The sequence below is a fragment of the Eschscholzia californica genome, unplaced genomic scaffold (genome assembly GCF_041429995.1).
Source record: "Eschscholzia californica isolate CP2 unplaced genomic scaffold, dmEscCali1.0.p SCAF_6, whole genome shotgun sequence".
Taxonomy (NCBI): Eukaryota; Viridiplantae; Streptophyta; class Magnoliopsida; order Ranunculales; family Papaveraceae; genus Eschscholzia; species Eschscholzia californica.
This window is the reverse complement of record NW_028238483.1, coordinates 37,451,511-37,670,241: the sequence shown is the minus strand read 5'-3', so window position 1 is coordinate 37,670,241 and position 218,731 is coordinate 37,451,511. Positions and strand designations below refer to the sequence as shown.

General features: G+C 36.1%; 26 protein-coding genes, 2 non-coding genes and 5 pseudogenes across 63 annotated transcripts; 15 read left to right on the top strand and 18 right to left on the bottom strand.

Annotated features, from left to right (window-relative positions):
• Window positions 1–3,459: 3,459 nt before the first annotated feature.
• LOC147534446 (SMAD/FHA domain-containing protein) lies at window positions 3,460–11,850 on the bottom strand. 2 transcript variants are annotated; one of them, XM_086646635.1, is made up of 13 exons: window positions 11,246–11,850; window positions 10,648–10,832; window positions 10,437–10,540; window positions 9,847–9,936; window positions 9,341–9,444; window positions 9,122–9,208; window positions 8,414–8,616; window positions 7,904–8,105; window positions 7,768–7,818; window positions 7,576–7,674; window positions 7,414–7,473; window positions 6,897–7,018; window positions 3,460–5,007 (listed from the first exon to the last, which is right to left on the bottom strand). In XM_086646635.1, the coding sequence occupies exons 1-13, from the start codon at window positions 11,516–11,518 to the stop codon at window positions 3,810–3,812; spliced, it is 2,778 nt and encodes a 925-aa protein (XP_086502761.1). In that variant the 5' UTR covers window positions 11,519–11,850; the 3' UTR covers window positions 3,460–3,809. The 2 variants fall into 2 exon arrangements, with proteins under 2 accessions (XP_086502761.1, XP_086502759.1); XM_086646633.1 differs by having other exon boundaries at window positions 6,897–7,021; window positions 11,246–11,811.
• A 3,756-nt stretch (window positions 11,851–15,606) lies between these two features.
• LOC147534445 (uncharacterized) lies at window positions 15,607–18,909 on the top strand. Its single transcript, XM_086649527.1, has 4 exons — window positions 15,607–16,314; window positions 17,169–17,405; window positions 17,506–17,723; window positions 18,324–18,909. Exons 1-4 carry the CDS (start codon window positions 16,072–16,074, stop codon window positions 18,502–18,504), a joined length of 879 nt encoding a protein of 292 aa, XP_086505653.1. The 5' UTR covers window positions 15,607–16,071; the 3' UTR covers window positions 18,505–18,909.
• Window positions 18,910–21,149: 2,240 nt separating this feature from the next.
• LOC147534444 (fasciclin-like arabinogalactan protein 8 pseudogene) lies at window positions 21,150–22,810 on the top strand (annotated as a pseudogene). Its single transcript, XR_015227840.1, has one exon. The product of XR_015227840.1 is annotated as a fasciclin-like arabinogalactan protein 8 pseudogene (transcript).
• Window positions 22,811–23,480: 670 nt separating this feature from the next.
• On the bottom strand, window positions 23,481–27,673 carry LOC147534443 (protein kinase family protein / C-type lectin domain-containing protein). Of its 2 annotated transcripts, none has more exons than XM_086651233.1 (4): window positions 26,231–27,673; window positions 25,608–26,039; window positions 24,547–25,117; window positions 23,481–24,226 (listed from the first exon to the last, which is right to left on the bottom strand). In XM_086651233.1, exons 1-4 carry the CDS (start codon window positions 26,346–26,348, stop codon window positions 23,614–23,616), a joined length of 1,734 nt encoding a protein of 577 aa, XP_086507359.1. In that variant the 5' UTR covers window positions 26,349–27,673; the 3' UTR covers window positions 23,481–23,613. The 2 variants fall into 2 exon arrangements, with proteins under 2 accessions (XP_086507359.1, XP_086507358.1); XM_086651232.1 differs by having other exon boundaries at window positions 25,608–26,042; window positions 26,231–27,239.
• Window positions 27,674–28,996: 1,323 nt separating this feature from the next.
• On the bottom strand, window positions 28,997–34,951 carry LOC147534442 (ankyrin repeat domain-containing protein 2B-like). Of its 7 annotated transcripts, none has more exons than XM_086651227.1 (11): window positions 34,758–34,824; window positions 33,566–33,630; window positions 32,605–32,712; window positions 31,716–31,771; window positions 31,481–31,581; window positions 31,148–31,357; window positions 30,911–31,059; window positions 30,557–30,749; window positions 30,367–30,459; window positions 29,650–29,789; window positions 28,997–29,346 (listed from the first exon to the last, which is right to left on the bottom strand). In XM_086651227.1, exons 4-11 carry the CDS (start codon window positions 31,759–31,761, stop codon window positions 29,247–29,249), a joined length of 1,032 nt encoding a protein of 343 aa, XP_086507353.1. In that variant the 5' UTR covers window positions 31,762–31,771; window positions 32,605–32,712; window positions 33,566–33,630; window positions 34,758–34,824; the 3' UTR covers window positions 28,997–29,246. The 7 variants fall into 7 exon arrangements, with proteins under 7 accessions (XP_086507353.1, XP_086507352.1, XP_086507351.1 ...); XM_086651226.1 differs by lacking the exon at window positions 34,758–34,824 and adding an exon at window positions 33,722–33,851 and having other exon boundaries at window positions 33,566–33,677; XM_086651225.1 differs by lacking the exon at window positions 34,758–34,824 and adding an exon at window positions 33,722–33,810 and having other exon boundaries at window positions 32,605–32,798; window positions 33,581–33,677.
• Window positions 34,952–38,378: 3,427 nt separating this feature from the next.
• Window positions 38,379–42,412, bottom strand: LOC147534441 (ankyrin repeat domain-containing protein 2B-like). 2 transcript variants are annotated; one of them, XM_086651229.1, is made up of 10 exons: window positions 42,222–42,412; window positions 42,090–42,142; window positions 41,070–41,122; window positions 40,830–40,930; window positions 40,500–40,709; window positions 40,273–40,421; window positions 39,940–40,111; window positions 39,750–39,842; window positions 39,025–39,164; window positions 38,379–38,748 (listed from the first exon to the last, which is right to left on the bottom strand). In XM_086651229.1, exons 3-10 carry the CDS (start codon window positions 41,113–41,115, stop codon window positions 38,649–38,651), a joined length of 1,011 nt encoding a protein of 336 aa, XP_086507355.1. In that variant the 5' UTR covers window positions 41,116–41,122; window positions 42,090–42,142; window positions 42,222–42,412; the 3' UTR covers window positions 38,379–38,648. The 2 variants fall into 2 exon arrangements, with proteins under 2 accessions (XP_086507355.1, XP_086507357.1); XM_086651231.1 differs by having other exon boundaries at window positions 42,090–42,154; window positions 42,222–42,316.
• A 4,381-nt stretch (window positions 42,413–46,793) lies between these two features.
• On the top strand, window positions 46,794–54,518 carry EMB3101 (Tetratricopeptide repeat (TPR)-like superfamily protein). 10 transcript variants are annotated; one of them, XM_086646625.1, is made up of 4 exons: window positions 46,799–47,023; window positions 50,185–50,255; window positions 52,388–52,483; window positions 52,590–54,518. In XM_086646625.1, exon 4 carries the CDS (start codon window positions 52,769–52,771, stop codon window positions 54,281–54,283), a length of 1,515 nt encoding a protein of 504 aa, XP_086502751.1. In that variant the 5' UTR covers window positions 46,799–47,023; window positions 50,185–50,255; window positions 52,388–52,483; window positions 52,590–52,768; the 3' UTR covers window positions 54,284–54,518. The 10 variants fall into 10 exon arrangements, 9 of the variants coding, with proteins under 9 accessions (XP_086502749.1, XP_086502751.1, XP_086502754.1 ...); XM_086646628.1 differs by having other exon boundaries at window positions 46,800–47,023; window positions 52,388–52,459; XM_086646631.1 differs by lacking the exon at window positions 46,799–47,023 and adding an exon at window positions 49,335–49,534 and having other exon boundaries at window positions 52,388–52,459.
• Window positions 54,519–56,433: 1,915 nt separating this feature from the next.
• Window positions 56,434–58,874, top strand: LOC147534439 (xyloglucan galactosyltransferase XLT2-like). Its single transcript, XM_086650607.1, has one exon. The coding sequence runs from the start codon at window positions 56,922–56,924 to the stop codon at window positions 58,452–58,454; it is 1,533 nt and encodes a 510-aa protein (XP_086506733.1). The 5' UTR covers window positions 56,434–56,921; the 3' UTR covers window positions 58,455–58,874.
• Window positions 58,875–66,800: 7,926 nt separating this feature from the next.
• On the bottom strand, window positions 66,801–69,094 carry LOC147534438 (serine/threonine-protein kinase Aurora-3-like). Its single transcript, XM_086647115.1, has 6 exons — window positions 68,868–69,094; window positions 68,542–68,781; window positions 68,345–68,440; window positions 67,668–67,882; window positions 67,299–67,371; window positions 66,801–67,197 (listed from the first exon to the last, which is right to left on the bottom strand). Exons 1-6 carry the CDS (start codon window positions 69,006–69,008, stop codon window positions 67,099–67,101), a joined length of 864 nt encoding a protein of 287 aa, XP_086503241.1. The 5' UTR covers window positions 69,009–69,094; the 3' UTR covers window positions 66,801–67,098.
• A 730-nt stretch (window positions 69,095–69,824) lies between these two features.
• On the bottom strand, window positions 69,825–76,316 carry LOC147534437 (AAA-type ATPase family protein). Its single transcript, XM_086647114.1, has 13 exons — window positions 75,812–76,316; window positions 75,460–75,551; window positions 75,319–75,341; window positions 73,436–73,667; window positions 73,243–73,338; window positions 73,045–73,160; window positions 72,857–72,937; window positions 72,354–72,477; window positions 71,958–72,007; window positions 71,759–71,849; window positions 70,838–70,873; window positions 70,650–70,747; window positions 69,825–70,258 (listed from the first exon to the last, which is right to left on the bottom strand). Exons 1-13 carry the CDS (start codon window positions 76,147–76,149, stop codon window positions 70,142–70,144), a joined length of 1,494 nt encoding a protein of 497 aa, XP_086503240.1. The 5' UTR covers window positions 76,150–76,316; the 3' UTR covers window positions 69,825–70,141.
• A 1,104-nt stretch (window positions 76,317–77,420) lies between these two features.
• On the bottom strand, window positions 77,421–78,746 carry LOC147534436 (aspartic proteinase CDR1 pseudogene; annotated as a pseudogene).
• A 1,218-nt stretch (window positions 78,747–79,964) lies between these two features.
• Window positions 79,965–81,726, top strand: LOC147534435 (uncharacterized). 2 transcript variants are annotated; one of them, XM_086647472.1, is made up of 2 exons: window positions 79,965–80,094; window positions 81,217–81,726. In XM_086647472.1, the coding sequence occupies exon 2, from the start codon at window positions 81,223–81,225 to the stop codon at window positions 81,565–81,567; it is 345 nt and encodes a 114-aa protein (XP_086503598.1). In that variant the 5' UTR covers window positions 79,965–80,094; window positions 81,217–81,222; the 3' UTR covers window positions 81,568–81,726. The 2 variants fall into 2 exon arrangements, with proteins under 2 accessions (XP_086503598.1, XP_086503599.1); XM_086647473.1 differs by having other exon boundaries at window positions 79,994–80,094; window positions 81,202–81,726.
• Window positions 81,727–82,519: 793 nt separating this feature from the next.
• Window positions 82,520–85,460, bottom strand: LOC147534434 (copper chaperone for superoxide dismutase, chloroplastic-like). 2 transcript variants are annotated; one of them, XM_086647470.1, is made up of 6 exons: window positions 85,046–85,460; window positions 84,916–84,942; window positions 84,631–84,703; window positions 84,402–84,536; window positions 83,914–84,131; window positions 82,520–82,953 (listed from the first exon to the last, which is right to left on the bottom strand). In XM_086647470.1, the coding sequence occupies exons 1-6, from the start codon at window positions 85,301–85,303 to the stop codon at window positions 82,690–82,692; spliced, it is 975 nt and encodes a 324-aa protein (XP_086503596.1). In that variant the 5' UTR covers window positions 85,304–85,460; the 3' UTR covers window positions 82,520–82,689. The 2 variants fall into 2 exon arrangements, with proteins under 2 accessions (XP_086503596.1, XP_086503597.1); XM_086647471.1 differs by having other exon boundaries at window positions 84,631–84,714; window positions 85,046–85,368.
• Window positions 85,461–87,012: 1,552 nt separating this feature from the next.
• Window positions 87,013–91,531, bottom strand: LOC147534433 (aspartate--tRNA ligase 2, cytoplasmic-like). The gene is made up of 10 exons (XM_086646376.1): window positions 90,776–91,531; window positions 90,575–90,685; window positions 90,303–90,416; window positions 89,309–89,599; window positions 89,123–89,233; window positions 88,921–88,974; window positions 88,484–88,563; window positions 88,260–88,375; window positions 87,833–87,947; window positions 87,013–87,396 (listed from the first exon to the last, which is right to left on the bottom strand). Exons 1-10 carry the CDS (start codon window positions 91,313–91,315, stop codon window positions 87,270–87,272), a joined length of 1,659 nt encoding a protein of 552 aa, XP_086502502.1. The 5' UTR covers window positions 91,316–91,531; the 3' UTR covers window positions 87,013–87,269.
• A 2,577-nt stretch (window positions 91,532–94,108) lies between these two features.
• LOC147534432 (alpha/beta-Hydrolases superfamily protein) lies at window positions 94,109–95,413 on the top strand. The gene has a single exon (XM_086645112.1). It carries the CDS (start codon window positions 94,149–94,151, stop codon window positions 95,205–95,207), a length of 1,059 nt encoding a protein of 352 aa, XP_086501238.1. The 5' UTR covers window positions 94,109–94,148; the 3' UTR covers window positions 95,208–95,413.
• Window positions 95,414–95,945: 532 nt separating this feature from the next.
• On the bottom strand, window positions 95,946–96,018 carry TRNAE-CUC (transfer RNA glutamic acid (anticodon CUC)). Its single transcript has one exon. It is a non-coding gene; the product is annotated as a tRNA-Glu (tRNA).
• A 2,483-nt stretch (window positions 96,019–98,501) lies between these two features.
• On the top strand, window positions 98,502–105,593 carry LOC147534430 (Nucleotidyltransferase family protein). The gene is made up of 6 exons (XM_086646622.1): window positions 98,502–100,172; window positions 102,277–102,633; window positions 102,920–103,143; window positions 103,254–103,317; window positions 104,545–104,741; window positions 105,129–105,593. Exons 1-6 carry the CDS (start codon window positions 98,913–98,915, stop codon window positions 105,337–105,339), a joined length of 2,313 nt encoding a protein of 770 aa, XP_086502748.1. The 5' UTR covers window positions 98,502–98,912; the 3' UTR covers window positions 105,340–105,593.
• Window positions 105,594–106,743: 1,150 nt separating this feature from the next.
• LOC147534429 (glyoxylate/hydroxypyruvate reductase HPR3-like) lies at window positions 106,744–108,328 on the top strand. The gene is made up of 2 exons (XM_086650897.1): window positions 106,744–107,511; window positions 107,695–108,328. Exons 1-2 carry the CDS (start codon window positions 106,897–106,899, stop codon window positions 108,220–108,222), a joined length of 1,143 nt encoding a protein of 380 aa, XP_086507023.1. The 5' UTR covers window positions 106,744–106,896; the 3' UTR covers window positions 108,223–108,328.
• A 5,297-nt stretch (window positions 108,329–113,625) lies between these two features.
• PGM (phosphoglucomutase) lies at window positions 113,626–121,405 on the bottom strand. Its single transcript, XM_086646621.1, has 22 exons — window positions 120,545–121,405; window positions 120,379–120,444; window positions 120,178–120,222; window positions 120,008–120,100; window positions 119,860–119,912; window positions 119,391–119,442; window positions 119,224–119,292; window positions 118,917–118,985; window positions 118,346–118,468; window positions 118,191–118,243; window positions 117,029–117,107; window positions 116,877–116,941; window positions 116,734–116,801; window positions 115,989–116,107; window positions 115,821–115,895; window positions 115,559–115,674; window positions 114,905–115,046; window positions 114,726–114,807; window positions 114,592–114,638; window positions 114,439–114,516; window positions 114,261–114,366; window positions 113,626–113,916 (listed from the first exon to the last, which is right to left on the bottom strand). Exons 1-22 carry the CDS (start codon window positions 120,794–120,796, stop codon window positions 113,849–113,851), a joined length of 1,920 nt encoding a protein of 639 aa, XP_086502747.1. The 5' UTR covers window positions 120,797–121,405; the 3' UTR covers window positions 113,626–113,848.
• Window positions 121,406–121,525: 120 nt separating this feature from the next.
• Window positions 121,526–126,020, bottom strand: LOC147534427 (polygalacturonate 4-alpha-galacturonosyltransferase-like). Its single transcript, XM_086646620.1, has 10 exons — window positions 125,479–126,020; window positions 124,793–124,821; window positions 124,638–124,697; window positions 124,352–124,486; window positions 124,179–124,248; window positions 124,034–124,080; window positions 123,540–123,874; window positions 123,054–123,411; window positions 122,320–122,898; window positions 121,526–122,205 (listed from the first exon to the last, which is right to left on the bottom strand). The coding sequence occupies exons 1-10, from the start codon at window positions 125,633–125,635 to the stop codon at window positions 121,930–121,932; spliced, it is 2,046 nt and encodes a 681-aa protein (XP_086502746.1). The 5' UTR covers window positions 125,636–126,020; the 3' UTR covers window positions 121,526–121,929.
• A 1,497-nt stretch (window positions 126,021–127,517) lies between these two features.
• LOC147534426 (junctophilin-like protein) lies at window positions 127,518–130,805 on the top strand. The gene is made up of 7 exons (XM_086646619.1): window positions 127,518–127,976; window positions 128,092–128,123; window positions 128,546–128,643; window positions 128,782–128,864; window positions 129,497–129,574; window positions 129,668–129,766; window positions 130,130–130,805. The coding sequence occupies exons 1-7, from the start codon at window positions 127,887–127,889 to the stop codon at window positions 130,418–130,420; spliced, it is 771 nt and encodes a 256-aa protein (XP_086502745.1). The 5' UTR covers window positions 127,518–127,886; the 3' UTR covers window positions 130,421–130,805.
• A 171-nt stretch (window positions 130,806–130,976) lies between these two features.
• LOC147534425 (protein STAY-GREEN homolog, chloroplastic-like) lies at window positions 130,977–132,910 on the bottom strand. Its single transcript, XM_086646618.1, has 4 exons — window positions 132,384–132,910; window positions 132,125–132,298; window positions 131,693–131,860; window positions 130,977–131,605 (listed from the first exon to the last, which is right to left on the bottom strand). The coding sequence occupies exons 1-4, from the start codon at window positions 132,513–132,515 to the stop codon at window positions 131,282–131,284; spliced, it is 798 nt and encodes a 265-aa protein (XP_086502744.1). The 5' UTR covers window positions 132,516–132,910; the 3' UTR covers window positions 130,977–131,281.
• Window positions 132,911–140,252: 7,342 nt separating this feature from the next.
• On the bottom strand, window positions 140,253–147,476 carry LOC147534424 (lysophospholipid acyltransferase LPEAT2-like). Its single transcript, XM_086649412.1, has 14 exons — window positions 146,934–147,476; window positions 146,656–146,836; window positions 146,517–146,576; window positions 145,631–145,794; window positions 145,477–145,540; window positions 144,697–144,765; window positions 144,025–144,120; window positions 143,682–143,726; window positions 143,177–143,247; window positions 142,573–142,639; window positions 142,106–142,156; window positions 141,280–141,390; window positions 141,119–141,166; window positions 140,253–140,652 (listed from the first exon to the last, which is right to left on the bottom strand). Exons 1-14 carry the CDS (start codon window positions 147,383–147,385, stop codon window positions 140,479–140,481), a joined length of 1,653 nt encoding a protein of 550 aa, XP_086505538.1. The 5' UTR covers window positions 147,386–147,476; the 3' UTR covers window positions 140,253–140,478.
• A 5,842-nt stretch (window positions 147,477–153,318) lies between these two features.
• Window positions 153,319–157,943, top strand: XSP1 (xylem serine peptidase 1). Its single transcript, XM_086648693.1, has 11 exons — window positions 153,319–153,533; window positions 153,631–153,722; window positions 153,808–153,905; window positions 154,011–154,154; window positions 154,615–154,720; window positions 154,841–155,354; window positions 155,592–155,692; window positions 156,091–156,318; window positions 156,421–156,529; window positions 156,961–157,174; window positions 157,250–157,943. The coding sequence occupies exons 1-11, from the start codon at window positions 153,417–153,419 to the stop codon at window positions 157,801–157,803; spliced, it is 2,277 nt and encodes a 758-aa protein (XP_086504819.1). The 5' UTR covers window positions 153,319–153,416; the 3' UTR covers window positions 157,804–157,943.
• Window positions 157,944–158,642: 699 nt separating this feature from the next.
• Window positions 158,643–167,496, top strand: LOC147534421 (uncharacterized). Of its 9 annotated transcripts, none has more exons than XR_015227243.1 (6): window positions 158,838–159,142; window positions 159,364–159,611; window positions 160,290–160,503; window positions 160,652–160,798; window positions 162,045–162,288; window positions 162,322–163,302. XR_015227243.1 is itself a non-coding variant. In XM_086645613.1 (5 exons), the coding sequence occupies exons 1-4, from the start codon at window positions 158,900–158,902 to the stop codon at window positions 160,772–160,774; spliced, it is 828 nt and encodes a 275-aa protein (XP_086501739.1). In that variant the 5' UTR covers window positions 158,838–158,899; the 3' UTR covers window positions 160,775–160,798; window positions 164,477–167,496. The 9 variants fall into 9 exon arrangements, 6 of the variants coding, with proteins under 6 accessions (XP_086501735.1, XP_086501740.1, XP_086501739.1 ...); XR_015227244.1 differs by having other exon boundaries at window positions 162,039–162,288; XR_015227245.1 differs by having other exon boundaries at window positions 160,290–160,354; window positions 162,045–163,302.
• Window positions 166,832–167,386, top strand: LOC147534422 (glyoxylate/hydroxypyruvate reductase HPR3 pseudogene; annotated as a pseudogene).
• A 21,972-nt stretch (window positions 167,497–189,468) lies between the features above and the next one.
• LOC147534420 (subtilisin-like protease SBT4.14 pseudogene) lies at window positions 189,469–190,602 on the top strand (annotated as a pseudogene).
• A 1,374-nt stretch (window positions 190,603–191,976) lies between these two features.
• Window positions 191,977–198,821, top strand: LOC147534418 (uncharacterized). Of its 7 annotated transcripts, XR_015227242.1 has the most exons (6): window positions 191,977–192,322; window positions 192,543–192,790; window positions 193,469–193,682; window positions 193,830–193,976; window positions 195,220–195,660; window positions 196,111–196,529. XR_015227242.1 is itself a non-coding variant. In XM_086645608.1 (5 exons), the coding sequence occupies exons 1-4, from the start codon at window positions 192,062–192,064 to the stop codon at window positions 193,950–193,952; spliced, it is 846 nt and encodes a 281-aa protein (XP_086501734.1). In that variant the 5' UTR covers window positions 191,977–192,061; the 3' UTR covers window positions 193,953–193,976; window positions 198,254–198,821. The 7 variants fall into 7 exon arrangements, 6 of the variants coding, with proteins under 6 accessions (XP_086501734.1, XP_086501732.1, XP_086501731.1 ...); XM_086645608.1 differs by lacking the exons at window positions 195,220–195,660; window positions 196,111–196,529 and adding an exon at window positions 198,254–198,821; XM_086645606.1 differs by having other exon boundaries at window positions 193,830–193,972; window positions 195,224–196,529.
• On the top strand, window positions 198,133–198,688 carry LOC147534419 (glyoxylate/hydroxypyruvate reductase HPR3 pseudogene; annotated as a pseudogene).
• A 1,912-nt stretch (window positions 198,822–200,733) lies between the features above and the next one.
• MEE50 (ARM repeat superfamily protein) lies at window positions 200,734–204,630 on the bottom strand. Its single transcript, XM_086650124.1, has 5 exons — window positions 204,594–204,630; window positions 204,262–204,320; window positions 203,157–203,226; window positions 201,892–202,242; window positions 200,734–201,788 (listed from the first exon to the last, which is right to left on the bottom strand). The coding sequence occupies exons 1-5, from the start codon at window positions 204,628–204,630 to the stop codon at window positions 200,917–200,919; spliced, it is 1,389 nt and encodes a 462-aa protein (XP_086506250.1). The 3' UTR covers window positions 200,734–200,916.
• Window positions 204,631–205,722: 1,092 nt separating this feature from the next.
• LOC147534416 (transcription factor TCP19-like) lies at window positions 205,723–207,469 on the bottom strand. The gene is made up of 2 exons (XM_086645601.1): window positions 207,371–207,469; window positions 205,723–207,114 (listed from the first exon to the last, which is right to left on the bottom strand). The coding sequence occupies exons 1-2, from the start codon at window positions 207,407–207,409 to the stop codon at window positions 205,942–205,944; spliced, it is 1,212 nt and encodes a 403-aa protein (XP_086501727.1). The 5' UTR covers window positions 207,410–207,469; the 3' UTR covers window positions 205,723–205,941.
• A 7,636-nt stretch (window positions 207,470–215,105) lies between these two features.
• On the bottom strand, window positions 215,106–217,307 carry LOC147534415 (uncharacterized). The gene has a single exon (XM_086648506.1). The coding sequence runs from the start codon at window positions 217,149–217,151 to the stop codon at window positions 215,193–215,195; it is 1,959 nt and encodes a 652-aa protein (XP_086504632.1). The 5' UTR covers window positions 217,152–217,307; the 3' UTR covers window positions 215,106–215,192.
• Window positions 217,308–218,163: 856 nt separating this feature from the next.
• On the bottom strand, window positions 218,164–218,237 carry TRNAV-AAC (transfer RNA valine (anticodon AAC)). Its single transcript has one exon. It is a non-coding gene; the product is annotated as a tRNA-Val (tRNA).
• Between the last annotated feature and the right edge of the window lie 494 nt (window positions 218,238–218,731).

The following is a 218,731-nucleotide window of genomic DNA, read 5'->3' as shown; positions in this document are numbered from 1 at the left end:
AAGTTAACGCTATCCTAGTTAAAGAATGTCAAAACATCAAAAAACGATTTACGAGCCAACTCCTCAACTCTTTGCCTTTGGATTCTGCTAGATGTGTACAAAATGTATTCGTTAAAGCTTGAACCTGACATTTCGCCGCGGGCCACCTCCAAGTGATAGTAATGTGTATAGGCTACTTATGGTTTCTATTATCATTTGATAAAGTACTTAGTACATCAAAAATGTATTCAATTTGTGGAGGATAAGGATGTCATAGGGGTAACTTCGACGTGATTTTTCATTGGGGATGAAAGAAAATAAAGTAGAAAATGTGAAACCATTTGAATTATGTTGCTTGGATACTGCAGAAACATTTAGAGTTGAATAAAGCAAACACCTAAGGCAGATATGCCTACCAAGAATTCAAGATGGGTTTGGGTAAGTAGAAAAGTACAAGGGTTTAAATTGTTGATTTTATTATTCGGGCTTCCTTTCAGAACAAGATAAATATCACGTATAATTTCAAAAATTAACGAAACAATTGAAGTGACGGGTACGATGAATTCCACCTTATATCTGAGCTTGTCTAAGGTGCAGGCAGTGAATATATATGTAGAATCTACTAATGTAAAGTCAAATGTATAGCTTTAAGTGAACACTCGCCTTAGTATACTCCCAGTTCGAACAGATATGACGGCATTCATATAATCATGACGATGAACCCAATAATCAAAGAATCCCCAGACATGTTGAGCTATAGTTTCTTTGTTCCGTGCTCCAAACTCACGAGTGTTCTCAACTTTATCAAAGTAAGAACATAGAACATCATCGATGCTGACGGAATAAGTTGTGTCCATTTCCTGGAAAAAGTTAGGGAAATGTCTATTTAGTCTGTTGCACGAAGCTAAACCATACACAAACAGAACATAGTGAACTAATGATGTCTTATAACGGGCAAAAAGTGAAATGAATAGTGGAAAGAACCGAGCAGCAAAAAGACGAATCAATGTGATATAGGACCATTGAGCAAGACGCCTGCTCATGAAAGCGTTAACAGGAAAGCCTAAAACCCCAAATGCAGGAGGTAGCCTGAACCTTAAAACTGATTTAGCTAGGATCCTGGGTGTCACAATAATTGTCATGGTCCTTCAAATTAATGAACCTTAAAACTGATCTAGCCTAGAAAAAGAGTCTGATATCCCATAAGGAGAAGTCGTTACATACTCCAACCTTTAGAGCGCGCTAGTACCCTCAATTACGTTCACTCTCCTAGTTGACGTGGCAGTATACATCCTAAGAAGAAGTAGACGTGTGGTGTACATACAAAACTTCGCATTAAACATCTTATCAATGTATTCCTTAATTAGTTTCTGGGCAAAAGATTAACTGTCAAAAATCTTCAATAAGCTTTGGAAAAGGGGTACCACATCTTCAACAGGAAGCCATCATCAACTCATTAGGGTACAACTTATGGAAAGTGATGACAAATATTTGGGGAAGTTTTTGTTAAAATCTCCTCGCCAAATCGCATCGTTTGATGTTCTTGAGTCAAAATTTTCTATTAAACTTGTGGTTGGAAACAAAGGTTAATCTCTCAAGCAAGAAGAGGTATCCCAATTCAGATTATTCTGTCCTCACTTCCTATCTATTCTATGAGTACCTCAATTCTACCAAAAGGAGTTATATCTAAACTCGAAAATATGGAAAGAAACTTTTGGTGGGGACATGGCCTGATGAACATAAACTACATTTCTTAAATTGGAGAACCATTTGCCTGCCTAAATTAGCGGGAGGACAGGGATATCGGAATCTAGAGTTGGTGAATTTATCATTAATCGCAAAGTTGACATGGAGCTTCCTCACCAAACCAAAATCAACATGGGCACAACTTCTTCAAGCCAAATATCTTCGAAATTCTAATTTTTGGAGTGTTAACCGTGGCCCGAGTAGTTCTTGTACTTGGCAAGCGATGTTAGCAACAAGAGAAATTTTTCAACATTCTTGTTTTTGGTCTTTGGGTAATGGCGCTTCCATTTGCATCTTTGAAGACCCTTGGATTCCAGATTTAGACACATTTCTCTTGGACAAACAAACGGTTGGCCGAGTCAATTTATATTCGTCAGAGATTATTTTCACCGGGCAATAAATCGTGGGATGTTGATTTAAAATTCGTGGTTTTTTCGATCCAAGTACTGCTTCCAAAATATTAAGTCTTTTTATACCTCAGGAAGATATGGAAAATTGTCTAATTTGAACACCAGCAAAGAATGCACATTCAGTACCAAGTCTTCTTATAAAAGCTTGTTGACCCTGCATCAACCTTCATACCAAGAACCAAATTTCGATTGGGAATAATCTTGGGCGAACAATACATTATATCCTAAGGTGAGAAATTTTATATGGAAGATTATTCACGGTGGTTTGGCAGTAAAAAATAATATAGGTTGATTTGTACAAAATATTCATCTTCTTTTGTCTGTTTAGTAACACATTTGAAGAATCGGCATCCCATCTTTTACTCCATTGCAACCAGGTACAACACTTATACCTGTCCACATGGATCGCAAAACTCGATTCCTACTTAATGTTCAATAAAGCTTTATGTGGAGTATATGGAAAGAGAGAAACAATGTGATTTTTAACTCTGACTACTTTCAACACAAATACAATTATCAGTCATTACTTCTCGGATTTTTTCTTCCTACCATCTGCAACTCCCACATCCTCACCATCAAACAACCGGCTAATACATCATGAATGGATTCCCCCGAGGCGGAACAATATAAAACCAATGTCGACGGGTCAGTTTCACCACGTTGGAGATGCTCTTGCGTCGGAGATGCTCTAAGAGTCCAACCTCGGGTTAACCCTAATTATCTCCTAATCCTAATTATCTCCCGAGTGGAGTTTGCATAGCCTCCTGTGCATATTTTGTTGGTTTCACTTCAGTGGAATTTTTTAGCCTACTCATATTATGTGTAGTAAAAAAACAAACCATCTCTCTCTCTCTCTCTCTTTCCCTCTTTCTAACTAAAGAACCCTTCTCTACTTTGCTTCCACCACCATGTCCCCCCCCCCTCTCTCTCCCTCCCTCTTTATTATGTATCTAGACGAAGAATACATTGATCGTTGTGGTAGTAATGATGGAAGAAGAGTTGACAACAATAGAAGATTTTGTTTTTTCATTTTAATGGAAGTCCGAGTGGAACTAGAAAGAAATGAGATGGATAACAGATTCAAGTAAAAAAAAACTTAAGTCGAACAACAACAGGAAGAGATTGAAAAAAACAAAAAATAGTGTCCAAAACAAACTTCGGGCTAAACCAGAGTTTGTCACAAATTTGGGCCTGAAACAGGGGGTTATTGGTACTGGTATTCCAAGCTTCAAATAGTTCTTTTATATGTTGGTCTTGTGCTTACATGGGAACATCAAGTAATTTTGCAGCTTCAAACACAGTAAATAATCAAATAATGGAAGAGTTGAAAAGAAACCAAAAAGTCAGCCTTTAATTTATCAAAATGTAGTAAAACCTAGATGAACAACTCATGAAAGTAAATTAACTCACTCAAGTTTGCCGCAAGTATAAGAACGTTCTCATTCTGTAGATCATCTTCACAGGCCTGGCGTGCCAAGTGTTTTGACGTTGTTAAGAAGATGCATCAAAGCAAGCCTGTCCTCAAGTGATGTGATACCCTGTTCTTGCAATCCCAATCTTCGTCAACATAAGAAAAACCCATACCACACAACTATGTACATATGATACATAAAAAGGAGAAAAGGAGGGCTTCAAATATCAACAACGACATTTCCGTAGGTTGTTTTTGTAAATTTAACCAACGGAGTCTTCTTCACTGTCATCATCATCGACCTCATTCATCACATCATCAACAAGATTGTCGTCACCATGATCGCTTGCCGCTTGGGTATCTTCATCAGATATGGATTGACCAACTTCTTCATCAGCTCCATTAGCATCATTATCATGATTAGTACCATCTTCAGTATCTGAATCTGAGGTAGATGCCTCCTCATTCTTGTCTCTTTCTTTACCTGAAGTTTCATCATCACCAAATAGTTTTGAGAAGTCAGGAGCCACAATTTGAATCATCTCATTAAGGGCCTGACGCTCCTGATTCAATTTGGTTTCAGCGACAGCAGCAACAACCGTAGAGCCGACCTGACTCGCTGCAGCCTGGTCATCTTCCTCAGCTTCATTATCATTTCCCACACTATCCCTAACTCTGCTTTTTTGGGATTCGTTATCTCCCTGCACAGAAGGGGCGGTGCTAACTGCCCAGCTGCCAACGACTTCTGAAGTCAAAAGATCTGCTGTTCCAATTGTGCCAACAGCTTCAGTGTCTTCTTGCACAGTGGCATTTAGATCTCCAGGTTGGTTATTTGACTGTGATCTATTTTCATTATGAGCCTTTCGAGTCTCTTCTCCATTTTCTTGTATCTGAGTATCATCGTCGATCTGCATAGTATCACCAAGTAAAGTGGTTTGTTTGTTCAAATCAAAATTTTGCTCTGAAAAGTTATTATTAACGACCGGACTTTCAGTTCCGAGAACTTGTTGAGTATCAGTTTGATCTCCTTCTGGTACTGGTGATGTTCCCCCATTAATGTCAGAACCAAACCCGCCCTTGACAGAAACATCGGCACTATTACATTCCATGTCCTGGGTATCTTGGCATTCTTCTTGATCCTTGGTATCACATTCATGTTTCTCAGTAACACTTTCTTCATCGCTCGTGCTGTCCACTAGTACACGGTCAACTCTTGCAGTTGAAGCAGAAGTAGCATTTTCCTTTACATTGTTGTCCCGTATATGAGTTGTAAGGTTTTCTCTGCCTACAGCTCTGTTTCTGATTCCCTCTGTCGCAATGAGATCAATATCAATCAACGTGTTATCATAATTGTCCTCGTCTTCAAGAGTTCTTTGCATTGATTTCAGCTGCTCTTGCTGCTTAGCAAAAAGAGATGAGATCTCCTCAGTCGTTGAATAAAATGCCCGTAATTGTGATTCCCTACAAGGAAATTTGAACTTCAAGTGTGAACTTTGTACGTTAACAGGAATTTGATGACGCTATTCAAGTTAACTACTTTAATAAGAGGATAGAAATGTATATCAATGTGCATGTTTAAGCATTTCAATTTTTGATCAAAAGAAAGACCAAGGTACTTAATGGAATGATGAAATAACTTTAGTTTCAGAAGACCTAACCAACTTAGATTTAATTTTCGGAGTAAAAAGCAAGAAATATAGTGTAAAATTCTGCTTAGAAAACAAAGCAAGAAATTGAGTTGGAGACAACAGAAGAGAGAAAGTAGATCAAAAAATGATGGCCTCTAGCATTAGGAGAGCATTAGCTGGTATTACGAAAGAAAGTATAGTGATCAATTTTTGTACTTGCTCTTCCTATACCAAATTGGTACAAGGAGAGCAAATATAAAAATTATTAGAAAAATAGTTCAAAAATATAAAGATTTTCGAGCGAAACTTAAAAGATATATTATCTTTGCAGAGAGAGAATCTTATGGAGAGAACCTCATCATCTCTCTCTTTTTTTCTTTTATCTCTTCAGTGTCTATTAGAACACTAAAATACTTTATGTATATCTTTACAGGCACAACTTCAGTACTTGTACAAATCATCAAAACTGAGTTTTAGTCTACTTTACTTGGTTGAGTCAAAGATGTGTTTTTTCCTTTCAGGTCTATCACATAAGATGTGGGGTATCTATACAGTTTCGTCTCGTTTTTGCAATATAACGAAGCTAATTTTCTATTCTGAGAAAGAAATTACTTGAGTTGTTGCGGAGAGGAAGATGGATGGGTTCCTTTCTAATCTTTGTGAAAATGTTTTGGTTAGTTTGGGAAGAAAGAAGAAACAGCTATATATAACTCTCCTCATAAAAAAAAGGGTTATTTTGCGAAAGGGGCGTAGATAAGTACCGGGTTTTGCGAAAGGGGCGTAACTATTTGTTATTTTGCGAAAGGGTCGTGGACTAACATTGACCGTTAAATAAATGTTAAATTTAACATCACATTACATGAATAGTTAACATTATTCATCTTTTTTTTTCTTTCTTCCACCTTCGATTCTCATGGGAAATTGAAAGAGGTGTTGTCGCTTGAGTTTTACAAAGAGATTGTGCCGACAAGAGAAGAGCTTAGGGTTTTTTTTGTCAGTTTTTTATCCATTTTTTTAAATTCTTTTTTTTTTTTTACGAATCCTCATCACACTTCTTAAATTCCTTTTACTTTCTAACTCTTTAAATTGAGTAGACAGAATAAAGTTTAGATTTATATTCATGTGCTTTTAGATTTTTTTTTCTCTCTCCGTTTATGCCGGAGTTAAAATTTTGCTTCTTTTTTATATTTCACATAAATATATTTTGATTATATCATTTATTCATCATGTATTAGATTATGAAATTCATTATTTAAATGTGTAATGCTAGAAAATCTAGAAAAATAATGTTTTTCAAGGTGGATGTCTTATTTTTCACCTTTGCGAATTTAGTGTCAAAATCGCATAAATTTCTTAAATGTATCAATATATTTTTTAAGTAATGGAATTAGATTAACGGTGTTAGAACTTAACTGGTCAACACTAGTCCACGACCCTTTTGCAAAAAAATAAAAGGTCATGCCCCTTTCGCAAAACCCGGTACTTATGTATGACCCTTTCGCAAAATAACCCATACCACTCTTGACTCTCCCTATACCAACGTACTCTACACTAAAAATTGTTTACCCTATACCAAAGCCTAAAGTGATTTGTTGCACCAAAAAGTAATTATTTTAGTTCCTCATGAAATACCTTTTACTTTAATAACTTGACAAGTTAGCCCTTCACTACCGCTCTCACGTACTAGTGTATCGAAAATGACGAAACCCTATAAATTCTTACCGGAGAATGATTCTTTCCCTAGCACCTTGAAACCTCTGTTGTGCTGTGGCAAGGTCCCGAATTGCGGCAGCCATTTCAAGCTCAAGAGCAGAAACCTTAGCCCATGCTTCTTCTCGAGCGACCTGCTAACATCATAAAAGGATCTCAGCTTGAAAGATACAGGGTGAATTGTGATGTGCCCCAAAGGTCCAATTTGAAATTTGAACAATACTAAATGAGAAAAAATGGAAGAATATATCGAGTAGCAGATATATGTTGCATAAGTTGTGTTGAATATCTATCATGCAATATCACTATCCAGGTCATAATGATTTGAAGTGACGAGATATGTTACCATTAAGGCACATAATACATATGAACAACGACAAATCTCTTGCTAACTAAAATCTCGAAGCAGCAAATTGGTTGTGGCTCTTAAGAAGAATGAAGTTTATGAAAAAAGAATATAATTGAAGACTAACCAACTGGTGGCATCGTACATTCATGCCATTACGATAAGTGATTTTTGCATAACTACCTTTTCATTCTCAAGTTCCTTCCTCAATCTTTTCATTTCGCACTCCAGGGCTTCCATCTTCTGCTCCACCACACGAAATTGCAGAACAAACAATTGTTATGATGTAATTAATCGCCACATGCTATCAGATGCGAAATAAGAATGTTAGAGGAGAGAGATTACTTTTCTACAGTTCAGAGAGGTCTGCTGCTCTTCTTGAACTTGGGCTTCTAGTTGGCGAACTTTCTTCTCAGACATTACCAAGTTCTCCCTTGTGTCTTCCTGTTCCATGAAAGCATTTAAGCATGAGCTCTAAAGAAGCAGCTCAAGTGCAACCATCAAAATACATTCATTGATTGAGAAAAGACAATATACCAGCTTTGTCCTCAGCGAATCCACAAGTAAACGACTCTCTTTATCTGACTCCTGAAAACGGGCAGAATAAGTTGGTTTTTAACAAAGTCGGCCTACACAACAATAAGCATTAAAAAAAACAGATTTTTCTCGAGACCTGAAGTTTATTAATAACTTCTTTGAGCTCCCTTTCCTGCTTGTAGGCAGTGTCAGACTGTCGCTTTAATTCCTCTTGAGCTTCTGTCTGAGCTTTCTGTAATGCAGATTTTAGATCTGATACAGCCTTTTCTCGTTCTTCCATTCTCTGTTTCCGTTCTTCATCCAATCGTTTCTCAAATTCAGATATAGTTGCCTTTTGACTACAAAACAAAGCAGTTAATTGTTTCTTGCATCTTACAAGAAAACAGACTTCATTTCGAAGAATCAATAACAATAAAGCAATCAATAGTTCATAATCATAAGGACAAATTAAATGTGGCTAAGTAACTCCCACAACCGACAGAAAAAAAGAGAAACATCAATCGAAGTACTTCAAAAATAATCTACCATTGAGCAGAATCAATCTTCCAGACCAGGAACTTGGGTGCAGTGTAGGGTGATGCTATAAAATTGGAGATCTCAAGAAATCTGACAGAAACTGTACGTACATCAGAAGTTCGAAACTTACCTATTGATTATTTCACCAGCCTCAGTACGTGACTGCATAGAAGCATTAAGTCGTTCATTGAGCTCCTCAATAGCTTGCTGTAGTTCAGCTGAAACTATGCTGGCCTTTTCTAGTTCTTTCTGTTTAGCCTCCACACTATGCCGCAAATCTTTTAGGTCATTAACATAAGATTGTGATATTGATTCTTTCAGGTCTTTCATCTCCTGCAACATCAAATCAAACCCTTTATCAACAAGACAAGCTTACACCAAACGCAGGACATTTTGACAACAAATTATTTAAAAGCTGGTTTTGCGCTGACTCTAAAAGGTCAACCAAAAGTCCGTAGAGGAACACTAAAAGGTTAACCAACAGGTCACTATTGGCTGAACAAAAGAACCAACTAATATTAATTGGCTGATTTGAAGAAAGGGGCCTATTCGTGGAACGGCATATAAATCTGTAACTAACAGGCTAACAACTACTTTATATGATAATTACTGTGACGTCTTCATTGAGCGATACAACGCCTCATCTTTGCAAAGTAGACTAGAAGTTTGTTTCTTTAGAATAGGTGATTTATTAGACTAAATATACAATTATGATAACAATCATGGGGTCATAACATACTCACAGTCAGGCAACCCATTTCTGGTTATAAAATATAAGGAATTCAGAAATGGAAAAAAGTTACAGTCAAGAACATGGTAACAACAAGAATAGTTATACCTTTTCATGATGTGAAACAGATGTTCGATTTGCATTTCTCAGTTCTTCAATGGTGACGGCATGAGATTCCAACTGCTTCCTCAGTTCCTAGATATAACACCAAATTTAAGGTATTACATCAGATAAGAAAAACAAATTGTGTGCTAATCAAGGCATCTTCAAACTAAAGATGTATGTCTTTGAACCACAAAAGAGTCCAAATCAAACTTAGGAGTATACCGTATTTGATCTCTGCAGGCTTCTAACATCATCAAGAGAAATGGGGCCTTCAGATGCCCCAATTCCAATACCTTTTAGCCTCTTGTTTTTGGAAGCAAAATCCTCTTCAAAGAGAAAAAAAAAATAGATCAGTCTACTCGTACAGAACAAGGAAACCCTCATATCTCAAAAAGCTAAAACTGCTAAGAAGAATTAGACAAGTTCAAAACAATAGATTGAAGTGAAAAATAAGATATATGATCTGAGGACTCTGAGCTTTTTCCTTCTTTAGTTGCCTGACAAAAGTCCCAAATTCCGGAAGGGTCAAAACATGACTTTGATTAAAAAAACATTAGGCATGTGCTACAAGGGATAGTTAAACCTGCATCCTGCTATCAAGTTCAATATTGAGAGAAAGAAGCAATACTTGTCGACGCGTTTGATAATCTAAAAGTCTAAGAGGAAATAAGATATTAATGGAATCACAGGATTTTTGTAAATTAGATCAAGTACTTCATTTTACATACCTGATTTCCTTTTCAGGATGTTACTAGGACTACCATCCACCAATGACGTGGAGTTAACAACTTCTCGATATACAAATGCAAAAGCAAGTTCTGTAGACCAATGCACAAAGAAATAAGGAAGATAGTAAGTGGTCTGAAAGAAACCATTTAAACACAAAATTGGACCGTAAATTATTTAATTACATGAGAAATTGACACAAATTTCAAGAACACATTCAGATAACTATGCAACAGGATACTCTTTAGTTTTTTTCCTAACATTTTGGATAAGATACTTGGGGTGTCGGAATGTACATATTGAACGTAATTGAGAACCATAAAACATAACTCTTGGTTAATGTCATTTGTGCATAAATGGTTGATACTGAAGTAGATTAAAACAAGAAAATACATGTCTAGTGTGCACAGCGGAACCCATTTTGAGATTTTGAGGTTATCAAATATGATCCCTCCTATGGTGCCAGATACCGGGGTGAAACCAGTACTCGCACATGTGTACCCCAAAAGAAACAATAAAGTGACAAGCAATCGACTTGTCAAAAAATATCAACAAATCTCAAACGTTACGGAATACCAAGCATTCCCGTTACCATGTTGAGGAGCAGCCGCAATTGATATAATATCTCCATTTTGAAGTTGCGCTTCGGCACTATGTTTATTCAGCTTTTCCCAGTTAAGATATGTACCATTGGTGCTGCCCAAAAATTCCAAAGCAAATTGGAAAATATATATAATAAAATCATCATCATCATCATCATCATCATTATTATTATTATAATAGTTATGTCAATAATATGCAACCTGGTGTCTTTCAAAAACACAGAAGAGAAAAAGCTTGAAGGATGCTCCGCATCTTCAGTAGCGATCTTCTTGCGATAAATTTTGCAATGTTTACCACTGACAGCATTCGAATCAATTCGGAAACGTGTATCCTCTACTAGCCGACCAATGCAATTCTCATCCTCTGACAAAAGAATATTTATTCCCTGCTTCACAATAACCTCATCAACTTAAGTTCATTAAAGAAAAAAATACTATTGCCAAGATATTCATAAATTTTCTAAGAATTTGCATGAATCAATAGTATAATAAACAAAACCAAGCAATCAGATATAATTGAAGAACTCGAAAAACACCGATGAAAGCAGACCCAAGAAACAAAACCACAAAATCAATGCTACAGATATGTAAAGATAACTCCTTTCCAACTTTTCTCAGATTCTAAGACCTGTGAACAAATCATCTGAACTTTTTTCAGTAAGATACTCAATTGAAGAACAAGTGATTTCTTATCAAGGACGAATATTTCAATTATAAACTGAATTTTAATTGTTTATTTCACCCAATTGAAAAGTATACTCAACATCTAGAATCAGGATTAATTAGATAAATTTCAAACCTGAGAACGTTTACGAGCATTAGAAGAAATGGCAGTAAGAACACCCCAAACACCAGGATCAGCATTCTGAAGAGGTTGAAGAGAGAATTTACGAGCAACTGAAAGAATGAAATCTTTAGGAGTTGGATTCTTTTTGGGTGGAGAAATGTTATTGAGTTGAGCTGGTTGACAAGAACTTGTTTGAGATACCATATTACCATCTTCTTTAGGGCTTGCGGTTGGTTTAGGGTTCGTTTTTGATGGAGTATCTGCCTGATCATCCACCAATGCCATCGCAGAGGAAACCCTAGAAATAACCGGTGATTGAGATTAACAGAAGAATTTGGCGGGGATTTCAAACCCTAGAAATTTATGGGAGTTCTTTTCAGTGAGAGGGAGAGGGAGAAGAGTATGGGAGAAGATAGTTTAGTTGTACTTCCCTATTTCGCGACCTATAGTACCTATGTTACAGCATAATGCGGATGCTTGATCAAAAAAATGTCACGAATAACAATAAAACGGTAATTGTACCCGTTTCTTATTCGGGAAAACAGTCCGAGAGCTCGTTACCTGACCTGACCCTAACTGCCTGGGGCGAGCAAGGCAATGGGTACTTAATCTGGCTTGGATCGTCTGGCTTGGGTGTTCGATCCGAGCGAGTCGATACATACTTTAGTACTTGATTTGGTATGGGTGGTTCGACAAGTAAGTTGGGCCGTTATAGTAAGGATATGTACATTTTAGGGGTGTACTCAAGTCGAGGTTTTAACGAGTTGTTCGAGTTTGGCTCGACTATTGTTCGTGTTCGACTCGAAAACTAACGAGTACAAGCTTAACACAAGCCCAAAATTATGTTCTTTTATGTAAACGAACCGAGTTTGATCACTCTTTAGTTTATCTCGAGCTACTCGTGAACAGCTCGTTTAACATACTATTATAATAGTGTAATACATAATTACGTGTTAGTTTTGAAACATGTACATGGAATATCAACGATTAAAAGATTATTGGAATATGAATCATTAAGCACTATTATTGTATGTTTTTTTGGTGAAGAATTATTATTGTATGTGATAAATGATCATAGAAGTATTTGATAATTTAAGAAGTTCTTTAATTTGAAGTATTTTAATAAACGAGTTTAAAACAATGCGAGTTCGAGCTCTTTCAAACATATACGAGTTCGAGCAAACAGTCAAATACACCAACCGAGCTTAAACACCTTACTGATCGGCTCGACTCGAGAACACCCCTCACATTCTACTCTATCTATCTTAGTGTTAAGTCTGGTAAGCTTTTTCCGGACTCTTCCCACGTCCATCTTTGGATTGCAATGATTCTTGGACATACAAATTTATTTTGTTTCTAATAGAAAAAACCAAAAGTTGAAGATTTTCTGCACTTATGACTACAACAAATTCTTAACAGGTTCATCTAATGGAGGTCAAAACTAAAAAAATGTAAATCTTGAGTTTGTGTTTTTTTTTCAACAAAAAAAAAAGTTTGTAGTCTTTGCATTGTATCTCATTTAATAGTCGCCTAAAGTTATATAAATACCAATCTTCTTTGTCATTTGAAATATATCTTTTGTCTAGTTTTAGAATTGCATTAAAAGTTTACATAATTTGGAGAGTTCTCTACATAATTGGTTTTCAAGTTTTTGTAGAGGTGAAGTGGTATCAGCCCAAGAAGAAAGATAGTTGTATCTCGGGAAACAATTCATCAATGAAAACCGTTTAGCACTAATGCGGGATGAATTACATCTTAAAGAGAGAGCATCCAAAACTCAACTCAGTCTCTTTAACATTTCTGGTTGATCGCGATATCAAGAATTCCATCGTCAATCCAACAAATATTTCTATCTTATTACTTGGTGTTTTGTTTGCACATAACGACATGATTTCCTAAATACCAAAACCCACAACATTTGTCTAACGAAAAAAAGATCTTGGGCATTTTGCTTTCTTAAAGATTGAAGAATTTAATCTTATTACTTCGTTGGTTTGTTTGTGCATTATAATATGATTCCTTAGAAACCGAAACCCACAATATTTTTTGTTGTTGATACGAAGCCCACAATATTTGTCTAACTAAAAAATAATCTTGGGCCTTTTACTTTCTTAAAGATTGAAGAGTACAATAAGAGCTATCTATTTTAAGACTGCACCATAAGCTACAGCTACTCGGTCGGCTACCAACCATGATTCTCTGTACTTGGTATTTTAATCACAGGAATATATCCTTATGCAAACAATGAGTGCCCTAACTCGATAAGGATTACACCATAGTTACACCATTCACACCAAATTTTACAACAATTAGTTGTTTGACAAACCACCTGTTAATCTATGATTTGTTAACCTTACTCTCAGGAATCTCCATAATTCTATGACATTAGTTTTAAATCTCTTAATAATTGAAAAATTATTGGGATGTGATCTATAAGACTATAACTATACAATCATGTGATCTATTATATATATTGAACTTAGAGAAATAATTTAGTTTATATGATCATAGGTTTCTGTCAACAGATTGCCCCATCATTAGCTTCGATCATCTTAAGTACCCATTGAAATTGTACTTTAACATTTTACCAGGTAGACCTAATTTATTTGTGGTATATTTTGCAACAACTATAGAAATGTGAGAAAGGACTTCATTGTTCTATATTTCAACGACGTACTGTTTTGCTAAATATAATGATATTTTTATGATTTCTCACTTCATTAAGGTTTTCACCATTCTGATTACTTTTGCAAATATAATATCAATAATAATTTACAGTAGAAAGTGTATCTATTTCCCTTCATACCACACACAATGGGCTCACGTCTTCTAAATAATATGTAATTCCACATTGAAAAAAAAATATTATGCATAGAATTGGTACACCGCGACAATAGAAACTCTCATTAAGGGTATAAATAATGTCCAGTTAGAATGTAAGATATACGTTTTGCCTTAAAATGTATGTATGTCTTTAGGATAATTATGAACATATTTCATGTGTATGATGAGTAGTATCAAAATTAAATGATGTGTAGATGTATGATGTACAATTGTTTATTATGGTCATGTAAATTTTTTTTTTTGTTCTTTTTTTTGTTAAAAGGTCATGTAATTTTGTTGTTTCAAAGAAAATGATAGCATCTCATTGGAAATATTTCTCAAAAGAAAAACATTGTAACAAGAAAGTATATTATTTTATTTTTTTTGTTGATAAAAATATAGTGAGTTGTTTCAACAAAAAAGAAAAAAGAAAAAAGAAAATATTATTGAGTGGTTCCTTTAAAGACAGAACACAAAAATACAATAGACTTGAAAAGAAATATGCCGTCCAATCATTGTTCATAATAAAATTTTTGAGGAGCCCACCTACCTCAATTGGAATTATTGAGATGGAAGATTTAAAATATCTAACCTAAATTTGTTTTTTTTTTTCAACAAAGAAAACTTTAATCCACTCAAAGAAGGAAAGAGTTATTTCTGGTTACCCGCCTAATTTATAACCAATCTCTTGCTTAGTCCCCTTTTTGTCTTTTCAATACAAATTTGTTAGAATTTGTTGGTTGTTTTTCTGGTTTTACCTTTATCATCTCACAATAGCTTATCTTATTTATTTATTTATTATTTTTTTTTTTTTTTATCTTAGTTATAATCTTGGTTAACAAATTTTTGAGCGTTTCTTTATTTTTGTCTGTCTTTTTTATCTCATTGATACTTTCTCACTCTCTCTAATGTCTATGTTATGTCTCATATTCCAGAGTAATAAGAAAATGTAACGAAAATATTTCAAAAAAATAAATTAAAGATGTTAAAGTTTATGAAAAGAAAGAAAACAATATAAGAACCAGGAAATTGGGTCGAAAATCTAATTTTAAGTTTACCCAGTTAAAAAGACAAATTTAATTTTGTTCGGTTAAAAATCCAGCACTTGTATTTTGTTAGATTAAAAAACTAAATTTTTGTATTTTGTTCGGTAAAAAAACTCTATACTTTTGCAAAATATTTTTTTACAGTTTTTGCGACTTTTTTTTCACGAAAACAAAATAGAGAACTTTGACCAAATATTTCTATAAGAAATACGATTAATTATAAGGGTAAAAGTGAAAGACAAAAACCAACCCTAACAAAAAAGTTTAAACAGAGAAATGGAGAATGGAGACTGGAGAGGGGCCATTTGAACATTCGGTGAAATATAAGGGCTACTAGGCAGAAAACCACCAACGGAAATAAATACCACGTCAGCACTTAACGGTGAAATTAGAGTAGCTGTCCCGCAATAGGGGGTAAGTGAAAAGTCAGTTGACGGTTCAGTCACGCATTTTATGCTCCAAATTCAATTACTATTTAACAGAAAAGAATTATAGCCGTTAACCGACGTGTCAATTGCCGTTAAATTATATCCCACGTGGCATCTCACTCTTAAAACACGCAGATTTAAAAGAAAACAGAAACTCTTACTTTATTACTCTGATAATCAAATCTCAAATTTGGAGGATACCTTCAAAAACCTAACTGGTTCTGTACCTCATTGAAGTTCGATTATCTAGGGTTTCTGAGTTGATTTCTTTCCCATTTCTGATATTACCAGATTCAGAAAGACCTTTCGATCATAGTAAGAGAAATTAGGGTTTTTTTATTTATTTCAGCTATTAAGCTTTATAATTACGGAATAAAGGTGGTTGTTGTTTGCACTTTTGGTTTTTAGGGTTTCTTTAGCTTTAAGATATACAGATAGATTATCTTTATTCGCTTATCTTTATTGTTTCGTATAAATGTTATTTATAAATTTCAATTTATACGAATTTATATTGGTTAATTGATTTGGGGAAGACGAAGAGATGACATTTGATGACAGTGAGGTAGTTCCAGTATTGAAATTGAAAATGGTGGATGGAGGTGGAGATTATGCGAGGTTGAGGGATACGATTGAAATTGAAGAGCATGGAAGATTTGAGCTGCCCCAATCTCCCAGAAAGGGAAGAGCTTGGTGGTGGTGGTTAAAGATAGTTATCTTATGTCTTCTTCTAATTGCAGTTGCTGTGGTTTTCCTCATCTGGATTGGACCTTTCCTCTTGGTTAAGGTTGTTATATCTCATTTACCTCAATTTTAATTTTGAATTGAGTTTTTGGGTTGTTGAATTCACTCTCACTTTGGTCTTTATCAATTTGCTTTTCTAGGGTTTGTAATTCACGAATTATTCTGTTCAACACTGAGTTAGTTGAATTTATATCAATGATAGCAGGTGTATCTAATCTTGTAGGGGGTTTCTATAGTTTTCGCATGTATAATCTTCTTAGGGTTTCTAATTATTCTATAGTTGCATTTATATAGACATCACTAAATTAATGTGAGAATTTAAGTATCTTTCTGGTTTTATGGCTTTCCTTTGTAAGCATTAAGACATTAAGGAGGATAAAATCTAGCAAGGTTAATTTGTTTCGAATGCATTATAACATTCATATATTGCAACTATTAGTGACAAACTGACAACTTCAGGGGCATGTATATAATTTGTTTTTCGCGAGGGAATTTACGGAGTATGTTTCTTCTTCTTCTTAGTAGTCTAAGTTGGTTCTTGCAAATTAATTTGCTGTTTTCTAAATATTTAAGTTGAGTTAAAAATCTAGTAGGAAAAGTTCTGAAGAGTACGGACTGACCGACTTATCTCAATCTAACTGTCGAAAAATTTCTGAATTTTAGTAGATCATTGGCTTGGTAGAAATTTATGATGGCGTATAATGTGGAAGTGTATAGTAGATACTTGATTATTAGAGTGTCTGGTTTACACCAATTCTGAATTTGGCTAACATGGCTTGGTATTATTGAGTCTTCTAGGTAATGGACTCCATTGTGGAGTGTTGGTTCTTTCTGGGGTTGTACTTTTTTCTTCTTCCTGTATGAATTGTTGCACTGATTTGTGCTCTGCTTTGACAGGAAGTTGTCCCTATCTTGGACTGGGAAATGTCAACATTCAGCCCTCAGGTGCTGGGATTCTTACTGTTTGCTTCTATGACAATATTCCCTTCACTATTAATTCCATCTTCACCTTCTATGTGGGTAGCTGGGATAACTTTCGGTTACGGTTTTGGGTTCTTATTAATTCTAGCAGGATTCAGTATCGGCATGTCATTGCCATATTTTATTGGCTCTCTTTTTCATCATAAGATCCATGTGAGTAATTTAGTTTGGTCTTACCATAAAATTTTCATTACAGAGAAGGCGAGGCAAGTGGATTGTATCATTTGCGGACTAAGTTTTTGAATTTATGTAGGTGTGGATGGAGAAATGGCCAGAGAAAGCGGCTATCATAAGATTAGCCGGTGAAGGGGATTGGTTTCATCAATTCCGAGCTGTTGTTTTACTTAGGATTTCACCATTTCCATTTATTGTATTCAACTATGCTGCTGTTGCAACAAATGTTAAGTATTGTCCATATATACTCGGATCGCTGGTCGGAATAGTGCCTGAAATCTTTGTCTCAATCTACAGGTTCAGTTCCCCTTCTCTTTTCATGTATACTTTGCCTTGAGCTTACCATATATGCACATCACACTGTGTATAATGCATGTTCAAACGTATCAGATGGTAACATTATTTTATGTCAAAATGCTAACATATTAATAAGCAACTATTCTAAGTTAACCATCTAATCATCTTTCGTTTTGGATATTATGTATATTAGTACCCTTCACAGTGTATGGATAAGGTGTCCTATTTATCCGAAATGTAATTATATTTAAGTAATTCATCTAATCAGGTCAAAAAATTGGTCTTTACTGATATAGAAAAATCTTGTTTCAGTTTGATTGTTAAGTTGTCATGGATTGTCTAGACTCTAGGTTATCTATGGTCAAATCAGTAGTTGATTACTATTTTCGTTCATGTTGATAAAGTTAAGAAAGCGACTTGGAGTTTTTGATTAATAGGTGCTTCGTGTTGTTACATCTAAAACTTCATTTTTTCTCTCATTTCACTTTCGAGTTTTGATTATTTGGGTAGGCGAATGATATTTGTTTGGTAATTATTGCTTGCAAATCGAACTTAGTTGGTATGCATATATTAATAATGTATTTCGATGTTATCTGGCAGTGGAATACTTATTCGAAACTTAGCAGATGCAACTCAAAGTCACCATTCTCTCACAACACCACAAATCGTCTACAATTCAATTGGTATCTGTTTAACCGTTGCTGTTACTGTTTTCATCACAATGTATGCTAAGAGGACACTCAAGAAGCTACAACATGATGAAGAGCCGCTACTGATATAGGTCTTAGTCCGAGTTGCCTGACTCACCACGAGACTGCATTTTGTGGCAACAAGCTCAGTTTTAGATCCACTTCTTTCGTATAGGGTCCGTCTTTGGGTGATAAATTTCCAAGACTCCCAACTCATTGACCTAGTGGCAACGTGAATCTGCAACCTGCAAATCTGATCGGCGGATCAAACGGTATGTGACACGACCCACGTTATAGTTTGATGGGAGATATATGAAGAAGTGTATATGCTTGTATTATACAGGATGGCTCTTGAAGGTATATAGTGTGAATGTGTTAGAGAGAGAGAAACACTGAACATCCATGAAAGTGAAAGTCAAGTTTATATTGAAATGAGAATAAACACACATTATATCCTTGACCTTGTTATCACTTAATAGAAGAATATGTTATTTTCATTTTTTTTTATTAATGAGCAGATTTCTGAGTTGCCCCCTAGATTATGATTGGTAGACATTTTGGCTCCCTAAACTAACAGGCCGGTCCTTGAAGTGCTTAGGGACTTCGTTTTAGAAGATAGTAAAAGTTTAAAATGACAGGAGCTAACAGTTCCAAATTTGAGAGGAAGTTTGTGAAAGAATGCGAGAGAAGCGCCTTTAAAACTTCCCTTCTATGTATGCCTCAGTGTAACCTGGTTCGTGTGGAAGTGTCATAGTTCATGTGAAGTCACTTTGATCGAATGCTAATACCCCTCTGCACTCGAAGTCTAGGGTTCAACTTGCACTCATAAAATAATCACCTCTGGAAGGTGGGTGAATAGAGAATTACTATTTGTTAGTACAAAAGCAAGCTTCTAAACTCCTCAATTAATATTTCATTGAATTGAGGAATTGGACCAGATCCAAACTGGCCGCTCAACTAGCATTCAATAGAGTTGAAAATTTCTTGACTATAATTATTTAATTCTTGGGGAAAGTAACTTATTGACATTTAAGCCCTAAATCTAAAGAACCAACCAATGGTTGTTTGCCACGTCCTCTAATATAAACTTATGAACAAGTACTACTCATTTACTAACAAAATGAGTAAATACTGCTAATAATCAACAGAACTTATACTATAGTTTTATGCCCACTCGTTCTTAGGCCAACAGAATCTCAAAACCTTTAGTACTTTTTTTTGGGGCATATAATATTTGTTCTTAGGCTTGTAGAATCTCAAACGACTTAGGTGGATGGACAAGATATAAAGACAGAAGTGAGATTTATCTTTCTTTATACATCTTTCGGGTAAACCCGTCCAAGTAGATCAAGATTTAGGTCAAGAATTTGGCAACCTAAAGGTGGGGGGCATAATATCACGGTTATCACCATTCTTATATGAATGGGATAAATGTGAAATTAAGGGATACAATAGACATTTTAGAGAAAGAAAAGGTTAGAATAAGCCATGACATTGTTCATTGGGAGCTTTGCCCAAGGTAGGAGTAATTGCACGGCGCAGGCACCATCACATGCCCGCCTCTAACTCCTTCAACCATGGCTAAGTTATCTCTCAAGTCCTTCATCAAAAAAAAAAAAAGTTATCTCTCAAGTTTTTTTTTTATTATTATTTGTTACAGATTTCATTTTCTGAAATTTGCTCGCATTTCAAACAACAATCTTGAATAGCATTCATTACCTTGGTTTATATCATATCTTTTCTGATCTATGTAAATGTAAATGGAATAGTTTTTACGGCAAACGGATATACATTTGTTACACACACACACACAAGAAAAAGATGATGTGAAATCTCACTTACAATAAGAAAATGGTAAATAAAATGTATGGTTATTAGAAAATCTCATTAGCGAATATTCTAGGAGAGATAAATATGTGTTGTAAGATTGATGTCGAAAAATAATGTCACGTTCGTAATTACAATGGTCCAAGTGTCCAACGTTTTAAAGTGTTAAATATATATCTAACCTATGTTAAATTAGCTAAATTTCCTAGAAGCTCGAAAAAAAGGAATGCTAGTAAATTATAAATGAAAAAAAGCCACAAAAGTTGGCTAAAAGGAAGTAATTAAGTGCAAAATAATCCAAAAATAATGATATCTTAACCAACCATCTTTACTCCATGCTTGCTCGCAGGAATGGAATGCGGTTAATCACATTAATGACATTTTAAAATGGTGTCTGGTGCAGTTTGAATACGTTAGAAATCACATTTTAAGGATCGGTCGAGGGCCAAACCCATTGGGGTAGGTGGGTATAAAAGGAATCGTCAATTAAACAATGTGGAAACACAATCAATCTCCACTAATTCTATTCCTAAGTCCTAACCAAAACGAACAATATAATTATGTATTATGTTATATAAGAATCACATTCATTTCCACGTGCCAAACATGACCCTAATGTAAATATAACCATATATCACTCACACGAGAGCCTATGACTAACACCTCAAGGTTTAGAAAAATGTCGGAGAATAAGAAAAAACCAGACAGAAATTTGACGACATGAATCTCACTCACTTGAACATAAACCTGACTGAGTTAAGTCACTTGCTTCACAATTTCTGATGATCCTTTATATACTTAAACATGAATCACACCAATCCACATGAGATTTCTGCTTATAATCTGTCTAATTTTCACCCTAACACATTTTTCAGTGTTACTAAAAAAAAATAAGAAAGAAACTAGTTTTCCCTTATATCAGCAACCATCATAAAATAATAGATTTCAAACGTTGACTCCCGCCCTTTAGTTAACTTCTCATAACTCCCAAAACCCTCAAACCTATTCCACCCTCTCTCTCTCTCTACTTTCTCTCTCTAAATATTCTCTCCATCACCCCCCAAAAAACCAGAGAGAGTAACAATGGCTACTACATCTCACATAGCTTTCTTCTTGTTCTTGTTTCTCTCTCTACTTTCTCTCTCCACTTCTCACAACATCACAACAATTCTGTCTGCTTTTCCTGAATACAGTCAATACAACAGTTTTCTCTCTCAAACAAAACTTGCTGATGAAATCAATAGTCGTCAAACAATCACAGTTTTAGTTCTAACAAATTCAGCCATGTCTAGTTTAGTAGGGAATCACCCACTTTCAGTTATTAAAAACTCATTAAGTATTCTTGTTCTTCTTGATTACTATGATTCAATTAAACTTCATGATATCTCTAAAGGTACTACTTTTGCTACTACCCTTTATCAAACTACTGGTAATGCTCAAGGTAATCTAGGGTTTGTCAATATTACTAATTTCAAAGATGGTAAAGTTCGTTTTGGTTCAGCTTCTCCTGGATCTAAACTTGATTCTTCATTTACTAAAAGTATTAAACAAATCCCTTATACTATCTCTGTTTTAGAAATTACTTCTCCGATTATGGCTCCCGGAATTTTAACAGCTCCGGCACCCTCTGTTTCAACTCTCAATATAACTGATTTACTTGACAAATCTGGTTGTAAAACTTTTTCTTCATTGATTATTGGTTCTGGGGTTTTGAAGATTTACCAATCCGCCATTAATAAAGGGTTAACTTTGTTTGCCCCCAAAGATGAAGCTTTTGAAGCTCCTGGTTTACCAGATCTGAGTAAATTAACAAATGATGAAGTTATTAAGATTTTAAAGTATCATGCTTTATCTGGGTATAATCCAATTGGAACATTGAAAACTAGTAAAGATTTGATTTCTACTTTAGCTTCTAATGGTGGTGATTATGAATTAAAGGTTAAAGTTGCTGGAGATTCAGTTACTTTAGACACTGGTTTTGATAAATCTAGGGTTTCTGGTACAGTAATTGATAGTACACCTTTATGTATTTTTACTGTTGATGATGTTCTACTTCCAATTGAGTTGTTTGGGCAATCTCCATCTCCAGCACCTTCACCAGTTTCGCTATCTCCTTCACCTTCTCCAGCACCGGAGATTGATAGTGCTCCGGCACCAGCACCGGAGATTGCTAGTGCTCCGTCACCAGCACCGGATATAGCAAGTGGTCCTGCACCGGCATTTGATATTGGAAGTGGTCCTGCTCCGGCATTTGATATTGCTAGTGGACCAGCTCCCGGTGTGGCCTCTAAATCGGCGCTTCCATCCAATTTAGCACCTGGAGGAGCTCCAAGTAATTCACCCGGTTCGGGTTCTGGGACGGGTACCACCGGTCACGGAAGTGATGATGTAAGAGCTCCGGCATTGTTGAAAACCCTAATTACCGTATCTGGTGCTATCCTTGTTTGGGGCTTGTGCTGAGATCATGAGGAACACTGATTTTTTTTCTCTTTGAGCTTCAGATTTTAAACTTGTTTGTTTTGATTAATGACATTTTTAGTTTATAATAGTTGACCAATTTAGTGTTTTTTACTTCATTAGCCAACTTTTCTATTGCTAACCAATATACTGATCTCCTAGGAAAGAAAGGGTTATGCCTACGCCCATTCCCAACGACATAGTGAATAACCATCGGAAATAGTTCTACTGCCGACGGATCTCCAAGAAACCGTCCACAGTAGTCGATCATTGGCGACATAGTTCAACCCTCGGCATAATTTTCACTTCTACTGCCGACGGATCTCCAAGAAACCGTCCACAGTAGTCGATCATTGGCGACATAGTTCAACCCTCGGCATAATTTTCACTTATTACCGGGCGTGTAAATCTTTTTCATGAAAAGAAAATAACTTTTTTATGAGATAAAAAAATGCCATTGTTTGGAAAGATAGTGGGATGATTAAACCCTCACCATAACCCTGTTATTGTCTTATTGATATTTTTCATCTCAAATCAACTCTTAGAACTTGGAAACCAGAATAGCCACTGATTTGGAGCTATAATAAAATCCACTCAGAATTTAACTCATGACAGTCAAATTTCCAACAAGTTTAATTTGGCAGTAATTGATCAACTAATTGCTGGAACTAACGTTTCGACAACCTTCAGACGAAAATATAGAAAAATTGTTCCAATTCGAGCTTAAACCTATGTGTTTGTTGGTTCTTGTTAGATAAAAATAATAAAAAACGCACAACAAAAATTCAGCAAAATGTAAGTTATTTTTTCCCCAAGAAATGATTCATTAGTGAGTTTTGTACTAATTGAAGCTAAACCATAATATTACAATAATAGAACAATTGAAGTTCCAAATAAGCAAAGATTATACTCTATTGTCATATAATATTGTTGACCTCCATTTCCAGTGCAGAAATAGGAGACACACTTGTGCTTGTTCCAGCAACACTTCTCTCTTCCGCCTCGGTGTTAATGCTACTAGTAGTCGCTGCCGTCTTAGACCCCAATTGTTGCAGTTGATGAACTACATGTGACATTCTCGGCCGCACTGATGGAACATGTTGTGTGCAGGCATAAACAAGATCTACCACCTTTTGTATAAGGCCAACTTCAGGAATGTCCGAGATAAGCGGGTCCAATAAGTCTCGGTACCGGTGAGACTGGACCAGAGGTGTTGCCCATTCGAATATGCTAAGCCCCCCAACAGAATCAACTGCCTGTGCGGGCCTACGCCCACTAACAATTTCAAGAAGCAATACTCCGAAGCTATAAACGTCGCTCTTTGTTGTTAGTTCATTTCTGTATACAAATTCTGGAGCAAGATAACCATATGTAGCAGCCATTACTGTCCTTTCATGCATTACTTCCCATGGCACAAATTTTGAGAGGCCGACTCCCATTAGGTGTGCCCCGAATTCTTCGTCGAGTAATACATTGCTGGCTCGGATGTCTCGGTGGACTACATGTGGCTTCACTTTGTCGTGCAGGAACCTGTTTCCATTGGCAGAGAGGAGAGAAAAACATGTATTATATACCCGTAGGGATGGAGATCGATATGTGAAAAGGATCAATATAATGAAATAAGCATCCAATCAAACAAAATGGTAGGTTATGATACTAGATATACTTGAGAAGATGGGCATATTTGTCCTAAGAACTAGATTGCTTAATTTATAAGCTCTCGCCATGTATTCTAGCCGTAGTACATTTAGAAATGACACGAAAAAGGAAACCAAATGAACAACAAAAACTAATATATGAAGATTAATTAATGCAAGTTCGTAAAAAGAAGATTAAGAATTTCCACTTACGCAATTCCTTGAGCTAGAGTAGTGGCAACTCTCATTCTCATTGCCCAATCTAAGCTCCTACCACCTCTTGGAATGTGGTGAAGCCATCTATCCAGGGGGCCATTAACAACAAACTCGTAAACGATATAGCAATTACCATGATCGTAGCAACACCCTCTTACAGCTACTAAATTAGGATGATAAAGTCTTGCAACTCTTCCAATTTCAGAATAGAACTCTTTCTTCCTCTGAAAATTAGACCTCTTTAACCGCTTGACTGCTACTCTTGATCCATCAGGCAGAAGCCCACTATAAGTCCCACCTGTCTTTGCATCTCCAACAAGTCGGCTTCCTTCACTAAAATTTTTAGTAATTGAGCGGAGCTCCTCATTTGTAAAGACCTTCCACGATGGGGGTAGTAACGCACATGTTGCTGGATTAGATACTTTATGTGATCTTCTTCTTCTCTTACTACGTTTGTATACAAGGAGCCAAACCACAACCGCTAATGTCGTGAAAAGGATTAGGGCACTAACAACCGAGAGGATTGCAAAATATTCCTTGTGGCACCGTTTCTGGTAACATTTATCATCTAATGCAAAATATATCTTTCAGTATTTAAAAGAAGCATTAAGTAACCATCCAAATAGAGAAATAACAATCATTCAAGATATTTGACAACATAACTTCAGACTTCTACGTGAGGGTTAAGCAGTTAGGCTTGGGATTGTCTTGGGGTCGGCCAAGGGACAAGTCCATTAGGAGAAAGAAATTAAAAGAAAAACTGAAAAAGGATAAGTGGTAGTAGAAGAAAGCCTTTCCAAGTAACTCGGACGATCCAATCAAGCCCAACCAAGGAGCGCGAGAGAATATTGTGTGTGTATGTGTAAAGAACACAAATTATGAAGGTATGAAGGCAAGAATAAGATCGAGTTGAAACCATTTAAGCTTGTGCTTTAACCTTGGTTTCCTCATCACTTATTGGCAAGATTATTATGATCTTCAAACTTTCCAACTTTATTATAAGTCACCTAAGCCTAACAAAATACAATAAGATAGCGTGCGCGAAATGAAAGGCTTACCTATATCAAGCATGCATATAAACTCTTTGGAACTATTGCATTTGTCAACGGCAAAGGAGAGAGGAGTGTGATTCACCAAGGTACATGAACCAGACGGCTTAATAATTCGGCACGATGAATTGGCGCAGATGGAGTGAAGTGGTGATGCTCCTCCAAGGAAGACTGACTCGTTCCAAAATGAACCATTGTCAGACCACTTCCAACCCTCATCAAGGGTGGAAATGAAGCCTCTCCCACCAATCCAACAGCCATTGGTAGCCGAGGCGCCACATAAGTCCTGGACGAAACTCAGTTCTATGGAATTTGAAACAGCAGCCAAATGACCATGGAAGTGATTACAATGTGACTCAGACCCATCCCAAGAAGTCCCATTTGATACATGCCCAAAGCACTTGTTCTTGTTCGGACCGATTTCCCATCCAGAGGGGCATACTGCTATTCACATTTCAAAACCTAAATTAACAATAAAACCTACTAACTTGTACAAAATGATAACTGAACTATTAATTCTTCTTTGTCAAAAACAACATCTCAAAATCAAAAGTTAATAATTTGGAAACATGGGTTCAGTTAATCAGCAAGATTTGAACTAGATGAGTATCAAATTTAAGAAAAAAAATTACCATTTTGTTGTGCCCTAACTAGACTGCTGCTGCAGCTGAGAAGACAAAAGGTAAACCCCCATAGAAAGAAGTAGAAGAAGATTCTGGTGGGTGCTCCTCTCATTTCATCGGCGGCCATACTCACCCAAGCATTGTCTTAAAGAGTTAGAGTGAGAGAGATTGAGCTTGAAAAGATGAAAATGTTGAAGTAATTGAGTCGGAATTTACCCAATCTGAGGTTTTACTCTGAAAAACCCTAAAACAGAGAGAGGAAGTTATGCCCAAATTTGGGTTTGGTGGGGGGGTTCGTTCGAGGAGGAGGAGAAGAATCACTGGAGAATATTAATGAAGCAATTAAGAATCATACTTATTGGTTTACCTATAATTTTCCCAAAAATTACTACTTTCAAAACATAAGCTTAAACTCCTACAGAGATACTAGTAGATATAGAAGGTGGATTCTACATGAAATGGGGGGGGGGATACAATGATTTGGGTGGGAATAGATGTGTTTTTGAAGAAAAAAAAAATGTTTTTAAGCCCAAAAATTGAAAAACTTAATTTTAGCCCCTTCTACTCCACCACCACCACCACCACCACCACCACATTGATGATGTCTAAATTTGACTTTGAGATTATCATTCAAGATATGAAGATTTCATCAACCACAGTGAGTTGTTACTTACTCTTCACAGAACTTCTATGAAACTCCAAAACCTCTCCTAAACTCTAGTAAGTAGATAGTCTTTTGTAGTTCTAAAGAATTGAATTCAAAATCTAAATTTAGATATTGAACCTTGCATGGTTGATTAGGACGAACCTGTTTGCTTTATATGGGTTTGGTTTGTCGACTACTGATGAGCAGCTGAAATGAGACCGTGAGAATCCATCGGCTGAGATAAAACCACAATTTTGTGGTTGTAATAAGGAAATCAAGATCCTCCGGCTTAGATAAAACCACAATTCCGCAGTTGTTTCCTTATTGCATATGCTTCGTATTTGATGGATCTTCTTGTCGAATCTGTAGACTATATATGGAAAAGTTGTCTTCCAACATGTTCTCGCTTTAAACGTTACTTAGAATCTTAAATTTTAAGAACTTCTCTGCCCCAAACATTTGGTTGGATTAAGACTTGACGATTAAACTGGAGCCTATACCGCCTTTCCGTGCGGCTAACAGGTTTAAGGGTCGAGCTGATTTCCGCAGGCTCCTCTTTATTGTTACAAAGTCCGGAGCAGAGTTTAAACCAGGACCAACCTAATTGATTTAAAGCCAAAACAAGGCTTAAGGCGCCTTAGAGACACGCATCGACCTCCCAATTTCAAACTTAGGTGATAGTATCCCATTCGGGTTCACCTCTCTTGTGACTTGATGCCCTTGATTAGGGGCTAAACAAGAGACGGGAGGTCTCTCTCTCGGACCTCTCTGTTTGCACAGTTCGCACTCGCTAATAAAGAGGGGACATCTTTCTCGCACCTCTGTACAGACAGTTCATTCTCCTCTCTCGCACCTCTCCCTGTTCCTTCTATCTTATCTTCCACTGAAAAGAGGAGTATCCTCTGCACTGTTACCCTAACCATTTAGGGAGATTTTATAGGGGCCCCCCATTTTTGTTAAAAGGGCCCCTCCTTTAAAAGTGCCTCCCAAATCTCCCATTTTGGTTAGAAGGACCCCTCTAGAAAAAGGCACTCTCCCTTCTCTTGTTTGACCTAACGGTAAACTTAACGCCGTTAGGTCAAAATTATTAAAACCAAGAAAAAGTCCTTTAACTAATCAAAAGCTCCACCCCTCTTTCATCTTCCTCATAACTTTTGTTTCATCTTCTTCTTCTTCATCTATTACCTCTATCACTACCGCCATTTTCATCTTCATCTCTCCCGGTTTCTCTCTCTTTCTTTCTCCTCTTTCCATCTTCATCTCTTCCTCTTTCTTCTTCCTCATAACCGTAGGTTTAGTTTTTTTCGATTTTTTGAAGCTATATAGTTTGAATACTTGAATCTACTGGTTAGCAACACAAGGAAGAAGATTTGCGGACCTTATTTGGTCTGGAAGAAGGTGAAAATCAAAAGAGGAAGAAAACCTCCAAGTGAGCTTTCCCAGTTGCACCAGACCGAAAAGCTACTGGTGGCAAATACGGTGGGGTCGAGCTGTAAATGTTGCATAATTCGGCCTGAGCCCACCGAAAATTGGGCCAGTAAGACTAATAGCTGCTGGACCAATTTTCGGTGGGCTCAGACCGAATTATGTAACATTTTTCGGTGGGCTCGGGCCGAATTTTGTAACATTTTTCGGTGGGATCGATCCGAAAATTGCACCAGTACCTCTGTTTCATCTTCTTCTTCTTCAGTTTATCTTCTCTCTCTCTATAAAATCTTTCAACTCTATCACTAACGCCATTTTCATCTTCATCTCTCCCTCATTCTCTCTCGTTCTCTCTCCCTCTTTCTATCTTCCACTTTTATCTTCCTCAAACCCTATGTTTAGTTTTTTAAAAATTTGGTTATCACCCAAGTGGAAGAAGATGAATGTTTAGGGATTTGAGTTTTGAAGAGATTTAGGGTTAAGATGTGCAGATTGCTAATGTGGGTGATATACACCCTTAAAGTGGGTATTTTTAAACCATTGTATGGGGGGGCCTTTAACCAAACAAGGTCAATGACTATTTACCAAGTCAATGAATTTATGGGGAGGCCTTTTAACAAAAATGGGAGGGCCCTATAAAACTTCCCAACAATTTAATAGAACTCTACTTTAGAAGTATGAAAAAGTAAAGGAAACTACTAAAATGACAAATTTGATAGTTTAAGATAGTGAGATGATAACTTGTTATCTGTCTACAAACATAAAATCCAAACTCCCAAGGTTCATCACATGAAAAATACTGCTTCCGGACAAAGACCACCGGAAATTAACAGCAATATAACGAACCAAGACACAAAAAACCAGTTTCAGCACAAATTGTACCCCAATTCATAAGAAGCCAAAAGATACAAATCCATTTCAGACAGCAAGGAAGTACGAGTGTGACCTTCCAGGTTAGACGAATGCATCCTTTTCTAGTAGCTTCAATACATCCTGTTGGTTGTTCAGCTTCGCCACATCTATCGGTGTCTCTCCATCCAAGTTTTGGAGAGTCCTGGATCACGAAGAAGAAATTACGGGTAAATACAGGTCTCATTAATTTTATCTAACGAGGGTTGATGATAAATAGGCAAGGCAAAAGCTAAACAAATTTCTATTGAACACCTAAAGTACCGATGCTATGTGGTGGTGTTCCATGAATGGTTGATATCTGTTTAACACAAAATACATCAACGTAGATCCAATAATTCACAGCGCAACATATGGTCATTTCGGTACTTTGTCGATTTTTTGGGTGTTTGTCAAGCATCGTCCAACGGGAATACAGGATATCTACAAACAAGTTAAGTAAGCTTACACGGCAGCACCGTTGTCTAAAAGAAGTGCTACACATTCCTTCCATCCATAACCAGCAGCGTAATGAAGAGCGGTATTTTTATTTTTATCCAAAGCATCGACTGTGGCTCCAGCTTCAAGGAGGATCTGAGCACACTTTACCTGTTCTAAAACAGAAGACAGGTTTATTGACTTCTTTTACTGGAAACTTTCATATGCTGGCACAAACATGTTACAAGTTTATCAGCAAAAATTTATATACTCGTAATGGTGCAAATATCAAAATAATAAAACCAATCAGTGCTTTGTAATTGTCTAAGCAGTTGAGGGCGGGACCAGCTCAGGACAGGACATGGGCCAATGAGTCGATCTAAAAATTCCTACCTATACGCGCCAAGTTACTCTGACCGATTTGTATAACTCATATACGCACGCGCGCACGCGAGTGTGTGTGACTATATATGTAGTTATACGTACCCATGTGCACTACTGGCAAACTTATGATGTGGCTAAAGCCAGTTCAGATGGATGAGTTGTTAGTGTCAAATTCACAAATGCAAGGGATCAATTCAAATGTAGCTGAATTGGGTGGACGGTATTTTTACATATGCTAGGAATAATCAACCGTTTTGACAAATGAACAGGAATTCCTAAGAAGAAGAGCCCCGCACAAGTTATGAGATTCTTTACTGAGTATTAATATCTGATGAACAGTAATTTCTTTGAGAGATTACCATACCTCACCATACCCACATGCAGAATGTAAAGCAGTTCTTCCCTCTGAATCTTCTTCATCTTTATCTTCCCCAGATGCAAGTGCTGCTTTTAAACCCTATTACAGTAATAGAGAAACAACAATGAATATATAGCCTGCGAGATGGTAACTGATAAATAAAAATGTATAAGTCAATTACGGTAAGGACAAATACCTCAATGTCACCAACACTCGCAGTGTGATGTACAACTGATTCATCTTCATTAGGTGTTTCGTCTTCAGTATCATCTGTTACGTATTCTGTATCATCTGTTTCAGTAAGTTCAGTTGAAGTGGGAACTTCTCCTGAAACTCCAAGTCCCATAGCTTCTCCCAACTTCTGTAGAACGTCAGGATCATTCCAGTACCTAAAAACCCAAAAAATAAACTAAATTGATGGAGGAGCAGACAGTAAAACTCATAAACTAACGCTTTATTATCACAAAAGATGAACCACTTTTTTGCTTTCTCCAACTCTCATAATATCAAAATGGGCACCTATGGCGCAGTTAAATCATAGAGTTCATACTTCATCATTGCAGCTGGCCCGCCACTCTCAATCTCATCTAGTATGGGCTTTAAAGATGGATCTCCCTCCACGCGTGCCATTTGTTCTTCAAACTCTTCTATATGTATTGGATTTGCCAAAATTTCCAGCATACTGGAAGTAGATGGATCCTATCATCATATGAATAAAATTCTATGTTAATCTATAGGTTCACATAGTAAAGAGAACGATGATAAATGGGGAAAGACTGCTAATTACCTGCATTAAAGCATTGTTAAGGCGCTCAGACATGTTCATGAATTGAGGCTTTTGCATAACCTGCTGCAAGCTAGAGAAATATTGCTGCGTATCGAACTGAGAGATACCTTCTTCACCACCAGCATCAATAGACTTTTGTAGCTGCTCAGTCATTTGGTTGAACGTGGGATCATTCGCCATCTGCTCTACTAATTCTTTTATACTTGGATCCTATATTAAACAGATCATATAGGTTAATCAATAACATCCCTAAAGATGGGACGCAAGATTACATTTTCTCTCTCTAGCTAAAGATGCTAGATTCCCAAGTAATGTGTAGAGAAGAGGAAATACATTGAAGACTCTAGACATCGCAGACAGATTAAAAGGATCGCCTGGAAATCCAGCTCCTGACTCGATAGGAGATGTTTCCGACGTGGAACCTTTGTCATCCCCTGGAAAACATGAAGTAAATGCACGCAGAAAGTTAGCCACGGAGGGTTCTTAATTTCAAAGCTCTTGGCCCCCATTCACAAATATTGAACACAATCATGATAAAAGTGAAAGGAAAGCAAGAAACCACACATACCCTCGTTGCTAGAGGTCGACATATCTTTTTCGGAGTTTGACGCCATGAAGAAATAACTGCACGGATGAAAAATAAACTTAGTGTTTTACAATCAAACACAACAGAACTTTCAGACATAAAATCAAAAAAAACTCACAAGAAGACTGTTTTCCAAAAGTAAGTTAATCAAGGTGTTCCTTAAATCGTACATATAGCATTCAACAAAGACAAAATAAACATGATCACATGAAACCTCTATTGAAAGACCATAAAATAATCCAGGTAAACTATAATGGTCGGCCATCTTAGCTCTTACTTTTGCCAAGAGAAAGTGAACAGCTTGAATCTATTGTCTATGATGGGCATGAACAGGTAAGTTTGAAAGAAGGATCATATCCGCCAGAAATGGGACAACATATTGATACCTTCATTTGTTGGGAATTCTAAGGGTACAATTACAAACCCAACCATCCACCAGGGCAGACACCACTCAAATCATATCAAATTCAACCAGAACTCCAAAATCCGTAGAAAGACGCCACTACATTAGATGTGTGAGAAGCAAAGAACCAACCATGCCAAAACATGTGTGATGAACATGGCTCGGTAGTTCTTCTTTCGAAAGATACGGCTTTGTATTTCGAGAAACAATTTTCACCCTGTTTTCTTTTTTATGTCATCACTATCGCTTTGTTCTCTATCTAAATCTATCTCTCAAACCCTATTTCCTTTCAATGTAAGTCTATACCGAAAAAAACATTCAGCTTCATACAACTCAATTTTAAGAAACTGGAACACATCAAAAGTTAAGGAGAGAGAGCAGGAGCATGTTAACATCAACACAGAAATTTTATTAGTATATGATTCGGGATTTAAGAAATAAGAAATTGAAGATTAGGGATTCACTTACTCAGGGAATGGAAAAAGAAGAAGAAGAAGAAGTGAAGATTATGGATTATACTCCGTCAAGTGCTGCTGCTAGTATTTTCTTCCCCTCAACTACTACTGCAAATCCCCCCTACAGAAGCTCAGTTTTAAAGCTGAAAATAGTGAAGAAGAAGAAGAAGAATGGATCGAAATGTTACCCAATTTCTCTGCCTTTCTCTGTCGGAAGTAGGGGTGGGAATTGGGCGGGTATGGGCGTCCATGGGCACTTGAAGCATCGGGCTGGGCGGGTCGGGCACAAAATTTCAATGGCTATTAGGGTAAGCGGGTTAATTGGGCGGGCAATTTTGAAATTCGCCTTGCTCATTACCCGCCCAAGCCCATTAAGAAGTTCGGGTAATTCGGGTATGGGCGGGCGGGTAGCGGGTAATCTCATGACTTGAAAAAAAATCATTTTTTCCTTTTTTTATATAATCTAGAAACATCTTTCCTGATTCTAAAGAGACAATGTGAGATTAAAACTAGACGTTATTTGTGTTGTTCCTTTTAGGAATTTAATCTCACATTGAAAACTAATGAAGAATTCTCATGAGATATAATATAAACTTACCCCACTCTTTGTCCCCTCAAAGCCAAAGACTACTTCAGTATTCTACTAATAATTCTCTTGGGCCATTGCAAAGCAATATATTGGGTTCGTGTGATTTCCCTTAAGCATATTGTTTACCATCTCAACTAAGCCTAGCAACATAGACAGCTGGGGCTTCATCAACCCATAAAGTTGATGTAATTTGGTTGGTTATCATTGGGTGAGGTTAAGTGGGTGCGGGCATGGGCGGGTGCGCGGGTAGAGGTTTTAACCCATGCCCGCCCACTAAAATTTGGCGGGCTGGGCGGGTTGCGCCCGAGACGGGCGCGGGCGTCCATGGTCATCGTTGGGCTCGGGTGCCCGTGGGCGGGTTCGGGCTCGTGGGCAAAATTCGCACCCCTAGTCGGAAGACTCGGAACCCTAAATTTGGTTGAACTCTCAAAGCAAAGAATAGGTCACCACCTATTTCTTCCGCAGTCCTTCCGCTCAAATGAGTATAAATAAAAAATCTGGACAGTTTTTTTTTTTTTTTTTTTTGAAGAAAAATCTGGACAGTTGATCTTACAAAACCGTCAAGATTTTCTATCAAATAAGTACGAAATATAAAACCTCCAAATTTTCATACCACGTTCGCCCTGAACCAATTTCACTACTTTCATTTTCGTCTTAAAAACGGTTTTTTCTTTGGGAGAATTACTGAAACCCCCCAACTCTGATAATGCCTTTACTGAAATCCCCTACTTTAATTAGTAATTACTGAAACCCCTCAACTCCGTCTGATTTAACGGTATTGTGCCGTTAGAGAGAGTGAAATGTCCAAAAGACCATTTACTAAAATTTATTACTGAAACCCCCCACTTTAATTAGTAATTACTGAAACCCCCCACTTTAATTAGTAATTACTGAAACCCACCATGTAAACTTATTACTACCACCATCACCATATTCATATTCATGAATTTGCATGGAGGTGGACTTCCATAAAAAAAAAAAAACTACAGCTTGGTTGTTGATGATCAAAAGTAGTAGTACTAGACCAAACATGAGAAAGTTAGTAGTAGTATTATTTTCTAGATGAACTTGATTATGGGTCATGATCTCATTATTTTCTTATTGAGTTTAGTACTAATATTTTCATTGAAGAGTTTAGTACTATATTTCCATAATTTTGTGTCATCTTGGCCATCCATTTTGAGCTTCTCTATTCATTTCAAATAGTTGGGGGGTTTCAGTAATTACTAATAAAAGTGGGGGGTTTCAGTAAACGAATTATCAGAAGTGGGGGTAAAACGTAAGAGGGCAAGAAAGTAATATTTAAAATATAAAAGTTAAATCAAACGGAGTTGGGGGTTTCAGTAATTACTAATTAAAGTGGGGGGTTTCAGTAAAGGCATTATCAGAGTTGGGGGGTTTCAGTAATTCTCCCTTTTTCTTTTTATGAGTAGTATTTTTTATTGGTAGGTTTTTCACTTTCAGTCTCAAGTGAATGCTTTCAACAAAAAAAAAAAGTCTCATGTTAACGTATAAGAGTTTCAACAAAAAAAAAAATGTCTAAGAGACCCTAGAAATGTCAAGAATTGTAATCAAACCTAGGGCGTACTTTGTTTAACGGTTAGTGAAGCATTTTCCTAGTGTTTATTGTTTTCCTAGGGGGCTGAGTCGGTTTTTTTTCTTTAATTTTGATTATAGCTTTTTTGAGTTTTTTTTTTTGATGAATCATTGTTTGAGCTTGATTACTAAAGTTTTGAATGCCTTCCTCAAGATGTTAAATTACTTTCGTTAGGTGTTATGAGAACTAAGAAACTACGGTTAAGCTCAATGAAGACCACAGGTGAGCTTCAAATTTTTGTTCTTTATGTTGAAGAGCATTCATAAATTTTGTTACCAGAGGCGGAACCAGGATTTCAAACCAAGGGAGGCGAGCTCTTCCCTTGAACTTAACAGACTTTTTTTTTATGAAGTATACTATATAAGTAGTACCATACTTTCAATTGGAATCAAAACATACATTACCTAGGTTTAAGGTTTGGAGAGACTAACTTAAATGAAATTCTATTTTGAGTCAAAATCAATTTTCTTTTTTATGAAACAAAATCTAATAATATATTATGAACTCTCTACTCTCTAGGTTATGCATAAGTATTCTTATTCCAAGATCAAACTATAATAATTTAGAAAAAGAAACAAAAATCTCAAAATAATATTGGGAGAAACAATTATGAATATAGGCTTTATAAGTTTTCTTTATCAAATCTCATTGTTAAACAAATTAGAGAGAGAAAAACAAAAAACCCTAAAATAATTTAGGAGAGAAACTATAGGCTATAACAATTATGAATCTAGAATTTGCATATGTTCAAGATTCTTCAAGGTTAAACTAATCTAAAACAATTAAAACTTTAAAAAGAGAAAAACACTGAAACCCTAAAACAATCTACAAAGAAGAAACTAAAACAAATTTATCAAATCCCATTGTTGAACAATTTAGAGAGGGAAACAAAAAAAAAACCTAAAACAATTTAGGGTGAGAAACTATAGACTATAACAATTATGAATCTAGAATTTTGCATAGGTTCAAGGTTCTTCAAAGGCTAAACTAATCTCAAATAATCAAAACTTTAAAAAGCGAAAAACAATGAAACCCTAAAACAACCTACCATAAGAAACTAAAAGATACTACTACCTAAATGGCTGAATCAAAACTAGAAATATTGAAGAATTTTGGGAGAAATAAGATAACCAAATCTTCCTATCTCTTCCTCCCTCCCTCCCAATCTTTTCTTTCCTTGCAAATACTCTTGGTCTCTCTCCTCTCGGCTGGTGGGTTGTAAACCCTATCAGACTTTCTAAAAAAAATTCGAAGTGACGAAATCATCCTTTCTTAAGTTACAAAATTTCAAAAATGACCCGAGGCAATTGCCCCTTCTTGCCCTCACATAGGTCCGCCCATGTTTGTTACTTATGTTAAAGTGCATAGATTTCTTGGTTTGTTGTGTCCGTATGTTGTTGAAACATATAAGTTTTGTAAGTTTTAACGTCCCGTAGGATCATGGGCGAATGTACTTAGAGACCATCCCTGACTGCAGCCAGGAATAGGTTTCTTGAATTATCCCAAAGGTTATAGTCATCAAGAAACAAATAGCTTAGTGGCAGGGCCGTGCTTGACAATTTAGAGGCCCAGTGCCAAATTTTAGTCGGGGCCCTTTATACAAATATATGTTGAAAGAATTTTCTTACAAAAGGTACGAAACATAAATTACAAAAAAAAAAAAAACTATACAAAAGATATTAAATTAGAGCCGAATGCGAGCTCTATGTATGATATCTAATATTGTTAAGCTATCATTTTTTCTTATATAGGTTCATTGATTAATAGCTTTCCATAAAATGTTGGAAAACAAAAAAACCTCTGGAGGTTTATTTTTCGAATGGACAAATTTTTGTGTAACAAAAAATATACGTCCTCATCTCCTCCCACCCCATCGTTGCTTTCTTCTCTTTCCTGTCTTTATTCTTTGGTAAGGTTTTTGGAGTATGTTTTCCTCTTCTCAATAAGATCTGATTATATTTGCGTTTTGACTTGAATCTTCTAATATTATTTGTTTGAAAATGATAAGATTTAAACATTTGATCATAATGTCTATAGCAAATGCAAATACTATGTCGGATTTTCAGCTATCTATTAAAATATTTGTAGAAGAAACTCAAACTATTGGCCTAGATCTTAAGAAAAAAGGTTGTTCGGTGTAGGACTTACTAATATTTATGAATTGTAATGCCTAAACTAATTGCATATACTATGTCAAATTGCCCTACTATTAAAATATTTCTTGAAGAAATTCAAACTAACCCAAAGTATTGGCATATCTCTTAAGAAAAAAAAAAGACAAAAAAAGTTATTTCATGTGGAACTTTTTAATAGTTATGTAGTGTAAATCTCATTAATTGCATATGTATGTCAAATGCCATACTACCAAAAAAAAAAAAGGAAAAAAACTGCATCACGGGGGACTTGAAACCGGGATCACTTACGCTCCCATTTAGACAGCAAACAAGTTAAGCTGTCAGAGCTTCTGTGCTTAGGGATAAACGTGAAATTACTTAGCTACTACTACAGGAGAGAGAAGAAAAAGATGGGCCCCTTGTGGTGGGGGGCCAGTGCGGGCGCACGGCCCGCACTCCCCACCACACGGGCCTGCTTAGTGGTAGCCAGGGATAGATTTTCTAAATTATCTCGAAAGTTATATTTATCAAGCAATAGATGGCTTACTGGTAGACCACTTACCTCACAGAGACGTGTGAATACTAATTTTGTCAACTTTCGATTTTCTTTCTATCATAGAGTTTGACTTTATTTGCTCCCACTGCGTTTGTTCTTTTACGACTTAATTAAAACTACAGGCTGCTTATGAAATAAAATTGTACTACATTTACCATGAATTTGTAAAGACGACAAAATTACATTAGCGATAATTTCTGCAGTTGAAATCATTGTTAAGAAATCAATTATTCTTACTGTTAATAAAAGTTTTAGCGTTCTAAATTACAGACTGACCGTTAACGGATATATTAGGATACATGTTCCTTGATTAACTTAGTTAACCAATAGTAAATTTACTAGAAATTACGTCTTCCAAACAAAAGGTCCACGAAAATTTTTTTTTTTTTTTTTTTTTCTATTGACTGTTTTATGGAAGTTTTAGGCTAGTCAGGTGTAATCCGCCCTTGCGTAGGATGACTTTTATAGGTTTTAACGCCCACCTTAAACGCAACATATTGATCTAGTGAATGGCTCTCAATATTGATGATTCTATCATCTCTCTCCCACTTTGTCTCATTTGTTTCTCTCTTAATTAGTAGGAAGCCAAATTATTTTCCCAATTTTTTTGGATTCTCTCACCCATACCTCATCTGATTTTCCAATAAAATAAAAATAAAACTAGGACTACTACCACCACAATGGCCGGCAGAAGCGAAAAGATGTACTCACAATCTAACGGCTAGTTAGCACCGGCTATTAGGGAGAGGGGACAGCTCTCTCGCACCTCTCTCTGTCTGTCTGTTCGGAAAGTTCATTCTCCTCTCTTGCACCTCTGTTCAGACAGTTCCTTCTATCTCCTCTTGGAATAATAATAAAAGGAGTAACCTTCCCACTGTTACCGTCACCCCTTAATAGAACTCTACTTTAGAAGTACACAAAAATAAGGAAAAAAAAACTATATGATAAGTTTGATAGTGAAAGATAGTCAGACGATAACTTATTATCTGCCCACAAACATAAAAACTAAACTTCCAGGATTTATCACATGAAAAGTACTGTTTCCAGACAAAGATCACCATGAATTAACAGCAATAAAACGAACAAAGACACGAAACACTACCAGTTTCAGCACAAATTATACCCCGATTCATAAGAAACTCAAGGGTAAGAATAGCGCAGCAAGGAAGAACGAGGAGCGGCCCCTCTATGACCTTCCAAGTTAGACGAATGCATCCTTTTCTAGCAGCTTCAATACATCCTGTTGGTTGTTCAGCTTCGCCACATCTATCGGTGTCTTTCGGTCCAAGTTTTGGAGTGTCCTACATCACGAAGAAGAAATTACGGTTAAATACATGTCACGGTTGTTTTCAACTAATGTGGATTCATGATAAATAGGAAACGCAAGAGCTAAAAGAATTCCTAATGAACACGTAAAGTGCCGAAATTTGCTATGGGGCGTTCCATTATATAACACAATATACATCTTTCACAGCGCAACATATGGACATTCCGGTACTTTGTGGGTTTCCTGGGTGTTTGTCAAGCATCGTCCAATGGGAACACAGGATATCTACAAAGAAGTGAAGTAAGCTTACACAGCAGCACCGTTGTCTAAAAGAAGTGCTACACACTCCTTCCTTCCATAACCAGCAGCGTAATGAAGAGCAGTATTTTTATTTTTATCCAAAGCATCTACTGTTGCTCCAGCTTCAAGGAGGATCTGAGCACACTTTACCTGTTATAAAGAAGAAGAGCGGTTTATTAACTACTATTAATGGGAACTTCAGATGCCGCCACATACAAGCTACAAGTTCATCAGCAGAAATTAATATACAAACATAGTCATAGTGGTGCAAATATCATAATGATAAAACCAATCAATGCTTTGTAACTGTCTAGGCAGTTGAGGGGGGATCAGAACGGGATAGGACATGGGCCGACAAGTCGATCTCAAAATCCCTACCTATATGCGCCAAGTTACTCTGGCCGATTTTGTAGAACTAATATATGCGTGCGTGAGTGTGTGTGTGTGTATTCTATATATATAGTTATAAGTACCCATGTGCACTAGTGGCAAACTTATGATATGGCTAAAGCCATCTTAGATGGATGAGTTGTTAGCGTCAAGTTTACAAATGCAAGAGATCAATTCAAACGTATCTGAATTGGGTAGACGATACTTTTACATATGCAAGGAAGAATCAACCATTTTGACATATGAAAAGCCATTCCTAATAAGAAAATCCCCGCACAATTTATGAGTTTCTTTACAGAGTATTAATACTTGATGAACAGTAATGTCTTTGAGAGATTACCATACCTCACCATATCCACATGCAAAATGTAAAGCAGTTCTTCCTTCTGAATCTTCTTCATCTTTATCTGCCCCAGATGCAAGTGCTGCTTTTAAACCCTATTACAGTAATGGAGAGACAACAATGAATATCTAGCCTGTGGGATGGTAACTGACAAATAAAAATGTAAAAGTAAATTACGGTAAGGATGAATACCTCAGCGTCACCAACACTCGCAGTGTGATGTACAATCGATTCATCTTCATTAGCTGTTTCGTCTTCTGTTTCATCTGGTTCGGTAAGTTCAGTTGAAGTGGGAACTTCTCCTGAAATTCCAAGTCCCATAGCTTGTCCCAACTTCTGTAGAACGTTAGGATCATTCCAGTACCTAAAAACCCCCAAAAAATAAACTAAATTGATAAGGAGCAGACAGAAAAACTCATAAACTAATGCCACATTATTGCAGAAGATAAACTAGTTCTTGCTTTCTTCAACTTTCATAAGATCAAAATGGGTAACTACGATGCAGTTAGATCATAGAATTCATACTTCATCATTGCAGCTGGCCCGCCACTTTCAATCTCATCTAGTATGGGCTTTAAAGATGGATCTTCCTTGATGCGTGTCATTCGTTCTTCAAACTCTTCTTTTCGTATTGGATTTGCCAAATTTTCCAGCATACTGGAAGTAGATGGATCCTATCACCATATAAATAAAATTATATGTCAATCGATAGGTTTACATATGGTGATACATGAGAAAAGACTGCTAATTACCTGCATTAAAGCATTGCCAAGGCGCTCAGCCATGTTCATGAATTGAGGGTTTTGCATAACCTGCTGCATGGTAGAGAAATATTGCTGCGTATCGAACTGAGAGACGCCTTCTCCACCACCAGCTTCAACAGACTTTTGTAGCTGCTCAGCCATCTGGTTGAACGTGGGGTCACTTGCTATTTGCTCAGCTAATTCTTTTATACTTGGATCCTATATTAAGCAGATCATATAGGTTAATCAATAACTTCCCTAAAGATGGGAGGCAAGATTACATTTTCTCTCTCTAGCTAAAGATGTTAGATTCCAAGTAATGTAGAGAAGAGGAAATACATTGAGGAGGCTAGACATAGCAGATAGATCAAAAGGATTGCCAGGAAATCCAGCTCCTGACTCGATAGGAGATGTTTCTGACTTGGAACCTTTGTTATCCCCTGGAAAACATGAAGTAAATGCATGTAGAAAGTTAGCCACGGAGGGTTCAAAATTACAAAGCTCTTGGCATCACTCACAAATATTGGAACAAAATATGGGCTTCATACAAGTGAAAAGAAAGCAAGAAACTACACATACCCTCGCCGCTAGAGGTCGACTTATCCTTTTCGGAGTTAGACGCCATGAAGAAACTGCACGGTTGAAAAAAAAGGGAAAAAAGACTTACTACGTTACAATCAAACACAACAGAACTTTCAGACATAAAATCAAAAAACTCGCAAGAAGACTGTTTTCCCAATGTAAGTTATCAAGGTGTTCCTTAAATCATACATATAGCATTCAACGAAGACACGATAAACATGGTCACATGAAAGACCATAAGATATTCCTGGTACACTACAATATTCGGCCATTTTAACTCTTACTTTCGCCAGAGAAAGTGAACAGCTTGACTCTATTGTTTATGATCGGCATGAACAAGTAAGTTTGAAAGAAGGGTCATATCCGCCAGAAATGGGATAACATATTCAATCTAAGTTTCAAAAAAAATATAAGTTTCAAAAAAAAAATATCCACCAGAAATGGGATAACATATTGATACTTTCATTTGTTGGGAACTCTAAGAGCACAGTAACAATTACAAACCCGATCATCCACCACGGCAGACATACTCAAATCATGTCAATTCAAAGCAGAACTCCAAAATCCTCCCCTCGCTCTTAAATCATAACGAGTAGGCGTGTGAGAACCAAGAAGCAACCGTGCCGAAACATGTGCGATGAACATGGCTCAGTAGTTCTTCTTTTGAAACACATAGCTTTGTATTTTCTTTGTTGGAAAACAATTTTCAACCAATTTCCTGTCCTTATGACAATTTATTCCATTAATATCGTTTTCTTCTGTATCTAAAACTAATTTCTATCTCTAAAACCCTACTTCCTTTCAACTCAATTTTAGTCAACCAAGAAATCAGATGATGATACGAAACTGGAACACATCAAAAGTTAAAGAGAGAGAGAGAGAGATAGCAGGAGCATGTTAACATCAAGACGGAGATTCGGAAGAAAAATTATTGATGCATAGGAAAATCAGAAGCACGAAACGAATGAGAATTGAGGATTTAAGAAATAACAAATTGAAAATTAGGGATTCACTTACTAAGGGATTCACTCCGTCAAGTGCTGCCGGTACTTCCTTCTGTTCAACTGCTACTGCAAATCCCCCTAGAGAAGATCAGTTTTACAGCTGAAAATAGTGAAGAAGAAGAAGATGAATGGATCGAAATCTTACCCAATTTTCTTTGCCTTTCTTTGTCAACAAGAAAGAACCCTAAATTTGGTCGACTTTCAAAGCAAAGAATAGGTGATAGCATTACCATTACCCAAAGGGAGAATTACTAAAACCCCCAACTCTGATAATGGCTTTACTGAAACCCCCACTTTAATTAGTAATTACTGAAACCCCCCAACTCCGTTAGATTTAACTTTGATACTTTCAATATTACTTTCTTGTCCTCTTACGTTTTACCCCCACTTCTGATAATGCCTTTACTGAAACCCCCCACTTTAATTAGTAATTACTGAAACCACCCACAAGTTTGTTTGAATTCAGTTGATACTGGCTCACAAGTTTGTTCTTTACTTTGGAACAAAAATGAAAGAACTTTTAAGCTCTCATGGGTTTACTCAGAACCAATTAACTCTTTGGAAGTACCCATCAATGGTTAAATGGCTAAGCTTACTGGTCATACTTTTAGAGTTCTATTCAGGGCTCAGGTAATGATAAAAACAAATACCCAAATCTCGATTCGAAGTTTCATTAGATGGTTTGGTTCAATTTTCTTACTCTTTTTAAATTCTTGTTTGTTTAGAAATTTGAGCAGAGTCCAGATGGATGTACTGTGGCATCAGCAGCAGGAGATGAAACTTTAAGATTTTGGAATGTATTTGGAGCTCCTGAAGCTGCTAAGCCTGCACCAAAAGCTAACCCCGAGCCGTTCGCCAATATCAGTCGAATTCGATAAGCATAATTTGTTTGAGTAACTGCAACTATAGAAGAAGGGTGAATGCTTTTTTCCTCTTTGATTTTAATATTCATATACTTCTTGAATGTATTATAAGTTAAGGAGGATTTCTTTTTCTTGGTGCAACTTGCATCAAATTGGCTTCAAAAATCCAGAAAGCTCAGATTTATGAAGTCTTTTACTATTTTATTCTAAGTTCAGTAGAAAACTGAACTTATTTTCACATGTAGATTTATCTAAACAAGTTGTTTATAAATGATAATACAGTTTATTTTCTTCGTTCAAGTTGATTTGTTGGTAATTGCTATTGTTTCCGAGAGTTCATGCTTTGAGCGGGTTCGGTTCGTTTCCTGTTTGTGAGGTTCTTTACTTTCAAGTTGATTTATCGTCTTATGACATTGTGTATTATAGTGACTTCTTTCAGCATGGAGAAATTTGTACCGACATGAGAGGGCACAACCTATGAGTTAAACAGGATACTAACCTACCCATAACCCTAAAATATAGGTTGTCTTCTAATTTTATAAAGTCAATCGAGCCAAATTAGATTGAGTAGTTTTTTCCCTCAAACCGATAGCCTAAAGGAAATCGAAACCAGGTTTGCAAATTGACACTCTTAAAAGAGATGGTTGATTTCTTCTTCATAATCTTCACACATCCGACACAGTTTTGTTTCTATAATATTGAATCGAAGGCCTTTGAGTGTGGTGAGTATTGCATCGTTCAACACTCGCCATCGAAGCCCTTCATAATCTTCACACATCCGACACAGTTTTGTTTCTATGTTATTGAATCGAATGCCTTTGAGTCTGGTGACTATTACATCGTTCAACCCTCGCAATATAAACGTTTGTATTTGTGGAATGGCCTCGAACTTCTTCCATAGTTTTCACCATTTTAAAGTCTGAAGTACTACCAGTAGTGTTGCTCGAACTTGACGGTTGTTTTGACTCTATGGATTGATGAAAGAAACTTCATTGTATTTAAATGACGTTCATATATACAAGAGATATTGTTATTGGGTTCTCAATCTCAAGAAACAAAGTAGACAAAAAGCAAGAGTTATTGAGTAAGTGTAGTAGAAGTAACAGCAGAAGTAGTAGTTCTATTATATACTACTATTTTGTAACATAGAAGTTTAATGATAGCCAATAGGTGCAGCTTCTTCCTTCAACTCATGCCCTTGAACATGTATGTCCTGCAAATTCAATAAACTCTAGATTTAGTACGACTTCGTCTCCGCAAACACTACCTATGACGAAGAATCTGGTAGTAAAAGAAAAGTAAAGACAATTCAATGAAGAGTGAAAATGGAGAAGGGTTTACGCACCAAAGCGAAGTGATTAACATCACGATGATGAGCTTCATCGGCTCTAACAACCATAACGACATCTTGAAGTGTAGAATCAGCAGGTAATCTCCAATAATCAATAGCAATAGCAGGTGTTTTGACATTCTCAATATTACCTTTATCCAATTCTTTCAAGAACTCAGTATAAGATTGAATTGGGATCTGTTTTGCTTTTCCGGCGAAGGGATGACCCTTCGCCGGATCCCCTTTTCGTTTTCATTGTTTGTTAGGCTTCTCTCCATTAATAGTTTCTCCTAATGCGAGAGATACTTATGAATCAAAACCAATCCTTCACATAGTTTTCTCTCTCTCTCTAGATTATAAAGAAATGGCATCATCCTCATCAACAAGATCATCAATTATCTATTCTTCTTGGATTCTTCTTCTTGTTATCCTCTCTCTAACATGGACAATAGATGCATCTTTTAATGTTACAACAATTAAATTCAACCAACGATAATCCTCTTTTTGGTAATTTCAATACCCTCCGTTCATCTGATGGCAATTCCGTTCGTCTTCTCCTTAACCGTTACTAAGGATCAGGGTTAATTTTGTCAAGTTTATGCAATCATGGAATGTTTAGTGCAAAGATCAAATTGCCGGCTGCCTTCACTACCCGAGTGGTTGTTGTTTTCTACATATCAAATGCAGATGTATTTGAGAAGACACTTGTTGAATTGGTATTGCATTTTTGGGGAATATTGAAGGGAAAAAATGGAGATTTCATACTAATGTTTATGGAAATGGAAGTACAAGCATCTTGTGGACTGAAAAGATTATCATATAACTCGCAAAAGATGAACAATAGAAAATGATTGTGATTACGGTGATGGCGTGGTGATGGGGGTTCTGGGATTCAGTGTCGGCAGTTCTTCTATGATGGTGGTGGTTTTCCGGTGATGGCAGCGGTTTCCCGGTGACGGTTTTCTGGTGAATGGCGACGGTTTTCCGGTGACGGTTTCAAGTGACGGCGTCGGTTTTCGGTGACAGCGGCGGTGGTTCTTCCAGTTATTTTGTCGCATTTTGAGTTTATTTGTATTAATAGTACAATAATTTCGTTATTGTCAGACCTTTAGGGTCTCCTTTCACGGATCTTTAGGATCCTTTTGTCAGACCTTTAGGGTCTCTTTTCTCGGATCTTTAGGATCCCTTGTGTCTGTGTCTAGTCCAATTTCTTTCCCTTCATGAGGCACTTTGCATTTAAAGGTATGTAACTCTCATGAAGTCTTCAGATGAGAGAAATAACAATTATCATCCTTGTATCATTGTGATTTTATCACTTATTAATGGATATGTTTCCCTTGGATTCAAAAAAAAAAAGAATGAATTGCTTCTTCTTCCAAGTACCCAACAATTCTATGTGAAAGTTTTGGTGAAACCAAGTAAGAAAGGAAATAAGCATTGAAGAATAATCCTTGAACTGCTATAACCATTGCCCTTTCATACCATTTAGGTTTTGCTACTTCCATGAATGTCATTGGATGCATCCATGTACGTGAGGCAGTGAGGGAGAAGACAATTCAGTGATATATGCGCCCCCCTTTTTAGTATCCGGCGCCCCATTTTCATGAACTTTTTTTGGTCCGATTTTAGTAAATGGTGTTTTAGTTATTTCACTCTCTCTAACGGCACAATACCGTTAAATTAAACGGAGTTGGGGGGTTTCAGTAATTACTAATTAAAGTGAGGAATTTCAGTAAAGGCATTATCAGAATTGGGAGATTTCAGTAAAGGCATTATCAGAATTGGGGCAATTCTCCCTTACCCGAATCTAAACTGGGTCCCAATTAGGGGTGGGAATAAAACCCGCGGGCCCGAACCCGCCCGCGGGTACCCGTGACCCGATATGTTAATCGGTGGCCCGTTGCCCGATTAAGGGCACTACCCCGCCCGTACTGGGCAGGAAAAACGGGCAGGCTCGGGTAAAGATCTCGCGCCGGCTACCCGCCCGCGCCCGCCAGAATATTTACACCCGATGACACCCGTCCCTACCCGCCCGTAACTATACCCGTCCTAACCCTACCCGCATACTCGCCCGTTGATTGCCAATAAGTGGCTAAGCCTAGACCCTCCGATGAGTAAATCCCACATCCGTGGGATTTAGGTTGGTGAATGAGAGTCCCAACCAGGTTAAAAGACTTAACGTGGTCTTTTCTATTACTTTCTAAAACCTAAGTTTTGGAGGCTGCTTCCATTTGGGACAATTACTGAAACCCCCACCTTTTCATAATACCTATTACTGAAACACCCATCTTTTCATAATACATATTACTGAAACACCCATCTTTTATTTATAATTATTGAAACCCCCACTTTTTTGGTGATTTCCGTCAGATTAAACGGAGTGGTGCCGTTAGTAATGTGGAGTGATCGAAATGCCCATTGGTTAAACAAGCCCAGCCTTTGTGAAACCAAAAAACTGGGCGAGTTCGAGCAAAAACGTGGGGCGCAAATAACCAACTATATCTTCTCCATCCCAGCCCCAAACAAATCCAGCTTTTGCTAGTTGTTCAAACCGAGTTTGAAACTCGAAAAGGGTGGGGGGGTTTCAGAGGTTTGAATCTTGGTGGATAATCAAGTTAGGGTTACTCAAGTTTGAATCTCGAAGGTGCTCTCTCTATCATCTCCATCCCAGCAAAAAACGAGCAGCAATACCAATTATTCAAACCGAAGTTTGAATCTCGAAGGTGCTCTCTCCATCTCTCTTGTAATCAACAGGTGCTCTCTCTCCCTTGAAATCCATTCAAACTACTCAAACCTCCTGAAATTGATGTGTATTATGAGCTAGGGTAAGGTAATTAGTTTGAAATTGATGAGAAATTGAAATTAGGGTTTAATTTTTTTGAACTAGGGTTTAGTTAGGGTTATCAAACTTGATGTGAACACAAACCAACTGAAATTAGGGTTTATGCAAAATTCACATAAAGTTTGTGAAATTGAAATTAGGGTTTTTTGGTGGGAAATTTGTTGGTATCCGTGTACCGTTTTTCGGTGGGATCTTGTAATATATCTTTGCCTCGTTACTGTGAATTAGATAGATAGCTTTACGCACACGTAATACCGAACATATGTCGCTTGTTTAATTGAGCTTGAAAAACTTATCGATGTTGCTTGGTATAAGGTGAAAATGTTACTGCGGCCATCATTTTGTACGTGTTACTATTAGATATATACCCAATAATCTTTTCCGAGGACAAGACTTTTGAGTTTGGGATTTTTTAGGGATGACTTATTGCCTGTAGATCTCTATGTCTAGTCATCTGGTTATTACATTTCATACGAGTGTTATTGAACATAGACTAAGAAAGCCTTCTTACTGATAAATAAAAAATGAAAATGGAGGTTCTAGTTACCAACCAAGAGTTAGATGGTTGTAGATGGCAACTATACTGTATTACTCGTATATTCGTGCCATTTTATCCACACATTGTAGCTACTTTATCACATCATACCTTTACAAAGTAATGAGTCAAATGGAACCAACCAGTTTGGCATCTGCAGGAAAAACGAAGCACTTTATTTTGGAGGTTATGAATCTTCATCTTTGTTTTTCGTTCTTCCCGTTTCGTTCATACTTTTCTATTTAAACAGCGAAAACCAACTATTTCTTCCTTCCTGTTCAATGTAATGGAAACTTCATCTTTGTATGCTAAATTACTGTCTGACCTATTATAGTGATTAGTTGTCATGTTCAAGTTCTTCTAGCAGTTGTCTTCTAAACCCTATTAAAGCTACACACATATTGGAGTAACTAAGTCAAGATGTGATATGCTCTTATATTGGTGTCAAACCGGCTTGCTGGGCCGGTGTAAACTAGGCTCATGGGCCAGAGCAATCGGCAATCAGGCTCCTAAGAACATTTTGTAGTCTTAGTAAGAGGAGGAAAGGTTAATGGTTTTTGAAGCTTTTTGAACAAGGGCAATGGCTACCTCTAATTCACTAATCCTAGCTAGGGTTGGACCAAGTCTCTCTCTCTCTCTCTCTCAAGTGATTGACAGGCATGTGTGTATCCTTAATGTTATTACTTTTTTATTTAGGATATAGTTTAGATGCAAGAAACTTTATATATATTTAGTATATGATATTATTGTGGGGTTGATAGAATATGGACTAATTGAATATTTGTACTCATTCTACGTAATTTCGAAATATAGATGATGTGTGACCTCTTTTCACCTAATTAGTCTTATTTTATATAGTAATCAATATTATTTTTACCTTATTCCTTTGGTAGTGTAGTAGTTGAATTGCCATTTTCAAACATATACAACAATAGGGTGAAGTCGTAAGTAACAAGTTCATGTATTAATGAAATCACTAAGACAACGACAAACTAGTAAATGATCAAATTTTGTAGCAACTTGATATTCGAGTTATCAGATGTCTATGCATCAACCAATCAACAACGTTTTTACAATACAAACTTATTTTCGAGTGGTCAAATGTGTCACAAGTCACCCGTTACCAACCCTAGATCTCTAGAAAACAGAACTACTTGATTTCGAGCGATCATATGTCTTTGAATCAACCAATTACCCGATCATAAAATTGAGGAGATTATATAGACAATAATTTTTTGTGATTGTTAGTGTGCCTCGAGATCTTGACTTATAAGAGAAAAGATTAACCCCCTTCTAAGTCGAGAGGTGGTCAAACTTGGGTTTAATAATAAAACTTGTTGATGGAAGGGGTGAAGTTTGTAGGATGGTTTCAAACTTGGGTTTAAATAGAAAAAAATTGCATAAAAAGGAGCAAAAACGGTCAAAAGGTGGTCAAAAGGTGATTTAGTAAGTGTATTATAAAAAGGTGGGGATTTAGTAAGAGGGCAAGCATGTTTAGAAAAGGTGGGGGTTTCAGTAAGTGTATTATGAAAAGGTGGGGGTTTTAGTAAGTGTATTATGAAAAGGTGGGGGTTTTAGTAAGAGGGCAAGAAAGTAATATTGAAAAATGAAAAGTTAAATCTGACGGAAATTCCAAAAAGGTGGGGGTTTCAGTAATTATAAATAAAAGGTGGGGGTTTCAGTAATGTGTATTATGAAAAGGTGGGGTTTCAGTAATTGCCCCCTTCCATTTCCTCTTTTCTCCATCTCTGCCTCTTAATTCTTAAGAATTCTAGTTGGCTAGTGTAGAAGGGTGTTATCTACTTGTCTTCTTCATCATATTTGGGTGTTAATGTGTTATCTACTTATCTTCTTCAAATCCATGGACTGACTTATCTAGATCTGTAAGGTACTAAGGTTTATTACTTTCCAAAAAAAAAAGTTTTTTTTTCCAAAAAAAAAAAAAAAAAAGTTTATTACTTTGAATCTATGATAGTCTGATTTGGTCTGATCTCCTTTTCAAATCCATGGACGGACTTATCTAGATCTATAATTATATCCATCTATCGAATCTTATTATAGTTTCGAAAGCTTAATTTTTGGTGGTTTTCGAGCTTTGTCGGATCATATAGGAACATTAGGTTTGTGGGTAAAGCATATTTCTAGGGTTTCGTTTTTAGGTTGGAATATGTGAGCAGCAACATGGGTTCTGGTAATCTTGTGTTGTCTTCCCCTTCTCTAATCTCGTCTGAACATGTTATTACTTTGATTAATCTTATTCATATTAATCTGAAATATTTTTCTTAAATATTATTTCTTAGATCTGATTTGTAAATATTCTTAAAAAAAATACTTAGATATGTTTAGGTTATTTTAGATATGGTACATGTCACTTTAGATCTAATATTATAGATATGATCTATACTTTTTTTTAATGAATGTTGTAAAAGTTTTCCTAAAATTAGGATTTTATCTTAGGGTATTTTAGATTTGACATTTTTTTAAGATATGATTATTGTTAGTCTCTTATGTTATGATATTTCTTTATGTTGGTTGCAGATTTGCTTTCGAGTCTTGAGTCGAGATCTTCTTTAACAGTTCAGCAACCAGTCTATTGGCTTTCTTGAAATGTAATGTTCTTAATTCTCTCTTACAAATTTTTTATGCATGATTTGTAGTAATTTTTATACTTGATGTCTGTCATATGTTTTGTATGATCTGTAGTCTGTCATTTTTATACATGGTTGATAGATGATCTCTAGTATGTTAGGATTTTTAAACATGTACATTATTTATAGATGGTTTATAGTCATTTTATACATGATGTTTGTCATATGTTTAGATGATCTGAAGTTTATATAAAATAACTTTTTTCTAGCTCTGATGGTCTCTTAAAAGAAACCCAAATATACATGGGTGTAGAACCAGGGTCCGGAAAATGAATGATCATCGTGAAGGTTGATTTAGGGTTTGCAACATGAAATCTTCATGAAGGTGTACCCTTGGATCAGCAACATGTAATGATCTTCATGTAGGTGGACCCTTGGATTAACAACATGAAATTTTTGTAGACCAAATGATGGTTAAAAGGCTAGAAAAATTGAGAGAAATTGTTGTTGTCTCTCATTTTGTGTATTTTATAATGTTTAACTTGTGAATCAAACTGATATTGGATCGGTTTATGGATTCATGTCATTTGTTGTAGTATCTTCAATGGATTCAGCAGCTGCATCAGCTCCTATTCCATGTACTGATCCTGTTTCAATAGAACCGGGACTTGGTTTTGATTCTACAACAAATGCAAACCAGAGTGTGTCTGCTTCTGCTCCTGCTAATACCATTGCAGCAGATGTAGATGAATCAAAACCCAAAAAGAGCAACTCTTTATCTATCTTGTTTTTGTTGTTGACATCTTGAAGACTTCGATTTTTTTGTATTTTTTGTAACTATTCTATAAGATGTACACTTCACTGATAGCAGGCTGCAACCTCACTGAGTGAGTTGTTTATATTCTGATGGTGTGATCAGATGTACTTTGATCGGGTATGATAGGGAATTGAGTTTCTCCTATACTTTCAGGTGGGTCAAATACTTGAATGTGATGTCAATCTTCGGATTAGAAACACTTCAATTATTATGGCTTATCTATTTTGAGTTCGGATTATCCCATCATTACAATCTGATCTTTCCAAGTGATGATCTAAATACTTATACTTTTTCTTTGTTATTTTTTGTTAATTATGTGTTGAGAACAGAAGCTCATTTATAATAGTTTTTTTGCTGAATTTGTAATATCTTGATCTTCTCCCTTAATTTTTTTGTAATTTAAATAAAAAATGTTGTTTTAATATCTGGGCACGGGCAGTACCCGTCCGTACCCGCCCGTTACCTGTTATGCCCGTCAAAATAAACGGGCACGGACGGGCTTTGGCGAACAGAGAGAAACATTATACCCGCCCATGCGGCCCGTCTGCCCTATTGGTCACTACTGCCACTTGCCCGTACCTGCCCGGCCCGATCATTTTCCTGCCCGTGGGCTGCCCGTCCGGCCCGATTCCCACCCCTAGTCCCAATCGGGTTTTGGGTGTTTAGTCCTTCGACAATAAATTATTTCTTCCGCAGTCCTTCCGCACAAATGAGAGGGAAATAAAAATCTGGACGTTGATATTTTTAACGCTCCAGATTATAACGTGCGAAAGATAAGAGGTAATCTTTGCTCCCTTGTAGTCTTGTTTTTCGGTATGTTTTTCATTTGCATCTCAAGCGAATGCTTAAGAAACCCTAGAAATGTCAAAAACTGTACTCAAACCTAGGGCGTACTTTGTTATGGGTTGTTAAACCATTGCGGTTGTTATATTATTGTGTCCGACTTCTGAATGAGTTGTATAATTGATGGTGAAATTTGTTAAGTTTATGGGAGGGCAACTCAAAACCATTTGGCGATGAGTGAAGAGGACCCAAATATTGTATTCTTAGTTCTGGGAGTACCCTTTGTCCATGTGGGCCTATTGTCACAATATCACGTGGAGTTTGCAGAAGGTCGAACAGTGGACAATAATTTAGGGAGTTCGATTTTCAAAACCAGTTAATCAAAAACTCAAATTTGCCACCACGCGATTCGTGATGCAGATCATCTCTCTTTTTGTTTAGTTTTCTTCACATCGATATGTCTTGTCAACCGTGTAGCTTGGTTCTTGCTTCCTCCTTATGTTTCTTACCCTACTAGAGATTACTACCTGCCTAATTTGTAGTCTTTTGGCAGAGGGGATACTCTCGATCCATTTGGTAGGTCCCTAGTCCTGGGTTTCAAGGCGATACACTATTTTACAATCAAGTTAAGGTTTTCCTACTGTGATGAGTAAATTTGTCCCCATTTTGAAATAAGGTTTCTTTCGTATTTGTTTACAAATTACTAATATTTAGTGCCACATCTTCTGAATTTTGATTGCTCTCTCAAATTTCAGGGTCTAAATGCATATTTAATCACCTTCAGCTTGGTCATTTTTATTGGGAAATACCGAAGACTCAACTACTACAGATTGTAGGGAACTCGCGTTACCATCTCATCTCCTCTACCTAATATACCCCTCATTGAGTTTTTAAAGTTGAAACAATGGAGATGATTGTATGACTAGTCCCAACAATGAATCTAATAAGATGGCCGAAGAGCAATTTCTTCACCCCAACTCAACTATGTCAGCTCATCCGGGCTCAAAAGAACCCACTAACAGCTTTCCAAATCTTCAAGGAAGCTCCATCCAGATACCCCAATTACAAGCATAATAGCGTTGTGTATTCCACCATCATAAACATCCTTGGTAATTCTTCTCTCCTTCCTCAGATGACAGATATCATCCACCAGATGAGACTAGACTCTTGTGAGTGCAAAGATTCCACCTTCAACAGTGCAATTAAGACCTACATCAAGGCTGGCAAGCTAGACGATGCTGTCTCCCTCTTCAAAAACCTCCCTCACTTCAACTGCGTTAATTGGACAGAATCATTCCTTACACTTATGCAGGTACTAGTTAAAGAACCCAAATTTGATGAGGATATTTACCGTCTATACATGGATTACTCACATGGGTGGGAGGTCAAAACTAGAATCCGCCCGTTGAACATTCTCATCGATGCTCTCTGTCGAAGAAATCGCTCTGATCTTGCTCTCCAGATTTTTCAAGAGATGAATGATCAATGTTGCTATCCAGACAAGGATACTTACCGTGTACTTATGAAAGGCCTATGCGATGATGGGATGCTCAACGAGGCCACCCATTTACTCTACTCTATGTTTTGGAGAATCTCTCAGAAAGGCAGTGGTGATGATATCGTTATCTATAGAACACTTTTAGATGCTTTATGTGATTATGGGCATGTCGAAGAAGCTTTAGAAATTCTTAAGAAGGTTTTGAGAAAGGGATTGAGGGCTCCAAAGCGGTGCCTTCAAGGACTCGACTTTGATAGTGGAAGCGTCGTAGATATTAAGGGTTCCATTAGTCAAGCTCTGATGAGGGGCGGAGTTCCTAGTTTTGCTAGCTATAGTGCTATGGCGAATGATCTTTATTCAGAAGGAAATATTTCCCATGCTAATAAGGTGCTCGAAGAAATGACAGAAAGAGGATATAGGCCGTCAGTTTCGACATACGAAGGAAAGATTAGAGAACTATGCAAGGATGGGAAAGCAGATGCAGCAACACAAGTTATTGAATTCGAGATGGTGGAGGCTAATTGCGTTCCTACTACCCGAACGTATAATATTCTGTTGAAAGGCCTTTGTCATGAAAGGAAATCAACGAAAGCTTTGTCGTACTTGGACAAAATGGCCAAACAGGTGGGTTGTGTTGCTGACAAGGAAACTTACACTATTTTGGTGGACGGATTATGTATAGAAGGTCGGTTTCTTGAAGCAAGTAAACTTTTCGAGAAAATGTTGGATAAAAAATTTTGGCCTGAAAATAATACCATCTTTAACAAGCTAATTATTGGGCTTTGCCATGTGGGTAGGAGATATGAAGCTTTGGTTTGGTTGGAAGAGATGATTAGTCAAGGTAAGGTGCCAGAGGATTCCGTCTGGAACTCATTAGTGTTGTATTCTGATGCAGCTGTAGCTAAAGATTTTGTAGAGACGACTCTAGATCAGCTTACTAATTCCAAATGAATCTTGGGGAGAAGAAGAACGTGCTGAGAACGGGTTGACGTCTCGTCGCTGATGTTTGAGGGCTTTTCGAATTAGATTTTGTTATATGATTTTTTTGCAACCATAGTCTCTTTTGATGCTAATTGAAGTATTATGTATCTAAATGAACTTGTATGCATAATTTAATATTAGAAGAAACTCTTAACAAATCGATTTAATCGAAAAAAAAACAACTCATGGAACTAGATTTATCTTAGAATCGAATTAGTCAAATTCTTAGTTGGCTCGATCTTTTTTAAAACAAAAAAAATATATATATATAGACGCATGGTTATCCTAGATATTGAATAGTACACACTTTTTGAACTAGATACCTATATCCTATTTTCACTTTGTAAACTGAAAACCTCCTTGCCTAGCTATTTCTGCACCTTCTGATCGACCTGAACAACAAATACGGATCCCCTCCACCCCCGCTTATTTTTAGACTAGCTGGATTGCTAGAATTGAAAGACCCCTTGGCTTGGTCCAAACCGTGCTCTGATACCACCGATTCAATCTATCTTGATGGGATTTTTGCTTCTGTTGAGTGGTATAGAAGGGATTCCTCTAGTAGGTAGCGACAAGACTAGTAGTATCGACAAGAGGCTACATCGATCTTGCTTATTCAAGAGGATCACATGTTTTGCAGGAAATTGGTTAAGGGTAAACAATATTTAATCATAAGATAGTACATAACTCAAATGATTATTGCGGTAGGAAGAAATTAAAAATCAATGGGGTGATTACTCCCACTAAACATTAAAAAAACATCATCATTAAAGCTTATGAACAAACCCTAACCCTGATCAGAGATGCACAAACGATCATGCTCTAATGACTGTGTTCCTATTCTAAAAATTCGGAAGTCGCATCTCCAATATTTGGTAACACATAAGTTCGTTAATGGTGCGTTTGGATGACAGAATTATGAATCTGCGTATTTTGAGTCCTTCAGATTCATGATTCCACGGATTCATGAATCCAAGTAATATTATTTGATTTGTTTGGGCGTTTGGCAACTAATAAGAATCCTATGATTTATTATTATTTGAGTATTTTTAAATACATTTTTTTACAAAATATTGAAGAAACATTGTTCTCGAAACTTGTTTTTTCAAATATCATTTCACTCGAGAACCATCTGTTTTCTTCATAATTTTTTTTAGTGAACCGTTTTTCTAAATTTTTTGTAAACTGATTTTTTTTCTCTAAAATAATTTTCCTCGAAAACCCTTTTTCCCGAAAAAAAAACTTTTTGCCCGAGATGATTTTTTTTTGAAAACCACTTTTGTCGGTAACCGAGATTTCATGAAACATTTTTTTCACAAAAATCGTTTTTTTTTTTTCCGAAAACCGTTTTATCCTTGAAAAAAACAATTCGGGAGAAATGGTCTTCATGAAGTAAAAAAGTTTTCAGGAAATTTCAGTTATCTAAAAAAACGATTTTTCGGTAAAACCGGGTTTGGAGAAGAAAAAATATGTTTTCGGGAAAAAAATCGGATTTCAAGAAAAAAAAGTTATTTAGGGAAGAATCGATTTTCGGAAAAAATGATATTTGAGAAAAAAAATATAATTTTAAAATAACTATTTTGTAGAAGAAAATATTTTTTTTGTTGATTTTAATTTTGATATCTAGGTTTATTAATCTAAAATCCTAGCAAATCCTAAAGGTTAGGGTAGGATTTTAGTCCAATAAAAATTTTGGAATTATGAATCTTTAGGATTCAAGAGTCTTAAGATTCTTGGTAGCCAAATAAATCAAAGATTCTTACAAAATTCCTCTTTTAATAGAAATCTTACTTAGAAATCCTGCAACTAAACACACCGTAAAGTAATTTTTTATGGTAGTTAATTTTATTTTAATTTATAATAGATATTGTATTCCTCTAATCTGGTAAAAAGAAAACAGAATCAAGATTTTTGTGGTATTTCATTTGCTTTACTTTATCAAAATTTAAATAATTGTTGTGCAAAAGAAATTTGATTATTTTTATTTTATCACAATCTTTTGAGTAAAGGAACTCTCTATATTGTCAATGAAAATTTTCTCAATATATGCAGGGGTACCCACATTTATAGTATCCAAAGATTCTAACAATACTAATCAGGTTTAGGGCCATTAATGGACTCAATCTTAAAATATTCATCATTTATGTTTTAATATTGTCGGTGATCAAACAATTTAATCATCCATAACTCAATAGATTTAGGGCCATTAATGTACCCAATCTTAAAACATTTTATCAATCAAAACGATCTAGCTCAAAATCCGGACTCCACCATTTCTCATTAACTCCATTTCATTACCAGCTTGCTGTCCGCCGTATATGACGCTTTAAATTACCATTTTACGATAATAATTACGTCATCCACACCTCTTTTACCGGCACGTGTACTTCTTCGTCGGTAGATACAATCTCAACCGGTCATGAAATTTGACAAACGTGTCTAAATTCCACTTCTCGAAACTCAAGTAACCCATATATCTCCTTCACTTTAAACATCAACTTTCTCTCTCTAACCACAACCACACTTTCTCTTTCTCTCTCTATCAACTCATAAACTATTTCACCCACCGTTTTCTCCGGCAAAGTTCGCCGGAGATTATTATTTTGTAATGCTTCCGAAATCTAATTCATTGTTACTTGAATTAGACTCTCCCCATGTTATCAAAAACCCTAAAACCCCAGATTATTCTGATCGAAAAAACACTCTGATTTCAATTCGAAATTTTATTTCAACTCATCCTAGAGTATGGGTTCTTCTCTGTTTTCTCTCTCTACAAATAATTCTTTTGTTTGGGGTTCGTTCTCTTCCTGTTTCTTTCTCTTTCCGCCATCTCCCACCTTCTAACAGTCCCCCAATCACCCAATCCAGTATTGATCAAACCAATATCACAAAACATGAAATTGAAGAAAAAAATGTTTGTGATTTGGGTAGGGTTTATGTTTATGAACTTCCAGAAATGTTCAATAAAGAATTAGTTGAAAAATGTGGTGAATTGAATCCATGGCATTCTCGATGTGAAGCACTTTCAAATAGTGGGTTAGGTCAGAAAGCTGAAGCAATGACCGGAGTTGTACCGGAAAATCTGACACGAGCTTGGTATTGGACAGATCAATTTGCTTCTGAAATCATCTTTCATAATCGGATTCTAGGGCATCAATGTCGAACCCTAGATCCTGAATCTGCTTCAGCTTTTTATCTTCCTTTTTATGCTGGTCTTGCTGTTGGTAAATATCTATGGTCGGATAATTACAATTCATCTCATCGAGATTACCACTCTAAGATGTTATTAGAGTGGGTTACTAATCAAGTTTATTGGAAAAGATCTAACGGTTGGGATCATTTCATCATGCTTGGTAGAATCACTTGGGATTTTCGACGGTCAAAAATTAATGATTGGGGTTCAAGTTTTATTTATATGCCTCAGATGAAAAACATCACACGGCTCTTAATTGAACGGAACCCATGGGATTATTTCGATATCGGTGTACCGTATCCTACTGGGTTCCACCCAACGACCGATTCCGATTTAACTCAGTGGCAAGATTTTGTCCGTACTCGTAACCGCACGATTCTATTTTCGTTTGCTGGTGGTACACGTGGCGCATTCAAGAATGATTTCAGAGGTGTACTCTTGGAACAGTGTAATACCGATTCAGACTCGTGCCGAGTTGTTGACTGTAGTGTGACTCGGTGTTCTAACGGTAGCACAGCGATTCTTGAAACGTTCTTGAGTTCCGATTTTTGTTTACAACCAAGAGGTGATAGTTTTACTAGACGGTCCACATTTGATTGTATGATAGCCGGTTCAATTCCAGTTTTTTTCTGGCACCGAACCGCTTATTATCAATACGAGTGGTTTTTACCGGGTGAACCAAAGAGTTATTCTGTTTTCATAGACCGGAAAGATGTTATTAATGGGACATCTATCAAAGGGGTACTCGAAAAGTTTAGTAGAGAAGAAGTTAGAAGGATGAGAGAGAAAGTGATTGATTATATACCCAAATTTGTGTATGCAGAACCACAAGGAGGGTTAGAGACTATAAAAGATGCTTTTGATATAGCAATTGATGGGGTTTTGAGGAGGTTTAAAACCCATAAAAAGATGAAGGAGAAAGATGGAATTTTTAGAAAATTAAAATGAGAATAGAGACAAGAAAGGTAAGCCGAAGTAAGGGAATATCCTTTAAATTCTGCAGTGCTAGTAAGTTGATCATACGACAAATATTATACAAGGTATCGGTTAAAATCATTTCAAGCCCAATGAGATTTCTACAAATATTATAGATCAAGTAAATTAGTCTAGATGCAGGAAATTGATTCGTATCACCACAATTATAGACAACTTAAGTTAGTGTGGAAAGAACTTAAATAAGGGAAGAGAGAAGTATCGAAAGAAAAGTTTAATGTGTAAAATCTATATCGATTATTTATTTATTTATTTATTTTTCATTTCTGGAGAGGTTGGTGAATTTACTTTTTTTTTTTTAATTTATAAAAGGAATGGAGGGATTGTATATAAAAATATAATTGAATTGAGTATTTTATGGAGGACTTTTATTTTGAAGTGTCTTGAAAGGTAGGTTAAGTTGTTTTGTGGTATTTCAACAAAAAAAGGTTGTTTTGTGGTGGGAAATAATTGGGTTTAAGCATTCGATTCTCTCAATACCTTTTTAGCCTAAGTTTGGTATATTTTAGGGGCTTGTTTGGTGTATGGAATATGCAACACTTTGATGATTTTTTTTATTTTTTTTTTTTGATGAAGGAACACTTTGATGATTGGTGATGGAAGTGGTAGGGTTAGATTCTCTGAAGTGGATTTTAGTTTTCCCTTCTCTTTCCAAGAAAGAATCTAATATTCTGCTGATGGTACCTGAGAAAAAGTTTTTTATTTGTCTCTTCTAACAGTTAGTATTAATGTACATTTTGCTATGTCGATTTACTATTGCACAAATTGTGGATGTTTATAAATACTGTGATGGTCTAGAAATTTTAATTTTGGTGAAAAGAATTTGACAATTACATCATTTTGGGTAAACTTTAAACCACTTCGAGTTATTTATGTTCTTATAGCGCTTCAATTGCTCAAACGATTATACAGTGACAAATAAGTAATAATGGAGGTTCTAGGAATTGGAACTTTGATTTTCCCTTCCCCAGATGTCGAGATTCCTTTACTCATTGATCCATTGTGTCTACTGGACGACCCACCTAATCTTGGTCTAAAATTGAAGCGAAGAAAAGATTTTCAGTAAACTCGACTTATTATCTTGTGCAGAGAGTTGATTAGATAAACAAAGTTGTGGTCATCCCTTGTACTCTAATAAAGAAAAGGAGAGATGGGGAGGGTTAAAGTCTCGAGGATAAGGATAATGACATAGCTATCTAGCGTTAGACGTCCCTTATCATCTAGATTTTCAGCCAATTGAAAATGTCATAGTATTTGCTTACGAAGTATGGGCAAAATTTTCACCAAAATGTAAATTGGGACCACTTCTTTCTAATAAGAGTGACACAAATAGCGTATTTGAATTTGACATAAATCACTTTACTATGTAAAAATATAGAAGGATTGCTACTTTCTAATTTCTATCACTATGTTTAAAACTATAGCTAATTGGTATTCTTCCCAACAACATTCAATTTCTAATCCACACAAATATAACATAAATGTTGATAGATTGGTTGATAGTAACTCAAGTATTATGTTATTAGGCTTTTACTAGTAAAGAACGATCTTTCGTCAACAACCGATCTCTATATCGTCACTAACTTGTAGTCGTAGTATCTGATATGTCTATAGATCCTGTAACCTTAGGTTTTGAAGAAAAAAATATACAAGACGAGGCATACGCATGGACTTAGATGTAGTCCTCTATGACTATGGGTATCATTAATAAGGTTTGAGGTCCTTAATTGAGATCCACAATAATTGAAACTTCAACGTGACATTTATCACACTGACTGATATCAATTTTTTTTTTTATTTGAAAGGATTGATATCAACTTGACCTAACATTTCAAACCTTTTTTATGTGTCTAAGTTCAAACTCAATATGTTAATTTGTTTATCTATTTTGTCTGACCTAGAGAAAGTCTTCTACTTCTGTTTTATTTTATACCTGCAAACTCAAAGATTAAATGAGTCACCAGATTCCTTCTCTCACTGTATAAGCACATGTCTTTGAGACATGAATCGAGTGAGCAGGTGTTAAGACCAAGTTATATATAAGATTGGAGAAAATGAATGTGTGAGTTGGGGTTTTTAGTGACTACCTTATTGGATTTTAATGTCCCACTAGGCTCTTCAGTTAAGATTTATAAAATTTTATTTAGTGTTTAGTGAATTTAATTAGATAGTAGCTAAACTCTAAGAACATCTCTGATTCTCCAATGCAACACTCAAACTTTAAATCTTACAGCGTCACGTAAGATTTTTCACAGTTTCTTTTTAAAATCTATCTCCAACGCAAAACTCAACATGAATCTCTAAAATGATGCGTTAAGATCTATTTTAGAAATCCTTATAAGAAGACTTTAAATTTAGAGTGTCAACTTGAAGATCTTTAAGTGTCACATAAGCAAATCAATTAATTTTATACCAAAATAAAAGTTTATAGAGTTCTCTTGAGAGTTGCATTGGAGAAGGCTTTTCGATAGAGTATCTCTAAATGGCTAAATAAGAAAGAAATGATTTAGAGATCCACTTTTCACACTTGACACATCAAATTTTTAAAGTTTTCTTGAGTCTTGCATTGGAGATGCTTTAAGTTAGACAAAATTTGAATCTTACGACTGATAGACCAATTTACATAAACTCTAAATCTAAATCTCTTGAAAATTACTCACATAAGGTCCAATAACATACTAAATCTTCTTCAAAAGTCAAATGTGATACCTCTATAATTTTGAAATTTGTATCAACACTATGAACCACTTGAACAACCAAGTATTAACTTAGTTGCGCCTTGCATTAAATAAATTTTGTAGTGGACATGCATTAGACTAGAGTAACACCTAGTGTCAAACTTTATGCTTCCAAGAATACTGTATTGAAGAAAATATATTATATCACCAAAACATAAATCTGATACTTTTTCTATTTTTCCAAGGTCAAAAGCTAGAAATAATTTATGTTCTAGTTCTAGAAAAAAGCAAAATTAGACAATATAAAACTATGTTTGTTTCTTGGTTCGAAAACTTAAAAAAGACATCTTACGAAGAGTTTTAGAAAAGCGACAAAACATAATAAATAAACAAATAAAATAGAGAATGTTATAAGATGGTGGAGACCAGCTTTCTGAGCTGCCAGTGATATCGTTTGCTTTGACACACCTTGGCCTCATGGTTTTAAAAGACCTCACTAGGGAAGGGTTCTTAACTTCTTAAGAGGAACACCACACTCTGTCTCTCCACCGCTGTGGGATTGCTTTACAACAAATAAAGGGATATAACTTATAATAAAATTGCAACGATGTATTATTGACTTTCTGCATGAGCTTCTTTCACAAATCATATATTTATCATATCAAATGTTATTGTATTGTTACCTTGTACACTTATATTACTGGTTAAAGTTTGTGCAATTCTTACAAAAAAAAAAAAAAAAATACACATACTAGTTGTAGTTTTTCTAAGAGAAGTCAATACTTGGTTGTCATTACCATAACATTTGATATAATGTTTCTTTTCAAGTGACTATGAAAGTCATTACCATAACATTTGATATAAGAAAAAAGATTATAATAAAAACTATTATTTTTATATCTAGAAGTACTTCAGAATCATGAAAGAAGTTGCTGACCTTAAGTTGTATTTGATCCCAAATTAGATAACCCAAAATTTGTTCCTCAATAGTCAGTCAATAAAATAGAGAGAACAGAGAAATTCAGTTTATTGATTTTGACTTTGCGGGCACGCACTTAGTATTTGACTGGCAAAAGAAAGAAAGGTAAGGGTCTCGTGTGTGGGTGGACCTTTGAACAAAAGTGGAGGTGCCTGCCTTCTTAAGTGAAACGGTCCTAAACCTAACTCATCATATCACTTATTGTTCTTTTCTGTACAAAATCCAAAAACCACTCTATTTTTTATTCTTCGGAGTTGTCAAAACAATCGTGACCTATGCCACATAACTCTTTTATCTCATAGGGGCAGTCCTTGCCACAACACAGAAAGTTTTTTTTTTTAAACTGTAAACATCGTATTATTTATATATAACGTACAGTTTACAGAAAGAGAAGACAAGGCACAATGTCAGAGTGAAAAGATAACAAAAAACAAATTTAAACACACACTCTCATTTGTAGCTCTCGCGTCTAAAGGAAAAGCCGCAATATAGATCTTCTCAGAACTTCGTTGCCGAACACGAACCACAAGTAGGGCTTCCGAAAATAACGAGCATAAGTGGAATGCACTGTAAGCACACACGTAACCAACCATGTGATATCTCTTGACTGTCAAATCTCTTACCAAACTGTCAAAACTCAATGTTCCTTAGAGACAAAGAGTGATAGAGAGATTATCCCCCAGACGTCTCAATAAAGAGACTATAAATTTTCGAGATCCTGATAGCAAGATCAAAGAGTTACGCCTAGACTTGGGATAGTGTCAACCCTTGAAGTACGAACTTCAAAGCTGACACATAAGTATCGCACCGAAGGAACGATAGAAAGGCTAGGGATCGCATCAACAGTTGAAGTAAAAATTTCAAAGCTGACACAAAACCGCATGATGGAAAAATAGAGAGATATTACTGGCAAGAGAATAACGTAGTAGGTATAGTTGTGCTGACAAGCCCGATTGACTACTCCTGGATGGAACTGTTGACCCAAATAGTAATAAAGACAATTCCAACTATAAAAGGTGGATTTGGCCCACCAAATCACTGCACGGCCCACTAAAAAGAACAACCCATGAATTGAAATAGAAGGTTCACACGTGTAGCCCTCCAGACTAGACATGTCATTTTGATCGGACACGGGCACGATCTGCTTCCATCAAGCTGTGGATTACTCCGTCTTCGGAGATGATGAACTCGACGACGATCAAATCATGGTAGTGGAAATCAAATAGGTGAAGAAAATATGGTTGTTCCATGTTGTGGGTACAAAGACCAGAGAAGAGAGAAAGAAAACTAAGAGTGAGTTCACAACGAAGGAGTGGAAGATAAGGATTTACAAAAGGTTAGGATGTACAAGAACAACCAGTTGTAGTCTTGTAGATAGAAAAAGGAGATTTAGACGAAAAGGAAACAGATCAGTTTGGAGTAAGTGAGGAACAGAAAGGAGTGATTGAAAATTACTAAAAGGCTAGGGAAGCTTCCACCTACGCGTTTTCACTGATGATGAAGCTTCCTTTTAGTTTCCTAAACCCTATATTTTTACTTCTTCAGTCCGGTGTGTGAGAATGGAGGATTCTCCTTTGAGGGTAGAAAGAGAAAGCTTGTGCAAAGAAATAGAAAGCATTAGAGATGAAATATTGAAGATTAGAAAGGAAGTGAGGATGAAAAACAAAGTTACTAGTACTAGTACAAAAAATCAAGAAGTGATCAAAAACAAGGGCGGAGGCATGAGTAGACTACCCCTGGCTGCAGTCAGGGGTAGTTTCGTTATAATCTGAAAGAGCTAGGCTATTTTTGTAATTGCAGCCAGGGGATGTTTTTCCTTGATTGAACACAGTTCGACTAGAGAGAGAGAGAGAGAGAGAGAGCCGTGATCTTCATCTTTCGAGAGTTCCGACCGAGAGGAATCCCAGAGAGAGAGCCTTGAATCCTTCATATTTGATCGGTTTCGTCCATCATCTCTCTCTAATCTCTATCAATCTATTATAAAAGTGCAATCCTTCTCAATTTCTGAGCTTTTCTAACATGAAAGAGTCAAAGTGAAATCTTACATAGGGTTCTTCTTCTGCTAAAATAGTTATATAGATTGAAGATTTAATGTTTCCAGGTAACAATGTTTATTCCCTCTTCTATGTTATTCTTGCTAAAGCTTCTATTACTTCAATTTTTTTCTTATTAAATCTCTACTACTTCAATATTAATGTTAGGGTTACTGATTTTTTTTTTTCCATAATAGGGTTACTGATTTTGATAGATTGAGGCTTTGAGCTAGTAATTTAGGTTATTTTTTTAATTGATTTTTGATTAATTCATTGTCTATGGCTATTGCTTCTATGTTAGGGTTACTAATTTTGATAGTTTGAAATACTAATTTAGACTATTTTGGTGATAATTGTCCATTACTTCATTATCAGGGTTATTGATTTTCATCAACTGAGCTACTAATTTAGATTAATTTGGTGATTGATTTTGATTGTGGGAATACCTAATTTTGAAAGTTTAGATTGTTAGTAACTTGATCTAGTGCTAGTTAACTTAGTTAGAAACCAAGAAGCTGTTAAGCATAAAACTACTGTTTGAGTAATCACGGTATAGTTGCTCAAAATGGTATAGAAAACTGGATCTATGTTGAGGCGTATATACGGTTAGTAACATCAACTACTTTCAGCTCAATATGATATGTTTGTGGTTTATTCGATCACAACATGCTGCAAAATTGTACTTTGACACCAAAAATTGCCTTTACATGTTACCATAAGAAAAATTTTAATTATAAAATTTTTAGGCTAGTCCTGTGTAGTTTCAAGTCCTGGCTCCGCCCTTGATCAAAAAGATAGTAGTAGAAAATAAAGAAGAGAAAATTGATATAGTAATTGATGATGGATTAGCATTAACACAACCACAAGAAGAGAATCCTCCTCCTCCTCCTAAGTTCAAGAATTTCGATATAATTAAAGCACAAGTTGATGATGAAGGTTACGAGATATCAATTAAGGATCATTATTACTATAACTACTATGCTGCTAAAGATACAAAATACTACTATACCAACCCAACTAAAACAAGAATAATGGAAGAAAAAATGATTCTAGAAAAAAGTCTCCCACCCGATTCAAATATCTATATCAAAGCTTATGAAGCTAGAATCGGTCTCCTTAGAGCAGTCATTATCGGTCCATCAGGTACCCCTTACCAAGACGGTCTTTTCTTTTTTGACATCTATTTCCCACCCGATTACCCTAATCTTCCACCAATGTTTTACTACCATTCTTTTGGTTTCAACTTGAATCCAAATCTACACCCTAATGATGGGGGAGAGGTTTGTATTAGCCTTTTGAACATTTCTGATCAAGGAGCTCAAAATAATGAAAAATATTGGAACCCCTCCCAATCCAACCTACTCCAAGTTCTTCTGTTTATTCAAGCTTTTGTTCTAAACGATAAACCATATTTTAACAACACCCCCAGAGCCAGTATTACTATTAAAAGTGGGGGACGACGACGAGAAGAAGAAGAACAAATTATCTTTAGATTATAACAGAGAAGTATTTCATTTAAGTTGCAAAACAATGTTGAGTGTTTTAGCTACTCCACCAAATCATTTCGAAGAATTTGTTTCTCACCATTTCAAGTGTCGTGCTAAAACAATTTTAACTAGTTATAAAGCTTATAGAGAGGATTACCCATCCTCTAAGGCAATCAAAGCAACCACCATCTATATGTTTATTACTTTGACTTATTTGAAGCTTCATCTGGTGTTTATGAAGAATGGATGGGATTTACTAAAGAAGACAAGAACGGTGATTGGAATTTCGGTGACGTCTTTGATTATTACCCTCGGCAAAGTAGAGACTTCGAAATATGTATCGGTAGTTTAGGTTGTTGTATATTTCTTCTTTGCTTTTTCCTTCTCCCGATCATTGACATTGTATTGCACAAGAATTCTACTCACCAATAATTGCTTGTACTAGTTTCTTCTTTTATCATATAAAATCTGTCAATTTCTCACATTACCCTTATTTTCTATACTACACATTTATACTCAATAACTCTCTTTGTATTTGTTGGATTATTTACGGTAACAATCCAATTCGCAAGAAAAAATATCATCAAAAAAAAATTTAATCTATGTAAGTGGAAGAAAAAATATTTGAATTTTTTAAAAGGAATTTACGTGTGCTTTTAGCAGTTCATGTAGATAGAAATGGCACCTACAATGGGCACCACCTACACCAGCCTTCTACATGTATATTTAGAATCCGAACCGGCCAAACCAATCTGATCTAAACAGATTGAGGCGGTTTGGGGGCCGAGACAATGGTTATCCGGATTGGTTCAGATAATAAAAATTCAAAACGGAGGGGTTTAGTTCGGTTTATGGATTTGTATGACGGATAACCGAGAAAATCGAACCATTTCTTATTATCTTTTATGTATTTTATATGTAATATATGAATGGCCATGATGGATGACCACATAACTGAAAGGAAACTTCCACCTAAATTTTCGATTTTTAACACTCATTAGTGAGAATGAACTAGAAAAAAGTGCGAAAAAACAGAAGCATTCATCCCAGAACTCATATAAAATTATTCAAACACCAAATTATATCAGCGGAAACAAAAAACTATCCACGAATCAACAAAAACATCACATAACATTCATTTCATTGATATTTTCGAGATATAACACATCGATCGATCAGTTTGAGGAAATATAAGTTGTTCTAAAGAAGTTAGTATTCTCTGTATACAAGCGAGATATTAGAATATATCGAAGGACACCAACTAGTCTAAAATTCAGTATTCAAGATCTGAAGATTTAGCTCTAAGATTGATCTAAGCTATACCCTAGTCGTCAAACTTACTATGAACATACAACAAAAGTAAAGTTTCAAATGCAGAAGCAACGAAAAATATGGCTACACAAAAAAGTACTTCGAATTATATTAAGTGCAAGCACTAGACGGGTCTGCATTCTTGATAATCCAAGGATGATCCATTATCTTTGCAAGTGGAAGTCTTTTCAAAGGATCCTTCATCAGAAGCTGCATAATTCGAAGTTTATCATCAAATTTAACCTACCTATATTATATATATACATATCTTGTTGCAAATTGAAGTGGGGATACTTTTAAAGCGAACTTACCATGCTAATGAGATTTTTCCCTTCTGCAGAGACATAAGGGGTCGGAGGGAAGTTATAATCCACCTTCATTATCCTGCTCAACAAGAAGAAGCTTGTCAATTTATACTAACATAAGTCTAAGTAGTTGGGCTCAAGGAGGTCCTCCGAGGGGACCGAGCTTGACCCAGATGGAGTCTCTTGAGAGTCAATAGGGAGAGAAATCGGCCTATTGAGTATAAATTTTATACATGTAAGCTTCTTTGTTATCTAAGGAGGAGGAAACTGAGACTAGGGCTATACCCAAGTTCGAACTCCAAAGTCAGAGTACACAGCTATAAAGCCCATAACATAGTCAAGAATTCATATAATTGAGCAAAGAACTTTCTCAACCTTCTAAATGTATCGACCTGAGTCTCCGTTTCAAATGGCGGAGCCCCATAAAGGAACTCGTAACAGAGAACACCCACGGTCCAATTATCAACAGAGCAATCATGACCTTTATTCTCCACCATTTCCGGTGCCAGGTAATCTAAAGTCCCACACATTGTCTTTCTTTTATCTGTTGCCATAATAGACCATCCAAAGTCTGCAACTTTCAGTCGACCCTATTAAAAGCATTAGATAAATCAGACAACAATGTCAGTAGATTTGCATTCCTATATGAGAAACCATTCGACAACACAATGAACCCAACCCTAAAAGAAAGTAATATGATGAGATATAACTTAGCCGATCACGAAGATAATGAATAAGGAATTGAATGACTATTTGGTTGGAGTTTTTTCACGGAGATGATCATGTGAGAATAGTCCCAAATGGACAAAGGTAATTGGTTTGATCACCAAGAATGTAACATCTATCTCCTCTCCATTACCAAATGGTTTTGAATTGGATGAACACAAACTTAACAAATTGAAAGGACTAATTCTCTCAATCGGCATCATCCTCCTAGATGGGTCAAATGTGGGTACTCACTTATATACAGATAATGGCCATAACAAATGCTTACCGGATCAAATGCTAATAAAGTTGTCTCTTCATTTCAAACCCTAATAAAGTTGTGGTACCTTATGATCAAGCAACAAATTCTCTGGTTTTATGTCTCGATGAATCACATTTTTCTCATGGCAATAAGTTAGGGCCTTAGCAAGACTAGCAATGTACTGCATTTAGCCAACAATAAAAGTTTCAGAAGGAAGTAAATCAAAACCCTAAATTGGGCGGGAAAAATAAATTCAAAATGTTGATTTCAGTTTTATCTTACTGTTGCTGTTTGCTTCTCAGTGAGATTTCCACGGCTGAGTAATTTATAAAGCTCCCCTTTATGGGCGTACTCAAGAATCATGAATATACGTTCATCATCACAAAACCAACCATATAAACGAAGAACATTAGGGTGGTTGAGATTGCTTTGAATTTCCATTTCTCTCTGAAGTTGATGACGAAGATTGTATTTTTCAATCTGTTTTTTGAATATTACTTTTAGGGCAACAATGTAGTTGCTCTGAAACAAAACCCAGATAAGAAAAACACAGAGATTGATCATAATAAATTAGAACTAAAAGAGAAAGAGAGACTAAAAACTGATACCTTTTTTTCTTTGGCTAAATAGACTCTACCAAATTTCCCCTTACCAAGAGGTTTAGCAATGTCGAAATCTTGAAGTGACCAGTTTTTGAGAAGTGGGTTTGTTTCTTTCTTGTGATTTGGTTCTTGAGCTTCGGAACCCATTTTATGGAATTAGGGTTTTGAACTTTTCGCGCGAGTTATTTGCCTGTGTTTTTTTCTTCTCCAGAGTCGAGACTCGACCAAGGAAGGTGGAGTTATTTCCCGATTGACTCCCTAAAGTATGATTATCTACCCGCATAAGCCCCTAAATATGTATAAATACCAAGATGACCCCTTTTTTGAAATTTCCGAGTTCATTTGATAGTTAGATAAGAGTTAGTCAGATTTGACTGTTTTGTTTTCTTTTCTCTCTCCTTTATTTCAAACGTCATTATTATTCATCTTCATCGCCTTCTTCTTCTTCTTCCTCTCACCCCCACAACTGACACTACATGCACCACAATCACTATCATTTCTTCTAATTCTATGTAAAAAAAACTTCACATTTGAAGCTCAACAAAAACTTCAATAGACGCTTCAATTAAAAATTCAAATCAAAGCAATTGATTCTTCGATTTGGTGATTGTCTTGGAGAGAGAGAGAGAGAGAGAGAGGGATGGTGGGCATTGATTGTTTCTTGTGGTGCTAAGGAGGTGGTAGTGGTGGTGATGATGGTTGTCCGGGTGAGAGGAAGAAAGGGGACGAAGATGAAGAAGGAGAGAGAAACAGCTGAGAGAGAGAATTAAAAGAGAAGTCAAATATAACATCTTGCCTAAAGATCAAATGCACAAAAGCATTCAAAAGAGGACTATCTCAGCATTTCAGCTTGTTTAGAGGGGCACAAAGGAAAGCTGGACATACTTTCCAAAACTCTTTTATTTGAATTTTAAAGGTGCTAACTGGTGTGTCTCTGTTGAGATCATAGTAAAAAACTGCTGGTAAGTGCTAATAGGTAGGTGTGTTTTATAGATAGGAGATTACAGTCTAAACTTCCAGATTCCAATACAAATGGGGAGCCGGCAGTTGGATTCAAGTCACTAGTAGTGTTTACCACTATTTTTAATTTTCTAGTAAACATAAAGAACGCGCACAATGCGTGATCGAACAAATAACTTACTTTTCTCATTCTTTTTATGTACAAGTAATTAGGAATTCAAAGTATGACAGTATGTATTCAATTAGACCCGAATTGTCATTTGCCATCTTTACATGGTAGATCTCATCGCCCATCTTTCATACTTCGAATGTGTGTGTATTCAATTAGACCCAAACTCCTTATTCCACTTTTTGAGCTCTTCCCACTTGTGTTTCTGTAAGCTAGGCCTAATTACAGCCATTGCTTTCTTAAAGTCTCCGAACTTCAGAGGCCGTACCTATCAAAATATTTACAGATCGCACATACCAAAAGACATTAAATATAGCAAACACAAGCTTAAACGACTGACACGATATTGATCGACCAAAAGGAAAAGTTAAATGGATAATAATTGGATAATAATTGTAGTCGTTCACAATTATATTTTCTTAACAAAGTAGCATCTGCATATGCTCTTGTGCTTTATTTTAAGAAGAAGGACATTAAAAAATAGGTATAACACGATGGATGTTGTAGTTGAGATATGTATACTTAAAAATGTATCAAAACATACGAGGTAATTATGGAAAGCGAATCAATTTCATTATTTCAGCATCTAGTTCTTTTCATGTTTTTATTTTGTTTCAAACATTTGTAGAAAGAAGTAAATCGAGTTCAAATATGCTTGCCTGATTTGCCTTCACAGTGAGAATGCTCGATCCAAGTTCTCTAATTGGCATCATTGCAGCTTCTTCACAAAGAGCTTGTAGATCACTTCCAGAATAACCTGAGTATTCGGTAGCAACATATAGAAGTCCTGAATTTGAGAAATTGGACACATCGATTTAAAAATTTTTTTTGCCTAAATATATCTTACCTTCTGTCTCTTTGACAAGTCGTTCCAAATCTCCACCTGTTAACAGTAAAAAATCCATTATTTTCTTGATATTTTCTTGATATCTTCTTGTTGTCAATATCTCTCAATTATGAATATGATAATGTAGGAGAACTTAAGACCACGGAGCTAGTTGGTTACAGGTATGACTTCACGTTAGCACTTACTTAGCTCACCTGAATTCCCGTACTAGCATGTAAAGAAGGTCAAAGAACAACCTAACCTAGAACAATGGAACCTATATGCAGAAGTACCAATAATCTCTTGAGGAAGAAGAACCTGGAAGTATTCAAACATCTTTGTATTTTCCGTTCTAGAGGATGCGAGTACATCTTCATAATATGGGAGTCCGTAAGTTGGTGCTAACGTTTTACAGGATGAATAAGATGATGATCTGTCTCTTTATCCTTTGATGGTAGTGGATCAGTTGGTCCCCAAACGACTTTAAACTCGGTTTGATAGGTCACGACTCGCTGAGCTAGTCGGTCTTTGACTGTTCCAACTCGGCCAAAAGTAACTCAGGCAACCCTCGAGCCTCAGCTAATTAGCTACTCGCCAGACCAACTACTTAGATGGAATAGCATATATATATTATATATATTTATCGTGATTTACTTCTCTCCCCATATCCCGATAGTAAAGTTCTTACACCAGAGCTCGCCAGGTGTTTAAAAAAAATAACCTCGGCAAAAGGTTTGACATGGTGTACATTTGGGATTTCAAAAGTTTATACTTTACCAAATGGAATGTAAATTGTAGGAATATAGCCATTAAAAGAATGAGTAGACTGATCATGCTAAAAAGAAGTGCTTGACATTTCACAATTTTTTTTTTTTGAAATAGGACCTTATCCGAACTCCCTACAAGCACTTCAATTATTTATTCAGAGATGAACAGTCTTACCTGGTAAAGAAAATGCTTGACCTTTGAGTTTATTTCTCAGAAGAAGTCTCCTCACATTTTCATCAGGTAAAGGTACATATATTCTTTTCACCTATTCAACATTTAATTTAAATTAATGAATATCATTTTTAGTAAATATAATTGTTTTGAAATATTTCATTTGTCTGAAAGGAAAAGAAAGTGGTGGTTGAGTACTAACCAATCTTCGAAGAACTGCATCATCTAATTCTTGCGGCTTATTAGTAGCACCTGCGGTAACACGAAAAGATCGTTAGATGGTTGGCCAGTTAGCTAAATTTAATCACAATAAAATGTGGATCATAAAACAGACACTAGAGCAACCAGAAATAGCTAATAATGATTGTCCTGGCTATTTTTACTAAACCACTAATGTCTAAGAGAGGATGCATAGTAGATGTGTTCAAGAGCCAATAGCAGTCGCCCCAGGGGTTGTACACATGTAGTTGCAAACTAGTACAAAATGGTTACGAGAGGATTACTCCGGATGTGTCAAAGATAGCTGGATCTAGAGTCTAGCTCCACTACACTAATCAACGATCTTACAAAGCGATCACCAGTATGCAGCCTAGCTTACCAATTACAATAACTAGATCATCAGGATTAGAGGTAACCCCATCAAACTGGATTAGGAATTCAGACTTCAGCCTTCTACTAGCATCACTCTCATTCTCCAACCTGGTTGACATAATGCTATCAATCTGCAGCACAGCAAACCAAATAAAATTTTGAATATAAAGTTGTAACTACGAAAATGACATGCAAATGGAAGAGACTAGAATAGGGTCATCCATTTGATTGAGACATAATTAGAGTAGGCACATGACAAGGATAAAGCCAAATGGAGAATCGGATATTAATCATAGCTGAAGAACAAGAAATCTATAGTACCGGAAGTCCATTACAGGAAGTACATGTGTTCTTTCTTGTAACTATATTAATGAAGTATTACATCACATACGATATATGAATTAAAAGGATAACCACCCAACTTGATACTAAGAACAAGTATAGAACATAACACAATTAATGGCAGAGATCATTCCTGGGGGAGTTTATTTTATAGACTAAGGGGATTACTTCGTCCATGAAGATTACAGATGGCTGTCTGGAAATAGCAACCATGAACAATGTCCGTACAAGCTTTTCAGCCTCTCCGACCTGTTTCACCACAAAAAAGTACTCATGAGATCAGTTCTATATTGATATGAGGAACATTATTCCAAGAACTAGGAGGAACGAAACGGGAGTTTGTGCGTGCGACATACCCACTTTGATGTTAGAGAAGAGGCGGAAACATTAAAAAATGTAGCTGCTGACTCTGAAGCAACAGCTTTAGCAAGCATGGTCTTCCCATTACCAGGTGGACCAAATAGAAGAAGACCTGAAAATCAAATAAAGAAAGCACAGATAAGACAAGGTCAGTACAATAACTCATCCGCATATTCTTTTCTTCAAAGAATTACCTCTCGCAGGCCTCCTGAGACCAGTGAAAAGATCCTTTCTCTTTGTAGGCAGAATAACCATTTCCAGTAAAGATTGCTTTGCCTTCTCAAGACCAGCTGCATACAAAAAATGAATTCATAGCTTAATATTGAGGCAACAGGTTAACTAATGATACATTTGTACAGAAAAAGAAATAAAACTATAATTCCTTACCGACATCTTCCCACTTAACAGAAGGACTTCTATCCACAATTGCAGTGTTTATCATCTCTACCAGTTTTGCATCGTAACTGCTATTAGATTCTTGATCAGGCTTCGGTCTCGCGGGCTTATATGCCTGATTCCCCACAACTGGATTGTTTCTACCAGAAATTGCAGTTGAACGTGTGACATTTTTTAGAGTAGAAGATACTGTTGATGAAGTTGCTGGACGGGTTACAACAGTCTGCAGAGCAATACGAAAAAAGTAGCTTAGGAAAAAAAAATAGAAACACAACAAATCAGGAGGCAGAATCTAACTGTATGAGAAGACATATTTAACAACAACCAAGTGAATCTAATCTCTGATAGAAATTTAAGGGATTGAGGGAATGCTTCAATAGGAACTAGTAGAGGAAACAAGGTTGGCTCTCAAAATTGTGATACATATAAGATCGCCCTCGATACCCAAGTCAAACATCCTGTCATTAGAATTAATGTACTTCACTGCAAATCATAAAACTCCCCCCAGTTATCTTTATTAAAACAGTATGAAATTGAAGGCTGAGATACTGATTTACATACTTCACATAGTAGGTGAACATCTAAGTACTGCATTAGGTGTCTATGTAGTTGGTCTCGGCCGAGACGGCCGAGAATCTCGGGTCTCGTCTCGGTCTCGGCCCTTTCCCGAGACGAGACTCGGCCGAGACCCCGAGTTAGGGCTTGGCCGAGTTTCTCGGCCGAGGCAACCCGAGACCGAGACGAGACCCGAGACCGAGACAGCAACTTCCAAATATTTAGATTTTTTTTTTTTGGAAAACTCTTTGACCTAAATTAAGTACTACTATTTATTATATTCTCAAATCTTAACTACTTATTATATTCCCAATGTATCTAATATAAACAACATTAATACTATATAAAATATTTAGGGTTTATGCCTTAGAGAGAAACTAATAAATTCTTTAGAAACTTTCAAAAGTTTAGTAGATTGGGATTTCATTATACAGAAATTTCTATATTATATTCCCAATGTAGCTAACTTCTATGTTATATTCCCAATGTAGCAAAAATCTATATGTACAGAAATTTCTATATTATAAACAGCAATAATACTTATTATATTCCCAATGTAGCTAATTTCTATATTTGCTGTCTCACCGAGAATCTCGGCCTGTCTCGGTCTCGTCTCGGTCTCGGCCTTCGGCCGGACCGGGACCGAGACCGAGACCAACTACATAGTTAGGTGTCTAGCTCTTAATACCCACTTTGAGTTTACAACAAGCACGATACTTCACATAGTAGGTGAACATCTAAGTACTGCATTAGGTGTCTAGCTCTCAATACCCACTTTGAGTTTACAACAAGCACGAACTAAAGTTCATGTTGTTCACCTATTTCTTAACCTCAAAATGTGCCAGAAGACTTGCTCACCATACTACATGATGGGTTTACAAGTACAAGATCTACTTACTTTGGTTCTTATCATATTTAACTCTAAAACTGCCTAAATTAGTTGGTGCTAGCAGCTAGAAATTTATGACATTTTCTCAATGTTTCATATGTAACTTCTCAAACAGAGTTGAGTTATGAAGCAAGATTCATGTCATTTACCTGCAACATAAGCTAAAATAATATGACCATTAGCTAGACCCACGACGTGACTGGGCGTCTTGGCGTATGGGGTATCTCCCAGTTTTTCTCTTCTACAAGTATTTGTTTGTCGATTAATGGAAAAACATCTTCCCATTAAATGGTGTGAGTATGAGCGTGAAATCATGTCACTAAAGCTATTTCCTAAATAATCTTGTATTTTGGCGAACAAGGTCCAACTATATATTTGCTATTGGAAACAGAAAAAGAAAACACACAAACTTACAGTTTAAGGTCCATACCTTGCTAGTAGATGGCGCACCAGCTGAAACATGAATTCAACAAACAAAAAACAACAAAGAGAAATCAAACCACCACATAAACTCCCATAACTAATATCAGAATTTCACTAATTTATACTAAAAAGGAAGAAAATCACGAACCAGTTCGTCTACTTAAGACTTGCAATCTCTCTGATACTTGACCATGCCATTTCGAAATCTTCTGATGGTAAGAATTTACCTTCTCTTTTTCACTGTTCCAAACAACAAAGAACATTTCTTAGCTAATCTCAGAGAAATGGGGATACTTAATTTAGTCAATTTTATAAGTATATATTTTTCACTATTTAAGGATCAAAATTGAAACTTTTCACTAAACCTTGACAAAAAAACAAATATTAGGTTTCTGTAAATCACAATTATTAGTAAAGTTGGCAAATTTTTCTTAAGGGGAAGTAGATATTCAGAATGATGACCTAATTTAATGAATTGAATATGTTTTCAGAATGATTACCTAGAAGAGATATAAGAAGGGGGTCTGGTATTTTTAGCTTCAAGAAGAACACGATGAGCGTTGTTATAGTGAGAAATAGCTTCATCAATTAAACCCCATTCTTCAGCCCTAACTGCTTTAGCGATCTCTTCTTTAGCCAATTCGAAGTAATTTTTAAGCTTGAATGCAGTTCTTTCGTTCGAACCAGGAATTGAGGAAGATATGTTGGTTTCCATATTACGATCGATTCCTCCTTCTAGGGTTTTTTTAGGTGGTGTTGAGTTATTAGGATCATCGACGGGGCGAAGACCGGAGAAGATTTCACTTACAGATTCAACCAGATTCTTGAACGCGTTCATCCTCCCCTGTCTGAAGATTTGAGAGACTTAATTTGGGAAATGTTAAATACACTCCCTATTTTTATTATGTATAGTCACATATAAGTAGGGGTCGGATTCCGTCGGAATATGTCCGCACGGGTTGTCCGCGCGACTAAACTTCCCGAGCCGGTCTTGGTCGGGAACCTAAATTTTGTGTCTATTACTCTATTCAATTATTCGGTTCGATCTTAAGGATCTCTTTTCTTGGCTTTAACGGTCTTTTGTTTGAGTCTGTGTCTTGTCAATTTCTGTCCCTTCATGAGGCACTTTACATTCGAAAGTTCTATGAACTTATCTCATGTAACTCTCATGAAGTTGAGGAGAGAAATAACATTAACTATCTATCATGTAACTTCTTGATTGTTATCTCTTATGAACGAAAGTATGGTTTTATTCAAAACAAAAATAAAAATTTATTTGGTTCGATCTGTCAAAATTAAAAATCTTTCTCCCTTATTCTCCGTCCACCACCAACACCACCATTCTCTCTATCTCTCTCTCCTAAATCTCTCTCATTCTCTCTCTAGTCCCGTTGTTTCGGCGAATCAAAAGGTTTCCTTCCCCAAAACTGCCTTCATTTTAGGCAAAGAAAAGGTTCTCAAACGAAATCTAGAACCCTTGAGGAGAGCTTCATCGGAAACCCTCATGACTTGCGAATGAGTCTTTGATAGAACCAACAAAGGTGAGGACCCAAAGGAGCTCTGCCACCCTGAGCCCTAAAAAGGGAGGTTGACAAGAGTCTCCTAGACACCTAGAAACTTGTCATGACCCAAGGGGCAAACGAAAGGATGAATCCGAGTAAGCTCTGCCACTTAAGCCCTCGAACGAGATGTCTGCAGATGTGAGTTCGACACCATGAGCTCTCTCTGTCTGGAAAAAAATAACGATTGTGCGGAAGGTTAGACAGCATTGAATATTCACCTTCCACATCAGAAGATACGATCATACAACCATGATAAGAACAATTTCATTAACGGTCCTGCAACGTGGCTTTAATCAAGCCGATGACTGACCACCGCATGGCAATCCTTTATAAAAGACACAAGTTTGTCCTGAAAGGAATCCAATCCCTAACCTTTGAGATATGTAGGAAGCCACATTCCGTCATCATCACTTTAGTCTTCATCAATCAAATTCGAAATTCTTTGTTTTCTAATTTTCAAACTTATTTTCGTGTTATAGACTCGTCTTTGGCCCTTGCAGTTATTTTATTTTAAAATACAAATTTGAATTAGCCTATTACATATGCATCATTTGCAATTAGTGCAATCAGTTGGTTTGAAAGAAACCTTCTCACCTTTGATATCATACTCAACAATGAAGTCCCTCTGTGGTACATTCCCAAAGATGGACAACTTTGAAGACTGACTGAAAGCTAAACATGAAACACCATCTTCCTTGAACTCAAGAAAAGCATTAACATATCTCAGAGCGATTTTGGCACCCGTAAAATGAGCTTTAATGGTTGGAATCTTAGTAAGATCTTTAAGAGAATAACAAAGTTTAAGATGATCACGACTTGGACTGGAAACAGGTTCAAGATGAATAGCATTTCTCACTGCCAATTCAAATTTCTCAAGAACTTTCTTTGGAAGAAAATTTAGTGTTGTTCCTGAATCAATTATAATGTTACCCACTTCTTTCTTACTACCCACTGATCTGTTTCTCACAGGAATTATTTTTCTATTCACACTAAGAGCTTCAAGTGTGAGGTAATACAAACTAGGGTTTTTCGTTTTCCTCACTAGAGGAGTAGAAACAACTCCTTCGCCACCTGAAATTTCAGCTACACCACCAAATGTGAACTTAATTGTTTCGTTTTTCGATACAGAGGTGGAAGGAGGAGTCAAACAATAAGAGAATTTGTTATCAACATAAGTACCTAACTGAGAAACCATTGACATAGGACCTCGACCGAGACCTACTATACCTAAATTAGTACTTTCTTCACCAAGAGTTACTCGATTGTCATGAAAGCAACCGAATACAATGCCATGAAGATTGACGGGCTGACCATTCGTGGAGTTGAGCTTTAGCGTGTCGGCAGCAACATTACAAATAGTTTGTTTAGAATCATCAATATAAGTACAAGTAGTGTACTTACAAGTTAAATCACAATAAGCTGCACCACCTAATGCCTCACATAAACGCGAAGAACACGATATATCTTCGTAAGTTGAAGAGTTTGAAGGATCAAATATAGGAGCTATTTGTTGGTAACAATTTTTACAAGGTAAACATTGAGTCCAAGTAAAATTACTACCTGTATCAGCAATTCCTAGTATTTCATGTGATGGTATTCCAAGTTGATACTTCATTAGATAGTCACCATTGGTATCATTAGAGATGGGTAAAGGATGCTTTAAGTAGTTGACACGGTTTATCGATCGTTGAATGGCTTTTTGGACTCGTTCGGACGACTTTTCTTTGGGGTTGTAGAATGGAGAAAGAGGAGAGTCGCGGTGAATGAGTTCAACGCTGAATGCACCAGGATTATCTGCTGAGATGGAAGATATTGTTAAAAGCAAAATACAGCAACTTATAAGAACAAAAAGAAAGGAGAACTCTGTTCCCATGGTTACGGAGGGAGGGAGGGAGGGAGGGAGGGAGGGAGAGAGAGAGAGAGAGAGAGAGAGAGAGAGAGATCCAAAGGAAGGAAGCTAGAAAGATATTAGTCCACCTTTAATTTTCCAACTACAATGAGATTGTTTTCCTTACTAATCTCAAGTGTTTTTGGAACAAAATTAATTAGTCTTCTTTCCTTACTAATCAATGATTTTAGCCATTTGAAATCTTCTAAAATTAGTTTGTTAGTTAAAAATGGAAAGAGTTTATATCATATTATGTATTCACGTGCCTTAAATTCATGGACTGTTGTAATTCAATGCCACATTGGTGGTGAGATGGAGTGTGGATCTCCTCTGAAGAGGTTAAGCACCCTTCCATAGTGAGGCCTTTTAAAAATGTGAGGCCCAGATATGCCAAAGCGGGCAATACCACTAGCAGTCCAGAAGGCTGGTCCGCACGATTCGCTCTACTATGATGTGTTATTGGGAGGTGTGTTGTAAGTCAATCCCACATTGGTGGTGAGATGGAGTGTGGTGCTCCTCTTCAGAGGTTAAACACCCTTCCCTAATGAGACCTTTTAAAACCGTGAGGTCCAGGTGTGCCAAAGCGGGCACTAGCAGCCTAGAAGGCTGGTTCGTACCATCCTATAACATGGACATATTTTAGGAAATACATTAACGTTTGGGTTTGTAATCAAGTTTTGGAGAAGGCAAATTTTGCTAAATGGACAAATTTTTATGTCTTCTTTTCTCATTTGAGTTACTTTGCAAAAGAGACACGAATAAACATTTCTTATAGAACATGGGCAACATGAAAAACTGATTTTTTTTTAATTTAGAGGGTCATATCAGAAAGAGAAATGCTAAATGGCCCGAAAATTGGGGTAGGCTACAGATCGAATGGTGATGTGGCCGACACCAAGTGGTTAGCCCCGCCCTTTCTCTCTCCCCATAGCTTAACCAAATAGAATCTGCCACATCACTACTCGTCATGTAGTCGACCCCAATTTTTTCACCAGTTAACAATTTTCTATGAGAAGAGAAAGACTAAATAGTGGTCTAGAATTGGAACTAAATAGTGATGTGGTCGGCTCTAATTGATCAGACCCTTCCTCTCTCCCAATTGAAATCTATCTCTGGTCGACCCAATATTCGGGCCATTTAACATGTACCCGATACAAATAGTGGAAAATCGATCTTCTCGTGAAATCGATTTTCCCAGTCTGTTTTTGACGTATCAAACGGACCCTAAAAGGAAAAGGGGAAGGGGAAATTGAACACTCCCCACCTTCAACCTCCGGCTTTTCTCTCCCAGTGAACTTATCGCCGTCATCTCTCTCTCTCTCAGTTAAGTCAGGTTCTCTCCCTCTGGCTCTCTCTTTTATATTTCCAGAAATAGCTTGTAACGATGATAATCAATGATTTTAATTTCCATTAAGTGTGTTCCATAAACTATGGTGTATAAAACTTAAATTAGGACAAATTCCTTGTTTCATTTAGTACACTAACATTTGGTTGGTCATATTTTAGGGTTTTAAGTTGTTAATTAGGGTTTGTTTGTAATTCAACCAAATTGATTGTTTTGGTTTGCTACTTCCTTTCTCTCATAGAGTTATTCAACAAATTTCAGTGTTAGAACTAATAGCATTGCTCTCTCTCTTATAATTTAATTTAACAAACTTTAAGCTTAGGACTGATTCATTTTCCTACTTCTGTAAATGGGGCTTTATCAAATTTGTTCTCTTATGATTATGATTGTAATTTCAGATTTTTTTGATTTTTTAAGTGATTTTATTTCTTAAATCTTCTTTTGCTCTTAAATTCTTTGCTAGTTCCAGGGTAGTAGAAATCAACTAGAAAGAAAATAACTTTTCTTGTTCTTACAATTTCCTCGCCCATTAACGAAATCATATCATCTTGCTTGCTTTAATTAGATTATGGATTCGAAGATTGAACATGAAAACTACAATCGCTCGAGGATAATAGTTCATGAGAACTCTGATACCCATATACTTCAGTCATATCTTATTATCTTAATAGGCTATAGCCATTTATTGTTGATTCTGTTCTTGGTCGGAGAACTTGATCAAACACTACTAGATAGTAGAATCATAGATACCGTAAAGATAAAATGTTTGGGATACCTGAAACCTGTTTATTCATATCACGCTCTAGATGATATCGATCGTACCAAAAATTAATTTCAGACTTCCAGTAGCTTGTGTCATATCTTTTATTATGAGCAATCGTATTAGTGGCTTTTGTACATTTAGTGAGGCAGTGATTTGATAAGATTGGACTTTTAAGTTACATACCGACTCTATCCAAACCCATTTGACCAATATGATCGGCTCGAAAGACACCGAAGAAAAGAAAGTGTCCTGCCCAAGTCATGCACATGTTTTCTTCCAGCTTAAAATAGTATAGAATTGGTAACTACTGTTACTCTGATTTATGATCATAGTTTTCATTTTCTCAGGTAAAGATGGTAATTCCTCCTCCTGTGAGAGCACCAAGAGTTACAAAATTTCTTAAACCTTATGTCTTGAAGATGCACTTCACAAACAAATTTGTCAGTGCCCAAGTAGTCCACTCACCAACTGCTACAGTAGCCTCATCTGCGAGCTCACAGGAGAAAGTCTTGAGGCCAAACATGGAAAATACTCGGGATGTTGCAGCAGCAGCAAAGATCGGGAAGATACTGGGCGAGAGACTCCTGCTGAAGGAAATCCCTGCTGTTTCTGTGTTCTTGAAGAGAGAACAGAAGTATCATGGCAAGGTTAGGGCTGTCATTGATTCATTGAGGGAAGCGGGTGTTAAGCTGCTCTGATCGAGGTTATATTTTCGGGTTTAGATTGACATTTTTGTGTTCGTCTGAGAAAGAAACTGGCTCTTCATTAGTATAACTCTGGGTTTTTTTGTTTGTTAAAAAGGAATTGTCCTGAAATTCCACTGCAGATAATAAATTAGAAGAACTTTTCATGAGAAAGATCATCAGATAGCCAAGTTGATTAATTGGATTCTTTATGTTCTTGAGAATTCAATTCTCTCAGACCTTGGTGGCCAAGTACGTGATTAAAAGTCAGCTGTTTTAAGAATTATCTTGCTGAATAGTATTATCAGAACTATCTTCCAAAGGTTGCCCTTCCTTTTGGTCTAGGAAATATTAAACGCTAAAAATTTGGTACATTCGTCACGGTTCATGCGTGTGTTTCGCTCCGGAAAACAAAACTCATGGGAGCTAATTAATGGGTATTTGACGGAAGGACAGGGTGTGTGGTTCTAATATCACTAAATATTTGGGCGTCAATGTCAAAATATAAATATCCCTAATTTATCTATTTTTCGTGTTTTACAAGGCAACTCATTGGTGGAAGCTTATCAAACCTGAGTTGCAACTTACCGTTGTACAAGGTACTTGAGTAACAGGGAAATAAGAGTATATGATATAAGTTCATAATATTTAAATAAAACTAGCTTGCAACGGTCTCAGATCGTCGAGTATGTTCCTTTGCCATTGACAGTCATTGACAACACTGACTGCGCCCGAAGGTCGATGGCTATGATCAATACAATTTCCAAAAAAAAAAAAACATGTAGCTACACTCAAGAGTTCTTTGCCCTACCCTAGTTTAGGACACGCTGTCCACAAGCTGAAAAGTTTGAACAGATCATAACGAGTACTTACCGAGCCATGAGGGCCACTTTGGTGGAGTTTAACACCGCAAGTACTTACGACATATAGCAGGCTCTGAGCACAAATGGTTAACTACGACAAACAATTAGTTCGGAAGAGTTTTTACCTTTTGGTTCTCTTATTTCTATTTTAAAACCTTGAAGGATAAAATACAGTAAGAATATTACAACAATCAAGCATCCACATCGGAAGTAAAAACTGTGTTCTAAGCTAATAGCAAGTATGTGATTGAGTTTTGATATAATCATAATGTCATCAGACCTTACTAGGAGTAAAACTAGTGTTACTTGATTCCCATATTGTAGTACCATCACAAGTGCACAGCTTTTTGTAGTTCTCACCAACTCCGGCACTTCTAGCAATCACTGCAGCAGCAACGCCTGAGTCTGATTTATCTGCAGTTTCGTAAACTGAAATGGATCGGCCGATGAGATCAACAACTCTTAGCATCTTCTTAGCACCGGAGAAGAAGGCTTCACCCTTCTCATCAGCGTCTAATGTTCCCAGGTCACCAATTGGCTAATCAAGACAAAGAAATTAAATTAAGAAAATTGCTATTATTGTACCATGAGAAGAGAATTAGAATAATGAAAAATGGGGTTTGGTCAAAAAGAGAAAGTGGAAATTAATCCCAAGTACACAGATAAAGAAAAATATTTTTCTTTTCTTTTTTATATAAAATGGTGGACTAAGCCCCCAGCTCAACCCTTTTACCATTGTTTCTTTAGACTGGAGAACTTGTCTCTGTCTGATTTATCGGACACTGTCTCGTTGACATCTGATTACTTGTATGACAATTAAAACTTATTCCGAGTAAAAAAATTTACCCCAATCAAGATTTCAAAATCTAACTGAGCAAATAGCTAAGAATAATTCAGCAAGTCAGGAAGTGGAAAAGAAAAAGACAGATTAAAATCTGCCTGGTTAAGTCAAACCTTGTCACCTTGAGATAGATTTTAGACCTCGAATTATTTAAGAACACTACAGAAGTAAAGAATTATGAGAAAATGACGAAGGGTAATCAAGTTTGTTTGCCTTCTCAACAATCAAGAGAACTTATCAAGTAAGACATAAGCTCCAAGCAAATAAGTGTTTTCTAACTACAATTTCTAATCTGATGTCGTACACATTCATATTCTATTATACCTAGATGGTTTTTTTTGAAGTGCTACGAGATAAATCAGTCTAGTTAGCCTATACGAATTTGGCAAAATAGAGTAAAATTGTAATCTTCAACATAGCTACAGCCTATAGAAGTTCATGCCTTATTCCGAAAAATTCATGTGGGCTGACTAGAAACTGGTTCATATGATAACACCTCAAAAAAACACCAAGTAGGCACAAATGAGATGTGAATTTCTGCAAAAGTTCCTCTAATGCTCAGTGGGGCATTAATGATTTAAAATGCGAGTCAATTAACTATAAATTCACTGAATTTGGTAAGAAAATCCAAGAAAATGCAATAGGGAATTGGAAAACCTGTTCAGTAACTTCTGTTGGATTAAACACTTCTCCTGTGCTTGCCACTCCTCTTGTTAGATCTCCAAACTCATTTATGGACCAACCATGTTTTCCTGGTGACAAACCACTGAAGGTTGCTTCAATTATTGCCAATTCCATACTCACTTGGGCCAAGCGTACAACACCGAAAACATCAGGACCTTTAAACTCAGCAACAGCAGCTGAGACTAAAAAATCTGCAGAGACACAACCAATTGCGTAGGTTGAGACAAAGATATTCATACGTCAAGGTAGAGTTATCATAATGGAATTGGCCTGAATACCCTTTATGTGGATATCACACCCATATACATTGGAATAACCACGAAAGCTTCATATTGAGAAAAATAGAGTAGAAAGAGAACCCACGTCTTAAGTGTTTAACAAACAAAATATACAAATAGATACTGCAATAAAGAGATGTGTTTGAAGAAGAAAAAAATTCAAATAGAATGAAAAAAGCTAACCTTCGGGAACCCCTTGCCCGATTAACCGAGCTTTCCTGCCTGTCTGTTCCAAAGCATCAGTCATTACCTTCACAGGGGAAGAACCAAGAACCCTCACAACTTGATTACTCAAATCCACATCAACGCCTTTAACTCCTGAGAGAAAAAAAAACAGACAAATAAACAAGCTCGTTCGACCATAAACAAATTCGATCAAAACAAGATGCATAATTTCCCTTAATCTACTTACCATCAACTGCAAGTAACTTATTCTTAACTGCATTAACGCAACCATCACATTTCATATCCACCATGAATTCTGTCTGATAACAAACTAAAATCATAACTTCAGAAAATCAAGTATAAATCACATGACCTAATAATAACTTTCAAACTGTTTCCATCAACACTCAAACAATTTGCTTTGACCAGGCAAAAATAATGTCATTTAACCAAGATCTAATATTAAGAACACAATAACCAATCAAATTCAAATTGAAGCTAAGTTTAGAATTGATAAACCAATCAAACTCACCATTAATTCCGGTAAAATGACATCTTTCTGCAATAACGAAGCAGGAAAAAGCACAAATACAAATTATTACTTGTCATATATAGAGAGTATAATTCAGATCAAACAGAGAGAGAGATGAGGAGACGAATACCTGAGTTGTGGTAGAGATTGAATCCATTTGAAGAGAGGAAGATAGAGAAGAGAAGTTGTTGGAGAAGGCAAAACGATTAGGTTTGAGGATGGATGAAGAAGAGAGGAAAGGAAAGATTAGGGTTTTAGAGAGAGAAAGGGATTTAGAGTGAGAATTAGATGATGATGATGAAGAAGAAGAGAGAGAAGCGATGGCGAAAGCGGTAGGTAGAATAATAACAGTAGAAGCTGATGATCTCAATAGATAAGAAGCAGCCATCTCTCTTTCTTTTCTTTTCTTTTCTTTCAGAAGGTCTCTGATTTTTCTAATAATTATCTCTACTCAAGTCACTCCTTGTCAGATTTCAGATTTTAGATTTCAGATGAAAACAATTTCATTTCTAATGTTTCTTCTATTTTATTTTATTTTGTTATTCAAGACAATCTAAACCATAATTTAGTACTTCTAGTCTTGGTCTAGCCACAGCCCACAGTGCATCCACTTCAAATACTCATAGGTCAGTAATCGAAAATACAGAGGTGGAATATGTATTCGTTTTGGATTATCAGTGTACAAATAAGATTAAGCCAATTCGTTTCAGTTATGAAGAATTTATTCTTATCATGTATTCAAGTCAATTGATGCAGGGACGGATCTACATGCAGGCCAAAGGAGGCCATGGCCCCCCTTGACTTGTCGTAAATTGTTTTAGAAATGTTGATTGCTTTCTGATTTATCGCATAAATAAAGTTCGAGTCATATGAATAACATATATTTAGCGTGGTGAGATGGTAGAGGTCCGAGTTTTGGACGTGAGAGACCTGGGTTCGAGCACATACACTTAGATTTTTCACTTTTTTTTTTGGTTCGGCCCCCCTTGACTACTACTCCTAGTTCCGTCCCTGAATTGATGTATAATTTATACTGTACTAGTGTAATTATTGTTTGGAAAAAAAAAACTATAGAACATGTCTATAGAGCCCCAATGAAATCTGATAAGATAATAGGAATCAAATTTTAGAATGGTGTTTGGTACACTGGAATGCATCATTAAATCAAATTTTAGAAATGGTTGCTACTATAAATCACATCACCTGCTATTCCTAGTTACCCAATTGTTTTCCACGTGCCAAACATGACTCTTAGTACATGTGGCACAGGAAACGTTTCGAGGAATAGCAATCACATAATAGGATTTCTAATAATAATAGATTTGTATTACCTTCTGTAAAAAAAGAAATGGTTTGATCAGGTATAATGATGTAGAGGAATTGACCGAGAAATACATGGATTAGATCGAAGCGGCCAAATACAAGGGTGACAAACTAAAACGGCCAAAATCGAAGCTACGGGTGTCGGAATTGGACGAAATTTTGAGAGATGGTGCGAAATAGCGTTCCGGTCATTCGTTGCAGCTTCGCCACAACGGACCCACTTTGAGGGGGCAAATTCCATCGTTTAGGACCTCAAAACAGACTTTTACTAGTTTTTTTTTTGGTAATTATTTTTAGTTTAGGATTACTAATATTCTAATATTTTATTTTTTTTGAGTTTCTATTGGAGTTTGACCAAGATTAAGAAACCCTAAGTCTATATAATGGAGGCTTAGAAGTTGTTTCGGTCATTCATTCAATCAACAAAATTCAGTATTTTAATATTCTTGTTATCAATTTCGGTTCAATAGTCTTTAGACGGAGTTCTAAGACTTTTATCAGTTTTTCCGCTGCGTCATATAAGATTGATCGCTGGACCGTATTGATCATCAATTAGGAGTGCAATTCTTCCTAACCACAGATAACAGATGTCCTTGTAGAGTTATATTTTTCTGAATTTCATTTCCCAATGGGGACTGAACTGAAGTAAAAAAACCATTTCTTTTTTAATTTAAAGCTACAGAGTTAATTTTTAACACACAGATAACATCTTCAAGCCATATTAAAACTTAATTTTCAGTAGAATCAAAATCTAACTCAAAAATGTAAACATGATTTCCAGAGAACCAAATCCTCCAAACTTCGCTCATAATAACATGGGACAAAAATGAAGTTTTGGTCGATACAACTTAAAAGTGGATCGTTCATAACAATGTATATATAAGTTCAGTAAAACACATAAAACCTAATGAACCAAAGCACAGCATTTGTTCATCAACAAATGTTTCTCAAGTTTACAAACTTTGAGAAGATTAAACAAAACCAGTAACATGCAATTGATATGTGCAGATATAAATTCGAATGTGGAAGTATCATGGAGTAATTCTGAGAGGGTCACGAGGGAAAAGCGAGGTTTTCCTAATGTTGTTTAGGGCACAGAAAAGCATCACCACACGCTCCAAACCAACTCCAAATCCACCGTGTGGGGGTGCACCGTACCTGTGTCATAATACACCAATCAAGCTATAGTAACGATCTTCTATACACAATCCCATTAACAACTGTTTTTCTCTTTTACGGGTTCTGATCTAGAATCTGACTCGAGATTTGAATTGGTTGAAGCTGTGGGCGACCACCAACTATCCCATGGGAGAGGGATGTATGTCAACCAACCGTAAATAAGATGATATTTATCGTTAACTATTTGGTATATGATTTTCTTATTTCATGCTCATGCAATGTGACATAATTTTCATTTTGCCTATACACGTCTCACTAAACCATACTAATGTAAGGTGGGGTCATTACTCATAAGAATGATAGTTGCTTTCTTCCACAGATTTAACCAGAATAGACGTGCAGTGATGAATATCATTTTGGAGGAAGACTAAGAAATTAAGAGAAGGGTAATCGATAAGAGATACAATGAAGATACCTAAATGCATCAATATACGTTGATATGGTCTTGACATCAATCCCACATGCCTCTGCCCTGGTAGCCAAGAATTCGGGTACATGTATACGCTGAGCTCCAGAAATAATCTCCTCACCTAAAAAAGAGGTAAATATTTGAAAAGAATAAGTGTCTGGGCAAGAGATATATAAGCATTGCGCCAAAGAATAACCATGTACTGAAGTTCTAAGAATCTGCACATGGGAGGTTTCATTATGGCTTTGTGAGAGCCCGATCCACTGAGTAAGTTGTCGAATGGATGGGGATCAAGGATTGGCCCCTGTCCAACCTGCCCTCAACTGCTTAGTTATGAGCACACAAACTCGAGCATGGTGTGAAAAGCACAAAAAGAATGCAACACTAAGAGGATTGTAGTGTGAACACCAAAAGTGACTTAATTTCAATTTACCTCGAATAAAAACATCAAACGAATTACTGTAAGCTGGGTTATCGTAACATGGCATTGTGTAGAATGGTCTGACAGCGAGTGGATATCGGTGAAGTATATAAAACTCAGTGCCGTATCTGTTCACAATCAAAATTTGAATTAGTCATGTTACCATACCAAAGTGAACATACAAAAGTCCGAACTCTGAAATACTGAAAAGGAGAAGTTCAAAAACATATACTCACTTCTCAAGAACGAGCTGGCCTAATTTTCTCTCAGATTCTGTGTTTAGATCTCCTAGAGGATCAACTTCTACCCCAGCTTCCTACAAAACAAGCAATAACATTTTTCGGAACAAAATGAATATAGAGGAGTTATATTTCATGATAAATTATTGAAAACGCATACTATCAGAGGGTTTAGGAGCATCTATAACAAATCTCTACAATTAAAATTCTTAAGTTTCTTCTTAGTAACAGTAAAGCATGCCAGCACCAACCGGAGGCCACGTCGACATGAAACCTCATTCGACAGAGCCATTAAACTTGAGCTTAACTATTCAAGTCTCCAGAATGAGTTCTGGAAACGCGTGACTAGCGCTATACTCTCCTTTGGTTCCTTATGGTACTATGCTAGTTAGTATAGTACATGTCAGCAGGATAAAAAGTTTATCTTTCTATACCTTGAGCATTTGGATACCTTCTTCGAAAGTAAGACGCAAAGTCCTCCTCAAATACTGCCATGTCCAACAATAATAATAATCAGGGTCATGAAAATTGAAAATGTACATATAATCAGTTAAGCATTGGCATTTGCTATTTAAGTACATAATTATGAGATACTCTAGAATGATATTTTTTTAATAGATAATCCAAATATTTCACCTTTAAGGGTTCAAAAGGATACTGCTTCCTGATAGCTTCAAGTTCCTTACTGCAGTTCTGATTCAAACTGTCAAAAATTGTAACAAATAAGCGATCCACGATGTCCATCACCTGCATAAACAAACTCAAAATTCAGCTTAATGTATATATGTTTTTTGTAAGCGTATCGGGAAGAAAAACCGGTACCTCGGAGTAATGCTCCTTAATCTCCATTTCTGCATCAAGACCAATAAATTCACAGAGATGCCTGTGCGTAAATGAGTCCTCTGCTCTGAAAACATGACCTATCTCAAAAACACGTCCAAAATCACCACAAATCGCCATTTGTTTGTGAAGCTGCGGTGATTGTGCAAGACATGCAGGGTGGCCTTTGTAGTCCAGCCTGAAAACGGCTGAACCGCCTTCACTTGAGCCTGCTATCAACTTTGGTGTGTGGATTCCAACAAACCCCTCAGACAGCAAGAACTGCCTAAATATCTGCACAAGTATCCAGTCGCATTCAGATAAATAGCTAAACATAACGCTGGATCTATGTACAAATTTTAAGTATTGTTTTACGAATTTTATCTCATTTTTTCAGGCTTTTCGACATCTATGTTTTCACAAATTTGGATTTTCCTTGACGGGGAACTATAAGGAACAGCTTAAACGGCACCAGAGAGGCCAAGCCTCAAAGCTGCAAAGAGAAAGCGCACAAGATAAATGCAGCACAAGAATTAAAGCGGTAGAGATTGATAAATACAAGTTAGTTGTTAGACATAAGCTCTCCCCACTTGTAGATAATGTGAGGAAAGATTATTTGTTTCAATATTATAAAGACTCGCCTGCCTCATGAATCAAACGCTCTGTTCTAACCTAATTTAAAACATACAGTTGACACTGCATATTGTAATTCCACTTAGAACCTATTTTTTATATCGAATTACTATTTATGAATTATGGATCAAAGAGAAAAGATTGCAGTATCGCACAGCATATTAAATTATTAACAATGAAAAATCAACAGCAATTTCTGCTACAACAGTAAGAACACCTTTGATATCATTATATGTCTATAATCTATATATTAGAACTTGATTCTGAATATAAAATGTTTGTACTTACTATACATATGAGTATTTCTCTTGTTCATACAGAATCCAAAAAATTTACTTCTATTATGAGGTAACACTGCACTTACATTTTCAACTTGACACTGTACGCGAAAGGTCGCTTGGTTCGCAGGTGTGCGAATGTCAAGAACCCTAAAGTTTAGACGTGTGTCCTGGTTAACACGAACAAGTTGTTCTCCCGCCTGCACCAAGAGAAACAGCATGATTATTCACATAACGAACAAGGCTATACAACTCATGGTTCATAAACCCTTGGTATCAATTCAATAAAACTCATTGAACATATTCAGATTGACAACAATAAGATTTCATTGAATTCCAAATGATCAATTAATTATACCTGAAGAGCATTCTCAATATCTGCTTCACTTCTAGCAGCATCTTCAATACTGATTGGTAAATTGGGAACTGCCCTACTAATACAATATATTTTTCTGACTTGAATTTCCACCTACAAAATTTAAAAATAATCACTTCAATTCTTGAAAACCCTAGAAAACCCCCATCAAGGCATCAACCCTAAAATGAAAATAAAGATTACCTGCTGTGAAGCGCCCTTGATCGGTTCCTGAGGAACTGATACAATTCCTTCAATATCAACATGAGACTCTCTACTCAAACTCATAGCAAACTTCACCATTTGTCTACTAACGAGATTCTCAGCCACAGTCAAAACACATTGAATAGTGAAACCTTTCTCTCTCAACACCAAAAATCCAATATTCTTTCCAACAGGACGAGTTGTTTGAGCTCGACCGCGGATCAGAACTTCTTTACCCTTAAATTCTTCATCTACTGATCCAATTTCAGTCCAAACTCTACCACTAACACATTTAGATTGCAATTCTAGTAGAGGAACATCACCGTAATTTGCAGATAAAGGATCGGATTCTGTAGAAGCAGATGCAGCAACAGTAGCGGCGGCAGCAGCGGCGGCTTCTTGTTGACGTTTCAATTTCTCTAATTTCATTGCTTCCTTCTTAGCTGCCTTTTTGCTCAGACTTTTTCCTTCTTCTTCATTCTTCTCTTCTGAAGTTGTTATTGAAAGCTTCTCGAGTTCTGATGATGATGACGACGACATTGAAGAAATTTCTGTCAATCGAAAATGAAGGTTTGTTTCTGATGATGGTGATATTGTAAAGAAAATGAAACAGCTTTAAAACCCTCGAATTGTTTTGGGCTTTTTCTTTGGTAAAACAATGGGTTATTTCCCGTTCGGTCACCTTGTTTATGACCTTTCCTGGCTGGCCACCTGATTTGAGATACCCAGCTATTTCCGTCAAAAGTCCGTTAACTCAAATTTTGACATCCCAAATTACCCTTCTCTTTTATATATTTTTCTTTGGGCGCCTCTATAGGCGCCTCCCGAATTGCTGTAGGGGCCTCCCTCTGTTGGCGCCTCCCTTGCCGTGCCAAAAGGCTCCTCCCACTCCAACAATGCTTCTTCTTCTTTCTTCTTTCATATTTTCTTTCTCTCTCTACTTCAAGAAATGGGAGATTCATCTAAAATGCTTACTGTTCTTGAAAGAAATATTAATCAAATTTGAGGTTAGTGGTTTGGTTAGATCAGAATAAGCAATTGATCCATCCTTTGTTATTAATTGGTGATATTTCAAATCCTAAAACCCTAGAACCAGCTATGGAAAAAATTGATGCTTTGATAATTTTTACAAGTGCTTCTTGGATTTGTTCACACACTAACAAAATCACGACCATGGAAGAACGATTACTGACTAGAGAGAAAGAGAGTTTTAGAGAGAGAGAGAGAATAAACTAAATTCTTCTTTCTAGTGATCTATCTAACAAGAAAGCTTAAAGAGACAAATCAATGAAATTAGTAGTATTAGATTGTTGTTGCTACCTTTACCAAGGAGAATTGGTACTCCACTAAAAATTTAATGACACAGACTTCCCCCATGAACGCCCAGTACTTCATGCCTTCAAGCTTCAAGATTCACGGAATGGCTAATCATTAGCTTCCGGACTGTTCCAGTCCGTGGGTCAAAGCAAAGGCTCGAACTAGCCCAGTCCGAGACAAATCGGACTGGGTAGTCCGAATGATCTCGGGCTGGGCCATTTCGAGAACATACTTTGGGCCTCGGACTAATCAGTCCGAGTGGGAGGCGCCTAAAGTGGTCGGACGGTCAACTCCTTTTGAGAGGCCCCAATAGCAATTTGGGGAGGCGCCTATAGAGGCACCCTTTTTCTTTCTCTTGTCATCTATCTTATTTCCTTTTAAACATTCTCACTCTTTGATCTTCATCACTTTCATTCCTAGTCTCCCAGAACAAAATTGAAAAAAAGTTTATTTAAATAACTTCTTTTATCTAGATTCTCCATCATCTTATAACAAAGAAGGAAAACAGATGATTTTAATTTTCTCCCCCATATTAAATCCCAAAATATTTTCTCGTATCTCTCGTCTTTAGGATTTAGCAAGTATTCAACTTGGATGACAAATCCTTTCACGGACTCATCCACGGTTGGATTTAAGGGACTCAAAACATTGAAAGTTCGATGAGGGATTTAAGCGATTAACCTATGATAATCCCACGAGGAATTAACGACAATACTGAGATAAAAGGATTTGATACCCACTGAATTTCAACAAGGATTTACATGGGGAATTCATCCCTTGAATTCCATGCGAGAAATTAAGGATTTGGTTTTCCCTCGCTAATTAATCAATATTCGTGCTTACGGCTAAAAACTTATGTTGCCTTCGACCCTGATAAAATTATAATTAAAAATATTGGTTATTGGTCTTAAATCTGAATCATTTGTTGTTAGATTGCACCTTGAGTTTTGAAGCCTTTCCCAGTTCAAGGCATGGGTTTGATTGTTATTAGTAACTAATAATTTTGTACACGCAACAGGTTCGTCTAATTTGTCTTAGATTTGAGATAAAAGGGTTGTTCTTCGTGATGAAGAGGTGTTGTGTTGTTGGGTGAAAATATTTATGAGTTAATAGGGTATAATAAGAGAGGATCCATGAGAGGAAAAAATGGATAAAGAGATAAAGGAGAGAAGATAGGGGTTAAAGATAGAGAGATGAAAGGATGGAAGAACACAAGACAAAAAAAATACTTTGCTATTAAAATTTTTGAAAATATTATTTGAATAGAACGTTTGATGAAAATAATAGGGATTCAGACGGTGGCGAGAAAACACATAGTTAGAAAGGGGGGCATATTCAAAAAATCATATTTTAATGTAAGAGTCAATAGAAATCGATCATAAACTAAGAGACCGTATAATAGAAAATAACTTTAAAAAGTTGTTTAAGTTTCTTTAATGGGAAGACGAATAGGCAACTATCCAAACTAATGACTGAGTTCAACAAAAAAAAAAACCAAACTAATGACTGAGTTGGTATTGTGGATAAAACGTCACGAATAAGGATTCTTTCTTGAGCCTCAATTCTCTCTTTGATCTATCTCAACCACTCCATTGCCAATATTCTATGTCCTCTTTTTTTAGGTTTATCTGTGTATGTGGTGTCCTCCTCCCCGCATAAAAGCAAGGGTTATTACTTTTTTTTTTGTTGAACTAGCAAGGGTTATTACTTAACCCAAGTAGTAGCTATATTGGAAATTTATTTTTATAATATCTTGAGATTTATCTTTGTTTTTTTATTTTTATGTTTTTATTTTTTTTTTTAGCAACAAAAGTTAGACTAATTCTTTTGGGATAGAAATAGTCAATCAAATCCTACATTAAAGTCCATATCCAAAAATGTTGGTTATTTCTAGCATAGAGGGAACGTTCTTAAACCATCCAATTGTATGAATGGCCATTGAATTCTCCAAATCACACAACTTCCAAAAGATAAAAACAAATAAAACCTAAGAGCAGAGCTGAAAATATCAACTATCTATCACAATCAATTTTTGTGTCAAACACATTATTAGAAAATGCAGGCATTCAGAACAGATGATGAATTGAAAGAAAAACCAACAATATCGAGTTACGAACAAGACCCGAAAGAAAAAAACAATGATGGATCCATGAAAGCATCATCCACGTGTCCTTATGATATTATGAAAATCGCCTCCAACCCGGATGGCACGTTAACTCGACTAAGTTGTCTCCCTATTGTCCCACCTACAGGCGATAATCCAATTCACGGTGAGTCTGTTGTCACCAAAGACATAACTTTAAATAAAGATAAGAAAACCTGGGTTAGGATTTACAGACCCACAAAGTTACCTTCAAATGATACAGATGTGGCTAGATTACCTATCATACTTTTCTTTCATTCTGGGTCAATGGTCATGTTTAGCGTGGATACTGTCTTAGATAACGAGCCATGTGCACGTTTTGCTAGTGAATTACTCACGATCGTTGTGTCAGTTGAATATCGTCTTGCACCCGAAAATAAACTTCCAGCAGCATACGAAGACGGCGAAGAAGCCATCACTTGGATCAAGAAACAAGCAGATGAAGCAAATGGTGAACAATGGCTAAAAGATTATGCAGATTTTTCTAGGGTTTATATTATGGGTTCTAGCACTGGTGCTACAATTGCTTATTACACTGCATTACGTGCACTAAATTTGGATACAGAACCGGTTAAGCTATCCGGATTAATTCTAAACCAACCCTTTTTCACTGGAACCAAAGAAACCCAGTCAGAAACAAATTTGATAAATGATTCAGTACTTCCAAGTTCAGTAATTGATTTAACAGTAGAGTTAGCATTACCCGTTGGATCAGATCGTGATCATGAGTATTTTAATCCAATGGTGAATGGAGCTGATTATATGAATGTGAAAAAATTACCTAGGTGTTTGGTTAGAGGGTTCGAAGGGGACCCATTATTAGATCGTCAGATGGAATTTGTGAGAATGTTGATTACAAATGGAGTTCAAGTAACTGCTCATTTTAGTGATTATGGTTTTCATTTGGTTGATTATATTGATCCTAAGAGACATTTGGCTATGTTGGGATATATGAAAGATTTCATCATTTGATATTCTTTACCAAAATTTCTCCATGGATTTCTACTATCCTCAAATTGTGTGTATCTACTTGAAGCAAAAATTACTTAAAATTTGTAATTTATTGTCTACTTTGTGGTTCGATTTGTTTTTTATTTGTTTGTACATAGTATTTCGATTAGTCTATAATCCACAAATCTTTATAAATATCAAGATCTTACTTACCTTTTAATGAGTTTTACCAATCTACCATATAGATAATCTCTAATTAGCTAGCTAATTTAAGTGTGACAAAGTTATGATCTGATGTTATTGTGTGAGAAACGTTTTTATCTTACAAATATTTGTTTAGTATCAGGACACATCTTCTTTCAACAAAAATAAATAAATCAGGACGCATATTATTTATGGCTAAGCTGTGTTATTTACCATGTATGACAAAAACATAACAAAATTTTCGTCTTTTTTTTTTGTTAAAGAAACAAAATTTTCACTTGAACACGTAAACATAACAAAATATAATGTAAATATTTGTTATCTTGTAGCCCACTAATTTTTTTTTTTTGTTGAACATGTAGCCCACTAATTGAAAAAACACAATTGGAAAAGAAGCTTCTTTTCACAAAATTACAAGAAGAAAAAAAAAATTCTTGTATTAGATGGTTAATTACTTAATTCCTTTTTATTGTTGAAGAATTTCTTACTTGTTGAGGTAATAATAATAAAAATATCAATGAGTTATTTTTTTTTTTGTTGAACTACAAAAAAGTTTTCCGTTGCCGGGACTTGAACCCGGGTCTCTCGGGTGAGAGCCAAGTATCCTGACCAACTAGACTACAACGGATTTGTGATAAAAAAATTGTATATATGACACTAAACCTATTTCACTATAATCCTTTTGTCAATAAGCTATGGGCGGGACTTGGGAGAAAAGGAAGACACCAGGCCACCAACTCTCTGTGTACAGCTAGGCCTCACGCTTCCAACTACTACCTCTAGTTCAAACTTCAAAGGGTATTTTTTTTTTTTTTTTTTGTTGAAAACTTCAAAGGGTATTTGATTTTGAAAAATATTACTCCTTGGATCCAAAAATGGGGCCGAACATACACCAAATGTTGATGTGGACAATTTCTATAATGACCATACGGAAAGAAGTATGACCCATTTGATGAGAGTCGTCCACATCACCATTCATTATGGGGCTGGTCCTATTATTAGAGACAAATAACCCATAACATTTTCAAATGATTTCTTTCCTTCCCAAAATATATCCAGACCTTTATCTCACACCAAAAATGTCCTTGCTAGGGACGCCCAAAATCCATTGAGCTAGGGGGCTACAAGGATGTTTGTTTTGGGTTATACTGGAAAACCAAAGTACAAAAAGTGTGTTGAGAAGTCGAAGAATTTTCTAGTTTATTCTAGTTTCTTTTTCTTTGTTGCTGATTGTAAGTAGATATTTTCTTAAATAATTCACAAATTTACAATACTGTTAATTTTTAGGGTCCATAGATTTTAGGCCCAAAATTAAATTTAAAAAGATTTACGGTCCAATTTTCTCAGTATTTTTTTTACTCCTTTTTTCTTTTGGACCCTATTACCCACATATAGAAGAAACATTGTTGATACATAATGTATTATGTATAACACATATAAAAAATGAAATGAAATATGAAACTTTAACAATAAATTATGCGTTATTTATGAAATAAAACAAGAATTAATAAACAGAAAAACGTTGTAACATTGACATCTAGACATACCTTAACTATACTAAATGTGTTTTGTTGTATCAAAATATACATAATTTATACTAAATAACGTGTGTATTACGAAACGAATAGTAAGCTTGAATTCAATCGAAAAAAATCTAAATAAAATAGGCCAGCGCTTTGGGGAAAGCTAAAAAGTTTCCGGGGTGTGAAGACTTGGTCAAAAATTGGTCAATTTTGTTTGACAATTTTATTTAGGGGGAAAGCAAAATACTTCTCCACCTCACCTCGATCTCTCTCCACCTCACCTCTATCTTCACCGATTAGGTCGCCGGCCGGAAAATTTTCCGGCCGGCGACCATTAAAAAAAAAAAAAAAAAAAAATTTTTCACTCTCTCTCTCTCTAGAAACTCCGGCGAAGGGAAACCCCTTCGCCGGAGTTTCTAGAGAGAGAGAGTGTGAAATTTTTTTTTTTTTTTAATGGTCGCCGGCCGGAAAATTTTTCGGCCGGCGACCAAATCGGAGAAGACAATGAGGTGAGGTGGAGAGAGAGTGAGGTGAGGTGGAGATAGAGTGAGGTGAGGTGGAGAGAGAGTGAGGTGAGGTGGAGATAGATTAAGGTGAGGTGGAGTGCTTTTTTTTATTTCCCCTTAAAATTTATTTCCCCGGAAAATCTCTAAAATTCTACATATTCCCTTTAAAATTTCACACCCCGGAAACTATTTAGCTTTCCCCAAAGCGCTGGCCATAAAATAATATAGAAATATTGGTGGAGAAACGAGGGTGGTTTTCGATGGTGGTTGTTGTCTTCACTATTCGGTCATGGAGGAAAGTTTCTCCATTCGGTTATGGAAGGGGGTTTTTAGTTTCGGGAGTGCTACATGTACAAAGTCCTTGACAAAATTCTTGACTTAATGACTCATTTTCACTAAAAGACAAAAGTTGATCAAAGTTTGACTTTGATCGGAACCGTTCACTTAGCATTTTGTTAAGAATCTTGTCAAAGATTTTTTTTTTACATTTAGGATTTCCCTTTTACTTTTAGAGAGACAGAAAGAGGGTGATGGTTATGGGATAGAAGATTGGAGACAGAAAATTTGAGAAATAAAAGGAAAGGGATCTTTGGGGATTGGTTTTCAAAAGTGAGTTTTTTCTTATATAAAAGTTTATAATAGGTATTATGATTAAATAGAAATCACAGAGATCTGTTTTTTCTAATAGAGATGGGGTATATTTGCACAAGATATCTATTATAATTATTATCTTGACTTAAAACCCTATATTAATATTAGTGTGGACTAAATATGTATTTAGGTGTAGATTTTTAGACTAAGAACTAAAAAATTATAATTTTTATATATATCTCAAAATCATAAATGCAAATATTTTTGTTGAATACCTTTTGGATTTTATTTTTGTTGAAAAACACTTTTTCGATGAGGCATGATTAGGAAACCAAACCACGGTTCAACAACTGATCTTTCATCCTTAATATTTATATATTGTCTAGTTATTGCCACTAAAAAAAGATTTTTTGTTATATTCATAGAATCAAAGAATATTTTTCATAAATTACTTTCTTATTTTTATTTTCTTCTAGCCACATGATAAAGTTGTACCTTAATAAATTACAACATCTATGACAAAAATAATGTAAAATATGAATATTATTAGGTTATTTTGTTCCCATAGGAAACATCTAATTATTTACATTGCTACCAATTTTACCACATTGGCACATAAAATGTTGACTATTAATTTTCAAAATAGAAAGTAAAAAAACTAATCAATTCTAAATCCTAAATAATTATAACAAACAAAATCAAATTTCTGATTTCCTTTTAGAAAACAAATCCTTCTTTAACAAGAAATCGGTTTTAGTACTTGTGAACAACTCGGTTTATATGGAGTAGTATATTCTTTAGAAAATAGGAATCGGTTTAGTACTTTACACCCTTTCTGCAGGTCTTCACCACTTCTGAACTTCTCCCAACCAACTTCGATTCTCTCTCAATCAACAACCACCATGAGCGGCGGCGGAGGAGGAGGACAAGAAGGTCCTCCACCACCGTCTGCAAATTCCGGCGGTCAATTTCTCCTTCAATTACTTCAAAAACCCCACCAATCTCAAACTGCACCTTCAGAAAACCCTACCTTTCTTCTCCATAGTCACCAGAATCATCTTGATCCTGCTGTTGCTGTTGTTGGCCCTAGCGTTCACTTCCCGCCATGGCAATCTAATGGTCAAGATTCACATCCGCCTCTTCCTCAATGGTTATCTAATCAAACTAGTAATAATCATAATCATTCTCATCTGCACCCTGGGTTTCCTCCAAATCCGTGGACTTTACCTGGTTTATCACCACCTCCTACTTCAGATTTTCCTGGTAAGCATCCCATCCTCCCTGATGAACTGTACCGATTAGGGCTTTTAGGTAATCCATCGATTACTGGTAATTCTAGTCATCAGCATCAACAACATCTCCACCAGCTTCATCAGCAGCAGCGACAGCAGCAGCAGCAGCAAGAGGAGAAGAGTATGATGATGTTTGGATCTTTGCCTTGTGATCTTAGAAATCGCGAGGGTTTACAGAATCAGAATCCGTCAGTTGATAGGCTAAGTCTGGACAGTCAATTATGGCTTCAAAGGGATCGGGAAGTGTTTGGATTAAATGGAAGACCTAATTTTGATGAAATCCGACCTAATTTTTCACAAAACCGGGAACTTGATCACCAGTTGATGAATTCCCAGAGTCATCAAGGAAACAATAGCTTGTTTCATGATCAAGGAAGAGGAGTTGGAAGTGGAAATGGGTATGGAAGACAACAACATTTTGAGAGATCACATCCAGTGCTTGAACCAAGGAGAGATCCACCTGGTTTTGCTAAGAAGGAAGGTAGAGTTAATGGGGAGTTAAATAACGGCCGACCTTATCAGGTTCATGAAGATGGAGATGGGATTTTGAGGAGACAATCAAATGGGAATGTTGGAATTCAAGGTGGTCTTAGCAGACAAGTTGATCATCCTGGTCCTCCTCAAGGAAGTAAACTGCACTCAGTTCCAGCTTCGGACATTGAAGAATCTCTAGCGAAATTGCACCGTGGAGTTGTAGAAGACTATGGAAATTCTGGGTTAGTGAGGCAGGAGAATAAGAGAAGAGATCAGCGGATTGGTGGGCGAGAAGAGAACGATTTGGCTGAGAAGTTCATGGGTTCTTTGGCACTTAAAGACAGATATGAGAAAAAGAACGATATGAGACGACAAGATAATAACTCTAATGATAAGGTAAACTTTTGGTCTTTGAGTTGCAGTACCTTTCAAGTTATATGATTGATGCTTCATTTAAGAACTTTTATTCTAAAGATATATGTTTTTTTGTGTAGTGAGTAATTAATACTTTATCTGCGAACTTACATGGCCCGCTCCCGCTATTTTGTTAAGTCAGGTCGAAGTTATATATTTCTAATTAGGTCTGTTTGAACTTTGAGTAGGGTTTCAATATAAACCACGTTGTTTGTAGTGGCTATGTCTTGAATATACTACGGGAATGATAAATTGGGAAGCTTGTTCATGTTCAGTGTATTGATTAGTTCGTAGAAGTTTAAAGAAGTCGGAAACTAGTATGCTGTAGAAAAGAAAATGAAGTAAGGTACCTAATATCATATTCATCATTTTAATTATCACTCTGAGAGTTGTAACATGAATTGCTTTGGATTGTCACTTCATAATGGAATTTCACATCTGAATTCAGAACAATATCCTCATTTTTGTTTCGTAATGGTGCAAATATAAGTACATGACACCATTAGCTTCGTAAAAACAAAACTAAGGGGAGAATCTACTGTTCAAAGAAACCTAATAATGAGCACAAAGATGTGAGTGAAGCATGAAACTACTAAATACTTACATCATAGCCAACTTAACCGATCATGAAAATTGGTAAGTGTACAAAAGATCTTGACTTAATTTATAACATGATGGCTCACTCAGGTAAAAGAACGGTCCAGATTGTAGTCAAACTTTGAATATTTTTGTCTTTTAGTGAAGGTGAGTCATCAAGTCATAAATTAATATTTCTGGAAGTTACCAAATAAACCCTAATATACGCTTTTATTGTACTAATTGATATTAACTACAACTATTGTCCCATTTGTTGTGGAATTAATGTTTCTTGATTCCTAACAGACTAAGAGCCACTAAATTGTCTGCATGTTCTGGTGCTTTTACGTAGATAAGAACTATAACACCATTTATATGTAATCTAGAAGTGTGGATGTGTAGGTTATCCTCTTTATGTTCTAATGCATAATAAATATGCTCACAGTTCTTATCTTTGGCTACTTTAAAGTTTTGAAGGAAGAACTGATCTTTGTAAACCATCTTCCCCACATGTTCTAGGGCTCCTTCCACTGATAGTGTCGTTGAGATATGCTTTCTCACGCTGCTGCACATTGTTTATGCTCGATCTTTTAGCAATCAAATTTGTCTAAAGATTTTTCGTAGCATTGATTGAGTGGAGTTATTTTCGGGCTTATTGTGTACTTTATTAAAATACATTTGTTAAGAATTTAACTTAAGTAAAAGAAGTCTGGTCAATTAGAGAAGGACCTAGGTGCCTAAGATTCTAAGAAATAATTGCATCTCCTTTATGCTATCCATTTAATATATGTATATCAAGCAAATATATTACCGGGAACTGTTATTTGTCTTCTCATTGTTGTGCACTTTGAATGCATTCTTTTGTTGAACATGTCAACTGGCATTTAATAAGATAGACCCATTTACGTTTATGAGAAAGCATTAATTCCTTAACCCTTTAGTTGCTCTACGGACTGCAAAAATAATGGTTGCTATTTTTAATTTCATAAATGAGAAATTGAAATGTTGAAAAAAATTATAACAAGGTTATTGGTTTAACTTCTGTGACGAAGTTTCCATAAACATCTTCTTTACCCTCTAATGGTCCCTAGTGGGGATTTAGAAACAGTTTGTTACTCTATATATGAATAGGAGTAAATTAGGATCCATATCTATTATCTGTATTCTATAGACTATATGTTTATCCTATCAAAATATGAGTAAAAGGATCTCAGCTTCTGGTGCGTAACTTTGATAAACATTATATTATATGCTTGATCTGCTTAACCCTTTCTATTTGTTTCCGAGAAAGAAAATGTATGGTTGGTATGCATGTTTTCCTTTGTGCACAATATAGTGGACCGTAATATAAATTCAAATTTTCAAAAAAAAATAAAAAATATAGTGGACCGTGGTCTTGTAGTTAATTATATATTTGTACAATTATGAAATTAGTTTTATATTTTATATATGTGTTTGACATTTCTTAGTTTTTCTCTTACTTATTTTGGTTGTTATTTTTATTCACCAGCAATCTAGAGGCCTATGGGTACCTCCTCAGCGAATGAGAAATAATAGGAAAGAGATCGAATGTCGCAATGATATAAATAGACTGAATTCTCCTCTCCTTGATATTTTTGAATCTCTAGTACCACCCGAGGAAGAAAAGGCCAAGCAGAAGCAGCTATTGACGTCACTTGAGAAATTAGTTGTCAAAGAATGGCCTAGAGCACAGTTGTATCTTTATGGTTCATGTGCTAATCAATTTGGAGTTCTAAAAAGTGATATTGATGTGTGTCTTGCAATCGAGGATAATGATATTAACAAGTCCGAGCTTTTGCTTAAGTTGGCAGAAATTTTGGAATCTGATAACCTCCAAAATGTGCAGGTTAGTCTTCTCTTTGTGGTAATGAGATTCTTAATATATTTCAAATATAATTTTTTGAAATATTCAATTGCAAACACGCCTTCCTAAATTGTGTTCCGAAACAAGGAATATTTCAGATTCCATTCTTTGAGTAGTGTTCAAAGAAACTTATCTGAATTTTTTCAACAAGGATAAAGAGTTACATGATCCGTAATCAGGAAATCATGTATTAATTCCTTAATACCATATATACCTTATTGCTTTATTTTGTGCTTTTATCAATCATTTTTCTTTTTAACTGTCACAGGCACTGACACGTGCAAGAGTTCCCATTGTTAAGCTTATGGATCCTGTAACTGGACTCTCATGTGACATATGCGTGAATAATGTTCTGGCTGTTGTCAACACAAAACTCCTAAGGGATTACGCACAGATAGATGGTAGACTTCGACAATTAGCTTTTATTGTGAAGCACTGGGCCAAGTCACGAGGAGTCAATGAAACTTACAGAGGAACCCTATCTAGCTATGCGTGAGTTTGGGACTTGCATATGATTTACTCCATTCTCCTAAATTTGATTTAGAATCATTAATTTGCTTCTACGTTCTTGACAATTGACTGTTCTAAATTCTTTGTTTCAGCTATGTTCTTATGTGCATCCACTTTTTACAACAGCGAAAGCCTGCTATACTCCCATGCTTACAGGTATGCAGTGTTCTTGTACTTGCCTTATAAAAGCTCAATTAATTGGTTTTATCTGAATGTGTTCTTTTTCCCCATGCCAACTTTGCGGGTTATATTGTCGAATACCCATTTATAAAATTATAAGGTTGTTGTTCTAAATATAATTACGACATTATCCTGGTATCATAACGTCATCTTATCTTGATATGCTTGCTTATAGACGTATGAGTAGGCTGAAACACATTTGGTCCAACAGCAGTATTGCTTTGATGTTTGTTGTACCGTTGCAGACGCTCCTTTTTATCCTCAAACAATTTTTTTTGTTGAAAATGTGCAATCAAAACTTACAAGTTACTTCTTTTTACACCTTGTATAAAGTACTCGGTAAACTTGGTTTATAAGATTCTTGTGATAATTAATAGTTGTAGCAAACGATCTAGCTAATTGTTGTTTACTTTATGAATGAGACATTTTTTTTACTTTTCCTTATTAACTTGTGCATTTTACGGCTTGACCCTTGGTCCATGGCCTTATCGAAGTAAAATGCCTTGAGGCTCACCATTTTTTAGACTCGGGGATGAGCTTTAGTTGGTTTACACTTTTTGTAAGCACATTTAACTTTCAGCGTGCAAATTTGGGTTTGTTTGTGTTTAGAAGTTGCAGTCAAAAGCTTAACTGGTTTTGAGAGCAGAAGTTATATTGTGCTGAGCAATATAATATGGAACATAGAACGCTTGTGCAAATACAAATATATGAATTTTAGTTCTTTGGGTTGATCAATAGTTTTTGTGACTTGTGTGCTTAATGTAATTGTTTACTATAAAGCACTTGCTGCGTACAGAAGATCTTCTTAACCAGTCGGCTTGTGGGGGTAGTCATCCAGAAAGACCATGACAGCTCTGGGGACACCCAGGATCCTAGCTGAATCAGTTGTAGTGTTCAGGCTACCTCCTGCATTTTAGGGTTTTAGGCTTTCTTATTAACACTTTCACAAGGAGGTGTCTCGCTCCTATGCTGTGGATCGTCCTATATCACATTGATGTGCCTTTTTTGCTGTTTGGTTATGTCTCTTATTCATTTCACTTTTAGCGGAACATACACTAATTAACATCTATTAAATTTGAGGCTCGTGTAGAATACCACCTCTAATAATGGGTACCCGTTATAAGACGTCATAAGTTCACTATGTTCTGTTTGTGTTTAGCTTCGTGCAACTGACTAAATAGACATTTGCCTAACTTTTTCCAGGAAATGGACACAACTTATTCTGTCACCGTTGATGATATTCAATGTGCTTACTTCGATAAAGTTGAGAACCTTCGTGAATTTGGAGCAGGGAACAAAGAAACTATAGCTCAACTAGTCTGGGGATTCTTTGATTATTGGGCTCATCGTCATGATTATATGAATGCCGTCATATCTGTTCGAACTGGGAGTATACTAAGGTGAGTGTTCACTTAAAGCTATACATTTGACTTCACATTAGTAGATTCTACATACATATTCACTGCCTGCACCTTAGACAGCGTCAGATATAAGTTGGAATTCATCATACCCGTCACTTGTATTATTTCATGAAGTTTGAAATTATACGCGATATTTATCTTGTTCTGAAAACAAGCCCAGATAACAATTTAAACCCTTCTTGATTACTTTTCAACTTACCCAAATCCATCTTGGTAGTCATATCTGCTGCCATAGGTGTTTTATTTATTCAACTCTAAATGTTTCTGCAGTATCCAAGCAACATAACTCAAATAGTTTCTTTTGTATTTTGTTCCATTTCTTCACTTTATTAGCTACTAAATTCACTTTTTCTCTCTTAACTACAGCAAGCGGGCAAAGGATTGGACAAGGCGAATCGGAAATGACCGTCATCTAATATGCATAGAGGATCCCTTTGAGACATCCCATGATCTTGGTCGAGTTGTAGACAAGTTCACAATAAAAACTCTGAGGGAAGAGTTCGAGCGAGCGGCTCATATTATGCAATATGATCCTAATCCTTGTGTTACCCTTTTCGAGGAGTATGTGCCTAATTGATCATATCTTATCCTCAGTTATTATTTCATGTCTTAATCAGATTTTGTAAAGTTTAAGCAGATAGTTCAACTAGTCTCTTAACTTTTTCTTATTTCCTTTTCATATAATATTATATCAATGGTGCGGTAGTATGCTTACTGCTTCCCCTTCGAATTTAGAGAGAGAAAGACAGGGAAATTTCTGTACGCTGTTTCTAGTATCTATTATTCAAATTATTATATGTTTTTTTTTTGAGATAATTATTATATGTTTTAGTATTTGCTTTCTCTGGTTTAAATTGTTGCGTTTTCTTTGATATTTTTATTGTCATTTTCATTTCCACCATTGTGGTTGATAGTTGAGGCTCTATGGTAGTATTTACTCAACAATGTTCAACTAAGAGCATCTAGAATGCAAGACTCAATTTGAAAAGTTCAAAGTTATACTTCAAATTTTCTAGAGTTTTAATAAAATTTATTTTTCTTGCAAAATTCAATTTGGGTCAATAGATCAATAATTCAGAATATTATTTGAGAACTTCGATTGCCTTCAACATTTAAATAATCACCCATCTAAGAAATGTCATTCAATAAAGCTTTTGGAGTGTGAAACTGGACTCAATGGTGTCCTCTTGGAAGTTGGAAGAAAATTCCAATTGAGACATGACATGATTTAAATACGTCAGGTGAGTACTGCGAAATTTTGTCTTCATATCTCGTGTCTATTTCTTCTTGAGATGTATATTGCCACATCAATTGGGAGATTTCTTCTCAGGATGTATACTGCCACATCAACTAGGAGAGTGAATGTAATTGAAGGTAGTAGCGCGCTCTAAAGTTTGGAGTATGTAACGACTTCTCCTTATGGGATTTTAGTTTCTTTTTCTTAGGAACAAATTCTCATACTCATTGAATTTGGACAGGCGAGCAAGAACATAGAGGTAAAACAAAATAGTAAAAGGGAAGAAGTTACCCTTACACGCAAATCTCAGGTTTCTCATAGAGGAAAAAATAGAGAGAACGAGAGAGATAGAGGGCCTCAGAGAAAGATAAAAGTTTGAGAGACTCATCAAGGATTTAGAGTATGATTGATTGAAAGAGGCTGAAAAGGTTTTTCAGAAAAGCAAATTGGTCAAAACTCCCTAGGTTAGCCTTCGTTTTCCCAACACGATCCATGAAAAGTTTTGTGAGAGGTTTTTTAACTAGTGACTGCGATCAAGGCTTGTACAAATAAGTTCAAATACATACATAACTTGCACATTTTGGGCCGATTTACATATGTTTGGGCATGGAGTCAAAACCTACAAAATATTGGAAGGCCAAGCACCTACAAATTATATCTATGGCAATTCTTGAGTCAAGGGTTAAGATAGCTTTATGTGGAGTTAACATAACACTATCCAATGGTGCTCATTCATTGGGCTATGAGACCTTGTGCGACCAATAATGGAATTCCCTACCTGAGTGACATTACCTCATCCTCCACCTTAAAATATCCAAATACTTAGTTTTATTGGATCTTCAATCTTTTACCAATAATAACTACTAAAACTAGCCACAATTAGGTTTACCCACCCACATGCTTAATATACTTACTAAATTAATTAAACAAATGAAATCTCTCTTGAGCTTGACTTTCATTCCTTCCACTCACAAGCACTCACTTCCCAAGTTGAAGAAGAAGAAGAAGAAGACTCATTACCCACTGACCAGAAGGAATTCAACAAAATCAATAATGGCAGAACTCAATCACTTACCCAAAGTTCTCATTCTCAGACCATTCCCATTACTTCCTTCATTCCAAGAATCATTTTCTAAGAAATTTGAATCTTTAAAAGCATGGGATTTGTCTATTCCTTTGATTCAATTCTTAAATACCAATCATACCCAGATTCAATCCATTAAAGCCTTAATTTGTGCAGGTGGGGGTGTTAGAATCTCCTCAGAAATTCTCAACTTTTTGCCAAATCTTGGTTGTGTTTTAACTACCAGTGTTGGTCTTGATCATATTGACTTGTCTGAGTGTCGCCGGAGAGGGATTGTCGTCGGTAATGCTGGTAATTTGTACTCTGAGGAAGTTGCTGATTTTGCTGTGGGTTTATTGATTGATGTTCTCAGAGGTATCTCGTCCGGCAACCGGTATATTCGCGATGAACTTTGGCCTCTCAAGAAAAAGATTCCTCTTGGTTCTAAGGTTCTCTCCCTCACTCTCTCTGTTAGATCAAACTAGTACTACTACTTGATGTTATTAGGAATGGATCCAATTGTGTTATTCACTTGCTTGTTTCATATTCCATTATACAAGTTCAATGCTCATTATACTTGATCAAGGTTTGGGTTTTCTAATCTATGGAAATGACATCTTAAATGCTTTTAGGTGAGTGGCAAGCGGGTCGGAATCGTTGGACTTGGTGGTATCGGCTCCGAAGTGGCGAAAAGACTTGAGGGATTTGGTTGCATTATCTCATACAACTCAAGGAAGAAGAAACCATCTTTTTCATACCCTTTTCATTCAAATGTCATTGATCTTGCAGAAAACAACGATATCCTCATAATTTGTTGTGATCTAAACAAAGAAACCTTCCACATTATAAACAAGGATGTATTATCGGCATTGGGCAAGAATGGAGTTATAATAAATGTAGGTAGAGGAGCTCTTATCGACGAGAAAGAATTAGTTCGGTGTTTAGTAGCAGGAGAGATTGCAGGTGCTGGTCTTGATGTATTCGAGAATGAACCTCATGTTCCGAAAGAGCTATTTGAGTTGGATAATGTTGTGTTAACTCCGCATAAAGCTATCTTAACTCTTGACTCAAGAATTGCCATAGATGATTTGATAACAGCAAATTTGGATGCTTTCTTCTCAAATAAACCTTTAGTTTCTTTAGTCAAGAATGATTTATGAGACTCTATGTTTTAATCTAGGATTTATTTGTAGTTGTTGCTCTCTTTGATTTGTTAATTTTTCTATCGAATCGAAGTTCTGGTTATGAATGGTTCCTTATGTTTCACATTTTCTACTTTATTTTCTTTCATCTGCACTGAAAAATCACGTCGAAGTTACTCCTATGACATCCTTATCCTCCACAAATTGAATCAAATGATAATAGAAACCATAGGTAGCCTATACACATTACTATCACTTGGAGTTGGCCCGATGATAGCGGCAAAATGTCAGGTTCAAGCTTTAATGAATCAATTTTGTACACATCTATCAGGATCCACGAGCAAAGAGTTGAGGATTTGGTTTGTAAATCGTTTCTTGATGTTTTTTCATTCTTTAACTAGGATAACTTTTACTTAGAACTCCAGATTCAAGCCAGACAGAATGCAAAATTTTAAGATTTTTAATGCACAAAACTTGGTTGATGGCCTGAATATAAGAATGAAAGTCTATCAAATTGATAAGATACTCGAAGTGGTGCTTGTTCACTGCAAGGAAGTTTTTCGTCTAAGATCACCTTGTCTGAAGTAACGTTCACCAAAAAACAAACTAATACTTTGGTAGAACAAAATAAACAACGTATTCGTTCATTATCCAAGAAAGCAAACAAATTTACAACGTGCCTTTTTCAGCCAATATATCCATAGTGAACAATGCATCATTTTTTTAGCCAATCCGACCAGTTGGAGGATTATTTTTTTTTAAAATAAACAAGCTGAACCCCCAAAATGGGCGAGGGGCTGCCTACGTACCAATGAATTAGAACATGAAATCCTCTAATTCAAAGGATCAAGCCTTCACGTAGTTCTCTCTCGTCCCTTTATTACCCATTAATGTTACTTCCCTTCATAAACTCATATCCTGAATCCTGATTATGCTGCTGCTGTGGTTCTTCTTGCAATCCCTCCTGATGAGGTCTGGACAGCTCCGCTGGTTGTACTCCGTTATTGTTCAAGGAGTCATTGTGTTCAATGCCCAACAATGATGACAATTCTTTCATTAATTCATCAACTGATTCTATATCATTCTTGTTCTTCAAGTCGGCGAAGTCCATGGGGATCGTTTGATAATCAGAAACCATACCTTCCCAGAAAGACGGATCATTACCAACTTCATTATTTACATCATCAGCGGGTTCTTGTGCTACTACATTAGTATTGTTCAAGTAGTCATAGTCCATGGGGATTTCGTAAGCAGTGTCCGTCATGTCCTCAATTACTATTGCTGTTGCATATGTTAAGCCAACTTGGTTATCTTCATTATTGTTCAAGTACTGCTGCTGGTGTTCTTCTGGCAATCCATCTTGATGTTGTAGCTGCTGCTGGGCTTCTTCTTGCAATCCATCCTCATGAGGTCTGAGCAGCTCTTCTGATTGTACTCTATTATTGTTCATGTACTGATTTTGTTCAATGCTCAACAATCCATTCATAAATTCATCATCTGATTCTTTTGCTACTACATTATTATTGTTGTTCAAGTCGATAAAGTCCATGGGGATCATCATTTGATAATCAGAAACCATACCTTCCCAAACAGACGGATCTTCATCATATACATTATCAGGGGGTTCTTCTGCTACTACATTAGTATTGTCCAAGTAGTCAAAGTCCATGGGGATCATTTCATAACCAGTGTTAGTCACGTCCTCGATTACTATTCCCGCTGCATCTATTAAGTCGACTTGGTTATCTTGAATAGGCTGCTGATATGCACTTATTACTTCTTCTAGCGGTGATGTCGTCATGTCCTCGATTACTAACCCCGGTGCATCTGTTAAGCCGACTTGGTTATCTTGAATAGGCTGCTGATATGATACTTCTTCTACCGGTGATGTCGTCAACTCTGTTCCTCCTCTTGCAGTGTTGCTGCTGCTGCTACTACTACTAATACCACCATCGCAAACTTTCCTTCGTATTTTACAAAGGACATACCCATTGTTGTTGGGGAATGTATCAGTCAAAGAGTACTCATGCATAATCCAACTAATATTTGTTTTTCTTCTTTTGGAGTCAGGTTTTGATGAATTTTTATTAGTCTCTTCAAGTGAGAAGCTCTTCTTGATACCGATTTTCATATTTTTGTCGTCGAGAATTGGTTTACCTTTACCCTGGCCTTTCCAAGTACATGTACCGACTTGTCTTGATGATCTGACAGACTTATCGGATTTCTTCTTTAGTTTTGTGAAGAAATATCGTATCTCTCCACAGTTTTCATCGTTATTATGATTACCGTTACCATGTTTGCTAGTATCTAGATTGTAGTTTATATGGCCATCATGGGTTAACTTTGCAAATAAGTCCCATGGTTCGGTTTCGTAAACATCTCTTTCGAAGATAAAAAATTCAGTAAAAGGTGATAAGTTTTCTCCCAATACCTTCTTCTTTAGAAAGTCTTCGATAAGTTCTTCGTCATTTGGGCAAAATCTACACCATTTAGGAAGAATTCCTTCGAGTGTTTGTACTTCCATTGTTGTCGCACTACTGCTGAAGGAGAGCAAGTATATTTATAATGCGGCAGGTTATATATATATATATGGTGGTAAGTCGGCCTTGAAATCACGAAATCAGGTAGTTACACACATATTTAGGAGTCTTCTAACAGTCAATCTTAGAAAGTTTCTAATTATTACTACTAGAGATTCTTAACAGAATAAGAGGCAGTAAATTATCTGTTGGGGAAGTGTGGACGTGTAGGCGGTTAGTTATGTTGTTTATGTCGGCATCTCTTTTTGACTTTTGAATATGTTGTTTTTTTTTTGAAACAGTATTGCCATTAAACAAATAAAGTTACAACTTAGTCCGAAAGTACATAGAAACTCTTACACAATAAGACTAAAATATAACTATAGTTAACCATAAAGGACTAAAAATTCAACTTGGACTTAATTGGGTGAACACCGAGGCAGCGAGTAAATGAGCGTCCTTGTTGTTACGTCGGTTACAATAACTCAATTCTACTTGGCGCTGGTTGACCCTCAATCTTAGTCCGTCGATCTCAGCAATCAACCGCCACGGTACTTCCGCATCTACGGTTGAAATTAGATGTAGGAGGACCATTGCATCCCCTTCTACTATAAATACACCTAACCCTAATTCTTCACTCAGATTCAACGCCATTTCAAACCCTAACATTTCACTATACAAAGCCGATTTGGGTGAAATCTCGTTCTTCTTCGATCCCAAAATCAAACCCTCCGAATCCCTAGCGATTACTGCACATGAAGCTCTATCCTCTCTATAAGATCCATCAAAATTTATCTTGACTTTTGAATATGTTGTTACATCATAAAATACTACTAATATTTGGATGGATATATATAGGCCAGCGCTTTGGGGAAAGCTAAATAGTTTCCGGGGTGTGAAGACTTGGTAAAAAATTAGTCAATTTTGTTTGACAATTTTATTTAGGGGGAAAACAAAATACTTCTCCACCTCAACTCACTCTCTCTTCACCTCACCTCTATCTTCTCCGATAAGGTCGCCGGCCGGAAAATTTTCCGGCAGGCGACCATTAAAAAAAAAAAAAAAAAAAATTTCACTCTCTCTCTCTCTAGAAACTCTGGCGAAGGGGTTTCCCTTCGCCGGAGTTCCGGTCTGTTCTTCAACAGACCAGATCTGGCCTATTGAAGAACACACCGGACTGGTCTGTTCTTCAACAGACCACTTCCGGTCTATTGAAGAACATACCGATCTGGTCTGTTCTTCAACAGACCCGATCTGGTCTGTTGAAGAACAGACCGGAACTCCGGCGAAGGAAAACCCCTTCGCCGGAGTTTCTAGAGAGAGAGAGAGTGAAAATTTTTTTTTTCTTCATGGTCGCCGACCGGAAAATTTTCTGGCCGGCGACCAAATCGGAGAAGACAAAGAGGTGAGGTGGAGAGAGAGTGAGGTGAGGTGGAGAGAGAGTGAGGTGAGGTGGAGATAGATTGAGGTGAGGTGGAGTGTTTTTTTTTATTTCCTCTTAAAATTTATTTCTCCGGAAACTCTAAAATTTTACATATTCCCTTTAAAATTTCACACCCCGGAAACTATTTAGCTTTCCCCTAAGCGCTGGCCTATATATATGCATATGGCTGTATGTGTAATAATTAAGGAAATTTAGATATACTAGTAAGTAGTAACTAACTTAACCCCTTCTCCACCTTCATCTTATTCCTCTTCTCCTCCTCCCACTGCCACCACCACCACCGACAATGATGTTGATTTAAGTGTATTGGTGAAGGGTTGTCCTTTCGATTTCATCTACAGTTTCGGATGTTATTCCAGTGACAATGGAAATCTCTTAGAAGAACAAATACTATCCGCCATTGCTAGTCGTGGACATGTAGACGGTGTTAATCCACAGTCTCATTATCATCTCCAGCGAAGCTCCGATGGTCTACTCACCCTAGACATAATTATATAGGGTGAGTAGAACCCGTTAAGGGACAAATAATATTTTGGCTAATGCATTATATAGGTTCTTAACAACATAATTATATATGTTGTCAACATTTTATAATAAAACAAATTTATTTTTTTTGAGAATTCGACTACAATTTTGTTTATTGTCATAAGAGACCTAAAATCTGACAAATTATTACATTATTTATAGCCTAAATTATAAGGGATAAGTCTTGATGTCAAACTGCTTCCACCGAGACTCGATTCCACGACCTCATGAACTTGAGAGAGGTGTCCAACCACTGCACCAAAGAGGTGTCCAACATATATAACAAAATAATTATATATGTTGTACAAAGGAAAAAATGGAATTATGAAAAATATTGTTGTCTTTTTTTTTTTGAGCAAGGGCTGTCTCGTTAACTAGATAATTAAGTATATAGTCAAAATTTTGAAAAGTGTTAGAAAAATAGAATTTTTTTTTTTGCGTTAATTTTTTTTAAGAGTTTTTCTTTCCTAGACCTAGATTTTTGGTTTTTGATGCATTCTTTCAAGGATATATCTGAGATCCTCTACCCTTTCTAGACAGTCAAGTTAAACAGTCTTATTATATGCAAGTCTCCATCACAAAATTTTGGCAAGGAAAAAAAAAACAAGTTCAAACTTAAAGCAATTGGAAAATAAATTGCCATTTCTTATGATAAACTCCATTTAACTACACTAGTTAGTTACTCAGATAGCTAAATGATACATTATGTGCAAGAAGAAAGAAGAACGATAATCAATGAGACATTTCTTTTTGGCATTGTAGGTTCTTACTTATATTTGTGGTTAATACATAGTTTCCTATAATTCGTGATTTCAACAGGATACAAGACAAGACAATAGTCAAAGTTATTTCATGTAAGATAATTGAAATTTTAAATTCTCCTGTTTTTTTTCTCGTTATATAAGATCGGTAATTCATTATCGTGCAAGAACCTTTAAAACAAGGAAATTCAAGTATATATTCTAAATATCCCAACATTTCACCTAGATCACGCAGGAAGAAGTGTTCATTATTTTATTTGTGCACGTAATAGAGGTAGGTCATTCTGAAACAAAATTGAACAGAAAAAAACATTGAGAGGGCGACAGAATAATGTAAAAGCTTTTCTATAAACCTAAATAGATAAATACTTCATGACTTGTGAGAAATAGACCTATCAAGTGATAACCGTCGGCTTTTCTCTTCCTGTGAATTCCTTTAGCTTTGAAACCGATAATGCCAAATCTACAAGGAAAAATATTTAAGACAATCAATCTAAATCTCGCATGTATATATACAAAGTAAGATGATTTTGCTATCTATGAAAAACAATTTCGATAACTGGCCTTATAAGACTAGGGCAACAAAGAAGTAAATGGTGGGTCAAACAATTGAGCTGGTGGCTTCACCCCTGAACCCCAAAAAGGAAATGGTGGGATAATTCCCACCCATTGCCGAAAAATGGTTTCCCAGGCCACACTTCAGGGTCACACATCAGGTTTCAGATCGTTTAATGCCAAGACTCTTTTTCAAGCATGAATATATACATACACACACTCTGTAACTATTGCAAATAGAAGTGACCTAACCTATCAACGGTTTGAGTGCAACTTGGGCATCCACATCGTGTTTCGAAACATCAGGTTCGAATTGTTCGATATAGATTCGAACAGTTGCACCAGCGGAACCAGTTCCCTGTGAATCAAGTATGTGTAAGAATTCAGACAAACTTAGGTGTATTAAATATATAAAAACTGAGAGACTCACCGATAAACGAAAAATAATTCTTGATCCATCTGCGAAAACAAATCGGATTCCTTGTTTGGATGCTACACTACCGTCAATCTGGAGTGTTGAAAATAATGAGTTTATGATGGTTTGAACGTCTAGAATGGAGAAACAAACAAACACACGACTTACTGGATCAGTGTAGGTAAAGTCATCAGCGAATTGGAGGGTGTAGCTCCCTGTAATTGGTATAGGTTGTCAGTCCTCATAACATAATTAGGTTAAAAATCTTGGACTGATTACAGATATGAAGAAGTGATATTTACCATATTTATCACCAGCTTTACTTTTGGAAATCAAATCTCTAAGATATTCCACCATTTTATTCGCTCCTAGAGATTCACATTCCTGAAAGAAACATTTGTTCAGATAAGACTTTGTACCAGTCAACTTACAATAGATTTGTCTAGTAATACATCAAGACAATAGAGATTGTGATGATTACCTCATAGTCGTATCTAGAAAAGAAATTCCTTCCATATGTTGCCCAATACTCTTTGACAACATCAGAAACAGAAACTAATTTCTCGCCAACCTTCTTGTCCTTGTTTCTGTATGCGATGATGGAAAGCCAAGCTAATACAGCCCTGTGAAACACAGTATCACCTCAATATGTTGATAATGAGCTCAAGGTTGCAAACAAGAAAAATTTAAGGCAAGTTAACTCATGACTTCTTTTCTATGTAATATGGGTAACCTCAGTTTTTATATTTATGCCATATCAGGTAGGACACTCATATCCTATACTTGCATACACATAGTCTCTTCAATGGTTATAACTTACATTTGTTTGATGCATCTTCTCTCCATAAACACCACTCATCAATTGTGCATACTCTAACAATAGTTTATCCAAAAGCAAGAGAACTGGAGTACAAAAAGCGAACCTAAGAAAACTGAGATAGTAGCGTACATGGTTATATACACACACGTTAATGACTATGTTTTGTGATTCTTTATCACCATGTGAAGCATCTCGTACTGGTTTCAGATACCCATAGACCCTTGTTATATAGGTTTCTCTGGATGCTTATCGTTCAGTTTAGTTTTAAGGATGGTATATATAACAGTGAAGATGAAGTTCGATATTGTGTTTTACCAGATACCATCTTTCTCACGGATGTGGTCAGAACCTGTTCCAAAACTTTCTTCACCACAGATTGACAACTTGTCAGCATCCATAAGATTCCCAAAGAATTTCCAACCAGTGGGAACCTGAAAATCCAGGAACACTCATTTAGGTCGACTTTCGAAAGAGAGATACAAAGTGTCCCATAAAATGTTTCCATCAGCACAAGAGAACATCAATTCCATAAATAGTTAAGATGTGTATGACAAATAACACCAACAATTTTTCACACCTCAAAGAATGGGAGTTTGAGTTTTTCGGCCACGCGATCGAGAGCTCCACTTGTTGGCATAGATCGAGCTAGACCCTAAAAGAAAGATATGTTCAAAGCAGAAGCCCATAGCCAACATTGGATGTTCAGGAAAAAATAGATGCAAGAAAATGGTATGAAGGATCCTACCTTGGGTCCGCTCTTAAAATATGGAATCGCATCTTGAGCATTAGCTGCAATTATAGCAACAGAGTCTGAAGGTGTGACAAAAAAACTTGTACCAAGAATCATGTTACGGTCACCATCACCTGAATAACAAAAGTATAAGAACAGTGCCTCAACAAAGATACACCCGACAGTCCAGATCTTTGACATCAAATTCAACCCAGAGACACACTTAACAAAGCAAAGGATATGGTCCAGTTAGTAATTGTTGGTGCTTTGACTAATAATAGAGTCATAGAGAAGATTGAATGATGCAAATAATAATTCCTTAGTAATTAAAAGAATAGTAATTCTACTAAAAATCTGATTAATAAGGGATTTGACATATTTTAAGAATGGTGCATGAAGTAATATTAAAGCTTATAAACAGTAACATTGTATCCACTCCCGTAACTCAAGAACTGCTAAGCAGGGTTAGGATAAAATGGAGAAGTATGATGATATCATGATAGTTGCATACCAGAAAGAGAGTGTTTTATTGAATATGCAACTCGCAGTAACCAATATCTCGGAGTGATACCCAACTCATGACAACAGTAAACATGAGTCGGGGATGAAAGGGAAAAATTGGAGAGGAAGCAAAAGAAAAAAAGAAGCAAGTATAAATGCTAGAACTTAGGACTCCTGAAATATGGGACATCGTCAAAACATTAGAAATTGGCAGTTTATGAGAACCATCAAAACAGAAGTTCTATTCTAATCATCTTACCATCACTTGCAGCACCAAAATCAGGAGCACTCTCTCCGTACATTATATCTACCAAATCCTTCGCATACCTATTTCATTCAGGCAAAATGTAAAAAATCTATAACGAAGGAAAGAACTTCATACAGCAGGTGTTACTTTCTTACGTAAGGTTGGGGTCAGGATGCCCATGCCCGAAATCTTCCAACGGTACGCCATTTGTAATGGAGTCCTACATGACAGTCTAATAGTTAAAGTCAACAATTTCATTAATATTTTGGATAGTTATTTTATATAGATGTAGGGATGCAAATATTACTGGTTTGGCTCCAAGAGTTTCCACAAAGATAGGTTTTGCATAAGCTCCTGTTACTGCATGCATGGCATCAAATGTAAACCTGAAAGTTACGGTAGTAGTAAGCAACGATAGATCCTACTAATAAAAGAAGCTATTATTAAGCACAATAAAGAAATCTATGAGAAAAACTCAAATCATTTATACTTATGGTAAGAATACTTTTGAGACTGATGCAGCAAGATAAACCACCAAGAAGGTCCATCATTAAACGGGACATAAACTCTGCATGGTATACAGCAGATGCTTGCGGATATTCACTGCCCAAGTTACCCATTATATGATGTCTATTCAGGCGTGGTATTCTAGTTAGCATACCTGAATATAATTAAAAAGGTATGTGCATGGATATTTGTACTTTAAATCCTTTTGATGGTTTCGAGTTTTCATACTATTTTTGGTAAAACTCATGTGGACCAATTATAACTTTCGTCCACATAATTATAATCTAAGAAGTTAGGGTAAGCATGCCCTGGGCCAATGATATTTGCAAAAATTAACAGTGTAAAATTCAGAGTGGTAATTCCAACCAGAACCCTAAGTTTTTAAGGTAAGCAAGCAAAATGATAGGCAACCAAATACAAATTCACAAGCATGAATAAGACAGAGAAAGCCGAGATAGCTACATTGAAAACAATAAAAATATTTAAGAACAATTTTGATCCTTCATTGAAGTATCACGAATCTATGACCATAATTCAAAGGCAAGGACTCCAAATTGATTAACCGAACTCCAACAAGCTTCAAGAATAACTGATAACTTTGGAAAGGGTTTCCTGAGTTTTCGCCAAGTAAAATGAGCTACATTAACTCCTAGATGAGGTTCAGAACTTCTGATGGTGATATGTCCAGTTCATAGTGAATAGAAAATGGATATATTAGTGACCATCTCACAAGGAACCCAAAAGTGTTGGCTTTACTGTATTCCATATGACAACATACTCTGACGATTACAGATGAAATCAAATTGGAAATTCTTTCCTTATATAAACATTTCTACATCCCTAAATTTATTAGAAGAAAAATGACAACATGAGGAGAGGAGGAGAGAAACACCATGATGGAATTTTATCATCATTGGCAAATAGTCAAATACATCAGAAACAAGTTTTTGCATTTGGCATACCTAAAGTCTGGCCGGCAGAGAAGGCGTCTAATAAGCGGGAAATCAAAGACCTCCTGCAAATACAGAAGGTAATCAAGCTCCAAGTTTAGTAGAACATATGTCGGTAAGACAGTAACCAATATAAAACATAATGACTAACAATTTTGTTTAGTTACCTCCATTAGCTCCTTGTAGTCAGAAACAGGATCTATTACTTCCACACTGAAACTTCCATGTTCTGTAATTCCTAGACGCGAGAGATCAACATCTGGAATGACTGCGGTCTTGATTTCAGAGATCTACAGATAGGATTATAAGCTAGCATTTCATAAATGGAAATATAAATTCACATCGCAATTGACACAACACTGGAAGGGGGAGAACACACAGTAGAAACGATGCAGAAATCATACGTGCAACAAAATTTATAAACCTAGAAGTATATCATATTAGTGGTAGCTCCATACCCACCCACCCCCAAACTAAAACTAGAGATTGCGGTTTCAACCCTCTCTAGTTGTCTAAATAGGTCTCTCTAAATCCAGCTTTAATCAGGGAGAACAAGGAATCCAGTTACATGGCATTACACACTATAATGTTTTTCATACAATATAAGTACAAAATCAAATAGAGGTGAAAATAATAGAGAACCACAAACATATTTGTGAATCTTTATAAATAAAAACGAAAATACAAATGCCAAGAATTATTAGTTATATACACAAATTAAGAAGGATAGATACATACTGAAAGAGTGTTTCCATAGATTTTATCCGTGATTGATTCAGGTGCAGGCTGACCACTACTGTAGTTGAACTGAAACAGATACAAGTTGCAACTTAAGCAGAAAATCAGTGAGTTGAAGAAGAGTCGTACAAAATCAAAAAAATTGTGCGACTAGTCAAATACAAGGAGTAAAAAGTCCATGCTTGCAAGAAGAGCTATACAGATTGTTGGTCTTGAAACCAGATGTATTATGAACCGATTAAGGCATGGAGGATGATTGATGGAGATCCTACGATATCGATAATATTAGAGCTGATGAGTTGTTCACCTTGATACCCCAATCATATTCAGGTCCACCAGGGTTATGACTTGCACTCATAATAAAACCACCATTAGCCTGTCTACAAGCAAACAGAGTAAGAGAAATGAATGAGCTAGCTTTACACAAGACAGCAGAAGCTGACTGCATGATTTGAGTTGAAAAAGTTATCTTGCCTTCTGCTTCCGAATGACCGCTGAAACAGCTGGTGTTGATAAAATACCATCCCTGCCAAGATAAAATTCGATACTCATTTTCCAAGACAGTGATTCATCAAGTATCAACAAGACTAAACTGAACAGTCCCTCCACTGTGGCTTGTTGGTACAGGTTACCACATATCTGAACCTAAGGTTCAATATAGGGCTCTAATCTAGATTCCGATGCTAAAGCATAAAAGTATCCAACTTAAATCAAATTTCTGTATTACTTAGATTACGAAGCCAAACTATGATTCCACTAAAAGAAAGCCTTACCGTCTCTACGACCCACTAGTTAGGCATTCTTTAAGAGATTAAACTTCGTTACATGATATAGAAATTGGCAGGAAGTTCAGTAAGGAGAAGCAAGAAAATTCTTACTCCAAGATACGTATGAAACACATAAAACATTTATAGGACCAACCAAATGAATTACAATTACTAACCTGCCAACTAGAATTTTTCCAACACCATTCCCTGCTGCAATTTTGATAATTATCTACAATTTTGTAAATGCATATACATTAATCTTGAAGAAACATAGGGGAAAAAAACAAATATAAATGTGACTTATTTAGCGGCCCGAAATTGAACCTGGGCAGCTTCCTTATTGAAGTATCGACCATCACCTCCTAACACCAACAAACCATCCTTGAAATCTTGGGGAGGCAAAGAATTAAACAATGCCTAGATAAAAAAAAAAAACAATGTTACATATAATGCAGAAACCCCAAAATCGAAACCCGAAAAATAAAAGCCAATACCTGGATCCAATTAGCAAGGTAGTTCTCTTGCTGAAAAACTTTAACCTGAGAATTCAAAACCAGAAATTTCATTTTTTTATCAGTGATAAATATCAAAGCAGCATTTTGCATGCCGAATACTAAAAACAAAATCAATTCTAACTGATCATAAGTTCCAAAGGAAATCCGCGAAAGGAATCGGAAGTATGAAACTAGAAAAACCTTTTTGCGGAGTCCACTCGTTCCGGTTTTTTGTCCTTCAATCGGTTTCGTCGGTACTGAATTGATCTAAACAATGCACATAAGAAATCAAAATAGTTAGAGCGACCTAAAATCAAACAAATTTAGAGAGAGAGAGAGAGAGAGAGAGAGGGAGAAAGAGAAAGACCTTGATTCCTTCAGGTTCAGCAACAGCAGTAGAAGAAAGTGATGAAGATGAAGAAGCCTTAACAAGAACAGAGGAATACTTCAATGATTTTCTGCTGCCGACTTTTGATTTAGAAAATGTAACTCTTCGAAGTTGAGAAGTAGAGAGAGAAAGAAGTGAAGTTGTTGTTGTTGTTGATGATGATGATGATAGAGTGAGCTTATTAAACGAAGAAGAGAAGATATGATCCAGTCTCATTGTACTAGAAGTCATGGCTTCCTTTTCACTTTCTCTCTCTAAAACCTCTCTCTCTCTCTCTCTCTCTCTCTCTAAAGGAACAGTTTCGAGGAGGAGTGATAAATGTTATAGTAGTTAAAGTGATGTTGTGAAGAAGAAGGTAGAGAGGAGAAAGATCCGTGATTCTGCGGATGACTGGGGGTTTGAGGAACTTTTCATGACTGCCACATGTTCCCAAAGCCGGATCTTGTCTATCCTTTTATTCCTTGGGAATTTGAATTTCTTATGAGAAAATCTATACTGTTTTGACTTGTTAGTCGATTGCCTTTGACCAGGTTTTATTTGGTTTCCGATCAATGACTAACTACCAACCTGAAATAGTCTTTCACGACGACCAACTAATGGCGGGTGAGCTGGTGACTGGCTTCACAAAAAAAAAATTGCTCTTTTTCTTCCTCCTCTCTCCACCTTCCACCACCCCGTTTAGTCGGGTGTCGCCTTCACAAAAAAATTGCTCCTTTTCTTCCTCCTCTCTTCCCCTTCCACCAGCACCACCACCCCCACCATCAACTTCAATTTACCCTGAACAATGGATACCCAAACAACACTTTTTGCCAAGTGAAAACGTACAAAACACATGTGACTATGTGAGCCTTTGACAAGGAAAATAATAAGTAATAGCTCTTCATAAGTTGCAAATGAATGGTGGACAAAAATCTCCAAAAAAAAAAGAAGTTTTGACAAGATGTTTAACAATAGGTCCTCTGAACACAAAAGGAATCACAATTTCAATGAAATACTGAACAATTTCGACTTACAATTTCAGTTCCCTCTTCATGATTCAGTTTCAAACTCAACCTCGTACAACCAAATAGAGAAATAGAATGAGTCTTCTTGCATGTCAGTAAGACAAAGAAATACATACAGCTTTTCCCAAGATCAGGGTGATTATAAAAGATGAACTCCCAAATTGTAAAATGAATCAAAATGAATTAACGTAGGAAGAATATATCGACCAATTGTTGAAGGATCTCACTGAAAACAGCAGCAACGAATCGAGCTCCACTTACCAATTCTCCAATCAGTACAGGTGGTATATTGGTTTCACGTTACAAAAGCCCATTCCAAAATCTTCGTGAAAAGCTCATCTCGTATCTTCTTTGTTATGTTCATTCGCTTAGGTTGCAATTTCTAAGATAAGGATGATTGTACTTGATATACTTGGTCCAGATTGGCTTGTACTTGGTCATTGCGATCTCCAACCATGGTTTCATGTTCCCATTGTAATGGACAACAGCTGCATTATCTATATCGGCCCGATCAATGCTTGGGTTGTATCCCAACCCGAGCACATGCCAGGATTTCTCCAGTGGATGTGTGAGTCCGTAAAATGTGATCAGTCCAGGAGGTAAAGTTCCAAGTTTCCAGAGTGTCCTCTCTTCATTCTGTATAATTTGCCAAAACAAAGACAAAGAAAAAAAAAATATCAGGAAACCATATCGGTTAGTTCAAGTGCAAATACTTTGTAGCATGAATCCACATTATAAAGCATTGGTTACCATGTTCTGCCACTTGTGGTAGATTCCTGTTATGTCCTTTTTCTTCCACACTTTGAGATCAAACATATTCATACCATATGCCCACCCACAAGCATTTGGATCGAAGTTCCTAGAGATTTGTGGGTTAGAGAAATTCAGATACTTGTCGAACCGGTGGAAGCTTTCCCCACATGTCTCGACTGCACCATTAACTTTCCCGTGAAGATTAACTGCCCACAATCCAGTCAAGTCCTTCTGGACCACAATGTCGTCATCAAGAAACAAGATCTTATTTAACTTGGGATATACCTGTGGGAGATAGAACCTCAGATGGTTCAACATGGACAGATATTTAGGGTTCCTGTATTTCAAATTGGAAGAACCGGTTGTGGATTGATCTGCCTTGAAATAATACTCTTTCATAGCAGCAGACTCAAGTTGCCTCAGAACTGGGCAGTAAGATGAGTTTAGCCATTTGAATTCATCGACATTCTCAACATGTATGGTGGCTTTTCCGGGTGGATTCAACAAAAACCACATATTCATGGCTCCAAAGTTCAATTTATCAGTAACAAGATGGAACACATGTTTTTCTGGCTCCTGAAATTCAGTCCGGTAAATTTTATCATGTCAGATCACAATACAATATTTAAAATAGAGGATTTCTAATAACTCGGACATGCTACAAATTTATCTCAAAGCTAGATTAAGAAGTGGTGGACGACAGTGAGAGAAGATATGAGTCACTTGTTCACCTTGGCATTCCTGATGGTTGAGTTGACCACGACCGATGCGGCCAATACATTATCAGAAAAAAGGGCATAGTGGTAAAGATCAGGATTTTCCAAATTCTCACTCCTGGGAAATTTTCTTTTCTCCTGAGGAAGAAGGTAGTAGCCTATTGTCAAGCGCATTGATAGACAGTGAATCCCATTTGGAAGAGTCTTTGCTGCTAACTGGCTGAGAAATGTGCTTTGCTTCTTCAAGCTCCTCACTTGTTCATCTGCTGATTGAAGCATTGCTCTGAGCTTCCTAGTTACCAACTTGCAGTCATAGAGTTCTTCTCTTGATTTTGATAGAGCTTGACCCATAGCTTTGATTTTCTCAGGTGCACTAGAATCATGGGCATTCGATGAAGTACAAAATGAAGAACGGTCAACCAAAATACGCAAATAAAAATGCATAGCTCATAATTGCATATTATAGGAAAAAGCTGACTAAAAGAGTAATTTAGAGTAAACCTATGAGGTAAGTCCACATCAGTAGTCACATCTCCAAGTGCACGTTGACTTTCTTTTAGCCTAGCCATAAGTTCATTGTATAGCTCAAGCTTGTTCTTCATCTTTGCAATGCCTGAATACACCCTAGCCATTATCATTTGATCCCGCATCAAACGTACAGTTGTATCAGAGTTTTCATTCTCATTATCTTTCCTCCAAATGCTATACTTCCCTAAAACTGCAGAATCAACAGCTTTGGAGCGTTCTATAGCTGCATTTTCTAATTTAATGATAGCTTCATCATCTTGCTGGACCAACTGGTTTGCCCTCTCTTCACGCCTTTTCTCTCTCAATTGCTACGTGAAGCATGAAATAATGGATAAACAAACTTTTCCAATGTGAAGCCAAAAATTGAACCCAGGAAAGCATTGTTTCATTTTTCAAATTTTTTCTGAAGGGTCAAATTTGGACAAGTATTCTTATTTCATAGTAAAATTCTAGGAGAAAAAAGTTACCCGTCGAAATTGTTTTGCTGGTGTATCAACAAATGGAGGACGATCCTCTGCATTGTAAAAGAAATTGGAACGTCTTATCAATATAAGAAAATAAATGATAACGATGCACAAAGAACATAAAGAGGCCTCCACTAAAAAGACTTACCAGGTTTAACAACATTTTCCTTGACCTTTTCAGAGGTTACTTGAGCCACATCTAAAACTGTCTCTTTTGCCTTCATCAGGGATCAAAAGAATAAAAGGTAAATGTCTAGGTGATATGAGATATCATATCAACACATGAACACAAAAGCAATACTAATATATTGTCATACCAACCTCATCAAAATCGGTGTTACTCTGATCAGAACTGTCAGAACCAACAATTTTCCAAGAAGAAGAGGAGTTCTTTCTAATATTATCAAGACTCCATGGTCCTAAGTCACGTGTGTTTGCAGTAATGGTGTCAATGACCTATAACACACGGTTGCATAGTTTTAGTAAGTCAACATAAATGACCGTAGATAACATACTATCAAATACTATAACGCATCTATCTATATCAAGAGCAAAAACATTTGCAAAACAAACTTGATTGGTTTCATTTCCGTCTACTTCCACTTGCCTCCTTTGAAAAAAGGCTTTTTAAGTGTTGCACGGCTAGTCGCTCCCTCCAATCTACAATCTGCACCAAACTCAAGAGAATTTGACTATGTGAGTATTCAATAAAAGAAACATGCTAAACCCAGAAGCATACAGAAAAGTACGTCAACTGAATACCTGACTATCAGTTGTGACATCTTTTTCATCTGCATAGAGAATTAAAGCAACCATCAAATCCAATATAAATCGAACAAACTAAAACCATAAAAAGGGAACATCACCATGATGCTTGCTACCAAAATCCAATATTGGGGCTACAACATGGATCATATAGTGAGCTCTTTTATTTTAACAAAGAATCAACGTAACAAGCTCAAACCATTCGTCTCTAACCTTCCACTCCTAATACAAGACGAGGTTGTCATTTTATAAGGACATAGTAAAACTCGAACCCTCACCCTCGTCCCCATAGTGAAAGACAACCATGTTACTATCCAACTAAAGTGAGATTCATGGTTGTCAATTTTTTTTCCATCACCAAGATGCGTCTTTTAGAGTTTAGGACAACAAATGCTGAAACAGAGGCATTACAGAAACCACTACTAGAAATTACATATAATTACAACCTTAAGGTCATTTTTTGGATTATATAAAAGATGGAATTGATATCAAAAGCTTAAAAACCAGAAAAGCACTTTTACATAAGTCAGGTGTTAATTCTGATTAATAGCCTAACAAAATTAACAATTTGAGCACTAATATATATTTGATACAAGTACAACTAAAGATCTGAATAGTAGTATAAAAGACTAACCAATAATCCAGATTTTAACAAAACAAAGAATTTAGTTAGATTTACAAACCGGTGGAAGAACTCAAATGAAGACCTCGCCCAGTGAGGAAAATCAAAGGGGCAAGCACTGCGAAGAATAGAAGACCAATGAAAGGCAGACGGCATCCACAAAAACCCCCATTTTTCTTCTGAACGCCTGCCGCATTGGAGCCGCGCTTCAATGCCATTGCGAAACAAAACCTAGAGAGAGAAATTTCGTGAAGAGAAAGTTGATTTTAACAGATCTAATGCTAGTGACAAGAATTGTTCGATTACAATCATGAAATTACATAATGAAACGATCAGAAATTTGAGGAATTGGATGAGATCGAAGTCTGTAAGAAAGGGAAAAATGAGAGGAAGATGAGAATGTTATGAGTGAGAAGAATCGAGTGGAAGTAAGAAAGGGAAAATTGAAAAGAAAGTAGTAGAGAAGAGTAGTTTGGAATTAATTAGATCTGAGAGTGGGGGGAAATTGAAGTAATTTTGGGTGCTCTCTAGACTTCTCTCTCGTGTGTTTTGAGTTACCCCTCCCTTTTTTTTTGTTGCAACGAATTACCTACGGGTGGGAATTGGGCGGGTATAGGCGTCCATGCGCATTTGAAGCATCGGGTCGGCACGGGTCAGGCACCAAATTTAACTGGCTATTAGGGTAAGCGGGTTAAATTGGGCGGACAATTTTGAAATTCGCCTTGCCATTAAGAAGCTCGGGTAATTCAGGTATGGACGAGTGGTAGCGGGTAAGCTCATAACTTGAAAAATTACACTTTTTCTTCTCCTTCTATAAAGCTCCAAACACCTTTCCTAATTCTAAAGAGACAAATTGTGATTAAAACTAACATTATTTGTGTTGTTCCTTTTAGGAATTAAATCTCCCATTAATATGAAGAATTCTCATGAGATATAATATAAACTTATCCCACTTCTTTCTCCTTCAAAGCCAAACATTACTTCAGTAATCTCCTAGGAATTCTCTTGGGTCATTGCAAAACAATGCATTGGGTTCGTATGATTGTCCTTCAACATATTGTTTACCATCTTAACTAGGCGTAGCAACATGGACGGTTGGGCTTCGTCAATCTAAAAAGTTGGTGTAATTTGGTTGGTTATCATAGGGTGATGTTAAGTGGGTGCGGACATAGGCGGGTGCGCGGGTAAAGATTTTAATCCATGTCCGTCCACCAAGACTTGACGGGCTGGGCGGGTTGTGTCTGAGATGGGCGCGGGCGTCCATGGTCCTCATTGGGCTCGGGTGCCCGTGGACGGGTGCGCGTTCATGAGCAGAATTCCTACCCCTAGAGTTACCCCTCTTGGCAAATTAAACTTACTCCCTAGGGTGTATAATTTCGAGTTCAAAACCATCTTCTCTTTTCTTCGCATTAATCACTCGATCAAATTAAACGTACTCCCTTTTTAATGTTTAATTAGAAAAAGGGAGTGTAATTTCAGTTGTTTCATTTTTTTCAATCTGTTATCTTTCAAGATGTTTACCTAATCTTACATTGAGTGGTTTCCTTGCATATGTTGTTCGAGATTTCAGTTTTGAATTTTAAATGCACTTAAGAAGTTAATCTTTTTTATGAACTTAAATGACTGTTTGAAAGAAATTATGGGAGTTTTCACGGAATTTCCAAAATTTATCTTGATTGTAGTTGTTTTAACATCATATGATGTTTTGTGAATTCATATCATTAATATTTGTTTGTTGCGGGAATTTTTATTATTGTTTACATGAAGGTGATGAATTGGAAAACAAGGTGTGATGCAACAAATGGTGGCCATGATGGTTGTGGTGGTAGGGGGTGAAGATAAAGATGATGACAGTGGTTATGGCGGTAGAAGAAGATGAAGAAGATGGTGGTGGTTCTCATTGAAAATGGAGTTGGCACAATTGTTGTAAATGACGGTGTAAAGAAGGAAACCGTCTTTAGCTGGAGAAATAAAAATGTAAAGAACAGTATTTTTGTCCTGATTTACATTTATGATTCACACACATACTGAACTGAGGGTTAACGTTTTCCGTCTACTTGGGGTGTATATATTCGTTGTTTACAAAAATAGGGGGTTTCCATATAAAACTAGGGGTCAATGTCAAAAAATCTCTCACATGCAAAATGCGGCATGTACGGGACGTTTCACGTTCGTCGTTGGGAGTTGGGACAAACTATATAAATACGTCAAATTCTAAAGGGTAATTTTGACATACACTATAAGCGCGCGTCGGCAGGAAGAAGAACTGGAAAAAGAAATCATAAATCGAAGAGTTGAGTAGTGGGGAAGATTAGGCCGATTTCACGATCCATTTTGTCCGATCTGATAAATGATGAAGAAGAGATGGATTAGGAATTGAATTGGATCTGATTCGAAAAAGAAAAATCCCTAATTTCTCAATTCCAGAATTCTAAATCCAATCTCAAAAGAAGAAGAAGAAGAAGAAGAATGGCGAATAATAGTAATCCGTCTTTTCTACCTGAAATCGGACCAGATGGTATCGCAAGAGAATCCCCTGTCATTGCTTATACCGAAAAGGTTTCTCTCTCTACTTTCTCCCTCTTCTATTTGTAAAATTGCTCCATGAAGATTGAAGAAATGTAGAGTTCAAGAACTCTATTTCTGGTTTTAACTTTCTTTGTTTTGATTTCAGATAATAGCAGCGGAACAGCTTCAACTTAGAAAGTATGATTTATTCTCTTTGATCATTTCCTTTTTCTTAACCTCTTGAATCCGAATTTATCCTTTTATCTGCTATCAATTAATCTCTTCAATTCCTGAGTTCGATTCAGAAATACCTTGATTTGTAGTTTCTTAATATACACCTGGATGAATGAATTTGAACTTATCGATTCAAGTTTGTGATAGAATTAGGGTTTATGTTTTTGATTTGTATGCTTATAACATTTGATTCTTTAAATGTGATTAACATTCAATGCAGTTTTAGAGATCATCAATTTAGTAAAGTTTAACATGGAGTAGTACTTAATCTTTAATCTGCCTCTTAATGTAATATTAATTGCCCAATCTAGCTGCATTATTATACTTAAATCTCGATGAATTAGTAATGTGAGTTTTTCAAGAAAGAACTTTTTTTGATGGCTCAGATATATAGAAGAAAATTATTCTAAAATACGCGATGTTGAACGAGAGCTATCGAACCTTAATTTGGAGTTGAAACTCACAGCTGGTCCAAAGAAAGCAGGTTTCGTAGTTTCTTGGATATTTTGGTTCTTGTTTCTTCCGTTTGACTTTTGAATCTTTCTTTTTGGAAAATTTAATCTATAGTATTCTATTTGCGTAAACTGATTGTTACTTTCTTTAATATGGCATGATCTGTAAGCTCTCGAACACATGCGCAAGAAAATAGAAATTTCAACAGAGAGAATACGTCTTGCTAAGATAAAGGAAGAACAAGCTCGAAAGGTTCGTTTTGTTTTCTGTTGCTCTTTTAGATGTGTTTGATGGAGATGATTACTCTTTATATAATTTTCATCTTACAACTCCTTCTTCCCTAAATGGCAATTTTACATTCGACTAACTTAATTTTCTATAAGGAGCACTTTCGTGGTTGTTCTAAACTAGTTAGGTAAATAATGTTTTTTAAAATAATCCCGTTGTTTCATTTCTGTTCATGATGGCTAATGGAGTCTTTACACTGGATAACAAAATACGTATCTGAGTTTCGAAGGGAAATAACCTATAATAAATAATAGATAATAAATCAGCACATTTGAACTGGCAGTACGTGTCTCCTGCATGAAGGAATTTACATCAGTAGACCGAAGGTTCCTACTTTGATTGGTAGGGAGTGCATTGTAAATGATACTGAGAGGATAGACGTAAGGGTGTGCGATCCGATCTTATAGCGTTCATTTACGCCCTATTTGATGATAATGATCCATTTGAAGAATTTGAAGCTCTCATGTGAACATTTATGTCTTTCTTCGTCACTATCTGATACATATCGTATATCATACATCATTCGTTGGATACATTCTCTTTTTTATTCTTTATATTTTTAGTAACTAATTTTTAGGATCTCTAGTGCATTTCAGGCATGGGAAGAAGCATCAAAAGTTGTGAAAGAGGAGGAAGCACTTAAGCAGAAGCTTTGTGATGATCTAAATCAACTGGTATGTTATTATATTTGTAGTTCTTGCATCGGTTAGATTTTTGAGGTTAGTTGTTTGTTTGCTAAGTCATGTTATATTCCATTCCTTGGGTAGGTCCAAGAAAGCAGTAAAACCCAATATTCTAGGCTGGAGGAATTGAAAAGACGACTTGAAGCTATGAACCCAAACAGGGCTTCTAGCTCTGACTCATCTGTAAGTTGTCATTTTTTTTTTAATTATCGTGCCCCATATCTTCCAAGCTATTCATATGGCACATGAGCAGATGGCAATTGTCAGCATCACACTTTTCCATTGTAGGCACCCAACATGTATCAAACAAACGTGGGAATGCTATAAACCCCAACTCTTTTAATGGTTAATTTGGTTTAGATTCATCATATATCCACATTATAGATTTTTTTCAGCTTAGAGCCTTAGACTTCAGTCAACCTTCGTTTGTAAGCTGACATCAACAAATTTTAGAGATTTTATCCGTAGATTTTGACCAAATGTTGTTGGTGTCAGTTAATGCTACCATACTGCATTCTTACTTTCATCGGTTCTTTAAACATATAGGATGTGAAAGTAGTACAACAGAACAGCACAACAAATCCAGATGTTCAGTCCAAATCTCAAATGGCAGAACCATCAAATGGTCCAGTGCCTGAAAATGCACACAGACAAGGAAATGGACCCGCAGTAGTTAACGGACACAATCAACAGGCATCTACCGAGGGAGAAGGAAGAGGAAAGAAGAAGCTTGTAAATCCAGGAAGAGGAGGAAAAAGCGGGTTTGTGCTCAAGGGTAGAGGAGCTCCAGGGTCAGGATGGACAGGTGCTGGTTTTGATGTCGATGGTAGTACTTGATCTAGTGGAGTTCTTAACCTAGAATCTCCTATATGTGCTGAAGTTGATCAATTAGCGGTGAAATTCCAGTCTCTTATAGTTTCCGTGGTTTCTTTTTGCAATCTATGTTCTTTCTGCAGATATAACCATAGATTACTGAACTCAAAACTGGGTAAATCTTCTTTTCTTCTGCTGCTTTAGATGTCCAAACCATATGAAACTCTCGATAACCTAATCTGTTCTCCTTTTGCGTCTTATTGATGCATCTTTTTTTTTTTTTTTTTGTTAACAACTTAGATGCATCTTTTTTAGTTTATGTGAAATCTAATTCAGACTCAAAACTAGCACAATATAAGATATTCTGTTTTCCTATTGATGAATCTAATTTGTTTTTAGTCAATAGAAAGATGATGTTTCTTGTTGTTTCAAATAATGATGTCTTAATCCTCGACTCATTTTTATGTATGATATAAATGGACATCAAAATCTTTTGAGTCAGTTATTTAGATGAATAAGAGACAAGAGTCGGAAATCTTGTAAGAAAAAGACATTCTAAAACTAAAACACTATCCCTGTGTATACAATCCTATGCCATACTTAGAGAATCAAATGAACGTCAGACGATAAATCTTAGTCATTTTCACATAAGTTCTATTATAATCGTGTACACCTAGCCAACACATGAAGCAACGAAAAAACAGATACATAATCAGGTTTGTATTTAGGTTAGGATTACAGTAGAAATATCAATATTACCTGCATCCTCTAACAAATTATATAGATGACTATTTACATTTTGCACAGCATTTACTTTGAAAGAATTGAATTCCATCTGGAGCATATAAGCACATAAGTAAGATGTTTCACTCTCATCAACAAGGGTTACTGTTGTTGTAAACCTTCATGAGTCCCGGTCGAATCTAGGTTTGGATCAGGGAAGTCTTGAGACCATGGGATCAAACTAGTTGGAGGAAAACAACATGTGCAATCTTCAACACATGGTTCGGGTCTAACCGGATCCTCTTGGTAATGGGTAGGCCCAAAATCTTCATGGGCCGATGCAGATGCATCTCTTAATGGGCCCCAACATTCCACCCTATTGAATTCAGGAATACTTGAATGAAAATATACCCAAACTAGTGCTTCTTCTAGCTCTGGATAGTTCTGAAATAAATTCCCATCTCCATGTACAAAAGCTTTTAGTACCTGTTCATATTTTGATTTAAGGTCAATCAAGGTCCCAATTGAGTGATTTTTTTAAAGAGAGAAAGTGTTAGAGAGAGAGAGAGATACCACAGGAAGTTCTTTTCTGAAGATATAGAGTCTAAGCTTAGCAAAGAGATCCAAAAGAAAGTGACCACCACTAATATGACAATGAACATGAAGAGACATTTTTCCTTTTACTTTCTTCCATTCTGCTACTACTTCATCTCTCTGAAACTTATTATACCATCCTTGTAACTGATTCAATCAAAGTCAATTCAATAATTAAGTTAACTAATTAACCATAAAAAATGATTAATTATCTGTTACAAGGAATTTCTAAACCTGGGTTTTTGTTGAATTTCGCTTTTAATCACCCATTCTTATGAATTAAAAATTGGGATTTCTGATCAATATGAATAAAGATCTGATTTTTCTTTTTAAGGGATTTTTTGTTTATTACCATTAAAATAAAAGATTTGAAAACTCTGGGGGGTAATTAAGAGAATTGAGTTTTATTACCTGAGATCCATCAATTGTTTGAGAAATAGCAAGAGTGAGTTTAGAAGTAATATCACTGTGGGTAAGTGTATAAGTTCTTGGTAGATTACCAGGGTGTTTCTTTTCATCTACACCCAAAAACAATACTTTCAGCTTTGATGCTTCAAAGATAGCTGGTCCAAATAATCTAGCAACCTAATTCAATCAAAACCCACAATTCAAAACCCATAATCTAGAGAGAGAAAGTAATATCTACAGAGAGAAAGTAAAAGTCACTTACAGGAACAATAGATCGGTTGATCTTCTTAAAGGAAGGATTTTTATGGATGAAAAAAGAGGTATTTTTATTAAGATCATGAGAAAAAGGTTTGATTTGTTTTGGGAGAAGAAACAGAGTAGCAGTAAGAGCCATCTCTGATTTCTCTCTCTTTCTTCTATTCTCTCTCCCCAAAAGAGATAAAACTATAATTCTTAACCTGAAATTCTTCACTATTTTAGGTCAAAATAAGGTCCCAAATTTGAAGGAGAAGAAGAAGAAGAGAAATGATTAAATTAAGGTGAATCTTCTACTCCATAATAAGGTTAAGTTGCTTATTAGGTGATTTTTGATGGAGTTTTCGTATAGGGTTAGAGTTTCTTGAATTGGTGTAGACGGAGAAAGAAGTAGAAGAAAATAGAAGCGTGTTTGAAAAGAAGTTAAATCAGAGGGTGACTTTTAAGTTGAGTACTCCTACAAGTTTGGTAGACGTTTAATCACTTTACTTGAGACACGTTGCTTTTTAGGTTCTTGCCTTTGTTATCATTGACATCCCCCTAAATAAACTCAACGGTTTTAATAAGTTTCAAGTATAATAATTCAATGGCAGGTGATTTGGGGCATATACACAAAATCTAGGGACTTCAAGATTTAGGGTCACCTTAGGGGGGTAGTGGAGCAAGACTTTCGCGGACTCTTGAGAGTCCGCGAAAGTCTGAGGCATTCAAATCCAGACATTTGAGAGTCCACGAAAGTCTGAGGCATTCAAATCCAGACATTTGAGAGTCCACGAAAGTCTGAGGCATTCAAATCCAGACATTTGAGAGTCTATGAAAGTCCGAGGCATTCGATTGTAGACAAAATATGTCCCAGACTTTGGTGGACTTCATAGTTTGATGAATTTGTGAAGGATTTGGGACAAATTTGGAAGCCAAAATGTCTTTCAAAAAACAAGAGACATTTGAAGTTCATTATGTGATCAAACAACAATAATAATATTAAAATAATAAATGTCTACCAAATGTCCATTCAATGTCCACAAATATTCACAGATGTTTACGAAAGTCGAAAAATATATTTTTGAAATGTTAGTATAAATATATTATTTCATGTGATTAAACAATAATAATAATATTAAAATAATAAATGTCTACCAAATGTCCATCAATGTCCACCAATATTCACAGATGTCTACGAAAGTCGAAAAATATATTTTTGAAATGTTAGTATAAACATATTATTTCATGTGATTAAACAATAATAATAATATTAAAATAGTAAATGTCCATCAATGTCCACAATATTTACAGATGTCTACGAAAGTCGAAAAATATATTTTTGAAATGTTAGTATAAATATATTATTTCATGTAATTAAAAAATAATAATAATATTAAAATAATAAATATCTACCAAATGTCCATCAATGTCCACAAATATGCACAGATGTTTACGAAAGTCGAAAAATATATTTTTGAAATGTTAGTATTAATATATTATTTCATGTGATTAAATAATAATAATAATATTAAAATAATAAATGTCTACCAAATGTCCATCAATGTCCACAAATATTCACAGATGTCTACAAAAGTCGAAAAATATATTTTTGATTAGCACAAATATAATATGCATTACACATTTTGTCAATGGACTCAAGATCTTAAAATGTCCCCAGGACATTTTGTCTATGGATCAAATGTCTTGAAATGTCTATAAAGACATTTTGTCTACAAACTCTCAATGTCTTGAAAATGTCTATGAACACATATTGTCTACAATAACTCATCCGAAATGTCTTGAAATGTCTACGGGACATTTTGTCTATGAAAGTCCCGCTCCACTCCCCCCCCCCCCCCCCCCCCCCCCCCCTCCCCCCTTAGTTTGATCCAATTGAGTAACTTATTTGGTTAATTTGGTTTTTGCCTCCAATATGTAACTTACTTGCTATTTGATATATATATATACTAGGCATAATCCCCGCCCTACGGGCGGGGAAATGCCTTTTAAGCCAAATATAGAAGCGATATTTGAATATTTAACTTTGCTCTTTTTCTCCGCGTATAATATTTTCTCATTGTAATTTTTAACTTTTCAGATCGTCTAAATATATGTGTAGTATTCTAGAAGTATAAGACGTAATTATCTTAAGGTATTTAAGGTTTAATTTGAGCCTACAAAACCATTTGACGTTCTTAAATCTGTTAAGAAAATATATTTCTCGCTACCGTGATGCTCATTACAACATAAATGATGAAATTTTTCCATACCATTGCTTAACGAACATACTTGATTTACCACGTGCATCTGAATTAACATCAGCCGTGTCCTATCAATCCACCATATACAAGAAAATCACGAAACTGTATCAAACTTATTCAAAAATATGAACAACAATTTACATCGAAGTAAATAGAAATGTTCATTTTGATCAGATTATCTTGTTTGACATATATTGATATAAGTATGTTAGGATTCTGATTAAAAATTTAAAGATCAAAATACCTGAAATCGAATAACATTTATCCATTTGTTACCTGTGGAGTATTTTTTTTTTACTAAAAGGGAAAGATAAAATAAGTTTTTCAGCATAAAAGATCGAGTTAACGCAAGATGCTAATTAAATGAAGTTCTTAGACCGATGTTGTTAGTCCTATTTATCCACCCTATAGATGAAAATCACAAATTTTGATCTAATATACGCAAACTAAGATGCACAACCATGACGATCAAAGTAAACAAAACTATTTGTTGTGTTAAATTATCTTGTTTGACATATATACGCAAACTAATATGAACAACCATGACGATCGAATAAAAACCTAAATCTAATTGTTACTTAATTAGGTTGAACTCCTGAAAGTGTCATATGTTCAACATAAAACAAAACACCAACAACATTTATAGTAGCTTCATTTAACGTTGTTCATGATTCAAAATCTCTTTGTGGTATTTCAACACACAGTTCGTGACATTTACCCATTCACCACAAAATGAGTAAAGATTGAAGATAGAATGTTGAATATAAATACTATCATTAAAAATAACCAATTTACGAACATGGGTTTGAATATATTGCACTTGTTTAATACATCTAAAACAACAAAAGGGAATGTATAATTATTAGGAAAAACTGAGTTTTTAAGTATATGGATGTAAATGGTTTTAAGATAATTAGAGTGAGAGAAAGATCGAAAGAAAGAGTTACAAATAAAAACAAGGATAGAACATGAGAAAGATATAAACTACAAATGGAATTATGCAAGAAAGACTTATGAGAAAATATATTTACCTGGTAAGTTGGTTTATCATGAATAAGCTCTATGTAAACCAAAATTACAGTCAACGGTCTAAAGAATGAACAAACTAATTTGTATGTAACATTTAATCAAGGAAATTCCAACCATAAGTTCAAACAAATGGCTAAAAATTGAAGAAGAACACGTACTGAACTTAATTTGTGACAACTCCATAACTAAACTAATTAATTTCTTAGGAGGGGATGATAATAAGTGAGAGTTTCAGATAAACGAAAAGTAATGAAGAAGCTTGCAGGGAAAGAAAGAAAAAGGTTGCGAAAGGCGATGAATTGAGAAATTACACTGCGGGAGAACCTTGTAGGGGTGTCTTTTAATTTCTTCGCAAGAGATGCACACTCTTGATTAAAGAACAAATGATATATCTAGTGATCCTCCTATAACAGATGGCTTACCCAGTTTTAGTTTCTACCTTTTACTTGGCAAGCTCCTAATTTTTAAAGTTTCAAGGAATCTAGTGCTTGCAACATTTTCAACTTTAACAAGTTAATAGGTCTTGTCAAGATAATTTTGAATGTTTCCGTATTTGTTGCTCATTTTGCCAAGGTAATTTTGAATGTTTCCGTATTTGGTGTTTTTTTTGCCTAGACTATATTGCAAAACAAAATGGTCTAAAACAACAAGAAGAAAAAGCTTAGTATAAGAAATTTTAGTTGCGTTTGTTGTACATAACAATTTCGCTAAACAAAGAGTCTCACTCACACGGTAAGATGGGTTTAAGATACGACTACCAACCTGGATAATCCTGCAGCGATAGGAAAACAATGTTTAGTATAAGGAATTTAAAGTGCAAAAAAAAAAAAAAAAAAAAAAGATCATATCTTCTTTATGCGGCGGCTAAGTTCACCTCTACAAAATTTCAAGTAACTGGCCACACACTCTATCGTCTTCCCGTTGTACATCTTAGTAATTGAATCCTTCTCTACGAGTTAAAGTGGTAAGCCTAGTAGCGGAGGATATTAACAAACATATTTAATCTTTAAGCTAAAAAAATGATAACTCAATTCGAATTGAAAATCTTGATATGTACTTCACTGATAGGATCTCTATTTTTCTTATCTGCATACTTCAACTGTAACAAAACAAGAAGCTGAAGGATTTGGTGGCAAGAAATTCGAAGAAAAAATTGTCATGCATGCAATGAATCAAAGACCAATTTATTTCACGGGAGAAAGGAGAAATAGAAATTGTTCACTTGTTCGTAATTTTTTGTCATTCTAAATTGGCGATGAAGAAAGTTTTGTTAGTGTGACTTTGAATACTTGAAAATTGTGTTTAATTTTGAGGAGAAATGGAGTTGGGTTCCGAACTCTCGGATTTACAGATTTGGGATTCATGAGAGAAAAAAAAGGAGGAAAAACCAAAAAATAATGACAACATGGGAATTTGATTTGTGAGAAATAAAAATTGTTCACCTGTTGGTCATTTTTTGTCATTATAAACTGGTGATGACGACAGTTTTGTAAGTGTAACTTTGACTACTTGAAAATTATGTTTGATTTTGAGGAGAAATAGAGTTGGGTTTCAAACTGGGATCTACAGATTTGAGATTCATGACGGAGGAGAAGAGGAAAAGATAAAAAACCAAAGAGTTGTGACAACGTGGGAATTTAATTTGTGAGAAGTGGGACATTTGAGAGAAATGAAGGACCTATACGGTTGGATTTTACTCGAGGTGGCGTATTATATGGTATGATTTATGAAAGTGGGAAAATAGAGACATTAGTCTCGCACCATAAGAGTTAACTTGATCAAACATATATAATTTTTTAAGATTTTTAGTTCATATCATGTTATACATGGAAATCAATTATTATTTCAAGGTTCTTACGAGTTAATTAGTATTAATTGTACGACAACCTCTTAGTATTCTCCTGTAGAATTTTTCACATGAGTTGGAAGCCTTGACCCTATTATCATTATTTGTCCATGCACCAACAATGAAATTTGTAATTCATCGATTAAAAATTCATCTAGATCTTTTGACTCTTCAATATAGCATTCGACATAACAGGGATTTGGAGTTATTGATATAATAACTATCCATCAGAACATATTTAATTTTTTCACTTCGAAATTTTCCCAAGCAGACTGTGCAAAGATAGAAAGATGTAGTGAGAAATTTCGAATGAAGTTTTATATATGAGAAATTTCATATGAAGTTTTATATATTCTAAAATCCAAAGAAACTAAAATGGCCGGTGTTTCAAGATTTAAAAAACTAAGGGAGAAATAGACAAATTAGAATAAAATTTGATATATGTGGGAGGAGTAAGTAGATATTAAAATGAGAAATAATTACAGTGAAATTAAACTAAGGGAGAAATAGACAAATTAGGATAAAAATTTGATATAATGTGGGAGGAGTAAGTAGATATTAAAATAAAAAATAATGGAAGAGGGAGAGATAAAGATGGGGGGATAACAATTATTAAGAAATTAAAAGTAATTTAATTCATGTCCTAATCACATAATCACATATCATAGGTCCAATCATATTAATTTTGTCCTAATCACATATCCTAGTCACATTCTTTTGTATTAATTGTGTCCCAGTCACAAGGATCTGTTTTGTATAATAGATATATATATATTTTTTGTAAATATTTAGTCTCAGTAAGTGTCCTACCGTTCATTTTAGTTCGGACAAAAAGAGACGAAGATGTAATTAAGGATTTTTGAGTCAACAGTCCAAAATCTGGGGGGTAAACCCAAAAAAAATTCACTCTTGTCCAAAAATTAGTTGTAGGTCCAAATGTCAGTTTTTTTTATTCCCCTCTTGCCCTTGGACGGGACATGCTGACGTTTCCTGGAAAAAAAAACTGACTGGTAAATAAAATAATTTACCAGTACACGAAAAATTCAAAGTTTCAAAATATTTTGAAATTTTGAAACGAAATTTCAAATTCCCGCCCAGCAAACCATCTCTTCCCGGTAAATAAAATAATCTCCCGTACACAAAAAATTCCAATTTTTCAATTTTTTTTGAAATTTTCAAACGAAACCTTTTTTTCGAAATTTTGAAATTTTCGAAATTTTGAAATTTTCGAATTTTCAAATTCCCGGGAAAATTTTCCAATTTTTTTGAAAATTTTAAATTCCCGCCCAGCAAAAGTGTCTAGTACAGAAAAAAATTTCCAGTAAATAAAATAATTTACCGGTCACAAATTTTTTTTTTCAAAGTTTTGAAATTTTCAAACGAAATTTCAAATTCCCGCCCAAATTTTCAAATTTTTTTACGAAATTTCAAATTCCCGCCCAAAATTTCAAATTTCCGTAATTTTCTGAACAGTACAGATTCTGATGGACGGGTTGTCAGATTATTTTTCAGAAAAAAAATCGTTTCCCGAGAATTTTCGATGGCATGAACGGTAAATGCTTTATTTTCTAAGGGCCCTTTACGTAATTTTGACCCCCAAACTGACACATTGGACCTCCCTTTCATTTTTAGGCAACTTTGGGTGGGATTTTCATTTTGGCCCCCTTTTTGGACCAATGGCCCAACCCCTCTGTAATTAATCTAAACAAATGTTAGTAAAACATTATTTCTTTTTCATCTCTCCTTCTCTCTTCCACTTCATCTTCGTCTCTCATCCACTTTATCTCTTCCTCTCTCTATACCTCACTATTCTTCCTTCATTTCTTCCTCTTTGTACCTCACTATTCTTCTATGGTAGAAAGTCGTCAGTCGACAACCTCCGACTGGCGATCCTCAACCCAAAAAATAATAATTCCATTTTCTCTCCTATTTGTAACCGATCGGCTCGATTTCACTCACGATTGTGTTCGAGAGTTTGATTTGGCCCTCCAATTGAATCAGAGACTTTGATTTGGTCTCCAAATTTTGTCTAGTCTTCATACTCTTATGATATTTTTGCAATTTTAATTTATCTTTTATTTGTCCAACTCATTTATTTCCCATTCACCCCATCTTCTCTTTCCTCCACCACACCTTCAACCGAAATGTAGCCGGCAGAAAATCACAAGCGAGCTGGCCCTTCATTTTTTTTTCAGCTCCATCATCTTCCACCGTCTCCACCAAGCCACCTCTTCATATTCTCCTTCACCATCAACCATCTTCTCCTTCACTATGAACCCCCATTATGTTTATCTTCTCCATCGACCACCACCATATTCTCCTTCACTATATTCATCTTTTCCATCAACCACACTTGTATTCTCCTTCACTATCTTCATATTCTCCATCCATTACATTTCTATTTATTCTCTTTTTTTCTATTCTCATAAACGAAGATGAAAAAGTGAAGGAATGGAAAATGACAAAAAAATTCTTTCCCTCCCACGCAAAAAAAAAAATGAAAATGGTAGAACTGAAAAATGAAGAAAAAAACGTCTCTTTTGTTATGTAGTCAAAATTAGAGCTCATCAACATATGGTGGGGGTCAAAAAGGCAAATTGATCACAATAGAGAGATCAAATTTGAACTAACCCTTTTTATAAAGGCAGAAAGTAATAACATTCTCAACAGTCAGTCATCTTCTGATTAAAGCAATTTTAGGTCCCCAAAATGAAAAAAAAAGAAAGAAAAGGAAAACGTGACCAAATTTGAACACCAGTAACAACATGCCAAATCCTCCCACACAAATCTTGCCTTCCTTTTATGATTACACTGTTAAAAAATTTTGAAGTTAATAAAACATTTTTAGGTTTTTTTTTTGGTAAAATTCTGCAGTGCTAAAGAAACTTAACTGCGTAGATTCCTTACAAACAACAATTACATGAAAATAAATAAACCATTTGATCTCTCTAAAACTCACTCTGTGTTTTCAACCTATTTTCTTATTACACAACAGTCTCTACTAATCTTCCATCATCTGTTTCTGTTAGAACTTTTAGTGTTAACCCCGATGAGAAGATTGCTATCAATAGTGGATTCTTTCTTAAGCAGTTTATGAAATCATCTTTCTTCAGTCTTCCTTCTTCGTCGGCTTTAAACAAATTGAACAGTGAATCCACCTATCAAAAAAGAACAAGAGAATGTAAGCAAAAGGAACAAATTCGAAGAGTTTCTAGTTTATCTGTTGGAGTATTTGTTTATGGATTAGGACTTAGAAGTTGATAAACTAGTAATTTTCACTGAGTCAAATATTCATCCATGACTTCGAACACGTCTGAAAACAGCCATGAATCAGATGTCATCCACAAATCATTTTCAACGAGTCTAAAAATGAAGAAAACGCTTCGAAAGACAGCTCTTTATTTTTCTGTCAGATCAAGATTAGCATTGATTTATGCTCGGTTGTGATCGAGTTGTTCTAGTAGCTAACTACCCAGTGGTGGTAACCAGAGCTCTTTGATTGGCCACCTCAATTAAAACTAACTCATTCTTCGACACAAACCATGACAATCATAAATTGCCGGCTTTGTTCACTCAGTTCAAGCAACAAAAGAGGTAGAATGTAGTGGTTTATTTAATAATAACCTGTTCATCGTTCATGTCTGGAATAGCTGCCCGAACAGAATCACCCAACTGTGACAAGAAAATTTGGAAGAAACGGCAAAAAATGTTAGGACATTACAAAATCTATTAGGACTAAAATGACAAAAGAAAATGAAAAAGGCTTAAGAGTCCCAACAACTTGCCTGTTGTTTTGTGATATACCCAGATCCTCTGGAATCACATATTTCGAAAGCTGACTCACAGGTTCTCCAGAATAACGGCTGCTTCATGACAAGAGCTACTCCGTATAAGAACTGCACTTGATCACAATTCAATGAAAAAATTATTCATGGTGAAGGTGAAGATATAATGAAGGATCAAATGAAAGCAAAGATGAAAAGACCAACAAGGTTCTGACCGCGCTAACCTACATTAAGGTTTCTCTTATCCTACCCACGGATGAATCTTACTTGTCTAACTTTGATAAATATATATATGTATATATATATATATACACATATATATATATATATATATATATGATTAATCTAATTTATAATCATCCACATTTAACTCATTTCTCAAGAATAAGAAAGTAAATTTAGCCGAGTTGGATATTTATCCTCAATTCAGTCTTGAAATTACTCTAACTGTGACAGGTCATGGATGGCTCAGTATCAAAGTCTAGACAAGTTTCGACTAATCAGAAATTGAATAGAATATGTCAAAAATATTTCTTGAATCGAGTTAGATCCCAAATACAATGGCGGATCTGAAATACACTACCATATCTAGCTTCCTTAGCTGTTATAATATCTAGCTTACACATTTACCAAACACCGGGTTCCTCGATTATGATTTTTATACTTCCAACAAGTACTCCAAAGGTTATATGTTTGCAGTTCATTCGTTATACAGGATAACATCACCTACTTTATAGATGTTGAGGGTAACCAGAACGAAGCAAATCTTTAAGTATCTTCCTAGAAACACAGTACAACAAATAGCATAAAGAACCATCAGATTAACCTGTCTAAATGTTATCATGCCACGCTTGTCCACATCGATGAACGAGAAGATCTGAAACGGAGAAGTTACAAAGAAGGTAAATAATACAGAAACTATGTAAGAAAAGTCCAAGATTTGGGCCCAAATACGAAAAAAAAAAACCACTTTTTAAACTGTTGGCAACACTTTTGAAACTGTTACAACACTTCTGAAACTGTGACAACATATATAATTATGTTCTTAATTATGTGTGAACAAAAACAAATTTGTTCATACATTTACAGAATTGTTGAGAGCAAATACAAAATTGTTGAGAGCAAACTGTGTTTTGTTCCGAAATTTTCATAAATGTTTTGTAATTTCAAATTTTGGGTTTTTTTTTTGCATTCTTATTCCAGGTTGGGCTTCATTTGATATTTTGACCCGAATTTTGGGCCTTACAATTTTCCTCTCTATCATGTCGTTGAAACTTGAACGAAGCAACTAACCTTCTCAGCAAGAGGACAGTATGGCAGCCGTGTAACCCTCAAAAAGTCATGAATTTTAACTTGGCCCCTGTGAACAGAGTGACAAAGTTTGTCAGATACTCTTTCTTACCACTAGGTATATAGCAGACAAAGATGAAGCTAACCAGCGAAAAAAAAGGCATTTTGAAGATTATATGTATTACTCAACACTACGACTGATGCATGTGTATACTGTAAAACATAAGAATATGCTCAAAAAGTAGGATCGCTTCATAATCCCAGAATAGGGTGAAATTACAAAGTGGAATGTTATACGGAGCCTGAAAGCTTGGAGATATGTAGTGCATTCCCCATATCAGGTAGTTCAATAAAACAAAACACAATTACTTATGGTCTAACTAAGGCCTAATTTTAGTTTTCACGTGCTTAGTATAAAAATCTATATGCCATTTATTGAACCTGCAAACTGTTAGAAGAAATACACCATGTACCGCTTCAAAACCCATACAATAATAGTCTAATATGTAACGTGTGTGTACATTATAAGTTTATATTTAATCAATTGGTGTATCAAACTGCAGAAAATATGGTAATAAAGAATAAGTTTGAAATGATTTGACATTACCTAGAGTCCGGATTCATCAAAAGAAATTTATCCAAAAACTCAAGAGCTTCCAACGTGCTCATGTTAAGTGACTGCAGAAAACAAATTCTCCTCTTAGTTCAGATTAGCAAGTAATAGAGAAGTATAACATCGCAGGAAACACTTTACCAACTTTTCTATTCACTATTGAAACAGGATTAGACTTTCAGTAACCAAGACTTACAGTCTAATCCAATGTCTAAAAACGGCTTTTATGATAACGGAAATAACAGCTGCTTTTATGGCTAAGGACCCCCACTGTTACAGTGATTTTCCTTTATTTTAAAATCCTCTTTCCCAAGTAGACGTTAGGATATCCAATTATACCGTTGTAACCATTTTCTAAAGTTTTCAAGACCAACCATATTGACGAAAACAACTTTATACCACCCATTTCAGCATATACCGTTTTTCAAACATCGGCATAATTTATATCAAGGGGTTTCAGAAAATAATCCAAATAAGTACATTTCAAGTTAAAACTCACAGAATCCGTTCTAGTAGCCAGTTCCACCAAATAGTTTGAGGCCTTCTGCAGAAGATAATCACAGTACCACAAAAATGATCAATGATGACAAAGGAAGATAAAAATTACCAATGTACCAAATAAGTCAAGTAATTTGACTGTATATACTTATGGCCATAATCTTATTGACTACAATTTAGACTCTAATCTTTCAATTTGGAGACTCAGTGATTTATATAAGACCTGAAGTACGGATGTAAGGCCTAGGTCTTCAGATTTAGGATACATTAATAAGAAACAACGAATAAATCTGTGTAGAAGAACAAGGTGCAATAGAGATACCATATGATATAAAACTTAATACCTGCTTCGCTTCAGCTGCCCTTGTGACTAGCATCATGTCCCCATAAGAATGAGATGTTGGTGTGACGTTAAGTGCGCTTGCCATAGCGTAGCTAGTCTGCAAGTCATAGTAACAGATAATGAATTGCACATCATAAACTTAACAGTGAAAGATCTAGCGCAACCATAGAATAAGTTACAGAATTGTTTCCTTCACCAAATGAGATATGAACGCAAAAGATGGCAGATAGTTCAAGTTAGACAGTGATACGAGAATCCACGTCAAACACAAGGTTGATTATGAGTTTTTCTTAGATTAGACTATTATAAGTTCATTCTCTACTCGCGCTCAAATAATTAGTCACCCTCAGCAATATCATCCTTCGAGTTGCTTATCATGTAAATAAGCCACATCCAAACTCATTTTCTTCTTTCATATTTTATACATTTTTTGTCTTTCTATAAATCTTGTAGATACAATGAGAACTAGTGATGGGCAAATCAGTCTCTTTTCTGCTCTTCCTTTGATTATTATGAAAATCAAATGAAACAACAATCAACATTCCCACCTCATATTAAAAACAAAAATGCAACACATGTATAATGTTTTTTGCATCTTAAAAGATTGTTTTCAAAAGCACACAAACATTTCACATGATACCAAATAAAAACATGACCAGAAGAAACAACTCACCCTCTCAGCAAATTGTGCAGCAGTTTCTCTTTTATGTTCGAGTGGCATAACAACCGGAAGGTATTCCACCTGTTAATGCCAGAGTAAGAGTGGTATATCAAAGATTTCATAGCAGTATCAGGAAAAATCATTCAAAACATCTAAATTTGACTCTAATATGTTGTTTTCATATCAAAATCCAGAAAGTGAGTGTTTTAAAGGAATAGGGTCTCTGACAGAACTTGGGGCATTTGAAACCTCACAAGGAGGACCATCGCTTTGTGGCCTATTTTGTTTGTCAATGGCATACGTACAACTAATCAGAAACCCAAATTACTATCCTTTACACCACTCAACTCGTTCCTTTCTATGTGATTTGAAGAGGGTTTCTGTTGCTACTGTAATAAAAGACATGTGTATGACATAAGGACAAACTACTAAGTGGTATATATGAAAATGATTATTCATCTGGATTAATATTTGGCATGGTGAAGCTTCTGTTATACATTTCTACTTAGTCTCTATGAGTTCCTCTCAAGATAGGAGAACATAAGAACGGCTTCCCGATGGAGGAGATACGATTGAGAAGAATCTCGAATTTCAACGCCAAACAGAGTACGAAAGTGAATCACGGATACGAGTGTCCTCCTAAGTAAATTATTTTTGAAACAAACAATGTGCAACTGTAGCAATAGCCTATTTATAAAATTTTAAGGTGTTATCATACCCGGAAAAAAAAAGGTTAGAAAAAGATGGAAGCTAAAGATAAATGTGCATCACAGGACATAAAAGAAACTGTACCTCCATGAAATTGTGAAATTGGAAGAACATTCTGAACATGAGCTTCATCAAAGAAATGCTTCCCCTAAACCACATGCAAACTAGTGAAATAAGGTTTTTGAGATATTAGTCGAAACAAAAGTAAACGAATTTCCATAGAAGATAACAATCTTACCAAGATTGATCAAAGTGTATATGGGGATAGCGAATCACCACTGGCTGGACGGGATAACAGGGAATGAATGCTCCAAGTTGAAACGAAATTAGCACTCTCCCGTTCGTAGTAGTACCCTCAGGAAACAATAGCACTCGAGGAAATCTATCGGATGAAGCCTTTCTCTGTATTAAAATCCTTGGAAGTACATTACTGTATCAAATAGCTAAAAGACTATCCTTGCATAAATACTCGTGAAAAAATGAACCTAAGATGCTATTGGAAATCTTTGTTAGTTCCCCATCAGTAAGTAAACGTTGATCCCAATATCATCGATTATGCATTTAAATAAGATTAGCATGCCTTGATACAAGATGTTCTTTAAATAGAATTAATTGGTGAAACAAGATTGATGCTGCCAACCCGAAAATGGGACAAGGCATTAAACATAAAGATATCCTTTGATATAAACACTGAGAAAGAAGAAGATGTAAACAATCTTCTTTCACATATAAAGAACAAGGGCAGAATAGCGAAACTTTTAACTTATTGCCTCAAGTTCTACAATTTCTTTCTCTTCTATATTTTCTAGAATTTCTTTCTCTTCTATTTTTCTTTCTATTTGCCTCTTATATCACATTAACCTTTCTATAAATCATTTATTAAATCAACTGATGAATTAGTTCCGTAAAGATAATCGGTAAACAATTAGTAAAAGAGCTAAAGAGTTTCAAGAGACTCCCCAGATAACCACAACTTTAGTAAAACAATCCTAGATTAAGTTGTTAATAAGAAATTTTAATGAAAGTTTACACACAAACCATGAGAAAACTTAAACAATTAATACATAACTAATTCAAAACTAGTGAAGGATTACTTCTTTTTAATTTTGATAGAAAAGTTATACCTTTATTTCATTAACAGCATTCTTCCTTGATGTTGCATCAAACCTATTCACATAAATCACCTAAAATACACAAATTTCAGACACTAATCTCAACATAAATTTCAAATTACATGAAATCAGATTCAAATGAACAAATTACCTGCATTGATCTGATAATTTTACCAACAAATGGTAGAGAATCATGGGATTCTGATGCAACAATAGTTGGGAATAATTCATAGAAAAAGAAAATTGGATCAATATAAGATACATGATTAGATACAACAATTGGTGCTATCTCTCTTGGAGCTGGTTTCCCTTTTCTCTTAATCCAATGATATCTACAAAATTAAACACAAATCAACTTAAAATTAACCCTAATCCTAAAAACTCAAATCATACCAATTCAAAGGAACTCAACAAAAAAAAGAAACTTACCCAAAACTAAAGAGAATACAACGAGAACAAAATCGAGTAACACTTAAAACCCTAATCCTCCATTTAGGCATAGGTTTTTGTTTATCTTTCCAACCATGAAGAGCAAATAAAGTGAAAATAAAACCAATAGCAATAGAAAGACCAAAGAAGATTAAACGAATAAGAGCAATAGGAATACAGATTATCATCTTTAAACATTCATAAAGACCTGAAATATTTGGAGTTTGATTTCTAAATGGATCAATTGGTGATGGTTTTGGAATAACCAATGAATCAATTCCAATGAAACCAAATGGGTTTTGTTCATATTGAGGATCTGAAAGAGGAAGGGGAGATTGATTGTGTTCACCACCATTAGATTGAATATCTATGATGACAGATTGTTCAAGTGATCCATTCAGAAGATGATCTGGTTGTAAAAGAGGGGAATTTAGATCTTCTTCTCCTGCCATTTTTTTTTTAGAGAGAGAAAGTATTGCTGGCAGGATGGAAGAAGATGGAGAGAGTTGAAAGTTGAAGGAGGCAAAATGGAACCTTTTATTGTGTTTTAAAACTCATAAAGTGGGTCCCAATTTATGAAAAGTATTTGGGCTGATTTCATTTTCACTACAAATTTGTGACTAAGAGGAGACTTTGGTACCCAGATTTGTCTGACTGGCAAATTTGGCCTCCTAGCTGACCTTTTGATCAGTTAACTTTAACTTATCATTTTATTTATTTTCTCTTTTACCCTTTCTTTTCATACTCTTTTCTCTCATCTTTTTTTGTATTTTCGGGTAACCATTTGCATGGCTAAAATTGCAAGTAGAGATGGTCGACAATTTGTTTGTGAGTTTGTCTCACACTTTCCTTTCATTATTATTTTCTTTTACTCCCCTTGTTTCCGTCTTTACTGTCTCTGAGTCTGTCTCAGTCCTTTTGTCTCTTTCTCTCTACAAAAGGATTTTCTTCAAATTCTATTTGACTAGAGATGGTACAAAGAGTTAAATTTAGATTATATTTGACTAAAGGATTACGCGTCAATGTATTTTTGTCCCAGAAACAATTGTTCGTTCTGATACATAATTCCATTGTATGTAACTACGTAACATATTCCCCCCTTGTACATCAACATAATATTAAATGCATTGTGCCTTCGACATTATGCGTCTTATGAATTCAATATTATGTGTTTTGCATTGTACACAAGGCAACTTCACATTTTGGTTGCAAAGACACTTTTATTGTGCATAAGAGAGGATGCACACTGCATAAAATTAGATGCACAAAATAGTCTCTACGTCATTTGTTATTTTATACACTTGACAAACTATGTGCGGTTGACATAAATCAACGTGCACGTGATGTAACTTATCTTTTTAACCACCTCAAATGTGACATCACATTTGAACACAAATCACTCGGCAACATGACTTTCTAGATAGATTTCAAGAAAAATAAACTTCGAAGTGGACTTTTTTAGAATTAGGGGGTCTTTGGGATTTATTTATAAATTTGGGGAATTTAAATGGTCCACTTCAATGTGTCCTATCAGACTCATCGTTTAGGTACTGACTAATGAGTAGGGGCGTTGAAAAATCCGTGTGTTCTTAGCATTAAATTCAGGTTTTTCTTGATCTTATTTCAAATATTAAAACCAATGAAAAATGCATATTTCAACAAAAATGAAAAAAAAGCATATGTTAGCAAATAAGTATAGATAACTATGGAAGTTTTTTTTTTTTTTTTTTTCTTTTGTTGAAACTACTATCGAAGTTCAGTATTAACTTATGAGTATACCCTTCAACAAAAAGAAAACATATGAGCATGCCATAGAAAATGTGTTTCTTCATGTGAAAGACTATAGGACTATGAATTCCTGCATGGGCCGTGAATTTATTGCCAATACTATGAATATCCTCCCCTATAGAATTACTTTTGATGTATCTTTCCCCTTTTGAGATACTCCACATTTAATGTGTTATAGTTGGATGTTTCCACTTGGAAGCTATAATTAGGCCAGTTCGGTTGTCATGATTAACGGGTTCGTCTCCCCATTTTTGTCCAATATTTGCATATAGGCTATAGCCACCAAAATGATATTTTCATTAGTAAAATAAAAGTAAATTACCATCTCTTTCAAAAGTATTCACCTCATTATCATGTTTCTATTTCCATGTTCTTCAGAACTAATTGTCGACAAAAAACTAACCAACAATCATGACTTAAAGAAGAAAATTTCATCTCTCTTTTCACCACAAGCATCTCCTCCACCACAATCACCACCTTTTATTCAACCTAGACAAACGAAAAAGATTTCATGTAGAAGGTCACTGACATTAGTCGTCGGACTAGATGTTTGTCTTGGAGACTAGTTCCGACAAGTGATGGGATCACGTGCTAGGAGCCAAGTTGATTGTGACTTAGGGGTCGACTGGGAGGAAAAAACCGTCTCTCTCTCTCGAAAAAAAATAACCGTCTCTCCCTCTCTTCAACCGTACTTAGATCTACGTCTCTTTCCTCTGGCGAAGGGTTCTCCCTCGCCAGAACCCTTTTATGTTTCTTTTGTAGTTTGTTCTCCATCAATAAATAGTTTTTAGGGTTGTTTTCCTTCTGAGATTGAGTTTCGAGGGATTGTTTTCTAGACTCACCACACATCAATTCTTTCAATTTGTTAAAGGATTCGAAAGATTTAGTAACAGATTGATGGAGTGAGAGAGGAAGAAATGAAAAGAGATTTGAGATTTCTAGAGTTCAACAGGAATTGAAACAACAACATTTAGCTGTTTGAAGCTTCTTGAATCTTTGGATCTATCAAGTAACAAGCCTAAACAGAAGGACTCAAAGACTTGTTCGGCAGTGATGGTGGTGGTTGGCCTTGCGATTTGCACTCATTGGCGGTGGTGGTTCTCTCGGTTGGAGGAAGTTTAGTATTAATTCTATATTTTTTATCGACCTTTAGGGTCTTTTGTTTGAGTCTGTGTCTGGTCAATTTCTTTCCCTTCACGAGACACTTTACATTTGAAAGTTCAATGAACTTATCGTATGTAACTCTCATGTAGTTCTCAAAAAAATAAAAATTATCATCCATGTAACTTGTGATTGAATTACTTATGAATGAAATATGGTTTCACTTGATTTCAAAAAAGAAAAAAAAAACTTATGGGTCAACTATTCCTACTTGATTTTGGGAGTCAAATTTCTAGTTGCTCCCAAATTGGGGGTAGAAAAATGAAATTAACTTAAAATCATAAATTACCTTACAATTTTGAATCAAGGATCAGTGATGGGAGCATGTGCCTCACGTGCTCTAAATTCTTTTTTAATCTAATACTCAAAGTTGATTACATTAACTTTAGCCGTTTGTGTATTTTTTTATTTGAATATATCAATATACATTGTAATTTAAGGTGATTACTAATGGGAAAACATTTTCCGTATGTGAAAGGGAAAAAAGAAAGAAATGAAAAGGACTTTTTTTGTTGAAAGAAGAAATGAAAAGGACTAATCACCAAAGTTTGAATCCAAATTTTATAAAGAAACTAATATCTAAGAGTTTCAATTCTACTCCATTATGCCAGGACTAATCCCAGAGTTTCACCATTAATTTCGACAAATATCCCACTTTTCCTTAAGAAAATAAATATAATTATCTTAAGATAACAAGTGATATGAGATATTAGGCGAAGAAGAAAACTATATTTTTATACATTTAATTTATGATGTAATATATTTATGATGTACCCATATCAATGATGTAATGAATCTCAAGTCCATATGAAAAAACATACTGTATTTGTTTTTCTCCACTACCCAAATATAATTTAGTGTTTGACTTTGTTTTTTCTAGGTATTTGTTTTCTACCTAATTCATAAATTAAATCTAATTCAAGATCCAATTCGACTTGAGTCACTAAGCAATGAAATTTTTTGTATCAATGGAGATTCTTTAGTTTGGCCATGACTTATACCTATGACAAGTATAAATAGTTGACACAAATTGATCTCTTTTACAATTTTTTTCTTTAATTAGAAAGAATAACTGCACATTGTTTTGAAGTAACCTAAAATATTGTATTCAAACAAGTTATCATGATCTTATAGATCAAATTGAGATACAGTAAGTTCATACTAGTCATGCTTAAATATTAAAAAAATCACACCTTAGTTTTCAGAACGCATAAGATTATATGAAGAACATTCTAAGATTACCCTTCGTAAAGCAAGACATGTAACTTCCATTCTAGTCTCTTTTTAATTTCCCCTTCTTAGTTCAAACTCGGTCTATCTTTTTAAAATTAAAAACCAAGTCTTGAATAACCGTTAAGATTGCAAAAATCTATACTTATATGGTGGTAGGTCATCTTTATTTCCCCTTTACCAAACATGTATCATGTATATTTCAATATTATGCTCTTGGGCGCATTCCTTTTCACATTTACTTTCTCTTTTCTCTCAAGAGATGCAACTTTTTTTTTCTAAGGTATGCCATTAACTTTTTAAGAGTAGCATCTTAAATCCCCGTTACAAATCTTTTGTTTACTTATTGCATCAAAGAAGAAATGAAATAGTAGATGCAAATACTCATAAGTTCATAACTAATTAGACGGTATATACTCAACGTTTTCGTGCAAACTTCTACCTTAGGCTTGAAACTTTGAAGCCTCATATCCTTTTATCTTTGGAGGGGTGAGGGGAGGTGAGAGTTTGCTATTCAATTTCGAGGGTGCTTCTAGTACTATCTAAATGGGCCAAACCTACACTGAAGCTTTGATGTGTCAATCGGGTCAGGAGCTAGTGGGCTGGCCTGAACTACTCAATGGGATGTAGCATCTTTACATTCAAGACCCATCTTTATCTACTTGAACTCCAAATCGCCCTAGCCCTGCCATGTTGGGCTCATTATGTATATCCCAATTGAAACCTATTCATGATTACTAGACGGTCTTATCATCACTTCATGAACAATGTTAAGTGAAAAGGTTGGTTGTACCGAGCTAATGTTGATTAGCTTTCGTGGATCCTGATTAATCGTCAGTACAAGAGTCGGTAGGATCTCCGTAATCTTGAAAGTACTTGAAATAATTTCATTGAAGGAGTAATCCTAGACAAAACTTTCTAAGCTAAGACGATAAACTTGCTGGTGGGTTAGCTTGATATGTAGCTCAAGCTAGCTAGTTAACTAGCTAACTAATCGTTACAACTAGCTTGCTAACTAACTAACTTCATATTCCGTCCGTGATAAAATAATTCCACTTTCGCCCTTCTTACATACTAACAATGACAAAGTGAACATTTTTTTTTTTTTGATGAAAATAGGCCATTGCCTGTTTTGACAAAGTGAACATATTAGGAAGAGAATATAGCTTTGACATTTCTAATTTATTACTATACTAGTATTAACTCTTTCACTCAAAGAACCAATAACTAAGAAATGGTTCTATTTCTTTCTTATTTTAATACTGGAACTGAAACTATTTGGAACTAGAACCCGAGTATTTTTTTTGTTGGTGAGGATTGAGAACAATATAATTAACAGCTTGGACTACTTTTCAAGCAATATATTAGGATCTGATTAAGACCCGGTCAACAGTATTACTATTACTATATCAAACGGGTCGGGTTGAACCCGCTTATGTCAAAATCGACCCATTTACCCTTTCCCTATTTGGAAAATTTGACCATTCAACACTCTCCTCCTTGATATTTGGGATTTGGCTTCAACAAACACTTAAATGACTTAAACACCCTTTTACAACTACAATAGATATAGGAGTTGTGAGATGAGGGAAGATATAGTAAATACTCAAAAGGAGAGGGTATTAATGTCCATTAAAGTTAGCTTATGAAGTAATACAAGACTTGTGGAAATATAATAACTTGACTTTTAATTTTAGATTCTCAATATGATAGTGAAATAAATCCTAATTCTTTCATGCATGAGAAAAATATTTTAAAACTCTAATGGTGGTAATTTAAACGATCTAATATGACCTCTTAGTGTCACTCAAATAAGAACCCATCAAACCATACATGTATAATAAAATTACGAATATTTACATTTTACAGTACTTTATGTGGATCGATACGATACAAAATTTTTGGGGGTGTCGGCTTGTGGGCTTTGCCTCCGCTGTCGTCGTTTTCGCCTTTCGGCTCGTACATTCCTTTCCCTCTTCCTCTTAATTCGATCACCTTATTCAAAAAAAAAATACGATACAAAATTTTACACTGTAATCTTTACTCGTTACGTAAGAATAATAGGGAGATGAAATATTTGGTTTTCTTTATGGGTTTATATCAATAACCCTAATTAGATATGCAACAATTAAAAAATGGTATACTTTCTACCACAAGTCTTATCACTTCCACTCACTATTTATATAGAACAACCCCACACCACATTAGAGAATAGAGAGAGATAGAGAGTTAGAATTATAGAGAAAAAGAAAGAGAAATATTATACCAACAATATTAGAGAGATAGAGAGAGTGAGAGTTTAACATGACAACTAAAGATGAATCTATACAAGTTTTGGGTTTGAATGGTCGTGTTGTTATTCTTCTTCTTCTCCAGATCATTTTAATAATCAGTACTTCTGTAAATGGAGATCAAAAAAGGGTTTATTAACTAACCTAATTTAAACCATCTTCATTAAATAACTTGTTCTTCTTAATATTATACTTAAATGTAAAAGTTTAATTATTGATTTTTGTAGGATTTCTATATTGTTTATATGGGTGATTCTCCACTTCTTAAGCATAACATTGCTGATTCTCACATTAATCTTCTCTCTAATATCTTTGGAAGGTAGGTATATACATATAATCTTTCTCTCTCTATCTTTTTTTCTCTCTCTCTCTCTCTCTCTCATGGATTGAAATATGATGGATAGTGTTGGAGCTGGCAAGGACTCCATTGTGTATAGCTATACAAATAGTTTCAATGCATTTGCTGCAAAATTAACTCCCCATGAAGCTACAAAGTTAGAAAGTATGTTTATAAATTTATCTTGATTAGTTAAATATTTATATTAGATTTTTTTATTGCTTTAGTTTAAGTTTGAATCTGATTAAGGAATGTTTTTTTGTGTATTAGGTTCGTCGGGTGTGATTTCGGTGTTTCCTAATCGATATCTCAAACTTCATACGACGAAAACATGGGATTTCCTTGGATTTACACAAAATGTAAAGAGGAAATTGAAACTTGAAAGCAATATAGTAGTGGGTTTATTAGATACAGGTACTTATTTCATTTATTAGTATAACTAATGTTTATATGGTTGTGTTTGCTCAATCTTTTCGCTAATATATTTTCTGCTTTGGCACTTCTAAAACGAGTCGCCATATAAAATTGCATACTTTATATTTTTATAAGAAGCATCATTCTTCAGAGTTGGATGACCATAAAGTTAACAACGTCCAAAATATAAATTTACGGGACAATTACTAATTTACTACATAATTTTATTTTAAGAATATCATAGATTATCGTGTTGATCATAACATTTAATATAGTTGTGTTATAGCTAAGCCTTTGGTGTGCTGATAGAGATAATGTCTAGTCGCTTTAGTAGTTTTTGTCATCTTCGCCTCAAGACTTTAGTACGAGTCACTAGAAAATGGTACTTTAATCTCTTATAAAGGGTACCACACTTCTGGGAGTGGCAAAATATTATTTATATGGGTTGACTTAATCACAGGGATTACGCCAGAATCTGAGAGCTTCAATGATAAAGGACTTGGTCCTCCACCTGCAAAATGGAAAGGAACTTGTGGACCTTTTGCTAACTTCTCTGGATGCAACAAGTAAATTATTTAATATGTCTCAAGCTTCCATTTTTTTTAGCCTTCTAATGATATTTGCTTAGCCACTTCATTTGTGTGGTAATATATGTATATCTCTCTTTTATTTTTGTTGAAATGAAGCAAAATAGTGGGAGCAAGATATTTCAAGTTAGACGGCTTTCCCGACACGGGTGACGTGATGTCGCCTACAGACGTCGAAGGGCATGGAACCCATACATCATCTACAATAGCGGGTACTCCGGTAAACGGTGCAAATCTCTTTGGACTAGCAAAAGGAACAGCGAGAGGAGCAGTACCATCAGCAAGAATAGCAGCATATAAAGTGTGTTGGGAAACCTCAGGTTGTTCAGATATGGATATATTAGCTGGTTATGAAGCAGCAATTGAAGATGGTGTAGATATAATATCAATATCTGTAGGTGGTAATCCTGATAGTTATTTAAGAGATTCAATAGCAATTGGAGCATTTCATGCTATGAAGAAAGGGATATTGACAGTTGCTTCGGCTGGAAATCAAGGTCCATCTTTGAGCTCAATTTCGAATCACGCTCCTTGGATTTTAACAGTTGCTGCTACTGGTATCGATAGACAGTTTAGAAGTAAAGTTATGTTGGGCAATGGCCACTTACTGTCTGTAAGTCATTCCCTAATCTTCTCTTTTCATATAAACCAACAAATACGCGCGAGATTCCTGTTACACTCTCCCTCCACACAGGGCTAAAGTTACAAAGTCTCGACCTATCTCTGAAATATTAGCTCTAGTACCATGTTAGAGAACCGGCCCATCGGGTCTTGCTCTGCTTGAAAACCAATTTGATAGAAAATGATGCGTAAAACTTATTTAGTTTCGCTTTCGTTGTGGTTGGTGCAGGGAATTGGAATCAATGCATTTGCACCAAAGCAAAAACTTTATCCTCTCATTAGCGGGGTTGATGCAGGTTTTAATTCCACAACCGATCCCTCACAAGGAAGGTATGAATTTCTAAATGTCTATAATCACGCATCAACTATACAATTATAAAATTTCAATATTGTATATTATCTCTTGTTCCAAATTAGCACTCTCTTGAAGTTTTCGCAAAAAAAATGGAAAACTCAATTTTTTTGCGCTAAGCTACTATAGTCCTAGGGTTAAGTCGAACATATAAGATTCATTCATTTTTATTTGGTTTACGTCTAAAGAAAACAAGAGGCCAAATTCGGGCCTCCACTTAAGATTGCGACCGACTTTTTTGAACAAACTATCATTTTCTTCATGTTCAAATATGAGAGAAACAATGACTCATGTTTATTAGGTTATAATATACGTAAATATATTACAAAGTTTGAAAATAAAATTAAATGTTAGTTTTGTGAATGATTATATATAGTGCATATTGTGTGGAGGACTCATTAGACCCAAAGAAGGTGAAAGGAAAGTTGGTACATTGTCAATTGCAACAATGGGGAGTAGATTCTGTTGTTAAAAGGAGTGGAGGAGTTGGAACCCTTCTAGAATCTTCTGTCAGTCTTGATACTGCACAAATTTATATGGCACCATCAACAATGATCAACTATACTGATGCTAAAATCGTCACTGACTACATTCATTCCACAAGGTAAAATTTTCTATTCGATTTTTATATCGAGAGATTCTTATCGTTCTTGGATTACACATTCGTATATGTATATGAGAAGGATGATATTGTTTATATATACAGGTCACCTTCGGCAGTGATTTACAAGACTGAAGAGGTTAGTGTATCGGCCCCGTTCGTGGCATCATTTTCGTCGCGTGGACCAAGTACAGGTTCCCCTCATGTACTCAAAGTAAGTAAAACTCTCACAATTGTTAGTCTCAGACTGATTATATTCTTCCCTAAGTTTTGCTCTTCATTCAGCCAGTATCGGGGACTAATAACAATGGTTTTTCAAGAAATGTTGTCTATTTCTTTGATATATCGTTTCTGACTAATAACAACGGTTTCGTAAGAAGTGTTGTCTATACTTCCATCTACAACTTATTATTTAGTTTAGAGCAATAGTTCAACAATCTCAAACTTTATCAATCATAGTCTAAGTCAGAGTTAACATATCGTAGATTTTCACCTGATATGGTCAAATGCTCTGAAGTCTAGCTAGTTAAAACACGTAAAAATCTATTGTCATTAACTATTTTGAATTCAACAGTACGAATTCAATCTCATTAATTCACTTTTTGTATACTTATTTGGTGTTAAAATCTTTGTATAACAAATCAGCCTGACATTGCTGCACCTGGAATTGATGTATTGGCTGCATTTACGCCTTTGAGAACGCTTACGAAGTTACAAGGTGATACCCAATATTCGAAATATACGATAATGTCAGGCACATCAATGGCGTGCCCACACGTAGCTGGTGTAGCTGCGTATGTGAAGTCATTCCACCCGGGCTGGTCTCCTGCAGCCATTAAATCCGCCATTATCACCACTGGTATGTAAATCTTGAAACTCCCTCCTTCCTTGCATCTTACAGACAAGGACTTATTGACTAAATTTTGATCAACAGCCACCCCGATGAGTTCGGACATAAATGTGGGAGCCGAATTCTCATACGGAGCAGGTCAGTTAAACCCGTTACAAGCTGTCCATCCGGGCTTGGTCTACGATATGGATCAACTATCATACATTCAATTCTTATGTAATGAAGGTTACAAAAATGGGCCTATTAGAGTCATAGTTGGTTCTAAGACAGTGAACTGTTCAGAATTGCCTCCACCAAAAGGAAGTGATGCCCTAAATTATCCAACAATGCAATTAAGTATGAGAACTAGTGATAAAAAACCAGGAATTGCTGTTTTTAGAAGAAGAGTTACAAATGTGGGTCCTCCTAAATCAATATACAATGTCACCATTAATGGGCCTAAAGATGTTGAGATTACGGTAAGGCCCACCCAGTTGATCTTCACTAAAAAGTTGGAGAAGAAAAGCTTTACAGTTGTGGTGAAAGCAAAGAAAAAAGTAAAGCAAGATGAAGAAATTCAATCTGGTTCACTTGTTTGGAGAAGTGATATTCATTCTGTTAGAAGTCCCATTGTTATATATACTTCTGAATACTTTTAATAGATTTCATTTCGATTGGAATTTGGTTATTAACAATGTACGATGGTATTTATTAACGTCAGTGACTAAATAGCTAAAACACCGAAATGTCGATTTTGGAATCAAATTTGAAATAAAGATTGTGAATGGAATTGAATTAAGATGATTCATAAAAAGCAAAGTAATACTTATTTTCTCATTGTTTATACACATTAATGTGAATCTTATCCATTTGTATACCAGTATTTAAACATTGTTGTCTTGGTTAATTTTTCATAGTTAGCTATAAGATACCCCCATGTCAGAGACGAGTCATTCTTGGTTCTTATACCACCTATGACGATCCAAGCCCAACTGTTATCGATATTATCTGTGTTTTCTAAACTCATGTTCAATCCCCCTGGCGAAGATTTCACTAGTCCACCTATAAAGACTCGAAAATTATTAAATTTGAGCTCACATCTATACCTATGCTCTCCAAATAGACTTTATAGGTTGGTCTATATTTTCATGATGCCATTCACTGAGCGAGGTCATTCCTCCTAGTGAACTTATCCATCTATCAGCCATAACATTAGCTTACGTATTCATAGAAAATAACACAATACTAGTATCAAAAGATGCACATTGTTGTCGAATTTGATGTATTGCTCCAACACAGATTCAGTGAGCATAGTTTATCTTCTCCCATTGCCTCTACGGCTCTATCGATAATGACATTCTTGGAGTCTCCTTCAACAAAAAGTTTTTTTGTATCCCAGAGCATTGGCCCAAAACAATAGGTTCCGGCATGGTCAATGCTTCTCCCTCACTTCCTGTCGTGCCGTTGATGATCTTTGCCATACACATACCAAAGAATCATGAATATCAAGGGCAATGGTAGACATAGTTTTGGATGACTTAAATGAGACATCAAAGTTGCATTTGAGAAATGGCACCCTTATACCCCTCTCCTACGTACTATGTGTCGTACGTGGATAATAACGCGAGAGGTGTGCAAAGATGAAAATGTCTTTGGAAGAGTGTAAAAAGACGATATTGTCTCTTATCTCTTTGAATAAGAGAGCCAAATGGGCGTCTTGTATCATAGTTGTTCTTGGTGTTACTTCTACACCACATGGAGTCATTATCTGTCTTCACTTTCCAAACTAACAAAATTGCTTCATTATCCAGCTCCTCGAGTCAGCTGAAATATCTGAATAAGAACCGAATTGGTTTGATACCACCACCAAGGTCTAGTAGTAGCTTGAGCCTCAAAGAGAAAAAATGGGCGAAAGAGAAGAAGAAAGCTAAATGGCCCAAGATCAAACCTAAAAAGGATCTTCGAATTAATCGTCTCAAAGATACCCATCTCTTTACGGTAATCCCCTTTCTCTCTCAATTTGTAATAATAGAGTTCTTCCATGGCTGCTTTTTTAGAGAAATGATTCAAATATGCTTACAAATGTCAGAAACAAGTTTATTGATTTGAACACGGAAATGGGTATTCAGTATTATCCTCCTAAAAAATGATCAATTTTGAATCCTGGAAAGGGGATTTTATTAGGGTTTTAATGATGGCCAATTTGATCAAATTTTCAGGTACCCAATTTCTTCACATCTGTTGAATCAAAAGGGTTTGTTAAAGTTGGAGAATTGATGGGTTTTGCTCATCAAGGGAGTCTTGGCCCAACTAAAGGAGAGGCTTTTAGAGATAATGATCGAATTTCTGTAAATGATCCAGTTCTTGCAGAAACTATTTGGGAATCTGGGCTTAATAAATTCTTTTCTGATATTACAATTAGGGGAAGAGCTGCTGTTGGATTGAATCCTAATATCAGATTCTACAGGTAAATTTATGAGTCTTATCTTTAGTTTTTCATACTAATTAGGGTCGAATGAGTTGATGGATAATAATACCTGCAAGTTTCAGAACCACCACAAATGGTATCTTCTGAGGAATCTAGGTTTAGGTTGCACGAACATCGGGTATGTTATGAACCGAAACCGTAGGTTAGAACTTTCACTTGAATACCAATCTCATTAGGAAGAAATGGGATACACTTTACGCACATATTATTATTATTATCTGACCATGTTTCAAAAACTATCACCTAGAGATGGCGACTTAATCGGCACTGGCCTGAGGATAGCTCATTCCTCCCAGGCGGCTCAGCTCAACTTCTGGCATTTGATATGACAACCCATTACATAAACATAACGACAATGCACCTTAGGTTTCACCCACTTATGAGATACCCTTGATGTGGAGGTTGTAGTTTTAACTTGTATACTGATGAACTTAAGTATGGAACTTGTCTTTGAGAACCAGTTCCAAAAGAGAGTCGTACTAATAGATTAACCACGGTGAACCACCTTCGTACTTGGGGACGCGGGTTTAGCCGAGATACAAAATGGACAACTATAGAATAAAATTGTATTTCCACTCGAACAGGGTCTTAGTTATTTGAACCAGTACGAGTCTTAGACATGTTTTTTTAATATCTAATTTCTTATTAGTATTTCAGGTATAAGGTTGGACAGCGATTTGGACGTCATATTGATGAAAGTGTTGATATGGGAGATGGAAAACGTACGTATTATACCTTGTTAATATATCTAAGTGGTGGAGTGACACAAAAAACAAAAGCTGATGTAAGTAGTCAGAAGGATTCTCTAGTAGACTCTCTTGTTGGTGGAGAAACAGTTTTTTATGATTCTAGGAGGGGTGTTGTTGCTGAGGTAACTTGATTAACTTAGCTAGAATTTCCCTCATATATTTAATCAAAGTCTCCAATAAAAATATTTTGCTAGAATTATGTTTAAGAAAAGACGGTTTCTATTTATCAATCACTTTCTAAGCTACGACGTGCGTCAATTGTTTCTATAGGTGGCACCTGTAGAAGGGATGGCTCTTCTTCATCTCCACGGAGATAAGTGTATGTTACATGAAGCCCGAAATGTGGCAAAGGGTGTCAAGTATGTTTTCCGTTCGGATGTAATCTTTGCTTGAAGGACATAGTGAAACAACCTTTATGTAAGTTAACTCCTTTGAATTTCCTTCATAGTTTTATCTCTCTAGTTAAAAGTAGCAGTTTTGTAAGGTCTCAATGGACTTAGGGTTATGTAGTTGGGATCTCAAGTTACTCTTGTGACAATCAAGTCGCGAGACGAGTCATTCTACGGTTTCTTATTGCAGATTAGTATTAAAAATCACAAAAAATAATTTTTCGTCTAAGATCACCTTGTCTGCAGTATCCAAGCAACATAATTCAAATGGTTTCGCATCTTCTACTTTATTTTCTTTCATCCCCAATGAAAAATCACGTCGAAGTTACTCCTAGGACATCCTTATCCTCCACAAATTGAATACATTTTTGATGTACTAAGTATATCAAATGATAATAGAAACCATAAGTAGCCTATACACATTACTATCACTTGGAGTTGGCCCGCGGCGAAATGTCAGGTTCAAGCTTTAACGAATCCATTTTGTACACATCTAGCAGAATCCAAAGGCAAAGAGTTGAGGAGTTGGCTCGTAAATCGTTTTTTGATGTTTTGACATTCTTTAACTAGGATAGCGTTAACTTAGAACTCCAAATTCTAGCTAGACATAATACAAAAAATTTAAGATTCATAATGCATAAAACTTGGTTGATGGCCAGAATATAAAGAACTGATGGCTCCAGCAGCTGCCTGCCTCGAAACCTTAACATTAATTTGGATAGGAAGTCATTGTTCTTTGAGCAATAAGAATGAAAGTCTATCAAATTGATAAGATACTCGAAGTGGTGCTTGTTCACTGCAAGGAAGTTTTTCGTCTAAGATCACCTTGTCTGAAGTAACGTTCACCAAAAAACAAAATAATACTTTGGTAGAACAAAATAAACAACGTATTCATTATCCAAGAAAGCAAACAAATTTACAACGTGCCTTTTTTCAGCCAATATATCCTTAGTGCACAATGCATCATTTTTTTAGCCAATCCGACCAGTTGGAGAATTATTTTTTTTTAAAATAAAGAAGCTGAACCCCCAAAATGGGCGAGGGGCTGCCTACGTACCAATGAATTAGAACATGAAATCCTCTAATTCAAAGGATCAAGCCTTCACGTAGTTCTCTCTCGTCCCTTTATTACCCATTAATGTTCCTTCTCTTCTTAAACTTGTATCCTGAATCCTGATTATGCTGCTGCTGCTGCTGTGGTTCTTCTTGCAATCCATCTTGATTTTGTTGCTGCTGCTGGGCTTCTTCTTGCAATCCATACTGATGAGGTCTAGACGGCTCCCCTGATTGTACTCCATTATAGTTCAAGTACTGATTGTGTTCAATGCCCAACAATGCTGACAATTCATTCATCAATTCATCATCAGCGGGTTCTTGTGCTACTACATTAGTATTGTTCAAGTAGTCATAGTCCATGGGGATTTCGTAAGCAGTGTCCGTCATGTCCTCGATTACTATTGCTGTTGCATATGTTAAGCCAACTTGGTTATCTTCATTATTGTTCAAGTACTGCTGCTGGTGTTCTTCTGGCAATCCATCTTGATGTTGTAGCTGCTGCTGGGCATCTTCTTGCAATCCATCCTCATGAGGTCTTAGCAGCTCCTCTGATTGTACTGCATTATTGTTCAAGTACTGCTGCTGCTGGGGTTCTTCTAGCAATCCATCTTGATGTTGTAGCTGCTGCTGGGTTTCTTCTTGCAATCCATCCTCATGAGGTCTGAGCAGCTCATCTGATTGTACTCCATTATCGTTCATGTACTGATTGTGTTCAATGCTCAATAATCCATTTATAAGTTCATCATCTGATTCTTTTGCTACTACGTTATTATTGTTGTTCAAGTCGATAAAGTCCATGGGGATCATCATTTGATAATCAGAAACCATACCTTCCCAAACAGACGGATCTTCATTATATACATTATCAGGGGGTTCTTCTGCTACTACATTAGTATTGTCCAAGTAGTCAAAGTCCATGGGGATCATTTCATAACCAGTGTTAGTCATGTCCTCGATTACTATTCCCGCTGCATCTATTAAGTCGACTTGGTTATCTTGAATAGGCTGCTGATATGCACTTATTACTTCTTCTACCGGTGATGTCGTCATGTCCTGGATTACTAATCCTGGTGCATCTGTTAAGCCGACTTTGTTCTTTTGAATAGGCTGCTGATATGCACTTGATACTTCTTCTGCCGGTGATGTCGTTATGTCCTGGATTACTAACCCTGGTGCATCTGTTAAGCCGACTTGGTTATCTTGAATAGGCTGCTGATATGCACTCAATACTACTTCTACCGGTGATAGCGTCAACTCTGTTCCTCCTCTTGCAGTGTTGCTGCTGCTGCTACTACTAATACCACCATCGCTAACTTTCTTTCGGATTTTACACAATACATAGCCATTGTTGTTGGGGAATGTATCAGGCAATGTGTACTCATGCATAATCCATCTAATATTTGTTCTTCTTCTTTTGGAGTCAGGTTGTGATGAATTTTTATTTGTCTCTTCAAGTGAGAAGCTCTTCTTGATACCGATTTCCATATTGTTATCGTTGAAAATCAATTTACCTTTACTCTGGCCTTTCCATGTACATGTACCGACGGTTCTTGATGATCTGACAGACTTATTGGATATCTTCTTAAGCTTTGTAAAGAAATACCGAACCTCGCCATAGTTTTCATCAGTATGATTACCCTGACCGTATTTGCTAGTATCTAGATTATAGTTTATGTGGCCATCTTGAGTTAACTTGTCAAATATGTGCCAAGGTTCGGTAACATAAACATCTCTGTCATGGATAAAAATTTCAGTAAAAGGTAATAAATTTTCTCCCAATACCTTCTTCTTTAGATAGTCTTCGATGAGTTCTCCATCAGTTGGGCAAAATCTACACCCTTTAAGTAGTATTCCTTCCACTTCCATTGTTCTTCTTCTTCTTCTTCCTCGAACTTGCTAATGAATTTTTCTTCACTTGATTCTTTCTTTCTCTTGGCGGCTGACCTTGAAGATTTTGTCTTTCTCTTGGCGGCTGACCTTGAAAAGTATTAGCTAGGACAAAGGTTATTATATATAGTGGTAAGGTGGGCTTGTAATTAGATTGGTAATCATGAAATCAGGTAGTTAGAGACAATTCCTCAAATAGACAAAATTATAGAAAGTTTCTAATTGTCTTATTAGGTCTTACTCTTAACACTTTTTGTCTTATTAGGTCGTACTACTCTAACACTTTTTGTCTTTTGAAATTATTATTATTATTATTTTAATGCTTGGAAGTCAAGTACTCGGCAGTTATCCTCCCATGAGTTGGATTTGGAAGTCAACAACTTTCTATTTTTAAATAAACTTCTATTTTTTATCATCACTAACCTAATTCACTATTTTCCACGTATATATATTGGGTGGCAGCCAATATTGTATAGTTTGTGGCAGCCAGCCAATACAGTACGTCCGAAATTCGTTTGTGTTAAAGGTACATAGCTACTTCATCGACGCTATCTTTTCTATTTTTACTGCTAACTATTTCTTTATTGAAGTAATCTCTTGGGTTTCTCGATAAGTTGCATTCTTTTTCGTACACGCATTTTATATTGTAGTGCCCTATACTTTTCTACACAGTCAGAATTTCTATTGTTCTTATGATTATAGCAGTTGAGGCATTGACGGAACTAGAGCGTTGGCTTCTCTACTTCCTTTTTCCTCCTTACAGGTCTTGGGGCTCGATTTATTCATTAGAGACGAGGAGGTGTTGCCTTATGCAATTAAGAGAAAAATCCTAATATCTTGGAAGGTTCACTTCTTCTGTCGGAGCCCCAGACAACTGGTAAACTCTCGTCTTTCTCCTTCATATAATCTTGAGGTGTTTGTCAGCTAGTCAGCGGCAGCATCTCCATTAGGCTTGGGCATGACATTACGTCGGAGAAATCTGAGAGTTCGTGAGTCAGATCTAACTTGCTCCTTTTGACATTTATAAATTTATGTTTAAATTACATGAAGATTAGTTTGTTGAGTCCTTAAATTGAATCAAGAGAATAAAAGAAGAAAAAGAGAACCAGATCACTTCACCATTGATAAGAACATGTTAGGGCATGTGGGTTGATTAGTACTAGAGTTGTCATTTATTCTCCAATAATATGATCAATTATGTTTTAGTTTTGAGTTCTTAAGTTGTTTCATGTAGTCATTTATTCCTTATGATGTCTTAATTTGAATCATGATTTTGAAAACTGAGATCAAGATTCTTCCTCTTCTGCATTGTATTCGTATAACTATAGTAATTAATGCCTTTGCATTCATCTTTCTCTCTCAAACCTCCAAATATAATTCAAACCCACTAGAAGTTCAGTAATATCTCTGCCCCTGTCTTCGGTTGATTCGCAAAATATAATGTCTGTAAAAGAAGAACATCATTATTTTGATTATTCAAATTTTGTTGTTCAAAGCTTCTTTCATTTTTGCCATTTGATCATATATATTATGAGCTAATGGTGATAACCAACTTAAAATCTTCATTAAAACCTTCTCTCCATTCACCTGCAAGTGCCTAATCACTTGCCGAAAATCCAATTCCTTTTAGTCTTTTCCTTGATGAAACCCTAATACTAGTTGGCAGCATACTATAGAGATCATCTCTTGCATCAATACCTACTACTAAATGTGGTGATTTTATCATCTTTTCTATCACTATAATCAAATTACCATAATGTAGAGCTAATCCCACTGCTCCTGATGTACTTGGTAGAGGTTTTAGTAGATTCGAATTTGACTCGAAGAACCCTAGTTCTAGATCATCTTTCTTCTCCGTTTATGGACTTGACATCAACTTACCTTCACAAGTATTGGACTTAACTTCTGGCATTTGATATGACAATCCATTACATAAACATAACGTTAATGCACCTTAGGTTTCACACACTTATGAGATACCCTTGATGTGGAGGTTGTAGTTTTCACTTGTATACTTGATGAACTTAAGTATGGAACTTGTCGGATTCAAAAAAAGTATGGAACTTGTCTTTGAGAACCAGTTCCAAAAGAGAGTCGTACTAATAGATTAACTACCTTTGTACTTGAGGGATTTGGGTTTAGCCGAGATACAAAAATTGACAACTATAGAATAAAATTTTATTTCCACTCGAACGGGGTCAGCAGTTGGAGTAGAGAGTTATTTCTATTTATGAGTGAAGGAATCCTCACAAATAGAAAAAAAAAAATACAATTATCGTTATCGTCACGCCAAAGAACCCCCATGGAACATTGATGAAGATTTGAAATACAAAACCCCAAAACAATTTCAACTCATTGAACTCCAAAATACAAATCACATGTAGAACTAATATTGAACAATCACACTAGGCTACAATTTGTTATACTTATTTAACAACAAATTGAGGGTAACTGTCTTGAAGCAAAGTTAAGGCAAGATCTCTATAAAATACCATCGGACTAGTTTCGGACTCGAACCGATTCATTTAATGTCTCGAACTGAGCAGTTTGAGACCTAAAGCAATGTGTCGGACTGCGTTAGTCCCAGACCTCTCGGATTTGTTCGAATCCGAGTCTTTGTTTGGCTCTCGGATGGGTAGATCCGTGTTTGAGTGTCAATAAGTGTTCGGGACCAAAGACAAAGTTAACTAACATCGACAGTGTAAAGAAAAAAACTGATTTAAACTTTTAAGTACTAAAACCGATATTGGTTACGAAAACGGAGGACAATTTAAAAACTCAAAATTTGGGGGATAATAGGAACCATGCCCGATTTGGAATAATATTTGAAAAAAAAAAACATTTCGTAAAATTACAACTTTACTCCCGAAATCAACGTGAAAAAACATTTTTGAAATTTTCTGAACAAATCTTAGTGTGCTCTCAACAATTATGTAAATTTCTAAACAAATTCGGTTTTGCTCAAAAATTGTTTTACAAAATGTTTTGTATTTTGTCTTTTGCGTTCGACAAACATAGACCAACACTAACATTTTGGCTAAACGATTCCTCTTGGTTCTAAGGTTCTCTCTCCCCCTCTGCTAGATCAAAATAGTACTACTACTTGATGTCATGAGGAATGGATCCAATTGTGTTAAGACTTGCTGGTTTCATATTCTATTATACAAGTTCAATGGTCATTATACTTGATAAAGGTTTGGGTTTTCTCATCTATGGAAATGACATCTTAATTCTTTTAGGTGAGTGGCAAACGGGTCGGAATTGTTGGGCTTGGAGGTCTCGGCTCAGAAGTGGCAAGAGACTTGAGGGATTTGGTTGCATTATCTCATACAACTCAAGGAAGAAGAAACCATCTTTTTCATACCCTTTTCATTCAAATGTCATTGATCTTGCAGAAAACAACGAAATCCTCATAATGTGTTGTGATTTAAACAAAGAAACCTTCCAAATTATAAACAAGGACGTATTATCGGCATTGGGCAAGAACGGAGTTATAATAAATATAGGTAGAGGAGTTCTTATCGACGAGAAGGAATTAGTTCGGTGTTTAGTAGAAGGAGATATGGCAGGTGCTGGGCTCGATGTATTCGAGGACGAACCTCATGTTCCGAAAGAGCTATTTGAGTTGGAGACTGTTGTGTTAACTCCGCCAATTTGGATGCTTTCTTCCTAAACAAACCTTTAGTTTCTTTAGCCAAGAATGATTTATAAGACTCTTATGTTTTAATCTACGATTTATTTGTAGTTGTTGCTCTCTTTTGATTTGTTAATTTTTCTATCGAATCGAAGCTCTAGTTATGAATGATTCCTTATGTTTCACACAAAAGTTACGCAGAAGTTATTCCATTGGCATACTTCTCCTCAATAAATTGACTACATTTTTGATGTAGCAAGAACTTTATCAAATGATAATAGAAACCATAGGTAGCCTACACAGTAGCATCACTTGGAGTTGGGCCATGACACTGGTAATGTTAGGTTCAAACTTTGATGAACCAATTTTGTACACATCTAGCAGGATTCAATCGCAAAGAGTTAGGAGACATTGAGAAGAAAGAGAGGGAGAAGAGAGAGAAGAAAGAGAAAGAGAAGAAAGAGAAAGAGAAGAGAGAGAAAGAGAAGAGAGAGAGAAGATGATGAAGTCGTCGGCAACATCCGGCCGACGACTTTTTTCTGGCGACATTAGAGAGGTGTTCAGTTTAATTTTTTTTTTTTGTTTTCCACCGTCTTCCCCGAAAACTTTAATGATTTCCCCAAAACAGTGGCTATATGAAAAAGATAAGAAAGAGTCTAATAACTAAGACAAGAAACTTTGGAAAGCCAGACATCTTATGTTGATATTTGATTGTTTTGTTTGGTCGGCGAACATGTTTGAATGCTCTTAATTTATATGTTTTTTTTTTCGGAAAATGATTTCTAGCTCTTTGCACAATCAGATAGTCGGGTCTTTCTAAGTTTATATACAAATAATATCCTCACGGTCTATTAATTTCAAGACAAGATTCTAAAATGTGATAGTGTTTATGGGTTGCCGGGCGGCTCAAAAATCTACTGCCATGGCGTAGACACTCCAAACCACAAGAGGTAACAATATTCTATACCCTGTAATTCTTATGTGATTTGGATATCACTAAGCCACCATTCCGGGAGGTACCATCCTGATCTGCCAAATTTAAAAGTAAATTTGTATTATTAAGCCATGGTGCACCATATTCCATTTTAATCTAGAATGCTTGAACCATAACAAACATAACTCAAAACTTAGCTTAAGATGAAAAACGTAGAAACTATGTCTATGAATGCTTATTTATTGTATATCATATATTTTCATGTCTTCAGCAAGATGATATAGCTAGATACAGGGGCAGATCCATGGGGGTGCGAGGGGGTGCGGCCGCACCCCCGGGATCCACCCGAAAAAAATATATAATAGTAGTAAAATTTCTGTATACATATAAGTATATAAATTATATATATTCTAATGTGTTATAATGACACAAAGATGACTTAGCTCAGCGGAGTGCTGAACGGATTGTGGTTCCAACCTGGAGGTGTGAGTTTGAAACCCAGGACAAGCATTCTAATTTCTTTTACCTATACTTGTCCATAGGTACTGTATTTCTTTTATGTATACTTGTCTATACCCATATATACACAATATAGTTGACATCCAGGGCTTGGCCTAATGGTTAAGGAGTAGAGTTGTGGGAGAGTGGAGCCTGACATTTGAGTTCGAGTCCCTCTATACTTTAAAATTAGATTTTTTTATTTCTCCGAAACAACCAAATCCTTTTCAGCTTCTTCTTCCTTTCTCCGGAGACAATTTTTTTTTTTTTATTCTCCTCTCCATCTCCGGCGAAGGGGAAGAGCCCCTTCGCCGGAGGTCTGGTTTCCAGACGAGTCTGGTCTCGTCTGGTTGTTCAAACCAGACGAGCCTCTTCGCCGGAGACATTGGAAAGAAAGAGATAACAAGAGAAGAGAGAGGAAAAAGAGAGAAGAGAGGGAGAAGAGAGAGAAAGAGAAGAGAGAGAAAGAGAAGAGAGAGTCGCCGACAACATCCGACCGACGACTTTTTTCCGGCGACATTAAAGAGGTCTTTGGTTTAACTTTTTTTGTTTTCCACCGTCTTCCCCGAAAACTTTAATGCTTTCCCCAAAACAGTGGCCTTTAAAATTAGGGACTTAAAATTATTCAATTCATCTATAAATCTTATAAACTTCAATTCATCTACCATAAATCTCTATAAACTTCAATTCATTTACCATAAATCTTATAAAATTCAATTTATCTACCCTAAACTCTATAAAATTCAATTCGTCCACCCTAAACCCTATAAACTTCAACGCATTTACTATAAATTTCAAAATAAAATTTTCTTCGGATTCATCAAGTTCAACACCAAAAGTTCCAGACTCGACTCCAACATAATTTTTCATTCCAACAACGGGACCATATCTAATTTATCATCTTTGCCAATTTATTCTAGACTTAGACTACCAATTTGAAGTTATGAATCCAAATATAGAGGTGAAATTCGTAGATACTATTTTCAACGTGGTCCATTTCAACTAAAGGACCGTAATTTTTTCAAAGAAGTTTTTAGTGAAATTGAACTCTCGTAGAGGTCAACCGCGTTTGTAATCGTTGATGTAATAATATAATTAATGAATATAAATATTTTGTTAATTACTGTGTCTGAAAAAAATTTATTTAAGGATACAAATCCGCACCCCCTAAGTGGAAATCCTGGATTTGTCCCTGGCTAGATAGGTACTAATTTTGGAATCTTTGTCTTCGTGATATCCTCATTCAGTTGAGGTACAAACCATCTATAAAACCATTACTGTGGTTGTTCTTCATGTTACTTCTGGATTAAAAAAAATTTCATGCATTAGTTTTATTGTTTTAAGTACTTAATTTTGTGTAAAGTACTAGACTTGAATGACATAGATATTGTAGTAACCGTAATTGAATCTTGCTTTGATAATTTCTCGATAATTTCTCCTGCTATGTTTTTAATTCAACACATTTCCTTTAAACAAAACTATTACGAGGACAAATGGGTTTGGAAACAATAGCAGATTGCGAGGAGGAATGACACAATGAAAGCAGAAAAAAGCCGAAATGTGTGGGAACAATGTGTGCAGACAACTATCCCATGGTTGTAATTCAAGTATCCGTCCTCCGGCACGGGTTATACCTAGTAGTAATAACACAAAGTGGGCCTATGCTGGGTGCCTTCAGGTATATGATATCCTATAAATCATTTGAAAAATAAAAGTTTAAGAGCATCTCCAATGCAACACCCAGTATTAGAAACTCCGAGTGCCACGTAGGATTTTTAGAGTTTTTTCTTAAAAATCATCTCCAATGCAACACTCTATTTGGATCTCAAAGATGACGTGTCGAGGGTGGAATAGAGATATCTCAAGAGGACACTCTATTTCTAGAGTGTCCTCTTGAGATATCTCTAATTGTCCAACTCATCAATATTTGATTTTCAACCAATAGAAATCAAGTCTTCTATATTTTCTAAAATAACTAATTATTTATTTACAAAAATAACTATGCGACATAAGTAAATAAGATAAGTTTAGAATTTTGCATTGGAGACAAAAAAAATTGTGGATCTCTATTAACGCCACGTAAGAGTGAGAATCTTAATTGGAACTTGACACATATGATGAATAGAGATTCTTTTGAATTTTGCATTGGAGAAGCTCTAAGTTGAGTATGGAGGGTTTCGAACTCAAGACTTCTTGTGCGTTCAACTAACTTCTAACCATCTGAGATGCCGACCTTATTTGCATATGATGCCAAACCGCGATTTATTAATTTTCTTTAACATTATCAAAATGGGGCTTTGGATGGAGAGGGGCGCGGTACGACGGCACCGGTTGCACCCCCTCTCCCACGCCCCTGAGTGTAACAGTAATAATAGGTTACACTAGCTCGTTAATTTGAAGTGTTTTTTTTTGTATAAATGTAACTTTACATCAATTCTCCCTATCAATTAAGAGTAAAATCTCTAGGGTTTTTTTTTGGAGACAATTACTTGTTTTAATTGTTTTTTTTCTTATAGGGGTTTGTCCATGACTTATTATTTCAAAAATGCTATTTATCCCTCCATTTTGGTCTCTCCTCCAACCCTCTGCTGATGTGGCGACATAGCACTGGAGTATATTGTCTCACCATCCTCTCTCCAATTGCTTCATACTCAAGTGATATGTCTCTACATCGACAAAGGGTTGGGGGAAGGCCCAAAATGGAGGGATGAAATAGAATTTCTCTAATGATTCAGCAATTCAACCTTTTTTTGGGATAACGCATATGCAAGTGACATGAGTGAATTTTTTTTTCTTATTTAATTTTTAGGCCCCAGACTGCTTTGAATAGATAGCTAAAGCTTGAAGAATGGTACAAAATTTTCCATACATCCGAGTTAACTTTTCGACCAAGACTTGAAATTAATCACTAAACAACACCTCCATTCATCTTTAGGGGACCTCATTCTCCTCCTTTGTGTGCACAGGAAGGTGAAAGTTTATCTAGAATGGTTTTAGGTTTTGATCCTCTATCACTCTTTCTCAATGTTTACCTTTGTCGCGAAACAAGTTAAACAATTTTGAATCTCCTGCTGTTATTATTCGCAAGTCCCTCTTAAATGAAAAAAATGATGGATATTACTCAAGTGAAAGGGTCGAGAAGGGGGATTTCGTCAAGCAAGTGAAGATACTAGTTAAGCCCTGCTCGAGCGAAATAAGCGAGTGGACAATAGACGATGATTTCTATATAGCGCATTAGTTTTGGACATAAACTAAAATATGTAAAGCTTGAAGGAGTAAAACTAAAACAATCCTTTTAGCATTTTATTTACATGGAGTCTCATTCATATTTTGCCCAGCTGTTATTATAGTTGGTGCATGACAAATTGATAACTAAATGAATCATAAGAAAAGTTCAGTTTTTCCCCCAAAATTTGTCGGTCTCCCATTTCAATGCTTTATAAGATAATCTAGGTTTTTGTTAAATTTAATTGAAATGTTTGATACAACAAAGAATCGCAACTGCCTAACTGTTTATGTGTATCTAATTTTATTAATTATATTAGTTTTCTGATTTTCAGATATTTAGGATGAAAAGTAGTAGAGTTGAGATGTTGGAGGAATCTGAATTGAATTTATTGAAAAAAAAGTAAAGATGTTTATCTAATCATTCCTAAACTTTCTAAATCATCTCTTCACTCTTTCATTCGTCAATGGCTTCTTCTGTATAGATGTCCAACACCTTGTGTGATAGACACGAAAGAGAAAAACACTTCTTCGCATGGTTCAATACCATAAACATCTCGGTTAACTATTTGGAAATTAAGTTACTCTTAGGGTTGTCCTCATAAGTTAAAGTATGTATTTATAATGACTTAAACCCATGGGATTAGTAGTTAGTTATTTAATGCTTGGAACTCAAGGAAGTAGTATCTTATGAGTTGAAAACACTCAAAGTCAAAGAACCCTCTTTCTAAATTAAACAAAACTTCTATTTCTATCTTCTTGCTCGTGTTAGTGGCGCTTCCACCTTCATCTTATCCACTTCTCCTCCTCCCACTGCCACCACCACCACCGACGATGATGTTGATTTAATTGTATTGGTGAAGGGCTGTCCTTTCGATTTAGTTGAAAACACTCAAAGTCAAAGGTTATGGAAATCTCTTAGAAGAACAAATACTATCCGCCATTGCTAGTCGTGGACATGTAGATGATGTTAATCCACATTCTCATCATCATCTCCACCGAAACTCCGATGGTCTACTACTCTACTAACCCTAGACTACTTGTGTAGGAGGAAGTTTCCAAAACTAGTAAGAAGCGGTTTAGGATGGTTTCTTAGATTGGCGGTTTAAGGCAGTTTCCAAATATGACATTGGCGGTTTAGATGCATTGGCGGTTTAGTGCCAATTCAATTTGGTTTCAATTTTGGTTTCTAAATTTCCTGGTTATGTCGGCTTATAACATATTTAAATAGGGATTGAGTGCTTGACTAAACCACATCAACAAACACATCAACAACTCTTCTTTAGAGAGCTAGAGAGAGAGCAAGAGTGAGAAATTTTTCATAGTTTTTTGAGCGGTGTTAAATTTCTCGGTCGTCGAAGATTTAGTATAGAAGTTAATTTCCATACGGTACCATCTTGGGACGAACTTGCGGGTTGTGTTAGTCGTCTTCATCTATCCTTCAATAAAGATTTCTTGTTCGCCCGAGGACGTAGGCTTTAAAGCCGAACCTCGTTAAATTCTGTTCGCATATTTGATTTTGGCTTAGTTTTTCGATAATCTTCATAATCGGATCAATTTCGGATAGGTTCGATAGCTTCCGCGACTTTTAGTTCTAACAACTTGGCCTCTGCTTTTCATCTACCATCACCAAAACCATATCTAAAGAGTAAAGAAGAAAGACTTGAAATTCAACTACGGGGCTAACTTCGCGGTTGATGGAGCAACTACACTTGAAGCTCACATTATCAAAGACAGATTAGAGATTAACATGCCATGGTCTACCGCCAACTCTTCTCTCAATGTTCAAGTCGACTGGTTCATGACCCAACTCAACTTCTATATGTAATTCCAACCTTCTATATGTAAAACCATATGCTTGAAAGGGCTATGTTCTTGGTGGGAGACATCGGCACCGACTTCTACTTTACCTTCTATATGTAAAACCATATGCTTTATTAAAATGATGTTTGTCCCAGTCATCGTTTTCCCTTCTGTTTTATATGATAGACTAGACATAACCCGTGCCTTCGGCACGAACTATATTGTTTAAGATGTGATACATTATGAATTGGTTGAGAACCATAATGAAGTTAAATGATATTTTTTTCCGCGAAGATAGACCTTTTTGTTATTTCATTTAATAGATTTGCTACTAATACACCCCACTAAATTTCTCATACGAATGAGTGAAGGAAGATAAAATTATTTTTGTTATCTCATTTAATAGATTTGTAACTAATACACCCCACTAAATTTCTCATACGAATAAGTGAAAGAAGATAAAATTAATTTACCGTGAAAAGAGACAGAATCGTGAGCCCCAAAACAATAAAACCAACAATCATAGTCAGGTTATCAACCATCAAGACTCAAGAGTATTTGTAAAAGAGCTCTATTGCAAGGTCATTCAGACCATTCGTTTCACTCCCACTGCCAACACCTCCAACTACAGTAAGCTTTAAGAAACAAGTGTAAGTCCTTAGCCTTTGATCATTTTCTCACCATTGCAAATCTAAAATTTCACCAAGGTTCATAACTTTAGTTTTTGTTATCTACCGTCACCTAAAGAGAAACATATGAAAAGCCATGGTGAGAACACAAAGTACTTGTAAAGTTAATCTCCATATATAAATGTATGGTGTACATCAGGAAAAGTGAAGGGGCATATATTTAGTGAGAAGAAAAGATTTTTGGCCGTTGCACTGGTTTGGTATAGACTGTTAGATGTTAATTATATCTAAAAGAGGTATGACAAAACTAAGTTGGTAAGATTTATGCGGTTCTAAGGCCATACTTGTATGATGATGATTAGCATGGATGAAATAAATGATAAGAGTAACAAATCTATTAAACGTTATGCTAAAGTCCAAATATGTATCATCGGGGATTTAAATAGATTCTTTCACATTAACACTTTGTCATCCATGTCGGTTCAGATACACCAAGGAACAAATATAGGGCAGTACCACACAAATTTAAAGATGTAGACGTTTTAGCATAAATCGACATAAGTATAGAACAACCAAGCAGACATGTCAAATTCTCCAAAAGAAATGATATAGAATAGAAGCTAAAAAAAATACAAAATGATCACTTACAACCAAACGATTGGACTTCTTAGAAGCGTCTCCGAGGGAAACGAAGGTAGACTCTGCCGCAACAAAGTTAGACTTTGGTCCAACTGTGGTAGACTCTGGTGCAATCGAGGTAGACTTGGCGCAATTGAGGTAGCCTTTGGTACAACACCGCGTCTACTGTTTCCTCTTCAACATCAACTTCTTCTGATGGAGTGAGTATTGTAACCATCACAATAATATATTTCAATTAATAAAATAAGAAGATGCAATTATCAATAACAAATAGTAACTACATAAAAGACGACCATACCCTGTTGGCCTGTTGTTCCAAAACTGGAAGAACAACCACCCCCCTTTGCCATATTTTCTATTATATTACAAAGTTCATCAGGGTATCAAAATATATCATTCAAAACTAAATAGCCCTCCTTTTGAGAGGCTAGGAAGAAAGAGTGAGCATAATTTTCATTCCATTTTTTCTTTTTAAGTAAAACACACTATCACAAGAACAATAATTCCTTCTTTCAAAAAATCTCGAGCATCAATTGTTTTCATCTCTGCCTTACGTTTGTCATAGTCGACAAATTCCATAAATATATATTTACCTATTTCTTTTCAATAATCTAGGAATATGAAATGTACTAAAGATAAAAAAAACTAACGTTCAAGATCTAAGACAATAAAAATTGAAGAAATGATGGTGAGGTTCTTAGTCCTCTTTTAAAACCACAATGACCATCAGAAAATCAGAAGAAATTTGACAATACATGAATGTAGGGAAAGGAAGGTAAAAGAATAAATTGAATGGTAAAACTGAGGTTTGTGTCGGTGAATCGTAAAACTGAGCTTAAGACTTCCACAAATTGAGGAAGATGAACATCTATGCACAACCATAAATACAATTTGGTTTAGTTATGAGATAAAAGACCTAAGAGTATGAAATTTGTTGATTTCGAGTCTTTAAGGTACAAATGGAGAGGAAGTAGGTACAACAAACATATACAACACCCTATATTACATACTGTCAAACACCTTAGGTAGAACAAACATATACAACGCCCTACATTCCATATTGTCAAACACATTATGACATTTACCATGAAATGAGTCAAATTCAACTAAATATATGAAGAAAGAAACTAAGGATTCATGGAAGGAACAACACTAATAGAATAATAACAGTAAGGAAAGAAAAACAGTAAACTTTAGAGCAAGAAAATACCATATTTAAGCAAGGAATAACCGAAAAGGGCGAACATGATCCAGAGAGAGTTTTGGGCAGAATTGAGAGCAACTGAAACACAAAAGGATAAAGATTTCATAGCCAAGGGGTTTGTATCCATTAATTTATGAAGATGATAATTGATTTCGTATTTCCTTGAAAACTAATAACAAACTATTACAGCTCTTTATAGAGAGTTAAGAGAGAAAATGAGTCAAGTAAAAGTTAGTTACAAGTTTGTTATAAGTGGTTGGTTTGTTAGAAACTGAAAATAACAACTAAAGGTTATGATACTGTGCATCTCTTCTTGATCCTGTACTTCGCAGCTAGATATGCTCTATTACCCTCCCTCAAACTGAAGTTGTTTTGGAGAGAACTTGCAGTTTGTTGCGAAGGAAACCAAACCTTGGACCAGGTAAAGCTTTAGTAAAAACATCAGCAGCTTGAAGGTGTGTTGAGATATAACGAAGACATAGTTGTTTTGAGGATACTAACTCCCTTATGAAATGAAAATCCAAAGCTAAGTGTTTGATTTTCGAATGGAAAACTGGATTGGATGCCAAAGATAGAGCTGAGACATTGTCACACCATATATGTGGTGGAGTGGGAAGACAAATGTGAAGATCCTTTAGTAAAGAGCAAATCCAAATAGCTTCAGCAGCAGATTGTGCTAAGGCTCTATATTCAGCCTCTGTGGATGAGCGAGAAACAATTGGTTGTTTCTTAGCCGACCAACTAACTGGATTACCAGCAAGATAAATTACATAACCACCTGTACTCCTACTGTCAGAGGGACTCCCAGCCCAATCAGCATCAGTGAACACATCCAGATTGAAAGTAGAAGACTTAGAGAGGTGAATACCAAATTGAATAGTACCCTTAAGATACCTTAAAATTCTCTTAGCTGCCTGATAATGAGCATTTGTTGGTTTGTGCATAAATTGACAAACCTGACTAACAGCAAAGCTGATATCAGGTCTAGTCCATGTAAGGTATTGTAAGGCACCTACTAAACTTCGATAGGGAGAGGGATCAGTAAGCAAATCATCATCATTTGGATACAATTTGGAGCTAACAGCAAGTGGGGAGGAGCATGGTTTAGCACCATCCATCTTGGTCTTTTGAAGAAGATCAATAATATACTTTGATTGAGTTAAAGTGAGACCAGACTTATCACGAGATACTTCTAAACCCAAGAAATAATGTAGGGAACCCAAATCTTTCATAGAGAATTTGGTGTGGAGTTGTTGAATTATCTCTTGACACACGGAAGTGGAGCTGCCAGTGATAAGAATGTCATCAACATAGACCAAGATATACACCAAATTACCTTGATGAGAGTATACAAACAAAGAAGAGTCAGAACAGGACTTTGAGAACCCAATTTCAAGTAGACAGTCCACTAATTCCTCATACCAAGCTCGAGGGGCTTGTTTGAGGCCATAGAGAGACCTATGAAGTTTACAAACATAATTGGGTTTGGTAGAATCTTGAAACCCAGGTGGTTGAGTCATAAACACAGTCTCCTTTAAATGACCATGAAGAAATGCATTACTCACATCAAGTTGTCTGATGTCCCAATCATTTTGAACTGCTAGGGAGAGAAGTACTCGAATGGTAGTTGGTTTAGCCACTGGACTGAAAGTCTCAGTGAAATCCACCCCTTCTCTCTGATGAAAGCCCTTGGCAACTAGTCGAGCCTTGTATCTCTCAATGATGCCATCAGATGGTTGTTTAATCTTAAACACCCATTTGCAACCCACTAAGTTTTGATCAGGTGAGGAAGGAACTAAAGACCAAGTACCTGATTTCTCAAGAGCAGCAAATTCATCACACATAGCTGCACGCCATTTTGGGTCTTTGTTGGCTTGTGTGAAACAAGTGGGAGTGGGAGGCAAAGTGGTGGCCAACAGTATAGGAGAGATAGGATGAAGAGTAGAGATAGTATAAGTTTTAGGCTTAAAAATGCCTGATTTAGATCTTGTCTGCATGGGGTGAGTAGACATATTAGGAACATTTGGTACAGGTGGGTCAATGGGAGCAGTAGGAATGACTGGCTCAATGGGAGCAATAGGTATATTAGTATCATTTGGTAGAGGTTGGTTCAATGAGATAGGTTTAATAGGAGTATGGGGTTCAATTGGTTCAACAGGAGTATGGGGAATAAGTGGTGTAATAGGAGTTGTAGAAATAAGTGTTGTAGAAGGAACAATTGGTACTGTAGGCTTGGGAGGAGCAAGATAAGCATACGGAAATGATAATTCATTAAACACTACATGTCTCGACACAAAGACCCTGCCAGAATGAGGATCAAGACATCTATATCCTTTTTGAGCATCACAGTAGCCAAGAAACACACACTCCTTACTTCTGGGAGCTAATTTATTAGGAGAATAAGGTCTCAGCCAAGGGAAACAAGCACAGCCAAACACTTTGAGAGAATGATAGTCTGGAGGGACATGAAATAGTTTTTCAAATGGGGAACTAAACTTAATAGACTTGGTTGGGAGTCTATTAATCAGATAATTGGCTGTTTTAAGGGCTTCCAACCAAAAAGATTCAGGAAGAGATGATTGAATAAGAAGAGTTCGAGTGACATCTAACAAGTGGTTGTGTTTAGATTCAGCCATCCCATTTTGTTCAGGAGTGTGAGGGCAGGACATTTGATGAGTAATACCAGCCTCTTGAAGAAAAAGTTGAAAAGCATGATGAAGAAATTCTCCACCACCATCAGTTCGAATGGTTTTTATTTTCAAACCAAGACTATTCTCAATATTAGTTTTGAATGTAATGAATGTGTGTCTGAAATCAGACTTAGCAAATAAGGGAAACACCCAACAAAACTTCGACCAATCATCTATGATATTAACATAATATTTGTATCCACTAACAGAAGGTACATGAGCAGGGCCCCAAAGATCAAGATGCAACAATTCTAATGGAGTATGTGAATGAGTAAGAGAAGGTGTAAAAGGAAGTTTCTTACTCCTGCCTAAACAACAATTGGTACAAAATATAGGTTGCATAGACTTATTAGCAGAAAATAAAGTGTCTTTCAATCTTTGAAGTGCTTGAAATGAGGGATGACCCAGCCTTTGATGCCACAGAGTCTCATCATCTTTCTGAGCACTAAGAGCTTTATTAGGAGAGTTAAACTGAGAGGATAAGTCTATAGGATAGAGACCAGCTTCAGTTGGCCCTTGAACAAGTCCTTCACATAAAACCCAAAAGGATCAAATGTTAAAGAGCATTGATTATCTGTTGTGAATTTGTGCACAGATAGTAGGTTGTGAGAGGCTTTAGGTACTCTAAGGACATTAAATAGTTGAAACTTATGATTATTTTTAACAAAATATGTATGACCAGTGTGAGTAATAGACATACCTTGGCCATTAGCAGTGGCTATCTTCTCTTGACCATTAAACTCAGTAGGATTATTGAGTTGATTAATGTCAGGAGTAATATGATTGGTAGCTCCAGAATCAGCATACCACGGATTGTGGCCAAACACATCAGCAGTTGCAAGCATTGCTGCTAGATTAGATGGAGGAGATCTTCCTTGATAGGAGAAGTTGATTCGATGATAATACTCAATAGCAGTATGACCAACTTTGTGACATATTTGGCAAGTTGGACGATCATTTGATGAAGAAGGACCAAACTTGTTAGAATTGTGGTGAGAATTATGTCAGCCATTGTGTCTTCCTCTTCCATAATTCTGACCTCTTCCATAATTCTGACCTCTTCCATAATTTGATTGATTAGGAGAATAAGGTTTACCATAACCTTGACCTCTTCCTAAATAACCTTGATTTTGAACTAACATAGCATGATTGTTGATCACCTGATTTCTCTTAAGTCTTTCATTAATCATAATCTCTTCACTGGTAAGAAGATTATGAAGTTCTGCTATTGTGACAGGAGGATTCCTAATTCGAATAGCAGATGCAAAAGAATCATATTCAGAAGGAAGTCCCCTTAGAATTGTGACTATTACCTCATTAACACTAGCAGGACTACCAGAGGCTGCTAATTTATCACAGATCAGTTTGATTTGACCAAGAAACTCAGGAATGGTGAGGTTGTTCTTCTTACATTCTCTGAGTTGATCTTGGAGTTGAATGATGTGAGCAGTTGAGGAGGTGGAAAAGGAATCTTCAAGACTTTTCCATAATTCTTCAGATGTTGTATTACCAACCACATATGGTACTACTGAGTCTGAGAGTGTTGAATTAATCCAGATCAAAAGTGTCTGATCTTCTTCTACCCAATTGATATAATCTTGGTTGATGACATTGTTGATTCTGTCATCTTCATTGCTAAATTTTAATGGACAAGGCCTAGTACCATCTACTAAATCTAGTACCTTGTATTTACGCAGAATTGGGAGAAACATAGCTTTCCAAGTCAGATAGTTATCTGCTTGTAGCTTAATTGGGATTGCATTTCCCATAGAATTAATAGAAAGAGACGTAATTTTAGGTGTTTCCATCTTGAATTTTCAGAGAATTCAAGTTTTCGAAAAGAAGAAGTTATGAAGCTGAGTAAAGGTTGAAGATGAAGATGAAGAAAGATTGAAAGATTGAAGATGAAGATGAATAAATGTTGAAGATGAAGAAAGGTTGAAGATGAAGAAAGATTGAAGATGAAGATGAATAAATGTTGAAGATGAGGAAAGGTTGAAGATGAAGAAAGGTTGAAGATGAAGAAGAAGTTGTTAATGGCTTTTAGAGAGAGAAAGGAAAATGAGAGAACCTAGCTCTGATACCATAATTGATTTCGTATTTCCTTGAAAACTAATAACAAACTATTACAGCTCTTTATAGAGAGTTAAGAGAGAAAATGAGTCAAGTAAAAGTTAGTTACAAGTTTGTTATAAGTGGTTGGTTTGTTAGAAACTGAAAATAACAACTAAAGGTTATGATACTGTGCATCTCTTCTTGATCCTGTACTTCGCAGCTAGATATGCTCTATTAGATGAAATGGTACAGTGAATGAAGGAGCTTGATGGAAGAGGGAGAGGCTTAGGGCAATGAAGAGAGTTACGAGATAGGAATCGATCGTGATTGAGAGAAAGACATTGAAACAGTCTTTCATTCCATTTAGCCGTTGATTCGATTAAAGAGTTTCGGTTACATGTGAGATTCCTTTGGACGGCTGAGATTATATGCATGTGTGTCTTTCCAAGTCATGATCCAACTCACCATCTAAGAACATTTATTTTGTCCTAGTCACAACATTTCTGTTTTGTAATATAGATATTATGGTTTTACTCAGGAAAAAAATGGATACTTTCTTCTCAAACAAACCTTGAGTTTCTTTCGTCAAGAATGATTTATGAGACTCTGTGTTTTAATCTAGGATTTATTTGTAGTTGTTGCTCTCTTTGATTTTTTTAATTTTTCTATCGAATCGAAGCTCTAGTTATGAATGATTCCTTATGTTTCAAATTTTCTACTTTATTTTCTTTCGTCCGCACTGAAAAATTACGTCGAAGTTACTCTTATGACATCCTTATCCTCCAAAAATTGAATACATTTTTGATGTAGTAAGTACTTTATCAAATGATAATAGAAACCATAAGTAGCCTATACACATCAGTATCACTTGGAGTTGGCCCGATGACAGCGGCAAAATGTCAGGTTCAAGCTTTGATGAATCTGCTTCATAAAAAAAAAAGCTTTGATGAATCCATTTTGTACACATCTAACTGTTAAGTTTGTGGTCATCCAACTCAAAACCAATTGGCAATGAGTGGAGAGGACCTATACTTTATATTCTTGATTGCTAGTTACCCATTCTCCCATGTGGGACTATTCTCACACGCCCCCTCACGTGTGGGGTTCTTTGAGCCTAACACGTGAGTTTTTTTCTTTACGGGTGACGTGGAGCACGTGTGGCTTTTAAGCCTATCACGTGTGGGCCTAGCTCTGATACCATGTTAAGTTTGTGGTCATCCAACTCAAAACCAATTGGCAATGAGTGGAGAGGACCTATACTTTATATTATTGATTGCTAGTTACCCATTCTCCCATGTGGGACTATTCTCACACTAACAGGATCCACAGGCAAAGAGTTGAGGAGTTGACTCGTAAATCTTATCTTGAAGTTTTTTCATTCTTTAACTAGGATAACGTTGACTTAGAACTCCAAATTCCAGCTAGACAGAATACAAAAAATTAAGATTTTTAATGCATAAAACTTGGTTGATGGCATGAATATAAAGAACTGATGTCTCCAACAGCTGCCTGTCTCGAAACCTTAACATTTGAATAGAAAGTCATTGTTCTTTGAGCAATAAGAATGAAAGTCTATCAAATCGATAAGATATTCGGTGTAGTGCTTGTTCACTACAAGGAAATTTTTCGTCTAAGATCATCTTGTCTGAAGTAACTATCACCTGAAACAAAATAATACTTTAGAAGGACAAAAAAACAACGTATTTTGATGTCGTTGCTGAATCCTGATGTTGCTGCTGCTGCTTCTGGGGGTTCTTCTGGCAATCCATTTTGATGTCGTTGCTGCTGCTGGGATTCTTCTTGCAATGCATCCTCATGAGGTCTGAGCAGCTCCCCTGATTGTACTCCATTATTGTTCAAGTACCGATTGTGTTCAATGCTCAACAATGCATTTATAAATTCATAATCTGATTCTTGTGCTACTACATTATTATTGTTGTTCAAGTCGGTAAAGTCCATGGCGGTCATTTCATAACCAGCGTGCGTCATGTCCTCGATTACTATTTTTTACAAAAATTAAAATATGTAAAGCTTGAAGGAGTAAAAGTAAAACAATCCTTTAAACATTTTATTTTCCTGGAGTATCATTCATATCTTGCCCACCTATTGTTTTAGTTGGTGCATGACAATTAAATGAATCATAAGAAAAGTTCAGTTTTCCCCCTAACTTGTCCTACTTCCATTTTTAGAGAAGGGTTTACTTAAATTGAATTGAAAGGTTTGATACAACAAAGAATAACTTACACCTGCCTAGCTAAATTTTTATGTGTTTCTAATTTATTTAATATATAAAATTATATTAGTTTTCTGATTTTCAAATATCTAAGAGGAAAAGGAGAAGAGTTGAGATGTTGGAGGTATCTAAGTTGTAGTTTTTGTAAACATCATGAGTTAACTTGGCAAAAATGTCCCATTGTTTAGTAACATAAACATCTCTTTCAACAATTAAAAATTCAGTAAAAGGGAGTATATCTTCAACAATTAAAAATTCTCTCTTTCTTTTGGTTGACCTTGAAAAATACTAGGACAAAGGTTATGTAATGGTGGCATTGTAAATTAGATATATGGGTGTGTAATAAGGAAATCTGGTAGTTACAGATCTTTAGGAGTCCTCTTACTAGAGATACTTACTAAATTATATGGAGTTTATAACTACCCAAACACAGAGTACGGGTATAAGTTAAGCACTCTTATTATATGCAACTCTCGGTCACAAGATTTTGGCAAGGAGAAAAGGTAAGTTCGAACTTAGCGCAATTTGAAAATAAATTGCCAATTGATATCATTTCTTATCAACGAGTTAGTTGCTCCGATAGTTAAATGATACATTATGTGCTAGAGATGGCGACTCAATCCGCACTCGCCTGAGGATAGCTCATTCCTCCCAGGCGGCTCCGCTCGCCTTCTAGCATTTGATATGACAACCCATGAAGCCCGAAATGTGGCAAAGTGTGTCAAGTATGTTTTCCTTGAAGGACATAGTGAAACAACCTTTATGTAAGTTAACTCATTTGAATTTCCTTCATAGGTTTATCTCTCTAGTTTTTTTTTTTTGATGAGATGTTTTATCTCTCTAGTTAAAAGTAGAAGTTTTGTAAGGTCTCAATGGACTTAGGGTTATGTAGTTGGGCTCTCGAGTTACTCTTGTGACAATCAAGTTCTGAGACGAGTCATTCTACCGGTTACTTAATGCAGATTAGTATTAAAAATCACAGAAATAGTTGCTTGTTTATTCTTCTATTTTCTCATCCTTTGGTTATTATAATTGGTGATAGCAATGGTTTTCAAGAAATTGTTGTCTAATTCTTTGATACATCTTTTCTGACTAATAAGAACGGTTTTTTAAGAAGTGTTGTCTATACTTCCATCGACAACTTATTATTTAGTTTAGAGCAATAGTTCAATAATCTCAAACTTTATCAATCATAGTCTAAGTTTAGAGTTAATATATTGTAGACTTTCACCTGATATGGTCAAATGCTCTGAAGTCTAGCTAGTTAAAACACGTAAAAACCTATTGTCATTAACTACTTTGAAATTTGAATTCAACAGTATGAATTCGATCTCATTAGTTCACTTTTTCTATACTTATTTGGTGTTAAAATCGTTGTATAACAAATCAGCTTGACATTGCTGCACCTGGAATTGATGTATTGGCTGCATTTACGCCTTCGAGAACGCTTACAAAGTTGCAAGGTGATACCCAATATTTGAAGTATATGATAATGTCAGGCACATCAATGGCGTGCCCACACGTAGCTGGTGTAGCTGCGTATGTGAAGTCATTCCACTGGGGTTGGTCTCCTGCAGCCATTAAATCCGCCATTATCACCACTGGTATGTAAATCTTGAATCTCCCTCCTTCCTTGCATCTCACAAACAAGGACTCATTGAACTTTTAACTAAATTTTGATCAACAGCCACCCCAATGAGTTCATACGTAAATGTGGGAGCCGAATTCTCATACGGAGCAGGTCAGTTAAACCCATTACAAGCTGTCCATCCGGGTTTAGTCTACGATATGGATCAACTATCATACATTCAATTCTTATGTAATGAAGGTTACAAAAATGGGTGTAAGAGGCGGTTTCCAAATTGGATTTAAGAGGCAGTTTCTAAAACTCTTGAAGAGGCGGTTTATTGGCACCATATAGGTGGTTTCTAAATTTTGGCACCAAAGTAATTTAGAAACCAAAGTTCCTTTTTATGGGGCTTGATATCTATATAAATAGGGGTCTTGAGTCTTTGTAAAACACACCAACACAAGCAACAACAACTCTTCTTTAGAGAGAGCTAAAGAGAGAGAGCAAGTGAGAGAGAAATTTTTTGTTCATAGTTTTGAGCGGTGTTAAATTTCTCGGTCGTCGAAGATTTAGTATAGAAGGTTATTACTATACGGTACCATCTTGGGACGAACTTGCGGGTTGTGTTAGTCGTCTTCATCTATCCTTCAATAAAGATTTCTTGTTCGCCCGAGGACGTAGGCTTTAAAGCCGAACCTCGTTAAGTTCTGTTCGCATTTTGATTTTGACTTAACTTTTCGATTAATCTTCATAATCGGATCAATTTCTAGGATAGGTTCGATAGCTTCCGCGACTTTTAGTTATAACAATTGGTACCAGAGCCTTGTTGAAATTGAACGAAGAGAAGATGGGATCGAGAAGTGGTACGGTCAAATCAGGGAAACTTTAACGAATCGGGTCTACTTAAAATCCAAATTATTCACATGTAGAATGGAAGAGGGTTCTTCTATTCAGGAATATGTGAATAGGTTTGACAGGATTATCTCAGATTTGAAGGATATTGATGTTAAGGTTGAGGATGAGGACCAAGCCCTGATATTATTACTTTCATTGCCTAAATCCTATGAGAACCTTGTTCAAACTTTGATGCTTGTTGGTGATAGTCTAAGCATGGAAGAGACGAGAAAGTCGTTATTAGCGGATGACCTTCGTAAGGTTGCTACTAACAGTATGGCGTCGGGTGGAGTAGACAAGGATCAAGCACAAGGGTTGTTTGTAACGAGGGGGAGGAGTAATGAAAGGGGAAAGGGAAAGGGCGGGAAATCTAGATCCAAATCTAGAGGCTCTTTCAAGAAAACGTGCTTTAGTTGTGGTGAGCTTGGCCACTTTAAAGCGGCTTGTCCAAAGAGAAAGTTGAAGCAAAAGAACGAAGGCTACAAGGAGAAACAAGAGATGCAAGAGGCGGGATATGTGTCAGAAGAAGCGGACGAATGTTTCTCGGTGACAGAGGTGTCTGAGAAGATCTTCGATAAGTGGATGCTTGATTCAGGGGCGTCACACCATATGTGCCCAAATAGGGAGTGGTTTACTACCTATAGGAGTATAGATGGTGGTACAGTTATACTGGGTGATGATAGTATATGTAAAACTGTGGGACTCGGAACAATACGGATCAAGATGCACGATGGAGTGGTGAGAACATTGACGGACGTAAGACACATACCCGATTTGCGGAAAAATCTAATTTCCCTTGGTGTGTTGGAGCGGAACGGCTGTAAGATAATTATAGAGAATGGCTCCATAAAAGTCGTTAAGGGTTCTTTGGTGGTAATGAGAGGTACTCGTTACGGTAATTTATACAAACTTTTAGGGACAACAATTACGGGAGATGTAGCAGTAGGAATCAGTGGAAGGGATCCAACGGCTAGTACGAGGCTTTGGCATATGCGCCTTGGGCATATGTCAGAAAAGGGTCTATCTTTGATGTGCGGGAAAGGGTTGTTGAAGGACATGAAGAAGCCTTGCATGGAGTTTTGTGAGCATTGTGTGTTCGGGAAGGCACACAGGGTGACGTTCTCTACAAGCAAGCACAGGAGCAAAGAGGTATTAGACTACGTACATACCGATGTCTGGGGACCGGCAAAGTTACCTTCCAAGGGTGGTTCCAGGTATTTTGTTACATTCGTTGATGATCATTCGAGATTTGTCTGGCTTTATTTTCTGAAGCATAAGAATGAGGTATTCAACACTTTCCTGGTGTGGAAAGCAATGGTTGAGAACAAAACTGGTCGAAAGCTGAAGACGTTAAGGTCGGATAATGGGACCGAGTACACGGATGGGGCATTCAAGGAGTTTTGTAATCAGGAAGGCATTGTGAGGCACTGGACAGTAGTAAACACACCTCAACAAAATGGAGTCGCAGAGAGATTGAACCGTACACTACTTGAGAAGGCTAGATGTATGCGCTCCAATTCGGGACTAGGCGTAGAATGGTGGGCAGAATCTGTTGCGACAGCTTGTTATATTGTGAACAGGTCTCCACATTCTTCTTTAGATGGCGGCATACCTTACGAGGTGTGGTCAGGTGAACATGCAGATTACGGGAGACTTAAGGTTTTCGGTTGTACGGCCTATTACCATGTTAAAGGTAACAAACTTGACAATAGAGCAAAGAAGGCAATTTTCTTAGGATATGCTACAGGAGTCAAGGGTTATCGGCTATGGTGTACGGAAGACAAAAAGTTTGTAATCAGCAGAGATGTGGTGTTTGATGAGTCATCTATTGTAGCTATGGCGAAAGCTACGGTGCCTAGTTGTGGTGATGTTGGGTCTACGAAAGCTCAAGTAGTGGAAGTAGAAGCCGAAGACCAACGGGTTTCTAGGAATCATGATCAGGTGGAGCATCAGGATAATACTCAGGATGAGGAAATTGATGAACCCGATCATGAGGAGGTTCAAGGGGAAGGTACACAAGTTTTACAACAACAACAGCAGGATGTTTCGGTACACACTAGGCCGAAACGGTTATATAAGCCGGTACAGAGGTTAGGGTCAGACAAACCTCTTAGGCATTACGGGCAGGCAAATCTGGTTGAATATGCACTCTCGGTGGAAGACGACGAGCCGGTCACCTTCAAACAAGCTATTACCGCGGCGGAAAGAGAGAGTTGGTTGGTTGCTATGCAAGAAGAGATGGAGTCTCTTCACAAGAACCAGACGTGGGAGGTTGTCCCATTGCCCGAAGGTAAGTCTGTTATTGGTTGTAAATGGGTGTACAAGAAGAAAGAGGATTCTTCCGAAATCAAGGGTACAAGGTATAAGGCAAGACTAGTGGCCAAGGGTTATGCACAGAAAGAAGGGGTCGACTACAATGAGATTTTCTCACCGGTCGTGAAACATACTTCTATTCGGGTGCTATTGAGTATTGTTGCTCATAGTGATCTTGAGCTAGAACAACTCGATGTTAAAACCGCCTTCTTGCACGGAGATTTGGAAGAAGAAATTTATATGGCTCAACCTGAGGGATACAAGGTTGAGGGCAAAGAAAATCAAGTATGTCGTTTGAGGAAATCTCTTTACGGATTGAAACAATCCCCTCGCCAATGGTACAAACGATTTGATTTTTTCATGCTAAAGCATGGTTTTCGCAGAAGTGACTATGATTGTTGTGTATACATCAAGAAGCTTCGCGAAGGTGACTTTATTTATCTCCTTTTGTATGTGGATGACATGCTTATTGCCTCTAGAAGCATGGTGGAGATAGATAAGTTGAAATCTCAACTCAGTCAAGAGTTTGAGATGAAAGACATGGGCGCTGCAAAGAAGATACTGGGAATGGAGATTAAAAGAGAGCGGTCAAGTAAGAAACTGTACTTGAGTCAGAAAGGTTACATCGAACGAGTAGTTTCTCGGTTCGGGATGCAGGATGCGAAGGCGGTGTCAACACCTTTGGCACCACACTTCAGGCTCTCGGGAAAACAATCTCCCACTACTACGGTGGAGAAGGATCATATGGATCGTGTACCGTATGCTAGTGCAGTTGGCAGTTTGATGTACGCTATGGTGTGTACTCGTCCTGATATTTCACAAGCGGCCAGTGTGGTTAGTAGGTTTATGGCATATCCGGGGAAGACACATTGGGAAGCTGTGAAGTGGGTCTTGAGGTACTTGAAGGGTACCGTTGATACGGGTTTGTGCTTTGGTGGAGACACATGTCAGGTAAGCGGTTATGTTGACTCGGATTATGCTGGCGATCTAGATAGAAGACGATCTACTACTGGTTATGTATTTAGGGTACATGGTGCTCCAGTTAGTTGGCGATCGATGTTACAATCTACAGTTGCGTTATCTACTACGGAGGCCGAGTATATGGCTATGACCGAGGGTGTGAAGGAAGCATTGTGGTTGTGGGGTCTTCTGGATGATCTAGGGATTAAGCAGGAGTGCGTGGATGTATGGTGTGATAGTCAAAGTGCGATCCACTTGGCGAAGAATCAGGTCCATCATGCTCGTACTAAGCATATCGATGTCAGGTATCACTTTGTACGAGATGTCATAGAGGAAGGTAATGTTTCTCTCATGAAGGTACACACAGATGAGAATCCCGCGGACATGTTGACTAAAGTGGTGACATGTAGCAAGTTTCAGCATTGCCTGGAATTGCTACAAATCGGCTCATGTTAAGTTGCTCGAAAGGGCGTAATGGCGACAAGGTAATCTTTATGTGAAGGGTTGGTAGAACTACGGTAGGCTTGATCCTGTAAAAGGGTACGTAGGCAACCATGGTCATATGGTGCAGTCGGATGAAGTTACAAGAAGCAGATATATCTTACAAGGAGTATCCTGGTGTTCGTCCAAAATTTGAAGGGTATCAAATTGTGTACGAGGTGGAGAATTGTAAGAGGCGGTTTCCAAATTGGATTTAAGAGGCAGTTTCTAAAACTCTTGAAGAGGCGGTTTATTGGCACCATATAGGTGGTTTCTAAATTTTGGCACCAAAGTAATTTAGAAACCAAAGTTCCTTTTTATGGGGCTTGATATCTATATAAATAGGGGTCTTGAGTCTTTGTAAAACACACCAACACAAGCAACAACAACTCTTCTTTAGAGAGAGCTAAAGAGAGAGAGCAAGTGAGAGAGAAATTTTTTGTTCATAGTTTTGAGCGGTGTTAAATTTCTCGGTCGTCGAAGATTTAGTATAGAAGGTTATTACTATACGGTACCATCTTGGGACGAACTTGCGGGTTGTGTTAGTCGTCTTCATCTATCCTTCAATAAAGATTTCTTGTTCGCCCGAGGACGTAGGCTTTAAAGCCGAACCTCGTTAAGTTCTGTTCGCATTTTGATTTTGACTTAACTTTTCGATTAATCTTCATAATCGGATCAATTTCTAGGATAGGTTCGATAGCTTCCGCGACTTTTAGTTATAACAATGGGCCTATTAGAGTCATAGTTGGTTCTAAGACAGTGAACTGTTCAGAATTGCCTCCACCAAAAGGAAGTGATGCCCTAAATTATCCAACAATGCAATTAAGTATGAGAACTAGTGATAAAAAACCAGGAATTGCTGTTTTTAGAAGAAGAGTTACAAATGTGGGTCCTCCTAAATCAATATACAATGTCACCATTAATGGGCCTAAAGATGTTGAGATTACGGTAAGGCCCACACAGTTGATCTTCACTAAAAAGTTGGAGAAGAAAAGCTTTACAGTTGTGGTGAAAGCAAAGAAAAAAGTAAAGCAAGATGAAGAAATTCAATCTGGTTCACTTGTTTGGAGAAGTGATATTCATTCTGTTAGAAGTCCCATTGTTATATATACTTCCGAATACTTTTAATAGATTTCATTTCGATTGGAATTTGGTTGTTAACAATGTACGATGGTATTTATTAACGTCCGTAACTAAATAGTTTAAAACACCGAAATTTCGATTTTGGAATCAAATTTGAAATAAGGATTGTGAAAGGAATTGAATTAATGGTGTGTTTGGTTGCAGGATTTCTAAGTAAGATTCCTATCAAAAGTGGAATTTGGTAGGAATCATGAATCCTTGGTCTGTTTGGCTACCAAGAATCCTAGGACTCTTGAATCCTAAGGATTCCTAATTCCAAAATTTGTATTGGACCAAAATCTCACCCTACCCCATAGGATTTGCTAGGATTTTGGATTAATGAACCTAAATTTCAAACTTAAAATCAACAAAAAAATATTTCCTTCTACAAAATCATTATTTTTTTTCAAAATTATTATTTTTTTCAAAAATCATATTTTTTTCTAAAGACGTTTAAAAATACTCAAATAATAATAAATCATAGGATTCTTAGTTGCCAAACAAGCCAAAAAATATTACTTGGATTCATGAAAACGTGGAATCATAAATCCCAAGGACTCATGAATCCGCGGATTCATGATTCCGCCATCCAAACACACCATAAGATGATTCATAAAAGGCAAAGTAATACTTATTTTCTCATTGTTTATACACATTAATGTGAATCTTATCCATTTGTATACTAGTGTTTAAACATTGTTGTCTTGGTTAATTTTTCATATTAGCTATAAGATACCCTCATGTAAGAGACGAGTCGTTCTTGGTTCTTATACCACCTATGACGATCCAAGCCCAACTGTTATCGATATTATCTCTGTTTTCTAAACTCATGTTCAATCCCCCTGGCGAAGATTTCACTAGTCCACCTATAAAGACTCGAAAATTATTAAATTTGAGCTCACATCTATACCTATATATGCTCTCCAAATAGACTTTATAGGTTGGTCTATATTTTCATGATGCCATTCACGAGCGAGGTCATTCCTCCTAGTGAACTTATCCATCTATCAGCCATAACATTAGCTTACGTATTCATAGAAAATAAGACAATACTAGTATCAAAAGATGCACACTGTTGTCGAATTTAATGTATTGCTCCAACACAGATTCAGTGAGCAAAGTTTATCTTCTCCCATTGCCTCATGTCGTGCCGTTGATGATCTTTGCCATACACATACCAAAGAATCATGAATATCAAGGGCAATGGTAGACATAGTTTTGGATGACTTAAATGAGACATCAAAGTTGCATTTGAGAAACGGCACCCTTATACCCCTCTCCGACTATCTGTAAAGATGAAAATGTAAAAAAGATGAAAATGTCTTTGGAAGAGTGTAAAAAAGACGATATTGTCTCTTATCTGATATTGCCTCTTATCTTATTCAAAGCAGGGGAAAAGAGAGCCAAATGAAATGGGCAGTACTTGTATCATAGTTGTTCTTGGTGTTACTTCCACACACACCACATGGAGTCATTATCTGTCTTCAGCTTCCAAACTAACAAAATTGCTTCATTGTCCAGCTCCTCGAGTCAGCTGAAATATCTGAATAAGAACCGAATTGGTTTGATACCACCAGCACCAAGGTCTAGTAGTAGCTTGAGAAAAGAACCTTTAAGAGAAAAAATGGGCGAAAGAGAAGAAGATTTGAAGAAAGCTAAATGGCCCAAGATCAAACCTAAAAAGGATCTTCAAATTAATCGTCTCAAAGATACCCATCTCTTTACGGTAATCCCCTTTTTTCTCTCAATTTGTAATAATAGAGTTCTTCCATGGCTGCTTTTTTAGAGAAATTATTCAAATATGCTTACAAATTGTCAGAAACAAGTTTATTGATTTGAATACTGAAATGGGTATTCAGTATTATCCTATAAAATGATCAATTTTGAATCCTGGAAAGGGGATTTTATTAGGGTTTTAATGATGGCCAATTTGATCAAATTTTCAGGTACCCAATTTCTTCACATCCGTTGAATCCAAAGGGTTTGTTAAAGTTGGAGAATTGATGGGTTTTGCTCATCAAGGGAGTCTTGGCCCAACTAAAGGAGAGGCTTTTAGAGATAATGATCGAATTTCTGTAAATGATCCAGTTCTTGCAGAAACTATTTGGGAATCTGGGCTTAATAAATTCTTTTCTGATATTACAATTAGGGGAAGAGCTGCTGTTGGATTGAATCCTAATATCAGATTCTACAGGTAAATTTATGAGTCTTATCTTTAGTTTTTCATACTAATTAGGGTCGAATGAGTTGATGGATAATAATACCTGCAAGTTTCAGAACCACCACAAATGGTATCTTCTGAGGAATCTAGGTTTAGGTTGCACGAACATCGGGTATGTTATGAACCGAAACCGTAGGTTAGAACTTTCACTTGAATACCAATCTCATTAGGAAGAAATGGGATACACTTTACGCACATATTATTATTATTATCTGACCATGTTTCAAAAACTATCACCTAGAGATGGCGACTTAATCGGCACTGGCCTGAGGATAGCTCATTCCTCCCAGGCGGCTCAGCTCAACTTCTGGCATTTGATATGACAACCCATTACATAAACATAACGACAATGCACCTTAGGTTTCACCCACTTATGAGATACCCTTGATGTGGAGGTTGTAGTTTTAACTTGTATACTGATGAACTTAAGTATGGAACTTGTCTTTGAGAACCTGTTCCAAAAGAGAATCGTACTAATAGATTAACCACGGTGAACCACCTTCGTACTTGGGGACGCGGGTTTAGCCGAGATACAAAATGGACAACTATAGAATAAAATTGTATTTCCACTCGAACAGGGTCTTAGTTATTTGAACCAGTACGAGTCTTAGACATGTTTTTTTAATATCTAATTTCTTATTAGTATTTCAGGTATAAGGTTGGACAGCGATTTGGACGTCATATTGATGAAAGTGTTGATATGGGAGATGGAAAACGTACGTATTATACCTTGTTAATATATCTAAGTGGTGGAGTGACACAAAAAACAAAAGCTGATGTAAGTAGTCAGAAGGATTCTCTAGTAGACTCTCTTGTTGGTGGAGAAACAGTTTTTTATGATTCTAGGAGGGGTGTTGTTGCTGAGGTAACTTGATTAACTTAGCTAGAATTTCCCTCATATATTTAATCAAAGTCTCCAATAAAAATATTTTGCTAGAATTATGTTTAAGAAAAGACGGTTTCTATTTATCAATCATTTCTAAGCTACGACGTGCGTCAATTGTTTCTATAGGTGGCACCTGTAGAAGGGATGGCTCTTCTTCATCTCCACGGAGATAAGTGTATGTTACATGAAGCCCGAAATGTGGCAAAGGGTGTCAAGTATGTTTTCCGTTCGGATGTAATCTTTGCTTGAAGGACATAGTGAAACAACCTGTATGTAAGTTAACTCCTTTGAATTTCCTTCATAGTTTTATCTCTCTAGTTAAAAGTAGCAGTTTTGTAAGGTCTCAATGGACTTAGGGTTATGTAGTTGGGATCTCAAGTTACTCTTGTGACAATCAAGTCGCGAGACGAGTCATTCTACGGTTTCTTATTGCAGATTAGTATTAAAAATCACAAAAAATAATTTTTCGTCTAAGATCACCTTGTCTGCAGTATCCAAGCAACATAATTCAAATGGTTTCGCATCTTCTACTTTATTTTCTTTCATCCCCAATGAAAAATCACGTCGAAGTTACTCCTAGGACATCCTTATCCTCCACAAATTGAATACATTTTTGATGTACTAAGTATATCAAATGATAATAGAAACCATAAGTAGCCTATACACATTACTATCACTTGGAGTTGGCCCGCGGCGAAATGTCAGGTTCAAGCTTTAACGAATCCATTTTGTACACATCTAGCAGAATCCAAAGGCAAAGAGTTGAGGAGTTGGCTCGTAAATCGTTTTTTGATGTTTTGACATTCTTTAACTAGGATAGCGTTAACTTAGAACTCCAAATTCTAGCTAGACATAATACAAAAAATTTAAGATTCTTAATGCATAAAACTTGGTTGATGGCCAGAATATAAAGAACTGATGGCTCCAGCAGCTGCCTGCCTCGAAACCTTAACATTAATTTGGATAGGAAGTCATTGTTCTTTGAGCAATAAGATTGAAAGTCTATCAAATTGATAAGATACTCGAAGTGGTGCTTGTTCACTGCAAGGAAGTTTTTCGTCTAAGATCACCTTGTCTGAAGTAACGTTCACCAAAAAACAAAATAATACTTTGGTAGAACAAAATAAACAACGTATTCATTATCCAAGAAAGCAAACAAATTTACAACGTGCCTTTTTTCAGCCAATATATCCTTAGTGAACAATGCATCATTTTTTTAGCCAATCCGACCAGTTGGAGAATTATTTTTTTTTTAAATAAAGAAGCTGAACCCCCAAAATGGGCGAGGGGCTGCCTACGTACCAATGAATTAGAACATGAAATCCTCTAATTCAAAGGATCAAGCCTTCACGTAGTTCTCTCTCGTCCCTTTATTACCCATTAATGTTCCTTCTCTTCTTAAACTTGTATCCTGAATCCTGATTATGCTGCTGCTGCTGTGGTTCTTCTTGCAATCCATCTTGATTTTGTTGCTGCTGCTGGGCTTCTTCTTGCAATCCATACTGATGAGGTCTAGACAGCTCCCCTGATTGTACTCCATTATAGTTCAAGTACTGATTGTGTTCAATGCCCAACAATGCTGACAATTCATTCATCAATTCATCATCAGCGGGTTCTTGTGCTACTACATTAGTATTGTTCAAGTAGTCATAGTCCATGGGGATTTCGTAAGCAGTGTCCGTCATGTCCTCGATTACTATTGCTGTTGCATATGTTAAGCCAACTTGGTTATCTTCATTATTGTTCAAGTACTGCTGCTGGTGTTCTTCTGGCAATCCATCTTGATGTTGTAGCTGCTGCTGGGCTTCTTCTTGCAATCCATCCTCATGAGGTCTGAGCAGCTCCTCTGATTGTACTGCATTATTGTTCAAGTACTGCTGCTGCTGGGGTTCTTCTAGCAATCCATCTTGATGTTGTAGCTGCTGCTGGGTTTCTTCTTGCAATCCATCCTCATGAGGTCTGAGCAGCTCATCTGATTGTACTCCATTATCGTTCATGTACTGATTGTGTTCAATTCTCAATAATCCATTTATAAGTTCATCATCTGATTCTTTTGCTACTACATTATTATTGTTGTTCAAGTCGATAAAGTCCATGGGGATCATCATTTGATAATCAGAAACCATACCTTCCCAAACAGACGGATCTTCATTATATACATTATCAGCTTGTTCTTGTGCTACTACTACATTAGTATTGTCCAAGTAGTCAAAGTCCATGGGGATCATTTCATAACCAGTGTTAGTCACGTCCTCGATTACTATTCCCGCTGCATCTATTAAGTCGACTTGGTTATCTTGAATAGGCTGCTGATATGCACTTATTACTTCTTCTACCGGTGATGTCGTCATGTCCTGGATTACTAATCCCGGTGCATCTGTTAAGCCGACTTTGTTCTTTTGAATAGGCTGCTGATATGCACTTGATACTTCTTCTGCCGGTGATGTCGTTATGTCCTGGATTACTAACCCTGGTGCATCTGTTAAGCCGACTTGGTTATCTTGAATAGGCTGCTGATATGCACTCAATACTACTTCTACCGGTGATATCGTCAACTCTGTTCCTCCTCTTGCAGTGTTGCTGCTGCTGCTGCTACTACTAATACCACCATCGCTAACTTTCTTTCGGATTTTACACAATACATAGCCATTGTTGTTGGGGAATGTATCAGGCAATGTGTACTCGTGCATAATCCATCTAATATTTGTTCTTCTTCTTTTGGAGTCAGGTTGTGATGATGATGAATTTTTATTTGTCTCTTCAAGTGAGAAGCTCTTCTTGATACCGATTTCCATATTGTTATCGTTGAAAATCAATTTGCCTTTACTCTGGCCTTTCCATGTACATGTACCGACGGTTCTTGATGATCTGACAGACTTATTGGATATCTTCTTAAGCTTTGTAAAGAAATAGCGAACCTCGCCATAGTTTTCATCAGTATGATTACCCTGACCGTATTTGCTAGTATCTAGATTATAGTTTATGTAGCCATCTTGAGTTAACTTTTCAAATATGTGCCAAGGTTCGGTAACATAAACATCTCTGTCATGGATAAAAATTTCAGTAAAAGGTAATAAATTTTCTCCCAATACCTTCTTCTTTAGATAGTCTTCGATGAGTTCTCCATCAGTTGGGCAAAATCTACACCCTTTAAGTAGTATTCCTTCCACTTCCATTGTTCTTCTTCTTCTTCTTCTTCCTCGAACCTGCTAATGAAATTTTCTTCACTTGATTCTTTCTTTCTCTTGACGGCTGACCTTGAAGATTTTGTCTTTCTCTTGGCGGCTGACCTTGAAAACTACTATTAGCTAGGACAAAGGTTATTATATATAGTGGTCAGGTGGGCTAGTAATTAGATTGGTAATCATGAAATCAGGTAGTTAGAGACAATTCCTCAAATAGACAAAATTATAGAAAGTTTCTAATTGTCTTATTAGGTCGTACTACTCTAACACTTTTTGTCTTATTAGGTCGTACTACTCTAACACTTTTTGTCTTTTGAAATTATTATTATTATTATTATTTTAATGCTTGGAAGTCAAGTACTCGGCAGTTATCCTCCAATGAGTTGGAAGTCAACAACTTTCTATTTTTTAAAAAAACTTCTATTTTTTATCATCACTAACCTAATTCACTATTTTCCACATATATATTGGGTGGCAGCCAATATTGTATAGTTTGTGGCAGCCAGCCAATACAGTACGTCCGAAATTGGTTTGTGTTAAAGGTACATAGCTAGTTCATCGACGCTATCTTTTCTATTTTTACTGCTAACTATTTCTTTATTGAAGTAATCTCTTGGGTTTCTCGATAAGTTGCATTCTTTTTCGTACACGCATTTTATCTCGGACTGAGCAGTTTGAGACCTAAAGCAATGGGTCGGACTGCGTTAGTCCCAGACCTCTCGGATTTGTTTGAATCCGAGTCTTTGTTTGGCTCTCGGATGGGTAGATCCGTGTTTGAATGCCAATAAGTGTTCGGGGCCAAAGACAAAGTTAACTAACGTCGACAGTGTAAAGAAAAAAACTGATTTAAACTTTTAAGTACTAAAACCGATATTGGTTACGAAAAGTGAGGACAATTTAAAAACTTAAAATTTTGGGGATAATAGGAACCATGCCCGATTTGGAATAATATTTGAAAAAAAAAACATTTCGTAAAATTACAACTTTACTCCCGAAATCAACGTGAAAAAACATTTTTGAAATTTTCTGAACAAATCTTAGTGTGCTCTCAACAATTATGTAAATTTCTAAACAAATTCGGTTTTGCTCAAAAATTGTTTTACAAAATGTTTTGTATTTTGTCTTTTGCGTTCGACAAACATAGACCAACACTAACATTTTGGCTAAACGATTCCTCTTGGTTCTAAGGTTCTCTCTCCCCCTCTGCTAGATCAAAATAGTACTACTACTTGATGTCATGAGGAATGGATCCAATTGTGTTAAGACTTGCTGGTTTCATATTCTATTATACAAGTTCAATGGTCATTATACTTGATAAAGGTTTGGGATTTCTCATCTATGGAAATGACATCTTAATTCTTTTAGGTGAGTGGCGAACGGGTCGGAATTGTTGGGCTTGGAGGTATCGGCTCGGAAGTGGCAAAGAGACTTGAGGGATTTGGTTGCATTATCTCATACAACTCAAGGAAGAAGAAACCATCTTCTTCATACCCTTCTCATTCAAATGTCATTGATCTTGCAGAAAACAACTATAGCCTCATAATGTGTTGTGATTTAAACAAAGAAACCTTTCACATTATAAGCAAGGACGTATTATCGGCATTGGGCAAGAAAGGAGTTATAATAAATGTAGGTAGAGGAGCTCTTATCGACGAGAAGGAATTAGTTCGGTGTTTAGTAGAAGGAGATATGGCAGGTGCTGGGCTCGATGTATTCGAGGACGAACCTCATGTTCCGAAAGAGCTATTTGAGTTGGAGAATGTTGTGTTAACTCCGCCAATTTGGATGCTTTCTTCCTAAACAAACCTTTAGTTTGTTTCTTTAGCCAAGAATGATTTATAAGACTCTTATGTTTTAATCTACGATTTATTTGTAGTTGTTGCTCTCTTTTGATTTGTTAATTTTTCTATCGAATCGAAGCTCTAGTTATGAATGATTCCTTATGTTTCACAGAAAAGCTACGCCGAAGTTATTCCATTGGCATACTTCTCCTCAATAAATTGACTACATTTTTGATGTAGCAAGAAGTTTATCAAATGATAATAGAAACCATAGGTAGCCTATACACATTAACATCACTTGGAGTTGGGCCATGACACTGGTAAAATGTTAGGTTCAAACTTTGATGAACCAATTTTGTAAACATCTAGCAGGATTCAATCGCAAAGAGTTGAGGATTTGGCTCGTAAATCGTGTTTCTTGACACTTTCTCATTCTTTAACTAGGATAACTACCAAGTTAGAACACCGCGTTCTAGCTAGACAGTATACAACAGTTTAAGAATTTTAATGCATAAAACCTGGTTGATGGCCTGAATATAAAGAAGTGTAGGCTCCAACAGCTGCCTGTCTCGAAAATCATTGTTCTTTGATACGGTATTTAGAATAATGCGTGTCCACAACAAGGAACTTTTTCGTCTAAGATCACCTTGTCTGAAATAACTATCACCAAAAACAAAATAGGGTTATTTCTCAAATAGCCCCCAACTTTGTGACCAGTTTCCTGCCTAGCCCCTTACTATATCAAAAATACCTAGACGACCCCCTTTTTAAGATTCCGTTATAACACCTTTAACTAGTCATCATTTCTCTCTCCTCCATCTCATAACCTCTCTCTGCCACCTCATCTTCTCGCCACCTCATCGTCTTCACCGGCGACCTCCAAACCGAAAAAAAAACCTCTAACTCTAATTTTTTTTTCTTTCCTCTCTCTCCAGAACAGATCTAGAGAGAGGAGGTTTGGTCATCACGAACAGACCAGATCTGGTATGTTCGTGTTCTGCTCATCACGAACAGACCAAAATCTGGTCTGTTTGTGTTATGTTCATCAGGAACAGACCAAGATTTGGTCTGTTCGTGTTATGTTCGTGAACAGACCTCCTCTCTCTAGATCTGTTCTAGAGAGAGAGAGGAAAGAAAAAATTAAAAAAGATTTAGAGAGAGAGGATTTTTTTTTTAGGTTTGAAGGTCGTCGACCGGAAAATTGACCGGCCGACGACTTTCGCCGGTGAAGACGATGAGGTGGCAATAAGACGAGGTGGCAGAGAGAGGTTATGAGATGGAAGAGAGAGAAATGATGACTAGCTAACGGTGTTATAACGGAATCTCAAAAAGGGGACCATCTAGATATTTTTGATAAAGTAGGGGGCTTGGCAGAAAACCGGTCACAAAGTTTGGGGCTATTTGGGAAATAATCCAACGAGATAATACTTTGGAAGAACCAAATAAACAAGGTACTCATTATCCAAGAAAACAAACAAGGTTACAACATGTCGTTTCAATCCTTGGTGAACAACACATCATTTTTTTAAGCCAATCCTGCCATTTGGAGGATTATTTTTCTGAACAACACATCATTTTTTTTAAGCCAATCCTGCCATTTGGAGGATTATTTTGTTGAACAACGCATCAAATGAAAACGTTGTTAATGATCGATGATTCAGGTGAAAGCAAGAGAAGAAGAACATTAACAAATGGAATTGTGTTGTTTGCAGTGAAAAGCAATCAATCTGTAAGGTTTTCTTTGAAGGGTTTCTTACTAAAGACGTTTCGTAAATTTATTTAGATTTCAACATGTCTAGGAAGTTTGTTGACGAAAACGGTAAAGAAACAATAATTTCATCATTCGGAGAAGATATTGGAGATCGTACTTCTCCAGATGAAAACGGATATCAGAGAAAGGGAAGAAACGATGTTTGATGTTCAAGTAACTACAGGCTGGAAAAGAGAAACAATTTGATTGATTTTAGAGAGAGGGGGAGAGACAGAGTTGTTTAATTGATTTTAGTGAGAGAAACAATTTGGGGAAGATGAAGAAGAGAGAGAAACACTTTGATTCATGTGAAGTAATGAAAATAAGAGTATTTATGGAAATCCAAAAAGAAGTTAACAATAGACGATGAATGTAAGGCCAATATCATTGTCCTATTTTTAGCACTTGATTAGAATACTATAATCTAATTTTAAAAAAATAAATACATCAAGGTAACAGATTTTGGAACTCCATTTTGAGTAGAGAATTCAAAGTATCTAAGTTGATGGAATGTTCACAAGCTTAGCACGGCGAGTATTCTTGTCCACCTCTACTCGAAGCCCTAACCCAGTAAGTTCCGGCACTTCAACAGACCCTTGAACCTCCAACTCCCCTACCTGACGCTGATTCTCTTCATTTCCTTCGAGCAAATTTCTAACTGACCATATTCCCCATTCCCTCAAAAACGGATTATCTTCCTCCGTTACACATTGTTGCATTAACAGAAGAACACCATTCTTCCTTCTAATTTCATCTTGTACATGCTTCCTTTTGAACAAGCAATTCCCAATGACAGCAACAATATCCCTCCTAAATCCTTTGTAAGGACAAACCTTCATTCCTGAAGAACTGTTATCATGTGAAATACATTTCTTGATTATAGCTGGAGGTTCAAGTTCGCGAAGTAAATCTAAGAGAAGATCAAGAAGTCCTGATGATAGTAAAGAATCAACATTAGAAACCGTATTTTCAGCTTCTGAGGTTCTCTTATCCACTTGTGCACAAATGTCCCTCAGAATGGTGATCGAATACCCTAAAACGTCAATTGTTGGAGAACCAGTCGGAAGACCAGATTTACATCTTGATGTAAAATCAACTATTTCGATTACTTTCTTCAGAATTCCAAGGACAGCGAGTCCAAAATTGTCAGAAACAACAATTTCGTAAATTTGTTGGTTCAAACTCTCTGAGAGGATACTCATCAGAAATACAGTCTCAGGTGTGAAAATGTTGTCTGTGTACTTAAATTCATCACCGCCATCTATAACACCAGCGGAGTTCAACTCAGAAAGTAATGGAGAAAAATAAGATTCTTCGAGGCAGATTTTCACAAGAAGCTTCGTCAACCAATATTCTCTAAGACCATCGGCTAGTAAAGGAATGTAAACAAATTGAATTAGGAAAAACACAAATTATTTATCCAGGAAAGCATAAGTAACCCGAACAGAGAATATAAAAGATTGGTGAGTTACCTTTTGAAGCAGTTTTTATTATTTGCACAACAATGTGTAAGCCGCTAACACCACAAAGTTGTCTCAGTCTTTCATGACTTTCAGCACAACAAGTGTATAAAACCATCGATAATATGTCATAGATTTCCAATTTCTGGACTCTAGCAATATCAGCAAATACGACAGGAAAGAATTGAGCCCAAATAGCAGTTTGATGTTCTATTCCTGCCAAAGAAACGTTGCCTAGAAGCTGCAATCCAATTCGGGCGACTTCGTAAGAGGAATCCGAACCAAAAATCAGGGAACCGAAAACACTTGAAATGATGTTGACCCCATTTTCCTTTAAGAAGGAATTTTGATTCAAGATCTCTCCTGCACAGAGGTTTCTAAGAAGTTTCAAAGAGGAAAAAAGAAGATTATGGGCTGGAGAGGATATGAGAGATTTTGTGAGCTCAAGGACTACATGGAGAACTTTCTTGGAAGCAAGGTTAGACCGCCCATCCGCCGTTTTAGAAGTTTCGATGAGGATTTCTAGAGATTCTTCTAAGGTGGAGGAATTAGCAAAGGCAAGTAATGTTTTGAAAATATGTTCGGGAACAACTAACATATCGTTCATTTTTACTAGAGAATGTCAAATAACACAAAATGGAGAGTTTAAGGCTATTGGGCCGAGATATCACGCTACTAGTTGAAAGTCACCTACCTGAAACACCAAAAGACTAGAACTCGTTAAAATTTTAAAAAAGATTTATTCATGTACTAAAGGTAAAAATACTAATTCAAGAAGAAGCATCCCATAATGAATCAACAAGTTTCAAAGTGAATCAACTACAGAACCTACGACTTAATATTTCAATTGAACCTAAATAAATCTTGTTCGCTAAACCTAGATTTTAGTAATGGTTTTCAACGGGATAATATGTTGCAATGAGCAAGAAAAATTTCAGAAAAAAGAAGAAAAACAGATAAAATTTGGCTCCAATATATTTTTTTTAGAAAGGTAATATAGTATCCTTTCTCGAACCTGAGACCTAGAGGGTGGAAACCACCTTGGTAACCACCAGGGGCGGAGCCAGGATTTCAACTTGACCAAGGCTAAGCTTTAATTTTATGGTAGCCAAAATGTTTAACTAAAAGTCACTATAAGTAGGTTTATACCTAGGATACATGTAAAAGTGTTATTTAAAGGCAATTTCTAGTGACAACAATAACGAGCACCTCACATTTATGTAAATTTTCTGAAAAAGAAAATTAAATAGTTCACAATAGATAAAATTTAGTAATACCTGATCGCGAAAATGATCGTTTTTCCCTTCCCGTATCTGCGAAATAACTTGGCCTTCCAATCTGGTACCTGACAAAATATAATGTTTCATGGAAAAGTTTGAGACTAGAAATGAATTGATTCATTAAAATATTCGTATACTAATATAAAACTTTAAGTAACATTTACATTGACCAATGTGTACCTATTTAAAAGATTTGCTATATATCTCATGAAATATGATAAAATACGTACAAAAGAAAGGTGGAAACATAAGACTACCAAAAGATACAAAAAACCACTAAGATGAAATATTATCCGGCCATCAAAAGAACGCCACTTGAGATATATAATTGTGTTACTTGAGTTGAGCCCTACGATCTTTCAAAGAATAGAATTCAAACTAATGAACTAAAGCTAACTATGAATCAATTAACAATGTCAATGGATGAGTATTTAGACATCAAGTCACCAACTAATGAATTAGTTTCAAACTTCTCTAAGATTTATAACTTATAAAGTAATAGGAATTTCATCAATCCTCCACCTCCAATTGTCCCTAAAACATTGGAATTGCATTGATTTAGGCTATGGTTTGTCTAATATCTCATATAATATCTAAGTTACAAAATAGAAGACTATAATTTCAAGCTAGAATGGGAAACTTGGAAAGCCCTAAAATTAAAACATCTAACAAAATTAGAGACTCTAATTTCATACTGGAATTGCATTGATTTAGACTATGGTATGCCTAATATCTCATATAATATCTAAGTACCTAACTTATATAATAGGAGACTATAGTTTCAAGCAAGAATAGGAGAATACTAAAATGGGAAACCCCTAAAATTGAAACATCTAACAAAATTAGAGACTCTAATTTCATACTAGAATTGCATTGATTTAGACTATGGTATGTCTAATATCTCATATAATACCTAAGTATCTAACTTATATAATAGGAGACTATAATTTCAAGCCAGAATAGGAGAATACTAGAATGGGAAACTTAGAAAACCCCTAAAATTTAAACATCTAACAAAATTAGAGACTCTAACTTCATGCTAGAATTGAAACATCAAACATGAGTGAAATTGTTATAATTAATAAATTAAAGTACTATCCCTAATCCTTGAGAGAGAAAGTGAACATTTGAGATCAAATAAAAAACCTAGTTGGCTAGTTTCTTACAACTCAGAAACTTGGCTCCTTGATGTCTTCACAAAATATCCTTAAGAGAGCAAGTAAAGATTGGATATGAAGTGAATCAAGTGATGAACTGAACATGAAAACCCTAGAGCTTAGAAGTACTCTCGGTTCCTTCTTTCTTTCGGTTTGGGAAGTTTCCCCTTCCCCTTTCCCTTTCCCTTTCCCGTGAATGAGGAAAGAGAAAAAAAATAAATAAATAAATTTCACCCGACTAAACCCTAAATTACCCTTACTTTGTTGCTTAAATTACCGATACGACCCGGGCTATAGCCTGGTTCGGTCTTCATGTACCTCCGCCCCTGGTGGAAACCACCTCGGTAACCACTCCGACCAAGGGTTGTTGACTTTTTGCCTCTAATATAAGAAAATTTGTCAAATTTCATGGTACGAAAACGCTTCCATGACGACAAGGGATACTCCTCTCGCCAGATTGACGGAACTAGTCTATTGCCAGCCTTTTTCTCTTTCATTCAAAATTCTACTGTTCGAAACTTTCTAGGACTCGTGAAATATTCTCGCAAAATCCCTTAGACCAATTTGGAAACCAAGATGACATTTTTCAGCAAAAAAAGTAGTAAAGCTACTTCGTCAAAGCATTTTATCAAACACGTTGAACACAACTCTTACTGCATAATCTGTTCATTCAGTTAAACTATTAACTGAGCTTTGATCTTATTTTATTTTTTCTAATGTTCAAATTTTCAAGACTAGAAAGTTTTTTAACTTCAAAATTAGAACCAACAAACAGAAAACAACATATTAATTACTGCAAAGGAAGAAATAAACTACCCCCAACTACATTAGGGTTTTAAGAACCCCCAAAGAGAGAGACCTCGGTGATTCGTCAATGAGGACTATCCACTTCAGGGATTAAGAACCTCTGACTTGAAATTAGCAGATTTTTTGCCTAAAACGTAACTATACAAATCAATAATATATATAGTGGACCAAACCCTAAAAAATAAAATAAAACCTTCAAAATATGGTTCAGATAGTGTAAAACCTAGGTTATATTTTCAGCCAAAACACTAACCTTCAATTGTAGTTGAATAACAAACGATAAACCACCGTCTATCTTCAAACAACTCCCATAAGTCTAAACCCTAAAAATTGGGAACGGACATGAAAGAGCAGGAGTTGTTATTGAGCTTGAATTGGGGTACCGTTGTTTTGTGGGGCCAACAAACTTGCCTAGGGGTTAATAAAAAAGAAAAGAAACTTTCCTAGGGGCCAAAAAAACACCATCCCGATCACGTGACAAGAAGAGGGTGGGGTGGGCCCCCCACAGTCAAACAATTTCTCACAGTTCACGAGTTTTAACTTTTACTGTTCATGTGAACTCCACACCCCCAAAACAACAACATTTTCACACGTGCGAATAACACGAACAGGCAATAATATTAGTAGTAATAAACAAAAGTGAAGCTTTCATTGTTTCAGTAATGGCGGATTGAAGAGAAACAAGAACTTAGAGCCTTTGCTCTGAAGAATCATGGGAAACAAAATTTGCCCTTTTTAATACTGAATTCAAAAAAGTTAAGCAAAATTTTCTTCAGCGCCGAGGATCTAAATCTTGAAATTTCCCCAATTATGTGCTTTCATTCATGATTTTTCTCTTGTTTCTCTGATTTCAACTTACCCATGAATTGAATTTCCTTTTTCTCATAAGCTTCCGAAGAAAAATCTGAAAGAGTATGTATTCCAGTAGCTGTAGTAGTAGTAGTAGCAGCAGAAAGATGAGTAGTTGTTATTGAGCTCGAATTGGATACCATTGTTGAAGTTACAGAAGGAGCATTTGTTGTTGTTGTTGTTGTTGTTGTTGTTGAAGCAATAGAAGTAATGGGTCTTGCAGAAAGATTAACCAGAGGTGATGCTGATGAAAATGCCCATAGCTGAGGTTGAATTTGATTTGAAGGTCCAGCAATGGCGTTTGTTGTTGTTTGTGGAATCATCCAGAATATTCCATTAGGAAAACTTGATGGTATTACGCTTGCTCCGCCACTAAAAGCTGCCCACATTGAACCACCGTCATTTCCACCACCGCCCCAGCCGGCAGGCATAGTAGCAGGACTAGTCCCAATTGGGGCTAAACCAGAAGAAATTGAAACCCCATTACCAGATTCATTGATCTGACCAGAAGCAGGTCGTTTCCTCTTGTTCTTCTTCTTGGTATTTTCACCATTTCCGCTACCACCGATGCCAGCACCACCACTGACTTCGGTAGCTACCGGAGATTCTGTAGGAATTTTCAAGGTGCCATCGACGGATATAGCAATAGCAGGAACAGTACCAGTTCCAGTTGCAGAGATAACAGCAGACTCGGCATGTTCTAAGAGCCATTGAATCGTTTCACCATCCGATCTGTGACCTAGTTCTCTGGTTAGTTGAAAAACCCTAGCCGCACAAGCTGCAGGCAAGCGAATCCTTCTTCCTCGACCTTCAATTTTAGTATGACGATCCTTCCCTGAAACCTTTCTTGCTGGTGTTTCTCCTGTGGTCTCCCCCTCCATAGTTTCCGGCACCGGCGCCGGTATAGGTATCACCGGTGAAACTTCAATTGGTCTTTGTGTTGGTTCCTCCAACGGCAGGTTCAGTTCGGCCGGTTCCTTTTTTGGAGAAAGAAACACCATTGCTGTTCCTGGTTGGGTGTTGTTCGACTGATCAATGATATTCCGATCAACCCTTTCTTCTTCTCTTTCAACCAAAGTTGTTCGATTCAAATTTCCTCCCTCCTCTTCTTGTCCTTGACTCAAATCCCTCATCTCGAACCCCTGATAGTACGTATACCCAAAATAAAGAGAAATTTGGAGTTTTTTAGAGAGAGAAAAACTGAAAGATTGGGTAGAACACTAGAAACAGAGGTGTTTTTACTGATGTAGTAGAATCTTTAAACCCCAAGAAAAAGGGTTCTTGAAATTCTATTTCCTGATTTCTTCTATAAGTGTTACTATTTAGTAAGATAAGAAATTGAAAAGAATGGAACAGTAAAAGAAAGGGGGAAGAAGATAACAAATGTTACAAACAAACCTTCTTTTGTCCTTCAAATCCAGACATCCCGACTTCCATCCAAAGACAGACAGAGAGAGAGAGAGATTTTAGAGAGAGAAAGTTTTACACTGTACACCACGAAGGCCCACAGCAACTTATTTATAAGTAGATCAACGGTAAGATTACCACACAAAACTCCCAAGACTCACAGGATGATGACACGTACTCTCACCAAACATCATTAATAAAATATTTACTTTCCATTTCCGTGTAAATCCCGTTCTTACTAATATTCATAATCTAAAGTGCGGCACAGATGAGCCTCGAGATCAGGAGGAAAGGGAAGTAGAAATTTATGACTGTTAGACTGGAAAGGCGGGATTGAAACGGTACGAATATACGGTGTCAATAAGTTTCTACCTAACTAGTTAGGAAAATGACTCACCTTGGGATGGGCCCTAGAGTTATTCTGTATTTTCATTTATGTTGGTTCTCCTTTTAGGTTTTTCTGCTCCAAACTTGGTGGAAGTTTATGGGACTTTCCATACACTCTGGAAATCATAGTGTTTTTCCTAAATTGAAAATATTCTTTCTATTTTATGTGGCCACTAACTTTAATCTTAAGTTGTCTAATTTGATCTGATTTCCGATTAAACACGGGTCACAATAGAATTGTTAGAGTATAAAGATCGAGATGAATCGAGATCCGTAGATATCCGTATCAACCGTCCAAGATATATGAAGATATTATTTATACTTATCCTAGATAGAGTCCTAGGAAAATAAGATACCCGAATCACTCTATAAATAGAAGTGACCTCTATGTATTTTACATTGAATTGAGTTGCATTGAGTCTTCGAGTCTTGGACTTAATATCGTCAACAAGCTAAAATAAAGAACACAATGGTTTACGTGGTTCGGTCGGAGGATCACGACCTACATCCACGGAGAAAGCCATGAATGGCTGGATTATATTATTTCCACAATTGTGGGATTGATTGGTTACAGACTCGAAGACTCAATGCAACTCAATTCAATGTAAAATACATAGAGGTCACTTCTATTTATAGAGTGATTCGGGTATCTTATTTTCCTAGGACTCTATCTAGGATAAGTATAAATAATATCTTCATATATCTTGGACGGTTGATACGGATATCTACGGATCTCGATTCATCTCGATCTTTATACTCTAACACTCCCCCTCAAGTTGGAAGCGGAACTTGTGGAGTTTCCAACTTGAAAATTGAACTTGAAAAAGATGGATGTTGCTCGCATACGATATGATTCAAACTTGAACTTGAACTTGAACTTGTACTTGAACTTGAACTTGAACTTGAACTTGAACTTGAATTTTAATTTTTTGTTTAACGTCGAACAATTGTCAATGGTGCTAAATTTTTTGTTTGCAACTTGAACTTGTAATCAAACATAAACTTGATATAATAATATCGTCTTTCTTAAGCTTGAATCTCATTCTTTTCTTCTTTGCTTTATTTCTTTCTCCAACTTAAATAAAAATTTGATGAGAGGGAGGTGAGCTTCAAATTTATCAACAAACTAAGGAGGAACAGATACCATATGTAGTTGATGATGGAAGAGAGGAACCGGTGGATCCACGAAGAGGATGATGAAGACATAGTGTCACAAAAAGAAGAGATAGGTGACAGAAAGATAGCGTCTAGAAACCATGTGAAATTTCACACTCACGTGAGAGAAACCATGAGGGAGAGAGATTTAGTCGAGAGAGAGGGTTATGGCCGAGAGAGAGAGATTACACCATGGGAATTATCGATCTTGAATGATCAGGAGAGAGATATATTCGTCGGATCACAAACCGAGAGGAAGAGGGATGATTACTCACAAAACTGGAAAAAAAAATCAGTGGTGGCTAATAAGGTGATGTCCAAATAGATGAAGGATTTCGATTGGTCGAAGGAAAAGCCGCGAAAGTCGATCGGCCAAAAAAAGGAAGTTCGCAATCCAATTTCTGGTGAGCTGGACAGACGGAGTTCGAAAAACCAAAATTCAATTAGTTTTGAAAAAAAAAATCACAACATTGAATACATCAAACAACGTTGGAGGCGAGAGATTGAATACGATGAATATCGAGATGAAGCAAAAATTGTAGTAGTATATCCTACTAAATATGATTTGAAGGTGGTGTAATTGGTGAGATTAGAGAGTGACCTCCAATGATGTGTGGAAATTTGCGACTCTTCATTAACAAATCCACGACAGTGATGATTGGACGATAAATACAACAAAGAAATTGTTGGAACTTGGGGAAACTTAATCCGGATGCAAAAGAAACGATTCAGCAAAGACCGTTTTGAGAAGAGAGGGAATGATGGATTAAGGTGAACACATCGCAGCCGATGGAACGACAATATTAAGGCGAGTAAAAAGATATTGGAAAGTTGTGGAATCTGGAATACGGATTGCTTGAAGCACATCGAATATTAGAATGATTACACAAGATGATCTTGGATATGATTTCTTCTTGAAAATCCATAAGAAGATGATCGATTGATAACGAAATCACAACGATTGGAAAAAACGTCGGGAAACTTCTCGTTCTAAAAACAAGTACATTGAACGGGATTTAGTCTCTTCTGGAGTAAATAAAATTAAAAAGTAGTAACCTTAGATTTGAAGAAGATGACCAAATATCTCTCCAGGAACAAAAATAAAAGGAGAGACTGCTAAAACACATAGAATCAAAATCAAAGGGAGCTTCACCATTGTCAATGGGAAGAGAGAGAAAGAGATTGAGATTTTTGTAAACCCATCCAGGAGATTTCTATACTTACTAGAGAATCAATTAAATAAACTAGGCTTTGTTTTGAAAAAAAAACAAGAACTCACGGATGAAATAGCCTTCAATGCACGTGGGATTTGTTCTTCATATCTCATGATGATTGAAGCACGAGAACTCAAATAAGACTTTGTAATAGTCCATCAATTAATCTCTTTTCTTGGCTTCAAGAAGAGTAATAATCAACAGAAAATTTTGGAAGAGTCCAACAACTCGACGAAGTGACCCAAAGGTAGAATCACGACGAAAGAAAATCGTCGAAAATAGCGGAAGCAAAAGAAATTGATGAAACAGGATTGATGAATTTAATCGATAAAAAAAATCGAGAATTTACGAAAGTTTGATCAGGATTGCCTAACCTGCTCTTGATACCAGGTTAAGTTTGTGGCCATCCAACTCAAAACCAATTGGCAATGAGTGGAGAGGACCTATACTTTATATTCTTGGTTGCTAGTTACCCATTCTCCTATGTGGGACTATTCTCACACGCCCCCTCACGTGTGGCGTTCTTTGAGCCTAACACGTGTGTTTTTTTTCTTTACGGGTGACGTGGAACACGTGTGGCTTTTAAGCCTATCACGTGTGGGCCTAGCTCTGATACCATGTGAAAAGGTAAAACCTCGATGAATAGAACAACACAAACTAAAATAAAGAACACAATGGTTTACGTGGTTCGGTCGGAGGATCACGACCTACATCCACGGAGAAAGCCATGAATGGCTGGATTATATTATTTCCACAATTGTGGGATTGATTGGTTACAGACTCGAAGACTCAATGCAACTCAATTCAATGTAAAATACATAGAGGTCACTTCTATTTATAGAGTGATTCGGGTATCTTATTTTCCTAGGACTCTATCTAGGATAAGTATAAATAATATCTTCATATATCTTGGACGGTTGATACGGATATCTACGGATCTCGATTCATCTCGATCTTTATACTCTAACAAGAATGCAAGACTTTAAAACTTTTAGTAAGAATCAAATAATACTTCAAATTTGAGGCATTATTTATTTAGAAAAATGTATGAACGATTAAAAATTAGGATAAAAAAATAAGGTCTTGTGTAATATTTTACTTGAGGTTATAGTTGAATATTACTGATTGCCATAGTACTCGACCTTGCCATAACTTAATGATCTTAATTCCCGCTTCCTTTATCTAAGAAAATCTCATTTGTTTGATTTAATTTGTAGCTAAAAATGAATCCCCATAGGAGACAAGAATTGGTTGCTCTCATCTAATTCTCAAATATAGTTTTTAATGGTCTAACTTTATTGTTTATGATCAAGTCATAAACCCGGTTAGAAGTAGGGAACGGCATTTTAACCTAAAAGGCTACAGGTACTTTCAACAAAATAAAAGGGTATAAGTAAACAAACGCACTTGTTACCATGTTTACTGCAACTCTGCTATGTTTGAATATTACTAACCTGCCAAGTTCTACACCCTAACTTTTGAGTAGTGATCCCAATCCTAACTAGCTAGATTTGGTTGTGGCTAAACAAGGGAGGATAGGAGTTGCCCAAAACTTAAGAACAAGGCAGCTCATTGAACGTGGGCGCTTTCTTAGTTACGGGATGGGCCTGGATTAAAACACTTGAGTACTTGACTGGTAGAATTTCTTATAGACGCTCTTGCAAATGTGGTGGCCCAAAGCGAGCATTTTGGTTAGGAGAATAATCTAAAATACAGTAAGAGGTGCTCGAGCAAAACTACATGTACATATGGCCCCATTAATTGGATTTATTTTGAATTACATCCAGGACTTTACGGAAGGAGTTGACATTTCTCTCTATTCAATGTGTTTTACGATTATCGACATAATCAATTCCTTAATTTCACAATGTGGAGTAACTCCAAACCCATCTCCATATTGATACAAACGTTGAGCAGTTCAAATACTGTTCTGGAGATAATCTATGAAAGATTGAGGGTAAGTTGAACGGGCTGCATTCCCGTTCTTGTTTATCTTCTTCCACAAAACTTTGATCTGATTTTCTGTGTATTTGCAGGCATCATTTTCTGATACACCAGTTTCATGCATGTAACATTGGATTGTTTTTTGAACGTCTTAAGTCAAGAATTTTGTCAAGGACTTTGTACATGTAGCACACCCGTTCTTTTTTAATGGTAAAACTGTGTGTAAACTTGTAAAAGTTGCAATTTGACTTGTGTGCTTTTTTTATCTATGGGTGAATGAGATAAAATTTTAGTGTGCCCTTAACGCTCCCTTTCTTTTTCTTCTTGTTGAAAGGTTGAACTATTTTCTTTAATCTCTGCTAACCAATAAATCACAAGCTCATCAAATCTTATGTTTAGAAAATCAGAACATCAACTTATTATCATTGTTTTTAACTTGAATGAATACGCCAAGCTTCGACCTCTTAGTACTATCGTGCAAGAAGGCCTCACCTCCCTCTCCCGCGCCACCACCAACACCTTCGCCACAATTGTTTCTGTGAGAGTTTAAGAAGAGAAGAATCAAGAAGATTTTTGTCGAACGCCTCTTTCCCAAGATCCACGAAGCTCGGCAGGCTGCCATTTCACGGAGCCGAAAACTTGGTAACATTTTCGAACATTGGCTAATAATTTAAAAATGAAAAACTCCCTAAGATTGAGAAACTGCTGAAATTTATTGATCGAACTAAACACCTAAAACTTGTAGAGGATTCCATTTTTATAATATTAAGATTTTCTAATCCTAAGCAATTCTGGCGAAACGAAATTGAAGAAACTCTGAAAAATAGGACACCAACTAAAAAGTAGAAATTGTTATAAAATATGCCGTTGTGATGGTCTAAACGGTGTAATTTGGCTCAAAAGTGATCATACCATGGCGCAAGCGACCACTTTCGAGAGAAACATTGTTTTACATCCACCGTTCGAATTTTGCTTGATTTCTTCAGTTTTGACAGTTTTGGGACTTTTGTCATTGTTTTACCTGACCCGATCCACCTGATGAAATATGTGCTCTTTCAGTTGGACAGCTAGACCGACCCGAACCCAGCTAAGTAAGTACCCGAGCCGGAAAGGCTATGCCCCATTACCAGCCCTATCAGCCATAGAGATGCAAACAAATGTTGGAAACTATTAGAAGCCAATGACTTTGATTTGTATTAAGCCAATGGCTTCAGAGTTGAAACTTCATCCAAATAGCTAGGGTTTTCAAAAACCTCCACATCTAAGTTCAAAATTCAACTTCCAATTCGGGTAAATTTGCTCTATTCTCTCAACATTTCAAATTCCTAGGTTTTGATAATACTTTGCATGTTTATTTTCAAGGAATTGAGGCATTGTACTAATGAACATTTACGGATCCTAATATATACTCCTTAGCATTTTACAAAGACCTATATTTTCATGTAAATCTCTCAACTTTTCATCTCTTTTAGATTTTAGTGAATTTGTGTTGTGTTTAGTTTGCCATTATATTTAGTCATTCTACCATTTGTGTTTAGTTATAACTTTTTTTTTTGAAATTAGATCAAACATTGATACATAAAGTACACAAGATGTAAATTAACCTACCTAGAGTTACCGAATTACACACGCGATGTAGATACGAACTCTTACATTATTATGCGGAAGCAAGCGGAACGTTCAAACTTTCACGAATCTCATGAAACAGAAAATACTTCGGTCATTACGAGTATAAAATAGGCATATAGTAAATAGAGTTTTCTTTGTACTCCCCACACAAAGGGCTACATTGGATTCTATTCAATCCCTTTCCTCTTTTCTTATTACTATAATTTTGCACCATTCTGCGTAATGTGTAATTCTTTCTCTTCTACTTTGTCGTTATTTTAGGATGCTGATAATTTCCCGATGCAGTAGTGAACTCGAACTTCTTTACAAATCAGTGAATAACCGCAATGATGATATTCATCAAGTCAAAGAAGAAAAGGTGGTTCCCTAAGCAAAAGTTACTTCAACCTCCCTCACTCTCTCTCCAAAATTTAGCTTAGACACTTTCTGTTTTTGGTGTTTTTCTCAGTTGACAATGTTGGCTGTCCTGGTTCGGTCTAATCTGATCAAAGGGAAACCTGAAATGTTCATGAAAGGAGATAATGTGTAAGTTTTGGCAGCAAACGATATCCTCGCTGTATTGGCTGGACACTTTTACATTACATTCCTACTAGTTGTTTCTATGTTCGTTTCTATCTTTGTTGACATGGTTGGACTTTGTGGTCTAGGGCTTAGGATCTAGGGTACGGCTCTAGTCCTTATAAAGGCTGTGGGAATGAAGTGGGCAGCATGATACATTATTGGAAGACAAAGACACAGTAGTATTTATCTCGACTTCATATAACGGATACTATGAATGATCTTAATGTCGTATGCTCATACTTAGGGATAACTTGTGAAAACCCTCAAGTGTGATAGTGATAGATTAGATACAATCCGTGGTCTTCATTATGATACTTAGTCTGTTTAATGGGATATGAAGCCAAGTTTTGTTTGCGTGAACATCAAGTCATATTCTTGTTGCACAAACGAGTTTCCTTCCGGTTTTTCTTGACATTTTAAGGTAGTTAACATAACCATGTACTATTTTTCCAATTCCATAAATTACCTAACTTATACTTCATTTGGAAAATGACTTCAGTTATCTATTAGTAGTATTTATCTATGGTTGGTGGAGCTTTGTACCCTGCCTTCCTCCTTCCATCTCCTGCTCTTTCCCTGTTTTGACCTCTTGTTCTCAAAAAACGTCAAGGGATAAGAAATGATGTTTGGGAAGGTGTCACACACACAGACCAAAAAAAACTATAGAGAAGAGTCGATTGGATGTGTACTATTCGATCAAAAATGTTTCTTTTTGTGGAGATATCTTATATTAACTTACTGGACTTTGTTGATCAATTTTCTTTTAGTTTATTTTGCTTGTTGCTTGTATCAATCAATTTAACATATTTTTTCATGAACATTTTATAAAAAAAACATGAGATCAAAGGTTTAGTTCTTCATATAATTATTATTGAGTACCCACCCACATTTGAGAAGAAATAATAAATGAATATACTGTTTGTTTATACTTGGATAATTTTCTGATCAAGTGCGGTATATCTCCATCGTTCTTTCTCAACAAAATCTGCATCAAGAAACTGCGCAACAAATGCCCAAAGTCTATAAGTATCTTCGAAGTTAGTCAATAACCCAAGTGAAACTGTAACAACGGTAATACCCTCCCGAGCTTTCTCTCTTCTCTTGTATCCGAAACTTTCTTTCACTATTTCGTCGCTTTTGGTTTCCAAGACTAATTTCTTCTCTTGTTCATATTTTTCGGAGAAGTATATATTCTGCAAGTATCCATAGCTAAGAGAAATATTGTTTCTGTCGGCAAGTTTTTGTACCAGAAGAGGTTTAACCTTTTCTCCTTTCCAATCAAACACATTGAATGCTAATGAAAATCCTCGATCAAATTTTATCTTTGGTCCATAAATTCTGATCAAAGAAATACCTTTCTCAGAATAAGAATGTTGAAGCTTCATTAATGCAGTTACCAACCAATTAATCAAACATCTTGATCTATTATTAATAAGAATCAGCCCCAAAGAATCTGCATGATCTAAACCTTTGCATTTGATAATTGTTTTCTCTTTAGTTTCTCTAATGGTGGTTTCTTCATATTCTGCAGGACTCTGTAATTCAACAATTTCAGACGAAATTGGTTCTTTTTGTTTTGGATTGGTTTCGGTTGAGGTTTCTCCATTTTGGGTTTCTTCTGATTGCTTTCTTCTTGCTGAACTTGAATTTCTTCTACTCATAGCCTGAACTGATATTGGACCAGAGAATGAACTTGAAGAATCATTCATTAGTTGATCATCAGTTTCTTTTACAGGGACAAGACTTACGATCCCAATGCTTCTAGTCATGGTCGACGATTCCAAGATTTCTGCAGTTGATTTCTTTACAAAAAGGCACCCAAATCCGGACGGATTTTCACCGAAAACTTTATAGAAAGAGCTTATTAAGAAGTCAGGCTTAAATAGAGAGAGACCCAAAGTGTCCATATCTTTGGGTCCAAGTGCGCAAGCATCAAGAACAACATGCCATCCATTTTCTTGTGCTAGATTCATCCACTGGTAAGAATATCTAGTTCCTGTTATTCTAGATTGAAGTGGGAAAACAAATAGTCCTCTTTTCCTCTTTTTCTTTTTGCTAGATACCATTTTTTTAAGTTTAGCTGAGTGAATTCTCATCCTTGGCCATAAAAATTCGGCCGACATAACTCGAGCTCCCCGTTTCTTGGATTTCTCAATCATTGCTTCCACAGCTTCACTTTCATAATCATAAACTGTTAGAAGCTTCTTATTAGATTGGAAAGGATAAGATTCAGCTAAAAGTCTAAAAGCAGATGCACGATTCGCAGTGAAAACCATATGATACTCAGTTTCCGATACATTAAGGAAACCCATGATTCTTTTTCTGATTTCTGATTCCAATTCTGATTCTTTATCTCCATAAAGTATCTGAGAATTCAAACTTGTAGCTTTATATGAGATTTCAAATGATGGGAACTCTGACCTTTCAGGTGGTGGTGGTGGTGGTGGTGGTGGAGGAGAAGAAGTAGAAGCAGTCATGGCTAGTGAGGATGATGTGAGTTCTTGCTGTGAGTGGCTGAAGAGACCCAGACCAATATAGTCAAGGCAAACATGGTTAGAGAGAGATAGGTACTTATATTCTTCTGCTCGAATTCGATCAGCTTTTTCGGTGTTGATATATTGTGGGTAAACTTCAGTGAATTGTGAGAAGGAATCTGTAATAGAAGGGAGAGATTCATGATTTGAGAATTGGGTATTTGGAAAGAGAGAGGATGTTGTCGAAGAAGCGAAATCGACTCGAGAAGCTGCAACTGTGGTGGTGAATTTGGATTTAGACTTGTTGGGGTTTGAACAAGGTTCCGCAGGTAAACCGAGTAAAGGAGTTAAGCAGCAGCCATGAATGCAAGCTTGTGAAGCTTCTCCCATACAGGTGGGTGACTGCATATCTATTTGCCTCCTCTGTCTCTCTCACTCTCTTGTTGAAGTATATCTTCTCTTTCTCTCTATATTCACCTCTCAAAAGTGATTATATTGTGACCATTTATTGTTGCAGGAAAAAGCTATAAGACTAATTTTGTTGAGAAAAATAATTGTAATTCCTTGACTTTTAAGTCTTTATGGTCCACTCATTTAAGTAAGTATTCAAAAAAAGCAGGAAAGATTGACAAGGACCAAACAAACAAGCACAACAAGAAGGGAAAGATATTTTTGTTATTCACAATGTGTGTTTTGCTATTAGAATATCTTTTTTGACTCTTTTTTTTTTTTTTTTATTTGTTGAAAATGATATATTAAATTAAGCTAAAATTCCATTACAATAAAGCTTAGATAAAAAGTAAGGAACATGCTTCCACTTCATCTCACGGTTCTTCCGCCTAGCCAACTTGGCGAGAAGGTCGGCCTGGGAGTTTTGGGATCTCTTCGTATGATGGAATATAATGCTGTCGAGCTTTGTAATCATCTTTCGAATGTTGTGGACATGGATTCTGGATTGCCATTTAATAGCTTGACGATGATCTTGGATATGCTTAATGATGCTATGGTTGTCGCTGACCTTTTAATATTTTCGATCTATCGCCCATCTGATACCGTTGAGGCCTTTTTTGACTCTTGATAAGGAAGACTCCACTTATATAAGAACATGGTAAGACTTGAGATAAGGTAAAAAAGTGTTAATTGTTCTTTTAAAGAACACAAAGGTGGAAGTCTTCTAAGATCTTAGGTGGTTGAAAATGGTTATGAGCTAGAAAGAATCAACTACCAAATACCAAAATCTTTGGTGGTTGAAAATGGTTATGAGCTTGACGATTCAACTTCCTAATGGTTTCGTTCTAAAGCTATATGATTTCATCATAAAAATAAACGATTTCCAAACAATTTATACTGCCTGATCTTTTGAATCAACCAGTGCTCACGCCTGCCAAATCCAAAGTAGTGAAAAAAAAAACTATAAATTTGGCTTCGCCCGGGTTCGAACCGGAGACCTTCAGTGTGTTAGACTGACGTGATAACCAACTACACCACGAAACCAAGCTGATAAGTAAACTAAGTTAGTGATTCGTGAATGACTAGTATGTTCAAACTTAAAAAAGGCATCCGAGTCATTTGCACTTTATCATGTATAGCACTTAGCTACACAAATTTTCAGATCTACTTGTGGAGTTCGAGAGCTATTTCTGTTTGAAAATTGAGTTCTTTCTTCGTATAAGCAAGCATACTCAGCATACTTTTAAGGAGTAAGCATCTATCTGTGCAATGAAACAAGCTTTGAAGGAAGTTTACAAATAAGATCACATGGTAAGACTTAAAAGATATGGTAAATGACTAAATATATAAATGTTCTAAAAAGAATAGTGATAAAGACACCGAATTTGTATCCATCTTCGGAGAGAATCTCAAATCAATGCCTAGAATTTTCTCTAAGTGTCGACCACAAATCAAGAGGAAGTTCATGAAACAAAACCATCCGTTGATATGAGATTCCCTCCTAAATCTTCCCGTAAATTCGACATCATTTTTCAATC

Excerpts from the sequence above, each read along its gene's own strand:
- EMB3101 (XM_086646623.1), top strand. The coding sequence starts at position 52,769 with ATGAATCTAATAAGATGGCCGAAGAGCAATTTCTTCACCCCAACTCAA.
- LOC147534426 (XM_086646619.1), top strand. The coding sequence starts at position 127,887 with ATGGCGAATAATAGTAATCCGTCTTTTCTACCTGAAATCGGACCAGAT. Across the intron at positions 127,977-128,091 it reads TCATTGCTTATACCGAAAAG|ATAATAGCAGCGGAACAGCT; the intron begins GTTTCTCTCTCT and ends TTTTGATTTCAG. Across the intron at positions 129,767-130,129 it reads CTTCTAGCTCTGACTCATCT|GATGTGAAAGTAGTACAACA; the intron begins GTAAGTTGTCAT and ends TTAAACATATAG.
- XSP1 (XM_086648693.1), top strand. The coding sequence starts at position 153,417 with ATGACAACTAAAGATGAATCTATACAAGTTTTGGGTTTGAATGGTCGT. Across the intron at positions 153,906-154,010 it reads TGAAGCTACAAAGTTAGAAA|GTTCGTCGGGTGTGATTTCG; the intron begins GTATGTTTATAA and ends TTTGTGTATTAG. Across the intron at positions 154,721-154,840 it reads AACTTCTCTGGATGCAACAA|CAAAATAGTGGGAGCAAGAT; the intron begins GTAAATTATTTA and ends GTTGAAATGAAG.
- LOC147534435 (XM_086647472.1), top strand. The coding sequence starts at position 81,223 with ATGGTAATTCCTCCTCCTGTGAGAGCACCAAGAGTTACAAAATTTCTT.
- LOC147534437 (XM_086647114.1), bottom strand. The coding sequence starts at position 76,149 with ATGAACGCGTTCAAGAATCTGGTTGAATCTGTAAGTGAAATCTTCTCC. Across the intron at positions 73,339-73,435 it reads TGTTAAGTGGGAAGATGTCG|CTGGTCTTGAGAAGGCAAAG; the intron begins GTAAGGAATTAT and ends TTTTGTATGCAG. Across the intron at positions 71,850-71,957 it reads ATGCAGTTCTTCGAAGATTG|GTGAAAAGAATATATGTACC; the intron begins GTTAGTACTCAA and ends AATGTTGAATAG.
- LOC147534418 (XM_086645608.1), top strand. The coding sequence starts at position 192,062 with ATGGAGTCATTATCTGTCTTCAGCTTCCAAACTAACAAAATTGCTTCA. Across the intron at positions 192,323-192,542 it reads AAGATACCCATCTCTTTACG|GTACCCAATTTCTTCACATC; the intron begins GTAATCCCCTTT and ends TCAAATTTTCAG. Across the intron at positions 193,683-193,829 it reads GGAGGGGTGTTGTTGCTGAG|GTGGCACCTGTAGAAGGGAT; the intron begins GTAACTTGATTA and ends TTGTTTCTATAG.
- LOC147534415 (XM_086648506.1), bottom strand. The coding sequence starts at position 217,151 with ATGCAGTCACCCACCTGTATGGGAGAAGCTTCACAAGCTTGCATTCAT.
- LOC147534443 (XM_086651232.1), bottom strand. The coding sequence starts at position 26,348 with ATGGCCGCCGATGAAATGAGAGGAGCACCCACCAGAATCTTCTTCTAC. Across the intron at positions 26,043-26,230 it reads AGTTAGGGCACAACAAAATG|CAGTATGCCCCTCTGGATGG; the intron begins GTAATTTTTTTT and ends AAATGTGAATAG. Across the intron at positions 25,118-25,607 it reads TATATGCATGCTTGATATAG|ATGATAAATGTTACCAGAAA; the intron begins GTAAGCCTTTCA and ends ATTTTGCATTAG.
- PGM (XM_086646621.1), bottom strand. The coding sequence starts at position 120,796 with ATGACTTCTAGTACAATGAGACTGGATCATATCTTCTCTTCTTCGTTT. Across the intron at positions 117,108-118,190 it reads CTCTGCCGGCCAGACTTTAG|GTTTACATTTGATGCCATGC; the intron begins GTATGCCAAATG and ends CGTAACTTTCAG. Across the intron at positions 114,517-114,591 it reads ACTTTACCTACACTGATCCA|ATTGACGGTAGTGTAGCATC; the intron begins GTAAGTCGTGTG and ends TCAACACTCCAG.
- LOC147534424 (XM_086649412.1), bottom strand. The coding sequence starts at position 147,385 with ATGGCAGGAGAAGAAGATCTAAATTCCCCTCTTTTACAACCAGATCAT. Across the intron at positions 146,577-146,655 it reads AAATTATCAGATCAATGCAG|GTGATTTATGTGAATAGGTT; the intron begins GTAATTTGTTCA and ends TGTGTATTTTAG. Across the intron at positions 141,167-141,279 it reads GGTATATCACAAAACAACAG|TTGGGTGATTCTGTTCGGGC; the intron begins GCAAGTTGTTGG and ends TTCTTGTCACAG.
- LOC147534434 (XM_086647470.1), bottom strand. The coding sequence starts at position 85,303 with ATGGCTGCTTCTTATCTATTGAGATCATCAGCTTCTACTGTTATTATT. Across the intron at positions 84,943-85,045 it reads CAATCTCTACCACAACTCAG|AAAGATGTCATTTTACCGGA; the intron begins GTATTCGTCTCC and ends TCGTTATTGCAG. Across the intron at positions 82,954-83,913 it reads CAACAGAAGTTACTGAACAG|CCAATTGGTGACCTGGGAAC; the intron begins GTTTTCCAATTC and ends TGTCTTGATTAG.
- LOC147534429 (XM_086650897.1), top strand. The coding sequence starts at position 106,897 with ATGCTTAATATACTTACTAAATTAATTAAACAAATGAAATCTCTCTTG. Across the intron at positions 107,512-107,694 it reads AGATTCCTCTTGGTTCTAAG|GTGAGTGGCAAGCGGGTCGG; the intron begins GTTCTCTCCCTC and ends AAATGCTTTTAG.
- LOC147534438 (XM_086647115.1), bottom strand. The coding sequence starts at position 69,008 with ATGGGTTCCGAAGCTCAAGAACCAAATCACAAGAAAGAAACAAACCCA. Across the intron at positions 68,441-68,541 it reads CTGAGAAGCAAACAGCAACA|TACATTGCTAGTCTTGCTAA; the intron begins GTAAGATAAAAC and ends GGCTAAATGCAG. Across the intron at positions 67,883-68,344 it reads ATTTGTTGCTTGATCATAAG|GGTCGACTGAAAGTTGCAGA; the intron begins GTACCACAACTT and ends TGCTTTTAATAG.
- LOC147534433 (XM_086646376.1), bottom strand. The coding sequence starts at position 91,315 with ATGTCGTCGTCATCATCATCAGAACTCGAGAAGCTTTCAATAACAACT. Across the intron at positions 88,975-89,122 it reads ATCCTTTTGAACCCTTAAAG|TATTTGAGGAGGACTTTGCG; the intron begins GTGAAATATTTG and ends TGGACATGGCAG. Across the intron at positions 88,376-88,483 it reads GGCCAGCTCGTTCTTGAGAA|ATACGGCACTGAGTTTTATA; the intron begins GTGAGTATATGT and ends GATTGTGAACAG.
- LOC147534421 (XM_086645613.1), top strand. The coding sequence starts at position 158,900 with ATGGAGTCATTATCTGTCTTCACTTTCCAAACTAACAAAATTGCTTCA. Across the intron at positions 159,143-159,363 it reads AAGATACCCATCTCTTTACG|GTACCCAATTTCTTCACATC; the intron begins GTAATCCCCTTT and ends TCAAATTTTCAG. Across the intron at positions 160,504-160,651 it reads GGAGGGGTGTTGTTGCTGAG|GTGGCACCTGTAGAAGGGAT; the intron begins GTAACTTGATTA and ends TTGTTTCTATAG.
- LOC147534439 (XM_086650607.1), top strand. The coding sequence starts at position 56,922 with ATGCTTCCGAAATCTAATTCATTGTTACTTGAATTAGACTCTCCCCAT.
- LOC147534427 (XM_086646620.1), bottom strand. The coding sequence starts at position 125,635 with ATGGCATTGAAGCGCGGCTCCAATGCGGCAGGCGTTCAGAAGAAAAAT. Across the intron at positions 124,081-124,178 it reads GGAAAATGTTGTTAAACCTG|AGGATCGTCCTCCATTTGTT; the intron begins GTAAGTCTTTTT and ends TTTACAATGCAG. Across the intron at positions 123,412-123,539 it reads GATGTGGACTTACCTCATAG|TGCACCTGAGAAAATCAAAG; the intron begins GTTTACTCTAAA and ends CCATGATTCTAG.
- LOC147534442 (XM_086651222.1), bottom strand. The coding sequence starts at position 32,060 with ATGCCCATCATAGACAATAGATTCAAGCTGTTCACTTTCTCTTGGCAA. Across the intron at positions 31,772-32,010 it reads TTCACTTTCTCTTGGCAAAA|TTATTTCTTCATGGCGTCAA; the intron begins GTAAGAGCTAAG and ends TCATCCGTGCAG. Across the intron at positions 31,582-31,715 it reads GTCGACCTCTAGCAACGAGG|GGGATGACAAAGGTTCCACG; the intron begins GTATGTGTGGTT and ends CATGTTTTCCAG.
- LOC147534446 (XM_086646633.1), bottom strand. The coding sequence starts at position 11,518 with ATGGCATTGGTGGATGATCAGGCAGATACTCCATCAAAAACGAACCCT. Across the intron at positions 9,445-9,846 it reads CATCCTGAAAAGGAAATCAG|AGGATTTTGCTTCCAAAAAC; the intron begins GTATGTAAAATG and ends TTCTCTTTGAAG. Across the intron at positions 7,022-7,413 it reads AGGAACTTGAGAATGAAAAG|CAGGTCGCTCGAGAAGAAGC; the intron begins GTAGTTATGCAA and ends TTATGATGTTAG.
- LOC147534430 (XM_086646622.1), top strand. The coding sequence starts at position 98,913 with ATGAGCGGCGGCGGAGGAGGAGGACAAGAAGGTCCTCCACCACCGTCT. Across the intron at positions 102,634-102,919 it reads ATAACCTCCAAAATGTGCAG|GCACTGACACGTGCAAGAGT; the intron begins GTTAGTCTTCTC and ends TAACTGTCACAG. Across the intron at positions 104,742-105,128 it reads CGAACTGGGAGTATACTAAG|CAAGCGGGCAAAGGATTGGA; the intron begins GTGAGTGTTCAC and ends TCTTAACTACAG.
- LOC147534445 (XM_086649527.1), top strand. The coding sequence starts at position 16,072 with ATGACATTTGATGACAGTGAGGTAGTTCCAGTATTGAAATTGAAAATG. Across the intron at positions 16,315-17,168 it reads GACCTTTCCTCTTGGTTAAG|GAAGTTGTCCCTATCTTGGA; the intron begins GTTGTTATATCT and ends CTGCTTTGACAG. Across the intron at positions 17,406-17,505 it reads TTTTTCATCATAAGATCCAT|GTGTGGATGGAGAAATGGCC; the intron begins GTGAGTAATTTA and ends GAATTTATGTAG.
- LOC147534425 (XM_086646618.1), bottom strand. The coding sequence starts at position 132,515 with ATGGCTCTTACTGCTACTCTGTTTCTTCTCCCAAAACAAATCAAACCT. Across the intron at positions 132,299-132,383 it reads TCAACCGATCTATTGTTCCT|GTTGCTAGATTATTTGGACC; the intron begins GTAAGTGACTTT and ends TGATTGAATTAG. Across the intron at positions 131,606-131,692 it reads TCAGAAAAGAACTTCCTGTG|GTACTAAAAGCTTTTGTACA; the intron begins GTATCTCTCTCT and ends AAATATGAACAG.
- LOC147534441 (XM_086651229.1), bottom strand. The coding sequence starts at position 41,115 with ATGGCGTCTAACTCCGAAAAGGATAAGTCGACCTCTAGCGGCGAGG. Across the intron at positions 40,931-41,069 it reads GTCGACCTCTAGCGGCGAGG|GGGATAACAAAGGTTCCAAG; the intron begins GTATGTGTAGTT and ends CATGTTTTCCAG. Across the intron at positions 40,112-40,272 it reads GGGCCAGCTGCAATGATGAA|GTACTGGAATGATCCTAACG; the intron begins GTATGAATTCTA and ends GGGGGTTTTTAG.
- LOC147534416 (XM_086645601.1), bottom strand. The coding sequence starts at position 207,409 with ATGGAAGTCGGGATGTCTGGATTTGAAGGACAAAAGAAG. Across the intron at positions 207,115-207,370 it reads GATTTGAAGGACAAAAGAAG|GGGTTCGAGATGAGGGATTT; the intron begins GTTTGTTTGTAA and ends ACGTACTATCAG.
- MEE50 (XM_086650124.1), bottom strand. The coding sequence starts at position 204,630 with ATGAAGACCGAACCAGGCTATAGCCCGGGTCGTATCG. Across the intron at positions 203,227-204,261 it reads CACTTTCTCTCTCAAGGATT|AGGTACCAGATTGGAAGGCC; the intron begins AGGGATAGTACT and ends TTATATTTTGTC. Across the intron at positions 202,243-203,156 it reads ACGATCATTTTCGCGATCAG|GAGAGATCTTGAATCAAAAT; the intron begins GTATTACTAAAT and ends ACCTCTGTGCAG.
- LOC147534432 (XM_086645112.1), top strand. The coding sequence starts at position 94,149 with ATGCAGGCATTCAGAACAGATGATGAATTGAAAGAAAAACCAACAATA.